The sequence below is a fragment of the Anabas testudineus genome, chromosome 21 (genome assembly GCF_900324465.2).
Source record: "Anabas testudineus chromosome 21, fAnaTes1.2, whole genome shotgun sequence".
Taxonomy (NCBI): Eukaryota; Metazoa; Chordata; class Actinopteri; order Anabantiformes; family Anabantidae; genus Anabas; species Anabas testudineus.
This window is the reverse complement of record NC_046629.1, coordinates 10,208,275-10,444,943: the sequence shown is the minus strand read 5'-3', so window position 1 is coordinate 10,444,943 and position 236,669 is coordinate 10,208,275. Positions and strand designations below refer to the sequence as shown.

Sequence of the window (236,669 nt, the reverse complement as noted above, 5' to 3'; positions counted from 1 at the left end):
GTCAAAAAAGGTTTAACCAAATAAGCAATAATATTTTATTAGTTATTATTTGTGTAGGGTTTAACAATCAAAAACTCACCCAAACTGATTCAACAGGGCTTGGTTAGTTTGGTCAGATTTAATTAATGGTTTTACTGATAACATCAACAATTATAGGAATAGCCAAACAATTATTATCTGGTTTTTGCAAAAGTTAACTAGGCAGGCACCAACTTAATTAGGAGGATTAATAAAATAAATTAATAAAAAAAAGAAAATAAATTAATTCACTGCTGTTTCGTTAGTGCAATATTTAGCTTAGATTCAATTTAATATTTACTTTCATTTCTAAATAACTTGGTCGCGAGTTTTTTTTTTTTTTAGGGTGGTTTGTGAGACGTCACAGTTCTGCGACGGAAGTGTGTGTTTACCGGACTCGTTTTGGTGACGTACCTACATGGGCTGCGGTTGTAACTTGACAGCCGAACAACAAAACCTCCTAAAATGAGCTCTTTAGCAACATAACAAACTTTTCAAAAAAAAATTTACAGCTTGATTGTGCTTTTATATCGGTATGAACTGAAACTCTCCTGATCCATCTTTACCAGTACAGTGAGTTTTCGACGGACTGAAAGCTGTTTGTGCAGACATCATTATGTCGTTTCTGGTGGACTCTGTCATCATGTTCACCTCACAGGTATCCGCCTTTGTTGGTTATAGTCGCATAAACGTGTCACGTTACTTTATTGCTTTAAACAAGAGCATGCAGGATCTTGTGGACTTGTGGATTTTGCTGAAGTTTTCTAATTTTACCTTTAGAATAGAAACAGAGGCAGATAACAATTTAAAACTTCTTTTCAAGTAAGCACACTGAAAGTCTCTGTGGAGATAATTGTCAGGAACTTCGTTGCTTTTGCAATTAAAATGTATTAGAAATTTAATATTGACCACAAAAGACAGGCTTTACCAACACTGAATATTTATTTATGTATCACTGAGCTCCATACAACGCACATTTTTCATTCCTGTCACTAGTTCTTTATGACTCTTTCTTATGGGTTGCTGAGACTTTTGAGATAAGATTTAATACAGTAGCTCTAGATATGTATTTTGCTAGTATTAGCTAGTATACCATTAAACTACAAATATTGTAGTTTAATGATACATACATATGGAAAACTGTCTTTTGAAACAAGCATTTTTCAATAGAAAAACATGACTCTTAATTGTTCTTCTTCCTTTAAATAATTCTTATTAATCCGTCACAGGTGCTGTTCTTTGGATTTGGCTGGTTATTCTTCATGCGGCAGCTATTCAAAGACTATGAGGTACAGTGTAACTGCAAGCCACTTATTTCCAAATGACCACAAGGATAGATGTGCAAATCAATGAGTCATGTACTCAATAATAAAAAAGACAAATTCACATTATTAGAGCTGCAATGGTTTCAACTCTGATGATCTTTGTTGGCAGGTGCGACAGTATGTGGTCCAGGTGGTTTTCTCAGTCACCTTTGCTTTTTCATGTACCATGTTTGAGCTTATCATCTTTGAGATTTTGGGTGTCTTAAGTAGTAGGTAAGTACAGTTTCTACTGGATACAGCTGTGTTTTTTGTTGCTTAGCTGAAAATGTAAAGAGTAAAGTGTGAAGAGTGAAACTCTTGCATCTTTGCCACAGTTCTAGGTATTTCCACTGGAAACTGAATCTCTATGTGATACTGCTGGTTCTGATCTTTGTGGTGCCTTTCTACATTGGTTATTTTGTTGTCAGTAACATACGCCTGCGTAAGTACTTTTGAAAATAAAATACGTTAACAATTGGTATCATTTATATGAATCAGTTATTAATTATTGAATACAGTACAGTAACATGCTTTCTATGTGTCTGTGTAGTTCAGAGACAGAGGCTTCTTTTTGCCTGTATGGTGTGGTTTACTTTCATGTATTTCTTCTGGAAGTTGGGCGACCCATTTCCCATCCTCAGTCCAAAGCATGGTAATGTGCATCCTTCTCTTATACGGGGCAGTGATTTGCCATGAATATTTGAAATATTGTGCATGTATGGATTTCTTGTTTCCCGTAAAGTAAGAGTTCTGTATCATTACTATAAAAGTGTTGAAAGCAAGTGAAAAAGTAGTATTGTTTTGTTCATGTCTTTTATTTAGGTATCCTGTCCATTGAGCAGCTTATCAGCCGTGTTGGTGTTATTGGCGTCACACTCATGGCTCTGCTGTCTGGGTTTGGTGCTGTTAACTGTCCCTACACGTACATGTCATATTTCCTCAGGTAAGCTCAGTCATTAATTAGAATCTGCGAATGCAATGCAATCACTTGCAGTTGTATCTCTGTTTACATGGTGGTGCTCAAACATAAGCTCATATTGCCTTTATCCTGTTTTGCTTTCAATATGTTTGCAGAAATGTAACAGACAGTGATATCTTGGCGCTGGAAAGACGACTTCTCCAAACTATGGACATGATTGTCAGCAAGAAGAAACGGTGGGCAAAGAAAAACATACAGTATATACACTACACAGTATATACACACAAATATTTAGGGCAGTGACTCAATCAAATCATTATGGTACTACAAGGTGCTTGTACTGTTTCTGTGTAGCATTGCCATGACAAGGAGGCAGATGTATCAACGTGGGGAAGATCATAACAAACAAACCGGATTTTGGGGCATGATTAAAAGTGTTACCTCGACACAAACTGGCAGTGAAAGTATCCTTTAAATTATTTCAAAATATTATGGTAAGACGTGCACATTGTTTGTTGCTAGATAACTATGTATTGCGAGTCTTCAGCTTGTGTAGTTGATTGTAGTAGCCTTGACTACTTCCCTCCAGATCTCTCTCTGATCCAGCAGGAAGTTGATGCTCTGGAGGAGTTGAGTCGACAACTCTTTCTGGAGACTGTGGACCTGCAAGCCACCAAGGTAACGTGTGTGTGCATGCACAGTACAGACACATATTCCCATACATAAGCAAAATATGATCCACTTAACTTGGAGGGGAAGTGACTGAATAGACTTTCATTCAAAAGTGGAAAATGTGGCTGCTCACATTGTTAAAAAAATGCTTTTTTCCATGTCAACATTTAGGAACGAATTGAGTACTCAAAGACATTCCAGGGGAAATACTTCAATTTCCTTGGCTACTTTTTTTCCATCTATTGTGTTTGGAAAATCTTCATGGTGAGATCATTTACAATTGTTTTATAGCTTTGTATTTATTTCTTACACTCACAATACACAAAAAGAATATAGATTAATTGAAAAAATCCTAATCTTGTCTCTTTCAGGCCACTATAAACATTGTGTTTGACCGAGTTGGAAAGACTGATCCAGTGACCAGGGGTATTGAAATTACAGTGAACTACTTGGGCATCCAGTTTGATGTAAGATAGACACACACAACCCTCACCTTCTGTGTAGACAGTTGATATTTACTGTGTCTTTGCCTACTTTCTCTGCAGTGAACCAGTTCATCTCTGTTAATTTTTACTTTACTAAACTTCTTTACACATTGAAAGTTATTTGACTGGGTCACTCACAGAGCATGGTATCACATCTGAATTTAAATAAATAAATGGTGGCACATTAAAGGTTTTTGTCCATGTTTCCTACTTTTTATAACTTCTCTTGCTTTGCATTTCATATTGTTTTGTTCTCTTTCCCTTCATCTCAGGTGAAGTTTTGGTCCCAACACATCTCTTTCATCTTGGTGGGAATAATAATTGTTACATCGATACGCGGCTTACTCATCACTCTCACTAAGGTAAAACAGTCATGTTTCATGATGAAATAGCTACAGATGTTGGGGATGATAAACCTGTGAGATTTCTAATGAAATATTCTTGATGATTTTTAGTTCTTCTATGCAATATCGAGCAGCAAGTCTTCAAATGTCATCGTGCTTGTCCTCGCTCAGATCATGGTGAGTGTGTTTGCTTTATAGCTGCATTGTAATAAAAAGCACAATCAACAGATATATCCAAGATTTCTTTCTGGGTGTCTTCTCTTACAGGGCATGTATTTTGTATCATCTGTATTACTGATGCGTATGAGCATGCCCCTGGAGTACCGTTCCATTGTGACTGAGGTTCTAGGAGAGCTGCAGTTCAACTTCTACCACCGCTGGTTTGACGTCATCTTCTTGGTCAGTGCTCTGTCCAGCATCCTTTTCCTGTATCTCGCCCACAAGCAGGCACCAGAGAAACACATGGCCCTGTGACCTCCTACATCAGTTAACACCTGGATGTGACTCCTGACCTACAGGCTGACGTTCAGTCTGAAAATGAGGGATTTTCGGAAACCTCTTTATAGGGGACATCATTATTTGGATTTCCTGTTCCTGAATCAGGAATAGTTGATTGTTGTAATGTTGGGGAACTTCTGGAGCACATGGTATCAGCTATGAAGGTGAACTGTCTTAAAGTATTTTCAAAACAACATTTCTATTAGAAACTTGATTTTACCTGCAAATATAAACACTTTGCTCAGTGCTCTTACTGTAAAATTTCCTTCTTGTGGCCAAAGTGTTCTTTTTCTTTCAGTCTGTGGCACACTGGTACATCTCTTTTTCACTCACGCTGAGGTGTTAATGGACTATGTGAAGGAAAAAAAAGTTGTCACTCTCAATCTTCCCTCTGATGAGGTTATTATTTTCAAGGAAATTATGTCATTTTATCGGGAACAAAAACAGATACCAATGATGTAAGCTTTAGTCAGATGGTATGCGTTTCTTTATTTTTATTTATATTAGACAATATACACAATATTTACTGGCAGCATTAATGGTGTTAAATTTAATCTTAGTAACATTGGTAATCTCAGGTATGGGAATTACATTACTATTGTCATTGTACGTGCTCATCAACAAGTAGATCTGCTGCTGGCATCAAAAGGAAAACGCAAACAATCAGGAAGATGTTTTGTTCTCAGCCCTGTTATACAGTTGATGCAACTATTCTGGTTTGATTCACATATACAGAGTGAATTTCAAAAGTCTGCACTGTTTTTGGTTGTTTTTTGTTTTTTTTTCATTTATCTTATTGGAGATGTGAAGCTCATGGAGCTGATTGTTTAAAAAAAAACAAAAACAAGAAACAAGCATAGATCAACATTAGATTTACAAAGGCCAAATCAGGAAATTTGTCCTTAAGGTGGCATCTCAGAATCTTATATCGATACTGTCTTCAGATGATGATGAGGATGATGATGATGATGACGACACAGATGAGGTCTAAAAGAGGAAGATAAAATTGATTATTCCAAATATTTCTCAGTGTTAACTTCTAGCTGAAAATAATTCAACCCCTCAGAAACAATTCAGCAAGTAGTTGACATACTGTAGTAAAGTTTACGTCTGGTAGAGGAAAAGTCAAGAGATGGGGAGAGGATAATTATTGCAGAACTATAAATATCTAAGAAACTGTCTACCACTTCATCTGGTAGATGATGAGATATTTTACTGGATGTGTAAAAATAAGTTTGATATGTCGCACCACGTTGGTTGAGAAATTTCTGTTCGCATGGTCGAAAAGGTTACCTTTAAAAAGCAGCACTCACCCTTGACCTCTCTGGTTCACTGGTGGTATTAGGTCTGGCCTCTTGCTCGGGTGTCACTTCCTTTCTTGCCTCTGGTCTAGCTGCAGTGTGGACATCAACATAGGATGGTTCCTCGAGCAGCAGGCGTGTGATGGACACACCTTTGGCTTTGAGCTGGTCGTAGATGCTCCTATTAGCCACCAGCATCTCCAGAAAGTTGCCACTGCTGCGAATCAGTGCAACCACCTCCTCATGATTGCTCTGCTCCACATTCACTCCATTCACCTCCACCACAATGTCGTCGTCCTCCACACCTGCCCTGTCAGCTGCTCCACCCTTCACCACCTAAAGGGCGGTATGATGCGTCTTACCTCTTTGGTTTCAGATGGTAATGATCAAATGCCTTTTCAGACCTTTAAAGCCTTACCTCCTTGATGTACTGTCCACTCACACCCTGGATACCATTAAGGTGAAAGCCATATCCAGCTGAGGTCTTGTCCATCTTACAGAGTTTAGGCTTCAGTTCCTCTTTCTTCTCTGGGACAGGTGTGCTTGGTCGGGCGGGAGCAGGTAAATTGAGGGCCTCGGTGTAACTGGGTGGTGAGTTTGAATCTTTCATCTCCTCCCAGTAAAGCATAGGAGACGCATTGCCCTAAGAGAAAGACAGTGTTGTTATCTCGATTGTCTGAACGCTTTACTGTATTAAACTTCTGGTGGCGCCTGACTCACCAATTTATACATTTCGTCTGTTTCTTTGTCCACCACCAGGAGGCAGCATTTGTTGCCACTCTGTCTGATCCTGTCTACCACTTTCTCATGACTCCAGCCGTCCACCTCTTTGCCGTCCACAGCCACTAGTCTGTCCATATCCTCCAGACCTGCTCTATGTGCTGGGCTGCCTCTGTCTATGTCCTTGATAAAGTGTCCTGCACAGTGGTAATGAGCGCACTGTTGAAACACAGAATCTCTGTCTGCAGATAATTGTTATTCAAAATAACAGCTACATGCAATTTAACATGTTCATTTTGGCCTTGCCTGTTTGTTTGGGCTCCTCTTTGAGCAGGAACCCATATCCGTCCGATCCTTTTACCATGTTGGCAATGCGTGGCTTGTGAGGAAGGTACTTCACAGTGGCTAACCATGCTCCTACCTTCGTACGGTTGTTCTTATAGTACCTGTCTGTTTCCTCATCTGCCAGCAGGAACATGATGCCTTTGCCTGCCAGCTTGATCTTGTCCACTACTTGGTCATGTGTGGCATTTTCCACATTCTCCCCATTGACTTCGAGCAGACGGTCATTGACTTTAATTCCTCCTTTATCTGCCATACCTCCTGTGACCACCTGCGTCATGAACAAACCCTGCTCACCTAAAGAGGACATTATACAAGATATGAACAAGTAAAAACAAAACAAAAAAATTACTGTTTTAGCTGACATTACAGAGAAAGTAAGGTTCAGTCATAAAAATAACAGACTTACTTCATAATAAGACACTCTTAATAAACCATTATAAGAACAAGAATAAGAAAATACTTTTGTGAAAGCAGAGCTCCACAATTTCTTATGATGATGGTCAAAACCCACAAAATGTGTTAGAAAGTTTATCTGAAGACGGTATAGGGCATCAAACTTCCAATCTAAATTAAGTGGATATTTTAAATTCTGCACACTTTGACCCCAATCACTTCCATTTCAGCCAGGTGCCTATTCACATACTTCAAGAGGTTTTTCTGGCTGGTCGTCGACTTATCAACTTATCAGTAAAACAATGTGCCAGTTCAGCAAATTAAAAGCTACAATTTTCAGTATCAGATTTTCTCTTGTACCATCCGCAGAAGTATTAAAGTACATTTTTCAAGTAATTTGTGGGGTTTATGGTTTTCAACTTTAGCAATTGTTCTAAATTAAATGATTCTCCAGCAGCCTATGTCCTCAGCTCACCTTTAACTGAGCGAATAGAAAACCCGTAGCTGGAGCTGGATTTGACCAGATAGCAGAGTTTGGGTTTTGGAGCCTGTTTGGTGGCACCATTGGCGACTGGTACGGACTGACCGTCGGACAGGTTTACCCCCTGTGCTTTTGCTTGCTTGTAGGAGTTTTCGTCCAGGATGTGGAATGTGACGGAGGCACCACTGTTTCTCACCAAATCTACCACCTGTCCCAGAGAAACAAAGGAAAGTCTGAGGAAAGTAGTTTGTCACTGAATTATGCCTCTTATCTAGGAGTGACTTTTCATTTAATTAAATGTAAACTGTAGTAATTCCCCATTCTACTCACCTCCGAATGGGACAGTTCATCAACAAATGCTCCATTGACCCGCAGGATGCGGTCTCCATCTTTCATGCCAGCCAGTTCAGCTGGACCTCCCAATTCAAGGCACCGGATAAGATGACCCTCCTCCCCATGCTCCACTCTCAGATAGAAACCAAATGTCTGGCCCTTTGTCTTGGTTAGAGAAATCACCTTTGGCTTATACCCGGCCATGTCCTAACATGAAGCAGAGAGTGAATAATATGATATGGTCAACTGTAAGTCTTAACTAACTTTGTTGTCTATCATCATAACATTTATCACCAAATGTTAAAATCAGTTTACAACAGGTCTTTAAAAATTGTGCTCTACAAAAACACAGAGAAACAGACCTGAGTGCAGCATTTTTTAGGGCCCCTACAGCAAAGGACTGGCTGCATTGGATCTACTTATAACCTTCAAAATCTGTCCTCTGTCCCCTTTGCTGTCACCACTGTCGCCCTTTAAGCATATTAATTTCCAGGGAGAGAACCCTGGACCTAAAGAAGCCATAGAGGTGCTGATAGCTTCAGATGAAAAGTTAATCTTCCGTGTCAGTGCTCCAGTGGCAGTTAATGGTTAATAGCAGACACAGCTGACTCTAGTGACGGCTCACCTTTAAAAGCGCTTCTTTAAAAAGCACTAGTGTTAGTGTGTTGATGTGTTTGGGCCTAATGATTTACTCAAAGTATTATTCTGTATGTTCTGTTAGTGTCATGCTGCTCCGTCAGTTTTGTCTCAGTAAGATCATGTGTTCTTTTTAAGCACAAAGAAAAAAACAAAAGCATAAATCATCATGTATGTAACATGAAAAAAAAAGATATTAAACAGATATACAGTTTTACACCTTAGTGTGTGTTAGCATAAGAATGTACAGGACACACAGTACAGTACATATATTAATCTTAATTTGCAAAAGTACAGTTTGTGTAATGTTATTAATGTTTCTTCTTATGTATCTCTTTAAGCCATATTAAATCTTTAAAATAACATTTCCTCTGCTATATAACAGGAGTATAACCCAAAAAAGTAAATTCTGCATCATCTTGTTTCAACACTTGATTTAACTATAACTGATTTAAAATAAGGTTACATGGGTTTAAACAGCACTTGGCTACACAGGGCAAACAAAATCCCCCAGAGGGCAGTTCAGAGATTATAAAGATAATAGACCCTGTATCAGGATTACAAGAGATAACATAAACACACCTTACATTAACAATATTGCCTTCATAAACGTTTTCTCCATTAAAAAAAAAAAAAAAGCAACAGAGCTCACCCTCAATAAATTTACTTTTCCACTGTGCTTATACGTGTTACTGTAGTAAAGGAATTTATGTTGCAGTGTATGGGTCTGTGACCTGTCCAAACAAAACGTTTCAGTTTATTTTAGTCCCAAAGAGGTAAAATGATGAAGATGAAGATAGACTGTAAAGATTACATTACTGGATCATATCCTTTTCATCTTGTCATGATCATTTGTTAAGGATTACTGTTAACCCTGTCTTTAAGTAGTTTTTTTTTTTACATTACAAAATGAAATTATAAATTTGATCATCATTTCAAAATAAAACTATAATAGGTTTAAAATATAGCATGTTCAAAATTAAACTCACCAGTATGTCTCTGCTCCGTGTCCCTGTCCAAAGGAGGAGCTCACCTGTCACTGGTAAGATATTATCTACTGTATTTTCAACCTGTCCTCCTCCTATGTCCACTCCTTCATTCTGCAGGGACTTTGACAGGCCAAAGGTGAGCCTAAAGGCTGAGTTATTTAACTGTGTGCATGTGTCAGGAACGTCTCAGGAGGCGTGGACCCTGTGTGATCTTTCCTGGGTCTATGATGCAGACATCTGTTAGGTGGTCAAAGGTGCATGATGCAGATGGGAATCAGCAATGTAAGGAATAATTACAGCACATACTGTACACCACAGTCAGCACTGCACCAGGCTATGGGAGCACGATCTACACACTAGCACAAATCTTGATACTATAAAATGTAAGCGTCCACATTTTAGACTTCATTTGCAGAATTAAATGAGTACAGTTAACCTTTATCTGGATCACGTGATCTGCTTTAAACGAGGGTAAAACTGTGTTAAACAGACAGTCCTGAAATTCAATTAAACACCATTTAACATACTGACATACTGATTTAACATGCAGTTCATCCTATCAGATTTCGTACTTTTAGAGGGAAAATAGATTATATAAAACTCTGACACCTGTAGACCTATGTATCTACATCTAATGCAAGCTAATGTAATAGCACTGCAGTAAATCCTGCCTGCATGTGTGTTGATTCAACTTATTTTAGAGGATGTGGTGCAGAATTACTTTGTTGTATGTTATGTGTCGGTTCACCTCATTAAATCTTTATTGTCTTCTGCAGGGAATTTCCAGTGTTTACAACAAGCTATTAACATAAACAATGAAAATGCAACCCAGTGGCCATAACAACAAAAACATGAAATCATTAAAATGAAATGTTGCCTTTAACCCTGTTCTGCATGCACATATGTGAGCAGACGCAGGGCCTCATAAGAGCAGATAATATATATTATATTATATTTTTCTTCACTGCACTCTCTCAGAGTCGGTAAATCTGTTTGTCAAACTCCGGGCAGGCAATGGTTTCCATATAACTGCTGTGCCGCAAAGGCCTCCTGCCTGTTTTTCTATTTCTGCAGAGGCCCCTGAAGTTCTGCTAGAGTGACCACTGGGTTCCTGGTCTCATCACTGACTCCTTGTCTACCTTGTCCACTCCTTGTCTCTCACTTTAGCCAAGTGACCAACTGCAGTAAGAGTCCACGTGATTTCAGACTTCTTGCATTTCACAATTATTGAAGCTTGATCTGTGCTCTTTAGAAATGCTTTCATAGCCCTGTTCTACAATCTGTGCATCACCAAAGAACTATATGGAGTTCCTTTGACTTCCTACCTTAGTTTTTGTTGTGACATCCAGTGAGTATGGGATGTTATATACCCAAGTCTGTGCTTTTCTGCAACATGTTCAACTTCAATAGGCCTCAGATGGAGTCCACTCAAGTTATAGACTCATCTTAAGAAATATTAAAGCAAAAAGGATTCAACTGAACCCAAATTTAACTGCTAATTTTTAGCAGTTACATTTAATGCTTTTAGTAAAAAAATGTTTAATTTTAACAAGCACACAAAAAATAAAACGGTGTGTATAGTTAAGATAAGATCACATTTGGTCCAAAGGCTGATATAAAAATCATCAAACATTACAGTAGTTTTAGTTATTAGACCTGTAATAAGTCTTAAATATTTTTCCAAAAAAGCTGCGCCTATTCCAATATTTGTACCATATTGTCATCAAAATTAAAGCTGTACCTCACTGCTGTCATACACCCCTCACAAAATACACTTTCTGCACCAATGGGATGCAAAATTAAGAATAAAGTTCACTTAAATAACCTAAATAAATGTCTTACTCGAGTGAATTAAATTGAGACGTATTTCAGAGCAACAACCAAAAGATTCACAAAGTTCAGAGTTCGATTATGTGCAGATTAGCCTTCCAGGTTTATGGTTGCCATGGTGTGTAACTATGGGAGAGGCCTTTGGTCGTAAACGGTTTAGTATGAGACTGCTGTCTCAGGATGGGGCAAAGGTGACAAAAAAATCAACCAAAGCCAAGCAAAAACAAATCTGCAAACTATAAAAGTTAATTCATTACTGGCCCGTTGTTTACAGCACAGTCCTCACAACGTTCACACACTCATAAGTGAGTGTGTAGTGTGAGAGCAGGTCTGAATGTACCTGAGATACATCTGGGATTTCACGATGTAAAAATACAAGTCAATACTCCACTAAAGGTATCACTCTTTATCTGTGTGGGTGTTAAATTATTAATGTGTCAACACGTATAGTGAGCAGTGCAGTGTGTGCACATTCCAGCGAGTTAAAACTCTCGCTATTTCAGTCATGTTGTTGTTGTCTGTTGAAATCCTCCTATCATTTTGTGGATTTGAATCTGTTTAGATTAATTAAAGACATATGTTCCTTCACCTGCTGATGTAGATGAGTGACTGGGAGGACTAGTTTCACCTTAGTTCTTTAGTTTGTACAAATAACACCGTCTTCAGGCTGTTTTCCATCATTCCTGAAATACTCACATTATACCATGTAAAGACAGTATCATAATATTCTGTTCTGTATCTAGTTACAGTTCTAGTCTTTCTCTACTCTAGTCTTAGTAGAGAAAGTCAGACAAAATCTCAAGCTTCACAATATTTAGTTTGCACTTGAATATTTTAACACTCAGGTGCAACTCTGTTCGGTGTGTATGTTGATTTTGGATATTGAACCCAGTTCTGAATGCCTTCTTATTGATGCTGACTTACTTTCATCTTTCCACAGTGGTACTGTTATTCTTACAGGTGTAAAAAATCTACTAACTCCTCCATTAGTATTTCAAACTTGTCTTTATCTTGTATGTGTAAAAAAACATGTTTCATTTAAAGTTTTTATTCTGTGCATCCTTTCCTATAAAATGTGCAAAAACTTGGCGTTGTTGGGTTGACTGGCATTAGTTGCACCATTGTTGTTCCTCGTCTTTTTGGCACGCTGATAGCTCTTACATCGCATTACTGCCAACAACAGTAATGTATATCGACTGATATACATAATGTTAGTGGAAGGATGCACAGATATCCATTAGCGTTTCTCATTAGTCTGCAGAATTGTGTATCGCATTGCCCTGCGCTCACACAGTAAACATCCCATACAGCACTCCTATAAAAAGAGTAAGCTGTTTACATTCAATACTCCTACGCTCTGCTGCAGTAATGTTTTAAGCTCTCGCCAGGGAAAAAGCCCTCAAAATCTTTAGTGGTAAATTAACTCTAAATATAATGACGTAGAAAATGTAGCAAAAATGAACTTAAAAGTACTGTTAATAATGATTTGTATATGTTATTAGACATTACAACAGTCATTTAAATAAAACCCTGTGTAGAAAGAAGAAGGAAAATGTTTATTTGATGATTTTTCTAATAACTCATAGATATCTCTCAGATAATGAATGTACTATGAATGTACTGTCCAGTTCTGGTTTACATCAGGTAAAAAAAATCTCAGGGCGTGGGACTGCCTGCCACAAACTCAAAACAACAGGAAATAAAAGAATCTGTTGAGGCTTGGTGGCGTCACTCTTACTGCCTGTGCACACAAACACGAGCACTTATGACTGCTGACGGTTTGGTGCTCTCACTTTCCCCTTTACTACACACACACACACACACACACACACACCTGCAGTCAAACACTCACTACCTGTCTGGAGCCAGGTTTGAACAATCGATCCCCGGGGTGTAGGAGCCACAACCAGAGGAAACGCAAAGTGAGTGGAAGGAGACAGAAATCTTCTTCAGCTCGGCTTAGCACCGATGCATTCACTGTCCATTACTCTAAGTCATCACCTTGTGTTTGCCAAAGAAAAATGGGTGACGTTGACCGCCTGGATTGATGAATCCTCCAGTGCTGCAGTTGTTTATTTGATCTGGAGCATAACCTCAGTGGGGTTTGACATAACTGCAGCCTGGTATGCACATACTGTAGCACCAGAAGATACAGACATGAGCTGCCAGTCTGAAAGTGATTATCTCCAACCAGTCTTCATCATCAGTGGAGCATCAGTAATCAACAAGTCATGCCAGTGTGTGATTACTGCACTCAACAGGGAGCACTAGTCTCTCTCTTCACCTTGATTGGCATCCTCACATGGCTTGTTTATCTGGGGTAAGTGGCTCTGCACATGACCTGCCTGAGCCAGCTAATTATACCAGGAGAAAGATTAGAGGTGGGCCACTTGATATAATGGCCTATTTTTTTTTTTTTTTTACTGGGAGTCATTTGAGCGTTCAGAGGCCAAGCAGACGGTCTCCACTCTCCACAGCAATAACACGCCTCAGTAGCAGAAACATTTCAACCTTCCAAATGTACAGGTGGCATCAAAGAGACACTCTCTGCCCTGTAGGGAAAACAAGCATGTAACCTGTCCAGGCCGTTGACACATATTGTGTCTACGGTTCATCTCCAGCTCAATAAAGCATAATGATGCAGCTAATAATCTGACTAGAAAATATTACCTTGATATTGTACATGAAACCAGGATGAAATTATTTTGATATAATCTTCATAACAAACCAACAGAAATATTCTGCCATTTAAGATTATTAAACATACAACATTATCAAGATCTCCTGTTTCCTCTCAATATTTATGTTTATTCATTTCCAAATCATGAAGCACACTGACATTGCTGTGTTGACACAAGAAGAAAGTGAGGTCAGGGCAATTTTATTTATCATTACTATGAAGGACAGATTTTAATGAGTCATTCGAAATGTAATTAACTGTACTGCCGGTCCCGAGCTTGTTAAATGTCTCAACGGTTAGAGCATTGGAAAGAAGGAACAGAGGTACCGGTGCAGTTAGTGGTACACTCCTACAGTATGGACAAAAACAGTTTATCAAAATTGGTCAAACAGAGTGTTCTATGCTCCACACCCTACTTTAGTTCTGCTTTAGCTCCAGTGACATGGAGAAATCTAATTTGTTTTTCTTCAGCTTCTTCTGCATCAACAGCTCCTCCAATCCCAATGTCAAAATACTGTAGGTTTAGTCACTGCCTCCTAAAATGACTTGTATGAGGTTTTCTGATTCAGGTCAGACCAAAAGTCCACCTGGTGAAACATCAAATTTCTCATGCAAATGAATATTAACCAGACTTTGGTTTTACCTGCGCCTTAATATTAGTTGAGTGACTCTCAGATAAGGCTGCGCAGCACACACAAAAATAGAAGAAACTACTTAATGACTTTTTTGGTGCAGCTTTCAGCAGATGGAGAAAGTTGAGATCAAAGAGGAGTTTCCAAATGGACACTAATTTGGCATTATTTCTGCTTGATGGGTGAGTTTTCTTATTCTGTTTCTTATTGTAAATTCATAATGACTGAAGGGCTGATATCAAATCTCATGCTACCACTAGCTTGACCATTCTTATTGTGATTGTGGTCATGGTCAAAAGAAAACCATCTTAATTATTGGCCGGAGATAGATTGTCCGTCTAAAGAGAAGCACACACATCACCCATTAATTTAGGAAGTGAAGCGATGGGTTGAATCGTTGGGTTGAAACATTTAAATATTCATCCAAGTAGCAAGGAAGAAGTCCAGTTCTTTGAAAGGCCTGGTCAGAGACCACCATGCTATCCATATATTATTCTGCAGAACCCTCTTCAACACAATGTAGAGCACTGTCAACCTGCTAAGACATGAAACAAATGTAAATGCAAGTATAAATGTAAAATGTAAATGCACTCACACTCCACATGAGGGCGGCGGCGCGCATGTAAAACCAGGGCAGGAGCTTTGAATCATCAGACATACGCGCATTCCTGCACCCAGACACAGCTGACAGGCGGTTTGGAGCTGCTTTGGGTAACAAACTTAAAAAAAACCAACAAGCATGCATGTAGACAGGTGGAATATAATGAATCATAATGCTGTGATCTCCAGTCACTGAAATCTCGAAGTCTCGTGCATCTGTAGTTTTATAGCACACCTCTGTTTATTTAAAGATCTTAAACATGTGAGGACTGCTGCGACAAGATGGCATCGAATTTGAACTAAAAGAGATAATAAAATATGACAGATAGTTGTGGTTTATTCAGTCAGAAACGAAAACCTAACCTCCAACTTATAAAACTGGATAACTTCTGATTCTTATTTTATACCACAACAAAGTAATCAGTTCTCATTTTAACTATACAACAAATAAACCACATATGATAGCTAGGTATATGTTTCATACAGGGAAAACAAGATGTATCGAGCCTGATACACTATAAAACCGCCTGGTACATCTGTATTCGCATTGGCTACTGAATGATAATCACTAATTAAATGCTGCCATTTATGCTGTCCACCCTTCACACACACACACACACACCCACACACACACACACACACACACACACACACACACACACACACACACACACACACACACCCTATATGACATTAGTCGTCCACTCTGCGCTCACTCTCCGTCCGCTTCATTTGGAGAAGGTGCAGCGGTGCGCTGCGCTTCTGGTGCGCGCCGATCCTTGATGAACGCTCGCGATATTAAGTGAGACAAATCTGAAGAAGAGGCGTAAAAAAATACATGAGCAAAATAAACTAGTGGGTTTTTAATTTATATTTATATTTATTTTTTATTTTTTTTTTGCCAAGTTGGTAAGCGACTTATCTTATCCAACAGACCAACTGAGATGGACCATGGACGCAGAATCCTGTTATTTTACCACTTTAGAGACGCAGAGGGAAACTAAAAGAAGGTTTGGTCTGAACTTTTAGTAACCGCAGAGACAACGCTGAATCAAAAACATGGATCTGCGAAATGAGTCATCTAGGTACCCTGAGTGCGTCGGAACGCAGACTGGTGCGCTACAGAACGGAGCCAGTAACGGGAGCCTGGACACATCTAACATCACCTGCGGCAACGTGTCCACATTCCTCATACCTCATCGTGTGAGGCATAAAGGTGAGCGGGCACACAGGAGGTTAATTAAAAGGAAAACTTTGTTGGGCTGTAATGTGGTATTGCATGGAAAAAGGTGCCATATGGAGACCTATGGGCTTGATGAATGCTGATGATTGAAAAGTAGTTAAATTTATCTCATTAAAATATCGCAGTTTCAGTTCTTAATGGAGATATGATCCTAGTTTCCATTTAAATAACAGTGCAACTTTTTCTACAATCTACAATTTAACAGTCTAGTATCAACAGCGTCAACTCAAACAGCACTAAATCTGCTCAGTTAATCTGGCACATTTGCAATATATGTGTTCATGGAAGACCAGAGTACACTTTGAGGCTATGATATCCAGATGTTCCAGCCCCTTTTTCTAAGTACAACAGTCCTTTGCTACAACAGAGTGAGGAACTGAGAAATCAAATCCTGAGGCCACAGAGAATTTATTGATAAAAAGTCAGATGCCTTCATATCTGGACTGTGCTGCATGTTCATGCTGCTGCACTCTGCTGTTTCTATATTTCCCCAAATGTTATCAGAAGGGATCATCTAAGGATGTGCGTGTGTGATATGCATACGTCAAACCCCGCAGGCAAATTTGTGATGTTAATAAAATCGTGATTTGATTTGAGCTTATGAACAAGAAAGAACATTCAAGTGTGTCATAACTCCACCTGCTTTTTTATCAATCAACACTTGCTATTTTCATCCCTAACACGTGTGTGTGAACGTGTTCAAGTGTTGATAAGGTGTGTGTGTGTGTGTGTGGGGGGGCTGCATGTGTATAAAACACACAGCACAGAGCTCCTTCATTATGCTGAGTGTTTACAGGTCAACATCATAAGTGAGTAATATAAGTTTCTTGACAGTTGATAAACACTTCATTCTGAGTAACGTCGCCTCTTTTCCGTCATTCCCAGTTTTTACCTGACATGCGTACACGTTTCAGTGATTTTGAGCACTGAGCACACTGAGCTAAATCAGTGCACTGCAAATTACAAACCTACTAAGGACACATCCGACAGCTACAGATTAACACTGCTGTGTCTCATGTCTGGCGAAAATTGCAGCAGCATAGTTAAGTTGGGGGTTTAATCTATTTTTAGGAGGCACTATTAAATTATTCGCCCACATGCCATGTCACTCAGTGATTATCACTTCTTTCCAGTCGGGCTTCTCATTGCCACTTTTCTTGTTGGCATTCCCACAGTAACCAAACCTTACATCTATGCTAAACCACCTGATTACCTAAATCAGGTGTGTTCAGCCAATCACAAGCTGTAAGTGCAGGGATTCACTTTGCTTATTTTCCGTATACTCTCACTGTCTGTCTCGCTGTCAGTCAGTGTTTATAAAAGAAAGTCACAGTCAGACTGCCTATTTTTCACTATACCACCTGGGTCAAAGCATATACAGTACCGTCAGCTACAGTACATACACACAGTGTGCAGGTTTTCATTCCTATCAGAGGGATTCCAGTATCTTTGTTGGGGGTGTTGTTCACATTTGCCAAAACATTGACAGTGACTATACTGTGCAATACTGCTACTATTACAAAAACCTTTATCTCTGTAAAGGTGAAAACAGCATGTTTCATATCAGATGAGGCAGGTCAAACACAATATATTTTTAAATCTCTGTGACGCAGATTCTTCATTATAACGAGTACAAACGTACACAATGTGTTATTGATATAAATGTGAAACATTTCAGAATGTAGGAACAGGTACGTCACTGCTTGGGGAGATTTTCACCATGGATACTGGTCTCAACTCTTGACACAGTCACTAAACAGGAGAATATTAAGAAGAAGAAAAAACCCAGGACTTAGCTGGGTGACCAGCAGTAGCACAAAAAATATTTCATTCAGTGCAGTCCAGGTATTTTCTCTGATTTGAAATAAAAACCAGAGGATTCTGTAAATGCTGTGTTGCAGATGGTTTGATATTCTGCTCTGAACTTGGCATTTATAATATTGGCCTTAAAGGTGCTTGTCACACCTCATTTACTGCAGACAGGTGAGTGACAATACAAGTCAATGAAAATCTTTATAAGTTATCCCGTATGATGGCAGATTGTGGTGCAATTCATCACAGATCAGCAGACGATCATCATTTCGGACTGATTATGACAGAATGAAACAGGGGTTATCAGTCACCGCCAGGAACAAACCGCCATTTCAATTTACAAAGCAGTTTATTCCTGACAAAGGGTATTTAGACAAAAAGAAATAAATGAAAATCATCATCTTCATATCCCCCATCTCTCCCTTCACCTCCCCTGTTTGTGTGTATTCACTATCTCCATCTCGCCCATGCTTTCATCTCACTCTGCCTGTTGAGAGCTGAGGTGTTTAAAACATGCCTGCACCGTGCGCCAAGTAGCCAGCATGTTGTTTGGTATTCTGACCACCGTGACCAGACACTTGGATGGACCGTGTGTTGTAGTCTGTCAGTCAAAAAAAATACATAAAAATAAATGTGTTCAGTGCGGCCACCAACTGTTCCGAGATGCAGCTGGCTTAGTCATGAAGCTTAGATTACATTTACCATGCTGGACTGGCCTCTAGCTGTGACATTTACCGATACCTCTGTCGTGCAGGAGCAGAGCTACCTTTTCTCTGATAGGTGCAGTGCCATGAGGGCCAACTGGGTAAAAAGACACATGCACTGTGTATGTGTTGGAGAGAGGAAGTGTTATAGTCAATATAATGTAAGAGATACTGGGTGAGAGAAACAGATGAAACCTTAAATATTCATGGATGGAATAGGAACCTGATTATTAATTCATCCATTATTTTACAGTGTATCTAATAATACTACTGCAGTTAACTGTTCACTAGAGATATTCTATTGTTATCACATGCACGCAAGGATGTCTAATATACCTATATGTGATGTAAGCAAATACAGGTATAGAATATAATGTGCATGTTATAAACTCTAATAATAAGACATACTGTAAATGCCATAGAAGTTGAAACAGTGCTCGCCTGTCAAGACGAGATAAGATAATGAAGACGAGACCTCTAGAGGTTTTTCCCACAACATGCTCAGCTGCTCTCAGTGCCTTTAGTCTGTAAACAGAAAACAGACTGCGTGCCAGAGTCAGTGGTCAGACATGGCTGCTGGGTACTATGCACTCATGAATGAGCACCTCTAGTGCTGCAGGCTTCCCTTCTGTCTCTAAACTGAAAGTCGCACTCCAAATAATTGGCAGAGCCGAGTGCAAACAAAGCCTTGTCAAACAGTCAGTGTTGGCTTCCATTATGATTTAATTGTCCTTTATAGTTGTGGTACTGTAGTAGCGCTACTATTTAATATGGTCCACCTGTGGAGTGTTTTACTGCAATGCAACAACCCCGTGATGCTTTTTGGACTTATGCAATGCTTTTGGGTTTCATTGCAGTGTGTAGAGATGTGGGCTGGCAGAAACATTAGTGATAATGTGGGCAAAAGAGATAGAAAAAGAAGGAGGTGTGTAATGGGCTTTTTTGGGTTGATCCTACACAAGCCGCTGAGCTACTAATATCTTTAATCACAGTACAAAGAAACAGTTGAGAAGATGTTATGTTCTTGTTGTTATACAATACATCTAACACTACATCCAATTCCTGATTGGCTTAGCATAAAGACCACAAGCAAAGGCCTATCCTAACTGTTTCCAAAACTGATAAATCAACTTTAAATCTCATTTATTTAACAATGGACAACATGTAATAACAGCCTTGGTTTTGCACTATTCATTGGCCAGCTGCAGAAACAGTTTGGAAGCTTCAAGTGAATATATTTGTTTGTCATGAAAGTGGCAGGATGTTCATCATATTAGTCGGCAGAACAGTGTCTTAAAAGCTGACTTAATGTGGGTTTCCTGTCTGAAAAGATCTGAAAAGAACGGGCAACACAGGGGCAAAATTAAAATACACATAGAACCTGCATGTTTAGTTTGTTGAAGCAAGCGGAAAACTGGAAATATCAATAAATGCTGAATAATTTAGAAAGTTCCACAGCTCAGCTTCACTCAGTAATTTAGCAAACTCTCTATAATGTCCCTATAATATCCCTGCAGGGGATTCCAGCATCTCCTTTAGTGACCTTACAGTGAGTTTTATTCAAAATAATCCTACAGTGGCTTATGTAAACACCAATTTTCATCACCTTCTCCAACTTCTTTGATCATATTATACAGTAACACACAATGAATTTTTTTCATACCTTGTCAGCGTAATATTACTAATAAATCTCTTAGTCTGACCATTTTGTTTAAAAGCTCTCAAGATAAGATATTTGTCTGCCAGTTTTGTGTCACAGGTGTTGAAACACCAGTCAGAGCTGAACACCACAGACAGAATATTCATTACATCTGGAGCGACACATGCAAACACACACTACTACTGTGGCGTTTGTCACTTTGAAGTGAAACCCCGGTATTTATATTGAACACATTACCTATAGAATAATTCATATTACTTTGATTGTTTGATATCTTTTCCAAAATGTGCCTGTAGCTGATATTCATATTTAAAAACAATATTATAATGTGAGACGGAAAGTATCATCATCATTTCAGCGAGTTTCAACTTAATATTTACTATAGCTGCACATCCTGATACGTTATAGTGTAGACACTACCTGCTACCTGCTTAACAACAGACAGATGAATAGCAGGCAAACATAATGGTGCATTTGGCAGCGAAGAAGCCAGCCAGTTGGTGCAAATCCACAACTGAGCTGAAAGACAGCAAATATTGGACTTGCTCTGCCATGTGATGGAAAAAACTCCAAAGCAATGCTACAGTTGCTGTGTCACTGCTGGATGTGCAAATGTGAAGCTATTTACTAAAAACAACTTAAAAGGTGAAGTCGATGGTGTGTTGTCAACTTGTCTCTGGTGCCCAAAAAGTCAAACAAGAACTACTAGAAAATAAACTGGGTCTGTCTCAATAACACAATAAAAACCTGTGGAGCAACTGCAGACCTGTCTGCGTGTATCATATCAACTGCACAGCTCTGTCAAGAAGAAAGCCTTCTGGCCAAGCCTGGGCTGTCATCCAACAACATTAATTCCAGGGTTTAAACAGACTTGTTCAACACTGCAGTTTCATTCATTGGCGTGAATCAGTCAAGTGAGGCTGCGAGACAGAAGCCTACAAAGTGCTCTCTTCATGTGGCAGAAATATTATTCTGTGCCACACATTGGCCAGTAAGTGCAAGCAGAGCACTGCTGAGCAGAGTGATTAATATGAATGCTTCCACTCTACATGCACGAGCAGCAGCAGCTATTGGAAAGTCTGGCCTGAAGGAACTAGTAAATGTGCAGGGAGACTTATCAGTGTTTCCCGCGCAGTCAGTAAGCACACAAGACAGCTAATTGGCTTCGATTAGACAGAAGGCAGTGTATCTTATTTCATTAGTCAGGAGAGAGAGAAACAGTAATAAAGGAGAGAGTGTTGGTTCTTCTCTCTCTCGCCAATCATCTGCACATTTCCTTTATCCACACATCGTTGTATGTGCATCACTCATACACTCACACGCACGGGATTAAACACTTTCACTTGCTGCCATTTGGAAGACTGTTCTTGTGAAGACACCCTGATGTTCTGTCAACAGTGCCCACCATATTACAGGTGACTGCTTTTTATTTGCATAGAAGGTTTTGAGACAGATGGTGAAGCCACATGTCACTCCTGCAGATGAGAAGACTGTATGTGTGTGTGTGTGTGTGTGTGTGTGTGTTGGAGAGAAAGATGAAAGGAAAAAACAGACTTACTGCCTTTTGCTGACAAAGCTGAGACTTAATCCATCACTAAGCCTGCAAGTGATACAAAAGCATTTCAAAGCTGCTGAGTGGAGGCAATCATTAAATCAATTAAGTGACATACTACCACCCTACTTTCATATATGAACCAGATGTGCCTACATCATGGTTTTGAGCAAACCACACGCTGACTTTGATGTTCCTTTTTAACTTCATGCCAGCTCTTGTGCAGCAGTGTTCAGCTTGATACAAACGCAGTGGTTTTAATCAACAGAGGATGAGTGAAGGTTATTATCATCATCAGGCAGATTTCTATCAGTCAATCTGAATAAGGTTCAGGATTACTTTAAACACATATGAAGAGGAAATATAGTGAATATGTATTTCTGTTCTTAATGCTTAAAGTTGTGATGTTGAGAGTCAATGATGTGTGAACTTAAATAACCTTGAGGGCCAACATCAAGGGTTCTGATCAGCTAGAAAATATTCATCAGTGATTCTTCACAAGTAGATCAGAGAGGTGGCCGATGGTCACATACGACTCTGTCGTACAAGCAGAAAGCCGTTTTTTAAAAAGGCATTTTGACATGATGGGAAGTGTCATCACATACGAGGTATATAGTCATGGCTGCTTTGTTGCTGTTTATTAGAGGTCTCTACTTTTACGTGATAGCAGCGGGAGAGGAAATGAACTGAAAAATAAAGCAAAGAAAACATTAGAAATATCCTAACATGGAAAAATGGATATGATCAAGATGAGATGTCTAAGAGGTGAAAATAAGCCACGAGACCCTCTTCTATTTTTTAGGTTTATGTAGTCTCATTTACCAGTGCCTTTGAGGAACTGCTGGTTTGATATTTTCAGAGGGTTTAAGGCTTGAGTGCGTTTGGTTGCACCCACCTCTACAACTCTCTCAATGAAGTTTGAGCTTATGTGTGCGGGGTGATTTGTGAACGGCAGATGTGACTCATACTGCTGCCTCTAATCCTCAGGATACAGACGGAGTAGGGTACCCATTAAAAAGTGTTGTCGAAGCATGGGGTAAGGTGAGGATAACAAAGAATAAATAACATTACAGGATATGATCCAGTGAAGCTGCTAATGGCTGGAGGCACAAACAGGCTTTGGGCTGGAGGCCACAGTATTTTGGTACTTTCGAGTATTTTGCACAGACGATGGAGGCCTATGATTGTAGGGTGGAACGTTTTAATGTTGGCACTCAAATTTGATTCAAAGCATAGGAACTGGCACAGAAGGAATGATAACAGAGCTAATTAATAGCAATTAGTGGACTGTCTTTGTATCTGCTAAAATCTATTAGCCCATTAGCTACTGATTTGAGTCATTATCACTGACAGATATGATGCTTTCCAGCGATTGCTTCTGAGATCGTGCAGACTGAAGGCAAATCAAATCACTAAATGACTAATTGTAAGAAGATGACAATTAAAGTAAGGAGAAATAAATGAAAAATAATTTAAAATTCCTCAAACTATTACCTCTCGGCATTCAATATTAAACATAAAGTGGTTATGTTTAAAAAATAACATTTTCAATTCACTTTCTGTTGCATTCAAGTGTGTGTTTTTGAGTGTGTGTTTCACTGTATGGACTTGTGTTTTAGGTATTTAGTAGACTGTCCTGTTATTTCAGTTTGTGCATAATGAATATTCTTAATGATCAAGTGGAAGCAGGGTGATGTAACTCTTATGGTTATCTATTCTTAACTTTGCTTAATTTGCAGAAAATGCCAATCATATCAACCATGTCAACCATAGACCAGACAGACGAGGAGCAACAACATGAAATTGCATTTCCCCATCTATCTACTGTATAATGTTGTTAGCAGTGCAACAACAAGCCTCACCCTGTAGAGACAAGACTAACAGAATAAAAATGTTTTTGCTTTTTTTTTTTTTTAGCACTGTTAATCAGTTTATGCAGGTTCATGTACAGATCATGCTCTAAAATACGCACATATGAGACAGTTGTACTTAAACACACCACTGTTGGCTCAGTAAAGACAGCATGACTGTACAGATCATGATGTAAAGATGAATTGGTTCAATAGGATGATTTCCACTCTCTAACATCCCTTCTGCTCTTTTTCTGTACCAGATGAGGACCACACATTGCGGATTCTTCTCTACTCGCTCATCTTCTTCTTGAGCGTGTTTGGCAACCTGCTGATTATTGTGGTGCTGACAGCCAACAAGCGCATGCGCACTGTGACCAACACCTTTCTGCTGTCGCTCGCCGTCAGTGACCTGATGATGGCTGTTTTCTGCATGCCCTTCACCTTGATCCCCAGCATCCTCAAGGATTTCATCTTTGGAGCTCCTATGTGCAAGATAGTGTCCTACCTCATGGGTGAGAGCAGGGAAGAAGCTACTGGAATGAAGATTTCTATGAATTTGCCAAAACCAAAAAGTCATTATTTTCTTCTTTTACCAAACAAAAACAAACATAAAAGAAATATAGATTTTATTAACCCCATTCATCTCCTGCCTTGATGTATTTAACTTGAAACTTGATCTGCACTAACCATGGAAACAAACAGCAATCAGGGAGTTAACAAGTTGCGCCTTATGCAACACTAAAGGTATAGATCATCCATTATCAGCTTAACACCCACACACAGGTTTATTAGTGTGGATTCTCAGGGGGGTTCTCTTAGTTCTTCTAAATCCTGTGACGATGCTATCCATACATTTATGTTCTCTTCATGTGAGTAAATAGAAAAGGTGGTTGCACTAAAGCACAGTGGCTCAGAATGAGGGACGGCCATCATTAGGATGCAGCGTGGAAAACTGGGCACACCCCAGGAAACAACTGCTGGCTGATTGTTTTTTGCGTCAGCACAGTCTTACTCTATAGCTTCCCTTATAGGTACAGACAACATAGTACACCTTTGGGTCTTAACTCTCTCTCTCTCTTACACACACACACATCTTTGTATGGCAGTCAGTGTGACACACACACACATACGCACACAGAATGTATTCTTGCTGAGGACATGACTAAGAGAGGTAAAGAGTAATTTCCCGTCTTGCTCTGTCAGGAGGGAGATGGATGATAACATCGGTGGCCTAAGCCAACATGATTTCCTCCACCACAAGACTCTGATAACTATCCCCACCTTCTCGCTTCGTGCTATATTAATTTGCAAGCAAGTCTCCACAGATCACCACATTTTGTTCTCAGTTATGATTGCAGATGTTATGTGCAGATCAACAAGCATGTGTTTGTTACTTTTTATTCAGTCCAGAGTCTATTCAGAGCACTGAGCAGTAATAACTTTTCATTCAGACCACAGGTTGTGTATGTTTTCTTACATTTTAAATCATCTGTTTTGTTTTCCTTCAGGTGTATCAGTTAGCATCTCCACGTTTAGCCTGGTTGCCATAGCGATTGAGCGATACAGCGCCATCTGTAATCCACTGAAATCTCGGGTGTGGCAAACTCGTTCCCATGCCTATCGGGTGATTGCTGCTACATGGGTGCTGGCTTTCACCATTATGATCCCCTATCCAATCATCAGTCACCTGGAGTCTTTTCAGCGGCCTGACAACACTACAGCACACCAGTGTCGCCACAAGTGGCCCCTCGCAACAGCCGAGCAGACGTGGTGAGTGTTTGAACACTGTGCATAAGCCTTGAGGTATTGAAATGGAAATGGCACACTATAGTTGTAAGTATTTGTAGTAATAACATAGTACTAAAGATACTTTAATATAAGTAAAAGTCCTGCATACAACTCTGTTACTTAAGTAAGAAATAAAGTTTCCAATTTACTTTGCTGTAATGGGAAAATGTTTCCTGCTCCAACAGCTACATAATTCAGTTCATTTAAGATATATTCACTCAGGATATACAACAGCCTTTATTTTCTCTTCTCCAAGCTCCATCATTGCATTGTAACATTTTCATGGTAACTGAGCACACAACAGCATCCTAACCTTTACCTGTTGTTGCAGTCTGGACAATGTGCTGTTTTATATCAAATTAACTCTAAATGAACTCTGTGTGTGTCTGTGCATTTTCATCAAGACATGCTGCATTGAAACAACTATGATGTTCTTTCCATATTTACACCTGGAGCATGTTTTAGCAGCTTGTTGCTTCTGTCCATTGGGCGTTTTTGTGAAAACATTAAGGCACAACAGGCAAATGTTTCAGTATGTTTTTGTTTTAGATTTAAGACAGAACATGCTTTGGGGTAATTTTAGTCAACCATGTGCATATGTATATTTGTGCACAATTCAAAATGTTTGCATTAGCATGTGCACTTTTCTAACTTTAGACACAATTATGAGTGCATTCATCTGTGTGTGGGCATTAGTACTTTAGATTTTTGATTTTTTTTTAAGCATAGCAGGAGCAGTTCTTTTCTGTCTGAAAAACATTTTTGAGCAGTTGGATCTATTCAGATTTTTCTTATAATTACAGTGATGAACTGCTTGTATAATCAAATGTTTAAATAATATCAACTGTGTCTTTTGTAGGTATGTTCTGCTTCTGCTTATGCTGTTCGCCATCCCCGGGGTGGTGATGATTGTGGCTTATGGACTGATCTCCAGGGAGCTTTATAGAGGCATCCAGTTTGAGATGGGCCACAAAAAAGATTCTACTGGTAAAGTCATGTACAGCACATGTGGAATACATAAAGAAAACAATAGAACAACTGTAATTTAAATGATAAGTCAAACTGCATCTCTAAAATAAATAATCAATAGCTACTACTGTACCAACCAGGCTCTAGGGTTAGCATTGACATTTTGTTTGTGATTTTCATGATTCAAGAGGAATTTCATTTTAATCGCTAGGATTTCATTAGTGCCACAATCACTGTAATGTGTGTAGGTTAGCTGAAACATAACCTTTTGTTGACATATGAGAGTGTGTCTGGGTTGATAGCAGCATGGAGTGTGTTCACTGGTGGTCCATTAGGGGATGGAATTGGCTGACAGCTGCTGGCTTGGACATCACCATCTGTTTTGTGGAGAGAAAGAGGTTGCCCAAAAACAACTTGAGAGACAACGTGCATGGAGTAAAAACAGGATCTGTGGGGAAGCTGATGAAAAACTTCCTCAGAGATTTTAAAATAACCTCTTTGAAACTATTTTAATCTAATAATCCAGGAGTGGTTTAGTGAATTGTGTGTAATCTCTGTCTCTCCTGTTTACATTTGGTTGCACATGCCTCCGCTTTTCCATTGCTGCTGAATGATTTGCCAAATATTAGAACATTCATTTTGTTATTATGTGTTAGATATTTAATTGCATGCATCTCAGAGCACAAACCTCTCGCAATTTGCCAAATTGCAAATGTTTATTGCATGAATTCTCTCATCTAATAAAGTGACTGCTGCTTGCATTCACACAACAGCAGCAGGAGAGCACACGAAGAAATGTGTGCTCATGTGCCCAAAAATTGACTTAGTCTAAGTTATTTATTTTTGTTAATATCACTATTAGTGTCAGTATCCACAAACTGAGAATGTGCTGTTTGTCTGTTATTGAGTACATCTGGTCCACATCTGCAAAGTGCTGTGGAAATATTAGTTACATATAAAGAATTGAGCTTCAAATGAAATACCTCTTTAATTCACAGAAATACTCCTCCTCTTTGACTTTTTCTAGATGTAAAGAACGGTTTGACCGCCACCGTCTCTAGTGGCAGCGATGATGGAGATGGTTGCTACGTTAATGTCGTCCAGAGGCCACACTCGATGGAGATGTCCACTATGGCTGCATCAGGGAAGGCTATCGAGGCGGAGAGGCCGCGCAGTAACACATCTGAAGCCAAACTGGAGGCTAAGAAGCGAGTCATTCGCATGCTGGTAGTCATTGTTGTCCTGTTCTTTCTCTGTTGGATGCCCCTGTACTGCGCCAACACCTGGCGGGCTTTTGACGACATCTCTGCCAAAAGTGCCCTCTCTGGGGCCCCCATTGCTTTTATCCATTTGTTGTGTTACACTTCCGCCTGCGTCAACCCAATTATTTACTGCTTCATGAACACACGTTTCCGCAAAGCTCTGTTTGCCACCTTTTCGTGCTGTCCTGCACCTTGCACTCATCACTGTCGTCGTGGGCTACGGGACAACGAGGAGGATGTTATGGCAACAGGAGCATCCATGTCCAAGTTCAGTTACACTACAGTCAGCACCATGGGAACCTGCTGAGGCAGATAGATGCAGGCACAATCCAGAAGAGACAGTTACTATGGCAACGTAGCACCCCACATCCTTTGTCTTTAGGCCAATTCTGTGCTAATAGTAACAGTATTGTGAAGTGGAAAAATAGGCCATATACTGTAATGTAGCAGTATAGAAGCTTCATCTCTGACTGTGAGTACAATTATGTGAGGATTATTTAATGGAACCCAGTCTTAGATTGTAATAAATACCTCCATAGCTATATAAAAAAAACACAAAAAACAATATACCATCAATTCTTCTCACATTGGTTCAAATTGTCTGCTTAGATATTTATAGTGGAGTGTGTGTGTGTGTGTGTGTGTGTGTGTGTGTGTATGTGTGTGTGTGTGTCGTGCAGAGAATGCGAGTAGTGGTGAGCTGAATGATATGTGAGGGAGGCAGTCTGTAGACAAACGATGAAAATAGGAAGCCCATTTACAATGTGGTTTTAAAATGAGTATCATATTTAGCTGTCAGTTGTTAAAGTTTATCTGCGTTAATGATGATAATGGAATTGCCTTGTGGACTAAGTGCCTGCTGTTAAATACTAGATTCATCTGCTGTTGATTTGTCTCATAAATCATGGGCACCATAATCACAAGCAAGTTGTGATATGAGAGGCTTGGAAGTCGTGTTTAAATATGTTGTAGACAAACTAAAAGTTCTCCTCAGAAGTTAGGAATTTACAGTCCAACCTGGCGCCGCAGTTCACCGGAAACACTTCAGCAGTATAAACAGTTTACAGTAGGGCAGCGCTGTTGCCTTGTGCCGTGGTGGCAAACTGTAATGCTAACCACGTTTGTGTTTTTTGGTTTTTAAGAGATGGATTTTTCAGTGTATGCTGCAATGTTTATCACGTGTCCTTGAAGGTGGACACAGTAGCAAATTTGAGAAAGGTGACTTTGAATTTAGTTTCTTTCTCATATTGTGTTTAAGGCAGTAAATTACTACAAACATAACAATGTGGAGAGATTTGTATTAACAGGAAGTTCACTACAATCCTACAGCCTGTTTTAATAGAAGAAAGTACTTATGAATACATTCACTGACTTTCTGTCCTTGTTGAACTCACCTGCTTGCTACAGAAGGGCAGGTTTCAGGGGTCTCTGTCTCTGGATCCCCCCACTCATCTTGCAGTAATTGTGTTACGCCCTCCAACCTGCCAGGCTAAGAGGATAAGCATATTTCACTGAGTGCTCCAGAGCGCAGTGCTGTCAGTCTCACAACTAATAGATGTATGACTTGCATTTGTAAGCACTTTTTAGGGAGATTCTACATCAGCCTACAGCTTTCGTGGTTTGTTGCGTACACTGTTCCCTTTGGGTTTAAAATATAAATCATATTGCTGCCTCACCGCAGGAGATTAAACCAGAGAATTGTATGATTCGAAACCTCAGTCTGTGTTATGTAAATTATAATGAGTGATAATCTTGGTAACGTAATTCGATAATAAAATCTTAATTTTATGCGTTAAATATATAGTATCTTTTACTTCTATGTACACATATATCACTAATTTACAGACAGAACAATACCTTCACACATCTGTTGTGAAGAGGAGGACAGAGCCTCATCAGCATACGGGAACGCTCCGAGCTGCTGACAGTTTCACCGGGGTTGATGGCTACAGCTTTGATCCTAAATATGCACATACATTGAAACCAAAGTGAAATCATGAGGCGTAGATCAAAATGCCCGCCTGATCTCACAATGCCTGACATTGCAGACATTTTCTAACATGAATTACAGGAAGTATTTATGCGTCTGCTAGTAGCATTTCCTAGAAAGAGGAATACTATAACACAGCAGTCTGTGTTGTTGTTTATGAGTGATACTTGGAACGTCTTTTTTTTATTTTCTTGGAAAACTGCAAGAGGCTGATTTCCCTGTGGTGTCACAGAGGCCATTATGACTTGCTCCCCGCCTCACCTCATCGAGTTGCGCCAAACACACACAGAACACAAAGTACCCCAGCCTAAATGAGTTATTACGCACTTGCTCATAACCAACTACAGATAGATGCCAATAATTAGTTATCTCCCTTCTTTACAGGAAAGCTCCTGTATAAAAATAAAGCCTGTGATGACAAATTCACAGTAGACAGCTGTTAAATCTCTTAGCACTTTTCACTCATGTAGATAAATCAGTCAGTGTGAGCAGAGACACAAAGGGTTACTGTATTTCCAATTTTCTATTTTAAAAGAAGACAAGTTAAGGATCATATTTATATCACTTTCATATACACACATGTATGTAATCAACTGGCTGCATCATGGCTTCCCAGCACTGAACAGCTCATAGACAAAGTTAGCAATGTGTTTACTGGTAAACATATCGGAGAGTCTAGTTGCTCAAGCTCCAGATATTTCCCTCAGGATTTGGTGAAGGCTAAAAGAGTCATTATAGGAGATTCACTGGGTGACAGCAAACATGCTAATATTGCCCTGTAAGTGCTGAATGTGTAAATAAGCAACACATTTGCTGCTTACATACTGTGTCAATGTTTAAGCCAGTGTCACTGGCCTCCAGAGGTAAAGATCATTTACTGCAGCTTTAAGGTTCAGGTTGCACTGACCAGCACTCCGAAGCAATTCTGAAATAACTTGTACACTGGCCTTTCATTGTCTCATAAACACTGACATTGTCACACACACACACACACACTGAGTATGTCAATCTTGAACAATGTCTTGTGAGCCAATTGAGACACTTCAGGTTCAGGTACGTTGCTGCTTGTGCAAGTGTCAATACTCCAAATGAATTTTACAGCATAGTGGGTCAATAAGAAATACATTAATACAGATGTGATGCATGATGATCACTTTCAATTTCTCAAGTAATCAATCATCAGTCCAGACAATGAGGTGGTTCTAATGACCCGACAAGCCTTCACTTATTCTTGCAAACGCCCCTGCAGCTGATTAAACTACTTTCTCTTCTCTACACAAAGATGTTGCTGGTTGTCTTGACCACTCTCACCTACACCTGCTCCAGCTTCTTATTACCAAAACACTCTTAGCTCAATATCTGCTGCGCTCTGTTGAAACTCTCACCACCTCTCCGAATTCAAAGCACCCTCGTGAATAAAATGTTTTACTCCAAATTAAACTGTAACCATTTGTTACAGTCTTTGAGACAGGTGTCACTGAGAAATGTGCTTAGGGGGAGTGCTGCTGGTCAATGATAAGGACGCTATCCACAGGTATTGCGGAGGACGTCTCTGGGGTTTGGCAGTTTGAATAGGATCATAATTGTTTGATGAGAGCAAAGCTGATATTTGAGGAGCATATTTGCCTGCCTGGCCAGCACAGCCAGGTGCATTCATGACATATCTGCTCAACACTAGTGAGATAATAACAAAACGTTTGGTTATCCGAATGGCAAATAAATCTCTGTGAAGGCCTCTGGGAATGTGAGATACAGATTCCCTACTGAACTGTGTGTTGGCATTGCTTTAGATTACTATTATTTGCAGCTCACTATAATAGGAGCATTTGATAATTATTGGACTTTTAAAATAACATATTTATTATTCTTATTATGTTATTACTTGGAGTAACCTGTTAAATTTGGTTCCCCTACTGACCCCCACCTCTCGCCTGCTGTAACTTCCAGTTACAGACACTGCAACCAAACTCTGGAATAAATATTTAAATAGTGTTTGATTGTGGTAATTGGACCTAAAACTATTTAAGTATTAGGAATATGCATCATGGGAGCCAACTCTGTCTCCTGGAAATTATGTTTATATACAGTACTAAATAGTTTTTCTAACTGTTGCCTGGATAATGTTTAGAGGCAACATTTTTTCAGTGAGTGAATCAGTGGAGTCATAAGCAGGCGGCTGGGGTTAATGGAGGTCATACAAAGCACAGGTATGTTGAAAGTTCAACATTCACATCCAGATGTCTGTGTGTGGTCAGGTTTAGATTATAAAGATATTTTGGCTATAGTGACGGAAGATTGCCGCTGTTACTGCTACTGCTGACTTTCTCTGCCGACCATCTTGTGAAAACCAATGTATCATATATAATTAACATGTTCTTGCTATATTAATAGAAGTCACAATCCAGTTAGCATTAAATTTTAATGACTTACCTGCTGTTACAAATTTGTTGTATTAAATATATACACTACAGTGGTGAAAGTGAGTTTTAGGGCCCCTGGAGTGGTTTCAGCTTTATCCTCTGTACAAATTTGCTTATTATAAAATGAGAAGCTCATTTCTAGCCCCACAAAGGTTTCATTTCATGTCTTGAGCGCAGCAGGAAAAACACAATGCATCCCATTTTTTAGGCTGTCACAAGAATTGTTGTTTCTGAGTCATCACGACAGGCAGAACTGACAGCTCTCATGCACAAGTGCAACAAGTTGTAGAGTGAATTATGCTTCAATATAGTCACCATGGTTGTAACATAATGCTAAAGCTCTATTAGAGATTTCAGCTAGAATATTGATATGATCCATGTGGAGTGTAGGGATAATATTGTGCAACATGAAGATTGAAAACTGTGTCGTCTGAGAGTTAACCATCTGGGTATTGTCTCATTAGTGTTGGTGTTTTACTGTCTCTTGGGTGGATTTTGGATTAGTGCAGCCATGTTGCTGTGAATGTCAGTGACAATATGTGGAGATACAAAAGTCTTCTGTGGCAAGATGCAAATATAAATCATATCTGTTCCATACTGGTGCATACACCTGCTCATTTGTGTCACTCTTAGTATACACATATTATTCTGAATTCTACTAAAATGAGGTGTTATGAATATATAATCTCTTGGCGTAGTGACATCCTATAAAGAATAGAGCTGATATGTTTCAGTGACATACGTGTAGCCTAGCAGTGTGCCATGTTCCTAAGCAGCTTAGTCATGCCATACGCTCATATGGGATGAACAGGGATGAAGAGTTAAAGAAGCAAACAATGGCATGTTTAGATTTACTCCAACAGTCACAGTTGCCAGGCCACCACTGCCTTAAGTGTGTTGTACGTATTCAATATCTGTATGTCTGAGTACATGTGTGTGTGTTTGTCAATCACATACATTTATCATGTGTATACATGAGTCATTTTGTCCGCTACAAAGCTGGAGATGCACTTGTTATTTCTCCATCTGTGGAAAATATATGGGCTACAGCAACACTCTACACGTGTACATTCAGGGTTGAATATCCATCAGTACGTCATAATGAAACTGAGCTTATTGCAACTACATTACTTTCTGAAGTAAAGACAACTTTTAGAAATAAATCTATGAAAAGTGTTTGATGTAATTCTCTTGGCTGCTTTCCACAGTGCTGTTTTGAAAAAGTATGTTTGTGCTGCTATGACGCTGAAAGGCCTTATGTGTTTACTTGTGGTTTGAAATGTGTCATTTTCAGCTCTGGTTTATGCTCCAGATGGGGGATGTTCAACAGGTCTACCTCCCTTATGACAACGCAGATTCACTGCTATTAGGATTCTTTTTACGGCTTCTATTCATTGTTTTCCGACCTGTCAGACAAGAAAGGTGTGATATTGCATCTCCAAGCATGAATATCTTCTTGTTTGCATTTGTATATATTTTTGGTAAGTAAAGTGTGTGAGTGTGAGTGTGTGTGTGTTGGAGAAAGAGACAACATCATAAATCATCATAATCAGAAACAGACACACACAAAAACAGTTTTAAAAGTGTATGTACAACTGAGCGACCGGTATTTGCTTTTGCATTTTGTGTAGTGTTATTTAATTCTAATAAAGTCTGTCAAATCAAACCAAATCTCATGTGTTTTTAGATTTTGACATTATGCTGTAATTACAGGTGATTTTCCTCTGCACTTCTTCTTTTTCATGAAGTTAAAAGGTTAAAATACTGGCAATTTTAGGGACAACAAACTCATGCAGTCAGGTCTCATTTGAGTCCGTCTCACTTCCTCTGAGCACTTTTAGCTTTCAGCTCGTTGTATGAGGCAGTGCTGAAACTTGAGAAGGTAAAGTGCACAGGCACTGCCAACGACCCATTCTCTTGCTTACAGTACTTGGTACTTCTGCTTAGAGTGGTCTTAATGGAGTCAAAAGGAAACTTAATGCTGGCTTATAGCTCCTCTTTGTATAGATGTTGTATAGCCTCTCAAAACACCATCAGCACATAAAATATGAACAAATCTATGTGATGTGCTTTAAAATAACAACTTAGTGCTAATAGACATTAAAATACACAAAACCTGCTACAAGAGCATTCAATCACATTTCACTCGCTCCAGACAGAATATAATTTAGATGGTAATGTTGTTTGTAGTTGTTATGATCTCCCCTGAGTGTATGAAAAAACATGTAATTAAAATCTCCTTAATATGAGTCTGTGACTAAAGGTCAGGGTTCAGTCTTTAGACTTAAATGCTGCTGAATTAAGTGTGAGCAGGCCAGTGCTGTACTTGGCACGTGAATGTTTCTAAACCAACAAAGAAACTCACATTTGGAGATTCAGTAAGATTTCACACAATGCCACAATGCTGTGAGAGAAAATTTTAATCAACTGAGCACACACATCTGGCCAAGCAGGTCCACTCAAGGGGGAATCTGATTGCAACAGTATGCAATGACATTTCATACCATACTGTGCCTCAATTTTTGTGGCAGCACTTTGGCTCCTTCCTGTGTCAACATGACAAAGCCCAGTGGACATTTAGAGCTGTGGGATACACACTGAATGCACAGGCTTACAGCACAGGATTAAAATGCAGATCCCCTCATTCATTTCAGTGAACCCGCTGTGTTAGCACAGTCCTGACGCTGCCACAGTTGTAGAGTAGTCCTATTAGCTCAATTTTGCCATACCATAGTGCAATCTATATCCAAAAATAGCACATGGCAATAGCCAGTGACATTCAGAGAGCATTGCTGACCTGATAATTTTGCAGACATGTACTAGATATGTGCTTTGAGACACACCGTGCCTCAAAGGAGGTAGAAGAAGAAGCATCATTGTGTCTCTTATAAACCTTTGACTCCTGGTTTGGATTATAATCAGTATCCCGTGGTAACGCACCCACACCAACATAGACCCTTGCAGTGACTTTGTTAGGGGGACATTGTTGGTCTGAACAGGTCTTGGGTTTGGTTATGACACACATTATTTGGTGTGAGAGGGGCTGATGAGCAATCATGTACCTTTGTCACTCTGTGTGTCATATGCACCATGTCATGGGATGAATATAATCACTCTCCCTAACCTTCCCTGTCCTTTCAGCACGTTCCATGCAACTCAGCACAGTGACAGGATGAACTAATCAACTTTGCAGTATGAAGGCTGCAGACATGCATTGCACTGGGAAATGGAAAGAAGACAGCATAAGCATGGTGACAGTCTTTTCACGTTGTTTTCATGAGTACAGCTGCTTACCCTGTATAAAGTAAGAGTTTGTGTTGTTGGAAAAATGTCAGCACTCTTGTGTGCAGACGCAAAGGCAATAATACAACTAAGCAGTGGAAAATAAAGGCTGCAGGCCTCTTAGTCATGGTGTGAAGTGACATTTTAGCTCAAGAAACACTTAAGATCCATTGACAAGGTTTTGACAAATTGTTAAGGATTTATGCCTCTGGGAACCTTTGATTAACTGCTGCTAAAATGAATCACTCATTGTGCACGATCTTTTTATGTACCGTACTTGTGACATAATGTTATTCATTAAATTAATGTTGTACATATTAGCACATTTACTTTACATTCACAGTTGCTTATGTAGCCCAGTCTTAATTACTATTTAATAAATAAATAGTAAGCATTAAATAAATAAAAGGAATAAAAAACAAACAGAAATAAAAGATTCAACTATTAAAACCAGTTCATGTGATAGAGCTACTGATTCAGTTCATTCCGAATTTAAAGTGGTAAAAAAAATAAATAAATAAAATAAGTAGCTGATAATGGAATTTGTGGAGACTGGGGTTCAAATCCTGACGGTGGCCTACCTGCAGTAGGGGTCCTTAGGAAAGCCCTTCTTATGCTTACCCAGACTTTCCCTTACTTTTTTCTTTTTTGGATAAAAGCATCTGCTAAATGACTAAATATAATGTAAAATGTAAGTGACTATACTCCATAAATGTGATACCTATACTCCCTACCTATACCTGTTATTAAGGTGTGTCTTGTTTTGATGTTGTCACTCAATGTAAAGTTACTGTAATTTAATTTGTAAATAGCTTTGTTGGAAGTTTTCGATGAATAAATGTTGGGAGAGCAATTGAAGAAAGAGGAAGCTGACGAAATAAAGTATGTGGAAAAGCGCATTCAGGGGTAATTGTTGGAAAAATGAACACAGTTCTCTGGAGAGCCATGAAAATGGAGACAGAGGAGAGTGTTAATGCAGAGTACAGCAGTTCCACAGTCCAGCTCTGAAAACATTTTACTACTCAATATCACATGTTTCCTCCCAAGAAGACCAGTTGTTCTTATTTTCAAACTCTACTTTAAAATCCATTTTGTAGTTCTTGCATTTCTTAACTAGAATATTGATGAACTCTAATGACTAAAGTAAAATTTCAAAATAAGGCTTTTTGACAAGTTCTTTTGAAAAACTTAACAAATGTAAAATGACTGTCTAATGCAGTGTCATTTGATTAAAAACGTAGCTTTCTAAAACTCTTAAATTAAAATTTTAATTATCTAGCTTTTAAAGATAAATGGATCGGTTCTTTGGTCATCACTTTTGAAGGAACATAGGGTACTCCTCCCACAAAGAACTTCAAAAGTTAATAGAAATGCAAAACAGGAGAAAATACTAGAAAGTTGATCCATGGTCAAGAAATTCTTTTTTATTAAAGGAATGTCTTTACCTGTGCAATACTGATAAGAGAAACATTTTATTTTTACTGTACCTAAAAATGGACATCAATTCACATCAGTGCACATCTTTCAGAGCCAGACTCAAACATGGGTCAGTGTTTAATGTATCTGTGGCGTTTTCTGCATAGGAGAGACTTTTGTCTCTTGACTTTGAGCTTTAAGGCAGTGCTTCCCCTCAGGCAATGTTTGAAAAACAGCACTAAGAACAAAGGTCCCTACTCTTGCTATTGCTCTATATTGGGCATAGACAGATAAAAATAAAAAGCAAACACACAAAATGTATTATTATTTATTATTAAATCATCTTGATAATGACGACACAGAAAAGTGTGAGTGAGACAATAAGACAGGCATATTTTAACATACAGTAACAGTGTTAAAGAACTCATATTTGCCATTAGAAAATAATGATGTGCCCACATTTACACAAGAAAAAGCCCATTTAACTAATCATATACTGCTCTGAAGATTTTTACCTGGAATATGATCAAACTGTAATAGATGGACTCCAGAGGCTGATATGAAGCTTTCAAAGGTACTGACAATTTAAGCTTAAATTGATTCCCTCTGAGTTAAGAAAAAGAAGCCAGTTGATATTTTTTAGATTGGATACTGTAGCTCAATGATTCTGCAATTTGTTTTGGGACACAAACAATGTGGGAAGAATCTGCTCCAGTCCTGTATTTGGATTTAATTTCCCTGTGTGACGTCTCATCAGAAAAAAATAAAGGTCCAACACAGTCCCTAGATTTCCCCTGTGAGATCCTGAAAAGACCAGGTTGTGACTAAGCAGTCAAAGTGGACATAAATAGACCATTTGCAAAGCTGAGAGAGAGTTATGTGTATGTGGAGTCCATTTCTCAGGGGATGACTACCGCAGTTGGAGAGTTGCTGTGAGAAAATGTCATGACACAGCTGTGCCATGTGTTGATCAGTGGTGGAGGAATAGTCGCTAAGCTGCAATATAGAAACAAGAAACGTGACAAGCACAATAAACAATCTGACAGAGAGTTATTGAAGGTCGTCATTATATACTGTATTGTACTACTGGGTGGGGAAACGATTGTGTGCACTAGGTCATGTCATTTGCGATATACTGTAGGATTTTGAACTGCACAAGATGTTACCAAGAAATTCCAAATTTCATATTCCTTATCATTTATAGGGCTAAGTTATTAAATGGTGTGTTTGAGTATGTGCTTAAATAAACATGCATCACACATTGAAGCCCTAATTTTAGTAAGACAATCATCTAATCAAAAAAGTTAAAGATGATTAGTGATTTTACCTGAGCCTGATTCTCTAATGATGACTGATGGATGGAGCCATCAGGAAAAGTAGAGAGAGAAATTAACAAGTACAATATTGTTGCATGTGTTCAGCATCTTCTCTCTTTGCCAGGATGCTGATAAATGGAAACGACAGAGCTGAATTCTAAGATGTTAATCAAAGAGAGAGACTGTTTCTACCGAAGGGAAATCAGTGGTTAATTTAGCACTGAGCAAAACATGCACAGATGCCATAAACACAGATAATACACAAGGAGAGGCACTGGAATGCATGCAAACATTTTCTAAATGTGTCTATCCCCTGGTAACAGAAGACTAGATCAAACTGTGCTTCACTGAACAGTAAAAACCTTCAAATCTAATTCAGTATGTCAGTACAAAAGGTTGGTTTTCATGTATAAATGAATGGCCCATGAGACTTAAACTAGCGATGGCAGTATAGCTTAACGCAGTTAGTCATGAATGTCACCAGTAGGATCACTGAGCCAAAGTGTTTTGTTTTATTGAACATTAATTTGTGCTTTCTACCTCAGGCATGAAAGATCTCATCAGCCTTCAATTAACCTTGCAGCTCTCCATCTCCTCTGCCCCTTTCCTCTTAGGTGTATAGACAACCAAAGGTTGTTTTTATAGCTGTACTGCGGGGTCTACAGCTCAGGTAATCAAATCTGTCAACACTAATTGCTGACTTCCCCTCTGTGCCAAGGTAGAATCAGTGTGGGAATAAAATAGATCACTCACGAAAAAGCAGGAAGGACACTGCCATCATCTTTCTGCCCTACTCTTTGTACCTTTGGAGTCTGCATTTTTGACTCCTTTGACCTCACTTCCTGCTTCAGTTGTGCACTCAAAACTAAAATTTAACCCCTGTAAGCTATTTTATGTACCTGGATGTTTGTGCCAAACTATACATTTAACTGCTACACATCTAATTTAAAGGTAGCAGCCACTAAAATAATAACATAATTAGATGTAACAATGATAATAAAATGTGTAAGGCTACGTAGAAGTGCTTGGTGTAATGTTCAGTGCATTTCCTGTATCTAATGCTTAAATGTTGTGATGACAAAAATGTGTACATTTTACTTCACACTAAAGATATTTGAGTTTAAAATCAAAAGATTAATATGCTGCAAAAATTAATTGGTGTCATTTGAAAGCTGGTTGATTGGTTACATGTGTTGTGTAAGCAAAAAAAAAAAAAAACATGGGGCGCAATCATTTTTGCCTACACTACACTACCTTTAATTTAAGGCAAACATGATGATTTATTTGATCAATTAGGGGCCTTAACAATGAGTAAAATCTGGAAAATGTCCATTGTTCCTTGTTCTTAACTGTATCTTACATTAACTCCTTAAATGTGTTGAAAAGGCAAAAAAGGCTTGATTTTAATGAGAATATCGCTACAACTTTCTGGAGGATTAAAAAAACTGTGGATCAACATAGAGTAACATAGAGCATGAAGCTTCTCAATGCAAATTACAATTCTTATGTGACATTGATTATACCTTATAGCAAGTCTGCATATATTATTTTTCAATATCACTAGAGTAGTAATAGAGGTAATGGTGTACGTTCAACCACACCTGTTTGATGAAGATTGAAATATCTTAATAAACATTCGGAGATTGGGATGAAATATCAAACGTCTTCCTCTTTATAATTATCTTGACAAGCTGCTATGTTTTGCCAAAATATTAGTTAAGACGTTCATGGTCACTAAAATTTCAAGGACTTACATCATGTAAGTATTAAAGCTTACAAGACTGCCAGAAAGAAGTCTACTGACACCTTCAGTTGTCATCAGACCATCACTTGTATGGTGTAGCGGCCCCTTGTGAATCCCATTTTTGACATCTATTTACATCACCTTGACACAATCACAAATACCAGGCCAGGTTTCATCATGGATGACGACACATCCCAATGCATGCTGCTCATCTGGGCCAGTGTCATACATCATACATAGACCAGGCAAAAAATGATTAGATAAAATAGAGCCCATACATTTGGTTTAATCCGGACATCAAGCAGGGACGCTTGTCCACGCAAAATGAATCAGTATTGAAGCTGCCTGCTACTGCTGTACATTAAAAAAATAAGTTTAGTTAATTTATTTCTATAGAATTTAATAAGTAATGGATCCTTTTAAATCTGAAACTTTACACACATCAAGAGAGGCAAATATTGCTGGTTTAATGGAAAATATGTGCAGCAAGTGTTATGTAGTGTTTTATTCTATCATTTGAAAACTGCTGTGTCAAAGATTATGCAAGTAAAAATGTTAGAAAATATGCGTAGTGTAATGTAGTGTATTCATGTAATGATACAGAAATCATTTGTGTTAACATTTAGGTAATTGGTAGATGTTGATCTTCTTGAGGACATGGTACCTGGAGTGTCCCAGGTGATCCAGACACCTGCCATAGAGGCTTACTAACACAGTCTCTGAGAATAGCCTAACCTTGGGACCTCTCATCAGCCTATCTGATGGAAAACACTGATGGTAACACTGGACACTTGGATAAGGATTGGATAAGTGATAAAGTTTCCACGTCGGGGTGGAAAAGTGCGTGACAGAGACAACGCTCAGCCTTGACGGGTAGGCTTCCACCCACGGCAGCTTAACCGACTGGAATCCCTGTCGACGCTCTGATCTGGCAGGGCTTAACTGATGGCTCAATACAGCAAGTAGAAGAAAGAGGAACACGTCCAGGAGGCTTTGCCCACTGTGCCCTTAGCTTTTATACTCGCAAACACATCCCACGGTGTATATACTCACAAATGGTTGTTCATGATGTTTCTCTTTCTAGTAGAACGAGAGGGGGGACTCAGACAATAAGGCCAAGACTGAAAGTACATCTATTCATAGTACACAAAAGAATGAGCAAGAGTGATGAGTTTATTATCGGAAAAAAGAAAAGATAAAAGACAATGGCGTTCTCTGAATCCAAATATAATCAAATTTATCTGTCAAGGATGACACCAGTTCAAATTGAGAGTTGCAGTTGTTTAAACGTATTTTAGCAGCTGGCAGCTTATAATGCAGGTGATATCTATTCCAAAAACAAAAACGGAAAAGTACTCCAGCATGAGATGGAGTGATGAAATCTATGTCTGGGGGTATTTGAAAAGCCCTTTTGCTTTTGCTGTGATTGACAGCATTGAGGTGAGAGTCAAACTGTGTTACCAGTTCTGATATTTTGAAGCTCTGTGGCCAGTGCACTTTGAGCACTGTAGGGGTCAAAACAAACACACGTTGCTATTTTCAGTCAGCAAGCCGCTTAGAAGTATTGTATAATATCAGTTCATATTTTTATACCACCGAGCAAACATCTGTCCTGAGCAGTTTAGGCTGAAGGGTCATTATGTCTTGTAATAGATCTGAGCAGTCTGGGTTTGTGAAACATTACAAAAACTGGATGATGGAATTCAGCTTTAATGTGTTTTCAGTGTATCTGTACATCCGCTAAAACTTGAAGTTGCTTGATGCTGCAGACTGCTAACTGGACCAACAGACCTTTTTCTGTGTGGAGACCTTTGTCCTGCTGTATCCTTAAGCGGTCTTTCATGGACAAGGACTTGGCCTGTCTTTGTTTCTAATGGATTTTAAGATGACTACTTCCTCTTTTCCAGGTTTTTATCAGCATGATCACAGTGTGGACTCTGCTGAAGAAGCAGAGACTTGTCTCTTCGTACTGGCTGTTACAGGAGTCAGTAATTGTTTTTTTGGGGGGGGGCGTTTGGAGACTCCAAGTTGGGCTGGACCACCTCTGTCTAAACTGTTCCATATTGCCAGGATTTCCACTCTTGGACAGTTGATCTCACAGGACCTGGATTAGACACTCCTGTCCATCTTGCTGCTCATCAAGGTGTAAGATCTACAAGAGTCATTAGTTGAATGATGGACTGACAACACATGAGTCTATTAAATCACTATTACAATGGCTCCCTGCTGCCAAATGTCACTGATCCATGTCCTGTAATGTTGTACGAAAGACGTTGTACAAACTGTTAGCGAAGGCCATAAATCAAAAGAAACTAAAAAAAAGTCTCTCTCTTCTTTCTCTCTCCTCTCAATCAGCATCCTGCTGAGGTTGTTCACTTTATCTGTTAAACCAATCAAATTCTGCCATGGGCTCTAAAAGCCCGTCAAGTCATTGCTGTCAAATTAATCTTTCTGTTGGTGTCAGCTGTTGTTTTAGTGTCAGATCGATGCAGCCCTCCCCCACAAATAATGATGACGTTGCTATTCAGTTCAGTTTCCAAAGACTCATTTTTCTACTGTGCGTACTATCAATAAAGGCAAGTATAAGTACTTGTATTACTCCTTATTGACATAATGTTGTGTTGAAACACTGTCAGAAGAGTCAGAGAAATCTTTTAAACATCATAGTGAAAGTTTGATACAGTAATGACAAATTTAAGGATGCAGTGATCCAATATTAACTTTGGTGGATGCAAAGATACGAGAAACTTATTACTAACTTATTTTCAATTTCAGCTTCTGTATTATACACAGTTTTTACATCAAATCCAGTCAATGTTAGGAGAATCGGGTCTAGACTTTGTGCAGAGTTGTGCTTTGTCTGAAATCAGAAATCAGTGCTAGTTTTCAGTCAGTGGTGGGGGGTCAGTGGTGGGAGCGTGTCAGAGGCATCACATGACACAGCGGAGATCACACTCCCGCATTACCCAGACTTTGTACTAGGGGACTTGTAGGAAAATATCCAGGTAATCTCAAGGCTGTCTGACTTGGACACTTGTGATCTCACATGCAGCTCATCCAGGTGATGTCTAAATGTGGTGACGGTTTCTACACAAGGTGAGGTACAGAGCATATTCATTTGACAATTATGTGGAACCAATATCAGGAATTGACCATAGTCCAGGTATTAATATCAGAACTGAAAAAGTCCAATGAGTGCATCTAAAATTTGCTACAGTACATCACTGTGCACATACAGTGCACGTATTTCCAGTGCAGTACTGTTCTGTTTTCCACACCACTATTATATTCTTTTGTATCTCCAGAGAATGTACTGTACTAGCTTTCAGTACTATGCTTTGAACTTTGCAAATCCATCTTCACACACCATGGACTATCACCTTTGTGACTTTGTTGGGGCCTGAACGTGTGCTGTCATGGTTGTCTTACAAAGCAACAGGGAGGATAACACAAATATACAAACAGCTAGCAGCCGTTGCAGTGAGTAGATCTTATTTGAAATTATGAAAAAGACAATTAGGTAGGCAAATGCAGAGCCACAACTGGTGCGTTTAAATACAGGCTTGGATTATGGGAAACGAGGAACATTTGTGTGAGTGGACATGACAAGTCAGGTGACTGGCATTGGAGGGGAATCTGGTGGCTAAATGGTAAATGGCAGGCACTAGAAAACTGAGACTGAGGAGGTGGGAGCAGGGCCAGGGCAGGAATCATTACAGTGTACAGAGCTGGTTTCATGTACAGATGTAACACCACGGCTGCATGTAATCAATGTCACTTCTGTGCCAAGCACCTCCAAGTCCAAGTTTGTATTCACTGATTTCCAATATAAAAAAGGCTACTGGCAGACTAACCTTGAAGGCACCAAACTTGGTGAAATCAGATTTTACTTTACTGATTGCCAGTGTGTTTGCCATTAGGTAATGGCACAGAGCAGAAAAATACGCAGTATTCCTTACTGCCAAGGTGATGTATGGGTAGAAAAGCAAAGAAACCTAATCAGCCTGATTGAACCAAACTTAAGTGCTTTGTTTATGCTCCTGAATTCAGGAGATCTTCCGCTTTCTGTAAATTAGATTTCCCTTGCATTAAGAAAAACGCTGTTGCATCACCGCCATTCCACTTGACTTCAGGGACACAAGTGAAGCAGAATAACTGGGTTTATGGCCGGTATCTCTCTGTGATGTCAGCTCATTTGTTTAGTGGCTGAATAATGTAATGTAAAGTCTTGTTTGAACATTTGATTGTTAGCATTGTCACATACAGCTTAGTCAGTTTATACCTGACAGATGTATTACACACGAGTTGTCTGCATAGAATTGTGTTGCTAATCTTATATTTTAGGTAACTGTTGGTTTAGTGTCAAGGTTAAAACTTTCAATCTATCCATCTGTCTTCTTATGTACATAGACTTTGTCATTGTGTAACAACACCTCCTGATTTCCTCCTTTTCTCCCATTATTAAAATGCAACCACTCAGGGGATTTTGTCAGGTAAACAGAAACACACTTTTTTTTTACCACTGAAACATCATGTCTCATAGATTCCTGCTCTTAGATCTTCTCTGCCTGCACAAGGCTCTCCAGCCTCAGTTTAGATTGGAGGATGCACCATACAGTGATGGATGAGGCGACAATAGTCACCATCTTGGCTCTGGAGAACTGGGTGTCGACTGTAGGAACGAGGTTCATCTTGTGGAGCAGGCTGATGAATTACACCACCCCACAATGTTGTGGTGGTGTAATTCATCAGCCCATTTCAAGTCATTAGTGATAGTGGTGCTCTTCTTGGTACTCAAAGTTCTTAACGGTGCTTCTCATTCACTCATTTACACAAACAGTCTCACACACGCTTACACACCAATGGCAGAGCTACGACTTGGGGTTCAGTGTCTTTCTCAAGGACACTTTGACAGTAGATATTTGTTTTCAGTAAAAACTATTCTTGGCTTGAATTGCGTAAGTTATATACTGTAATGGTAGACCAGTTCTCCACATCACTTAACTGTCCTAGCATTATGTGACGATATAACACCAATGCTAACTTCCACTGGAAATTGGTGTCGGAATATTTAGGCATCAGCCATTTCCAAAGTCCAAAATGACTTTGTCATTGTTTTTAATTTTTAATTTAGTTTGGTTAGTAAGTCAGGACATTTTTTAATGTATTGAATTCTCGTCAGAGCAACTTGAATTGTTATAGTTATAGTATAAGGTTTATAACTTAAAATAATGAGTTCTGCAATCTTCACCTAGAACCGACCAACAGAAGATACTATTTCAAGATAACCTAAACCTTTTTATAACTCTCTCAACTCTGACTGTGGCACTTCAAGGATTCAAGGATCAGCATTGTGCTCAGTAAAATAATTGACTGCGTTCAGTTTCTTTTTTGGTACCAAAGAAACATTAATAACAATACTTTCACTGTGTCTTGATTCTTCATCATAAAAGCTTGAAATTTTTGACATTACCAAAAGAAATACAGCCCTGACTTATCACATTTTATGTCTGCAATTGTGCTCATTCATCATAATCAAGTGATATCTTTGTGGGTTACATCGTACCTTAAAGTCAGTTGTCCTTATGATCAGGTTAATAACTTGTGATCAACTGTTTACAGCCATCTTAATAAAATCAGGACTGTTGTTGCAGTCTGTGTAGTTAATGATGATTTCTCTGTTAAATACTTAAGATTTTTTACTCATGCTTTGTGCAGTCAATTGATCTCATCAAAATTCCTCATTTTGACTTGCTCATAAATTATTTGTCAGTGTGGTTTGTTTTCCGCTAACATCTCACAATAGTCCTTTTGTCAATATCTCGACCTGTCATACTAGATTGTTGGTTGTCAAGGTCAAGATTTCTGTCTTCATTTTACAACAACAAATGCAGTTATTCTTTTCTGCACATCGGGAAACAATGTAAAAGGCAAATCTGACTGTGAATGCTTGTGGTCTATTTATTGTAGACACAGTCAACCCATCATCAGCCAGTGGCTGATGTCTGTGGCAGATGGCATTAGAAACAGATGCTATCAGTCAGGGTTCAACTCCATTTAGGTCTAATCACTGATGCTCTGTGTGACCTGTGTACATGTGTGCATGTGTTAGTGTGTGTGTATGTGTGTCTGTGTCCGTCTTTACAGTAAGTCAATGTGTGCATTTACAGAACAGAATTTAGAAAGCCACTTTTGTGAGGACATTTTGGCTGGTCCAACAACTTCAAATGTCTGTATGAGGGTTAAATCCTTTAGGGTTGTAGGGTTAGACGTAGGTTTAATTTAGCTTTAGGGTCATAGGCATTTAGTAATGGTTATGGTAACAGGTTAGAGGATGCATTATGACAATTAGTGTCCTCACAAGCATAAGCATCTGTAAAAGAGAGAGAGAGACAAGACACTTGAGGGTTGGAGTGGGTGAATGAATTTAATCCATCCACTCCTGTTAAGACAAGTAGAAACTGCTTGTTACGTTGACATTGTAGAGTGTGTGTGTGTGTGTGTGTGTGTGTGTGTGTGTGTGTGTGTGTGTGTGTGTGTGTGTGTGTGTGTGTCCAGGATTACTGTGTTCTAAAAGTAGCCATCCCAAAGCAGAAAGATCGACAGATGACAATATTTTACCCCGTTTCAACCTAACTCTTAAATCATCCTCCCATCTGTGTGGCCTGTGAACACAACAAACGCTCTCATCTGTGCTTGTTCAGATACAGTAGATCAGTAATCACTTAACCGCTGGACATCAATCTTAAAATATGTTCTCCAATGAGCACAACAAAATGTGATTAAGTGGTTTGGGTCTGCAAGTGAAAGAAAGTCAGAGGAGATTGTGTGTCAGTAATTGGACAGAGCTTTTTATTCAAGCTTTGAAGATTTCGGTCTCAGGAGGCACACAGCTTTATTGGTGAAAAGAATTTGGCTGCCCGTCTCCATTATTTCATAATGACATGCAAACCTTTGTAGCAATAGCATCAACAATTAGCTCTGCTTTGTTAAAATTGCAGATTAAAATGTGTTAACGCAAGTGATTTGTTATGATAGAGTACAGCAATCCTTCCTGTCTGTTTCTCCCAGATCCATTCTTATCAGTTTTGTCTCTAAATGGAACAGGGTGGGGGTGTGAAACCTGAAAGCAGTGCTCATTTACTAATGTATACAATCTCATCCCTGGTCAGAAATGCGTACGATTCCAGATTTCAGACCTGAAATTACACAAAAATGGGAATATATATTCTGTGCGTGTTCACAATGCGTCTGTGTTTGTGACCCATCATCAAGAAGAGTCCATAAGAAGCTCTTACTACACATTAGAGCTTCAGACCAGCCCTTTGAATTGCTACCATGGTGATGAGGTGATGGGAACGAGACATGACGCCCAGATAGTGCTGTGTCTGTATGTGTGCGTGACTGGCTGCATGTATGTGTGTGTCATTTCATACCGCACGTTTGAACAGTATTTGCATAGTATTTGTCATTTTCTGACTGCACTGGTTGCAAAGAGAGAAATGATTCTGGAGATAATTTTGCACAGTTTTCATTTAAATATTTGTGCTAAAATTGTGATGACAGAAGACCTCTGTAATCTGAAGGTGATCTTGTTCTTCCCAGTTGCGTCCATACCATCGACTGTCAAGGGAGGGACTTCACAAATAACATGTTGGCTTATTAATAATGCTGCTGCCTCTCATTGCATCTGTGTCATATTTTGATAATCCCAACAGATCACCAGAACTATCCAGTTATGACACAGATTTCCTGTCTATTGAACAGCTCATGTCTGTTAATAAATGGGACAAGAGAATAAAAGACTTTCACCCTCTGTGGACTCTGCTAGTTGAGTGCAGATGCTACTCTGGCTTCTCCCTAAAATCGAGTATGAGTTAAAAAGTAAACATTTATTCATGAGCTTTGTATTTTCATTTTGCATCAAAAGATAATTTGCACATTTCGAAATATTGTGTCACACTAGTTGACCCCTTATTATTTTATTATTGTTTTCATTGTAGTAACTGTAGTCAGGGGAAACGAGAACCATGAATGGAAAATTGTTCCATTCATCTAACTGCCTGTAAACACCAGCATACCTTGCATGACTACAGAGCAAGCCTTGACCTAATAAACTGTGGGGGTGGGGGGTTTGCACACATGGTGTATGATTAGAAAAGTACATTTTATTTCATTTATTTCAGTTGGTGTTGCTCGGCCAATACGTGTTGTGCTCCTCCTGGTTTACTCCCTGGTCTTGCATATTTCTGACTCTCTGGTTTTTTTTTTACTCAAAGCACATGAGCACTTAGGCTGTGTACCTCTTTGTCTCTCCCTTTGCTGATTTTGCACTCAAGCTCTCTGTGCTAAACCATCAGCCGTCTTTGGCCGTCTTCTCTCGTCCTCTCCTGTCTGCCAGAGCCTCATTCTAGATGGGTCGTACCTCTTGTGTGCTTTTGCGAACTGTCATATCTCCAGGTCTTTACGATGGAGAGGAGGTTGTGTAGCACAGGTGCTGCACCTAGAAGTTACTCACCATCTCCCCTATAAAAATGTTTCCTAAAAAGCCTATAAGCTATAAAGCTTTAATTTTGATTGTCCATAATGTAAATCTACTCCTCCATCCTGTAAGAGAGATCCCTTATCTGTTGCTCTTCCTGAGTTTTTATTTCCCATTAAGAGGCACACACTGTATAAAAACACATCAGCACCATCCATGCATGCATCCTCTTTGATGTCTAAGTACAGTAAGCTGGTAAAAAATGCAGTCTTGTCGACAGCCGCATTATGTGGTACCAGGGGAATGACTAAATAGGAAGCCTGCTCCATCCAGGTTGATGATCCTAATGAGCAGCGTATATTCATGAAGCTGGTGTAACTCACTTGAATAACATCAGCACTTGGGATAATGTCTTTTCCTACCAACCAAGCAGTTATTGCACTTCATTCATTTTATGGTGTGAACCCTACTCTGCAGTCTTACATCAACTTTAAAATCCGCGTTCTCATTGACGCCATTTATTATCATGTTTAAAGCTCAACCTCAAGGTTCACATTCATTGTTCTCTCTAATTTAATTTAGCATCAGTTTTAGCTGTTCTGTAGCACGAAGCCAAACTTTCTCTGTCACCCTAAGCGGTATGTTTTCATGTGAATGGTTGCTTGTGCTGACATTGATGTGATGTTGTATTCAGAAGATTTGTGGATCACAACAAAGCAGTAGAAAAATAATGTGTGACAGTAACAGCTAGAGTGAAGCAACAATAAAAGTTAATTCTTCTCCTTATTTCTCCAGTATGTTAAAGGATGTGAGGCATATGGGGGTGTGAGTACAGCAGGCTTTGTGAAGTGTGAGGAATCTACACAGATTACGTTCAACTAATAAAGCACCAGAGAGTGCTTCTGCCTAGCAACCATATATGCTATGTGTGTGATTCATGCCACATAACCTGCCCTGTGGTGACTCATTGAGCCCAGTACCAAACTGGGAACATTTACACAATTTCACCAATGCTATGAACTGCACGTTTGAAAGATTTTTACTCCGGGTGCATTTGAATGTACTTCGTGTCTTATACAGAAGATATTTGTGGGTTGAGGAGCTCCACTTAAGATTAGGGATCTACACTATGTTTCTGTTGCACTGTGGAGAATAAAAGCAAGGAATGTACTGCAAATGTCTCCAGCATCATACCACAGGGCTTCTTGACAGTTTGGGACCAGAGAACTGTACACTACTACTGTTTCCCGTGCCTACGCCTCCGTCATTTCACATTATCTTGTATTTTATTACAGGATCAATGGCCCGCTGAACATAATGACAAATAATCCTGTGTAGCTCCTTGCACTAACTGCTTAGATTTTTTTATATTAAGGTAAATTAATCAATTTAGCTGCCTGTGGTGGCTTCCCTGTCTTTCCTTAGTGAAATCCAGGGAGACCTGCTGATTGGATGCACCTCATGAGTAACTAGTGTAATTGGGCTGGTTGTGACTGACACTTGTCACATTGCCACTCATCCTGCTGTTAGCAACATTTACAGCCCATTGCACAACTATGCTCATCTAATCAACTGTGCTCAAGCATCTGTTTAATTATGCTTCATCCATTAAGCCCTTAACAGTGACCAAAACCGATGCTTATGGATTGGGAACAGTGCATCACAATAAATAACTTCACTTTTTTCTGTGTCAGAAATGATGTGAATGACACTAGTCTGTCTGATGTGTTTCCACTGAGGCAGATCATCTCCTTAAATCCCTGTAGTCCTAATGTTGCCTTCCTCCCCTCCCTCTTGTTATAAAACCTGAATGCACACAGTACACACACTGCTGCAAAAACAAGCAGGGGAAAAAAACAGGAGGATGTGCCAGAGACTTGGCTTAAAAACTATTACGAGGGGCAGTTACATAAGGACTTCAGAAGCTTTAACTTTGTGAAATATTAAAACAGGCTGACATTTCTCAACTCTTCTCACAAGAGAAGCTTACACAAAAAATATATATGTATATGTAGAAACACCTCCATGAGAGACACGGTAAGAAATGCATGCTGAATTAAACTAGAAGAGGCTGTGTCAAATGTTTATTTCTGCACTGTCTGTCACACCTGCAAAGCTCCCAGAAGAATTGACATGTGTCTGTTCTCTGAGGGATTAGCCAATAACCAATCCGCAGCCTCCAAACTGGTGGAAAGAGGAAAATGACTCAGCTTGCCTCAGTGGCTCAGATTGCTTCACAGCCCAGCTTTGTCATTTTGATTTAATGATACTTTGACATTTAAAGGAAAAACACACATTTAAAGATTGTATTTGTTACAAGAAGCACTTCTGTTTAACAGCTGTTGAAGGGCTATATTTCACTCAAAAAGTTGAGTTTCTTTCCTTTTAATAATTGAAGACAGACAAAATGACTTTATATTTCCTTTTATAGTACTGACCTCTGTTGGTGAGCACAGGGCAACACAGAGTGCACCCCTGCATTACTGTCATACTATACTAAAATACATTTTTTAATGTCATTAAAGTAAATACTATCAGTACTGGAGTATAATTGTTGATGATATGTCATTCCAAAATTTACATCCGTAATCTATTAGTCTTTATGTTCCTTCAGAAGTGATAGCATGAGCCCAACATTATCAAAAATCATTATTCTAAAAGCACGTGGCCTTTACAAACTCATACTCACACATTCTGTGGTCTGAATGACAGGTGGAATATTGGATGCTGGCTATTGGCGAGCTAGCTGGGGATTAGTCAGCTGAGCACTTCATCCTCCCAACAAGCTGAAATAGAAATGAGGACTTAATCCGAGGTGGAAGAGGCCACTGGCACAGAGCAGAAGCTGAAAGAGAATATGCAATTTGGTATTGCTCTTCAGTTTTATAATCCACCATTACAATAGCACTGAATTTGGAGCTTGCCATAGAGCCCGACCAGTAAGAAATAAGCTCAGACAGCACATCTCGCTGACCCACAGCGGTTTAATCCATACATGCTGACACATTAGATGGCCCACAAAGTGTATGAATGAAAACTGCCACGGCTTCACTTTTCAGAGATTCACACAGTATTATGAAAACCCTGGACAGTCATTGGCTTACTCCATAATGTCTGATTCTGTATAAACAGCTGAATAAATGTATGTGCTGTGAGATTAAATATTAAAAGGCCAGTGTGTTTTCATTTGACCTAAGTGGCCTCATCAGTTCTTGGTCAGCAGTTTCATAATGCATGAGTGAAAGATATATGCAGTCCTCTGGCTTAACGCTGTGCTCAGAGTGAAGGTGTTTTTTTAAACAGGATGGTAAATATTTAATGGCATAAATACTTCAAAAACACCCAGTTGATACCGCATCCTCCGCTGATGTGAAGATACATCAACATTAATTAAATTGATTCATTTAGTCTATCACTCATTCATGATCCAAAAGGTTGTGCACCTAAAATGATCTTTTTTTTTTTTTGAAGATCTATTTTTGTACTTGTAGTAATGTGAACACTTGTTCAATCTGACATACAAATAGTGCCATCTCATGGCTTTATATGGAACCACATGTTTTTTTTTTTGACACCATAAACATACTTTGTGTGGACAATGACAAGTGAATATTGGTAAATATTATACAGAAGCCTAAAATTCAATTCAGTAGAAAACTACAAGTAGGTGTGTTTTTTTTTTTAACTGGCTTTCCTTCAGAAAATATCTGATGAAATGTATTTTTTTCTTTTTCATTAGCAGCGAAAATCAATTTCTTTGCTACATCAAAATTAAATATGAGGTGTTGTAAAATTAGCTAGCTCCTAACTTTAACTAAAGTTAACCAAAGTCTAAATTATGTAAGTATTCATTTAATTATATGTCATATAAGCTGAAAACTTTATTTCTTGTGTTTAGAAACATGCTTTTGTTGCTTTTGTTGAATGTGAATCATGAGAGTTGAATACATTGTTATCATCTCTGCTTTTTGGGTGCTAATTGAAATAAAACCACATCATATAAAACACAACATAGGAACAGATTATATGTCTGTATTTATTTTCATCAGAACACAATTTAATCATTGTAGCAGTAGTTTTCATACTTGAAAAGATCATGACTCGTGAGACTGTTTATAAATCATTTCATCAAAGTTGTTTGTAAAAAAATTAAAGAAGTTACTTGAACTAAAGCATCTATAATATTACAATATACTGGTAGTATAATAGTAATCATAATAATCATAATCGCAATGATACTTGTATATGCCTTTGAACCTTCTTCATTTCTATAATCATAAATCTTTCGCTTTCACACACACAGAACCACAACCTTCACAATAAGGTTGCAAAGCTGAGGACAAGTCTATTGGTTAATTCTCACCACATTCTCTTTTAACATCAATGATTTCAGACGCTCGGAATACAAAAAAGAATTAGAGAAGAAGAAAATAACAGCATGACGTGAACTCAAAATACACAAGGAAACCTGGACGAAAAGACGGACATAGTTCAGCATACTAGGGAACATATTTACAACCAAAAAAAGGAATGGGTTTCTGCATAGATCCACAGGATAGAGAACGGAACTATTGTGAAAACAGAGAGAGGCTGAGAAGGAGTGAAACAGGAAAATATTTGTGTACATAATATTTGGTGATAGGTGCACGGGGGGTGGGGCATAGTCTATATGTGCAGGGGCAAAACACAATATGTTTCTGTAGGTTGGTGTGTTATAGAATGTGACAGACCATACCCTACAACTGCTACAGACCATTGTCTGGGATCTAGACTGAATCTACTGTATAGGACCCTACACAATTTCTTGTCAGTATAATGCAGTAAACAATCGACAAACCAAAACACACAAAACACAAAAATATAAAATTAACACAGCAGAGAAATTGTTGCGTGCATGCCTGCATTACCAAAAAAGTCAAATCAGAGATTTACATAAGTTAAATCTAATTCTATTATTGTTTGGAAGAAACCTTGCACACAAATGTCCAATGGTGCAAATATATGTTTGAAGGGATGAGAAGAACAACACATATGCACAGCATTCGCATCCATGCAACCACAGTAAGGATGCATTACTGCATGTAAAGCAAACATGGCCTCTACATGACTTCTGAATGCAGTTTTTTGTTTTATTTTGTATGGATACATGTCCAACAGTTGGCTTGTGATGGGTGTAGCATCACAGCATGACCGCTGACATGATACGCAGAATGAACTCACATGTGCAGTATGTCTTCAAGAGATCCCTTACTCGCTCTTGTGATGAGGGTTGCGTGGCACATTTCTATGACAGACAGACCCTGCTTTTCGTCCTGTTTCCCATTGAAAAGCAAGTGTGTCGTGTCAGGTATGAGATAGATTTATGTTACTTAATACAAAGTATGCTTTGGCACCAGTTTCACATCGTTGTCCACTTCATTGACTCTGGTCTTCTTTGCACTGCCTCTGACATATTTCACCCCATTGCAGACACCAGTTGAGGGAATAGTCTATGAGACAGGTCTGAGGAAAACATACAGTAGTTCTGCCCTGGTCTGTTGTGGGTCTGGGCGGTGACACAGTCGTTACACATTGTACAGTAAAATGGTTTCATAATACACTCAATGTAGCTTTAGTGAATAATGGGACGACTAATGTAGCTGGCCCCTGTGGGTCTAAAGACAGTGTGGGTTTGCCACACCTGTGCAGAAGGCCCCAAGGTCATAGCAACATTAATGAGCTCTGTGGAGGACACAGCAATTAGTGATAGACACAAACACGCACCTCTGCATATGCACGTACACAGACGTACACACGCATACAGCACACTTTTTACCCACACACCCGTCGCTTTTTCTACCAGAGCCCAGCTTTCCTGATTCCTACGTCTCTGACAGCCCTGTGGTAGGTCTTCAGCAGCAGTAACAATATAAAAGAATAGAAATATTTCCATCTACTGGTGGCCAATAGAATAGCAGCATGTTTCTATCACTGAATGTGGTCATCCAATGGGGATGGGTGTGCTGTGCTGAATGACAGTGAGCAGTTATGTAATTCATGCAAGCATGAGTGATAAAATAGAAAGGGTCAGGGTCTAAACAGCATAAGTGTCAAAAGAGGTTAATATACTGGTCATACAGAAATGATGCGAATAATGTAGACTTTTAAATCCTCATATAAGCTGTGTAATAAAGTTCTTGACATCATATTGATTTGGACATCTCATTTACGTAATCAACATACTCAGAAAATGCAATCAGCAACATCTGTTTATCTTCCAATAGCTCGTCTCTCACAGCTGTGTTCATCAAAGAGACAAAAAATCAAAACTAGAAACTAAAGAAGTCAGCCCTTAAAGTCACGCCATTCCTTTCTGTCCATATGCTGGTCAACGTTTGAAAGATAAACATAAGTGTCAGCTGACTTGGATGATTATTAGCTTTTGCCATTAGTGCGTTACACAAACAATGACATGCCCCTTTCTCTGAATTTGTTTTTGTTCCTGATCTCCAGTAACAGCCGTGTGGAGTTACTCTCTGCTGCAGGTGTATGAGTTAAATAAAACAGAATATGAGCCATGTTTTTACCCCTCGTCTGCTAACAATCTGGAGTGTTTGAGTGTGTTGATGGAGATGTTTGTACTGTATATCTTAATAAGCCCTTTACTTGATGAGACCTTAGATTGATGTTTTGAGGAAAACTAAAAGTACAAGACATGCTACAGGAGCTGATTTGGGATCGGATGTGGTGCTTATGCTTATTCCGTGGGGCTGAGGCTGGCATAACCTTGCAGAAAGCTTCCACTTGCAGTTCATGAGGATACATTTGATTAAAAGTAATAAACTTGCCATCAAATTATCTGTGTGTTGGTAAAATGTAGAATCTCATTCTATAGGTAATGCATTTCCAGAGAGTGGGATTAAATGGCATATACCTATTATTCTATTATTAGGTGAGGGTATTATCCTTACCGCAGGTATTAACATTTTGTGTTCACCATAACTGAATAAGAACTGTAGTGCCAATGTTAAAAAAAAGTCCTTAAAGGCAGCATCCAGTCACCATGTTTCCTGGGAATAAAAAAGCCTGAGGTCAGGATTACATCAGTAATATAGTTTTGGTTTTGGGACAAACAGTAGTTTTTGTTGTCAAGGAGCAGTGATTGGATAAACTTGTATATATTACTGTCACATTAGATCAATTACCCACAAACGGTAGAAGAAAATCAAACAGTAACAGAAGAACCTTCACTAACTATCACATTATGGTATTGACTGGATAGTACCTTTAAAATCTAAGATCTGTTAAAAATTACATCTGGAGCAACAGTGATAAATATGCTTATCATATCATAAGAACATTTCCAATGTCACTTAACTTTGCTAACCCATGTGGCTGAAAAGTGACCAGAATCTGAATGGGCTTTTGGTTGAAAGCCAGAAATCTTTGGTTAAGACAAGTTTAAGACGATCTCATGTTTTGTTTTGTGAGATAAACTGATATGATCATTTTTGAGTTGATATTCCAGGTCTAACATTTTCTTTTAAGGTTTGGTGAACAAAACATTTATCAATTCCAAGACTTTTATCTTAGTTTTATTACCTGCCTCAGTGTTAACCTGAAGCTTAAGGGATCAACTTGGGATCATGTGTATTGTTTATGATAGTATTTAAGTCAAAGAAGTGCTTTTTACAAATGCTGATTATAGAGCTACAAAAATAAATGTTTGTATTATCTCACAAATTAATGTGAGCAAAATCCATAAACCTGTATTAAACAAGTGGCTTAGCTTGAACACCAGAACCCCATTCAAAACCTGGTTAAGTTTTAATAGGATAGTGGACGACAAACCAGCATGGCAGAGCTAAGTGACATCTGGAGGGGCCTCCATAAAAACGTCATTGCTGCACCGGTCTGTTAGGTAGACTTTTAGGGTACGTGTCTGCAACACACATTCTCTCTTACACACACACACACACACACACAAACATACACGTGTAAAGACATGCATACATACAGGCACACACACGCCCGCCCATTCTCATACACACACATTTTAAAATACAAACCATCACACATAAATACACCCAAATTTGCAGCTAATAATTTTTTTTACACATTGTCTGTCTTATTTAGAGATCGCATTTTCGTCCTGTATGAGAGACCCAGAAACAAAGACAAAGGATGAACATTAGAAAGAGAATATGATTATGTTATTTCAGAGTCAGCCAGTGCAACAGAAACCAATAATTGGAACACAGTGTAAAAAAGCGTAGTGAGAGAAACTCAGCCATGAGGAAGCCGACCTTCCCACTCAACAAAGGCTGTGGCATTGTCCCCTTTTACTACCCAAGGGACTGGCTCAGTCCCTTAGTCTCTGTTTGTCTAGTTATATTTGTTTTGATTGAATTGTGTGTCTTTCATCTCAAAGCGTCCCACATTTTCCATTTGCCAGAAAGTGTTGCAGAACGTCCACAGACAAACAGCTCCAGCCGTTCGCACAACTGTGGCTGTATTTTTCCACATCGGTTGCCATGGTGAGGGAATCCCCCACCCCGACAACCTCACCTCCTCCTGGAAGCTCTATCACTCCTCGTTGGCAGGGCTCTCCTCCAGAGGCGTGATGGCGGGGAGGCCCAGTCCTGTTGCATTGTGGGATGCAGTGAGGCTGGCAACAGTGTGTAGGAGGACGAGGACCAGCAGGCAAAGTTTGAGCCGGCTGTTACACAGTCTGCAGGCTGCCGAGGAGCTGAGGGAGGTACGATGCTGGCATGGAGGGTGAGTTCTTTTCAGGGTCCCTCGGGAACGGTTGTCCGCTCTCAAGTCCCACCGCACATCACAGCACTCTGCATCGGGGTCCACACTCGACGGGTAGTCCTCCAGCAGCCCTGAGGATTGTTTGGTGGGGGGGTGATGGTGATGGAGATATAAACAGTTAGCTCACAGCTCAAACAATGTCCTAAAAATAATGCTGCGTGCCAAAAGAACCAAAACACAATTACTATTCTACAGGCTTCGGTGAGAACAAAATCCTCATTCTCACATTTAAACTATGGTTGGAAAGCAGCATGGCCAAGGAGGAAAGGAAAAGAAAGTGTCAGGATGTGCATGTCACGAAGGAAAATGCTACAAATACTGAAAACACTGCGAGTCAGAACAAATCATCCTTTGAAAATAAACATGAATCAGAGAGTGCAACTTAAAGATGAACGCAAATAGCAACATTATGTATTCAAATGTACTGCATCACCACAAGGGTTAAAATCACAATCAGCAGACTGACACACTTTCCACGGAGACTATGAGTGGGACGGGGGGAGGGAGGGTGCCTGTGTGCATGCTAATGCGTGGTGTGAACTTTGGAGAATTGTGTGCCCACTCAACACAGTCTGACTGTCAACAGTTTAACTGTGACAAGAACAACCACGTAATTATTTCATGTTTCTGATATAATGACCACATTTGCATAGTTATTGTCACAAAACTGTACATACACATGGACAGGATGTAGAAGTAACACACTCTATATGTTTGTGTTGTTAAAAACCATGACAAGAACAGACTTATAGATAATATAGAGTGTCACCCTTATATTTAAGTCTCAGTGACAGAATTCATAATAAAAATGTAACATAAATGATCAATACAAAACGCAGCTACAGGTAAGTAACCAAAACAATGTAGTTTTAAACTTCTTACTGTCCATGGTTGTAATGTGATGCTCAACATAACCACCAGAGGGCAGCATCAAGGTGCCATGGGAACAGTGTGTCTTTGTATTTAACATGTACTGGAGACTAGAATCTGCTCTCATGTTCTTATTCTGGGAGACTCACATCACTCACATCCCATGCATGTGATGATGAAAAGTAAATCCTAACAAGGTTAACCATTTATTTAGGATTGTGTGGGCTCGCCTCTGTGTGTATCCTGAGTTAGCAGTAAATAAAACACTAAAGTCACACGTGTGCCACGGTGGTAGCACTGTCTTGCTTCACAGCAAGAAGGACCCGGACCCGCGCAGACCTTACGTCTGTGTGGGTTCTCTCCAGGTATTACCACCTCCAATGACATACATGTTAGGTTAACTGGTGCCTCTAAATTGCCCACAGGTGTAAATGTGAGTGTGAATGGTTGTCTGTCTCTGTATGTCTGCCCTGCGATGGACTGGCGACCTGTCCAGGGTGTACCCTGCCTCTCGCTCAATCACAGCTGGGATAGGCTCCAACATTCCCGCGACCCTTCAGAGGACAAGCGGTTACGATATTGGATAGACGGCCCTCAGAGTGCTACAATATAATATGGTCAATGCAAGCAGAGCATCCAGACTTAGAGCACCACCACAGTGCTCCGCTGTTCAAATGATTCTTGGTGCCATGAGTAATTAGCAACAACTAGTTGTTATGTTGTATCACCCTGTTAGCCTGCTGATTAACAGAACATCCTGTAACTGTAAAGTCACCAGTGTTCACTGTGTGCCCATCAGCGATTGTGTGTCCTACTGAAGTATCGCTGATAAAGACGCTACACTCTCTACATGCTGATTAGGTTTCTGCTCATTGTACATTAAGAGCATGAGGCAGTAGATGATAGAGAAGTTACTAGTGGCTTTGAATCCCAAGATTTGGGGAACTATTATCCCTCAAATAGTTAGCTAAGCACATTGGCTCAGTTGCTCAGTGCATACTGGTTGACTACTAAAGTTGCACTTAGCACATGCATGTACTGTACTGATGTTAAATCTGCTAATCAAAGAATATAAATAACAAACAAAAGGATGCATACACTGTTGATTTTTTTGTACCTGTGCATATAAAACTGGGGCTGCCTCCATGAATGAGATCGTCATTGTCGGGCAGGATGAAGGGGCAACGCTGCTGCACCTCCAGGCAGTACTGACCACAGGGGATTCGCTTGCTGCAGTGGATCTGGGTGGTCTGGAAGTACTGAGAACACAGCCAGGGCTTATAAACCATCTACGTGGGACACAGAGAGGTGAGGACAGGGGAGAGAGAAAGACAGGAGAAAAGAGAGAGGGCAGAGAGAGGACATTGATGAGTTAACCTTATATGCATTTACTCAATTCTCACATATACCTGTTTCACGCAGCACTGAACCGATATCTGGTGTTTGCGATGTCCGCTGTGGTTCATTGACAACTGCTTAACCAGCTGATCCCACAGCTGGCCCCAGATATATGTGCGGGGTGACTCATTCATTTTCTCCACGTTGTAAGTGCACAAGTAGGAGAAACGACTCAGTGAGGGCTTTATTTTTCTTTTCTCATGTGATAAGGTGGTTGCCTTATTGTGTGGTATTATCACCTGCAGCAATTAGCTCGTATCTCCTGTGAACCACTCCAGGGACTGTGAGACAAGCTATCACCTGCTGTGAGCTAATCATCACGCCCCAAAACAGGGCAGGAAACCAAAGATCTTATCCCCTCGTCCATGTTCCGTAGATGTTGGTTATGCAGGTGTGAAGCATACAGAGATGACGAGAACATGACATATTGAATATGCTGACTTAATATACTGTATAGGAAAAGTATGAGTGCAGATCATCCAAAGTAATGTATAAAAACAGTGGAAAAGCAAAAAAAAAAGATGACATTTTAGGCACCGTTTGGGATAACGGAGACAACAATGGTGACAATGTCATGTACCAGAGGTGCTGACTCTTTATTTTAAGCTACATTTTAGCCCTCTTACTATTTTTTTAAACCCTTTTTCCTCAGTGCTGCTCTGTATTACAGTGTGGCAGCAGTATATGTCTTTGATTTACAATTACTCTGCATTTAAATAGGCAAAAGAGAATGTAATATGTGATTCAAATGAAGAAAAAATGAATACATTATAAAGCCATTCTTAGAAATCTGATTGAGGGTAAATTACCCTTAAAAAGTCAAATGTAGCTGTAGCAGTTGTCTTTATTGTGACAACTTCCTATTGTCTGGTATCCTTGTAATGACACTCAAATGTTCTTTTTGCTTGTAATGGTCCCACTGAAAGTTTGTATTCTGAAATGTAGTCTATCACTGTATCACAACATAATTATTGCTACAAAACAGTCACTGCTGGTTTATATCATCATTTATAAATATTAAGGACTGAGCGGCATGACTGAACATGCACAAATTAAGATTCTGCAAACATTCACAGATACTGTACAGTAAATTACTGTGTGCTAATAATTAGATTTCCAGCTGAAGATAAGGTTGGCTCCAGAGGACTCCACACTCACATACAAACTCACACACACACACACACACACACAAACAGCCCTTAATCGTTGATCATGTAGATGTCACACATGAAATTGAGGTCACATGACCTTATGTCACATCTTGTTCACAAATTGCTAACACACTGTTTGTACATTTATTTGTGTGTGTGAATATGAAGGTCCATGTATGTGTGACGGAGAATACGGACGGTCTTTTGCAGTTTTACTTGTGCAACACATTTTGCATTTCATGTTCTCCTCTGTTCAGGCAACCGTTCAGCCTGTAGCTGTCAGCATGCTGCGATATGTTTCTGGTGTTTATCAGACATTTACACTACTCAGCAGAATCTCAGATAACAACATTAAAGTCAAGGTCTATCTGGTCGTTTGCACCGAAGCCAAAAAGCTGAATAATCGATCGCATCACAACTACATTAGAATTTGAGTGTTTAGTAAGTGAAATGTTAAATTACCTTGGTAACACCTAGACCAGGGAGCTAGAACAAAAAAGGACAAATGTGCCGTATGAGCCCAGATGTTTTGCTGACTGCAGTGTAACAGATGCTGTGTCAGGACCACAGCTCCTTTTGGCACTTTGCCACATGGTTGTGTCCTTTTGCACTCAGCAACGGTTAGTGGAGTCTGCCGCTGCTTCTCTCTATTGCCTCAAACATCACTCTAGTGCAGACCCATGATTAGTAATTTACCATCCTGCTGACAAATTCCACAGAGGAAGAAAGAGACAGCAGAGACCGGGGAGAAGTGTCATCGTTGAGACAGTAGCAGGTCGGACTTTCCTTTCATTTGTAGGACTATTTATCTGGTGTGTTTCGTCACCCCCCTCGTAGAGAAAATAAAATACTGCTTTCTCTTTAATCACAGACTCAGTGAGTTAGATGTCAGCCAGCTGGCTCTCAAATTTCCATTCTCCTTGTGCTTTCTTCTGTTACTTCACTTTTTACACTTCTCATTCACTTCTGTTGTCTTATTGTAATTCCTGTTGTTGTATCATCTCTCCCCAATACAAGCAGCGTGGTTCATACTGTCTTTCTGTAAGCTCTCAGACCTAAGTGCACACACTTCACAAAACCCAAGTTTTTAATTTCCTAGTGGTGGAGCCTAAAATAATTGTTGTGGAAGCTATATTTCTCCTAATCTTTTACTTCATGCGATGTAAATTTGCCACATTTTCTCTCTTTTAACAGGAAATACTGATGTCACTGCCCAATTAGTTACAGCCACTTGCACTTGTAGCTCTATCTCTACCAAGTGTGCATATCATGCAAATGTTTCAGATTAAAAGTCTACATTAAAAAAAGCATGCTCTGAAATTCTGGGTTTTTATTATGAAATACTGAAGAAAGCATTGAGTGATGCTCAACACACTAATCAAAAAGAGAAAACGGATGGATTGACTATGATGATGTAGTCATGGATCAGTTGTCACTAAGTAAGATAATGAATCCCTCATTACTTTCTTTGCCTGTATGTGTTAAAAAATGTTTTGCTTTGGATGAAAGAATGAAAGCATGTAAATGTAATGTATTTATTGTTTACTCTGTTTTTGGAAAGTAAGCTATTTTAACAACAGTAGCTAACACAATTCATCACCTCTACAGTGCCTATTTTTATAATTGCCATAATATTTAGTTAAACCCCACTACTATGCTTGTCTGCCACAGGGTTGTTATCCTGTTGGTAATGTGCAAAGTTGAGACTGTCTCGTGGATTGGATTATTTCATTACAATTAGGCTGTTAAGGTTGTAATTGATGGAGAGTCTTACTCTGCCCTGAAGTATTGGTTTTAAGTGGCCCCGGATGGCCCTGCCTTGTCGGTGCCTCATCTTTAATGCTTTATCTGGACTTGTGGTTGTGGCTAAACTGCTGACAGCGGTTGAGGGAGCAGGTAGCAACACACCAGATTACTGCAACCCATTCCTCTTCAATATGCAGTACAGAACAGTAGGAAGATGCAGACACATAAATACATGCAGAGTCTCACGAGCCACCTTGCCAATTAACTAACACAGTCATTCACTGTTCCACTTCAGTGGTGAAAAAGGCTATCCTCTTTTCCTTAATCTTTTATTTTGCTGTGTTTAGTTAAAAACCATCATTTGAAACAGTGGATCAGCACAAGCCTGGTATAAGTATACTTATCAGCTGTGTCAAACTGGGCATGAAGGTAAAACTGAAGGCAATAGTGACAATTGAGTGAATTCTATGAGTTATTTTCTAAACATATTTTCAAGAAAACACACTGACTTTCCATGGGTCTCTTTGGTTAACTGTCTACTGAGGGAAAATGTTTTCCTCCACACTCTCCACATATGCACACATTATCATTCTGCATGCTCTCCACAGTATGGGGTGAAATTAGCAGTGACCCTAAGGCAGGTTGAGATGTAAGGGGTCAAATAGATGGTGTTATTTAGTAATAGTAATGCATAGTTCATTATCCCCTTAATTCCTGCTGCTGAAGCCAGCAGCGGCAATGTTTCATTGGAGTCCAGCTACATGATGGGGCTGAAGGGTCAAATAGAAAAAATTACACTAAATAAAATCTGAAAAAAAACAAAAAAACATCCACATTCACATATGCAAAGAAACGAGTGTGCATGGCTTAACATGTCAATGAATGTAATCAGGCATAAACTCAAACACAAATGAAAAACAAACCAATGGCGCATGGGTAATCAATTCAATATCTTGGCAGAACGACCACGCTAACTTAGGCAGATAACATTTCCTTGCATGTACTGTACAGTGATGCATGAGTGTATATTGACTAGCCTGGGGCCAGCATATGGTAAGCATACACTCCCTGACAGCAGTGGAGAAAATGTAATGTAACTAATGATCTAAACAACAAAGGAGGGTTTAGCCAAAATGGTTAGAGGTACCAATGGTAATGTAATAGAAAAACAAAAGAATGCGTGAGGCTGCCGGCAGACTGAAGCCAATGATTGAAACTGAAGTGAAGCAGAAAGCACTCATGCAACTCCCTGACAGGCACCTCTTCAATTACACTTGTGTTACATTTGAATGACTGTGAGGGCACGTAGGGCCTGGTTTTTCAAACTGCTGCTTGTGAAGAAAGCACAACAACAAAAAAAAAAAAAAAAAAAAAACATCTGCACATACATCAAGCACAAGCACACACACAAACATCTGATCCCTAACATCACACACCACCTCATATCTTTTAATATGGTCTGCTTATTTGGCAAACAACAACCATGCTAATGTAATAGCCACACACCGAGGACATACAGTATGATATTGAGCGAGGTTATTAAAAGGTAGATACACACAGCCAAACAAACAGAGAGCGAGTGGAACATGTGTGTAAAATAGAACGACCTCAGACCACTGAGAGAGAGAGAAAATAAATTACTCTTCCATCACAGCGCCAATTTTACAACTTCAACCTTTTGACTCTGACATGGCCTCACGGCCACAATTGGGAAGACGATGGAGTGAAGCCTAAGTGAGTACGTTTTTGTAGAGCTCATGGTGTTACAAAATATTTCATGATAACATCCTTCACCACTTCGCTCTTACATAAAGGCTTTGCATCCATGCTGATGTCAGCCAGATTCTACCTTATGTGACTTTTTGAGAAAACATGACTTTTCTGGGAGGGGTTGGCTGGGAGGAGGTCAGAAGGTTAAAGTTAAAACTGTCACTTTGATGGAAGTGTGATTTCTTTTCTCTGACCACGCATAGCAAAGGGTTCACCAGACTGCTTGTGTTGAGGTGTTTGACACCACTGAGAGGCCACGTCTCAGTGTTGTATGATATTTGGTGAAAAAGAAAAAATTACAAAAAGCATTATGCCCGCTGAATTCCAAAATGTAAGCAGTACAGAGTTACATAAAAAATGTATGAATGAAAGGTCTGGTCATGGCAGTGTGTGAATTAATAATGAAAGAATGAACTTCCTCCGTGAAGGAGGTGTTCGCTACCTCCAAAACGGTGTCAGGCGGTGCTCTGTGCTGCTCTCTGAGCATGTGACTCCTGCCGGTCTGTCTGGACTACTTCATGCTTACGATCAAACTCCCATTACATATACATTTATAAATAGAGAATGATCAGAATGAGTGCTTTCTAGTCTACTCTGCTAATGGCAAAATAAACCAGTTCACACAGTATGATATCCATTCTGTCTGTAAATCTGAAAACAAAGTCATATATTTTTAAAACCACGGACATCTCATAAAGCTTTCCTAGAGATTAGAAAAATGGTGACATCATCCCAGCGTGAGGTCTATGGGCCAGATGATCAGGTGCAGCAGGCGGTGCAATGTGGTTAGTCAAATGATTTGACTTATCTGGGACTAATGTTATTCATGTGCCATCTTTGAATCCAATGTAAATGTTTGTGTTTATTGGTTTATTCGCCATTAGTGACCATTGGCTTGTTGCTTTACCTGCTATAGGCTGTGGTTTTGTGCATACTCCACAAACTGCATTCATTACTGACCTTACTAAATAACATATAATAGCAACAATTGAATGCTGCTGGTTTTATCCATCTATTTTTAAAAACATCCATTTGATAAAGAAAAAAGGCCCAAATCAGGTCTGTAAAATGTAAATTGTGATCCAGCTAAAGAGAGCAGATGGCAAATAATTTCAGACAGTACCTGTCCTTTGAAGTGAACAGTAGAGTCTCCTGGCTTTGCAGAGTCAATGTGGAAAAACAGTGAAAAAGACAAAAAGATTACAACCACACTAGCGCTCTGTGAGCCCGTGCTTAAGTGCTTTGAACTAAATGCCAGCGTCAGTGTGCTTTCTACTATTGTTTAGCAGGTTGTTCTCCACGTTATTTCTACAGTGTTACCATGTTAACATTTGTTAGATTGCAGTAAACATAAAGTACTCCCAAGGCTGATGAAAATGTCATTAGCTCTGTGGGTATTGGGTCATAAACCAGTGAGTAATAAATCAAAGTTTTCACAAGATGGTAAATGAAAAGTTAAGCTCATGAATGAGATCACAGTTCACTGACCAAACTGAATGCTATTCTATTCAAAACGACAAAATGGAGAAAATGTCACCAAAGTCTTCGTGATGAATCATCGCTGAACCATGAACGTCTACACAACATGTTGTGTTAATCCATTTAATATATCACTAAGATGTTTCAGCATGGTTTTCTTGTCTAAATCTAACAACAGGCAGGACTTTGGAGTCAGAATCGGACCATCTCCTTGCAAAGTTCCCAATAATACACTAAATCCATTAATAGCACTTCATTCACCAGAACACAATCCACCCACTGATTATGCTCCTTGTGAAAACGTAACTGTGGGCAAAGTTTAGAATGTAATCTTTAGGCAGCAGGGTTGAGTTGTGTGAATTGAAACACATATATGCTACACTGCTGTATCTTAGTACGTTGCCATCTTCATTTCACAGCTGTAGTGCATGCTGATTCTGCCTACTGTGCTGTAGGCAGACAAGTTTGCTTTCAAACTGAGAGGATAAGAGGAAAAAAAACTCTTCTGTGAAATCACAGAGACAGAGACGGAGACTGTGGAGGAGAGACGTATGACAATGAGCAACTATAAACGTTACGATGGAGATGAATGAAGAAGGCAGAGGGCATTTTCTACAAGCGGCACATCCATATGCACAAAACATTTGCCCCAAGACTCATTGGTTGCTTAATCAAGGTTATCTGGGTATAATTCATCTGCACTGTCATGCTGACACTTACACTGATAATTAATTTGACAAAGATAATTATCAGCAAGATGAGCCTACTGTGAGTGGGAGCAATGAATCAACACCCACTGCAGTCTTACTGCTGTTAGCTCCACCAGGCCGTGCTTGGATGCATGTGTGGGTACCTGCAGCTCAGTTCTCCACTCTGTCTGTCTCTGTAGGGTCTTGTTCCTCCACCCCCAGCAAAACAACCTGTTAAATAACACAGGTAATCCCAGCAACAGATAACCATTAACCGCACAGTATCACAGCAAAATTCCTATTTCTTTATGGCACTGCTGTCTCTCTTGCTGCTACTCATGCCACCCCCCCCCACCCCACCTCACCTCCACACCATCCCCCTAGTCTCCCTCTGCAGTGTGTACTGCAGCAGTTCGATGAAAAATGGCCTGGAAGAGGGGGTGGTGCAAGGTTGCCGACAGAGACATAACAGATATGCACACTCACCTTCAGACACACGCTGTGCTTGCTCTGTCTCTCTCCAGCCTCCACGTGCTTTTTCTCTAGTGTGCTCTCGTTCTGTCTCTTTCACAGGTAAATCAAGTGCATATACACACATGGGCATGCAGAATAGAAGTGGACGGGAGAAAAGGTTAGAGACAGATGAGGACGGATGGGGGATGTCAGCAGGTCTTTACAGTATTAATGATCTATAGTTGTCGGTAGCTTGTTATCAGAGGGTTTTCCTCCCTTGGGTGCCACTGACCCAGTCAGGGCAGCCATGTCAGGCACTGTAGAGCCTCTTAAAGGGCGATTGCTAGAAATTGTATCCATGTTCTAACAGACTCCTAGTTTTTCAGTTCTAGAGGTAGAATCAAATGAGAATAGTGTGTTTTGGGAGATATGTAAAATCCATGTTTCATTTAATAGATAAGAGAGAGAAAGATTCAGATGTGTACATGTACCTGGTGAACACATACCCTTTGTTTGTTAACTCCCCTCTTATGTTTTACCAGTCAAATCTTCATTAGAAAGGAAATCATTCTGTCAATGGTTATATGGCACACGTACATGTAAGGAGGGAGAATCTTCACAGTGTCACTGTAATTGATTTCTTCATTTGGTTGGGAGAGTGTTGGGGGAGAGGAAGTGAAATGTTCTTCAAAGAAAAACAGTACAACTAATTAATTATTACTGACAAATGTAAAAGTAGATCGAGGGAAAAAAAGGATGAAGAGGAAGGGGCTGAGGAATATTGTAATCGAATGCCTGAAAGACTGGCTATTTGCAACACTAAAAAAGATATGTAGACCAAGTCTAAGTAGAGAAGTTAGAGTTAGAAGACATAAAAACTCTTTTCTAAAAATGAACATATCCTGTTCCTAGTGTTAATATATGCCCATTATAGCTTGCAGCTTCTATTGAGAAAGACACAAACATGTCGCCTGCTCTGCTAACTGTGCCTCTAAGAAATTATGTTTGCATTTGTATGTGCATTTATTATTATTTATTATGCAACAGCAAATGCATTTGAGGGAAATGCTTTTTCAGCATTTCTACATTGTTAATATGTGTATTCTGATATAAGTTTATGGGAAAATATATCTGGTTCAACACGGAAAACCTTACATTTTAAATAAGACACTTTCATTCATTCAGAAAAAAGAATAAAGTTTCTTCTGAACCCAGTTGCTGTGGCAACATAGTTGGGAAATACTAACATATGAACAGGCTTTTTAGGAGACATGGATATTGCTGCCACCTGTGAGTGCACTGTAAAAGTTTAAAAAGCATGAATTTCAAAACATCAGTGAAAGCGCATCACAAATGCTCAAAGCTACGACTGAGCAATAAAACGGGAAAAGTAAAAATGAGTAACCATCAGAATCTTAACAGAACAAGGAAGACAAGGTATTAATGGTTTCCTGTTTTCTTTGGTGTTTCCTGTTTACAGCTCCAGGTTCACCAGCTGACTAGTAACCTGTATGACAAGTAGTTGATTGACAACCCCCTGTTTTTGCTGTGAGGCAAAGTGTTGTTCAGCAGTCTCACTGGAGCAGCAGCTACTTTATGGTGCTACATATACCATATGGTTACATCGATTTTTTGTTCTCCATTCAGAAAGCTTTAACGCCTAAATTTTAACTGAGCAACGGCCTTCTCCTTACTAACTTTAAGGATATAAATACTATCAGGTAATGTTTACTGACGTTACTGATGATCACGTTAGTGATGATCTATAACGTCGGATGTCACAGGAGAGTCAAGACAAGAATCAACACATCTTTCCACCATTTGAAAGAGTTACCATCCAAACTCCATAAAAAGTCCAAGTCTGTGCTTTCACATTAGCACTAACACAACTTGTGGTAACATTAGTTCAAATCCCTGCACCGTTCATTGCTAGTGTCCATGTGCAACAGCAAATAATCATAGCAAGTTAAACAAGTTAAACTCTACTGCGGTTTTAAAACATTGCCATGTCTTCCATCTTTTGAATCATTAAATATGTATAGAGAGGGAGTTTGCAATATATTAATACACATAATAAAATCTTTACACATACATGTACATACAAACACACATGTACAATTCACAGTTGACAAACAGCACTACCCAGTGTTTAATTATCAGATGTGGCGCCAACAGAGCTAATGAGGTATTGATAATTTAAGTCTTGTCTGGGCTGGTTCAGTCACAGTTAGATGTAAACTAAGGACACTCCACCAAGGTGCATTACATATATAACACTCACACACACAAACTATGCTGAGGCCTGCTCCAACAACAAGAGATCTGACTCTGACTTTGAACCCCATCAACACTAAAGATGTACAGCAGCCATCTTGTGTTCAGGTTTTGTTGTCTGCCGTCTATCCAACTGCAATTAAGCATTAAGGCTGTGAGGGTTAGACACAGTCTTTGTTGCCTTTTTCAACTAAAGATCTCTTAATGTTTTCTGTACAGTGTATACATTTAAAGCTTCAGCTTCATGCACCCTTAGAGTTTGTTGGTCAATTAAACACCAAACTTGCAAATTACATTTTTTTTTCATTTGCTAACAAGCAAATACTGGACCTACATTTTCAAACCTCTTCTCACAGTCTACATTTTAAACATGCATTTCAGCTAAACAGTTCATCTGACATCCAAAAGCCTCTCTCGCCAAAACAACACATCATACATGAAGAAGCTCATTCCTCCACAACACCGGCAACAAGTCTCACTCAGGAACCACACACAGACACACTGAAGTAAAAAAAGCAACAAACAGAGAGCATTGCATAAAAGACATTTTATCTTCAAAGTTCGAATGGCTTTTTTCTGATAAATACATATTGTATCACAGAATAATATGTTTGCACTTTATTTGTCTACTAACATTGTTTATATTGTATTGTATATTGTAACAAGAATGAATCAGCGATGCAGCAATTTGCTTCAATCCCTTCCTCTGATCCTTCTCCGTGACACTCTACCAACCTGTCCTCTGATCAATATTTGCAAAAAAAAAAAACTAATCACGGGTTTCTTGGGTAGGTTTGCACTCAATATTTTTCATATTATTTTCTATAGATTTCAATGTGGCTGAGAAGAAATGCATGTTTCTTATTTGTGTCTTCTGTCTCCCATAGTTGTGTTTATCCCCAGCCTCTGGATGGCCTCTGAAGATGGCCGCCCACCCTGAGCCTGGTGCTTTCTTCCTCTAAAGGGAGTTTTTCCTCTCCACATCCCTGTCTCTGTTGTGGGGTTTTCTATATAATTCTGTATACAGTTATATTTTGTAAGGTCTGAAACCTTAAACACTATAAAGCGCCCTGAGACGCCTTTTGTTCTAATTTGAGGCTCTATAAATAAACTGAATTAAATTTAATTAAAAAAAACAATGTAAATAGTAAATTGAATAAAATGTCATATTCATTGTAGAATTTGATCAAATGCAATTAAATTAAATGGTGACATGGTTTAAAATGTATTAAAATGAAATTGTCAGCAAATCACATTACCATTATATTTGCATTATATTTGAACAGCCTGTCATTTATTTATCAACAAGAAATCAAACAAGTGAATTTAGTCCAATTTTACAGACTCATTAAATTTAATGCTGCACTTGATTTGATCCCATTTCATCATCTCACTTCATCAAATATCAGCTGATGTGTGTGTCAATCAAGTCGATATCTTTCCGCACATCAATAAGATGTACCCATTGACTTGATAATAGATATAAAATGAAACAATAGAAGGAGATGAGCGTGTATTAGTAGTGCACAGGGATGGCTGTGGAATCGGAACACAGAGCATGTTATCCACCATCCACAGGGTCTCTCTAGTCCACATGCTATATTGTCCATAGGTAAGACACTGAACTCCACAGTTCAGTGCGTGTCTGTGTGTTTGTTGTGAGTTGCTTAGAATAAAAGAATCTGCCAAATGAACTACTAAATTTTGGCACACACTGAGAACAAACCAGTGTAATTCACTGAATGGATGTGGTGTGTGGGTTGACGATGCATTAAAGCAATCCGCCTCAATTTTTAGTTTTTTTTTTTTTTCACTGTGTTGTCCTTTGTTTTCCAGTCAAAATGATGTATTTGCAGTCTGACTCTAAAAAAAGTTTCTCTGAGCTTAACTTCAAGATGTGCATGTATAAGCATGTGATATTGCCAATGGCTTTGAAACTAATCTTCTAGTCTAAGAAGAAATTTAAAAGTCACGTGTGCACGTTTATAACTTCTGGCACACATTCAATAAAAATGTGCATCATTGCCAAAGAGGAAGCATCTTGTCTTGAGCAGGGAGTTTACTGTAAAATTCAAAGCAGAGTAACTTTAAATGTGCTGACATTTGACAGGTGGAGACTTTCAACACATTCGTATATGATTTATCAGGTTATGGGATTTAATATTTATGATTATTATGATTTTCAATACTTTAATCTTCTACTTCTGCACTACAATGATGGCACTGTGGACTTAAATGTATGCTGGCGAATCAAGCTAAGTCAAGACAGCCCTTGCCAATCAAACAAGTTTACGTATGTGCATGAATATATTGATAGGTAAATGTAAGCTCAGCTCAATTTGTTCCAGATGAACACAGGTAGTGATAATAATAATAATAATAATACGTGAATACAGCATCAGCACCACCCCAACAGCTGCCTCCTTGCGACTGGCCTTCGGTTCATAAATGTAGTGCTTATTCATCCAAAAAAATGCATTGTACTAAATAAAATGGTAAGTCAGGTATAGTCAAGTTTGCAGTTTAGTTGTATAAGAACATCTTCTTTACAACAGGTTTGCTGGGAAGCTGGTCTTCTAATGCAGATATAGATGCTATATTCTGAAAATATGTCCAGCAAACACACATTCTGAGCATGTTATGATTTTGCTTTAGATAGGCTACACAGAAAAAAATCAAGACAGGACCATTTTTATCAAACTCCCTCTCTATCTTTCCATCTTTTCATGTTCTCTCTGATGTTGTCTCTTTATCCACATATGGACAGGAAAGTGGGCCAGGATTGGCCAATGTTTGAAATGCAGGACAAAATTAGAAAGGAACGGCAGAATCAGATGGGGTCACATCGTCTAGGCCAAACCCGAGACACAGCCGCTTCTGCTGCTCCCAATTAGACTAAAAACTACAGGCAGAAAGTCTGAGTCTGATATATTCAACCAGGCCACATTCCGCCCCTGTGCTTCTCTCTGACAGAGAATTAAAGGAAGTGGGAGCGCAAGAGAGAAATGGGGAGATGCAAACATTAGAAGAGGAGGAAGGAGAGACTGAAGATAAATTGGTCAGCCCTCCCCCCACCTCTCTCCCTCCCTCTTCCTCTCTCTCAGGACTGCTGTGCAAGACTGCAGATAGATTCTGATGTTCTCATTTATGTCTTAATGATTGGGTTAGTATGCAGCTTATGCTCTGCAATGCTGCGCTTAGACAGAAGGCAAGATCACAGAGGCGCACAAGCATACATGGGCACTCATACGCATACACTGCAAGATTAAAGGATTAACAAAAAGATCTAATGCACGCAGTGGCGAATATGTAGATGGTCCATACCGTGTGTTACAATGTTATAATACTCAGAGGGCACACTATATTTTATAAAGCACACTTATTATGCATTTAATAAAATATGTCCCAAATGAGTTGATATATTGCAGTATAGTATTCTAAAATCTTACATAACTGTAGTAAGTACAATGCATAATGTACAAACAGCCTTGGAGTGCACTTGTAAGGAAAGGGGGAGGATGAGATATAAGAGAGGGAGGCAGAGGGAAATGGTACTTGTAATGACATGTCATATCATGGGTGGTTAAAGCTTGAAATTTCAGGATGAGTGTCCTCTTAGTAAACAGCCGTATCGTTTGAAAATTTCATTGAGGCCAATTACTAGCTTATTTACTTACTAATCTGATTGCTATTGCCAGAACAAGCCCAGGCCCTGTTTCATGGAGAGAATGAGAGTTTGTGCAAGTAGAGGAGAGCAGAACAGAGCAGCCCCCACACTGCTGCTAGGCCTACTGCAGGAAAAAGCATCAAGTTTACACTGAATTATAATGATAGCTTGGAGAATATTAGCACGATTGAGTTAAGCGCTCGAGATAGAAGATACGCACCCAAATGCATACCAAGGTACTGTCTCCATGATCATCATAAGCATGTCAATCTTTGCAGAGAACAGAAATGCTCAAACAATAAACCACGCACCATAAACAGCCATGGATATATACTGTAAAGCTACTGTAGAATTACACTCATGAATTTGTTGTTAATGAAACCCTCCCCCAATACATTGATAGTATTATCATAGCTTAGCAACAACATCTTAACATACAATATATATTTTACTGGTCAGAAATGAGCTGAGTTAGTTCTGCTGCATTTTGGATGATCTGGAGAAGTTTTGTTTTTTTTGTCATTGAAATTGGCAGTTTTCACCAACCCCCAGAGTTTGTGGGGATAATTACTGAAGATCTAAGACCTAAGCTGAAGATGATGCTTCTGGAAAGTAAGGAAAGTCTGGCGGGGATAATCAGAACATTTGTCTTGGAGAGACAAAGTTGTTGTTCTTGCGTCCAAGCAGAGATGAGAGAGACAGGCAGAAATGTGTGAGAGACAGTGGAGTCATCTGGTGGAAATGACAGGATGAGTTGTGTGTCATCGGCCTAGTAATGATTGAAAGAGTTGTGGGAGTGGATGATTTAACCCAGAGTTATGGCATACAGTAAATGGAGGAGAGAAGAGAGCCAAGAACGCAAAAACAATACTGCTTCCAAATCTATATGTATCACCAATTCCTAAGAAAGAAGTTAGCCTATATGGTTTTTGCCTCATTATACAGCATTGAGTTGTATATTCATGCATCATCTAGTAAATAATGACACCATTTCATATAAGTCATCTGGAGAAAGGTGAACCAGAGACTGAGCTTTCAATATAATTTGGCAAAGCAAGGTGTGTGAAAGTTGTGCTTCTTCATGGCTTCCTTCTTCGCATGCAATATTTATCCAAACTGGATCATGGCTGTTATTTCATTGGGCTGTGGAGACAAAATGAACTATCTAATGCCATCACTGGCTATGGGGAAAGCTAGCCTCAGGGCCCAGCTCACCACTCCTTCTGTGAGGTGACATATGAGAGGATGAGAGGAGAGCAGAAGAGAGGAGAGCAGTTTGGGGGCAGCAGCCGCTTCCCATAATAGTAACACCGTAATACCTGTAAAACCCATGATCAGTATGTTATGTGTTTAGCACAGATGCACAGGTATAGCAGAGTTTTACATAAATGGAGGCGGCTGAGCATGTGTGTAGCTGTGTGTGTGTGTGTATGTGTGCATGTGTGCTTGTCCCTGGGTCAGGCTCTTCGTAATCCAGAGATTTTCCACTCTGCTGCCTCCATTGTGAAGAGGAGAGAACATAGGAACTCTTGGTGCACTCTGCTCCACTTCCAAACACGTGCTCCATGTAACAAAGGCTAATGCTACACTACATTAAACACAGTCTCATCATGTATATGTGTCCTCTTCTGCACTAATCACTGTCACACACTTATAGCAGCCCTGCTTAATGAGAATTATTCTCACCAACTGTCTGCTGTGATGAAAGTACAACACTCTTTTCTGTGCACAGCAATAATAGATAACCCATATCTCACTTCAATAATTGATTGCCTATATATTCCCGCAGTTCATGGTCTGTCCAGCTGGACATCACAGCTCAGGGCCCTTGCACATCAATCTTCCTACAGTCAGGGTTAGTGCTGACCTGAAAGTTAAGTCACATGACCATATTCACTTTTTATTATTGTTAGCAAATCCCATGAAAAGTTTTGTTTATTTTGTTTTACATACACAACAAATACAGTAAATCCTGAAATATAGGTTCGACAGCGTATATTTACTGTATACTGACACAGTATAACACATTTTAGTTATACTGGCCTACTGGTAGGTCCATCAGTGCAGTGTAAAACACAAGACAGGATCGAATCCTGTTTGTGTACAGTATGTGGCACTTTGATTAAGTGTGGTCATATTTTTGCAATGAGCCAACATCGCCTATAAAGATGAAACATGAGATTTGATCAGATAAAGACTGTAAGGGTTTGCATACTTATCAAGATCTTTAATGTTGTCTGTATTTAGCCGTAACAGCGTGCTACCTTTAAGGCATCATTCACTGCACTGCTTCAAATAATTCCACTGGGATAAATCATCCGTGGGTTACATACTGTTCATTTGGCACCATACATACAATCATATATCCATCTAATTCCATTGATCTCCCAATGTTACACCCACATTTGTTTTCTTTTCCATTACTTAGCTCCCTGAAAATCACCATCACCTCCTTCACATTCTCTCATGTTTGCTCAGTCACTCCCATAATATTTTTCTCTTTACAACCCTACAAATAAAAGTGAGCATAAGTATGAAATATTCTGTGTGGCAGAATATTAACTGGAGACACAGCTTGCTGAGCTACAACAATGTGCTTTATGAAATTGAAAATTTGGAGCATATTTCTGCAGAGTCACATTCCCCAATGAGTCTGTTCTATTCCATTATGTAAATGAATCTGCAAGAGCTACTCCTGGGAATTTATCAAAGCAGGGCAGACATTTATAAAAAGTGTACATACGCTTTGTCCTCCACTGGACTAAGTATCATGTAGTTATCATGACATTATGAATGGGAACTGAAAATCTGACAAAGCTGTACATGCTGTTCCAGAAAAAGGTCTGTTGACCTTCTACAGGTCATTCTGCGGCAGCTGTAATCCCATCAGGTCTTGCCCTTGGAGATCTTAAAGCTACAATGTGCAACTTACAAGCTAACATTAGCATGATCCTTGAAATCCCTCCACTTTGCTCTGCCCAGCCTTCCCTCGCCCTGCTCTGCTCATCCTACTCAGCCCTTCACATAGTCATTGTTAAGGTACGATAAATGTAACCAGAACTTACAAATCGAGCAGAAAATATTGTGGTAAAGTGCAAGTAAATATCTCAGCAAGGCTTCGACAACACTTTTCCACATTATGATTCAAATGTTTTAAATAAAATTTCTAGTAAGAGAAAAAAAAAAGTTCCGTACTATAGCTTTAATTCAAACAGCTAATGACAGGTTATACACTATAGTCAGACCTCTAAACACTTTGCATATATACTTACTACAGTTTCCTCCCCTTTCTTTTCCTGATGTCTCTACACTGAACTACAGAAGATGCTCATATTCACAACATTTGCATTTAAATCACAAACAGAGTAATACTTCCTTAAGTCCCAAAGTATCCACTGCTCCAGATGACCCTTCTCCTGAGCGTCCTCCCACACATTTCTACAAGAAGAGAACATCTTCTTGACAGCTCCCCTTTATCTGTATACCATACACCTGCATTCATGAGCATATGTGCACACAGACAGATTGAAGACACTTGTCCTAACACAAAGCCATGTCAGTGCCAGAATAGAATGGGTAACGATTTGTGCGTCTTTAGGGGGGAAAGACAATGACTCCTGTGGTCCTGTGAGCTCTTTGCTTTCCTAGTGATGAGTCTATTATGTTGGAAGTGGCTGTGGTCTGAGGACACCCTTTGTTTCCTGCATCCATTTAACAATGGAAATTATGCTTAGCAAGACGACCCAATTAACTGACACAAAATGTAGGGAGTCCCATTCTACCACATCGGCATAATTTTGAAAGGATTCAATCAGAGCACAGTGGTGATCTTGCCAGGCTACGACTTTGAACCACATGCCGGATCACACACGTTTATCACCCATCCTCATCTATTTGTCATACACAGCTTGCTCTGCTCTGAGTCTGATACCTGTTGATAGACTGTAAAGCACTCTGAAAGTAACATAAACAAAAGTTGTTTGCATTTATGAAACTGATCCAAAAGACTAATGGAAGCAAAACCTTCATCTAGTGACTAGATTTTAACCACTGTTCATACTTCAGTCACATCACTCACAAGGAAAGATGCAGAATAGTGCAGTGCAACAGTGCGTGAATAGATAAAACATGTACAGCATTAATGTTTGACATCTAGCCTGTGACTTTGTCTCTGGCCCCATGGAGACATCTAAGCTCAGCTGGGAGCAGGAGTGATGGTACTAACTTAACCCTCCCCCGCGTAAAGACAAAGAGACCTCAGGTGGATTCTGGAGGAACGGGTGGGTGGGTCCTTTGAAATGTGAACAGCAGCAGCAGCCAGTGCAGCAGTGTGGCAGGAGTTAGCAGAGCAATGACACCTCGACACGTGGCCAGGAGGAATCTGGAGTTGATCCACCGAATCTGGGGTTCTTCAAAAACTGCAACTGAACCACTGCCATTACACCTTTAAATCTTCCATAAGGATGACTCTGAGTCAAGAATAGTTTGTTGTTATTTGCATTTTAGTCTCAATACGTTGTAGTAGATCTGTGAACCATAATATGGTTTAATTGGTCCTGGAACAGCAATTGTGCCACTGCATTCATTGCTCACTGTGTAAAAACATTTTGGGTGTTTGAAAACACGTATATCTGCTGCCTCAGGTGCAGCGTGGCCTTAACTGTTCCACAGAACATAAGCCGTTACATAACACAGAAATGCCAGGACGCGGATCGCTTGCGTACCCGCTGGTTTTTGTCAGTGCCAGCTTTGTGGCAGCACAGTGGATTGTGTCATCTGTACATGACTGCCTCCTCCCACCGCCGCTGTCGGCTAACCTGGAGGCATGCTGAACAGCATGCTGGAGCATAAATACCGGCAGCCTTCACTTTTCTTATCATTTAATGCTGTAGTTATGCCACATCTCAGTCTCAAACCTAAACAACGTAGCCGTCAGAGGTGCCTGCAAAGCCCACAAACTCATTCAATCCATGTTTAGCTTCACCTGTCTGATGGAATATATGTCTTATTGAGTACAAACAGGGTGTGACACCTGTTTATCAACTTTGAAAAACAATACACAGCAGGAGCTGGCGTGAGTTATTTTCTTCTTCACTGGAGGTTCTTTCCGAAAGTACTTCTGTAAAACATGCATTAATGGCAAATATGTATGATAATAAAGAAAACAAGTATGTCTCATGGGGATTTACTCTACTTTTCCACATTATTCAGTTTGATATTATGCCTTTGGACTGCCAGCTTACCGCCATGTCTTAATGTCTCCATCATCTAAATAAGGTCCCCTGACTCTCTGCTCAACGAAATGTCATCAGCATGCGAATGTGGTAACTACAAACCTCCCATAAGTGGCTTCTGCCTCTAAGCCTTGAAGGAAAACGTTCCTTCCTTAATATGCTAAGTAAAGATGAAGCTTCCCAGTGCTCTCCTGGCCTGTATCGTTTATTAATAAAAGAGCTAAGAGGTCCATACTCTGGAGTTGTGATCAATGCTGAATCGCGTAACGACGTGCAGGGGCCTGTGTGTGTGTGTGTGTGAGAGTAAGTGTGTGTGCTAACATGCAAATGCAGTTCACATTTCTTAACTTCTAAAGTGTGGACAGACTTATGATTAAGGTGACAAATGCAAAGTGAGAGGCTGCATAAATATGTACACAATGTAGTGAATTGTAATGACTTTCTTTACAATGCAAATGTTTTATATGACTGTGGATTCTTTAAATGTTTAACACGTAACATGACTAAGACCTTACCTACCGCTGACAAGTGACTTTAGGCAAGTATTTTTCTAGGAATTTGTGAGTTCAGCCTGTGGGAACCTACATTCTTCATTTTTTAGAGCTACATTTTTATCAAATAAAGGCAAAAGTACCAGAAGAAATAAAGAAAAAAAATGTATATGTGAATGAAAACTGCACACAGCACCAGTAAAACAAGTATCGTCATAAGTAGCAGAAGAAGCATCCTGAGGTGAATTTAAACAACTTAAACGAATATATGTCTCCTCACCATGAGTGGAGACAACAACCTTTGACAACTGGTGCGAGGTATGACGTGGATGAGAAGAGGATTAGGATGCACCACGGTCAAAACAAATAAACCCACGGGTGTTTTATCTGACAAAGAGACAACCAGCTGCCTCAAACACTTCTTTCCAGCAAACAACCTAATTCAGGTGAAATCTGCCCATTCGTTTTCTCAGTGTGAGCTGCTGCTGGAGCTGTTTAGAAAGGTTAGCTACAGTAGCAGGTTATCTCTTCCTCAGCACACACAAACAAACCGACATCACAGGCCAGAACGATATGACAGCGCTACATTGCTTCCAGCTCCTGAAGGTGTGCAAGTGTGTGTTAAGACTGTTTATATGATAAGCCGTGTGAGGAACAAAACTAAAAATGATTAATATTATGTATATTTACATTATATATATATATATATATATATATATATATAATTTCACATCCATGAACCTCTTTTCTGAGATAAACACAAACAAGCACACACAAGGACCTTGATTTAATTACTTAATTGGTTGTTTTATATCTTAGTCCATCCTAATGTGTTACTGTGTATTTATCCAGACTGCTACACAAACTACGACCATGACTGCAGTATCTCTTAGTGTTTACCTTGACTAGTAAAACTTTCATTAGTGTACTGGGATTTAATTCTAACTTTTAAAAAAAAATTTTTTTAGGGTTTTTACTTTATATACTGTAGTGCATTTGGTGTCTGCTGTAATTTTACTGTACATCAGTGGAGTAATAGAGAGTATCCAATCTACAACCGAACGTGTTGCAATGCACGTGCTGCAACCAGAAAACAAACAGGTTAATTATGTTATGTATCCTCCATGTGTATGTTATATTTCTACCAAAAAAGAAAGAAATGCAATGTGTCTCTCACTGGTTCACACACATCCAAAACAGAACTGCAATAGCTAGGTTTGCTGTAGATGATACAATATGACATATATTCTTCACATGACCTAGTTTCAAGACATCCAAAGCAGACTTATGCAGCACTTGTTTATCCAAAATCTTGTTCTGGATAAACCAAGGTTACTGGAGTAACTAAATATCAGATATACGAGAGGTTTTCAAACATTAAGCAGTGAGAAGAACATGATAGAGTACAAAGATACATATTATCAAGACTGTTTAAACACTAAATTGTTCCGGTTTGTGTTGTATGCCCTCTCAGAGCCTTAATGCAACACACAGAAAGCATATTTTTAGCTACATTGTGAGACTTGACGCTTTATGAGGCCATCCTAGTTTCCTGTCTGTAGCAAATAAACATACTGTAGATAAATCTCATTAGTAATCATAGAAAAAAAGGCTCCTTATAACTGCATAACTTGCCTGACAAACATCACATTTTTGTCTGTATAGAAAGGAACTACTAATTGCTCATACAGCATCTGATTGATATTGATGTGAAATTGTATTTCCAGTTTTAGTTTACAGATGTTTTCATCAAATGGCATTGCACACATTAAAAAGCAACGGCACCACCATGCCAACAACATCTTTTTACCTTCTTTATCTTAGTTTTTAAAACGTGGCTGCCGAGATTCGCTTTCTTCACCAACACTTGACGTTTCCTGAGGGAGTACAACAACTCGAACAACCTTGTTGTAAGTTTGTTGCATGGATGCTGTTTTGTTTAATGTTGACCTGTCTGTCTTAAAAAGTAATGTGATTACTTTTACATTGCAATTTGTGTTTACATCTTTGGTTTATCCACCACTAGCATTATATTCTAACTGATGTGATGACAAATCACCAAACTGGTCACATAAATAGGGTTAATAAATTAATGTATCTTTTAAATATATCTGTGTCTATGTACAGTTATCTCCTTTTGTGTACTGTACATGTATGTTTGCATGTGGTTTAATATATGTGTTGACTTGCTATGCTTCAAAGCTGAGAGCGTGATGTGATAAGTTTGATGCTCTGTATACAAAAGAGAGACAGAGAGAAAGAGAGAGAGAGAGAGAGACAGGGGCTTTAGCTCTCACAGAATGCACAATGGAGCACGCAATGAGACAGGAATGTCAATATACCCTGTGAGCGTTGCCTGGAATACGTAAACATGCTGCCGAGTAGAGACACAGTAGGACAGTCTCAGCCTTGAGGTGGTGGTGTGTGCTGTAGTGTGCTGTAGTGTTTCCTCTGTGTGTGTGCGCATCACTTCCCAGTCACACAGATATTCCTCAAATCGCCAGCACGCATGCACTCGCGTGCATGACAAAATGACATCAAAGACTCCCGCAGCTTCTTATAAGGTCAACTCACAATCACTTCGTCATCAAGTAGATTAAAACTATAAGACAGTAGCAGAACAAATAACCACTAAACACTGAAAATGTCAGTTTAGACTGATAGAGACACATCAAGCAAAACGCGCATGTGCAGCTTTTGTGTAATGACTAAGTGAAGGAGACAGATGGTGACTCATACCCCACTTTAGATTGCCAGCACTACATTTCCCATGAGGCCACTCGTAACGCCTGCTGTCAGCGGCAATGTTCTTCCTGTTTTTCTGTGATTGGAGTGCGGCCTCATGGGACAGGGTCAGATGTCAGAGCAAAAGAGGGTGACTGGAAGTGATACGTCATAGAGGAAGAATACAAATCGAATTAATTAGTTGTGCTTAATGGAGAAGAAATTTATTTTTTCTTGTGACTGCCTCTTGTGCTTCTCCTGTGTACTTCTATTTCTTACATTTCCCAGACTGACCTTCAGTAACCTTTAAGGAACAGGACATAAACCTTTTAACTTTTGGTGCCTATCAGCCAACAATGTGTTAGTGATAAAATAATAATAGACCAGGTCAAGGTTGACGCCCAAAACACATTTTTCTTGTTTATGTGATCTTTGAGGCAGATGACAGCAGGAAGATTAGTTTCACTTCCTCCTTTGTGACACTTCTGTCTCTGTTAATCTGTGATGCAGAAAAAAGTAGAGAAATAAATTCTCATTATAATTTGTGCTGCCTCCAATAATTGTTTTCATTATGAATTAATCCATGTATGCATTTTGTCAAACTCTCACATTTATTGAACTTATACTTTCTGCTTAAAACAAAATACTGTAAAAAATTATGTTTTAATGGCCAAAAACCGCACCATGAAGACAAAAGAACAATAGTAGCGACTCAGCAAAAGAACTAAATTCATCATAAAGGTGACAGGAATATGGCACATGAATAAATCTGTCTAGAGCAGGCGTGACTAGTAAAGGAGGCCACCAATGCACCTATCTTCTGAGGCAGAGATAGGGGCGACTGTTGCCTGGATTCTTCACCAGCGGAAGTTTTATGGGAGAATGACAAAGAGAAAGCCACTGTTGGCCCTGCACTGCTAGATTTTGCCAGAAGGCATATGGGACACAAATCTGAAATCACTATGAGTGGCATAGACCAAACACTGCACATCACCACAAACACATTATCCCCACCATGAAAAATAGTGGTTGCAGCATCAAGCTTTGGGATGCTTCCCTGCAGCAGAACCCGGAAGGCTTGTGAAGAAAGAGGATAAAGTGAATGCAGTCTAATAAAGTGAGATCCTAAAGGAAAAGCTGATGCTCTGTGCAAAAAAAAACTGTGACTTGGGAAAAGATTTGCTTTCCAGCAAGATCACTGCCAAAGCTGCACACAAAAATGTAATGTAATGGAGAGATAAAAATAAATTAGTAAAGTAAATACAAAACAAACTCCAACCATTTTATAATAAGTATAAAATTGACATTATACTTTATTAAATAAGTAAAGTCTACTAAGCAAATTGGATCAATTTTGAATCACTGTGAACTCAAATTAGATATTTTTTACTTTCGATTTTTAGTGACATCTAGTTCCTTTTTTGCATGCACTAATTACAGTATGCGTCACTTTGCAAAAAGCATTGCCAAATGAGTCATGTAAATTACCACTAACCCACTTATATTACTCATTTGCTGTCTGTACATGCAAAGACTCAAACCATCAGAAACTATGGACAACATGCTTTAACATTAGCACAAATTTCTGTTCTTAGACTTCTGTCCTCCAACTACTGGGTGATTGGTCTTCATTACAAATATTAAGACTTAATGCATATTAAATATTAAGGCTTAATGTGTCATTTTGCTAGTACCACTGTAAAACATTGCTAAAAAGAGGATATTACCCATTATCTGCAAACCACCAGCTCATCATGTTCAATGAACACTGCTTTATAGATGGAATATCATTTGCCATCACTCAAATGTGAATGCTCCTAACGTAAAATGGTTTCATATGTACAGCTGTAGTATTAGAAGTCACATCAGAAACTTTTTATCTACTCTTTCTCTGTTCCCTAAAATGTATATGCAATTTTTTTTCACCTCACCATAATATTTTCTTACAAGATGTGCCTGTACTGAAATACACTGTTGTGCTATCAGTTAAAAATCAAACCCAAATAGTGTTACATCATCAAACAACAATAGGTCCCTGCGAATTTCAAGGTGAGAACCTGGCCTCAGGCTGTTTGCTTTACAGTGTTAAAATATTAAGGCTGAATTAGTCCTTTTACAATACGTTCTGACACAGTGTATCAGCTGATTGAGTCTTGTTGGTGTGTTGGATAGAGAGGAGCTGAACACAGGCTGAAAGGTCTTTTTACCCACCTTGTAATGCCCTCAGGCTATCGATGGAGCTCTTTTACATTTCCCTTGAAGGGAGAGCTGGATTGACTCATGGGAACAAGTGGTAAGTGTGTGTGTCTGTGTGTGTGTCAAATATGTCTGCAGGGACAGATACATCCTCACCTTCACAACTAAGAGCTGACAGCTGCTGGTCAGACGCTGTGGGCGCTGAGGAAAAACATCAGTCTTCCTCCATAAAGGAAAATGAGTCAACTGGAGCCTTGAGAAATTTCTACAGGGTCAGAGGCGGCACTGCACAACTACAGTTCAATGCAAATGTAAACAGTTGCAAGAAGAATAGCCAAACAAGCGTAGTATATTTAATTTGTTTCTGCTGTTTTACAGTTACTACATGCTGCCATAGTTCCCTCATATTTTCATATTTGGCCTGTTTCCAGGCGATTAAGCTGAAATGTCCGGGGGGAGAGCAAACAGGAAGCAGTCATACATCACCTGGCATGAATAGAGCGGTTTCCATGACAACCTCAGACCTAGTTACACCAACAGCACTTGTTAGGAAGTATGAGTTTTCCATGGTTACACTTTTCTGTAAAAGGTTTCATTTCTTATCTATGATAGTGTATAACAGCAGGCTCACGGCGCATTAAATCAAAAATGCCCATACAGTGAAGGCATTGTTGATGATTCATCCAGTCATTCATCCTCACACATTCATCCACTCAATCTAGGTTAAACCTAAAACTGGCATGGGGCAGGGTTTGACTTTTGGATGCATGATTAGGACATGAAGTTTCAAAAAGTTCCTCCGGTTTTGTTTTGATCCTTCATTCAGAAAACGCTGTTGCAACACTCATCACAGCAGTTTGTCATCTCAACGTATCACAGCTAGCATATTCAGGTTTTTCATATTTGAAAAACAGGCTTCCCCCACATATTGTAAACAGAGTGTGGGGTTTACATTTGCCAAGTTAAACACAGAACATTTGAATATCCACAAAGTAAATGAGTGTGCAAACACTCAATGGGAAAGATTAGTATGAGAAAGGTTCCATTTGGCCCAATCCTAAAAACAAACAATTATATTACAACTGAAGATTTCCTGACAGATTCACAGAATACACAACTAATTCCCAATTCTACCTCTTCATTGTGCTGTGTAAATCCGACTGTAGCCTGCCATGTGTCATGGAGAGCCCGCAGTCTGCAGGTTTTCATTCCACCTCAGCAGGTGATTTCACTGACATGTTCTTTCCCTTTACTTGAAACTGTGCTAATCCGTGGGTTGAGTTTTTAGTTGGAATGAAGAACTGCAGGCTGCTGGCTCTCAGTGGCACATTGGCCACCCCTGCTTTGAATTAATTAAAAGTTTAGAGCCCTTGATTTCTAAAAAGAAAATAAAAGGTAAATGTATAATAATATAATTAAGCTAATTTAAAAATTTAAGAAATGTTGTAATAAAATAAGAATCACTACTAATTAATATTTCTCTCTCAAAACTCTGAGAGTTTTGAACCGACTACACTAAGTGCACTTTTTTACTATCAAGACATATGTTTTGCCAAATGGCACATTAACCACTTGTGATGCAGTAGAGCAAGGTTCTGTTAAGTAGGTCCCATAAGTTTGTGCTAACAGGTGTGCCCCAGTTTTATTTGTATTCTGTGCTATACACACACACACAACACACATACAATATGTGTTTATAGGAGCAAGAGAATGGTAAAATATCCATGTTCTGTAAACTAAAGAGGTCAAGTGAAAAGGGAAAAAGAAGACAAAGAAGTAGAAGAGGACAAACAACTAGATTATTAACCAAAGCAAACTGATAAAAAAAAACTTTACTTTGATGTTTTATTAGGAATATAACAACATTCAACAGACAGCAAGATGACTCTAAATCTATACTGGTGAGAAATGCTTAAGGTGGGTACACTGTGTGTAGAAGAAAACTGCACACAGCGAAAGGACTCTTGAAATTTCCACCAGAATACAAATAAAAAGATGATAGTTGCAACACATTTAGACTTTTAAAGAGTAGGTCGCCGAAACAAAGAAACTGATGGAGTGTTTTGTTTGTAACAAAAACACACACCCAGAGTCCAGAATGCTTCTTCAGTTAGTAAGACGACTATGGCTACAGTTGAATGTGTTGAGTATTAGGGGTTTCTTACTATCTTAGAAGAAATCTTCTTACATAGACAATCATAGGGTAGGTAAAATGGGAGGCAGAACTTTTAGCTATCAAGCTCCTCTCCTGTGGAACCAGTTCCCAGTTCAGGTTTCGGAGGCAGACACCCTCTCTACATTTAGGCTAGACTTAAAACTTACTTTTATTTATAAAGCTTATGGTTAGAGTGGATCAGGTGACTCTGAACCAGCTCTTAGATATGCTGCTATACAGTAGGTTGGCCTGCTGGAGGACCTCTACTGATGCACTGAGCTCCTCTGCTCATGTCATTAACTTTTCTGTAGGTGTCCTTGGCCTTGGAGCTGTACAGTATATCTCCAGAGTCCAGTTGACCTGCCCAAATGTTTTTGCTGCTTGTTGTTGTTTTTGTTGCCTGCTGTTCTTTTCTCCCTCCTCTTTCCACTCACCCGAACCGGTCGAGGCAGATGGCCCCCCACTATGAGCGTGGTTCTGCTGGAGGTTTCTTCCTCTAAAAGGGAGTTTTTCCTCTCCACTGTTGCCTAAAGCTTGCTCAAATGGAATTGTTGGGTTTTTTACAAAATGTTTTATACAATTAAATCTTAAACCTTACACTGTAAAGTGCCTTGAGATGACTTCTGTTGTGTTTCGGCGCTATGCAAATAAAATTGAATTGAATTGGTCTCGGCTCCCTCATAAAAACCATAGGATCATCTTAATGGCACCTAGAAGCAATCATAAACCTGGGGTTTAGAAATGGTTTGGTTAGGCTGGACACAAAAACAACTTAGTTAAGTTTATTAAGAAGATTTAGCCTAAAACACTTTATCCTTGTTGTCATGGTTACAATATTAACTATGCAATTAATGCTGTGAAACTGTTTATATGGATCAAAACACCCACTATAGGTGAGCATCAGTCTCCTGTTAGAAAGTCGTGTGACACCAACATATACTGATTTATCATTAATGTTACTGTTGCTTGTAATAACCTGTTGGCAAAAAAACTTTTTTTCACTGGTCCCTCTCACCAGTGGCACCACTGATAATGTGTAATGCCAGTGAAGGAAAAGTCAATGAGGCACAATTACGATTATTTATTAGGAATTAAAAAAACATTATGGCCCCTCTGGTTTGCTTGAAAATACTCCAGGGCTCCATTTATTTTACATTACTAAACAGTTAATTGTGCTTTATTCTGTTGTGTGCATATCAGCTGAATATTTTTTTAATTGGCCCTGAAAAAGTAAAGTCACTATTTAATTGTATAATGTATTGGTGATTGTATAATGCTATGTGTTTGTTCATAATTGACAGGATAAATGATGTGTGTTTTTTTAAGTGGTATTAAAGTATGTTTTAATAGTTGCAATCACAACAGTTAACACTGTTTTGTGTTGCAGTCCTACCTGTTCCTGTAGCTCTCACTGATAAACAAGCAGACGATTGATGATCAATCAGCTTATTAAGCTTATCAGATAATATGGTTCCTCTGAAACAGACGTATGATGTTACCAGCAATCTCCTCCTGGATCAGTCTTGTTGCTTACACTGCTGTTCCTTTTAATATCAGTAAACAAACTCAACCCAAACAGATGCACTATACAGTCTTATACAGTTTGTTTCTTTTATTGCAAAAACAAAGAAATTAATTAAAAGGTTTAATAAATCTGCATACACATTAGACAGTGCAGCACTGAAAAACCTACAATTCACACCGTGGCCATATTTAATTTATGTCAAACTTGATGTGAAACACCTGCTCAGAGGCAAGTGATCAGCCACATAATTAATTTGTGAAAGTAATTTCTTATAGTGACATAGACTTTGGAGAATCACTGGACTTCATAGTTTCTTTCTTTGGTTCAATCTCACCACTATCTAAACATATAATAAATAAATAGCATCTCAACAGTCATATACAATCACTACTCACTAATATGGATAAAGTTATAAGTTGCACAGAGTTGCAGACTGAGGCAATAAATCTCTGTGGGACAGACAGAGGATACTTGATTCAATGATTATATAAAATAAAGGCTTAATTTAGCTATGGTTGAACTTTTTCTGTCTATAAGATAAAATAATTCCACTAGTGTCTGCTGGAAACGAGCAATTAAGGTGGATTACAATAATAAACTGTAGTAACTTCTTTGTTAAAACCTCAGAAAAGGTTTAGTAAGTGCAAAAATACATAAAGATTCACCCAAGTGCACATTGATGCACTAACTTGTAAGTGATTGAATTGAGCCTAGAGAGCATCCATGGCGTGTGTTTAGAGGTCCCCCGGGACTATTAAATCAGCCCAGAGTGGATCAGGAAGTCATTGCCATAGAGACAGGGGATAAGTAGGGGCCTGATTTACAGTGGCCCCACCAAATGCTTTAAACACATCCTACTATCATGATCAATTACTCATCTGGGTCTTTCTGCTTTTCATCCCCTTGGCCATTTAATTTTGGGCTTGATGGTGTGAAGCTGGCTTCTGTTCCCCTAGGCAGAGCCCTTAAAGAGCGGCCAGGAGCTTGCCACGGTTAAGTGGCTGTGGAGGGCGCAGTCTATCCAGCTCTGCGCCAGGAGCAGGCTGAGACCATCAGTTACAAAACAGCATGACAAGGTCTCAGCTCCACCCTCTGACTTCCTGGAACAACAGGAGAAAAGACAAGAACCAAGCCCGAGATAACTATGGTCTAAGCTGGTCTGGTTCATGCCTCCTGCAGGTGAGATAATTAATTTGAGAATATTTTATTATAAAAGTCATGATGGGTAAATGTGAAAGAAGACCAGTTATATATTTATTTCCATTTCATGTATTTACAGTCCATTATTATTTTTCTATACTCTGGTTTACATTGTAATTCCCTGTAGTGTTGGATTAAAATCTATACATGACAAATTCACAGGATACAAAGCATATCTTCTATGTAATCCAGCACTACAGGAACTCTCAGACACAGAGTGATACTGTTTACTCTCCTACTTATGAAAGCTTTTATTTCCTGCTTTAAAAAAAAGAAATACAGATGCTAGTTCTTATTAAAGGCATTTTACTGTTGATGTATAATACGTATTTATGTAATTACTGCTGCTGCTGATCATTCATTAAAACATGTTTACAAAAGAGAAAAGTTCCTTTCATTTTAATTTTAATAGCTGCTCAGTTTTAAATACACCACTGTTAATGCCACTATAACCTTGGGTGCCATCAAAGCAACGAGGACTGAAATCTTGAGGATTATTATTTTAATGGGGTACAGTGTGTCTAAAACCTAGCAAAACCTTCCTACCGATTAAAAGTTCAGGTTTTGCCATTATTTCCCTCACAGTCGATGTTAGTATTTCAAATTCCTTGCTAACAGGGAATATCAGGGAATATCAGTGTTCATTGGCCCTGAGGTCGGCCCACACCTGAGCGCACGTGAGTGAACCCATGCTGTGTTTACTGAGAGCGAGAGAAAAGAGAAGGACGGGGGGAGGGAGGGAGGCAGGAGGACTACAGAGCACAAAATCTGTAGGGAAGGAGGTGATGTTAAGTTAGAGGTGAGAAATAACTGGTGCAATGCAGGTGAGTGAAGAAGCGGTTTAGCGGGGGGAGTGAAAATGAGGTCTCTGCAGTGCTTTGCTTTAGAAGAACATCAATCCAGAGCCCACTTAGCTGCCATCTCTTTATACTCCAACGGGACCCTGAAGTAAGAGTCCAGGACATGAGCATAGCCGCTGGGCTATGCAACAGCATTATTCACTGGTATTATTGACCCCATGTGTGCATTGCAGTAAATACTATTACCTTGTATTCATTCCCTTAATCGCTCTTCAGTTTAATGCAAGCATTATTAAATGTGCTCTGCTGTGACAAGGGTATAAAAAAAAAGGCTCAGTTTTTTGACAGTATGTCGCCACGCGATTTTTAAATCATCCTGTTAATTGGTTTTGGTCTTGAGGACATTTTGTTTATTCTCAGTTCTTAACAGTTTCTGCTGGAATGACCCTCTAAAATCTGGCCCTCCTCCTGTCTCCCAGCTGCAGCATTTATCGCATTACAATTGACACATCTTCTTTACACTGAAACACTGAGACGTGACACAAGGATCAGTCCACTCGAGCTGCCCAGTGCAGATTTCTGAAACAGGATTCATAATCTGCCTAATTCGCAATGCTCCGATCTGTGAAATATTGGCCTAATATCCATTTATCTTTGTGTGGTTCGTGTGTATATTTCAGTTCCCTTCCCTCTGTGTTGTTTGGTTTGCCTCCCATTAGCGTGTTGACAGACAGTGGATGCTCCATGCTGTGGAGATGCAGAGAGCGTAGGAGTTGATGGCCAGGATTATGCCACACGGCGCAGTAAATGAATCTATATGAAGCAAAATGTCCTTCCATTCTCCAGTGTATTGAGTTTTTTAATTAAATTTTGAGGCTGTTAAAAAACATTAGACTATACATTTATCATATCTCTATCTGTAATATTATTAGTTTTTCTCATTAACTATTGCTATGGTGCATCCAGTGGAAAAACTAATTACAGCATGTGAACAAAGACTTCCTGTTTTTCTGATAATAATCCAGTGTTTTATATATCTAACTATTTTTTCACATTAATTCATTCCGAGAGTTTTCAGATTTCTTAACCTAACCTGCAGGATGATATAATGCAAAAATGTTTGTTCCAAAAACATCTTTGTTAATGCCTTAGTCAGTTTAGCCTCATACACCTACAGTACATCTCTTCATTTCTCTTCATCTCCCACACTGCAGATTAGCTGAAGCTGTTTTTCTTAACCTATCCGTCCTCTCTCCTTTGCCTCCCTTCTGTTTCTGTTCTCATTTCCTTCTCTCCTCTCTACAGCTATTTTGTTTTCATCCAATGTTCTTCAACAGCGATGAGTAAGCATACTGTACAGTATCAAACTTCGGATAAATCATTTTTAAAAGCTTGCAAACAGCTATCTGTCAATAACGCACACTCTCTCTACTCTGTCACAAAAGATATAAACCTTTTCAGGTGAAGTTTGTTAACATTTCTGGCTTGATGTCTCTGTTAAAGTTATCACTTTTTGACAACGTCTCTGTTAAAAGGTCCCTGTTGCATAAATGCTCTGTACTGGAACTACTCAACTGTTGCTGATAGCTGTGGAGCGCAGATAGAGCTGGAATACCCGTGCAATATTTGGCATGATGTGAGTAAAAGGTAGCAGAGGTAGAAAATAGTCAAATCAAGGAAGAAAAGTTCACAGTTTTTAATAAATTTTTGGCAGTTGCATGATTATTTATCTCCATGATCTAAAGGTACCATGCAGAGATTTTGATCATTAGTAGCCGCACTACAGAGCTCTGTCAACAAGTGGCTCCCAAGTTGCTGTTGCTGGTTTCACATCATTTAACTGATGAAGAGTTGGCAGTAATGCACCAACAGCATAATAACGTGTTGGCAAAGGCAGTGAAGAAGAAGACGTCTCCACTGTTAGCAGGGGTAGCAAACATAGGAAGCTTCTCATTGGGTTCATCCCATTACATTAAAATGTATGGTTGTTTTTCTCACCCGCGCCTTGTTCACAATATGAATACAAAATATGTGTTTGTAAGAAATGTGCAGATACTTATCAAACACTTTAATTAAGGATAGCAGAGATATTCCGCTGTTGGAGGACATCACTACACCACCCTGCTGGCAATATTAATTGGACAGTAAACGACATTATCTTTGCAAAAACCAACGATAGGAAAGGATACACAACGCTCGACACCCGCAGAGCAACAGCTGATCTAGCTGCGCCGTTGTCATCAGAAACTACATCACCTCAGATGACGTTCTGGAGAAAGGACGTCTCATTTCACTGAGCGTGTTTCCTCAGTTACTCCCTCGTCACATCTTTTCCCCGCATCTCTCTCTTGTGTCTTATGTGGGAGGTACTAAGATGTGAGGATAAGAAAGCGGGTGAGGCAAACAAGGAGGCATTTAAGAGCAACTGTTGCATTCGAAAATTGTTTTGCAAATGTATTTTATGAGAATTCAACATATTTGTTAGCCCTCGTGGATACACACGATGTGTTCTGACAAACTGTGAATGTAAACAAAAGAAGTAAACTCCAAAAGGCGCTTTTAAATAAGCTAATTGACAACTGTAAGTGATGAGTTTTCCCACTTCTATTAGGTTACGACTTTCATTTAATTCCTTTTGGTTCACACAGTGTACAGAAGATTCTCACATGACTCACAAGGCTCCTGTGACAATGAGCCACAGAACAGATATTTAAGTGATGTATTATAGTGCTCTCAAAAAGAGGAACAACAGCCTCATTTAATCTACAGTATTTCTTTAGGAACTAGTAAGATTGTCATGATAACTTTTTTGGAAAGTAAGAGTAAAGGTGCCAATTTAGTGTGTAAAAAGTTCTAAAATGACTGATCACTTTACTTCTTCTGCAGCACTTTCAGAAGATAGATGATCTAACTGACGCCATCTTCTCCTCATTGCCAAAACACAGGCAGTTTTCTTCCTCCTAACTGGATTATCAGTAATCAATAGTGATTATAGGGTGGAGCTGCGCTGGCCTCTAGCTGGGATATGTGTGCCAGGAGTCAGGAGTCAGTAATCACTACAGCAGAGGCTTTGGAGAGGGCCACAGTCTTTTCTCAGCCAAAATAACACTATTGCCAGGTCATCACTATCTAATCCAACATCAGGAATAATGCCAGTTTAGCCAATCCATACACACAGGTATAAACATTTGATGAGGAGACATACTGTATGAGACACCTACAGTATACACACACATACTGTAGATCACATGACATACCTGGAAGCAAAGAGCTAATCTAAAAAAAGTATGAACGTGAGTTATCACTCAGGGTTATTTTCTGATACCCCTGAGGGTTCCTTCATGCCATGAAGACAATTAGTAGTCCTGAGTCATAGCTGGCTAGAACCAGGAGTGTAGGAGTGAAAGCTGCTAAAAACAGCAGCAACAACACCCTGATGTGAGGGTGAAAGCTACAGTAGAATGCTAATTTTCCAACTTGAAACAATTCTGCTCACCAAAAAAAAAAAACTTGACAGCCTAAATCTGGACCAGAATTGTGTGTTAGTTCACACAACTAACTGAGAAACTGGTTTGGGGCCATTCAGACAGTATCACAGACACATATAAAAGCCATGTAAGGTTACTTAAAGTCATTCTAGCAATGGAATCTTTAGAATAAATGATCTTCTCAGTTGTGTTATTTTGTGCCTGTTTCCTATAACCACAATTTCCATATTGTATAATTATTTACTCTTTATCTATATTATATTATTCCATATTTACACTATATTCCCACTGATGTCATTGGCAATTGCAAGTAATAAGTTCAGCACTGGAAAAGTGTAATGCTGGCCATGATCGATGGGTGTCAGAACAGACAGTGAGGATTTAGAGGATTAGTGATGTGACAATCAGAGCTCAGAAAAGTTCGGGTGTTTTTAACATTCACACATCAATGTTCCGTACAGATTTGCAAAATGTGGCACAAGAATACATTAGCTACATCCTAGTATCTATACATATTCAATACTTGTTCTGTCCCTGGTTAAAATGTGTTTTTTTTATGCAGTTGTTAAAAAGTAATGGTACATTACCTGCATTAGCATGTGTCACCTTTTATTTTAAATGAATGATTTACTTCATATCATATCTTCAACCTCTAATTTTAGACATATCAGTGCTAATTACCGACTAAACACACAAACACAACACAATACACTTGGGTTTATCTTATACATTTGTAATTAACAGACAAACCTTTGGTCCCTGCTCTTTATTTTTCCTCTTGTCTCGAAGTGAGAGTTGAAGAATTAAGCTTTCTGTTCCTCTTTGGGTTTATGATAAGCTTAATAAAGCATCCATCACCTCATCTTCACCAGTCAAGGGAGAACTTTATTCATGGTGTGGCAAGCTGCTATTGCACAGGAGCCAAAGCAAGATAAAGCTTTTTGTGTAATCTATATGTGTGTGTGTGTGTGTGTGTGTGTGTGTGTGTGTGTGTGTGTGTGTGACATCTGTGTGACTCAACATTGAGACATCTGTTTCTTTTTTGGACCCAGTGTGACATTCTCACATCACAACATGCTTGTTAATAAGAGAAGACATATTCCCACTTTTGTTTTAACCTCTACTGTACGCCTGATTTTTATAACTGGGTAACGTTCATCAGTAAAGACATTTTGAGTTTTTTTTTTTTTTTTTTTTAGCTATTTCTTTCTACATCTCAACACACACACCTTCAATGTCTACTCTTGCCCAGAAGTCTGAGGTAATGTGTGGCATGTCTAGGGTTTCTCTCTGAGGAAGCCAACACCTCCCACTGCTTTCCTCAATCCTGCTCTCCTGTCCTTGGTTATTCTTACCTACTGTCCTCACTTTCTCACTCCTCGGGTCTCCAGGTCAATTTTATTTGACTTTGACAAGTTGTACATTCCTTCATCTCTTCTTTATTAAGACCTTGCTGTGAACTAAAGTGGGACAGCAGCTGCTGCAGCAGTGTATCAGTCTAGAAGTCCAGTGACACAATGCATTTCTGGTATGTATCACTATGTTTTGCATCGTGTCTAACATTAACATGCAGAAATAGCAACACATGACTCTCCAAAATCACCAAACCCTATACAGTATACATCATATTGTGCATTTTTGTTTTACTTTGTTTATAAAAGGTTGAAAGAAGTCATTTGTTATGCTGGACTCTCTCTTAAACTTTAGACTTTATGTCATGGCTGGAGAATAATGCTAAAGAAGAACTGATATAACTGGCCTTCACTAATACCAGACTATAACTAACCTCTAGCACGTCCTCTGACAATGTTTAATAATGGATTACATCATATTCCCCAGTCTGCTCAAGATTTCCTGGATCTGTCACACACCTCTGGCCACAAAAATACCATACCAACACTTTAAACTGCACAGTTTAACAACACTTTCTCTGTTTCTGGATCCACAAACTCTTGGTCTGTGTGACTGCAAAATAGCTGGTGCTCGTACTGTATTTGTTGTGAAGTGGAGGCCATCGGAAATAGGCTGGTACAGTAAGTGATGACTGTGTCGGCCACAATGACACCCAGGAGCCTAGAGCTACAGCACACTCGCTCAGAACGTAGCACAGTCTCTAATTAACTAATCAAATATTAACTACCTCTTCATTCTCCTTCTATTCTGTCTGACTCCTTCTACACTTTTCTTTCCATGTTACTTATCACCCATCCACTTTGCCCCCATTTTTCATAAGTGTTTCATGTTCCTATAGTCTGCATAGATGAAGTCACCGGGCTGAAGATAAAAGATGCACGTATGATTTCCCTGTTCCCATTTCCGTAATATTGATTGAACATCACAATGTCATTATTTTGATAGAATAGATCATGACATTTAAAAATGAAAGGCAGCAGCACACTGAAAAACACACAGGGAGGTGGAGCAAAAAGAAAGTGTAATGACATCTCTTTCATCAAAAATACCATATGACAAGCTACACTGCAATCCGATGTGAAACTCAGAGACAGTGTGAACGTGTGTTTAATGTTTAAAAGTAAAGACCAGGCCTGTAAAGAATGTTTCAGTATATATAAAAGAAAATTAGTATATGAAAAGAAAGGAACAAGTGCCACAATACAGACGCACACACTGAAGGACAGCCACTACATCCATGTGCTGCTGTGATATTGGCAACCCAGCTCGGCGCCTATCAATAAAGCACTGGAACAGGCCAGAGGCCCACGATCTCATGCTGTTCTCCCAGGTGTCTGATCTATTTTAAGGTAGGTTTCCAGACCAGCTGAGCCAGCTGGGGGTGCACAGCAAGGCGAGTCAAGGCGGCCTGAACAGTAGTTGTTTACCTCCTGCTAAGACTTTCTCAAAGGAAAGCACTTATCAGTCACACAGACACAAAAGAGCAAGCAGGTTAACACATAAAGTCCGAATGTTTCTTGTGATAGTGGAAGGCAGCAGCATCACTTTTCTACCATACATAGACTGTTAGCCAGGGTTTTTGACTGCAGTTGTTACTTAAATAGTTAACTTGAACATAATTTGTTTACATTATGAAAGTTATTTTTCCAGCTTTTTGATTACAGAACAATGAAGCAAGGCCCCCACCTAAAACAGACTTACAATAAAAACAGGTTGCTTCAAAATACAGTTTAGAGATATTTTATTAATTATTGTTTTTATTATTAGTCTCAATTCTTACTTTCTCCTACTTTTCACTAACATCTTTCAGATTAAAAGCCTTTCTATAGTTCAAAGGGGAATTATCTCTGTGTTTCTTAGTATGTTGCTTACGTAATGTGCAAAATTAAACTAATTTCACCGATATTTGTTAACAACATTAGCATCAGAGAACCATAAATCACCATAAATGCTAGATTTGTTATTAGGCACAAGGTATATTATGCTGTACTACTACTTTTGTTTTTGTGTCCACAAAACCAAACAAAAAGCAAGACAGAGCTGTTCAAAGAATGATACTAGATGTGCTATCATTCATGATTCATATCATTTGAATAATATTTTACCTATTTTAAGCCCTACTTGGAGTGGTGAATTTAAAGACACACACTCAATAAATATATGGCACAAGGCAAATTACTATAAGCGTCGTTGTAAAAGAAATATATCTATGTATAAAAAGGAGCAGATAAACTATTCTACATAAAAAACGTATATTTGTTCACACCATTTTGTTGGCACTGCACAGCGACATGGTCCTTTTGTTCCTCACTTTAAGAATAATCATTCCCACTAGAGAGGTAATATCAGTGAAATATACTGTACAACATGGGCTTTGTCACCTAATGTAAACTCAGTGTCCTGAAAGGTGGAAGAGTGTCTGAATATTGTGTTGTTCTCTCATTTTCTCTTCTTGTTTGCACACATAAACGCAGCAAAATGTAGAACAGACACACAAACATGCAGGTTTTTTAAGGATAAGAATGAAAATGAAGATGTTGGAGAGGATGAATCACTTTAGTACAAGAACAGGAAACACTGATTGCGCTGATCGAAGAGATTGATTCAGCCACAAAACCATTAACAATGCTAATTAATTTTACCTGGAAGATGCACACAGATATTTTGGAGTGTAATTAAGTAACCCTGTTGTTTTGTACAGTTGTCCTTTACGTACGATACCTGTCCCAGTGTTTACAGCTATTTCTCTACAGCTGTATCAGTGTTGCTGATATTTGATCCAGTGCATTTATATCACTAAATGGACTATAAGTCCTCTTAGAATAACAACTGAATAAACCCCTCTCAAAAAGGAACACCGCCGTATTACTGTTCTGAAACTGGGATTTAATGCAGAGCTGTTGCTGTTAGATTGCATTAGATTCAGCTCGCTGTCCTAACTGTTCTATGTTCCACATGTTATGTCCACCATAAAAACTCTAATTAGCCATCATAAAATTTTGCAATTGTGAAAGAAAAGCTATGAAGCCAATTTAAACAGCATCATTCAATCTTTAGACACAAGGTGCTTCATTATACAGTAATTCATTCGTAGTTGGCTCAAAGTCCTGAGAGAAATAATACAAAGGGCTGATAATGAATCCAAAGGGACTTAAGATTTGATTCACACCCATGACTTGACTTGAAACTTAAGACAGATTAGCATAGAACAGCTTAAAAACAATCTAATCAGAAATTCTCAGCAAGGCAGATGGAGGACTTGAAGAGACCTCTTGTATTATGGTCTCCTTTTCCTCTAGTAGGAACACCTGGAAAGGACAAAATCTACCTTTCATCACCAGAGGTCGATAACATCGAGCTTCAGAGAGGCCACGCTGACACAGGACAAAACATACAGTACACAGGTGCACAGCTGACACTGACTCACCCTGTCTCTCTCTTTCTCAACAAACATAGGCACACAGTGCAGCACACAAACATACACATACAGACACTGACATTAGGCTGCAGGTGTGATATGTACAGCTGGAATAACATCATTTCATCTATTAAAGATGGCCGTAGTATTGGTATAATTGCTCTGAAATAATCTCAGGGCCCAGTTTACTTGAGGAACTCTAATACCCAATTTGTGCTACACAAAAGACAAGTTATTGTTAAACCATTTAATTTGGACTTATCATACTGCTTGTATCTCCTAAATGACACGTTAATAATATGTTTTATATTTGTGTTTTTACACAGAAGTATCTGACAAGATGCCTCACACATAGTCGAAAGCATGAAGAAGCACTTCGCTCCAAAAAAGAAATGATCACTAACTCAAATCAAAACTAAATTGTGATTTTGAGATTTATTCTAGGGCTATTTGAGGATGGCTGATTAGTATCTTAAAAAATGTCCAGCAAAATAAGCCTGTACACCAAGTTTAGTCCAGTGCCTTTCATACCGTAAATGTTATGTTCTGTTAACATCGATGGCACAGGAATACTTAGTCAATTAATTATTACCTAACATGTGAACATGAAAGAGAGAGAGTAGTGACAATGTGAGGACTAGTGCACTTTCTGAACCTGTCATTATGTCAAACATACAGCATGTGGCCAAGGACAATACAGCAAAGACTAGATTATTGAAACCTCAGTAAGAGTAAACACAGAGACACATTCATCTGAAAGAACAAAGACGAAGCCATATGGTCCAACATCTACATACAATATGCACACGTGCTTTACTTTTTATTCTCTTTGTGTAAGGACATGTAACCTGTTATGATACAGCTCCGGCCTATTTTCGTATGTATTTGTGGAAACAGTGGTTTGTATAAAATTACTTCCTACGATATCTGACACCTAATGCATCGTTTCCCCTCAACCAATTTATTTTTGTCCAAATACTAAGGGTAAATTATATGTACTACATGTGCTGTACCCTAAGAAGCTCCCAAAGGAAATAACATTTTGCAACGCTCTGCTCCTCATTACGTTTCTTCAATTTCTTTCCTCACTAAAGTTTTTGAGGAGTTTTTCTTTTCACAATTATAAATGGAGAAAATCCTACATTGTATAAAGGTACATTTGTTAATCAATATATTTGGCTTCATAAATAAAGCTTAGGTACTGATGCTAAGTTTACTTTTTTAATTCTTATATACTCTTTTAAAGCCGACAGCCATGTTCTCGATGACATAGTTACCACGTCTGTCACGTGCTAGCTATGCACATCCTTATATTACTAAAGCAGTGGAGTGAAGGACCAAATTCTCTATTCCCTGGAAGAAGAACTTGGTGAACGCCTGAAAAATCATTTAAAAATTTCTTCATTTTCCTCATTAAATATTGACGAAACTCATATCAAACATACTGAAAGTGAATGTTAAAGCAAGCGCCCCTGTATTTCAGGATTAAGTGTTCCATCTTGAATGCATTAACCTTTATTAATTAAGCAAAACTTTTCAGTAGTCCATTTATAGCACCACTCTGACTGCATGAGCTTAAAGATGGTTAACGTTTTTTTTTTTTTAGTGGCAGAGAAAGAGCGTGCATTTTATGAACTCTGCCCACAGTTATGTAACTCATCTTCCTTCTTAACTAACTAGGGTTCAGGTATTGTTCTAATTGAATTATTCTGTGCCTACCTATATACTGATAGAGAGTCTGTCCCATTTCTCTACTATATAGCACTTCTATCTCACAACCTCCCCCCAAACCCCTCTTTTGTTTTCTTTCCTCATCCTATTACCGGAGCCGAGGGGGAGACTATGAAGCTATGAAGCCTCATTGAGACGTTAATAAAAACAGTCTTGTGTATAAACATGCATGTGTATAAGTAATTAACCGAGAATAATAAAAAGAAATGCATCATTTTGGCAAATTAGTTAGTGGTAATTAAAATATATTCAGAAGTAGCCTATTAAAAGGCATTTGCCTTACAAAAAATGGCCCTTTTCTCTCTGTTACATAATAGTATATTTATCTTCTTTGAAGTTAATGTACCCCTGACACACACACACAACACAAATAACACGGTTTAACCCAAAGGTCAAAAAAAAAAAAAAAGAGATTTCAACACAGAGTCTAGCCCAGTTACTGAGGCCAATATCTTTTAACTTTTTACTTTGCAGCAGAGCTGGCATTGCATCTAGGATGCTGCATAATGCAAATCAGAGACCCCATTTCTTCCAGAAAAAATATCAACTGTAGCAGCCAAGTCCCACCGCAGGTGCACAGTGTTCGCTCCCTGAGCTTCAGTGTTTGTCTCAGCCCCTGACCCTGGAAATGTATTCTTTCTCTCTCAGTCTCTGTCTCTCCCTCTGTGTGTGTCTCTGTTGTTCCTACTGCAGAAAAACTGCAGATCTGCGTCACCAAGGACACAAGAGACAACTCTGATGGATCTGCTCTCAGTCTCTCCACTCTTTTTCTTGCTTTGACTTTTTACTAAACCTGTCTTTTTCAAGAAAAAAAAAACATCATTCAGGAAAAACCACCTGGTCTGCTTCAAATCCAAAACCTCTCTCACATCCAACAGCAGGAAAAGCTGGCTGCATGTTAGCGTGTTAATGCTACATGCAAGCACTCCAGATCAGAGTGAAGTGTGACGCTCTTACACAACAGCAACAAACGTGCTGCATAGTCTTAAGGCTCCGCAATATCCTCTACAGGATAAACCTTCTGTGCACAACAGGGATGTTTAGCTCTGTGTTAGCATGTTAGCATTATCCTCACTCCACTCACTAGGGTGCTTGTGCAGCATGCAGCATGCTACAGCAAGCAAGGATGCTAAGTGTTAAAAGGCTGATTAGCTGGGATGTGTGAAATTAGACAGAACCTGTCTGAGTACAGCCGCCCATATCCTCCGCTGACCCATTTCACTCAGTCGCTCTGGTTCTTTTACTTAATATGCTTGCTGAAAACAACTCAGACTACCTTGGTGCAGAGTGCTCGTAGCCATGCTTATTCAAACAGCACTCAGAGGCGGGTCTAGGGATGGGGACAGAATAAGATGCCAATATGTGGGTGACATAGATGCAGCAGCACAGCTGGCATCCCAGGTTACAAAAGCAGTGGTAGACCTTGTATTGTACAGTTACTCATTGATTGTGGCTTCTGCTCAGTAAAACCGTCCACACCACATCTTTCACTCAATTCCAACTAATTTCCTGTTACCATGGCAACCGGTCTCATCCTTCTTCCCAACTATTCCTTCTTTCCACCTCTTCTCTCTCCTTCATCCTGCCTTACTTTAGCATAAGCTACATCAAATAGTGTGCATATAAAGAGAACTGTTAATGAAAAAGTGGTGCAGCGAGACATGATTCATCTCGTCGGGCGAATCACACGACGTTACTTATGACTCCTCAACTTTTTAATAGTGCACGCTATTAAATGAAGCACTTGTGTTCTGTTTTGTCTAATTTTGCCTGAAATTGACAGCACATTAAAAACACTAAGAAAAGGAAATGAGGAGAATGTGTGCAAGAAATAATTTGTACTGTTAACTTAAGAAGCTTTTAGCCTCTCTCTTGCACACACATAGACACACACAGACATGGTGGGTAGATTTAGTTGCAATGGATGTGTCGTTGGTGTCTTCACAGTGACATTGGTGCTGAGTTACAGTGCTAATGAGAACTTTAATGTCACCCACACACAGACTCCTAGCAGAGAGATTAAAGCTGTGATTACACTGAACCCCAAGAACACACAGGAACACAATGATACACACAGACGCACACTTTACACACCATGTGCATGCACAAATTACAGACAGACACGTCGACAAACAAATATAAATGGATTTGAAGTTTCACAAGCGAAAACTATCACGTGCTTCACCTGCACACTGTGCGACGTTTCCATACTGTAGCGTGTGAGAGTGTGAGACAGGAAAAAGAGAAAATGACACTGACTAAAGAAAACCAGACAACTGGTTGAAAAGCATAGAGCTGAACCAGTTCAAATGTTCGGGAGATTTTCCAGCACAGATACTGATCTTATCAAATCACCAAAATACATACAGATACACAAACGTAAATCTGCTGCCGATACTTTGCCATTTTCTGCTTGTACAGGATTTCACTATGAACTAAATGTAATGCACTTTGGAGTGATGGGCATTTTCTGACTGACTTTAGCAGTTTAGTAACATCATTAAAAATGTCTTCAATATAGATGCACAATTTTGACATTTGATTAAATGTCCTATACGATATGATAACCAAGCATGGCTCCAAAAACGAGGGTACAGCTTATGATCTATTTTATTAGCAACTGGGAAAGAAAACACTACTGGAGGAATTTTTAACGCTTAATATGTCAGAACAGAGTGGTAGTGAAGTGGTTTGATGAAAAGATGTAGGTGAATGTAATTATATTAAGGGGAAGCTTATTCTTAAAGTGTGCCACAAAACAATAAGTGCAAAGCATGTACTACGTGGCTTAGACAAGAAAATGATCTGTTGCCAAGAGGTTAATACAACTATAAGTGATGTAAAATATATATTACAATAGATTTAAATGAAATTCCCTTTTTGAAACTATCAACACTGATATTTTATTATTGCAAAAATATTAATTATCAAGAAGCAGTAGTGGTGTTAGTAAGCAGTAGTAGTAGTACAGCATATTCTATTATATTATATTATATTCTATATAATTACAGCATCATTCCTTTTAAACATAGAGGTTTATAGATATTATGTCTGTTGCTGAAGTGGTGTTAATTATTAGGATATCCTGAATTTGGGTTCAAGAATTATTAGTAGCGGAGAAAAAACCTCTAGAAGCAGAGACTGTGCTGATGGTACAGTGCTTTCGGGGAGGTAAGTGGAAGACGAGGGGAGAGATGAAAGAGAGAAATGGAGAGGAGAAGTGATTCTGTGAGTAACAGCCTGGCTGTCCTCTGTACAGGATATGACCCTCATCATCCCCTATCAATCAATCGCAATCATTTCCTATGCCACAGTTGTGCTACCAGCATCTGTGTGCTGTGGCTCAAAGCATCAATCTCGGATACATGCCCCTGCTCGTCCGCACTCCTTCTACAGTAGATGTGTGTCCAGCTCACTACGTTTCAAATCATCTGTATCATTCTGTTGTCAGTCTCTGACCCATCCTTTCTCTTTCTGTCTTGTCTTTCCACCACATTTCTTCGTCTTTCTTGATGACTCCACCTCCCAAGCTCTTTCGTCCGAAACCTCACTCCTGCTTTCAAATGTGAAATCAATAAGTCAGTTTGTGAACTCATTTCTTTGGTTCCCTTTTCGCTTACTCATTCACACAATCGCACACACAGTCACATACACAGTGAGATGTTGTCTTCCCTACATAGTCCATCAATACCGCTGCTAACACCAATACAATCAAATACTCAACGTTAGAAAGGGAGAAAATTGGAATCTGAATTCACATTTCATTTTCATTCTGCCCCTACTCAAAGAGTATAAAATAACACACACGTATCATACAGTGGGAATAATGTGCAAGCGCTGTAATATACACAACAACTGAGTGACACCGAGTACGAGGGGAACCTGAGAAAAAATGTGAGCTCAGAGTAAGGCTGCCTCTAAATATTTTTAAATCTAATAATATATCAAATTATTTTTTTATTAGGTGATTAATCCAACCACAATCTATTCCAATTGTGTCATTTATTAATTAATTTATTAGTCCTTCACAATAACTTTAGTAAGAAAAGCATTCCCACATAAAAGTTCAGGGAAGTGGCAGCAACAGAGGTGGGACAATCGGGACCAAACAAACCAGGACAACAGAAAGGAAACAGCCCACGCTTACAAATTCTGTCAAAACTAAACTGTACTTTAAACAAAGGTCAGATTTTGACATAAATGTTAAACAGAGTTGAACGTTGTTTCTAATCATCTGTGGCGATTCTTAGTCATCCTGGTTGTGTTCATTGTAGACATGCAATTTGGTGGGGAACTGGACTGGATTCCTACCAAATATCACCTCTGGGATCATTTACAATCATAATGTCTCTATTTTTGGAGTAAGAAGCGGCAGGTTTTTATGTATTAAAGTGCAACTGAGGTTTCCGTTATATTTAACCCTTTGAAATTGGAGTTTGTTTCTGGTTTATAGACCTTCGGAGATTTCCTTCTGTTGTGCTACTGAATTTTATGCTCTCCAAAGTGCACGGCCCTGCAACATTTGAAGCTACAGTGAGAGTGCTGAAAGGGGGATATGAAGGGGTACTGCTGTAAATCCTGCCATAAAGAGAAGTGATGGGAGACAGCTTTATCCAGCTAAGAGCCTGCACAGGAGGATTAGGGCTACAGGGAGCAAGATAGTGAGAGGAGGAGGACGTGATGAACTAGGGCAGCGATTGTCTGACGGGTTACTGCCTTGATAAAATGAACAGGGCAATGGAAGAGATGCAAGAAAACAGAGAGGCAACACTGTAGAAAACGTGTCAGTATATGGTTCATATACAGTGCAGCGCCTGTCTGGAAACCATAAAAAGCTCAGTTTAAAGTACATACTCTATGCAGCTGATATCGCAACTGCGTTTTGTTGGATGCAGCAAGAATATGATGCAGAAACACAGATGGATTTGGTGTATGGAATATTCAATTCCAATCCATGAATAGACCTATTTGATCAAATGGGCTCTCAGGAAGTAAACAAGGAGCTAAAATTAGCCTGTATGTTGTAGTACGTGCATGTGTACATGTCTAGATCCGTCTTGTGAATAAAGAAGCATGAGTACTTTTTATTTACTGTAGTGTGCAAGAAACAGGATGTAACCTATAATAAATAATATTAATTACATAATATTCATAGTCAGAGAGTCATAGTTGTTGTTCAAATAAATTCCTGCCGACAGCTCAGTTTCATTTAATGGATGCTGCATACAAACTGTAGCAGTTAGTGAGGATCAGTGTTGTAGATTTAACTTTTCAAGCTGTTTCTTTTGTTTGTTTTTTGTTTTTTTTGCTTGCTTCTGAAAATTCCTGCTTCAAAAGTCCTGCAGTCAAACACGGCTGAAAGCAGATCTGTAGACATAACACCTCTCGCCTCTGTGTACATCATTGCTTTACCTGTGTGTATTTGCGCTTACACAAAAGTGAGGTACAGCAGAGTGGCACAAGGGCGTGGGAGCAAGTGACGGGAGTGTTCCAGTTCCTCCTCTGTGCTTTTGAAAACCCAATGTCAGATGAATAATTTACAGAGAATCAGTCAGAGGCTGTCAATGCCACTGTAGAGCAAAATGGCAACAAAGGGGACAAAGCAGGACAGGACTAAAGCGCCATTCATGCTGTACAGGTAATTTCTATGTAGGGAAAAGATAGGTAGAGAAAAAAGAGAATTAAAAGAAGAATGAGGCATCATAGTAGGAAAGATGGTGTAAAAGTGAAGGTAGGTGAGACAGCTGCAGTGACAAATGGCAGCTAGGAATGGGGATTAGTGGACAAAGGGTTTAAGAAAGAGAGAGAAACTTTAACAGGTGAAAAACTCTGTAACCCACCATCCATCCGCTTCACATGCACGTACACTCACAGCAGCCAAAGAAACAATACAAAGAGGTGCTCGTCATCTGGTCAAGCTGCCCTCCACTCCTCCTCCGTCTTACTCTATGTTTTTCTCCTTGTTCTACCTGTACTCATAAATAACTTATCTCGCGCTGCCGCTCCTGGCTCCATCCACAATGAGAATACCACTTTCTTTGCATAAGCCCACTCACCAAATCCTCAACCAGACCACCAGACATAGTTCTGACATACTTACAAACAGGCCTGTACCACGCACCAAAAAGGCTCCTCGGTGGTGAGGTGGTTGCTAGGTGCCACTGGAGTAATGATGTGAATAATCAGCCTCTTTGGCTTCATAATGAGGGCTGTGAGGAGGACAACGAAAACTCATTAGCATGAGTTTGAATGGAGGTGTTTAGTGTGATATGGTCTAAATGCCATTTTAAGGGTCTTCACCACACCTGGGGCGACAGGCGATCGAGCACAAACCTCCAGGAAATCACACGCAAACCTCCTTTTTAAAGTAACTAAAAATACTTTTTTTTAAATTAGTATCACACATGAGTTCCTGTTTCCCTGAGGGCAACCTCCCATCATTCATTCCTGGAGACAGACATCCATAAAAAAATGCAATGTAGTTGTCCTTTTTTCTAGAGAATGATAAATAATGTTCATCATGGCTGAAAACATTTAGATAAAGACATTTTGTTTAGGCCTGTGTTTTTATGTCTGAATGTTACACCTGGTGAAATGAATACCTGGGTGCTACAGTGATTTAAAGAATCACTAAATTAGGTTATTAGTCATCAATATATCACTCGATATATTGCTGCTTTCAGTAAAATGTGTTAAACATTGCCTGGTTCCAGCTCAAAGTGTAATAGTTTATAGTAATAATTCACTTTTTTCTGTTAGTTGTTCATTGGTGAAAACAGCTCAATAACTAACACATTAATAAGTAATAAAAACAATGCATTGTAGCAATGCATGTAAAAACCTGCATTCGGTCTTTATACTACAGTTAACTGTTGGTCACCTGACTGTGACTTTGGACTTGAAAGACAGGTGTGAGCGTGACACTGATCTTCTAAAACAACAAGACAGGCGTATTTAAAAAAAAATGCTGATCTCCTCCTTTAACGCCTCTTTTCACTCTTCGTATTACATTAACGACACTTTGAACGCAGCATCCCCAACTGCGCCACCATGCCAACATGCACTCATGCGTGCACACATGCGCTCTCACTCGACAAACGCGAAGACACTCATCCATTGACAGAAATACTAGCCGGATTAAAATGGAAGGGATTAGGTAGGACCAGGTTCCCAAATGAATGTTTGTACAAAACACCAGAGAAAAATGCAGGATGTCAGGTGATCTGACACGAGCCCATGATGCTGCACCCATCACTGGGTATTTCCTCTAATCTAACCATTCTTTTGTCATTCTCCCTCTGTTTACTCCTGTCACCTAATCGCTGTCAACCTCTGTTCCGTGTGCGTTTTGTTAAATGTGCTATAGTTTGTCTCTGCTCCTGTCCTGTACAGTACAGTCCATGTCTGCTTAGGGACATGAGACTGCATGTACGGGTGTCTGTCTTCTCTCGCTGTTCTGCGCTGCTCTCTCTGAATCAGGACATGCTGTGAGCGGCTGATGATGCTGATGACTCAGTAATGTGAGAATGTCACCAGAGTCTGGGAACTGTGACTGGTTTCTGTCTCTCTGCCAGTGATGCTCAGACTGTAGCTTTCTCAGCACACTTCACTATTTCTGCTGCCACTTTCTTTTTGTTCTTTTCTCATCTCTTCTATTGTCTTAGACACATTTCAATGCAGACAAAAAACCCAGATTCAACTAAATACACCTTAAATTGTTAAAGTGTTAAAACAGCTAAATTTTTGGTTTCAGGATTAGTACATTTAGGTTGAAGGTGGTTCATATTCTGTTACACTTTGACAACTCCAGAACTGGTGAGCAGTTTGAGAGAAAGTGCTGCCTTAGAAATCAAGCTCGGGGGAGCAGAGTGCCCTGTGTCTAAATATAGAAGCCAACATGCATGTATGCAGGAAGTGGTTGGAGATTGAATAAAACAGGCTTGTTTAAGATCAGTCCTTTCTCGCGTACAGCCCTCATTCATTCAGTTATTTAACAGAGAAGACCCCCACCACCTTAAATCCATTCACAACTGGGATGTTTTTACCTGCAGGAGAGATTATAAATGAAAAGTGACGTGCTGCTTCGTTCCATTTCTCATCCAATATGTACGACATTAAACAGCTTACTGACATTGCACTAAAAATAGTGTCTAAATAGCACACACTTGCACTCTCTGCTTTATAAATGGCTTCCACAGTGATGCTTCAATGATGCTCTGATTAAATTGATTCCACCGACTCATTCTACTGGAAGCTGGTTTCTTTTCCTTTTAAATAAACACATTTCAGTCTGCAGATCAATGTCATGCTTACACGCAAGAGCTGAATTAACATGTGCATTTAAAACACAAAGGGAAGCATCAAAACTTGAAATGTGAAGTAGCACCGGGCCGTCGCAGTGCCACTGGTGTGGCTCAGGTGGTTTGTGTTTTAAAATCGGTCTCCTAATATCACTAATTGTGTTAATCCAATTGTCATCTTCCTCTGTTTGCCATGAACTAATGTTGCATGGGCTGTTAAACACTTGAAATTATCATTAGCTTGAACAAATAAATGTCTGATGTTTACTGATTTTATGTCTCCAGTGTTTTAATGCATTTTGGTTGGAGACAGTTATCAACAGCAGCCATTTCCGCTCGCTCCGGCCCTTTCTCTCACTTTACTTTGTCTCAGAAAATCAAACATAACACATCACCCACTCATCAAATCATTCAACTAAGAACACCAGCGCGAACGAGGAGAGAAGAGACAGATAGCAACGTGTGCAATTTTTTACATCAGTATGTGTTTATGTCATAGATCTCATTGAACTGGATGCATTTAAGGGGCTGGTTAGATTTATTTCATTGTCAGTGTTACGGTATACAGTGAACTGCAGGATGCATGCAGTTGGTAAGTTTACACAGGCACAGTCGCATGCATGTGCACGGAGGAGAGCATACTGTAGTCTTTGACTTCTTTAGCAGACCCAACGAGTACCCACGCACCAGAGAACCAGGACATCACTCCTCCATATACTGACTATGTGAGGATAAGGACTTTTTCAGAGTGGTAGCCTACAGAAGAGAAGAGCAGGGGGAAATACACGGAGAGGAAAAAAATGGGTGTGGATGTTTGGAGCTGAGGCCCAAGGCAGTGAAGGAGGGAGCTGTACGGTCTCATTGTGCTGCGTAGACAGGGAACAGAGGACGACGAGGAGGCGTTTCCATGGGAGTGCTGCTGTGTTCTTCACGAACAGACGCATTCCCTTATCTCCTGCCTGGGGAGAAACAAACACTGGCAGCTCATATGAAGGGGAGTTTCCCTGGATCTATTTGAGCTACACAGAGAGGCAACAGAGCCTTAATTGAATTTAAGGGAAAGAGTGGGAAAAAATGCAGGACTCGCAGCGCGACTTCTGTGTTGATAGCAGAAAGATAGATACTCTGTGTGCTGTGAGATTTAATGATTAAATTTATATAAGACAAGTTTAAACAAATGTGTAGTTTAGCACAACATGCATTGACATTGAGACGAACAGAACAGAAAAGGATTTTTACAATGTTATTGCTTGTTTATTTGTACCAACTAGTGTGTGATTCACATATATTTTATATAAATCTCTTTTGTCATTTGGAGCTGAAGGCAGATATTACATTTTGGCAAAGACGGCTTAGAGACTTCCATGCCAATAGCTCTGATCTTGATTTGCTGAATTTATTTTTAGCCATGTGGCGGGGCTCAGTTGGTTGATCGAATTCACATACTCCTTCCTCTCTTTGCATCTAATGTCACCATCAGGTTGGCACGTTTGGCTCACAGTGGAATAGATGGATGGACGGACACAAACAATCTCACCACCGTATTCATTAGTAGCTGTTTTCTTTTTGGCGTTTCTGTCACGCCAACTTCCTCAAATAATGAGAAGTAAACCTTTATCCACATACATAAATGTCCACTTCTATCCACATCACAACAGGACAAATATCCCTTACTGTGGAAGACTATGTAACACCTACTAATGGACACTGCGGTGTCATTTGCAGATTCCAAGGTCAAGGAAACTTATAATCTCAACTATTGGACGGGTAACCATGAAACTAAATACAAGTATTGATGACATTATCAACATTCAATGTCATTTTGCTTATTCTCTGTGTTCAGCGCTACTGCAACATTAACACATAAACTTAAAAGCATCTACATTTGCTCAGATAAATCATGTAAATAGCCCAGAAGTAATCGAGTAAAACCACAGGAAGGAGAAAATGTGATTGAATACGCAAAGGGACAGTGATGCTGGGTGAAGGAGCACACTGTGGGATCTGTGTGGACAGGCCTGTAATTGAAGGGAAGGAAAAGACCTTAGCCTAGATCAGTATCTATTACTCCAGCAGGAAAACAGAGCTTAATACCCATATACAGTATTTCTAGAAAGGGAGAAATCAAGCCCCCTGATGGGATGTAAGTCAAAAAGAGAGGAGAGAGAGAGGTGGAGGTGATGTAGCAGCAGATATTGGGCACGTGCTTATGTGTGATGTTGGTTCCTCTGAACTCTGGCACACACGGGAGGAAGATTAGGAGGGAGAGGATGTGAAAGTTAGCAAGAAACAGTGACAGACCGAGGGAGAAAGGACATCAGCATGTTGAGACAGGGCCCTGGAGACACAGCCGCCAGAGAAGCAGAGAATTATGGGAGTGCAATTAAATTACACCGGAAGGGACAGTCAGGTCTGGACTTGCAGGAAACACTGCACATGGGGCTCTGTGTGTGTGTGTGTGTGTGTGTGTGTGTGTGTGTGTGTGTGTGTGTGTGTGAGAGAGAGAGACAGAGAGAGTACTGTATGTGTATGACTATATGTTGTAAGAAACCTGTTTGAGTCTTTAAACCTAAAAGTGATCACATTTTCAAAAAGTAAGAGCACATTTTCCAGTTCTCACTTCTCACAATCCTCAAGAACTAAGACTTGGTTTTAAGAGAGTAGGGCTGCTTGATATGACCAAAATTTCATATCTCGATCTAAGTGATTTTATCCCTAGATAACAATGCATATTAAGTGGTAGTACCATCTAGTATAATTCCCATTTCCTGGCCGTGAACATTGTGTCAGTGTCTGCAGATGTAAGCTCCAATGGCAACTGTACTTTCGTCCATCTTGATGATTCTTTGCCCTCTGTGCTGTGGGTGAAATCCTCTTCCAACATACGAGTCTGTTGTTTGCTTTGAGCACTTGACTGGCGGCTCTCATCTGTTGCACAGTTGATGAGTTTAGTGGCAAAATGTTTAAGTTAACTGTGCATAATGTTATATGTAGGGATGTCACAATATCACTGAAATACGGCGCAAAATTAAACAATACTAATAAACTATTTTATGGTGGAAATATAGAGAAGAAACAATGCAAAAATTAATAGCTGTTGCATAAACCTGTCAGGAGACCTCATTTATCAGGTAATGTTCTAGCTCAAACAAAACTACTCTGCACACAAAGCATGCAGAAACACACGTGCACAGCTGAATGGTAAAAGTATGATATTGTGATGTTAGGAGCAATTTATATTATTAGCTGTCACATCATTTGCCTAAACAAGCTAACATCAGCAGACTGTAAACACTGTGTGTCGAGCATCGACCTAACAAATGCAGCTGCACTGCGGTTCACAAACACTAGTGGTAACATTTAAACATATGAACATAGTAACATAGACGTGTTGTCGGTATAGAATTAACAGCGGAAACAGCGGAATTTTTCAAGTCATGGTGACCTGTTGCTGCACCGCTTAAAACACTGTGACAGCTACTCAGATGTTTTCAAACATTGTTCAGATGTTTGGTATCGACTTGGTACCAAAGTATCGATTCTTGTTGCATCGCTAGTGATGTTTGTTTCATTGTCTGCAATATCTGCTTAGCAAACGCGTGTGTGTGTGTGTGTGTGTGTGTGTGTTTGGCATGTTTTGTTTGAGATTTGGTTAAAAATTATTTTAGCATAGATAAGTGGCAAACTCGAGTAACACATCATTGTGTAAAAGTAAACAAGACAATCCCAGTGCTACACACCATTGTGATGAAAGTGTACAGTTCATATCTGTCGATGAGGATTAGTAAACTAGTGCAAATCATAGAGACTTTTCTTTTTCAAATAGCCTTTTTATGCACATAAACATACACAAGAAACAGGTATCTGCAACATATACAGTATCTGGAAGTTGAGTCAGTTGCTAAAAAAGTGGATGAAGAATTTGAAATAGTCGAGAAACCCGAGGCGACAATGAGGAGAAATACACAGATATAAGAATAAATAGTTAGTATAGAAATATTGTTTCAACTGTCTCGTGTCTTTTCATTGTCCAGCAGAGTGAGTCTTCAAGAAGTGATAGTTTGTGAGGCAAGCCTGGGGGGTGCTGTGCTCTCACAAAGGTCACACGAACACAGAAGTAGATTAGCAATGCAGATTGGGCTAAGGGGGCTAAAAAGGCTGCTGTAGCCCTCCCTGCCCGTCTTATTGCATTAGCAAAGAGTAGGAGTGCAAATACACACTACAGATTAGATGGCAAAAGATGGAAGAAGCTGTAAGACGTTATAGGAAACAGATTCATGAACACACAGCTCACAGTACATGGATGTACACACCCTCTGACAAACAAGAATAACAATAAGGTATGACTCATAATAAATACAGATATTAACAACCCATGATTCCACAATGAAGCTTTATCGTCAGTAGATCCTCCCACTAATTATACTTCCTCAACACACACAGACATTATCAGCGCTCACACCACAGCACTCTGGCCATCTGCCCTTGTACAACATCCGTTTTGCAGAAATGACTTTGGGCTGCAGGATCATTGTGACGACAATTTGGAGCGAAAGATTTCCTGCTTTCCGAGGTTCATTCGCTGACGTGTGTTATACTGCTGCGATTGTGGTGATGAGGCCACTTTCTTGGCATTAGGCTGATAGCAAATGTCAACAGCAGCACAAAAAAAGCTTAAGCTATGACACAATGCAAAAACATGTTACAGCAATGGTGAAAAGTTGATCTGCGGAGCACATTTGCAGTTACATTTACAGTACACTCCCCCATGTCCATGTCTGATACAGTACAAGCCAGTCTCAAAATAAATCTCTACTGTCACAGTGTTGTTGACAAAAATTCATGCTTACAGTAACATCAAGTATCAGTCCTGTTCATGGATGAACTGCACATTGCATTAAAGGAGCTCACTAACCAACCAGACATGGCTAATCAGGAGCTGGAAGAGCAGGAACTGATGGTGAACATGCAATGCAGCGGTTCCCTTAGTGCAAGAAATGAGTTTGGCCGTGGTCTTTGTGCACAGTGACCACACTACACTCCCATACTGATCATTACTATTCATGTAATTGTAGTAACCGCACAGCTAAATACACAACTGACAGGAGGACATTCTGACAGTCCTCTTGACATTGAACACAGGAGGCTGCACAGCTGAAGGAGAAACAGAGCCTCTGCAACAGTCCAGCTCACATAACATGAAACAGATTCAAGTGAAATTTAACCAGCGTGTCCTCCAACATGTTTTTATTTACACGCTGGTTTCCATTGGTTTCCATCCTCCACACAGTTGTGTGGGTCTCGTTGCCCAAAGTAACACAAGACTCTGTGTGTGTGTGTGTGTGTGTGTGTGTGTGTGGTGATGTAGACTGAGGTATGCTAAGCTGTGAGAATGATGAAGGGCTGCAGAGTTCTCTGCTGAACTGTCCTTTGCTCCCTCCACGCCTTTCTTCAACATGACTGGCCAGTTGGCCTTTTTGTGATGCAACTCAAAAAATAAATGCCAGTGTACTGACATAGATGCCCAGTGGTTGCCATGAGTACAGTGGTCCCACTCCCTTAAATGTGCTGTTGTGTGCCTGTGTGTGTTTGTGTGTGAGAGACAGAGAGTAATCACAGTCCTACCTTGCATTCCTCCATGCACGTCCTAACCGAGTATGCATCCGTTTCGTATTTCTGAACCAGCAGTTCAAACTCCCGGTAGTTGTCCTCCGCCTGCTGGTCAAGAAGCTGATAAGCCCGGACACACTCGCTGCATCCGAGCAGGTCCACCCCCATGGCCATATCCAGGGTGCAATTCAAATCGCCCGGACTCGTAAACCCGTAAAACAAATCCAAAAGTGAGTAGGAATTACAAAAAGAAAGGTACAAATCGCTTAGATTCACGTACGCCAGCTGTGTCCCCTTCTCCCCTCCACCGGAGAGGCCCAGGCACACGGTCTCCGCGTCCGTGAAAGTAAAGCAGTCTTTGGACAGGCTGTCGGGGAGACAGGTGTCCATTCGCCACAGAGGTTTGGTAGAATTCCCTAGAAAAATAACATCTCTGGCGAGACGGTGGGGGTCAGGTGGTGTTGGGATGTGGTGTCGTTGGAGGGAGTTTGGGTGCTCGCCCATGTCCGTGATTTCAAGCCCCTCGTTGGACCGCTTGTCTCGGGTTCGCGTCAGTTTCGCCTCGGCGCAGAACCACAAGTGATCAGAGAGCAGGACGGTGATGAACAGCAGAGAGGCCAGCGACAGTCGCCATCTCTGGGCCCGCTCCGACTCGGTAAATGGCTTCTCGTTCTCTCGGGGTGCAAACCAATATTTTAAGCCTTCATCATGCTGCCGACGCATCCAAGCACCCCTGGTCATATTTTAGGAAAGTGCTGCCCTGGCCGACTCCACCGCGGGGGCTGCTCTGCCACAATACTCATTGACTTGGGGGAGATGGACTCTGGCTGGTTCTCCACTGTAACGGTGGGGTGCCGTGCCTCCGTCGGTCCAGGGCGCTCCTCTAACGCGCCCGCAGCAATCGGTGCTACTCCGATCCAATTAGCGCGCTCGCAAGGATTAAGCTTCGCGCTGCCGCATCCCGGTTCTCCATGGCTCTCCAGGGGGAAACGCCGTCCTCTTTGACCGCATGCCCCCCTCTCCCTATCGTCCCTCCCCGGGTTTTTTCTCTCGTCGGGTGTGCAGGGAGACCAGCTGTTGCAAGCCTCTAGGTACTGATGCTGCGCGTTTGCCGCCGTTCGGTTTGCAGATTCACTTAAAGGAGAGCGACGAGCCCGTCGGATGCACGCAGGCTGGTTTCTCTGTCCCGCACCTGGGCGGAAAGCCTAGAATCATTTCTCCCGTTGGCCATTGTCATCTCGGATCGCGGTTAAGTTGCCGCCATGTTCGTCTTGAAACACTTTTTTGGAGAGCTGGCTCTGTTTGCGTCATCTCCATCGTTGCGATAGCTCCATCGTTGCGCAGTGGCGGAGCAGCTCATTACCGATATGCACGCACACTCAAACACACACATAGAGAAACACACGGAGGGAGGAGGAGAGAGCACATAAAGGTGCTTAGGGATGTTTGGGCCATTCTCTGTGCTCTTCACAAGTAATAGTCGCCAAATATTTTCTTCACAGGGCACGCACACTTTTGGCGACATCTTGTTTTTGGTGCAGGATGGAAGCGAGTTCATTCACAAGAACGAAAATGCAAAAAACTGTTTCCGTTTTATGCAACGATGCTCTTTTTATGCCAGTGCAGGCTGTAGTATAGACACCGTAAATTGTCTTCCCCAGGGGAGAAAGGATGGATTAACATGTAGGAAATGAGTCGTCTGACAACCATAGGTTAATCTAGTCAAGCTTGATCCCGTGAACAAGTGGAAAGCAGCTGAACAAGCACAAGGTTTGTGCTTGAAGGTTTAACAAAATCATGTAACCGAAGTGGATCCCATCTTATCAGCTGTGTTTGGTCAGTGGGTTTAAAACAAACATGACTTACTGTATGGGCCCATATGTAATGTTCCTGTGCGTGACGGAGAGAGTGTATGTGAAAGAGGGGGGGGGGGGGGGGGGGGGGGGGGGGTAGTTGGTGAAAGTAAATTACAGTATTTATCCTGGTCCTTAAAGCTACTCATCGCTGTCAGCATGCATGACTTGGAGCTCTAGACTAGATATGAGAGAGTGTTGCTTCATGTTAATGGACTTTATAGGGAAAAGACAAGAGATGATCACCTGATTAGTTTGTGCTTAAGGCAGGTTATTTTATGTTTATCTATGAGGAACAAAAGTGTTTATCCCAACTCCAATCCGCTTAGTTTTAGTTCAGCCAGTGCCTCGCTTACTGAAAGTAAATATACAAAAACATATTTAGTATCACAGAGAAACAGAATCTAAATGTCAGGCTGATCACTGCTATAAAACCTTCCCCACTGAATTTCAGCACCATGGACAGCGGATGGGAAAACTACACCAAGAAAAATCCTCATCTATGGGAATTAGTCAAAAATGAAAAAATAAAAAATGCAATCAAAGACATATCGATATGACAATGATATGAAATTAAATACGACATTAAACACCAATCTGCTACAACATTAAAACATGAGTGGAGAGAATAAGTTGTGTTGCAAACAGAATTTAGCTGATTTATCACCAAAACGTCACCAGGCACTCACATCATTTGTCTGATGTTGCTGAATGCATGTGCTGTGATTTGCCTCTGGTTTTAGTGGTAACTGGAAGTTTACAGTGCAGGTCCTGAATTTTTTTGGTAGGAACATTAACTGGAAATGAAACAGCCGATGGTGTAAAGGCAAACATCTGTGCTGTCATTGCGAAGGGTGCTTGAATATTTATCATTCATCACTCATTGCTCTCACATATTATGTCACTGCAGGATGCTGTGATCATGCCTCAGGGGGATAGATGTCCTACTTCGGCTGTGATTGTCTAGTCTGCCTTTAACTGTAGTTGCTCGATTTCAAAACTGTCTTTGATCCAAACTGTGCTGTATGTGACTTCCTCCCCCTGCTCTGCTAGGGGACATATGGAAATTGGGACCTGGCCAGGAGTTTCACAATGCCATTTCCGGATCTGTAATTTGATTGGTTCAAGCTGAGCACCTGACTTGGTTCAGCACCTGAGAGGTGGCCAATCAACAACATACGGAGTGTGTGTTTGGCACAGCAGAGAGTTGTCAGTTTGACACCACCCCCACCAGTTTCCTCTATGTGTGTGTGAAGGAGACAGAAGTAGTGTAAGGGCAACAGTGAGACGGAGCAGAGAGGCAGAGGCAGGGGGAGCGAGTATGTCTGTGAGATGAATGCAGATTACTGGCCCTTAAATCTGAAGCCATCACAGTAACAGTAAGGGCGGGCAGACATGACTCATCCACTATCTGTGCTTGGGAACGTGTGTGTTCTCACTGTACTTAATGGTAGTTCTTGCCAAATCAAAGGTAATTTGGACAATTGAGGGCATTGCCTCTTTTTTCAATTCAAATCTTTTCTTGAGTTTCTTGGAAAACAGTTACAAATAATAAGTGTCAGTAATACACTGAAAGGTGTATTTGTGTCATTCAGACTAAGTCTATTTAAAAATGATTTCTAAACAAAGTGGAAATAATCAAGTGTTTGAATGTGATACAAACTAATACTGTAAGTAATTTAAAAACCCAACAAACATTTTGAGTTTTTCTCACAACCTTTATGCATCCTGATGTTCACGTGCTCTTCACTGCAGTGCTTCCCCGACCATTAGCTTTGTTGATGGAGGTAACAGGGAAGAGGAGAAAGGTTATTACTATATTAGACCTACCTACCGAACAACAGCGGAGGAAAAGGAGGTGACACTGTCCAACTGTGTAGATATCCATTTGCCAACATGTGTCATGAGCACAACCTTCACACCTACTACTTACTGTGTCACCGTGGAACTGGACCTCTTTAAGTGATTCTGTCACCATAGGTCTTTCCCACCATTGTTCGCTCTTTACAGCTGACTCTTCATTCTCTCCTCTTCTACGTTCACTTTATTACGTCCTTTCTCTAATCTGTCAACAAGCTCTCACTCCGTCTTCCTCTTTCTATTAGTCTCATTCTCCTTCTTCGCTTTCATCTGCCCGAGAGGAAAAAGAGACTCCACCTCTGTGAGTGGTCAGAAAGGTCACCACCCCCAACTCAGACTCACCGTCCTGAGTCGATGTTGGGAATTGACGAGAGAAGTGTGATTTATGGTTTGTGCATTATCCCGCTCAAGAGCAAGAGTAGTGTTTTCACCTATTGTGTATGTGTGTGTTCACATAGTGTCAAGTAGTTCACATTTCACAAACCTATTTTAACCTAATGGCAGCTAAATAGTTTTCAGTCCAGTTATTCAGTTGGTTACTTGAATCAACAGGGAGGTTAGAGCAATGATAGAGATGCCATATGCAGTCCAACCTCCCACCCCACCCACACACCTAAGGGTTTTACTCCCCTTATCGATCGTCTCACCCCATTTCCACTCCGGGAATCCCTCAGCAGCTTATCAGCACGGCTCATTTTCCCAAGGACACTGCCCATTTCCATACAACGATCCTTGATTCCAGGCCCATATTCCCCCAAAGCAATCAGGAGCTCAGCCTCCCCTGTCAAAGGAATTGTGCCTGTCAGAGAAGGCAGCTTTTACCACGGCAAAGAAACATACAGAATACAAATACAGGAGACTGGTTTGTGTCAGAATATACTAATGTTTTTTAATGCCTTTCTCTAATGGCTCTTTTCCTCTTTTGATCTTAACTCTGCTAACTGCATGGTTTAAAACATGCTTGGGGAGAATCTCTTACAGGAACATCATGATCACAGCATATACACTAAGTGCATTGTTGAGCATGTGTATAGCATTATCAAATATTCTTGTGTCTGTTGGGATGGGTGTTACTCTGATGTTACATCACTGATGGCACGGTGCTCCCAGCTCTCTCCAGGGAAGGACGAGAGGGTTGTAGAAATTATATAGTCATATAGAGAGTGTAACTCTGTTTAGTTTAGTTCTAACAATACTGGCATCTTGAATTTTAATTAAACCTTTAGTTAATATGATGGTTATAAAGAACTGATAAGGACGTTATGAAAATGCTCTCGGGTGGATCACTGTCTGTATTTCAGCATGAAATATCTCAGAAGCTATTTGATATATTGTGAAGTATTTTTTCACACATATTCCATCTTTGGGTGATGGATCATAGTCACTTTGGTGGTCACATGACTTTTGATTTAGGTCAAAACTCCAATTTGTCCAGTACTTTTATAACCAAGTACATCCGTCACGGCTGTGCTTAGCCTGTATTATCTATTGCCTGTACTAATAGCAATAGATGGTAAATATAATAAAATAAAAATTGGACCTACGAAACATGACAGTGTTAGCATTTTTTATTTTGAGCACATCGGCATACTAACATTTGCACAACAGCAGGCCTTTATAGCGTCACAAGCACAGATGTAGACTTTTAGTCTTGGAGGAGGGAAATAAATGTCAAAGATCAAGTATTAAGACATAGGATTTAGCAGACCCCTGTAGTAATAAATACTTATCAAACAACATATTTGTGCACATTTCTAAGGAGAGCTTAAATTCAAGGAGCATCTTGCTCAGTACCGAACCCATGGGTCTGCTTCCTCCAGATGGAACAAGCAGGCCCCTGTTACATCGGCTTCAGCCCTCGTGTAAACAGCAGAAGGCAGGATTTACAGGAACTCCAGGGCAGAGACTGAGGCTTCACACTCCAGCAGAGAGAAATGAGGCCCAGCCCAAAGGGTTTTTGTCACCAAGCATCCCTGCTGTCAACACCAATCTAAGCTGGACCTACAGTAACTTTCGCTGTTCATCCCCACCTCCTAGTCATACCTTGTCACATTAAATTAAGCCAACTTAAAAATAGAGATCAACCCAATTTGATGTAGTTGTTCTCCTGCAGTTACACGTAGCTGTGAACTTCGTAACGAGTTCAAGTAAACATTTCATGAGCAACAGATAAGAGAAAGCCCTGATTGAACCATGTATGGTAAAAGCTCATTGTGTGAGCCTGGCATTACTAAATACATTTGCCTCTTGTTAATCTGTGCTGTCAAAGAGAAGAACTTCATGATAACAGGGATGTGTCTGCCCCTGGATGAAATAGTATAGTGAAAAAACTGTAGTGCAGCCTGTGAAGCACTGGTAAAGTCAAATCCTAGATAAAGTGGAGTCTGACCTGCATCCAGCCACCTCTCAACCCGTGGGTGGTGCCTTCATAAGTATCTACGGTACATGCAGCCATACAACTCAGGCTGCACCCAGAACAGAGCCGCAGGACAGCCAGGGTACAGTAGCTTTGGTCCCATCCCTCAGGCTGGTCTCACCTTACCTCTTGTTCTCTCTTCTGCCTAGAGTACCAGTAGTAGTGGTAGCTTTAGAACATCACCAAGAAGTCAGGGAGTTTGAATGGCAACACAGCTAAAATAGAGATCAACTCAATTTGACATGGCTGCTACAGGGTTATTCACTCTGGTCCATATCAATTCAATCATCAGTCATCAGTCTTCAGTTTCTCTCTCATGTAATCGCTGTGTCACTGTGTAATCGCAAAAAATATCTACTGTGGAGACTGCTTAGATAAGGAACAATGCATCAGCAAAAAAGAATTATTTCTCAAAAATGTGCTATTGCTGCAGTTTTAGCAGCCTTATTAATTCTCCTTTAATATTTATATTTCTAGTGGCAATTGTCTGTATGCTGTCAGTTGGTCGGTAGGTCCACCACTTCGGTCCAGACTGAAATATATCAACAGCTGCTCAATCGATTGCTTCAAAGTTCACAACAGGTACATTAATGATCCCCATTAGATGAATTGCAAATATTTTGGTGGTAAATTCCACATCACAGTAGATTCCTGTAGGATTGAAACTTAGTGCTCCCCTTCACACTCTATGGCTTTCTTGTTTGCATATAAAAACCAACCATTAATCGAAATCTAATCTAGCATTCAACGTGGTGTTCTGTGTGTGAACTCAGCCCCGTGTGGTGCTGTGCTGAACGCTGCCTAAGCCTTTACTCCGCATCATCTCTCTCATCACATAGACTGGCTGACCTCAGATGACTTTGCAGACACACTCTGCAGTCTACCAAGCACGTGCAAATCTCTCCCTCTCTCCCAGTGGTGACTTGCTCTACTTGTGATCACAGCCCACACCTGTACTTCTCCTGGTAATTTGAAATCTATGCCTGAGCAAGACAATGACAGGAGGAACCATCCATGAGCATTTGCATTTTTTAGAGGCATCATCGCACATTCAGTTAATCTGGGGTCACATTAAATGTAGAGACTGCGCCGCTGTTAATTGTCCTATTCACACATTTACAGCTGTGCTAACCGCTACCTAAAAGCCGATTTGAAATGAGAAAAAGCTGCAACACGCAACATACTGCACCACAACACACACACTCCAACTCAGACCTTCCTTCCTAAACAGCTATCTCTGTCCTGGACATTTATTCCTTTTTTTCAATCAGTCATCTCTTCTCTGCAAATATCTTCCACTGATAGAGTAAAGTTCAGGAAAAGGTCAAAGGCGATGAATTCAGCCCTGGCTCTGTCTACTGTGTCTCAATGCAAAACCAGGTTTTGAGAAAGTACCTATTGTTCCCTTCTTAGTGTGTCATGACTTCGTCAGCAGAGATGGTAAGACATCAGAAACACGACCTGTCTCCATTTTTTTTACTTTTATTCATGAATTCAGCACACTTCTATCAAGCGTGTAAACTACGGCTGTAACCATTAAACAGACCCCCTCAGCAATGAACCATGGAAGAACATCAATCCTTCTCACTGAGGTCCTGTAGGCTCGCTGGAGCTGTGATGCATTGCACCACTGAGATGCTCGATTTGCAGGGAGGAGACTTAAATCAATCAGCCCAAGAAGATCTGCATCATCTAATTTTGCAAGCTCCCATCATGTAGTGGGGCAAATTTATTGGGTCACAGTAGGGTCATGGCTGCATCTGCAGGGATACACTGTAATCAAGCCAGGGTCTGGGGAGCAGAGACCTGGAAGACATAAATCAGCCCCATGAACTGCCACTATGTACTGCTGGGTGATATACTAACACACACACACACACACACACACACACACACAATAAATAAGATGTAAGAAACCTATGAAGCCTATAGTCATCATCAGTATGCACATATTCACACGCAGAACTGCTGTCTGCTAATTCCTCTCATTAACAGTCACATTTAAAGATATCTCCCCAGTGCACAGCTGCCGGTGTAAAGTACCTTTTCATTAAGCTTTTATTGTGTAGGCCTCAGGGGTGAGGAGGGGAGTTGTCTGGGAGTGTGTATTTACCTCAGTGTGTTTGTGTGTATGCGGGAAAGAGCAACAGAACAGACAAAAGAGAGAGAGATATAGTCTAGAACAGACAACAACATAGAGTGGAGTGAAGGAGAATGTAGTGTGTGTGGTGCTTAAAGTCCAGGAGATCCAGAGAGCTGGGAGTGGAAATAAGGTGAGGAATAGTAAACGGGTGTAAGTGAGAGGTGACCTGAGGTTCACTAGACCTCTTTATCATGTGCTAGTAAGAGACCCACGCAGATTTACTGAAATTCAGGGAAGCAGGTTCAATACAGTTCCCCAAACAAATGTCTTTGGTTAGTGGGAGTTTTGAGGGCAGACATGTTTTATAGAGAAGCTGTTTAGTCGGTTTGGTTTTGTTCTGCCCTTGTTTCCATATTGTGCTGTGCTTTCTTATTTTTTTCCATCTACCTTTTCCAACAGCACCAGTAGATAGTTACGTTTAATTAAAATGTAATAATTAATGAAACTGCATATAACAGCACTTGAATTGGATATTGTGGCTGTGTAGGAGCCTAATCCTTTTGTTTGGGGTTTAGGCAAGGAAGGGAAGAGGAGGGGGGTGGCAGTGACATATCGCCGAGACTCACAGGTTGAAACTATTGTCTTTAAATCACAAGGCCCCTTGAGCAGGGGCTATTACATTGACTTACTACAGGGTCATATGACTGAGAAGGGAGTAATACAGGATGTCAGATAAGTATATCACCGAATGGAATTTTATGTTGGTCCTTCCTCTCAGTCATTCTTCTATAATCTCTCTCCTTAGAACCATGTGTGTCATGTATGTCATTTTTAAGATGTCACATTTGGAAAATTGCATATTTACTCTGATTTTATGGAAGCACATGTAGTTTATACTATACTGTATGGATTTATTTATTAGCGTTATAACATTGGCCAGTCATTCCAGCACGTTCACTAAAATGAAATTGTTTCCATAGTAATAGATAATTGTAGTTCCTAAAAAGCAATGATTAGTGTTAGTAGACTTATTTGCCTCCAACAGCGCCATTAGTCTTTATTTGTAACACACTGCTGCAAGATCCGTTAATAGCATGACCTGCTGACACACTGATGAATAAGTACCTTCCTCTCCCACTTGCATTACACTAATTTTAAAACAATGATGCCACACATTAGTAAACGATCTGTGTCTGTAGCAAGTATTGCTGAAAAACCTTTTCATTTTATTAAAGGTCAAAAACCAAAATTTAAAAAAAAAAATTTTTTTTTCTTATTCACACATACATATCCATGCAAACCCACTCTTGTGTGCACACACACACAGTCATTAAATGAGAAATGAAAGATGGCCTTTCCCTACAGGATAAAACAGTAACCTTTAATCTGGACCACAACCCTGTCTGTTTCTATTGGCGACCAGAGTCCACATGTCCTCTGGTCCTCTGGCAGTTCAGTAAGAAGTGATCACCTAAAACAAATCAATCACTTGTTACTGACTTGACTGACCTTCACAAAGTGACCCAGCTTTGTCTAAATTGAGTGAATATGCTCTCTAAATATATGGCACTAACTTACATGATCCTTTATGTACTCAAATATAAACCTCTTCACTTCACACAGACACTATGGCTTCATTTTTCAAGGACAGTGGATTCTACTCCTCTGCAGAGAAGTCTCCACAGGCCAAATTGAACATATAGTAATTACAGCATATCCTTGATATTGCACTTTTTCAAATAGGGCTTGTTCCTGATGCTGTTTCATGGTGTGAGCAACAAGCCCTGTACCTCTGTCAAAAAGAAAATATTATTACCAGTGATTAATACTTTTTTTGTTTTTTCCCTGATGGGATGAGCTCTGGAGACAAAGTAACTGTTAAAATATTATAAATAAATAATTAGGGTAATAATGATGATTATTATGATTGCTCTGATGGTCACAGCAGGGATGGTTATTGCCTCAGAGGAATAGTTTGACCTTTCAAGATATATTATTATTCACCTTTTTGCAGATAAATGAGAGGAACCCTTGTCTGCATCATGTACCAGCAGTTGATTAGCTTAGTGTAATGGTGTTTCGTGGTTGTGGTTTTACTGTGTAGCAATTCTTGATGATTTGTTCAGCCAAAATGATACCAGATACTCCAGGAAGCTCACAGCCTGTGAATTAGTGAGCATTGGAGTTGTTAGTTGCCATATTTTAACATCAGGAAGAACCAGATGAGCTGCTTCTTCTTGTTTTCCATCTGATTGCCTCCTGGCTCTAGCTTTTTACGTAAAGCAGGCATGGGAGTATTGATCCTATCATTTTTTTTACTGGCAAATCAATTGCGAATATTTTTATAAAAGTTAAACATAAAGCCAAAATGTGCAACTCAGTGTAGCTGCTACTCTTCTTCTCCCTCCTCTGCTGCGCTCTGCTACGCTCTGCTATTCTCTATCCAGCACTTTAGCCAGTCTTTGTTATGAAATTGAAATAAATGAGAATGTTCCAAAACTTACATTCAAGCAGAAATAATTGAAATTCTCTGATTGGTTGATCATTGCTCACGGGTGTGATGGTGAATGTTGTCTGTCTCTATATGATAGCTCTGTATCAGACTGACGACCTGTCCAGGGTGTATGCTGCCTCTTGCCCAGTGAAAGCTGCCACTGGCTCCAGTAACCCCTGCGACCCATTACAGGAAAAGTGGTTATGTTAATAGACGGGTGATTAGTTACTGTATAAAGCGAAGCATTGCTCAAGACTTTTAGAGGTGACTATCTCTGCACTGCTGTCACAGCTGTTCAATGAGTCAGGATCCAGTTATGCAATGGCAAGAATGATAAAAATATATGAACGTTGCTGTTGCTGTTGCTGTTGCTGTTGCTGTTGCTGTTGCTGTTGCTGTTTCTGTTTCTGTTGCTCTTGCATGGTGTTAATTTGGCAAAGTACTTCTCCTAACCTTGGTTTCCAAATCAACGCTCCTACACTTTAGACCACTGGTGCACACTCAAGGACACAGTACACATATAACCTATGCATGCAGGTTAATTTGAGTGATTGATGTTATAATAGTTGTGACACCTATGTCATCACAGGTATTTCCTAGAGAGATGAGGGAAATCTAGTCTGCGTTAAATGGCTGCCTTTTCACCACAGGAGTCTTCCTAATTGCTGCCTGAGACACATAGCAATTTACACCCTGCATGCCCACAATGCCAAATAGGCCTGTCTGTTTCATGTAGCTGATTAGGCCATCATTGTACAATGTACAACCGCATTAAACCTTGTTGACTGACACTTGAACAGCCATAGGAGCTGCAGCAGCTCCAACTAAATCAGCATGAAGGAGAAAAAAGGCAATTTAGTGTGATATTACACTAACAGGTAATGCCTGGCTGTATTTTCCCTCTGCCCTGTGATGTGTTTAAAATGAAGAGTTACTACTGTGTAGCTGTCCTCTCTGACTCAATGCTGTGTCTCCAAGGTGACAACACATTTACATTGTAGCTATGGACACCACATCTATCACCTTGTGCACGGCATTCAGTGACTTGCAAATCAAAGAGGAATCAGTCATGATGATGTCAGGCGAGCTCAACTTTGTCTTTAACCTAAACCAGCAAAAACATTTGGCAACAGGATACATGCTACATGTACCAAGTCTCCATGGTCTGTTCTAAAAGATGTAGACTGACAGAGAAGCATGTGTATGGATAGCTTAGGTTTTACATAAAAGCCAAGTTGAATTTCTCATTTTATCAGTGGAAACCATGGGTGCATTGTAGAATTATACTCTGCTGCTCTGGTGACCTTACAAGGTCATTGGGTGGATGGCATGAGGTGAATGATAAGCATGTCCCTTGGCCTGATGATATGATATTCCTAGACAGGTCCTCACAGGCACTCTTCGTCCTATAGCGGCTCTGACTTTGTATTACTGAGCTCAGGCCCTCCAGCTGTTTAGAGTGCTATATTTCAAGTAATTGAGTCGTGGGATACGAGAGTGGAACCACGGCGTGTGTGTGTGTGGTTGTGTGTATGTGTGTGTGTGTGTGTGTGCATATATGTGTCAATGTGCGTGCGTAATAGATGTCTTAACTGACATTTCAAAGGTAATTGAGTCGTAGGTAAGAGAGAATTAACTCGCAAGCTGTCAGTCTTAGATGCTGAATCCATCAGAATGCAGCACTTCCTAAAGAGACAAATCTGTGTGTGCGTCTGTGCGTGCACACCCCCAAGGGCACACATGCCCACCGTGAATTCTGCTCCATAAATACTGTAACTCCTACCAGGTGCATGGCCACCGCCATTGCAAAGGCCACTGTTGCTTGTTACTGGCTTTATGTGTTTGTACAACAGGGTCTGGATAATGGAGTTTGAACATGAATGTAATCTTAGAATAAAAGTTTGTCCTCCCATCTACACTCCAGTATACGGGCAGTTATATGACAGTAATGTTATTGTATACCTTCCGTATTGTGTAGCTTTTTGTCACATCATAATCGGCTCCTCCAAAGTAATGCACAGAAAATCTTGTTTGAACTGCATCTATGCTGCAGTTTGATGCTGATTTAAGAATCGAATCAGCAAACCTCAAGGACAAAGCTGAAAGGCCAACAGCTGTGTTAGTCTGTACAAAATCTCCTCCAAGGTCACACATGTGTGGGACCAAGATGTTAAAAACAGAAAAACTTCATGTTAAAGAAATTTCAACATATATTTCATATCAAGTCTTACACTTAACATTTCCTATGTATGTAGTCACTGCTAATTCTAGTACATAGACAACAATTACCGTGATTCATCTCAGATTCATGGTAGTTCCGCATTTGTTTGTTTTGTTGACCTGATCCTGTGGAATCAATTCTCAGAGCCTGGGTTGAGTCATTTTCCCAGATAAACCGGTTGACACACTTTCTGCCATAGTGTTACTCCAAGTCAGGGACATTTCATTCAAGACATTTCTCCTATGTATCAGCAGCCCCATGTGCCAGAGTGCCTTAACTGCCACATTTACTACTTGACCCAGATTTGTAGGCTGTGAGACATGTCAATCCTGATTTCCTAAAGAAATATGTTTTTATTATAGTCTCCTGTTGTGATTGCTGCAATAGGTTAGCAAAGGCTGTCAAAACTACTTTATATTAACATCAGTGATTATTTTTGATTCTTCAAGTCAAGCGCTGATTCAACATTAACATCAAAAACACAAGACAAAATAACTTCCTGTATTGGTTATGTGTCATTTATAAACCATGGTTCCCTCCCTATGTGTGGCCTGTGATACAGCATTGTTACATAAACTAGATACTTTGATTTTGTAGAATTAAGTTAACGATCACTAAGTAATTTTCCGGATAACCTTCTTTCTTAGAGCAGCCCCTGGTGGACAGAGTAATACATGCAACAGCGATTGCACAACTTTAGATCAGATCATTGTGGTAAACGTTCCGCATGTTGTGTTCTGCATTATATGCTATGAATATTTTCTCTTTTATTATTATTTTATTATATAAGAGTCATTAGGAGTGGTTGCTCATTTGTCTGTTATATTTTAGCACCCTGCTTCAACACTATCTGCTATGCGGACCATAGGTTTACGGCGGAACCTTTTTCAGCTCTGAGCTCAACACGGAACTCATGTGGATGCACCAGTAATGCTAACCAGTTGTGTAGCTATCCTTGCCGGTTGTAAGTTGTCAGTCACTCCCGTCTCGTCCTGACCAGTTCACTGCAGTTTCCTTAACGGCTACAGATCTACTCGACAGCGACTGTGTAGCTTATGTGTCACCATTTTGTAGGAATTTACTGAAGCTGAGGAGATAAAAATGAGAGAAGGGTGAGTGTGTGGCTCCTTTGCTAAACATAGAGAAATGGCTAACCTTGGTTGCTAGTGGTAGCAGGCTAATGCGAGCAAAAGCTGCACCTAGTAATGCTATATGTTTCAGTAGGCGAACCCCCTGCTAGCTAACACCCGGTTTGAGCAGGGTGGCTCAGGTTTTATGGTTAGTAACTTTAAACCTTGGTGTAACGCCGTCGCTGACTTGACCGCCCATTTCTCCAGTCCAGAAATTCATTTGAGTGATTAGCTAACGTCACTTAACGTTAGCTAGCTAACGCTACCTGTCAACGGTATATTCACGTTTGTCGTGTGGGCATTTTAGGCTGACTGCAGTTGTCACAATTTCTTCTTTGTGAGTCTGGACAAACATTTTTCAGTTTTGTAATGTGTATTAATGAATCCTCCGTTTGTTGCCACTAATACTAGCGTTAATTTATCACATTCCCTTGTGTAGTGCACCGCCCAGCTCCTGAAGAGTAACGGCGTCGTTTTAGCTTATTATTTATACTGTTTAGCCACATCTAGTTTTACTCTGGCCACACCTATGTTCATTGGTTAGAACTGAGGTCCTTCAAGCTGATATTTACAGGCTGAAAACACCTGATCCAATCATATCTAGGAGCAGCAGGGTAGAGTATATGTAGTAGTGTCCAGGACCAGCTGTTTTCTGTGCTTTGCGACTCGCTGACAGTCAAGTGATGGTTGAGACTAATTGCAGTTGTGCCAGTCATGTAATCAAACTGTCTGGAAGTTGAGACATGGCACCTGGATTTCTTTATTGTTAGGTCCAAACGTTTCACTAATTAGCTTCTTTAGTCTGAGGAGGTAGGAGACCTTAATTTTGTCCTCCAGAGTGGTTTCAATTATCACTTGGCCTGAATAGGGTATCTAGATGCATACTTGGAGTAGGGGTGACAGGAGATGTAGTAGTCACACCTCTTTCAGCCCTATCCCCATCAAACTGTTAACTTGAGTAGCAAAATCACAAGAAAGAAGTCCAGTTGCCACTATCCTGCTTGTCTTGCCAACTATACCTGGTTTACCCACTGCTGATTGCCTGGATCAGGTGTATTCAGCCAATAAGAAGCTGTAAGTGACAGTTTGAAAACAAGTGGGGCAGTGGCCCTTAAGGACCAGGACTGGCTATCCCTGGTGTAGGGTATTACCCTTAACAAAACATGGTAATGAATAGTGCTGTTCCTAGTAGCTTAGTGGATTGTGTGACAAATAACTGATTGAAAGGTCTTTTTGATTTGGGGGTGTGCACTGCATGACTGTAATAGCCTAACCAGTTAGTCTGTTATTTGTCATTACGCAGTGGTTCTACTTTGGTGGGATATTTGGGATAACCTGATTGCTTACACCTAATAGGTGAAAATTGCATACAAACATCCTAACCATTCAATTGTTTAATTAAAACAATTCCATGTTTTTATGTTTATAAATGTGATTATTAGTTTTCATTTTTTTCTGATATCACTGTTGTGATTTACAGTAAATTGGTATTTTTAAATATTGGATCTGTCCATTAATGTCTCTGTACTTTTCTTTATATTCTCTAATGGTTCCTTCTGTATTTGTAGAGTGTGTGCTGTGTGACTCAGCCTGTGTTGCATCATGGAGAAGCCCTGGAGGCTGTGGGGGGCAATGGAGCGTTGTACCCTGACTCTGGTTTCGTGGTCCTGGGGTGCCTGTCGAGTCTCCCTTTTGGCCCTCATTCTCACCTTCCATCTGTATGGAGGATTTTTTCTCCTCGCTCTAATCCTAGCCTCTGTGGCAGGAATACTCTACAAATTTCAGGATGTGCTCCTCTACTTCCCTGACCAACCCTCCTCGTCTCGCATTTATGTTCCCATGCCAACAGGAATCCCACATGAGAATGTGTACATCCGTACAAAGGATGGTGTGAAGCTCAACCTCATCTTGCTTCGCTACACAGGAGGAGATACTCCTCCTGGAGTTGTCCCTGGTAATCAAAGCAGCCCCACATCCTCTGCTCCACCTACCATCCTATATTTCCACGGTAATGCAGGTAATATTGGCCACAGAGTGCCAAATGCTCTGTTAATGCTTGTCAATCTTAAAGCAAACATAGTGCTGGTGGATTATCGTGGTTATGGAAAGAGTGAGGGTGAGCCCAGTGAGGAGGGGCTGTACCTGGATGCTGAGGCCACACTGGATTATGTAATGACCCGACCTGATCTGGACAAGACAAAAGTAGTACTCTTTGGACGTTCGCTCGGAGGTGCTGTGGCTGTGCGCTTGGCATCGGTCAACCCTCACCGTGTAGCAGCCATCATTGTTGAAAACACCTTCCTCAGCATCCCACACATGGCAGCAACACTCTTCTCCTTCTTGCCCATGCGCTTGCTGCCCTTTTGGTGCTATAGGAATCAGTTCCTGTCGTATCGGCAGGTGGCACTGTGCCGCATGCCCTCCCTGTTTGTATCTGGTCTTTCAGACCAGCTTATCCCACCAGTTATGATGAAACAACTGTATGAGCTGTCTCCTGCACGGACTAAACGCCTAGCTATCTTTCCAGAGGGAACACACAATGATACGTGGCAGTGTCAGGGCTACTTTGCTGCTCTGGAGCAGTTCATGAAGGACCTGCTGAAGAGTCAGGCCCATGAGGAGAGTGCTCAGCCTTCAGCCAGTGTTACAATTATCTGACAAAATAAAATTAAAGTACAGGACCAACTGTTCACTGGAGGTTGGTAGAGTGTAGGCGGCCAAGGAAACCGAATGGAGGGACTTAATTGATTTTTGGAAAGAATGTAAATTTTTTTAATGCATTTGTGTGGGTTTTTACTTTCTTCCACTCTTTGTGTAAACTGAACACATTTCTTAAAATGATTTGATTGTTTCAGGGTTATAAAAGAGGGTAACAATGCCCTCACGGGGTCTTTTTTGTTGCAGCTATGAATGCATGTATTATTGAATGAAGCCAGAGCATACATGCCCACACTGCAAGACATGTCACAACCACAGAAGAATGTCCTCTAATGGTTCTGCTGAGATAAAGTAAAATAGTTGCTCATTTTCTAAAGACCATACACCGACCATGTCTTGTTGGAAATACGTTACTACTGGAATTAAAATAAAATTTCTTCTGATATACAAAATGAGACACTGAAGAACCTCTGTATATATTTGTTAATACATTGCACTTTTTAGTACAGTTTCATTCAAGTTTTAAGTTATTTAAGCTAACATCTTCTGAGCAATACTTTCAGGAGCATAACAATGTTTTTTTCCCCTCCCTTTTTGGCAAAGGAGCATTATTATTGAGGACCTAAAGCTTGGCATATCATGATGTATATACCCTCGAAATTATGTCTGGCTCATGTCTTGAATAAATATGTTTAGTCACTAAGTGATAGCTGAGTCACAAAGATAAGGTGACATGTTTGATACTCGTGCCTATCGAAAAAAAAGTCATTGGGCTCTTATTTCCTGTTGTACTACTTCTGTTTCTGTGTGATTAAGACAAACTACAATATTCCCCCTGTTAAAGAAAAACAGTTACCACAAAGAGTAGGTTTTACTGCTAAATTGACTTCAGTTGCTTTTGACCAACTTTGGCTCCTGTAGTTTGGTAAGAAAATTTGCTTTGTGTGAGATGTGTTTTAAGAGGATGGGTTCTGATTTCTTCAAGTCTACTGTATCTTAGTACAGCAATATAATACCCGTCTGTGTGTACACTGAAAAGGCTGTAGTCTCCCATTTACACTAGTCACACAGGCCAGGATTTCTAAACATCCAGAGACAGAAAGAGTGATTAGTGACAAGTTGCTACTTAACATGTATACAAATAAGTTAGTTAAGAGTATTGTATTACGATACAAGAGAAAGTTTGAACTCCTCTTCGGAACTAAAACTAAAGCGTGCGCTGTTTTTAGTTCAGTGTAATTATTTGTTAGCTATTATCATCAGCGTCATACTTGTTAATTGGTAATTATTGGTTTTCATGTCACCCCATGCTTATGTGGAAAATGGCTTTACTCACATGGAGGGCTTCTAATGAGTTAATTAACCTTTCCTGCATGTCTTCCAGGGGGTGGAGCAGAGCATGACAAGTAAAACACTGTTATCTGCTCCGGCTTTCCAAATGCAGCATGCTGTACTGCAGTGGTATCTAAGCCATTTGAATACACTCAACAGATATCCTTAGCCATATTTGATACTGTTTGTAAACAGTATGCTCAACAAAAGGCACCAAAATACCAAATTTGTTTGTGTCAATGTGATTACAACTTGAAACATGGCTACTAAGAATGTAAAATTTGTGATTTTCTTTTCCCACTAGTGGTATTGAACAGTTTTAGACATTTTTGTATTATATCACATTCATACAATTTTCTATCCCTCTTGGTTTCTCACTTCTTTTTTTTTTTTTTCTCTTTTCTTTTTCACTGTTGAAATTTGCGAGCTGCAAGCTGGTGTGTGATCATGCTGAGTTTGTCAAATTTCTACATTAAGTCAGCACAGTGTTTTATATCATTTGTGTACATCTACTATGACAAACAATGACTACTCATTGAAGAAATGGGATATGTGAACATCTTTAGCAGTCAGTCGAGGAATTTTCCATTTTAGATTAGTGTTTCTTTTCTATTTCACAACAATGTCAACAACTTCTTTTGTAAGCACACATTTTCACTTTCTATTTTCTGTACTGTAACATGCAATAAATTGATACATTAAAATTGTCTTTCCTGTTGTTTTGACAACTTGGCATCACTTCACTTTTTATATTCTGGAAATTACAGCTTGTTAGGTGTTATGTTGCTTTTCTAAGTCAAAGTAATTTGGGCACTTCCCTCTTTTGGTGCATGTCGGGTCCTCTAGCTGTCAACTTCAAATGTTAATGGTGTCATTGTCTTTTGCCTTCTTAGTCTGAAATCACTCCCACTCCTCGGACTGTGACTCCTCTAGCTGCCAACACTGAGCTAGTTGTTCTCTCTTTGTGATGATCACACATTTTATTCGTTAAAATGTGGAAAAACTGAGACATGTTGAAGGAATGATTTCAAGAAAAAGGAGAGATTAGTCAAGGCCGCTGGACAAGCAGGAAGCTGAGTGCGGTTAGCTGAGCGGAACAGTAGAGGGGAAGCAGTTTTTGTACAGTATTCGTTCTGCGTAGTCTCTCCAGTCTCTCCTACTAACTGGAGCCGGTGATTGGAGGACAAAAGCAAGAAAGGAAATCATTGGACAAGACTTAAGAATTAAGAAAAATTTGGATGCTCAGCTGAAAACAGAAGCAAGCACCCACTATTTCTAGTCTGCATCTGTCAAAAGAGAGGTAGTGTAGTCAAGTGTAGTGAAGTATCGAGACTGGTCATGCAGCCAGTGTGAGCGCCGGAGATTGTATGGGCCCTTCAATGGCAGTTTATGCAAGTGTGGAGACTGGGACTGGACAAAAGGCAGGCGAAGGCAGGCTGTCCTGTCCAGTTTTCCTGCTGATGCTAGCCGTTTTCACCTCCTCCTCGCTTACAGCTTTTTCCCTGTACCAGCTGATGGCTCTCAGAGCCGAGGTAGAGGGACTCAAATCAGAAGTCTGTCGCAGGAGAGAAGAGGGACAGGAGGCCAAGCACGGGGCCCAGGTGAGTGATAACAAATACGGGTCCTCCTGGACATAATAGCAGGCACCATGTGCACAGAGAGGTGAAGACATGCAAAACATTTTCCTTTCACTTGCGCTTATTGTGTGTTTAAGAGCCTTGTTGTGTCGGTACAGACTGATAATATCAGTAGCCGGAGAAGCCAAGAGCCCCTCAACCAAACTCCATCTGAGCATGATCTCACTCTGATAAGGACAATCAGAATGGTGGCTGGAGAAGAGAAAGGTGAGACACAATAGGATGCACCTAAACTAAGAGTTTACAGTCATTAATGGTAAGATTTGTGATACAACTCTCTAGGTTCAGTTGTAAAAAGACAAAGTAATATCACATACAGTATTAAACTCATAAAGGGGTTGAATAAGATCTTGTTTTTGTGTTTCCTATTTCCTACCGTTAAACCACTAAAGAGTTCCACCCAAACACTTGCCTCGCTCAAACAGATTAATGGAGCGCGAATGACTCATCAGCTTTGTTCAGAACTGTGTTAAAATCAAGATGTCTGAGACTGCTGGTTGAGCAATTTAACAATATCTGGGGTGAACAGTACAGTGCATTTATATTTAAACTGCTGCCCAATTCAAACACTGTCAGTGGACTTTTACCCAGAAAAGGAAAAAAGACAGATTGTTAGAAAGGTTTTGGCCAGTTCCAGCATCTCAACATATCTCCTCTGTTTGTCACAGTTTCTCAACCATGTCTGCAGTTGTTGGCAAACAGCAGCAGGAAAGCCTTCACCAAAGGTCTGTGATAGTTTCTGTTTACATTTACCCATTTCAAATTTCAACATTTTTCTGTTTGTTTGTTTATACTTTGCAAATGACTATTAAGTATATTCTTTGCTATCCTAAAATATAGTAATATATTGGTACGAATGCAAAGTACTAATACACCAATGCCAAACCAACTAATTCACAAGTTGTTTAGCTTTAGCTGCTTTGAAATGTTTTCTAATAAATCTTTATTTCTTGGATCAGACATTGCCTTTGAGCCGTACACAGGTATCCCTTGGCAAGTTGGGTTGAAGAGGGGGTCTTCCCTAGAGGCAGGCAGAGACAGTATTGAAGTCAAAGAAGAAGGCTTCTTCTTTGTGTACAGTCAGGTAGGTGCACTAGTTGTCATTTCATGGTTTCTCCACAGGGTGCTGCTGCTGCTCTGTGTGCTCATCACCAGATTTTACACAGGCCCTAACATGTCTCCATACAGTGGATTAAAAAGGGTGTGCTCAGTATAAATGAAGTAGCAAATGCTATAGCACCCACCTCTGTGCATGTTCAAATGTATGCCAGCACCATACCTCGTAGATTAGAGTTAAAGCAGTACTCATGGTGTACACAGGTCTACTACATGGATAGGACCTTTGCAATGGGTCACGTTGTGATCCGGAGGAAGAGGAATGTGGTGGGAGATGAGCCTCAGTATGTGACCCTGTTCCGTTGCATCCAGAACATGAACCCCGTCTACCCTTACAACACCTGCTACACAGGAGGTGAGCTTGTGGTATTGTTTATGTCCAGCTATGGTCCCTATTTATACAGCAGCTGTTGGGGAAGGTCAATCAGCATGTTTTCCTCTTTAGACACCTGTCCTGTGTGTGTGTGTATGTGTGTGTGTGTGTGTTCTGGTATGTGTGTGTTTCTGTGAATTGGTATCATATATCTGTCAATTGTGGTGTTAGTGGAAAGAAAGGAAATGAAACTGCGAGTTGAAAGTCTGAACTGAACGTTTCCTCAGGTATTGTGAAGCTGGAGGTCGGGGATCTTCTAGAGCTTCTGATCCCCCGTTCCACAGCCATTGTGTCCTTGGATGGAGACGCCACTTTCCTGGGTGCTGTCAAACTGGCTTAAAGTGTGTCACCTCACTTTGGACCCAAGGGATGCTGTTGTCATGGGAAACAGGTGCCATACTGGGAGGATAAGGAGCAACATGGCACAGTTCTAGTTATGACACCGGTCTTTGGGTGTTTGTGGGATGAGAACGGGAAGCAGCCATTTCTCTGCTGAATGGGAATCAACAGCGCATTGATGGCCTTGCACTTCACATGCACCTTATATCTACAGCTTTATTGTGTTCATTTCAACCACACATTAATAAACAATATTGTAAAACCTGTAATAATACTTTATCTTTTAATAATCACAAATAAATGCTAAAGACAGACATGTAACTGGTAGGTTACTTGCGTGAAAGTTTGCTTATAATATTCATTTTACTGTTTAATAATCTTTTCCACTGTAGCAGCAACATTACTCTGTCACCGAAATAGTTTTCACATGCTTCATTTTTTAAAGAGTGTGGTTATCATCTAAATGTCACTATCTGATTCAAATGTACCAGTATATACGGTATATATATACTGTATGAATGACAAAAATTAATATGCAATAAAGTGACACATCTTGCAAAATTGATGACATCATCTGAAGTGTGAGTGGGTGTTGTTGTTCCAGGGTTGGCCACCAGAAGGAAACAGACATCTTGGCAGCACAGAAACAAATCAAACAAAGGCTGACAAGAAACAGTGAAAATCAAGTAAAAGAGCCTATTTTTAGCTTGAGGCAAAACTGTAGGCAGATGATGTCTGTGAACTGAAAGAAGCTACTCAGTGCATTTGTAATGCCTGAGGACCCTGAAGGGAACTGTAAAATATCCTCAATGGATAATTTTTCTCTTCATATTAGATTAAACTAGAGGAGGTGGGAGAGCTACTTCTGGGTTGGGGACAAGGTGTAATTAAGAACTAGACTACAAAATGATTCATTCCAGGTTTGTTTTGTGAGTGAAACAGAATTCACAGCAGAGAAAAACCTGTTTGGCTGTTTTAGACAATTTTTAATACATTTAGCAAAATACTGTATACAACAATTCAACATCAGGTTAATTAGAAATAGACTGTAAACATTGAATATGCTGGACGTATGTCTGTTTAATGGAATATCTGCTGAGGTGTACTGAGGCCAATTATCAATATCAAAGGCTAATTGATCATCAAAAAGTGTCTATATTGTGGAAACTATGAATATCATGATATTGATATCAACTGTTTACTGTATATTTTATATAATGGCAGAGAACATAATTTGTTAAAATCAGTTGCTAAGGAAACAAATACACTAAAGCCTCATTTCCCTCATCGTTGTCTAAGGATCTGTGTGTTTGGACAAAAGCTTGTGATCCGTATGAAAAATCATCAGTTTTGAACAAAACATAAAATAGTGTTAATAATATTGTTAATAGTTTAACAATGTGAACATCTACATCATCAACATACACAAACAAAAGTACTGTACATGAAATCAACTCATTATTACAGATAGCATATTTAGAACAAAATGAAACTACTTCATAGTCAAATAAAAATGCATCAGCATCACAGATCTCTTTTTTATTAGTAATGTATGTAATAGTCACATAACTCAAAATACATGAACTTCTGTTTGAGAAGTCTGTTCAGGTTAACTCAGCCTTTAAGACAAAATGATTTTACTCAGTTCTCTATTTTCCCTTGTTTATTTTAAGGGATTTAAATTTAGCATTAGAGTTCTCTACTACCTGCTACACTCTGTCTTGTCTGTTTCTCACACACACAAACAGGCCTTCTGTCTGCTGGGGCAAAGAGTTAGACAAAGCCCAGTGGGTGGTCACTTCTTCACTAGGCATTTTGCCCTCAGAGTCATGGCTCCATTTGACAAGAAGGGGGACCAAAAGGGGGGGCGGGATGAAAAAAGTCTGTAATAGAAGTCTCAAAAAGAAAGATTTCAAATGGACCTAATGGAGAGCATTAGTGGAAGAGCGAGCAGAAGAGGGGAGAGTGTCTATGAAGCTGGAGCACATAGGGAGAGCAGGCGAGATCAGGGCAACTACCGTCATGGAAGTCAGAGCCGCTCTTTGATGATCTGGTAAACAGATCAGGCGGCTGTACAAACAGCAATCGAAAAAAAAGAAGGAGGAGGAGGATGAGGATATAAGAAGAGGGGAGCAGAGCACAGACCTCTCCTATAAATGTGTCAAGCATGACGCTTCCCCTCCCTCTAGACTACAAATGTCTTTGTGTGGTGCCATAGTGACGGCTGGCGTTTTGGCGGAAGCTGATGTCATTGTGGGCTCGGCTCTCAGAGGAGAAGCCAGCGTCTGACGGAAGAATCAGGAAATGAGACCTGCTGTGTACACATGCTGGCACTGTGTACGGTTCTCACACTCACACACATGTTGCAAATACACAGAGCTGTATTATAAAGCACCCAAAAGGCAGAGAGGGATGTGCTGTGTATACTACATACACAATCATGAGAGGAGCAAGTATTAAAAGTTGGATGGCTCCTGCCTGTCTGTAAAAGTTTTTAAATAAGTTTCAGAATGAAGAAAAATAAAATAAAATGGACTAAACAAACAAACACTGCACATGTCTGTTTTTATATTAACATATCTTTAACTGTTTGCAGGTTTTTATTGCAATGTAAAGATGTAAAATCATTGGGATAACCGCTCCTCTACAGCAGCGGTCTCTAGCAGTCCTTTGCATGTCAGATGCAACCCCACGGAACCGTGTATTCATTTCTATTAGTTACAGTAAATTAAATTTACATCTCTCTGCTCTTTAGTTACACACTCTCAGCTGCAGCGTGTGCTTGTGGGCTACAGCTATATTTTTAATGAAATCATAATTTCAAATTACTCAACCATCCTTGCACATACCTTCTGGCAACTGCAGAGTTTTTTCCCCTGGAGTACAAACTTGGGAATAACAGGATTATGAAACTTAATGTGCTGTGATTCTGCAGCAAACTACCACAAACCAGCATGCACATACACACTGATGCACATACTGTACGCTTGCACACATGCACCTTCACCGCTCTCCCCCCAACCACTAACAAAATGCATGGTACCCACATCGCCGCGCTGTGCTTCAGCGTACTACATGGTTATTTTGTGTACATACTTCTCCAGTATTTGGGGATTACTTTTATCTGCTGCAGTCAGCCTAAAGTAATCAGGCTGATCCAGAGCACTCAAGCTGAACTGGCAGCACTACTGCCTGGATTTCTCATTTAAATGAGGATTTGGTTTATCAACAAACTGGATTGTGCCACTCGTTACTCTAAATTCTACACACCACGTTTTGTGCTTGGCATGTTGTAGAATTTTAATCGATTGAGCTTGAGGAGACACTAATTGTTTTGTGATGTGAAAAACGTGACAAACCCAGCAGAATGAGAGGTTTGTTAACATCAGCAGCACGTTTGAAGGGGTTTAATTTTGCTCCCCTGACTACATAGGATCTGCTGGAATGTACACTGATCTATAATTCATGCAGCAGGATTCTGCCTCTGCGTGGAACCAAATGGTGATGAAACGCGAGGCATGCAATCTGCATATGAACACTTTTAAAGTTGTCTTTTAGAGCTTATCTTGATTTTCTGGCTTTTTTCCCCTCTCAAGAACAGGAGTCTACAGAGAGGAGAGGAAAAACATCAAAAAGATGGGAGGACAGAGGATTTTGGTTTGCCACAACTCTGCCCCCCCCTTCTCAGTGTAGCTCGTGACTCCCACTCTCTACTCTGCTTTATGGCTCCACCGTGGAGCTGTGGCAGTCAAAATAATAGAATTAGCAATATAATAATAACAATAGCAATAAAAATCTGGTCACAGAAATGAAGACCAATGTGAACTATAGCATCAGCCCACTCCCTCTTTCTGTGTTCATGTCTCTTTCCGCCTCCCAGTCACTTTTTGATGCTGATGAGGATCAGAAGACTTGGAGAAGAGTAAAAAATGGAGTGAAGGTAGGAAGTAAGGGAATGAGAGAAGGAGGGGGAGAAAGCATGTAGTAGGCAGGAGGTGTCCTCGTGCTTCATACATCTGCTTCGGGCGGCTTTTTTGTCCTCCTGTTTTAACTCTTTGGTTTTCCTTCCAGTCCATTGTTTGAGTGTGTACTCCTCCCCCTAACACAAGCACACAGCACACACACACATAAATACTACAGGCACAACAGAGTGAGTGCATGAAATCCTGTGTCAATCATTCCCACCAGCTGCTTACGGGCTCGTGATAAGCAGCTGTAATTAGAGATTTAAACTCCCATCTCACTCTCTTTCTATCTCTCTCACACACAAACACACACCCTCACTCACTGACAAACTCCTAAACCTTTCTCTCTCTCTCTCTCTCTCTATTCCCTCTCACTGACTCATGCTCTCTCTCCCTTTCAAGTACACCCCCTTCATTCAGCCAAACTGGTCCACTCCTGATGGGATATAATGAATGATTTTAGCCTATGGGTGTAGATGTAGCGTGAGCTGGGAGTTGATTTCTCACTCGTGCTCTCGTGAAGTATTTCTGATCTTTGCAGCTGAGACCAGACCGTATCAGGATTTTATTTTCTAGCAGGGAAGACATGTTACAGTGAGGTATGGTGCCACTTGTGTCCTATGTGTCTGTGTGTTTTTCTGCTGTTTACTGTAGTGAGTTCATTTCATTGTGTATTGGTCACGTTAGGCCTGATAGTACACTTTTGGCACTGGCAGTGTTGTCGCTCTGATTTTTATTGTTTTATCGTTTGACTTTGTTTTCACAACTGAACAAATATCTCACAAGGAGACAAATGTCTGCTTTTGTCTGCATTCATTCAGGTTGATATATTTCTCAAATAAAAGTCTTTCTTTTTCCTAAATGGTATCGTCTTTGTTTACTGTCTGTAGATTGGTCTTTGTTTCTTTTGAGGTTTTTCTCCCGTCTTGCACGCTGTCGTTTGCCCTGGGATGTTATGTGTGTGCGTTGCTGGCAATGCAGAAAGAGGGAAACAGGTTTGCTGGCTTGTTCACTGCCCACACAAACACGCACCCCTCCAAAAAGCCTTTGGGGTACAGGACATCAGTTGGGAATCGTTCCCCTTTCAGATGACCTTGGGCAACTTTCAAGTGAATGTGTTTTAGTAAGATAGAGGAGAGATAAAAAGGCAAGAAATGCAATGGATGGACTGAGACAAAAACAAAAACATGGTCATGAGCAGACTGAAAAGAGACAGAGGAGACGAAGCTTTTTCTACTTAGTGTGACAACATGTAGCTGAATAACAGGGAAGTACATCACTCTGGCTGTGTCACACCACAAAACTCCTTTGTTTTTGCTTCTGTTCCCCATGAGCTCACAGATGGCCCCACACCTTAGTGTGTGTTTGTTGCTCTTGTTCAACCCCAGCTCTTGTGATGCAGAGTTGTGATGGTTAAACACTGAACAGAATCAATCATGGTAAACTGATGTAGATCAGATGACCAGGCATTTCAGTCACAACCCCCCCTAACAACAAGGTGTGTGTGTGTGTGTGTGTGTGTGTGTGTGTGTGTGTGTGTGTGTGTGTGTGTGTGTGTGCTACCCATCTGTCCCCTTGCTCAGCCAGATTGTGGGTCTCTGTGTCTGGCAGTGTTGCGGGGAGGTATAATGCTCATTTTAAATTCAAAAGATTACCTCCACCACACTTCCACAATACAATTTTGGTTCTCTTTTTGGATTATGGCCGTGCATGCTAACTTGGTCTTTGGGTGCAGCAGCCAAGAAACTAATATCTAAAATGTGTAGTGTGTTGGTCTTTGTTAGGACACAGCCCAGTTCCCTGTTATGTGGTCAGCTGTTCAGCCACATGGTCTCAAGACTTAGTCATCACCCTCCCTGATAATTATGAGTTGATTTATGAGCTTAGATGGCGAGGAGTGGGATGAGACAGAGTCTGGGACGGCTGTGCAAAGACTGTTTCCTGCAACAAAGCCTTTTGATGGATCTGCTGCTGTCAGGGCTCCAGAGGTGTTCGAGGAATATACAGCCCACCCACAGCTTTACTCATGTAAAGCAGCCCACCGGATGTGCTGCCATGCTAAAACCCTGTGGCTTTGGCAAGATTCATGTGACACGTTTTATGCATGATTAAAGAGTGGAGTACTTGTTTGCAGAGGTGAGAAAGTGCTCTGTGGTCATGAAAGACACAGCTGTATAAGATTTTGGTAAATCTTGAAAATACAGCCAACACCTGTTACCTTGGATATTTCCATCTGCTGCCTGATCAGTCAAGTCCCACTGCAGCGCAACTCCTGTTTGTTAATAACTTTAACGGTGGACATCCTGTCAGTAAAAAGCCTTTGGCTGCATTTTTTATGTCACACTCTTAATCTGTCCACCAGCTGATCTATTCTTAGATGGAACCGGCTTGTTACCAGGCTTCCACGATTGTTGGTCTTCTGACAGACAACCACTGATTAACCCTGTCAGAAAAAAAAGACATTGACACATACAAACAGACACTGAGTAGATAGATGCATTTCATGTGCCTGTCGTCAGAGTACAGACAGCTGACTAGGCAGACAGACAAGGGAGTGGGATGGGATTATGGGGGTTACTGTTGATCTGGGGAAGCCATAGTTTTATCTCACCCTTTAATCATATTACTGCAAATTATAGCACATGCACACAATGGACCAATGTAGGTGATACTTATAATAGAGGACTATGAAGTTATTTGTACCTGAAATTGTGCAAGAAGATGTGTGCACATGAGTAGAATTAATAGCATTTTGTTAAAGTCTGCAACATATATGTTATATATTGATTGATATTATATAATATTTATTATCAGCATTTTTCTTCTTCCTAAATACATATTTCAGATGTCTGCAAGAAGTGAAAAATTATCTTCAGATCATTAAATGTCCAACTATTCTTATGAGTGAGGCCCCCAGGACTGAGCAGTTGGCTGACTCAAACAGCAGCTAAAGATAATGACAGGTGGTGGGAAGCACTGCTGGCAGCAGCAGAAACGACATGTTGTTTGGGTGTGGAACACTTCCAGCAGGCTAAGATTAAATCCAAACCTTTGGTCAGAGATTTAGCCCCATCTGATGAAACAATATCACCAAAGCAGTGCTGTCTGCAAGGAGTACTAAACAAGTGCACACAAAGGTTGACCAAGCCCTATACAATCTGTGTTGGGGGGTTCTCCTAATAACCTCATCTTTCTATAGAAGACTTCCTCATACTAATGCAGGCTTTTTGCTGCTGACATGTGTCTGACAGCCTTGCAGACTTTGTTTCCCTTCCAGGGCTGTCATTGGACACCGTGTCAGTAAGGGACGTTGATGTCTGGGTCAGTGTCTGGAGCTTGCCGAGACTTGTTTCTGTTACATTGGTGTGTTTGTGTATTTGATCATGTTTTGCCTATCACCAGTTTGTATACCGAACTGGAAACTGAGAACTTGATTTTATGTGAACATGGAGTAATAAAAGAAATTGAGGTAGAGAGAATTTACACCTGTGGGGAAAGAAAGAAAAGCTTTGTATAATTAGCAGTACTTGAAAGTTGTGAAGAGGATTTATGAGTGTATGGGTGGGAGTTAAAATGACTAGATTGTGTGACATGGCAAGAATGGTGACAGGGCAAGGAAGAGTTGCGAGGCAAGAAAAGACATGACACGGGAAGATAGAGTAGCTCAAAAAGCAGCTGGTTATCTCCTCTTTGTGTAATCTATATGGGGACAGGTGCATGAAACACACACACACACACACACACACACACACACACACACACACACACACACACACACACACAAACAAGGACCCTCCCTCTTACACACAAACACTTATCCACCTAGCAGGTTCCTCTGCCTGCAGCTAGACATCATATACTGTGGTGAGTATCAACACAGCTAGTCATCGAGTCATCACAAGTGAATGAGTTAAACAGGACTGGTTAAGTATTCCCTTTAAAAACAGTGCTTTGATCCATCCAAGGAGCCATGGGGTAGTTCACGCCATGATAAAAGATAGCGTCTGGCTGTGATGTTTGTGTGCCTGATTTCAAACATGTCATCTTTCACATCTCTAATCAAATTAGGTCAATACTTAATGGGGCATGATGCCCCCCTCAGATACACCCCCACTTACTAATCTCCTACAGATCTTTTTCAAACTGTTGTCTATAGAGAGAATAAAGAAAAGATGGAGGGGAAGATGTATGGATGAAAGAGTGAGACAAGAAGATGAGTGTGTGAGTCACTTGTTAGTGGAAAAATGAAAAGAAAGAGAGAAGGATCAAGGTGAAGGGCGCTGTGTGTGGTGAAGAGGACAGTCTGTAAGACTAGTCGTATTCTCAGATCATTTCTGTAAGTGCAGGTAAGAGTTCTGCAGAGAGGAATAATGTCTAATTAAGACAACATCTCAGGGCACACCGTGGGGGGAATGGCTGTGACTTTGAATTGCATGCTCTCTCCTCCAGTGTGTGTATTCTGTATGTGTCTGTGCAACTTGAACCTCTAGTCTGGTAATTTCATGCCCCCATTTGACCTCAATTCCAAGCTTTAATTCAAACTTACCTCTGAATCTCTCTCATCGTCCCCCTCTGTTCCCACTTTGTCTCCATCTCCCACCTCAATTCACCCTTCTTACATTTGACAACTGACTTACACCAGCAGAAGAGGGGAGGATAAGCTCGGCTCTATCACACCCAGACCTCACTGTAACAGGAGTGAATAAGTAAATGAATGTCATAAATTACACAAGTCTTAGTTGAGGTTAGTCTCTTTCCTGCAAAGCAAGGTTGCATACCATACAGTCTGCACATTAGCATAATATTAGCAATGCTAACAAACAATAAGGTAACATTAAGGGACCAATACAACATGATCACCTGTGCTGTGACATCCTTGCAGTAAAACTTAAAACATCATGTAGGGAGCAAAGCACCGAAAATACAGCACCAAGAAATCCCACCAGAGTACAGAAGATCACTTATTTAAAACTGTGACTGAGGTAAGACATGTACCTTTATGTTACTGTTACTAACACGATGCTAACACTGAGTGCTCCGTTCAGGTGCTAAATGCTAAATGCTAAGCTAGTTAGCTGCATGTTAAACTCTATGAAAAGTGTAGTTAGCTTAAAGGTAACTTAACACAGGGCAGACAAATTATAACGGTGAAGGTATTTAATCAAATAAATCAGCGTTAGTTAGTTTGACTGACATAGCGCTGATACATTACCTAGACAAGATTATTAAATTAACCAGTTAAATCTAAAGTATCTACAAAATCTACTTATGAGACAACTTCTCTCAGTAGTTTGTGGTGTGGCAATACATCAATTCACAATTTAGGCTAATTGTGACTACACACGTAAATAAGGCTCCAAAGTGAAATTGTATACTTTATTATTTGTTGGGTAAGACATCCATTAATTATGTGAGATACAAATGAGAGATTAGAAATGTTGTGCAAGTGATTGATGCAGACAGATGGGGGCATTTTCCAGGAGGACAACACAGGAAGCTAATTAAAAACCAAATGAGGTGAAGCCATGAAACAGAAAGGAGATCCTTCTTTTTTCAGAAATACCCTCCTCTCTCTGTCATTTAATGCGTATTTATTGCATTTATTTTACTTTGTAGTTTCTTAAATATTTGTTATTTTTTGTCCTCTGTGACCTATGGTTCACTCCAGACCATAGTGTCCACAGTGACAGATAAGTACGTTTCCTGATGTGATGTGTATTTCTATCCATGTTGGATGTTCTCAGTCCTGCAGGCGAAGATGATAGTAGGAAGGACAGGAAATGCAGTGAGGATAACATGAAAACAGCAGGGTGTATTGCAGTAGGTGTGCTAAGGGAAATTGTCGAGTTAAAGCCGTGATAAACATCTTAACCTTGGAAGTTGCCAAGAGGAGGCTTGCTTGGAGAAGAAATGTGGAGCAAGACGGTGACTTGTATGTAAATAAAAACAGAGTAAGATAGGGTGATTGTGAGTGTCTTCGTTTGACTTGTCTTTCTCCCCCAGTTGCAAGGTCAATGTGGTGATTATTAGCAGAGGGGTGCCGTAGTAATGGCGGCAGTATTCATTAACTATTCATCACCTCACACTACACTGCAGGGCTAAATGTTTTGGCATATATGTGTGTGTGTGAGTATTATTGGGAAGTTATAAGCCAAACACATCTGTACATAAGCATGTATTATGCTCTATTATATATTGTTTTTGTGTCTGTATGTAAATAAAACAGCTAGCTCACATATAAACATGAGATCTCCAGGCACTCCTATCCTCCCTTTTCTGGTAGTTGTCTTTGTCTGCCATTTCTGTCTTTATGGGTTGTCTTGAAAAAAGTATGTCTTTTTGACCACAAACTCTTCAGGGCGTGGACGCGACATGAGGTGAATCCAGGCGCCTCCTCTTTTTGTGTTTTGTACCCTCCCACTTGTTTTTTTTTTCACCCACTCCACAATGTGATAGAGGAAAAGAGGGGGCTGGATGCTTGTGAGGCTTGGGGTGTAACTGTACCCCTCAGATGGAGTAAGTGGGCTGGCTTGATCGGGGTCTGAAGAGGGGGAGGGCCATGGAAAGAGAGAGAAAGGCAGATGTAGAAAAATGAACAGCTCCAAGCGGCAGAGTTGCCATGACTACAGAGAAACAGATGAATGAGTGACATCACAGTGGCGGGGAGGTGAGGGAGTGTGAAATTGATTTGGTGGCGGAGCACGGGGAGGCGACTCTCGTTGGGTTTTCGTCAGGCAGACACATTTCTCTCTCCTCTATACGCGGGTGTCTCTTGTGGACGGCTCTCACTGGTAAGGCTTTGCTTATTCACTATTCCTCCTCTCTTTAAAGTGAACCCTGGTGGTGAGTGTAGGTTGCAGTTTTCTCTGGACAACATGCGAGATGAACATAGTGGGGGACATGTGCATGTGGACATGTAATGTGTACGATATCATGTGGTGCTCCTGGCGTGCCACAGGGAATGAACTGAAAGGCAGATGTGCTGTGCAGTTGTCATGACCTAAATATACCATGAGATGCTTAGTGTGGAAGAGTGTGTGTTTCTGGCTGGGAATGAACAGCTGATTGTGCAAGAAAGATTCCACTATGCTTTGAGATACGATTGCCTTGCTATAACAAGAATTATTATTAATGCATGTATTGTCGGACTTTAAAGTTCTAATTTAACATGGCAATTGGGATTGTGTATGTTTGTGTGTGTTGTATGTTTGTGCGTGTTATAGACAGAGACACTTTCTTGTTGCAGTGTTGTGCTGATTACCATGTGGTAATGTCCTTCAGGGAAATTGTTGATCACTTGTATTTTTCCATAGGCAGATTAAGGCTTAAGAGTCATTACTGAACAGAAACCATTGAAGATGGTAGAAACGACTGCTTTTCCAACTTAGAACCTGGCCCCTCTAGGGTTAGGGTGGTCTTCTTCCGTTGCAGTGCAACAGCCTGCTGTGAGTTCATTGGCACAGCCCGTGCCATTCATCTGGCTATGTGATTAATTACCAAGTTGATCTTTATTGACCCCTGATGGACACATAGGCAGAGTTGAATAGTAGAGGTTAGATGTCACAGCAAAACCAGTCAGAGTCCTTGGCTCAGTGTCTCTGGAGAAACCGATTACATTAGGGATCAAAGGATTAACTTTTAGTCTAGATTTGGAACATAATCCATTACTACAGTAGGACTATTAATTTGTCATCATAACTGATCAAATGCAGCTTGCCTCATATTGTTGAGGTGAATTTTGGATGGTGGTTAGTTAGGAACATCTTTTCAGTGGCTACCATCAAGGCCAAGTTATTGTTGAGGAAAACATTTAAGCTACAGGGATACCATACTGAATGTAGTCTAGTGTTTTGATCTCCCATCATTGAATATGCAAAGAAATACAGTTACATTGGAATTTGTATGGAGTTACTTAGATTCTAACCAGAGTCTCTTGCTTTACTTAGAAATCATGGTAACAGGAACACAGAAGGTAAAAGTATGGCATTGTACCCTGAGAACACATGATACACATTTATATGTGATGTTCACTAATGGAACAAAGAAGAAATGCGTTGTTGTAAACACAGCAGGAGAAATATTATTGCTGGTATGTGTTAGAGGGAGTCTATCTGTCCAGCCTCAGCACTGCTGGTATGCCCAGGGTATCAATTATGAGGAGGGAGGGGATGAGTGCTCACAAGGCTATTTCAGACTTTAATTTGAAACTTAAGAAATATGTCCCTTGCATATAACATAGACATTGGTATAGTAAACTATACTCACTTTATTAGGTACACCTGAACAATCCAGTCCAATCCAGTACAGCAGTTTTGACATGAATTCTACTTTTACAAGGTTATAGCTTATATATTTTTTGTTAATACTGTCAAAACGGGCATATGTTTATTATTGAGGTCATAGTGGGTGGTTAAGTCATACTGAAGTGCATTATAATAAGATGTGTTTCTAAAGTTTCCCCCTTTATTTATATACATAGTGTGTGCACATTGATTGTATAAAGTAGACACAGGTTTTATAGGATATACTGTACCTGCTGGATCATTGTGTTTACTGTACTGAGGAAAATGCAGCATAGATGATAAAAAGCACTAGTACAGGTAATATGAAGCATTGCTGCTGGCATGTATTTTAAGTCTGTTTAAAAGCACAGAGAAGAGAGAATGACTCTTTTTGCGTGATATGGTTGGGGGCACAAGTGGGTCAGTAGTGAAAAAAATCTCTCTCAACTCTGAGAACAGGACTGCCCTGTAGCAAAACACAACTAAACATATTGATTTTTTCAGTGTTGTTATAGTCTTAAGTAAGCTGTAAGCCATTCCACCCTGGGTTTACTTTTTGTTTTACTTTTTATATTTCGGTTCCCTTTCGGTCCTTCTCCTGTTCACTGAACATGAGTGCTGGAGAGGAGGAGGCATTTCAAGGAGGTTGCTTAGTAACATGAGTTGTGTTTACACCATGCTGAAGTCAGCTCGTGTGAGAGTGTCCATATGTGTGCAGTCAGTCCTTCCTCCTTGTGGTGTCAGCTGGTTGGGTTGTGGTCCGAAATGGTGACTGGACCTGTACACAGACATTCATGCATACAAACACATGCCCACATACACAACCTGTGTGGAGGGTTTTGTCATGTAGGTCTGGCCTGTGAGACTTGATGATATGGTTAACTGTTTACATCAGTAACTACTACATTAGTTTACTGCATGTACTTGTTTACATCATATCTGCTACACAAAATCATGTTGCTAGGGTAGGGCAACATGATTTTTTTTCTCTTCCTCTTTCTGTCGCTGTCTGTGTCTTTGATTTGAACTCGTGTTTTTTTCCGTTCTAAGACGTTTTACATGAGCTGGATTCTCCTGGTTAATCAGTGATAAGGGAGCTTTACTGGAAATCATCCTTTTTTTAGTCTGAGTTGGACAATACGCATCTACCTGTGTTTCAATGCATCAGAAAAAACATGTGCAGTAGGTGTGCTCTGTGAGCCTTCGTGTCTTTGTCTTTTCCACCTTCTCAGCATCTTTCTAAAATCAGTTGAGTCATCATGCCGTTGTGCAGGGTTAAATTATGAAAAAAGATACATTCTTTCTGCTGTTGTGGAAATTTTATTGTACCGTGTTTGCCTTAAGATCTGCAGGTTTAATGATCTTTAAAGCCAGCTGAGAAAACTGTGAGAATTAGAATAAAATATAAGTTATATAATAAGTTCTTTGTTTACACATTGAATAGTCTCACAACATCAGCAAGTCTAGTTAATAACATGAACATGTTGCTAGAGTATGTATTTCAAAATAGCATTTGCATATGATGCAGACAGTGCTACAAAGTTGTTGTTTTTCATGTCAAACTAAATATTATTAATATTACACTGATAATTAAGTAGTTGTGTCCTTCTCTCTCCTCTCTTCTATCTCAACCTATCATTTTATGTCACCCTGTATATTGCCTTTGGCAAATTGCTTTCCCAAGTGAGGTGAGGCACAGCTGTTTCGGTATAATTGTACTGTGTGTACACTCACATACAAACCAGATATGTTAGGGAACGTTGAATGTGAGTAGCTGTGTGTATATCATGATAACAAAATCAGATTAGTAATGTGGTTTAGTAATTACAGTAGATCCAAAGGTGATGAGAGTTTCCTCTTTTGGATTATATATGGATATAGTGTTCGTAAGACGTCTAGTCATGTGTGAGTTGGATGCTGCAGGATTGTGCTGTTCTTTTGTTTGTCTGGTTATTGATTGTCTTCTGCTGAGTCTTGCATTCTTTTTGTTCCCATGTTGTCCTTTGTGCCAGCAACTTGGAACTTGGATTTAAGGTTGAAGTTAGTAAAGGACATAAAAGGCAGAGAGAGAGGACTCACTTTCAGTTTAAGGGATTCTGGCATAGATAAGAGGAAGGGAGGTGATTTTGAGAGAGAAACTGACATTACACTTGGAGAGGAATTGACTCATGACTTATTAATCATTATACCCTCTTACTGTCTTTTTCATATAGTAATTTACTTTATTTCTCTGTCAAATTATTCAGAAACTGACAGCCTTATTCTCCCACTTTCATTATTTTATCTTGTCCTTTTCTTTCTCCTCCTCACCATCTGTAATAATGAGGTGTATCAGTGTATCAGATGATGATGCCACAGATGTTACCACTCTGTCCGTCCCTCACTTTCTTTTTCCCTGCAGTTATTGATACAGTTTCCTGGCTTACCTGGCTGCTGCCGATACCAGCTAGACCATGCCAGAGTTAAAGAATAATTACCAAAGCATACTAATAACTACTGTACACATCAGATCACTGTCAGTTAATATCATATGTTTTATCCAATATCTAGAAAGATCAATCATGATCAGCTGATGTTCACTTTTTTTTTCCTAGTAGGGACTTTTCATCTCTTTTGTCTTGATTGATTTGTTTAACAATCTTCTAAGATGAGATGATTGTGGTTGAAAGTTAGGGAACTGTTGTGTAGTGTGTAAATCTGACTAACAGTACCCTACAGTATGTGCTTGTTCGTGCTCAGAGTGAACACATGTATGACACAGCTGTACCTAAATGACTAATGCCCCCGGCACATATGCTGTGGAGGCAGCTCCAAAGCAGATTGCATGTATTGTCACATCGAGTTGATGACTGTCCCTCTAAAATAACATATTTTATATTATGAATTATTTGAGTAAGAAGGAATATTATAAAAATTTTTGTCTTTTCAAACAAGCAGCTAAGATGGTTCGGGTATTTTCTTCCAACACAGTGTCTGAGTTTTAGTAATAATAACAAATCTGCAGATGTTTCTACATCTTGCTGCAATTTATAAACATCTTTTTGTTTTTTATTAAATTTTTATAATTTAACAAAAAAAGTGTTGGTTAGTTGCTGTTAGGTGATAGTAACTAAAAAGTCATTTTGCACCATATATGTATTATTTGTATGTGTACCAAAATTCCACAAGGTTGGCATATTGTATGCCCGTGAGCAGGAACTGAACTGCTGAGCTGATTAAGTGGAGTTTCTCAATGCTTTGCAGCACCATGCAGAGAAGCATTTAAACCCTCTGCTTGGAGGAACAATCCACCTTGGAATTGACCAGTGTTGCTGTTAGGCTATTAACTAGTATTATGAACATTAGATTGTAATGCCTGTTGTTAAATTTAAACCTGGACTGAGCTGCTGAATTGGAGGAAAAATGGTTGGATTACGATATAATCCAGCCCACAGGGTGATACTCAGACTGAAACAGATTTTACACATGCAAACAGAGATCTGCGGACAGAAGACTGTGTCTGTAGTTGTTTCTTTACATAATTCTTCAAGTAATTAATTCAAAAACTTGCTGGCAAAGATCCAAAGGAATTTAAACTTTGCAATTTCCTCCATGCCCTTTACACAAGGTAAGCATATGAGATCAGAGATAGAAAGGTATTATTTACCACAGAAGGCTCTTAACTTTTGCTTCAGTCATACTGTGTATTACCTTACAAGTGTTCATCCTCGAAGCTTGCACACAGGCATATTTGTGCATGTTGCCTCTTGGCATCTTAAAACCATTTCTAGTTAATGAAGTTGCTAAACTTGTGCTTCATTAGATAGATTTCAAAGAAAGTACTGGATGGAAGAAGCTGCTGTGCATTTTAATTATTTATGAATGCTGTCATGAATGTTTTTTTTTTTTTTTTTTTTTTTTACTGTGCTTTCCTGTGAAACCACGCATCTCTGAATCTTGCTTACAGACAGAAAATGTAAATGTTCATTACTACATTCTTCCAAGTGTAAAAAGAACACTATAAAGAAGTAAACAAAGCAGTTAAAACACACACATACAGTATACAGTGCTTATAAACACTACACTAGGTCTTGTAGCAGCACAAATCCTTCTGTGACAACAGCTGATGTAGAACTACATCATTCTGTGTTTGCATTACTAAAGGATATTTGTTCAGTCTGTTGTCTTTGCATTTCAGCTTCATTTGGTCATGAATATTTCATTCTTATATTTAGTTTTTCAGTTCTCTTTCTCTCTGGGTAACTAACAAATATCCACCATCGTGTAGACTGCCTGTCAGCAGCCTTGTTAAGACATGGCTGCTCAGTGTAAAACCTAGTTATTACATACTGCAACATATAATCCCCCAAAACAACAATCATGTGCCAGATGCAGCAAAACAAATGCCTGCAATACTTTTGTGTGTATAATAGCATGCTTACAGAGGTTATAATAATACAGTGGATTGTTTTATCAGTAGCATAATTAACTACAGTCAAACAACAGCAGTGCTTGGCAATAACACAGCTAAACTAAATGTAGTGATAGAAATGTAATTATAAAATTCAATGTGTATTTAATGAAGAACCATGTGTTAAATATACAATATTATTCTGCCCTTTAAATTAACATAATGAAAGTAAATGCTACAGGACAATCAAATACTATACTATTTTGACAATGCATGTATATACTGTATATGTATATACCCACATTTTGCTGGGACTAACAGCTGAAGGCCTGTTTGAGGGTTAACACTGTGGTTTTCAGGGTCAAAGTTACAATTAGGCTTGAGAAAGGGTTAGGATTAGTCAGGGCTAGTGAATGCATGTGTATGGAGAGTCCTAACAAGTATAGAAGTACTATCTTGTGTGTCTGTGTTTGTGTGTATGTGTGAGATAGAAAGAGAGACAGAGACTTCTACATTAAGAATAGATTGTAATCACACAGTCAAGTGGTCCGTGGGGGCTGGAGGGAATCTGCTAAGTGCACTGCACTTTGTTGCTCAAAAAGCCTTTCTGTGTGTGGATGCAGGTAAATGTGCACCAGCCAGTACAAGGTCTTTATTTGCAGGTTGTGCAATGAAGCAGTTTGTAATTCATGCAAATAATATTCAAAAGTAAAAATTTGACTGGTATAATAAATAAATATATATTAGTGTAAATTACGTATAATGAATAATTAATTCATAGAGATTTCTTTTCATATATAATTCATCACCTCCAAATTTACCGATTGCCTTTGGCTTTGCTGTAACTGGGAACATCTCGCATTATTATTATCAGTTAAACACACACTCTGAGGTGATATCCACTGAAATCATGGTGGTAACACTGTCACAGTATTGATTGACACTCAAAGGTGATGATGGCAAATTGTCAGCTGTGTCTAAGTGAATGAAATGTGTCACCTCCTGTGGGACAAAAGCTGCTATAAAGCTGCTGTACAGAGAGGCGCAATCTCCACACAGCGATCAGTGTCTGGGTAGTGTCTAGTTGTTAACTGCCTCCTTACCTTTTAACAGGACATATATATTTCTGTCACATATAAAAAACGTCTTTTTTATTCAATTTTTTCTTCACTGTGCTCTCTGTGTACCTCACTGCTTAGGTGCTTGACCTAATTGTAGTTGTAGAGAGGTAGAAATTATTAGAATGTAACTCCAACCCATTATCCTGTCATTGTTACACCAGAGATGAGCTGACTTGCCTTCCAGCAAGATGTCTTACATTGAGACCTTGCATTACCTTCCAGCACATCACAGCTCCCTAATACAGCACATACGTGTCTATTGCTGCAGGCACAGCCGGTAATCCTTCACATTTGGATGGAAAAGCAGGACGTTTTCTTGTCACATCTCCTGCTGTGATATGTCTCTGTCACAAATCAAGTGTTAATGGGATATCCATTCTGCTACCTTGACCAAAAATACTACAGTACCCAGCTACCAAGGGCAGCAAAGGTGTGTGTGTTGTCCGTGCTGTGAGTGGTGTAACAATGGGGCTTACTTTGTATTCAATGTAGGGCAATCCTTGCAAGCTCTTGAACACGGTCATACAAACGTACATATGCACACACACACACACACACACACACAAACTAGATTTTTTACTCAGATAAATGTTAGAGTAGTTGCTCTGGCGGTGTATTGCAGAAGATGCAGCAAGTTGCTTCTCTGACCTGATTTCCTGTGATAGGAATTACTCGAGCATCCAGTTTCACACACATCCCTCTCCCCGTCTCTGTCTCTCTCTCATTCTCTTTCAAGCTCGCTCTGCTGCTTCTCTCTGTTCCCTCCTGTCACAAAATGAACCTCACCTGCTTCTCACCTTCTTGTATCACACCTCCACATGCCTGTGTATGACAGCAATAGAAGATAATAGCTTAGGATCTCTCACAGACAATGCAGCATGCTATACAGCCTGCACATGTGTGAATACAGTGGCATAGGTTTTCAAAATGTGTGTCACAATCCCGCTTTAGTCACATGCTGCACACCCTGTTAAGTGTTTTTTAATGCAAACCTATATTGTGTGTATGTGTGTAAGTCTGCAGTGTTTGTTTTTATCTCACTATCTTTCCCCTGCTTCCCATCTCTTTTATTTTTCTCACTGTCTCCTCATTCATCCTCATATTCTTTCTCCTCCTCGTGCAAATCCTTATTGATGCAAAGCTTCTGTATTTTCATATGTAAGACAACCTTGAACACAAAGACACAGACACACTGACAATGCAAGCACATGCACAAGTGCACGTTGTGATTCTGTTTGTTTGATCATGATAAAATGCACGATATGCAGACTATATGTTAATGTACTGGTCTCATGACCATTTTTGCAAGCATTCATACATATTTGTTTTTGGCTGGTTTAAGACTACTGATGAGCACTGAACCTGTCACAGCACCAAAAGCCGCACTGCAGTAGCATTCAATGTAATGCTCCCGTGCTCTCTCGCTGTCTGTTGCTTTCTTTCTCTTGCTCCCCCTGCTGTATCCGCATTTCCTCAATTTTTCATTCCTATCTCTAACCCTTTTTCCAGTGACCTCTCTTGTTCATTTTATCTCCGCCTCTCTTTATTTGTTTTATATATCTATACTAGAGGAAAACACAGTGAATCTCACCCCCTCCTTTGTTATTCTCCTGTTCATGAAGGTAGAGGATAACCAAAAGAAGTGTGCATCTGTATGACTCACTGTATGTGTGTGTATGTGTGGCAGCAGCAAGACTGGAAGGGGGGTGTGTAAGGAGGTAAAGAGCATTGCGTCATTGGGGGTGTGTTGAGCAGGAGGTGGGCTAAGTCGGCTGTCAGTCAGTGACGCGAGGGGAGCACGTGCATCGGTCATGGCTGGGAAGACGTTGTGCGGCGGTTATCTGGCTGTAGGCAAGGAGAGGTAGACACAGCCGCAGCTCCCTTTGCCAACGGGTGGACGAGGATAGTGTGTGTGTGGGTGTGTGAGCCTGAGCGCATGTAGATGCTGCATGGGCTGCAACCGGAGCTGCTGCTGCTGTTGGTGAATTATGTAGACGGGGGCACGGAGTTTGGATAGCATGCAGGGATTAATAATGCATTCTACGGAGTTACAGGCTCTGTATTACTTTTGTTGGAACCTGTAGCTGCCTACTGTTTGCCTGCCTGACTTACTGACTCCTTGCCTATCTTTCTTCCTGCCTGTCAGCCTTTCTATCTGACTGGCGCACTGTCTGACTTGCTCAGAAAATGTCTCACTACCATTTCATCAAATGCTGTAAGTAGCCATTCAGCCTCTCTTTATCTGTGCATGCAAGGGTACTTGTATGCCTTGTCAGCCATGGGTGTGTGCTGTGGGATTGGCATTTACTATATGTGAAGGGTGTTATAAGCTCTGTGGTTTACACGCTTAAGAATTCTGGTCACCTGCTGCTGACACAGCAGCACAATCTAAACTTCTAATGGGTATTGTGTTCCTATGTGTGTGTATGTGTCAGTGTGTGTGTGTGTGTGTGTGTGTGTGCATGCAATAAGTGGGTGTGTGAGCTTGCTGCAGAGAGCTGCTGTAGATGTGTTAAGTTGACCTGTGAATGCGGCAGGTAGCAGCAGAGGGAAAGAAAGATGTAATGGAACCACAAAGATGCAAATCCAAATGCATCTGGCATATCCATAACACCCCAGCAGCCTGATCGAGAGAGGAAGTCATTTCAGAGAGAGGACAGATGGAGAGAAACTGAGGGTGATTTAGAGGAGCGTTGGAGAGAGGGAGGGAATGGCAGCGTTGGGAAATGGGAAGGAGGTGAGGATGGGATGAGTGACATATGAAAAATACACCCAAGTGGTGCAAAGAGTGATGAGCAGTCTCGGCAGAAATGAGGGAGAGTTATACTGACATTTGAGAGGTAATGGCAGGGAAAGAAACAAATTGGGAAAATAAAGGAGGACAAATAAGTGAATTCGATGATAGAGGTGATACAAGCCATCTCTCTTTGATTCTGGGAACCATACCTGTCTCACTCCCAAATATCTGTCTATATCAAACACATTCATGGGATCTGCAGTTCTTAGCCTGTCTGTGTGTTTGTGGATGTGTGTGCTATTTTCTAATTTACAAGCTCCTGCAGTGCTGGCAGTGCTATTAACTGGAGCCTGCATGGGATATTCCACATTCAATCAATAATGACAGGAAAGAAAACTTCTGCAGTCTGTCTTTGTCGCCTTCTTTCTGTCCAATTGCCTAATTTTTCCTCAGATTAATCCAACCCTAACTCCTGTAGATCAGTATTATTTGTAAAGTTGCAAGTATGTGAACCTTTCGAAATTTCATGGTTTTCTTTTCCTGTAGCTGTGGATCAGACCTGGAAATCGTTCAGGAGGAATTTTAGCCCATTTTTCCAGCCAGAACTGCTTTAGCTCTGTCATATTCTTTGGAAGTCTCATGCATGTGGCTCCCTTCAAGTCTTTCCATAGCATCTCTTTTGTATTGAGGTCTGAGCTCAGACTTGGCCACTCCAAAAGGCGGACTTTGTTTTTCTGAAGCCATTCTGTTGTGTGTTTTGGGTCATTGTCCTGTAGTAATAAAATACTCTTGACTTAGACGAAGATCAGATCACATTTTATAACAAATTAATGCAGAAAACCATGAAATTCTGAAAGGTTCACATACTTTTTCTTGCCACTGTATGATATTGTACATTTTTTTTCAATTGATTCTAAAGTAAATTTTGTGCAGACATTTTAAAATAAATTACTAATTTTATTATGCGTGCATACATTAGTGATGTTTTTGTGAATTTGCATACAGTTTTTTTTTTGTGAAAATAGAAATGAAAGAATGTTTTGATTAGGAACAAATTCTTAGATGGTTTCATCTGAAAACAGCGAGGGAGTAGATTATGACAAGTCACAAGGGACGGATTTTTTGTCCTAACATTTTACAGCATCTAAAGCCACATGTGAATTGCTGTGCAGTTAAAGTGAGCCTTTGTAGTGAAGTCATTATTTAGACATGTATTTTACTTCATTTAAATATAATTCTGCTTAAATTGTTAATTTACTTCAGAGGGTCGATCTTATGTGAATCCTTCTACTACAGTACCAACTGGATATACAGTACAATAATGTCTTGTGTATGATACATGACTGCATCATGTTATGTGATGTCTGGCGTGGGTGGGGGGGTTTATAAGTTGACTATAGCCTTGAATGCAGGATTAACAGATGATGTATGAGGGTGACAGAGAGTGTGAAGGGTATAAGTGGCCAAACCAAAGAAGAGATAACATTCACAAAGTCAAGGCAGAGAACAAGATAGCTTTATCTCTGCTAAATACCTTTTAAAAATCTGTGATCTCTTCCTTTTTTCTACACTTTTTGTCACACTGATGTCTCATCCTCATGCATGCATCTCAGCTTATTTTACTAGTTTTGTTCGGTGGGGGATTTGTTTAGAGCACAACATACATTTACATTTTATACTTGATAAATACATAACTTGATTATACATTAATGTTTAAAGACGTAGTACGAAGTATTAAAATGTAAGCAGTGTTCAGTTCGAGCTGCTACGGTGTGCATTACTTTTTACCTGATAATAGTTTGAATATGTTGTATTTTTTACTCACTTCCACACAGCGACATTTGTAGCGAATTTTGTACTGAATATTAACCTCTGGCTGTTAGACTGACATATTGGCTTAGGCTAGTCATCTTGAGTGTGCGTGAGTGTATGCACAGTTTGTTCAGTTTAGGCATATGCACCAGTGGTGACGAGTTCTTTTCTCTGCCTGCTTTTATTTTTGTCACTTGCAGTAAACTGTGTACACTATGTACAAAAAATGTGGTACTTTAAAACTGTGGAGCCTCTCTATTAGGGTGTCTATTATGGACACAGACTGACCATACACCACAACTACTAAGGCAATTTAAATCAGCTGGAGGAAGAAATATGCAAAGAAGAAAAAAAGAAGTGTGGAGAGGTGCAATGGTGGGAAGAATAAAATAAGTTTTGTTGGGTGTGTCTGCTTACCCTCCAGCCAAGGTCCTATAATAAAATACAGTTTCAGCAGACACCTGGCTTGGACAGTAAAATAATGACCCCTCCTTGTATGGAGACTGAACACAAAAGACCCTTTTATATATGTATAACTAGCGCAGATGGCACTTGTGTATTGTGCACGAGGTGTGTTTGTATGTGTGAGAAATTAGGGTGGAGGGGGCAGGTGTTTGAATGAATATTTAGAGCTCATAGAGTCACACTACCTCCATTTGTTTGCCTGGATGCTTTTGTTTATACCTGATAAAGATCTTGTTCAAACACATCAGCCCCTGCATAACAGGATAGTGTGATAAAGTATAAAGTTGACACAGTAGTTACAGTCAACTTATGTCCGTTAAACTGAAGACTGTTGAAACACATTTTTTATTGTTGCTTTTGACTTCTGGATGTTATCGCTTTTCAAAGATGTTTACATGTCCCTTTGTAGATATTGAAAGAGATGGTAGATATGATCAAGTAGTTGGAAAGACAGAGGAGAGTGGGAAACACGGGGGGACTGTATGGTACTTCAAAGATGCCCTACTAACAGTACTTTCCACCTGGCGGACACACTGATGTGTGCTCAACCCCCCCGTAGCAGAGAGGAAAAGAGATGAAACACAGAATTAAAGAAAACCACATTAATGTAGATCGTTGGAGAGACAAACATGCTCCATAAATGGGTAGAATTAAAACAAAGTTGGCACAAAGGAACAAGAGCAAAAAAAGGAATAGCAGTATTTGACAAAAGAATGAATGACATATAGACAGCATGGACAAAGATGGATAAGTTGATGAGTCAAAAAGATATACACATCACAAACTATTTCTGCAAACACATCCTCCTCTTCATATTCTTCACATCCTTTGAGCAGGCTTTGATCAGAATTTTGTCAAATTGTCAATGTTATCAATACCCAATTGCACACTAGACACACACTAATACTTCTGTCGAAGCACTCTTCTGTGCATACTTCTATTTAAAACCTAAGTGTATGTCCCTAAGCACTCTAAGTCAATCGAATTCTGAGCCCACCTACTGTACAAATACTGCACACCCTCATCGGCCAAGTAGACCTCAGTGGATTTAGCAGCTGCCTTGTGATGAGATCTATTTGGCTCCACTAACAGAGAGATTAGGCAGAATCAGAAGAATCCCTGCACTCTGCTGGGACAGAAGAAAGAACACACAAAATGCTGCAATGCTCCTCTCAAATCACCCCAAGGCAAGACAAAAACGAGTACAATTTACAGTAAATATGCTAAATGTTTTCCCACCCACCAATGGTGTGCAGATGTAGACATAACATCGGAATAACATAAATGTTCAAGCACAGTTCTACCAGGAGGTGAAGCTGACAACATAAGTGTTTCTTATTGTCTTTTCTTGCTGTCTCTATCTTTCTAGGTTGTTTCCAGCTATGTAATGTCTTTCGTCAGAACATGGAGATAGACCAGTGTCTGCTGGAGTCTCTCCCTATAGGCCAGCGGCAGCGGCTGGTCAGAAGGATGCGCTGTGACCAAATAAGAGCATACTATGAAAGGGAAAAGACCCTCCAACGCCAGCAAGGTGGAATCAAAGTTCGAGTCCCGTCCAACCACCGCAAGAAGCACCATGTCTGCTTCAGCCGCACTGATGTCATACAGGATGCCATCATTCGCCATGATGACAAAGAAGGTGTGTTTGCAGGTGCACGTATAAGGGTGTGTGTGATTGGGGTTGAAAGAAAAGGTGTGTGAACTAATGTGTTTGGATGTGTGCACAGTAAACATTTGAGGGAGACCACTGGCTATTAGATTTGCAGTGCTTGCTTGTCAAATACACACACTCTCACTCTCGCATACTGTACACACACACAGAGCAGTGGGCCAAAAACATGCTGCTGATTGCAGGTCACACAGTTTGTTCTGCTGGAAGCTGTCCACTCAGGTGAGGAGAACAGAGTGGAGCTTTTAACTTGGTACAAACAGCTCAAGGACAAAATAGTTCAACAGAGAAATGTTTGTTGGACTTTGTTGGTAAAACGAGTCCAATTTGGTTTTGTTGCTGCTGCCTGGTTGGTTGCTAGACCTTTCCCATTCAGCCATGACTAGTAAATGGCTAGATCAATAATGTTTCTGGTTCTGTGTGTTTTTCCACACATGAACTTTGTTATTTTTCTGCCTCAAAAAAGTACATGTAAAAAAAATTTTTCTTTTTGTTATGGTATCACATTGGGCAAGAGGATCAGCTTTTCCTAGACAAAGAGTAAATTATATCTGCCCTCGGGCTGTAGTTTTAAGCAGCCGGGCTCCCAGTAAAAACACAATCAAATTCTCAGGCTGTTTTTATAAGATCAGCTACTCAATTAGCTTATAAGTTCAAAGGCCGCTGATATTCGTCCAACCTTACTGTGTTGCTTTTTGAGTTTATGCCAGTCATTTCCTAGTCATTTACCCAGCTGTCTGGGTGTACCTGTGTCAGTCCTACCAGCGGTCTTTGCAGGTCACTGTGTTAATCTCTGCTCCCTGGCTGCCAATAAGGTTCAGCTGGGGTCTGTAGGAGCAGCTGGTGTTTCATTGCCAGCCAGACTGAAACCAGTGTTCCTTGGCTTGGCATGAATCAGACCAGATACCCCTCTTCCCTTTACCACACATGTCTTACTAAGGCAGTGAACAAGGGTACTATTTGCTTTGCTATGTCAAGGCCTTATGACCCTTTGGTACTGTTAAAGGCAAGACTTGGATCTAAATTAAACAAAATTGTAGACTCGCATGCAATAGATCCCTTGAGTCAATAGACTGCTTGAAAGCTTTATAATCTATTCATGTCACATTGCCCTGCCTTGTCCTTTTCCCTGCACCTGGCTTTTTGTTGGGGCTGGAGGGTCTGTCCAGACCACTTTGAGGTAACACTAGGGTGGTGGGTCAGGACTCGTACCTTGATGATGGTTCTTGAGCATTACTAAGTGGCGCTCTGAGTAATAACAGTTTTTTCACCATTGCTGCACAAGTTAGCTTCTTTTTTTGTACAGAATGATAGGATACCTCAGACTAGGACCCTCCCCAGAGTAATGTAGGAACATTTCTCGATCTTTTCCTCGCATAACAGAAGCAATATAAGAGAAGAATGAATGTATACTAGCACTTGTTGCATTAAGAGCCTAGGGGTGGATGTAAGTAAAGGAGAAGGGGATCTGCAGTAACCCACTGACAATGTCAGGATAACCTTGTATTTTACCTGGAAATCATGCAAGTGGTTCCTTCATGTCTAAAATATACAATGAATCCTTGTATATTTCATAGTCGCTATTATCTTAAAACCATCATCTTGTGGATCTTGTGGAGCCTTTCAGGTGTCAAATTAGACCAATAGACTGTAGTAAAACTTTTAAAACTTGTTAAAGTTGTATACAGCAACAATAGCTTTTATACCTTTTAGAGGATACACAGTTTTTCAGCACTACATCACCCAGATGATGATGACGATGGTTTTTTAATTACTGTTTTTAAGAATTTGTGTGTGTGTGCAGGAGAAAGAGAGGGTGATGAGATGAGACTCAGAGAGGAAATAGCAGAAGAAACAAAGAAGTTGAAGAGGAGTGAGAGAGATGGTGAGATTAGGCAGAGCCATGTTATGTCCTAATTAAAGCCAGTTTTTAGTGAGCTGGCTTCAGGATTAGAGTCATAGATAGTGAAGAAACTCAGTCTGCTGAGACTGCATCCAGGTAATCAGAGACACACATCACAAAGGATTTATTTTCTTATCGGCCTTCTTGTACAGGAAATACGATGAAGGAGAATGAGATAAAGAGATGCAGGGTGGAGAAAAGACAAAAGGTTGAACACAGTGGGATAATCAAAAATTGGAAAGCACAAGAAACTGAATTTCAGCAGGAAAGAAGCGTTATGATGTTGTAGCTCTAATGTAAAAAAATTCCAATGTCGTTTCAAGCCCTAAAGTCGCATAGGATCCAACCATATCTCATCTTGCTTCTCTGTTCCAACAGTATTTATCATTCAGTTCATCCATCTGGCTTTTTGAGCCACTACTGACACTGGTGAAATGGGCAAGCTGCTGCCCCTGTAGCTACTGAGCCCAGTCATTTTTTATTATGTCTCCACTTTCAGTGATTATATTTACTATGACATTTTTGAGTTATGTTGATGTTTTGTAGTAAAACACAATGCTAGAAATGTTGTGACTTTATCTAAATGATTAAGTCTTAAACAAGGTGAGGAGCAATTCAATTCTTATTTTGTTAGCCATATATGGGGCACTCTGCTCTATATATGTGTTTTCTAACACCATCCATAGTAGAAATATCTTGACAACCATGGTTTGGCTAACTATGAAAGACATTCACAGTCTCCAGAGAATAAATACTTATGTCTTGGTTATTCTCCTTTTATCTAGCACATTCCTTTTGTCCTCTGTCCTCTCCTCTGTGCTCTGTGCTAAACAGCCACATAGCAATAACCACTTTCAATTTTCTTCAATGGGGATGCTAAGACAAGCCAGAAGCATTGCTGGATTGAGGAATGTATTCAGTGCTTTTTCCCTGCGCTTGTGTGAGGTTGTGATATTCACTTTTTGGAAGCGTATGTCTACTGTATATGGACTCACAGATCAGTATTATTGATCGGTGTGTATAGATCCTTCAAAGTGAGTGTGTGGTGTTTAGAAGCACTGGTTTAGACGTAATTCATAAAATGTAATCATACAATAGTTAGAAGTTGATGCAGCCCCTGCCTCTAGATCAGTACAGAAAAGCTTCCCTACAGACACAGCATACAGTTTTCTCAGAGTTAAAACAGACCTTTGTCCTATTGGCCATAAACCCTAAATATATTTTAAATCACATTCAATATAACTGCAGCTCATAGTCCCCAATATTGAACATAGATGAACACGTAAACCTGTTTGAAGATGTGGTCATGCAGATCTTCACAGCAGCTCAAGTAGCTTTTTTTCTGAATGTAGTTATATGTTGTGTGTTTTTTAAAAGAAAATGATATTCTCTAGTCACCTGTTCTAATGTTCATGCTTGTGCAAGACAGCACTGCACCTGCAGTTGAAAATCTAAGTATGTGCCACTCAGAGTAGTTGAGGCGTCCTGTACTGTAGTAGAAACCTCTAGACATTTAGCTGTACTTTCTTATATATCTTATTTATCAATGAGCATGCTGGGTTTTGTATCATTATATTGATCCAACAATTGTCCTATTCATTGGGAATAACAGCTACTGCCAGCCACTTTAAATTATATAACATTTCCTCAAATACATACAAGACACAATCAGACAGGAAAGTGGAGAGAATGGTGATTATGGATGTTGTGAATGTATTGAGGTTTCTCTGCAATGCAGCATGCTGGGATTAAAGACATGTCTAACACCTGCCGTGTTTTTGACAGAACTGGGCCTTGGCCCACAGAGGCAGTAGATAAATGTGTCATGATAGCTTTATCATGGAATCCAGTTTAATATCTTACATCTTTGACTCTGATACAGCAGGGATTCAATTAATGCTAACTATAATACATCATCTGGCAATGGTGTTTGAGCTTTTGGTACTAAATGTTTGGGCCACTTGATGACTCATTCATGCTTTATTAGGGGTCTGATAGTGCAGGTCAGTAATTTAGGAGAGGCAACAGAAGCATGTAAGAGAGTATGAATAAAAGCACTTTGCCAGCTAATTTTATCTAAGAGGTTTACAGTGTTCATTAATTTGGGGTTTCTTTGGAAAATTTGTATAAAGGTAATAGAGCATCCAGGTGTCGGATGCAAATCATTCTGTCAACTTGTACCTTAGGTAAAGGTTGCCTTTTCTCCCTCTCTCTTTTTTGCACTCTGCTACCAGGTCTTATCTGGTTGCCATGGAAACACCACATATGTCTAACAGCTGTTTGGTTATTTTGAACAAAATGACAACCAACACCATGTCACTCCCACTCTTCATTTCCCTATCAGTGGCCTCTGATAAACACAGACACACACTCCCACACGTCCAAGTCCAAAGCGTGACATCAGAATATAATCAAATACTAACATATAAAGATTTAACACTCAACATGTTCTTGTATTGATCTGCTTGGCAGCACAGGTGGATATATATACAGTATATATCTACGTATATATATATATATATAATATATAGGATTTTATATATATATATATATTAACATAATATTGCTATACACTAACTGTGATTGGTATTGACAAAGTGATGCAATAGTCAATAGTATTGATTTTTTATGTGCATGTTGCTAGTCAAATACATAGCTCCTTTTCTTTTACTGTGTCAAGGTTGATATGTAGCACTTGACCTTCAACCTGTTGTTAGACACATTTAGTAATGTGCCATAAGCACACCTTAAGATCATTATCTTTTCATGGTACTTTAGCATTAGACAAATGTTAACTGGTGGTTTTCAGTCCTGAACTGCCATATTATATTGAAGATCATGACGTGATTGTTCTGGCTGACTCCAAGGTTTACCAGCAACCTTTTAAAAACCAAGAAGCACTTAAGGGCATTAGTTGACTGGAACATGTATGCAATATGTAATGCTCCTATGCTCCTCTTTCCTATGTTTGCATGTCTAGTTAGTCAAGTAAGACAAATTTGATGATGACAATATTGCTTTTTATGTCATGGATGTCGGCATCTAGGCTTTGCTGCCTTTTTTTTTTTACTACAGAAAAAGCCATAAACTGCTAACCGTTGCTTTAAGTATTAGTATATTCGTACATTCAACGAAAACAAAACATTTTAATTGGTTGAATTAGACTTGAATTGTATTGACACGTGTGTCCATAAGAAACAGTTCTGTGTTCATGCCTATGTGCCTATGCAGCAATAATTAAACATTCATGAGATCAGGCAGAGGCAGAGAGTTTTGTATTGGATCTGCAAGACAAATTCAGTACAATAGTTGTAGCTTATTAACAGAATTTAATGTGTCATTAATACAGACGTACATGTTTATTGTTTCATGACACATATACTAGTTTTCAAGCTTATTTTGTGGTATTATTTTATCACATACTCTGTATATACTTTCATAACATACTCCTGTTTTAAAACATGACTCCTGTGTCTGTATGGAATAGATGAGGTTATTTAAGAATGTCTGCCTAGATAATGACCCTTTAAATGAAATGACCTCATGGGGGTCATAAACAGAATTCATTAGTTGGAATTATTACCAAGGTAAATTACTACTGTACTATCTTCAGAGCCATTGACTTTGGTTAAAGACTTGTGAGTGTGTGTGTCTCTGAAGCAGTATTGCGTGACAGCTGTGGATGTTTTGCTGGTACAGTGTCTTCCAGGGTTTAGTCAGTATCCATCCAGTGCTGTCAGTGTTGGTGAAATCACATATGTCTGATCCACAGCACTTCACTTCCCTCTGTCGTGTTTGTCCATCCTACTCTGTTTATCTGTCACACACACTCCAGGATGCTCCCTTTCTTTCTTGCCCACTATGTCCAACTGTATTTTCTTTTGAATAAAAAATAAACCAGTGGTAAAGTGACCTTGTTTTGCCTTCTACTCCCCATTCATTTGTTTACAGCTGACTGCATGTACTTGTTTGTAATGGTTTGTGTTTTCTTCAGTAGATCTGTGTCAGTGTGTAAGTGGGTTGTGCTGCTCACTGACAGCGCAACGCACCCTTGCTTAATGCAACATGGATGTGTGTGTGTGTGTTACAAGGAACTACCAAACACACGCTACCAAACCAATGATCTATGCTGTCAGGTCAAGGACAGTCAGAGGGCACTTACATACATACATGGGTTTTTTTAGTGAGTGGCATAGACGAGTATGTGTGTTGTGCATGTGTGTGCTCTCACTAAGTGTGTGTATCTTTGTATTTAATGCTAATCTTTGGATGTTTGTCGTCTTGCAGTATTGCGTCTTCTGAAGGAGGGAGTAGACCCCAACACTCCCATTTCTTCTGGGGGATCCTTGCTACACCTGGTAAAATCAATTATTACTAAAGTAAATTAAATGTTGCAGCAAACCTCAGAGCTCTTTGATAAGATGATGATCACTAAATTTGGGAAAGTATCCCCGGTGTGTGATACAAACATGCCCATCATTTTACATAAAGGGGGTGCTCATACTATGTATATTTCACACACTCTCATTTTTACATTTGGTCTACATTACAGTTCGCACATCTACTGTATTAATTGTTATGCCACACACACTGAACAACTCATGTGTACCATTTAGTGTTATCAGTGCATCACAAATTTCAATTTGTGAAAACTAATAGTAAGGAAATCTTCTGTCCTTGCATTCTACAGTGTGCTCGCCATGACAATGTGTTCGCGGCAGAGCTTCTGATTGAACGAGGCCTGAATGTCAACCTGCAGGACGAGGACCTGTGGACAGCTTTGCATGTGGCATGTGTGTGTGACCATGCGGACGTGGTGCTGCTGCTGCTGCTTGTGAGAGACACACACACAGAAATACGAACATGTAGTCTATTAGTAGAAAACAATATTATATATTAAAATATTAATATATATTATAATACAGTACCACAAATACACACACGGAGACACAGGCATGCGAGGATACATTTCCTGAATGTACTTTTTTTTGTTGATCCATCCAATTCCAAGCATGTCACCTACAAATTAGATTAGTGTTTTGGAATGGTTTGCATACAAGATAAAGGTAAGCTTCAAATTAGCATTGAACCAATGACTGTATTCACATTAGTCACCCAGAATTTTTTTGTCCAAGTGGATCATCGTCTATTGATGAGGTTCTTTGGATTACTGAAGGTTTGATACATGACTTTCCACCCTCACAAACACAGTTGAATCACTGAAAATGGGAATATTTAGAAATCAAAGCGAGAGCCTGATCTGTGGAGGATGTCTCAACTGGAGCCGTAGTAATACTGATTAGACCCATAATGAGACCAAAGCCAGCTGCAGAGGAGGGCATGCACATCCAGCCCAGTCACTCAGTGGACTGGGTCTGCTGTGCTGGTGTTGATTAGACCTAGGGAGAGTTGACTTCATTCTGGATCTTGGCAGAATCATTTACAGCCTGGTTCAGCTGATTGGGTCCTGAGTGATTGCTGCCTGCATGTCTGTGGGACAGGAAAGCAATGTGCTTTAGAGAAATGGATATGTCTGAATAGCTGCCATGCAAAGGGTGTAGAGAGTGAATCTGGTGAATCTGTCAGCCTGTACTCACTGTATGATTGTTGGATTCATGTGCATGTTTTGTATTTGCACTCATTTTATTTTTGTTCGAGCGAACATTCATGCAGGCTGTCTAGTTAGTAGTCCAGGGTGTGATACAGACATGCCACAGCCAATTTATGCTGTGAGTTATGCTTCCATGATAGCCAATACCATGAGAGAGAGAGAGAGATTTAATACTGCTTTCAGGGAGGCATTAACTAAATGTCTCCCATTCTCCACCAAGACAGAACTAGTCCTTCTAAATGAAGTCTTACCTACTCAGTTTTTACCTATTGCAAAAACATTTTTCAGCCTGTCTTTTAATAGTAAGATACAGATACTTCTGTTTGCAACTGAGTGTGCATCATAGTGAGGAGGCTAACCAAGTTAGAAACTTATTTTCCAAAACTGTGCAAATCTTCATTAGGGCAGTGATAAACACTTTAGTGTACCTTTACTACTATAATCATTGGGGAAGATGGTTTCTGAAAAGACAGTCCAGTCTTCCTGTCTGCCATAGTAGAAAATAGTCAAGCCATATTTTTAATGCACATCCAATATCCTTTTTCTTTTGTTCATTCATTTTGACATTCTGTCTCCTCCACCACACTGACCCCGCTAGTGCCCAGTCGTTCTCAAACTGCTGTCTTATCAGAGTCGTGGGAGATCTATAATGGGTTTATATTTTAATAACAAGTGAAACGGTAATCTTGCTAGAGGAGCTTGACTGGCAGTCTTTGATTGACACAGGAAGGAATAGTCCTACTAATATGTACTAATCTTTTGTGTCCCACTCCTTCATCTCTTTCTCTCTTTTGCCTCTCCTCGTCCTCTCCTTCTGGTCCCTGAATTCCTGTCTCCAGTATACACAGAGGAGCAGACTGATTTTTGCTGACAGAGATGTTACCAAGCTCATCTGGTGGGGAAATTGTGGGGGGGAGGGGGTTAATGAGACGTCTGGGTTGATAGTTGCTCTGTGTCCAGATTGGCAGTAATGTTAATAATTCTCTTATCTCATGTCTCCAAACAGCAGGAGGGGAAGAAGCCATTTTAAACGCTCCCATTCCCAGCCCATTTTCAGACCCCTTCCTAAACATAATCCTAGTTCCAGCTATGGCTAATGTTCAGCATTGAGACTCTGTAAGAATTAGCTGATAGTGCAGAGCGAGAGTGGATTGTCACTTAGTAAATGAAAACATGACTAAGTGTGTAGTTTTTGTGAATGATGACACACAATATTGCATTTTGATGTGATGTTTGGTTATGAAAACAGTCTCATTATCAAAAAAAAAACCCAGACTCAATTCCACATCGAGTTGCATGTTTAGTACTTAATTAGACTTAATTAAACTTGGCTTAACAGATGTTCTTGATCTACATCTGTTACATCTTAGCTGACCTTCTTCTGCCCCTGCCCACAAGATACTTATCAAATCATATTTCTTCTTCTAGTGGTTCAATTATGTCTTCTTAATTTCATTTCTTATAAAACTGAAACCCAGGAAAAAGATGTGGTAAATAATTAGGACTAATTGCAGATTTGTCCTCATTCCGCTTCCTGTGCCTTTATGAATAATTATAAGTGAGAGTTTTTACCTTTTGACACAGTGTAGAATACAAGGAATAGACTTGGAGGGAACATAAAAAGGAATTTTTCTGTCTTAATTTGTTTACCACCACTGCTGCTTTTTTACGAACTAAAGTTCTCTGTGAGATACCAGCTAGTCCCTAAACTTTTACATAGGAAGATGTAGCTGAGTGATTGTGTATTCCACAGGAATCAGATTCTGTCCCAAAATGTTATTACTCATCTTACAGTTCAAAGGCCAGCAGGGTTACAGTTGCAGAGTTGACCCACTTTCTGTGCTTGTAAATGAGAAGTTTAGAACTCGTGAAGTCCAAGTCCTTTGAAGTCCAAGGATTAACAGCAAGCCCCTGGCACTAAACTTCACTGCACATGAGTTGCACACTGCTTTAATTTAAGTCTGAAGCATTGAAAATCTAAGAATGAAAGAACATGTTGTTGTAATATTGTCACGAAATTGCAGGAGTTTGTGAACAAACCTATGATTAAGTATAACTAGATCACATCAGAATGTGTATGTACACAACGTGGACAAATAACCTTTCATTTCAAAATAATGTGGTTATTACATAGTTTCTTTTGTTTCCAACACATCACTAAACTACTATATACACTTCCCGTCTAAAACAAATTCATCACCTGGATTTAAAAGCAAAAAGAAGCAAATAGGTAAGAGCCTTGGATACTTACTGCATAGGTGTTTATGTTTTAGCTGGCAACAAGTGATTTACCACTAACTGATGCAGTGAATAGCTTTTTCCTAAACAGCCATGTCAGAAGACATATCCTGTGGTCTTGGAAAAGACATTAATCTGTTTCCAAAGGGTCAAATTATTGGCATGAATCAAGCAAAGACGGCAGTGCTATGATTTGAGGGTTGCTGCAGTTGGTCAGTTCTAGGTTCAGCAACGTTATGTGCCCAAAGACTGAGGTCAGCTGACTACATGAATATACTAGATGACCAGGTTATTCCATTAATGGATTTTCTTCTTCCCTGATGACATGGGCATATTTCAAGATGGCAATGCCAGGATTCATCTGGCTCAAATTGTGAAAGAGTGGTTCAAGGAGCATGACACATCATTTTCATACATGGATTGTCCACCACAGAGTCCAGACCTCAACCCCATTGAGAATATTTGGGATGTTCTGGAGAAGACTTTGTTCAGCGGACCGACTCTCCAGTCATAAATACAAGATCTTGACGAAAAATTAATGCAACTCTGGACGGGAATAAATGTTGTGACACTGCAAAATCCTTTTGAAATGATGCCACAGAGAATGCATTTTGTAATCAAAGCCAAAGGCGGTCCATATTAGAGTGTGTGCCTTTTTTTTGGACGGGAGTGTATTATATTGAACCTTCATAGATGTGTGATTGTAGACAGAGAAGTGGAATAATCTCTCTCTAAACACAAGAGTATAGATTTTTGAAACAAAGCAAAAGTGTATGGGATCTGTTTGTTCAATTTCTACTGGGCTGTCATGGTGTCCAACTCAGTAGTGACTGCCCCAGGGACCACTTTCAGCACATAGCTACTCGTTGTTATTGATTGTGTAGCAGTCACAGTGTGTAACGACTACCATTATGAACCACAGGCATCACAGTGTTAACAGATTTCCATCTCTGGGAAGTGTGAGGTAGATCCAGCATAATGTGAGAGGAAGCGTGTTAGGTCCAGAAGTCAAATTGTTAACCCCTTATAGCCTGTGTGGTTATGAGTTGGCATCAAACTGGTTTATATCTGTCAGTACTTTTCAAGTGAAGTCAGATACACTGCTCAATCTCCTAAACATCATCCTTACATTAGGATGCTTCAAGGCATAAAGGCAAGTAGAGCAGGCATTGACATGAATTTACTTTCACACTGGATAAAGATGTTTATTATTGTGTTGTTTACTGTCTTGTGATTGATGACAAAATTATAGAATAATAACATTTGTCTTATTATACATTATTAATTACAGAATTATTCATGTATTTTATTTGTACTTTTATTTTTACTTTTACAAAACAAAACTGTCTCTCTCTCTCTCACCACTGATCACAGATCATTGATCAGTGGTGAGAGTGGCCTCTTGACAGAGAGAGGAAGATATATCTGTCTGTCAGCTGATAACTTCATCAATCCAGACTCCTATTGACTTTTACTGGACCTTGAAGTGAATTGCCTGGGTTAGCACACCCCTTTACTGCCCCACTGTGCAGTACATGCACACACAAAAACTCTCACACACACACACACACACACACATAAACAAAGGCACCCGGAGAGGAGCTGTCAGGTTCACAAGGAAGTTGATTACCATTTGGGGGCAAAGCTTAAATCTAAGAAATATAAAAGGAGCAGCCCAAATTTTAAATTAGAAGGTGAGGGAGGGATAAAGTGTGGAGTGTGTGCTTGAATGTGTGGTGGTGGGGGTGGGCAGAAGCAGCATAATATGCTCTAGCTGACTCACTCATCATCTCTCACTCCTCAAGCTTAGCTCCATGTTGCGATAAGGTTTCTTGTTTTCTCATGAATAATCACGAAGCAGCAGCTGATTGTTGATGTTAATTAATTCCCATTGTTAACCCCTAACAATCCCTCATCAGTGACTGAAAACAGATACGACCGGCCGGCACAGATGTGTGCACAGTGAAACCCCAAACCTCACCAGAACACATTGTCTGACAGCATTGCACTGCTTTTAGCATACTATAACAGATTGGTATTTCTTAGATTTAAAACATTTAATTTTCATTATTAAATTATATTGTGAATCAATTTAACACAAGTTGTTTTGAGGTTTGTAATCTTAAGTCATTAGATGGTGGTAATTTTGCTGATTGCTCTCCCCCCTTGCATTTTCAGCCCTCTTGCTCTCATTTTTTGTTTTCCCTTTCTGTCTGCCTAAGGACAAGGCCATAAATCTCTTTGCCGCACTGCAACTGTGTCGTTAGAATTCTATTAGCTGTAAATATACAATAAGGATCCTCGCTTAGAGCCCTCTGTTCTTATTATCAGTTGTGGTCCTGCTACAGTCGTTACACTGGCTTGTCCTTTATGGTTTAGTCAAACAACTGGAAGCAATTTATGGCTGCATGCTGACAATTGCCCATTCTAAAGATGTATGTTACTTTTAGTACCTAATCCCAAAGAGGGGGTGATAATGAAAAGGACAACAGGAAAGTCCATAGAATCTTTGAAACTACATTTTGCATGGCTTGTACACATTTCTGGTCTACGAGTAAAGTAGTGCAGTATTTTCACAAATAATGAGAACAGGAGAGTTCCCCCTAAGAGAAGCAATCAATCATAACCATATTGTGACCAATGACTTTGCTTTCGTCTGAGTAACAATCATTAAAGGAGTCTGGGGGATGGTCTACCATGTTATCTTACATTTTAACAGCAGGCTGCTCCAAAGCTCGCTGTCTTTGTTCAGTAAACATACATTAATCTTGTCACACATACATATGCTCACCAGTATGATCCCAGGTAACTGCAACCGATACCCTCACTCTTCTCTGCCTCAGTTATTTAATTAATTCTTTGATTCACTGCATTGTCTGCATGCCTTCATGTTTCTGTAGAGCTACACACCTCTGGGAGGTCAAGATAATTGGTCTCACTTTATCACTGATTCAAGTCTGATGCATGGGCCTGGTTAAAACTCAATTTGTTTGTGTCTCCTCTGGCTTTTTTTTTTTTTTTTTTGCCCTGTGTCTGGAAGGCTGGAGTGAACATTATGCTACAGGACGTCAATGGAAACATTCCTCTGGACTATGCCTCAGAAGGAACTGAGACCAGCTATATCCTCCGAAAACACCTGGAGGAAAATGGTAAATCTCAGTACACCTCATGTTTGCTTTGTGTTGTATAAGGAATCCTCTTGTCTTGCTGCTAGCATCTTGAAACTCTATTACAAGCATTGCATATAACTAAAACATTGGTGGTCTAGTGGCACTGTGAATAATGGATAGATAGACTGCATAGAGGCCTTCAGTTAGAATGGACATGTGGGTGTGTGTGTGTGAAGATAAAGTACATCTACAGGGCTTTATGATGGACTGTGCATTGGGCATTTCTCTACCATAGAAAAGGAGATGGTCATTATAGGAGCTGCACATGATAGAGATAAAGTCACAGAAGAGTTAGGTGCACAGAGAGATGGAAATGGTTAATGCAAAATCATAGAATGGTAGACGAAGAGCAGGGACACGTGCCAGAGAAACAGGGGGAGGCACATAGAGAAATGGGAATCATGCTGAGACAGCTAGACAGAAGCAGAACTAGACAATGATGGAGGGTCCTCCTTCATCCTTCTGTCTCTAGCCATACATGAGCTTGTGGGAGCACAAGACGAGTGCAAGCTTCTAACTGCAGATAGCTAACTCATCAAATCCTACACCACCCTACAGACACACATCACACACACATCACACACACATCACACACACAGGCCCACACAGGTCTAACTGCCCAGCCATAGAATTTTTTAAACCTGTCTCTGCTTCCGTCTGCCAGCCACTGTGGTGATCTGTTGCCTCCTGCCTACCTTCAGCTCCCCTGATACCTCCCCCCCATCGTGCTGGGCTTTGCCACCATGAAACACACTCTTACTCACACAGGCTCACTCAGCCTCTGTTGCTATAGCAACTTGGCTGCATGCTCTCTATCCCCATCAAGTTTGTGTGGTTGTGGGAAAAAGACAGACTGTCCATGTGTCTCAACATCAGGGATAGAGGAGAACAAGGAGACTTTTGTGCTGTACTAATTTTTTTCATCCTTTCATAGTCTCTAGCCCTAATATTCCAATGGAATACTGGATTTATACAAGAATCAATCTCTAATATCTTTGTGGCAAAGTTATTTTGTGTTTCAAGCATCCACAAACCCTGTGGCCCTCATTTGTTTGCAAAGACAAACTTATTGATTAACTGATACAACCAGTCCCATTAGTTAGTGGCCTAGAGCTAATCCAAGTATAGATTTGGATTGATTGATAATCAATAGACTCTATTACAGCAACCAAAGTCAGGTACACTGTATGAATGTGATTATGGAGCAATGCATTTATCTTCATAGTTTGTGATGCCTTAGTAGACCTCTGTAGGTCTGTAATGGTGCAGGAGACATGCTAAAGTGGCCTTGAATCATTCGGGTCAGGGACTGGGGCTCTGTATGAGTACTAGATGACTTTCTGATTCTTACTGTGTCATCAACATCAGAATTGCTTTTGGCCATCCATTTCGACTGTGCTTCCTTGGATTTAGAATTGAGTTGGGTAGTTGTGTGTTTACGCTGTGCAACCTTTCCTAAAATTGCATTGCATTTACACTGTGTAAACAGCAATTTGCAAATGCAAAGCTCTGTCAGGACTCTGGATTAGTGAAGTTGAATCAGGGTATTACGTCAAGGAATAGATGCACATTTTGGGGAATATGTTTTCTTACTAATTCCTCCATTTCCAGTCTTTATGCTAAGCCAGGCTAGCTTTAGTGTTTAGTGTTTGTCTTTCCCAAAATGTCAAACTAAACTTTTGAACATGACAACTAAAATCACATTGTACTATAAATGTGTTGAATGTGTTTGGGCTTTAGGTGTGGATGTGTCATCGCTGCATGCTGTGAAGACACAGAGACCCAGCACCATGTTATCTGATATTAGACAGCTTGTAGCCTCAGGAGAAAACCTTAATCAGGCCAATGATGACAAGGTCACTCTGGTAAGTAAGGTCATGTGTATGTAAATTTATTTATAATTTATTCTTCAATTCAGTCTTTTTCAGATACAGTGATCTCTTTCTTTTTTGCTGTCATAATTCTCTCTCTGAAGCTCCACATAGCATCTGCCAGTGGTTACAAGGATGTGGTGTGTGTGCTTCTCGAGAATGGGGGAGATCCTAATCCTGCTGACAACAACTTCTGGACCCCTCTTCATCTGGCTGCTAAATATGGACAGGTAACTCTCAGCCGCACAAAACAAAATGCCACAGTCTTTTTGCACATTAATCAAGTAGTAATCATTTCAGGTTATCTATCTGCATTGATCCAGTGTGACTGCTGACATTAATGAAATGAATAAAATTATGAGAAATCTACTGATGGATTGTTGCCTCCAGTTACCCTGTGCACACTGATAAATGGCTCTTTTGGGACAATTGATCAGCAACAGTCTGCTGCCAGCAGTAGCACTGCAAATGCATTTGTTACAGCATTTTAGATGAGCACCATTTTAAAGCTCTCTCTCTAAGAGAAACAGAGATTAATTTCCAGATACGGGAGAGTGGGGGTTGTGGTGGCTTGACAGGATGTGGCGGTGTGGCAGTGGCCCAACCATGGAGGAAAGGAAGTGATCACATTCAGATCTTGCTGACCCAACTGGATATTTAATTTTGTTTCTGGGCTGCGTGCTTGGCTGCTGACAAAGAATTTATTCTTTTGGTATTCAGCATGACTATTTCTTTGGTTTATCTTTCCCGAAGCTGTGTTTTAAAAATTCTTTCTTACCCTACTTTAATCCACATCCTTTTTCTGTTTTAGTGTTGCAAATCTAGTGCCTTTATTTTCTAACCTTTCCTAGTTGTTAGTTGATCAGTAAAACTAGATATACAAGTCCTTCAAACAGCAGCCTTCTAAATAGGTAAATATTCTCCTTGTGGCTCCTTGTTGTTCAGACTTTCCACATGTACAGTTACACACTGTGTAAGTGTGTGTGTATAATATCTAAGTGGATGTGACTTGAGTGGCAGTCTAGCAGATTGAAGAATTGATTAGGTTTCCCTTGCAGTACAAAATCATCACAGCCATTGGCTCTTTACTGGTGCCAGTGCTTTGCTTCCTGCATATAAACTAGTCTCTCAACCTTCTTAACTCTCACTTCCTGTCATCATTTCATTATATTGTAGCTGGATTGACAGTGTCTCTTCAGTAACACTGGATATTATGGGTTCAAGATGTGTGTGTGTCCAGCCAACTGAATAACTGGTTCCACAAATAAAATATTTTGTTCATATGAGTCAGAAGCAAATTGTTGTCTGGAAAGACTGGCTAGCAACTGCACACATTAGTTGGTACTTTAAAGACTCCTTCAACATTGTGGAATAGACTGACCCTTTAAGAAGATGTATGACCCCATTAATGCTGCTAATTAAACATTCCTGTCCTACGATAAGTTAAATACCAACTTCTGGCTTCCCTTGTTTGAGTCAAAGCTTTGTAAGTTCTCTTGAGGAAAGAGTTGTTAAGTCTTGGGATGGATTTTCAAACAAAATGACACAGTGTCAAAATGCATATATATATATATATATATATATATATATATATATATATATTTCTGACAAATATCATTAAAGGTTCCTTACCAATAACTCAAGCTGAATCTAAATCTGCTATGAGGTAACTTTGCCCCCGTTGATCTCCGCATACTGTGACCTTTTACTGGTCCTGTGAAACTTTGACCCTCTGAAGAGTTTAGATCTTGTGGTGCTATTGACGTGTTGCAGTATTTATAGGGTGTGAGTACAGCTGACAGAGTTTGTGGGCAGTAGAGATGCTGTAGACTCATAAGTGAACAGCTGTTGGCATGGGTCATAGACAGTCTGCTGGTTATGTTAAGCCACTGTTCTGTACTGCAGTTAATGTCTAATTAGTGTACTATAGTATAAAAATGTGACTTACAGAAAAGTGTGTTGGTATGTTTAGTATTGCATTTCTATGGAACTGGGGCTGTAGTTACTGCACTGTATTTGCAGAAGTTGCAGAAAGGTCAAAATAATCTTACATAAGCCACATTTCAAGAATTTGAAGTCTCAAAGCCCACAACCCAAATCAGGCTTTGAAAAGCTGATCCAGAGCCCTGTCTTCTCAGGGTGAGTAGTAGTACCCTGTAGTATTCCAGAGTAAAATAATCTAGATGTGTAACATTGGTGGAGTGCAGTGCCCCTTTGATGTTGTTTTATTTTATTGAGTTGTCTGGGTTGCTTTTTGATGCCGTGAACAGTGGAAGCTTATTAAGGGACATTGTTTTATTTTCAGTTTAATTTGTAGTTAGTTTTACCAGTTGGTAATTTAGCTCAAGCCTAATCATATAGTTGCTTGATGTTAAGAGTTTTTTTTTTTTTTTTGCTATTGAATAAACACTGAAAATACTGCAAATGCTTAGACAAAAGCATCAACACCTTTAACTTTTGTAAGCATTCCTTAAACATAGCCTCCAAAGGTACACACCTTGTTTGCAATTCTGCAACACACCAAAACTACACACACTCGCACATCTTTTTCTTAAATAATGTAAACTGAAGTTTAGTTTTACATCGAAATGATGACGAAGATCTTGTGCATTATCTCTAAATTGAGTTACACTGGAGACTCTCATATGTTACATATGCTGATCACAAATCAGTATGATTTCACAGCATGTAGAGCTTATTCTTACTTCACAGAGGCAAAGAAAGGTGGTGAAGGAGAGAGTGCAGGTGTAATGAGATGGAAGGGAGAAGTCAGAACTGAACCTATGTGATCATAACATAAAAAGGAAGACCTAGACAGAACAATAAAGCACAGAGGTGACAGCTATCACGTCACTCTATGAGCAATTTGAAGGTAGACAGCTGTAAGGCTGACTTGTGATGATCTCATATTTAAATGATCTCCCCAGTCTGGGTAATACATACGATAAACCTATCATGTGTAACAGAGATTGCATATATCTTCTGCTTAGGGTTTAAATTGTAAGTATGTGTCACATTACATCTCAGACTTACATATCTACATCTGCACTGTAGCAATAAATATGGGGACAACTACCATGTCTCCTTTGACATTAACAGGATGATCTTCAAAGAACGTTAAGACTCTGCTAGGAAATTCCATTTGTTTGTGTATTGATGGTTTGAGAGAGGATGCAGATAATAGTGCCCTAAAAGTGTTTTCAACTGTTTAGGACCTAATAAAAGTGGATGTGGGTGTTTTTCCCATCTCTTACAGACAAGCATCGTTAGCCAGCTCCTGAGGCACAAGGCAAACCCGACTCTTTTGAACTGCAACCAAGACAAGCCCTCAGGTAACACATTTACATTTACTGTAGGCATTCTAAACATGTGCATGTGCGCATACAAATATTGAAGCTAGAATAGAAAAGAGGCAATAAAGCCAAGAATCAAAGAAATGCATTTGACCAAATCAGACAAGTCTCCATTTAATTCATTAAAAAAAATCACTGTGATTATATTAAACACAGTCTCACACAATGTACACAGTGAATGAGGGTCGCTCATAATCAGTCTCTGGTGTGTGTGTTTCAGTGCACATCTGTTTTTTTTGTTTGTTTTTTTTGTATTTGCAAGAGAACTAGTTTCTTAATAAAATAAAAACACATGCTCATGCCTCTACACACATACAGTAGGTGCATTGATTAAATGTGTGTGTGAGCAGTAATCATAAGGGGCTGGTGCAAGTCGTACTAATGCGACACGTTTTTTTTGCTTCTCCAATTCTCTTTGCTTCTCTGCAAAATGTTAGCAATGACAGCTAAAGTACCATTTACAGCCGTTCAGTAGGGTAACAGAGATATCAGGGGCCTCGTAGGAGAGGTGCTCCATTACACTCCCCTGCGATGCGTTTCATTTGCTGTGTGGAAATCTGATCATGACTAAGGATGATCAAAAGGACAGAAAAACATACACAGCACATGCAAATAAAATCTGTCACTTGACACAGGCTGATGTAGGAGTTTAGCATTTAGTGTAGACTAAAAAGACACATATATAAGGGTTATTGCTTTGTTTTTTTGCTCTTCCAGTTATCAGAATCTGGACATGATCACACCCCAAAAAATCGATATCTCAACTAGGGTGCCAATGTGAACATAAGCGCAGGTTTTCACATTTAAAAAATGGCTTTGCAAATGTTTCATGAGGAATGAAATACATTTGGACCAATCTTCTAATCTCTTTATTATGGCTAGATTATCATAGTTCCCTTTTACTTGTGCTCCTATGTTTTCATCACATCTCTGACTGTCTTCCTTTGGTCTTAATCAATTGCCTCTTCTAGCATGTAAGCCTATAACACGTGAGGTAAACCCTCAGAGACAATGCACCCTTTTTTACTAGGGGCCCCATACCCGTCCTTCTGAAGCCACTTGACAACAGGGAGACAGAGCAAGAGATGGGAACCTAGGGGGTTGTCAGTCACACAGAAATAAAAAGACAGGATGAAGATATTCTCTACCTTGTGTCTTGTTAGACCCCATCACAGACAGGTATACTGATTAGCTTGTCTTGTGTGTCCTGTCACCAGACATTGCTGCATCAGAGCCCATAGCAGAAATGCTGTTAAAAGCAGAGGAGAACTGGCTGCAGAGATTGAAGGACCCCTCTGTTCCTCTGCCCTCCACTGACCAACGCTATGATGGAGGCTCACATGACCTCAACACTCCTGTGAAGAACTTGTAGGTCACCATTTTCATAAGCACAATTGTTTGTGTCGCATTGACTCTGCAGATTTAAATCATGTTTGCTTTCCGCCTTTTTCGAAACTCTACGTCTGTCCATACAGAAACCCCCTTGGTTTCCCTATTGCTAAACGGGACAGTCTGCTTGAGAAGTGTGTTATGTTCAGAGAGGCAGGTGGAGCACTGTGCCGACAGCCATCACAGGACAATGGCTTAGATGACCCGTTCAGCTCTGGAGCCAGTAAACTTGAGCAGGTACCTTGTCTTTTTACAGCTCCTGCACTACAAAAAGACAATATGAATATACAGAATCTCAATTTCTAGATGGCTTCCATTTTAAAGAGAAAGTCCAAGAGTTAAGAACAGCGTCATGAACTGTAATGATCTCCGAAGCTGCAGATGTTGGAGACTGAATGTTCCTTTTAACTCTTGACTGTATTTTTTTTAGGTCAAACTTATGCCTCCAGCACCCAATGATGACCTGGCATCCCTCAGCGAGCTCACTGACAGCAGCCTGCTTTATGAGATGCAGAAGAGATTTGGCAATGACCAAATCTACGTAAGAACCCACATTTCCTGTACCATCAAATAAGAAATCCTGCTCAGCACTCAACATGCATTAGAGTACAAAAATGCAAACACGCACTCTCTTGTGGGCATAACTGGCCACTCTTGTTGTTTATTTGTAATAGAGTGATGGTTTGTTTGTGCAAATAATATTCAAATTTGGAACTAATCTCATAGACAATGACTGGCGGTGAAGGTAGTCTAGTATTTAGTCTGTACACTAGGTAGTGTTCATTTCCTGCCTTCTCTGTTGCTGCCTGTTGACTTCAACAGTACAGCATAAGAATTCTATCTACTTCTAAAGTGCATGTTCAGACACTCACACACACACACACGAACAAAAGCACTCGCCTACACTAGAGACAAGTGCAAAATCAATACCATTTAAATTGATTGGGAAGACAAATAACTAAGGTATTTTTCAGAGTAAAATACCTTCATCTCTAACAGTGGGTCCATTTTATATGGCTGTCATTTTCTCCTTCATTTTAAAACTATAGTCTGGCCAATATGTCTCCATTGGGACTGAGCTGAATAAAGACTGGATCCAGATCAATGTGGAGCCTCTCTGTGAAGAGAAGTAATAGTCTGTTATTATGGAAACCCAGATGGGCAACAGACAGTAAGGTTTGCCACAGCAGGGGACACAGTTAAGGAGATGACAATGAAAGGAAATAGAGTGGTGAATGAACAAAAAAGCGAAACGATTAGAATTCAGAGCTATGGGGGCTAGATAGGTACAGTCAATTTGAGAGAGGAAAAAGTGTTGAAAAGGCACAAGAGTCAGTTGAAGAAGTGCAGCTATCTTGGGCATGACTGGTGAAAAACAAATTGTAAATACAAACTCTTTTATTTCCATTTCTATAAATGACGTACTTGACTTTGAGCACATACTATGATACAGGGCATTTCAAAAATAAAGTAGAGAAAGCAGAGATGTGGTGAAGGACAGAAATAGAGTAAGGACAAAGACAGTGAACACTCCATATGTTCCCAGCAGGGTGGTCAGAGATGGGGCTTTGATGAGTGATCTGCTGCCTTCTGCCAGGATAGAAGGACCAGTGCACCACTAAACCCCTGAGGAGAGCAGCAAGAAGCTAGGGAAAGAAAATGCTGGATTATTGACAAGCATGTCATGAGATTAATCAGAGGAGTTTGTGGGTGAAAGTGTCTTACCACTTTCAGGTTTTTCAGGTTTTATGCAAGTTAAAATCTCAACATAGTAGAATAGTGTGTTAAATTATGCTCTGTTTATTCAAGTCATTAACCTTGAGCCATGGGCTGAGGACAGAACAGCATGTTACTAAATGTCTTCTCCCAGAAGATGGTGTGTTTCAGGCAGCCTTCAGTACTCTTTGTGAGAAACAGGGTCAGCAGTTTAATGGAAAGGGTAAGAAATAAAGTCAGTTCAGAAATGTTTGCTATAGGGAACACAGATTTTTAGTTACTATTGGAAAAAGGTCTTTACTAAGGTTCTTACTGAATCCCATTCTGATCTTTCTCTGCTATGAGATTACCATATCATAGTAGTGTTTGTCACACCGTGCATGTTGATAAATGAGTAGCACAGCACTTATGTTTTCAGGTTATTGTTTGTTTGTCAGAATGGTCAATTGAAGCAATACTGTGCCATCTCACTCCCAAAAGATGAATGTTTTATAAAATTGCATTAATTTCATGTTTACAGCAGCCACTGGGACGAAGATGACTCAAGTGTTTTCTGCTCTTTTGTAGACTTACATTGGACACATTGTTCTACTGGTCAATCCAAACAAAGAGCTTCCCATCTATTCCACTTTGGTAAGCATGCATTTAAAGTAGCTATAGTTCGCACAGGCTTACAATACATGCTGTACTTGAGCTTGTAGTTGCACGTATACCACAATCCATTAACTTCTTGTTTACAGTAGCCGGTGGGATAGGCTTTAGGCAAATCATGCTACAAAGGATGTTAGCTTTATAATAAGCAGGGAATGAACAAATGAAATTGACCTTTGTCGATAAATAATGCAGTCTTCCTGTCAGTGATACACAGCACAATACTTACTCTGCATCAGCTAAGGAAGAGAGGGATCCAGTTTCGCTCAACATGCACTCTCTCTCTTACACATACATAAGAAGTCAAACCCACACAGGAATTTTTATGCCAAGCCACACTGGCTTATCAATTTTGGAGAAAACATACTATATTTAATCCATATTTTATCCACTGTATAGAGGTGCCTGTGAAGTATTGACTTTGTGTTAATGTTGACATACCCACATCAGCAACAGCTGCGTGAATCTTTAGTTCAAATAGTGGAAAACTCATTTGGAATTAAACTCTCCATAAACAACATGTTATAGCTGGATTAATGTCAGATTAATACTTGCCCATGTGGACCCAGGAGGGGTTCAGTGGAGGGGGAGACCTCTTCTGCTGCCATGACAGAACGAAGCCAAGTACCCTCAGGCTGCCCCATTCCTGGCTACGTTTGGATTCACTCCAGGCATCTTTACCCAACTCAGAGGGTGTGTGGAGGAGCAGGGAGGATCCAGAGTGAGAACGACATATGCCTTCACATGTGTGATCTACTAGTCGTCTGTCACCTCATCTAGTCTGGTGGTCCACAGCCCTTCCTCCTTGCTGCCACAAATACAGTACTGGCATACATGTGCTAGTCTGGTGACAGATAGGGTTGTTACAGTCGAATGTGACAACTGAGCGTCTGCTAAACATACAAATTTATAACTTAATATTAGCTTAGCCTTTAATTAGTTATGGTGCATTGCCTTAAAATACTCCAGCATGGATGGTGTACTAAATGTGTCGGGGTTTCTAGTGGTTAAATTGATGACAGTTTTCCCTTGTTGTTGTGAACTAGACACACCGATATAGTGTGGCCAACCTGGTTTGATTGTTTTGCTGAAACTTTATCCTCTCTTTCTCCACCTAGGTGTGTATCCATGTTACAACAAGTTTGTTTTCCATTGTTCACATACTGCCTACACCATTCTATCTCTCACTCTCTCTCTTTCAGGTGAGTCAGTTGTACCTGAGCTCCACAGGTCGTCTGTGCTCCTCTCTGCCCCCTCACATCTTCTCCTCAGCAGAGAGAGCGTACCACATGATGCTACAAGAGAGACGACCACAGTGTTTCATCTTAAGGTACCACCATCTTCTTTTAACATGCAAACATGGACTCAAAAATGTCAACGGTGTGAAATAATTGTGTGAACAATGGTGAAGTTCAACTGGCCACCTGGTTTGTGCACACCCTTTTGCCACACACCAGTTAAACACTCCCCGGGAGATTAATAGCGCTCAGCCAGTGCTGAGGTGCAGACCCATTCACTGTTGTGCCAGAGATTAATGTTTGCTGGGAGCGTTACAGCATCTTGCTCTTTGTCCTCAACTGGATGGATGCAGCCCTGTGATTGCAATTAAATCCTGTTCTGGCTCTCCAATGGCATTCCTGCTGAGTTGTAACCAATCTGGCAGAGAGTTAATGCACCCTGGCCACAGGCTATCCATCTCACATACACATACACACGTTGTACTGTGCATTTGCACAAACACACACTATGCTGTTTTCTTGATCCTTCCCCTAGTGCATGCTTTTGTTCAAGCTTTCTGTTTTACTCTTCGTCTCCCCACATAAGTACATACGCACTCCCACACGTTTATGGCAATCAGCAGCCATATATCCCCTGAGGCTAGTGCTCTAACAGAATGCCCTTGAAATCTAATAAAAACTGCTAAATGAAAAGACAGTGGAAAGGCCTTTGGACTTCACACTCAGCAGGGTCATTAGTAGGAAATATAGCTGCACACATAGACACGGGCAAACATCACACCATAGTACACTGCGATCATTAGTAAGGGTTTCTGACCTTCTGAAGCCATCTGCTTGGTGTTACTATGCCGGTCTCAACTCTCTGCATGTTGGTGAGTGTCAGAGCATGTACTGTAGAGGTGCCTTATGTCAGATTTAATATCCACTCAACACCAAATTAAAAACAGTCCTCCAGTGCCAAATAAGTTGTGGCATTAACAGCATGTGGAAAGTGGTTGTTAACAGATTTGCAAAAAAGTTATAAATTGTGAACATATAAAATGTGGTCGCTGAAGAGGTGATGTCAGATGGGTGGAGACATGTGACTAGAGATGACATATATAGAAAACGTCCTGATGACAAACATCTCTCACCTATTGTTATGAGACATAGAGAATAGCACACAAACAAATAAAATGCTTGATTTCTGTATAGTTACATTGCTTTTTTTAAACTTGAGGTCGAGCTATGTTTAACAACAAATGTTAAATTGTTTTACTCTATACATATACAGTAGGTAATATTAGGTTATTGTGTCCTCTAATATTATATGTTGTATACTAGCACTACAACTTCTTCAACAATGGAACACAATACATCTTTACTGTTCATCATTGTGGAAAATGTATGAATACATCAAAAACATCAAAACATGAAACAAAAGGGACAGTGACAATGTGTAAAAACAAACACAGCATAATCCAAGATATGATTGACATCTAATCTTTGTCTTTCTGCCTCTTTGTGTCTCAAGTGGTGAAACTGGCTCTGGGAAAACAGAAGCATGCAAGCACATAGTGAGACACCTGACAGCTCGCTCCAACCTCAAAGGCTTTGCACTGGAGCCCAGAATGAAAAATGTAAGTCTAGACCTGCCTGTCTTTTAAATGGGTGTCCTAAAGAGTCTCATATGGCCAAGGAGTATGTGATGTACTGTAAAGGGACTGTCTCGAATCCTTTGTTGTTATCTTGCCCCTGTTTCTGTATTTTAAGTTTATAGTTGTGTGTTGTTCAAAGCAAAACTGACTGGATGACATGCTGATATGCTTTGTCCTGATGTGCATGCCTGCTTGTTGTTTCCTCCCTCAAGTGCTCAAATACATATAAAAGAGCCAACACAGTGTTTATATGTGTGGAAATGTATCAATGTTTTTCTGTTGGTTGGGCATAGAATAGATGTACAGTATGGATTAGTTCACCCCAGTATGGGAGAACAGCTTGAAGTGTTTTTTTATAACTATTTATTTGTCAAAGACATCACTACAACATTCAGACCCTATGATAACATCAACATTAAGGCGATTCTGACTCTCTATGATGTTAATTCTTTAGGACTGAACCATTTTCAGCAGAGAAAATTGTCTGGGCGTCCCTCTCCTCCATTACAAAATTAATATTGTTAAAGCCTAATACATTATTAAAGCTCCATATCCCCTTCACGGCATAGTCTTCAGTGAACTGGGAGGGACTATAATACTAACATATTCTTTAGTAGAAATCTGTAGAGAAATAAACTGACACATTTTATTTAAGGAAAACCAGTTAAAAACATAAAAGAAAAGAAAATGTAGTTTAGGAAAGCATTTAGTTTATTATTGTACGTTTCCCAGTTTTTGTGGCAAAGATAATGATAAGTTCCACTTGCTAAACATATTATTCACCAAATCTGCATCAGTTAGGTAACAAAACAGTGCGTAGCCTTGGAGTATAAGTCATCGTTATGTAGTCCATAACTGGGTTAGATCACTCTCTAACTCTCTAGGGACATAAAATACTCTTTAGTATAGTTAATGGATGTATATTGACATCTAGTGGTAGAAAGTGAGATTTAAAGATGTGTTATGCAAAAGTACATTTCATTATTTTGGAAATTAACAATGACAAGCATTAATTATATTATATTTTAATTACATTAATTAGATTATAATTAGATTATAAAGCACCTGTAATCTTTCTATTGCTGTGATGGAATATGCAGGTGAACTGTATTCTTGAAGCCTTTGGACATGCAAAGACACCAAGGAACAGTAACTCAAGCCGCTTCATCAAGCTGTTGACCATCCAATACTGTGAGAAAAGGAGGACACCGCTCAGAGGTAGCATACAATTTTGTCACTTTAGAGAGTTTGCAATTTTATTTTGACTTTGAAATACATTGTTTTTTATTCTATACGAGGGCAGTGAGATAAAGAGAATATTATCATTACATTGCACTTCATTCTTTTACTTTTAATTTGCCATTACTAAAATATTTTCAGAGGACAATTTTTATCTTCATTTATCCTATAAATTTTTGATTATTTAATTAAATAAGTTACCTATTCACCAAGATAATTGAGAAATTGTCTTTGCTTTCTCAGTCTACATTGCCCTACAGTGACCTTACAGGTATTCAGTTTCAAAATGTAAAAGATCAGGTGCACAATTGTGAAATCACCAGCAGGGGGCAGTAACAATCTATGGGTTTACTCTCATGGTGTCACCTTATTTGACCCCAGTTCATTAGATCAGAGAGTAGTGGCCAATAAACAGTAGTCATAAATTCAGAAAATCAGTATATTTAGAAGTACTTTAATTTATAATGAGCACTACTAAAATGATATTTACACTGTCCTGTTATTAAGTATGCATCATTTGTTTGTTAAGCCCATGTATACACATACCTGCTGGAGAAGTCTCGTCTGGTCCACCTGCCTCCTCATCAACACAGCTTCACCATCTTCTATTTGATGGCTGAAGGGCTGTCAGCTGAGGAGAAGAGTGCAGTTTATCTCAACAATGTCCTGGCTCATAGGTAAGTGGCTGTTGGCTGCCAACTTTCAACATCCCACCTCCTTAGTATGTGCACATTTAGGACATACATTTACTTTTGAATTTGTGTTATACATTCCTACTCATCAGTCTGAGTAGCACGCTAGCTCTTGTGTCTGTGTGCCTTTGCTTGGTGTATATGATTCAGTGATGCAATTTTGTGACTGGTGTTTTATAATATTATGCTTAAAGCTATTTCATGACCCTTTTTCGGTCTAGGTCTCACATTCACAGTAACAAAAGTGAAAATATAGTATTTGAAATCTATCAACCTGTCATTTAATTGTTTTTGTGGTTGTAGTATTTGCCTAAATACATATTTCTGTATTTACTCCAGGTATCTCAGTGGAAACCAGGGGGACAATCCTCCAGTAGCTACAGCTTCTGCTCAAAGCAGGGAACGCCTTGCAGCAGTCAAACAAGCCCTGCGATCCCTCGGCTTCAACAAGCAGGTATTGATTGGTGCTGCATATGGCCTCAGTTTATTCTAAGGTTATTGAGGGCAAGGATAATCAAAAGTGATGACAAATCTGAAATAGCTACTTTGCAGTCATTGATGAGATTCTTGCTGGTGCAAATAAGTCTATGTGTCTGAGACCTGTGATTGGAGCCTCCACAAAAGGGGTCCTTCAAGTGGCTGAATCTTTAAATTGTCCACATTCTAGACACACAGAAAGCAAAACTAATGGTTTTGGATTTTATGGGCTTTTTTTGGTCAATTCATAAAGTGAAATGTTTAAAAATTATTTTACCAGGTTTTACTGAGACAAGATTAATGTTGTGCCAGTAATACCTCCTAAATAATGAGTGGGTCACAAATAATTTCCCAACTTGATGAGGCTTGCACTTGCTCCATTAAACAATTGACCACAGCATAATCAATGGCGGGATACTGAGGGCTGCAAAGGACATTTGTTTCCTCCCAAATCAGGCACAAGAACGATTTTAAATGAGACAGGCATCATCCATTGTTACTTAATTGGCACAGACACAATGTCTGAGTTTTTTCAGGTCCCAAATTTCAAGCACAGCACATGATAATACCATATCAAATGTGTGACTAAAGACTGAAGACAGGATGTTGGTCCTAAAGCAGATACACAGTGGGCCATAGTACAGTCCATTCTGCACTCGACCGTTTGTGTTTCCAGCACATTATCGGGTTCTATTCTTAGATTTCCAGTCAGCATCTGTCAGCAGTGAGTGACCAACATTTCACCTTTTAATCCAGCAGCAGTCAATACACATAGGCAAGGTATATGAGACAGAGCCATAGATAGTGATATTATCAGAGGGCATAGTGTCCACTAGATAGGAGAGACTAAGGGAGTGGGGGAGCAGGAGTGGAAGTGATAGACCACCCATTGGTCTTTGTCTAAGCTCTCATCAGGGGACGACACCTAGTCCAGACCCAAAAGTCAATCATCATTACCGTTCCCTATTACTCCTTCTCTCTCCCTTGCTCCCTTTCTTCTCCTCCCTAAGCAGGGGGTCTCTCTGTGTATAGTGTCAGACAGAGACTAATGCTTGTGGTTATCTGTCACATATCAGCTCCAGTATCCTGCCTTGAGAGTAAGCACAAACATACATATTCCTACACACACACAAACACACACTGTCAACCTCAAATTTCCACTCAGGGCAGTGGTTAATGGGATGTTTTTGCATGTTGCAGTTTATTGAAGGATGTACAGTAGCTGGTTATTCTATGTGTTGGTTTTTTCAGAGCTGCCTGACATCCTTTCTGTCTCTCATTTTCCCTCTTTACCACTGTCTCTCTATCAGGAAATTGACTCAGTGTTTATGTTGCTATCTGCTGTTCTCCACATTGGGGACCTACGTTTTACTGCGTTGACAGATGCCGATACAGCCTTCCCTTCTGACCTGCAGCTGCTGGAGAGAGGTCAGTGCCCCTCTCACAACCATGGTCACTCTTCCACCCTGTGTGGAGGTGGGATGGGGTGGCGAGGATGGGTTCATCCAACACTTATCTTGTTTACCTCATTGTCAGAACTCTTTCCTATCTATTTCTGTCTTTGAGTTCTGCTTGACAGTGTGTCAGTCACCATCCAGATAGTCAACTTTTTCTGCATTTTCTGCAAAAATGTAACCATGACACAGAGAAAACACACACACACAGTTTACACTATTGGAGTCAGTGTTTTCGCTCTGTATGTCTCACTCTCTCATTTATGCAGCCATTGTGACCCCTGACCTTTTGTGAGATGGTAAATAACTGACATCAATGCCCGATTGGGAAAGAGTCTGTCATCGCCATGACTCGTGAAGTCAGCAAAGGGATATGGGGTGCTATCACCTGTTTCTTCTGTTTGTTTATAGGCTCTGCTCAGAAATTGAGTGATGACTCATTATTTCCAGCTCCACCAGTTGATTGTGTTATTTTGTTTTGATCCTGTCATCATGTCAGTGTAATTTATCCTGCCCTTATTTCTCTCTCCCTGTTCTCCTCTCCACAGTTGCTGGAATGCTGCAGGTGTCCTCGAGTGACTTAAGCACCGCCCTCACCTCTGACATTCAGTATTTTAAAGGTATTAACACACAAGCTTTCATCATCACTTGGCTAGTGCCTTTACTGCAAAGACATGTAGAGGAACTACTCATACTGTCGACGTTACAAATGTAGCTTTTAATTAGGTGCAGCACCTTTTTTAAAAGCAGCAGGGTGTCTCTGGCCAGTAGTGACTAGTCTGAAGGGAATTAGATATTTTAAATTGTCAAAACATTTTTCTGTAAGATGAAACAAGCAAGAATCAGTAATTACAGTCTGAAGTTTAAACTAGAAGTTGATGTTTTTAGTCTTATAAAATTGAAAAAATATATAATTATGTTTAGAGTTTCCATTATTGTGGCTAATTAATTTATAGAGTGAGAACTTTTAGTAAAAAAGGCACCTGTCAGAGCACCCTGGTGAACAAATGATGAAGTTGAAACATTGCAATGTTTATTTCTGAATTACTATAATAATAAATTATATTAGTCTTGCAATAACAATGACTAGTTAGAGTTTAAGCAGAAGTTGAGCATTGTGCATAAAATACAACAATCACTATTCTCTTTCATTACCAATAACCTTTGAATGTTTGGGGGGAGCAAAACCCTCTGAAAACATTTCCTTTTGTTGAAATACATGTCACATGATGTCATAGTAAACCTGTAATACTATGCTATCATTGTGCTATCATGTGAGTTGTCAAGTGCCATTGTGTTTTTGCATCCCCTTCGTCAGGTGACATGATCACTCGGCGCCACACAGTGGAATTGTCAGAGCAGTACAGAGACCAGCTAGCGAAGACCATCTATGGACGCCTCTTCAGTTATTTGGTTAACAGTATCAACGACTACCTGCAGGGACAGGACGACAGCGTTAGGTATAGCATTCTGTGTGGGCGTGTGTGTATTTAAGAACACCAAGGGGTGTTTTCACTGTAAACCACTAACAACATTTCTTTGGAAGCCCAGGCCGACGATAACTGTTATCACAAACACCACTGGTGTAGTATATCTGTCATCACATAACAGCAGTCACTCATTCAGGGCCTCTGGAGTGATTGTAGCATACATAGATTAGAGTGGAGGTTTGTAATAGTTTACATTGTATGACATACACATATTGGCATGTACATAAAATGGAAAAAAGTGAAGAAGGTACACGTGGAGGACACAACCAGTGTTTATCAAGAACACCCAAAAATACACACACACTAATACACACGCCATAGGATCTTTGGAATTGTTGTGAAGTCTTATCACACTCTGTCAGATAACCCGGGCTACATCTTCTGGAATGTGTTTGTCCTCTGCCTTGTTTACACGCTAACCACAGAATGTAATAAATGTATCAACCACACTTCTCATGGCACTCCCCATTCAGATGTGTTATTGCACACACATTCAGACACAAACATAACAATTATAATTTAACAAGTTCTCACTTTGATGCTAATGTAATAAATATTAATCTACCTCACTTTCTTTCAGTGATCCTGCCTTGGAAATTGGGATCTTGGACATATTTGGGTTTGAGGAATTTCAGAGGAATGGATTTGAACAGGTGGGACTATGTAAACTTTATTTAATTATTCTTTTCACACACACACAGACACACACACACTGCTGACAGATTATTTTTTATAATCAAGCCAAATATATTCATGGCATTCTGTGATTAACATCCTTGGCTGACTTTAGAAGGCTGTCCCGAGCTTCAGAAATATTTCTGACTAATATGAGGTTTTTTAGTTTCAAAAGATTTTAAACAAATTGCTAAAATATGTGGTATTTCATCCATTTTAGCCCAGACATTTGAGTCTGTAGTTGTAATGAAAGAGGTGAGGTCTGTGGCTGACTATGGTGTGATTTCCAGCTGTCCTCAAATGAACTTGACTGCCTGTGTGTGACATGTTGTAATAATAGACAACTTCAAACCAGAGCGTGCTTCTTTGTTTGTGTGCATGTATGACTAGTGTGATTTGGTTTTGGTGTGAGTCTTGGTTGTTTAGGTCACAGAGTAAGTTATTACTGACAATTGATCCAAAATATTGTTTTTGATGTGATGGGCACGGGGCCAGTTAGCACCATTTAGAATTAGGTTAATGTTAAGGTGAAGGTAAGGGCTGAAATTACCAATTTGGTTGTGTTGGTTAAGGTAAAGAGGCAGGGAATGCATGACGTCGATGAATGTCCATACAGAGAGTGTCTCAGGGTATAATTCATAGTACTTAAGAGGCTAAGTGCTAATTCCTGCTACTCAGAGTTTATGCTCGCTTCCTTTAGAGTTACCAGCTGTCACCCAGCATTTTATTAAGGCTAGTGTGTGTTTGCCTTTGTTTTGTGTGTGTGTGTATGTGTGTGTGACACTAAGATGTCACTGGTCTTACTATTTACTTTGATGTTGTTGACTCCAAGTGGGAGTGAGGTTGCATTACCTTTGCAGTTCATGTAATTGAGAAAGCAAGTGCAAGGAGAGAAGGGAGAGGAGGAGGCTAACCAAATATGTAAAAAAGAGAAACTCAAACATCAATCTGCTCAATACACCTACATAATCTACTGCCCAAAGAGCAGAGAAGAGGAGGGACACGATTTTTTTACAATAGATGAGGGACATATGTGACAAACAAACCTTCATACTCAGACATGTTTGTACACACACAGAGACACATGCACACTCATGAACAGCATGATCAGGGTCATTAGTGCTTGTTAATTAGAGCAGTGTTTGTCAGGGGCGCGATGTATGTGCTCAGCACTTTGCTAATGAGCTAACTCAATCAACCACCTGCTGGGACTAAGCCTTTAATGGGGTAGGCTAGCTTGAAGACGAGGCAGACACACAGATGAAAGAAAAGCAGGACTATAGCTGTCTGCACCACAGACCAGCACACCTCTACACCAGCACATTTCAAGCAAGCAGGCTATGAAACTAAATGCTAGCCACCTCACAATCAAATAAGTGCCTCTAGAGACAAACTCAACCGGGTTTATTTATGATTTACACACTTCCAGTAAATCAGCTTTTCAATTACTGCATATATCTTATGTCAAAGCTAAATGCCACAGGACTTTGATCATAAAGATGCAGTACAAACGATAGATGCATCAGATCCTGGGTGACAAGTTCACTCTAAGATTATAGCACTGTATGTTCTGAGGCTTTAGGTTCAGGAAAAGTTTAAACAGGTCTGCTAATGCAGGTTGCTGTCCTGTGTGGTTTCACTTCATCTTCTATGTTCCTTCTCATTTTGTCAGTGTGACAAGTTACAGTCTCTGCTTCAGAATTAGAAACACTCACTAGACGAACAATCCCTTTTACTCATGCTGTGATTAGGTGACTATTAGGTTAGGAAGAGTTCATGTCTGTAATATGTCTTCATAATACAGTGAGATACCAGAAAGACAAATATCTTTTGCTTTCTTTTCCATGCCTGAGCTTTTCACAGGCAGGTGTGTTACAGTAGTTGTCACTTTGTTGTTGTCCACAACACATTATGTTTGAGATTATATTCATGTATGTTTTCTTTTAAACCATTTAGCGGCATGTATCTTACATAGTTCATAATGTGCACTGAAGTGTGTGTTTATAGGTTCACGTGTGTGTCTAAGTGAGTGCTGTGTGCATTCCAGCTATGTGTGAACATGACCAATGAGCGGCTAAGGCAGTACGTCTCTGAGGTGCTATTCCAGCAGGAGCAGGCTGAGTGTCTACAGGAGGGCATTCCCATGGACAACCCACGCTCCCCTGGAAACCAGCCAGCCGTTGTGGACTTCTTTCTTCAGGTACTGTTTTTTTCTGACCAGTCCAGTCCAGTGTGGTCTGTCATAATGCAATTCAACATTGTCAGCCCACCTAAAGTTTTCAATATTTAAAATCTCTCAGCTAAATTAAGTCCACTGACATTTTCATTAAAATGTTTTTCACAATTTGGAATGTTTTTACTCATTTTTTTATAATTGTAGTTTTACTTGAAGCTGAGATATCCAGCAAAAAATGTAACGTGAGAAACAGAAAATGTGAATCAAGTTGCAATAATTTGACGCCCAGGGTGCTACTGTAAGTGCTAAAGATACATCCATACGACTGGGATTATGGCTGTAGACCTTAGCTGAACGTTTTCCCCTTTAAATCCTTTCAATTATTTTGTACCATTTGTCTATATTATCTCTATCAATAATAAACAAGGAAGTGGGACTGGAGTGTCACAAGAATGGTTTCTGACTGTGATTCATATAAATATCAGATGAGCATTTCTTTGTTCCCCCTCCAGAAGCCTCAGGGACTGCTGTGTCTGTTAGACGAAGAGAGCCAGAGTCTGCGGCCAGTTGAGCAGAACCTGTACAAGAGGCTTTCGGCCCAGCTGGACTCTAATCCAACTCATGGTCTCTCTCTCACCACCAAGGATGGCAATGGAAACCCCCCACCTAAAGACCAGGGCCCAGCCTTTATTGTCAGCCACTATGCTGGAAAGGTCTGTCTGTGTTACTCATGTAATTGACTCTGAATTACATTGCTAATTAAGACTTAAATTTATTGTGTTCCCTGTAGACACTATACAGCAACAAAACCTTTAATAGACAAAACAGAAAAACACATAGAAATGTACTGAGTAAGCATGTAATTGAATGTGCATGTATGATTTGTTTTTCCACCAGGTTTCATATGACCTCATGGCATCCCTCACAAGAAACAAAGACTCCTTTCCACAGAATCTCTTGTTTACAATGAAGTGTAAGTGCCCAATCAATAACACACATATGAGCGCATTGTGGTGCCAGAGAGCATTTGATCACAAAGATACACTCTTGTCTAGAATGCCATCACACAAAACCACTCTTTGTGTAAGTGTGGATTTGTTTTTATGTGCATTTCAATTTATCTGTAGCAGACAGCACCGTCTGTGCGTAAATTGTCTATAGAAGGTGCCAGATGTAGGGTGTTGTGGTTTGTGCGACACAGGCAGTCATTGTGTGAATGCCAGGCTAGCCTTGCGTCCAGCAGCCTAATTGCTATAATTTCCATGATGAGGCTAATCTTCTAAAAGCTAGCCCTTCACGCACACTTGGCTGGTATCCCTTCGTCTGACTGAGCTGATGCTTTGCTGCCATTCATACACACACACTGACATGCGGCGTGTGCCAGTGTGTGTGGTGTCATCCCCTTACCTTAAAACTAATAGGAAGGCAGAGGGTGTAAATCATCATTCAGGTGGTGGCATTGCTTTAAATGACAAGGCAATTACCTTGAAGCTTAATATTAGTCCAGCTTATGTTTGTTTTTCTTTAGCACACCTACCTGTCATCATCCCCTTCTGCCGCTCTCTCTTTCTGTCAGCCTTATAGATAGGAGCCACACACCCACATCCACACACATGTTGTTTGGCTTTCTGAATGAGCTCATTGTTGTTGTGGACCGCTCCACGTGTTGTCGAGTGGCATGGTCCACCCCCTTCTTATTGCCTAACTGATTGTTTACATCAGACCTAGCTTCATGTGTTCTCTCAACTCTCACTCTTCTTTCTTTCTTTCTTTCTTTCTTTCCTTCCTTTCTTTCTCTCTGGTCATCCCACCTCCTCTTATTCTCCTCCACCCACTTACTTCCACCAATGCTGTTGCCTCTTTTCACTGTTGTTTTCTTTTCCTCCCTCTCAATGTGTATGTGTTTTGTGCCCGGCAGCCAGTGAGAGTGTGTTACTGCAGCAACTCTTCCAGTCCAAGCTGACTCAGACTGGTTCTCTGGTGCCAGCTGCCCAGGGCCGCATAGGACTAAGGGGGCCTAAAGCTGCCTTGTTGCTCCACAGGATGCCATCAGCCTCCCTTGTCACTGCCAGCTCTTTGCCCCAAAAACCCCGGAGGTACCATGACCTTACCAAGGTACAGCACACTTTTCACAGTGTGGTGAGTCTAGTCCTACAGTGTCCACTGTATATGTAACTACTGTACATATAACTACTCATTTGGCCAGTAGAATAGTGTCAGACATTCAGTCACTATCAGTCAGTAGCTCTTGTTCAAACTGGAACCTGCCTTGTGTGCAGCTGGATGGAAAAAATTATTTCTAGAGAAAATATTTAATCTACTTGCTATGTGTAAACCTTTGGGAATTGGATTTCTCATGATGTACATTTAGGAAAGTATAAATCACACAACTGATAAAAATATTCTTTTTAGATCTTATCCAGTCTCCCTTACATTTATTTAAAATTGTCTTCAATGTTTTGTGGAGCACATGCCAAACACAAAAAAAGACTTGCTGGTTTCATAACCTCCTGGGGGTCTTGCTTGCCGTCTCCATTGCTCATTAAGCATTTAGTGCTAAGGCTTATGTAAGACCCCTTTAAACTTTCTAAACTGATCCAGCAGCTGTATACCAAATGTTAGGCAAATTTGCAATACTGCACTGGCATATCCCAGATAACTAATTTGCTTAATGCAAAAGCTTTATACCCTGTAAAGCAGCACTTCCTCTTCACAGATGAGATAAGGTTCACACTGAGCATGTGTGACAGGAATGAAAGAGTCTCGAGAAACCATAGTGCACATTGGGTTGTTGAAGGTCTGGGGAGATATATCCTTGGAGGGCCACACATACCTAGCCAACAGTACCTGCAAGGTACCGGGTTGAAATGACATTATGTATTGGTGCATCCACTGCTACCAAGTACCACCACTGACTACCCAAGAGCTCAGCCATGCCCATGATTTAGTGTGTCCTGAGCAGTCTATACATTTTACAGTGAAGTGGGCTCGGGCTCAGAAGTATCATGTTTTGTTCTCTGGCTCTTTTCATTGCAAGATGTTAAAGAAGAAAGGGTCGAGCTCGTTCCTCCAGCGACTAGAACGGTGTGGGCCCATCACAGTGGCTGTCCAGCTGAGGGTAAGAACCATTCCCGTTGCACATGAATGTCCCTGTCATAATTTGTATGTGCTCTAGATGTCATCTTCGTGGACCTTTCTACCACACTAATTTCCTTGCAGAGTCGAGAGGCGTGCAGGTTAGGTCCTGAGTTCCCAGTACATGTGAATTTAAATGTTTGTCCGTCTGTGTGTTAGCCTGTTAATACACTAGCAACTGACAACAGGCTTCAGCTACTTGTCATATGAGATGGTACAAGGATACAACTGAACAGCTTATCTAGAAAACTAGAAAGCAAATCTGCTTTTACTGCTAGGGGAAAGCCTATGTATAAACGAATTTAATGTTTTGATGGTAATCACACAAAACATCTTTCTTTTTTTTCACTGTAGTAAATGCATCCTCCCATACCCACTCACAGTCCTCCACTGAACATTATTTTTACTCATAGACAAAACAGTCTTTATAACAATGCTGTGCCATGGCATATTCAGAATAGCATACTGTGATTTCATAACTATATAAAGTAACCATAATATTCAGTTGGAGGAGAGCAGTTTAATGTCTGCTTGTGACGCAAAAAGACTAAAATCTGCTCAGAGAAGCAGTACCTTTGGTTTGAATGAAGCCAGTGTGTTGCACAATCATAGTTGTGGGCTTGTGGTCAACGGGACCCTTGGGGAATGGCAGGGAGGGAGAGAGTAGGCTGAAAAATGATGCTGTACCAAGCCAAACATGAACCCCTCCACATGAATGAATGAACAATGAACAACAGCCACTGTGTGTCATGCACATGCATTTGTGTGTGTGTGTGTGTTCATGTGCATACTGAATGCTGGTAATGACGTTCAAAGATGAGGGGCGAGGTGTTCAGTGTTGTAACTAAGGGTATGGAGAACATAGACTGACGTCAGTCAGAGGAGTGGCAAAAACACAGATGTAAGTGTTTACGTGTATGTTGATGTGTGTGTGTGTCTGTGTGCGCTTGGATGCAGAATTAGTGAGTTCAGGGTTTGAAGAAAAGCTTGTTCACACTTTAGCAACCCTAGCAAAGAGCTCTTTGTGTTTTTCTTCCTCCAGAGGAGAAACGCACAGCCAAAGATCAGACCACTTTGTCACAAACACAACGTGATCTCACTCCAATTACAACATCAAAGGAGCCAGAGAGCAATTCCTTTTCCTTTTGTACTATTTACTGTACAAGATCTCTTCTAACTCAGACACTAATAAATGTTAATTAGAGCACAACATTGAGTTTTTAATATTCTGTCAGGATTGAAAAATGGCTGCTTTTCACTGTATCTTTTCTTTTTCCTTTCTCAGAACTCCCTGTCAGAAGTGATCAGTAAACTGCAGGCTTGCACTCCCCACTTTGTTGAGTGTGTTCGCCCCAATGTCAGCGGTCAGCCAGACAGTTTTGATAGCTTCCATGTGTCTACCCAGCTGCAGTACATCGGGGTACTTGAGATGGTGCGCGTAATCCGGTATGGATACCCTGTCCGCCTATCATTCCCAGGCTTCCTCAGCAGGTCAGTGCAAGAGCATGTACTGCAACTATTATCTTCTGAAGTTGTATCTCTACATGTTGATTCCCCTTCTCTCATAGCCAATTATTCTCTCTCAGCTTTTTCTTTAAGGAGAAAATGATTGTCCTGCTTCATCACTTTATCTCAGTGATCTGAATTGGTCAAACACATTACCCTCCCAGCAGGTCACTGTGATCTCTTGTAGTTGTTATATGAAAGAGCAGGCAGGTCAAAGGGAGATGAAAGTTTGACAGCATATGCTTTATCTATTAGCAGATAAATGCAAAGATAGACCAGACAGGTTCACATACTCACATGCAGGGTGGCCCATTTGCAAGTCACAGCAACCTTCATTGATAGAAGTGCACGCTAACCTTGAAAGGCTTTGAGAGTATGATGGGAGTCTGATGAATGTCACTATCACATTTCCTAAGTCATCCCGACAGACATTTAACAGTTGGTTCTGTGTACGGTCGCTGTGTCCCACATTTAAATGTTAGTCATAATAATCTCCATCACCTCTGTTCTTTCCTCTGCCTCTATATTTCTGGTGGTCCCTGTACCCAAGAACATATTATGATGTGTATCTGCCACACCACCTCCACTATATTTCTGTCTCACTTTCTGTGCCTAACAATTTGTGTTCCTGTTCCCCTGAGTCCCCTGTTATTTATCACTGTCTTCCTATCTCTTTTCCATCCCCAGTTTATCTCTTGTTCTCTTGCTCTCTAAAAGTTAAAGAGAATTAACACAAATAATAAAAAAGGACAAAGCTGGACATGATTGTAACACCCTCCCACCTCCAACCCCACATCCGACCCACACACATTCCTGTAGTTGTGACACTTGAAGATAAAAAAAATTAACACGACAAAATCACCCAAACTCCTGGGTCTTTAAAAATATCTCTTGGCTTAAATTTTATTTTCGTTTTAAGACCACTAATAACCCAGCAACTTGTTTTATTTGTAAAACTTTAATTAGAGGCAATTTTGAAGATACAGACTCCTCCAAAGGTTTCTGGACACATTTGTGACCCTGAAATTATGTTTCAGTTGACGCAAGTTGGCTAGTAACTAGCTAAGGAATTAATGATAAAAAAAAAAAAAAAAAAAACGTAGCTACCAAACCACAATTTATTCAGTAGATGGTTCAAGTGTGCAGCATCTATCCTGAAATCAAGGATCAAGAATATTAATTAATTAATTTTAATAGCAATATCAATGTCTACAAATGAAAGAGACACTCATAACAAAAAAACCTGAACCAGGAACTAACTCTGGAGACATAGGCCCGTGTAAATGGTGAGATGATGCAGCCACGTGCTGTGTGATAAGTGTCAACAGTGTGTGTGACCAGTAGATAACTGAGCATCACAAGGGCCAACATGTTGCCAAAAGGGGAAAATTAACTATTAACTATTGCTGTGCATAAACCAGTGTCTGTGATGTCAATAGTATGCATGCATATGTGTGTTTTCAGTGCACTAGTCAGGCATCCGGTATGCTAAAGTAATTTGTAATATGACTGGTGCCTGTATTGCAGGGTTTTGCTGTGCAGCTGCATAGTTATGTCAGTGTTGTTTGGCTAAAATTTGTGACATGTTTTCTGACATGCAACAAAGGCACCTTAACCATTCAGCTATCAGGATGCCCCCAGAAGATAAAGATTCTTTATAACATTTTATAAAGTAAATTATAGCCACTCCAGCCAACAATCCAATGATATTGTACAGAAAACAGCAATGAGTGTATAGGCAGGGGGAACCATACATTTTACAGGAAGAGGAAACCTTCTGCAGCTGGTAAACTGAGTGGATACATAAACCTTTCTATGAGCGCTTCTTTATTGTATTTCTCCATAGCAGGTGTCTCTGTAATGCAGAGGGAGTGGAGATGATCAGAGGTGGTCAAGTACTATACCACAGGGGCTCTATTGCCAAGCTGACAGGGGTATGATAGAAATAGAACAACCCAAATCCCCTTCTTTAATTGCAGAGGCAAGATTGATGAGCTGGTGCTTGATTGGTTGGGGCTCAGCAGAAACTCATCCACATATCATATTGGTTGAATGTACAATAGAGAAAAAGACATAAAGACATTCAATCAAATCACTACTATGTTTTAATCACTAATGCATTTCTGCCTAGCAGTGGTTTGTGCGCATTGTGTATAGATGCTCATGTTTTGTGTTCATACAAATGGACCTTTTGTGTGCCTTTGTCATTGTCCTGCTGTTTATACATTAGGGCCATGTTTAATTTAAGTGGCTGCCACTCACAAAGACACTAGTCAGCCCTGCCCAACTGTCATTCACATCTCTCTCCACCAGTGGGTTCAACACAGACAGAGCCAATGAATGAACACAGCCTTGGCCAAAGAGGGAGCTGCCGCAGAGCGGGGGTGGACTACACTGCTGTCTCCACAGAGCTCTTTCTCGTTCCTTTTCTCATTCTTTTCTCACATTCTCTCATCTATACACCATTTTATTCTTGCTGTCTATTTCCTCATTTATGTCTTTTCATCTCTACCTTTTTCTCTAATGGGCACAATTTTCACATTCCTTTTACTCTTTTCGTTTGTCACTCTTTCAGTCCTGGACCTTGACTAAGCACAAAGAGAGACCCATAAATCTGTCATTAATCTTCAGGTTGCTATGTTCTAGTGAACACAAACACGCCAGTGTGTACACAAAAACACACATATATTGGAACCATCCAGGCCACTTCATTAGGTCATAGTGGTCACCTGAGGTGAATAACATTAGTGACCTGGTAACAAGAGGGATTTGTGAGGAAATCACTTTTATTGTTGTTTTTATTTTTCTTTTATTATACAATGTGCGTTTTGTTGTTTTGCTTAGTTTATTTTTTGCCAGTGTTTCAGGTCAAATACTACCACTTGAACCCTGTTTCTCTAAATCTCAGTTCTCCATATACACTGCCTGTCAAAAAAAAGTCACCACCTGGATTTTACCAAGCAAATACAGTGACAAGAAAATGTATGTACCTTTGGAATTTCAGCATTAATTTCTCATAAAATGTGATGTGATTTTCATCTAAGTCAAAATGGTTGACAAATATAATTTGCCTAAGACAATAACACAATAAAATTTGTGATCTTTCATGTCTTTATTGAGACAACCATAAAAACCTCATAGTGATGAGTGGAAAAAGTATGTTCACCCTTAGAATTAATAACTGGTTAACCCCCACTTGGCAACAGTAATTTCAATCAGGCGCTTCCTGTAGCTGGGAATCAGACCTCATCATTCAGGAGGAATTTTAGTCCATTCTTCCAGGCTGAACTGCTTTAGCTCTGTCATATTCTTTGGACATCTCATGTTTGTGGGTCTCTTCAAGTTGTTCCATAGCATCTCTATTGGGTTGTGTTCTGGGCTCTGACTTGGCCACTCCAAAAAGCAAATGTTGTTTTTCTGAAGCCCCTCTGTTGTGGGCTTCGGTGTTTTCGTTTTTTTGTCCTGTTGCATCACCCTTCTACAGAGTTTCAGCAGAAGTACAGACATTCATTCACAAGACTTTTTTGATACACTTACATACAGTACCCAATCACTGCAAGATGGCTAGGCCTTGATGCAGCAAAGCATGCCCAAATCGTGATGTTTCTTCCACCTTACTTTACGATTAGGATGATGTTTTCATGATAATATGCAGTGCCCTTTTTTACGCCAAATGGAGTGCTGTGTGTGAGTAGTTAAATCTCAGATTCGTCAGTCCAAAAAACATTTGCCAATACCGCTGTGGAGTGTTAATTTGCTCTTTGGCAAACTTCAGGCAAGCAGCAATGTTTTTTTTTAGTTTGTGGTGTCCTGCCATAGACACCCTACTTGTTCAATGTTTTACCTACTGTAGACTCATGAACATGGATGTAGCCAGTTCTAATGATGCCTTCAAATCTTTGTCCGTTACTCTGGGTTGTTTCTTTACCTCATTCATGAGTGTTTATTGTGCTCTTGGGGTCATTTTGACTGGCCGCCCACTCCTTGGTAGAGTAGCTACAGTACCAAAGTGTCTCAGTTTGTACATTTTTTGCCAAACTGTAGTCTGGTGAATTTCTAACGTATTTGAAATCACTTTGTAATCCTTTTCAGCTTTATGTAAATAAACAATTCTTGATTGTAGATCCTCTGAAAGCTCCTTTTGGTGAAGTATGGCTCACATAAGCATATTCTCCTTGTACGGAGCAAACTCAAAAAGTTTGAGTGTTTTTTGTCAGTCAAAGTAGCTCTAGTCCACGTTCACATACCTTTTCTACTCACACTGCAAGATTTTTATTGTTGTTCTCAATAAAGACATGAAAGAAAATGATAAAATTCCAAAAGGTTCACATACTTTTACTTGACATTGTAGAAAGGAGCCTCCCACTGGATAATTACTGCATGAATGATTATGTTTTAGCTGGCAACAAGAGTGATGGGTGCATCAGGGTAAGAAGAGAGGCAGATTAAGTGATGCACCTATCATGCCTAGTACCTACTGTTCAAGCCTGTAGGGGCAGTGCTATGATCTGGGGTTGCTACAGTTGGTCTGGTCTAGGTTTAGCATAGAATCTTTGGGATATGCTGGAAAAGACAGCTCACATTGCTTTGTGGCTAGCTCCAAGTGGAGTCGGTCTTTGTTTTCCACCTTTCCAACCATGCCTAAACTTTTCATAGGCTATAACATAAAACAAACATAAAATGATATCTAACTACTGCAGTGAGTATCTAGAACACTACACAGCCAGTAGGCTTTGACAATGTGAAAGAAAGTAAAAAGTTTGATGGATAAGAGCAGTTGCCTTCAACCACACCTTAACCACCTTAGTTACACTACTCTCACTTGTCTGGAAGTTGAGTCATGGCAACTGGACTTCCTACTTGTTAGGTTGAGTCCAGTTGCCATGACTCAACTTCTAGACAACTTCACCTGGACGACTGAGAATCTTCACCAACTAATACTCACTTGCCACTTATGGTTCTTAGGTCACAGAGAACTACATTAGGACCCTGTAGCTCTCCATTTAATGTCTTATCAAAGGGGTGGTTTCCCTTTTTCTTCTCCACGTTAAGCTCTCTTGGGTCTTGTAAAAACAGAGACCATCAATGGTTTTCATATCCTCATAGCGGAGGTCATGGGTTTACGGAGTTCATTGTGTTTTATAGGCCCAGGGGGACAGTGTGTGCTGTCTGCAGGACTGGCATTACCATACACAGAGAGGGTTAGGGAAAGTTCATACAGACCCCACTCCTGCAAATCAAACACATCCTACATTCACATGCACTCACTTACTCACTGTTGACAACACAAGTGGTTTATGCTTTCAGCCATCTGCTTGTTATTTTTGCCTCATCAGATATGTGACATCATCGGCTGGTTCTACCCGTCATTGATGATAGAAGAGATAGAGCCCCGACTGCTAAAATGCTCTGAGCAACTGATATGGAGTTTGTCGTATTTGTGTATTGATTGGCGGACATTCCTGTATCATTCAGAGTTGCTGACTTACTTTACCTTGTGATTAACTTTATCAAGCTTAAATCAGTAATTTTAAATTCTAACATACATTCTTTTATTATGTGTCTGTATAGACAAAGGTGAAAAGGTTTGTTTACCAGCTATCTAGTCAGAACTCAACAGCATATATACAATATTTATAACATATTCACATTAGGATTACCACACCCACTGTAATGGTTTGCACTAGTTGATGAACACACACTACTGTGTCATTTGCAGCTGATTGCATAATGTGTTGCTCCATTTTCCCATCATAAAATTAGAGGCTAAGCCTTTGTAACACTGATTCTTTTGTAATTGTTCTACAAAAGACAACTTTACTTTCAAAGCACATCTTCTGTCAGTTTAACACTGCTCATCCATTTATATCTAAACATAATTTCCAACCTATATAAAAACATCCCGAGTTAGGTACATATAAATAGCTGTATATTTTCTCTCTGTGAATTCTATATCAATATAGCTCCCTTTCCCTTTATCCACTCTAACCTCAGGCACAAACAAAACCACTGTCTCCATCCAGCTGACAGTTCATAGCAACTGTTGCCCAGGGCCAATAGGAACAGATGCTCTTTGGCTGGTCTGCTGTATGACCTCCCTGACCTGTGCACCCATTGTTTCTGAAAAGAGGCGGTGTCACATTGTCTCGTTGAAATTTTAAATTTGGCCCTTTTAGGTCTTTTGTCTTGACAGGTCTGATATTTTCTGTTTTTCTTTGCGTGTCTCAGATATAAAGACCTTGTCGTCCCAACATTGGGAGACAAGAAGAAATTGTCACCAGAGGAGAGATGTCGCTCAGTCCTGCAGCAGTCCAAACTCCAGGGATGGCAGGTGTGTGTGTCTCTCTTTCTCCTTCCACCAATAACAAAAGATTTGTCAAACGCCTTAATCCCTGACCCTCGAACTGAAAGATCCCATGGAATCTTTGAAAGCTAGTTCCAGCTGTCCCATCTCATCATAATTCTGCTCACACAGCAGCGTGGACTCCTCTGCCCCCCCCTTTCTGCCCTGACTCCCAGACTGCTGTTGTGTCTGAGTTTCTGACCCTACAGGTCACATGAGCGCTTGCCTCACACATACACACTCCTTAACAATGCTGTCCAGACACCTATTCTTACAGCCCTGTTTACACACTCACGTAACTCCTACAATTAGCATGTGCTGGAATGAATAGTGTCTATCGGCATATGTTACCCCCACAATTCTGAGTACTTGGTATAGAATGACCTCCGTCACCCACCAAATGCACCCTAAGATCAGGAAGTGAATGTAGTGTTAACATACACGCCCACACCCTGCCCATACGCCACACCCGCCTATTATTACACATCACTACTCTTCCATCTTTCAAATAACAAGTCACACACTTGTGAGATTTCCAACTGAAAACAGACTCACAAGGTCTGCTAGCTCCTTCCAAAAAGCTGAAGATGAGGCCAGTGTTGTGTGTGACTAAACTTTTGCATACGCTTTTCATGAAAATATATGTTATGTTTTGTGTGTAGATGGGCAGCAGTAAAGTGTTTCTGAGATACTGGCAGGCTGACCAGCTCAACGACCGCTGTTACCAGCTTCATAAAAAGATCATCACTTGTCAGAAAGGTAATACCCAAAATATTGAACCAGCAACAAAGATGTATTTTAGAATTTGTTTGTCTCTAACATTTACATCTCCCTCCCATGTCTCAGTGGTGCGTGGCTGGCTGGCCAGACAGAGAGTTCAACGCAGACTGTCCTTACAGCAGAAAGAGGAATGCAGTGTCCAGCGTTTCCTGCAGGGGGCAGAGGATATGGGGATGCGAACATATGACCAGCTGGTCATCCAAAATGCATCCGATATTGCACGAGAGAGCGACCGTCTGCGCTGCCATGGCAACAGCCTTCTCAGCACCATTGGCAACAGCCCACCACTTGGAGAGCGGCCTGAGCCAGTGGGCAAGGAGGAGGATCAGCCTGTCAGGCGGTAAATTAGCAAACACCTTCACACACAGGGGAATTAGGTATTGGATTAGCAGTTGTGAACTTTTTCTAGATTTGCTGTATGTATTTGTACATTTTTTGTTTTGTCCACATTGTCAGCAAATATTTATTTGACCAATTATTTGGTTGATACACTTCCGCCATGCTACTGATTACTTCATGCTAATGTATCCAAGACTGCAGTCTTGCTAAAGTTGGGCTTTTGTTACTTACTAAAATATAATTTAAGTCTAATTATGTCTGTTAATGCCATTTGCAGAATGTATGAGGGTGTGTGTGTGTGTGTGTGTGTGTGTGTGTGTGTGTGTGTGTTTCTGCATGTGTGTGTATGATGGCGTGGCGTGTGTTTTATGATTAATTATGTCATTGAATCCTTTTGAGCTGAGGGCTTCTATTTGTTTCATGATGGATGGTCAGATAATGAGTTGCATTATCAGATTGTATTTGTATTGTGTTGCACTTATGGAACGTTATCCTTATCTCTGCCTCACCTCGTTCTAATATAACATGTCAAACCTGGGGGAACTGGTATTTCTCTGGAAGTTATTTTGAAGGGGTGCCAAAACACATGGTCACAAACACTCATAGATTTGTATGGTTTGAAAACTTAAACTTAAATCAAGAAATTAAAGCTTTAAAGATACAATATGCAACTTAATCATTAAGTAAAAGTTAAATAAAACTCAATAAAGTGAATAGATTGGTAATTATTAGTAAATAATTAATTCATTTTAATGAGCAATAACCACAAAAGAAAACATGTAAATGCACATTATGCACATATCTGCAACAGCAACTTTTAACACGTTTGGATATATTTTAAAAATTCATTTTGAATGTTGACATTATTTAAAGTAATACATCCTAAAAGACAAATAGGAACATACACACAGATGATTTCTCTGTCCCCTGAGTGTCCTTGTGCCTGTAACATCTGCTGCTGGGACAGGAAACCAGAGCACATGGTGGCTTCTAACAGGAGTGGCGTGGGGGTGGGGGGTGTCAGTAGACAGACTAGAGGAGTCATGGCTTCAGTAATGCAGAGGGGATTAACGGGCACATCTACACTCTTACTCACAAACACATTCACCCAGACTTGCCTAATTTTTCCCCAGATTTTTAAAATGCCTCCTTTCATTATCTACACACATGTTTGGCCACCTCCCCCCCACCCCCCCAAAAAAATTTTGCATGTGGCTAAAGTTTTTAAACATCTATTAAGGACAGCATGAACAGGAATTGGCCACAAATGAGGGAGCTAATTCAGATAGTATTATTGGTAGATAATAGTGATGAAAACACAACAAAATCCAAGTGTATATTTTCTTTCTTAATTTAAACATGAATTCTGTTCCTGATCATTCATCATTCATTTATAGGCTGGTGGAGAAAAGTGGGAAAGTCCACGAGGGCCCTGTGAATGGTGGCAGTCGGGTCATTCGCCACTTTCGATCCAGCTCAGTACCCATCCCCCTTGCCATGGAGAACATGGTCCATACGTCTGCCAGTCCACCCATCAAACCAGTCTTGACGCAGGTAGCTTATGCCAATGAGGACGGCGCAGGATGGGGAGTTCTTTCCTCTCCTCGGAAGCAACCTCCTCCCAAACCAAAGAGGGACCCCAACACTCGCCTGAGTGCATCTTATGAAGCAGTTAGTGCCGGGTTGGTGATGGCAGCCAAAGAGAGCTCCACTCCAGAGGGCTATGGTTCGCCAGCTGGAAGCCCCCCTAAATCACAGCTATCCCCCACAGACCCTTCAGGTGCATCACCTCCACTGGTCTTTGGAAAAAATAACAGATGGTGTTTTATTGCAGTTTCAATGCTTCGACTTTATCTGCATTTAATTGTTGTTTTTTTATTTATATCCTCAGCTCTGTCTAAGCCCCGCCCCCATAGTGATGACTACACAACCATGAGGAAGGTGCCGCCTCCAAAACCTAAGCGCAGTCCCAACACCAAGCTCACAGGGTCATATGAGGAGATCAATGCTGTAGCGCCCCACCTCCACCAACTACGTCCTGCTGATGTGAAGCTAGCCTTGCTGTCCCGCGCTGGGGGATTTGGAGCATTTGGTGGTTCGATGCAGAGAGCAGCCTCCATTGACGCTCCACAAGGGGTAGCACTGAGCTTGTACCAAGGCCATGATGAAGAGGATGTATACATAGAGATGCTGGGCTCTCAACCACGGGCTCGGAGCCTCCAGGAGCCGCCTGATAGCCCGGAGCAAGCTGATTCAGAAGCCGTCTATGAGGAGATGAAGTATTTTCCACCGGAAGATGGAGCCCCGGCTGCTGCTGTTGTTACCAAAACAGCCAAACTGGAGGGTCTAGGCCTGGGTCTGGTGGGATTAGGCTCATCTCCTCCTCAGAGTGGGGAGACCAAACGAATGACTGCTACTATGGACATCGCTCACTCACAGAGCACATCCAACAGTGGAGCTCTCAAAAATCAGCCTGGAAAAGACGGAAGCTGTGACATCCCTGCTCCCTTCCCCAATTTACTCCCCCACCGTCCCCCTCTCCTGGTGTTTCCACCCTCCCCTGTCACCTGCTCTCCTGCTTCAGATGAGTCACCTCTCACCCCTCTAGAGGTAAAGAAGCTGCCAGTGTTTGAGACAAACCTAAACTATGCTACTGGCCCTGACAGCCCCCTCTCCCCACAGTATGCTCGACAAAGGGCTGACTCCTCTCCTAGCCTCACTGTCCTCATGCCAGAGAAGAAGTCTACACCTCCACTCACCCCTCCACCCCCACCTCCTCCCCCCAGTGCCCCCCCACCTCCCTACAGACCCCCTTCACATTTCACCTTCCCACCAGAAGCCAGCTTCCTGGCTTTGACGCGAGCAGCATCTGTCACAGGGGGTTCAGATTCTCCTAAAACGTCCTCACAAAGGGCAGGTGGGGAACCACTGGGGAAACCACCTCCCTACTCCCCAGTGAAGATGTCTCGTCCTGAGCCTCGGAGAGCACACTCATGCTCCTCCTCTCCCCTGCTGTTCAACCCAGCCAATGGCAGACCTCTGACCAGCCCCCTGGATGAACTCAACACCTTGTTCAGCTCCGGACGAAGCCTGCTTAGGAAGTCTGGCCGCAAGACAAGAGATGGAGGTCTGTCAATAATACTTACACACACACACTCACATCCTAAACTCTAGAAGAGAGAAGATCACCACATTAAAATTGCTGTTTTACCTCCAATCAGGATTATTTCCATTTACATTCACAAGTAAATGGTCCACATACAGTTGGAATAGCTCACACAATACATATATGAATCTATTTCATACAGTCCACCTATGTGTTCCCTGTGCAGGAGTGCTTATATCCATTATGTTTAGTCTCTGTTGTGATTAGTTCATGTCTAAGTTTGGGCTGTGCCAGATCATTTGTTTAAATGTGGGTATTTACCTCCTGTAAAACAGGAGCAGTGTAGAGCTGCTGGTAAGTAATTACCCCCTGTTTCTTTATGGGAGTGTAGACCTGCAAGCTCTGTGTTTTAGTGACATAGAGTTGAGGTGCACCAGCACCCAGAAGGCTTTCTCATCAATCAGTCCTCATTCTCTACATTTATTAGCATCAGTTTAGGTGTTGTAGCCAACCAAACTCTTTGGCCCACTTAAGGCAACCCATTTGTTACAGTCTCCAGTGCAGTGCCCCTTGGCTACTGCAGCTGCCTTCTAACATGTTAGTTAGCACCATAAGCATGATCTTGCTGTATCGGTGTGCATTACGTGCAGAATGCATACTTTGACACTGATGCAAAAGTTGACCTTTGCAGAAACAGGACAAACATATTTGTCACACATAGTCAATGAAATGGGTCACAGTGGGTCAGAGGGTTTTTAGCTCACACAGAGATTAGTCTGTGGTGCTTTTATGAAAGTGAATTTTGCATTGATACAGCTTGAGAAATTAAACGTTTATACATGGTAGAATCCTGTATTGTTCTGCCATGTTTTCATCTGCATCAATACGCATACAAGGTGTATTAGTTGTGGCTGGGTTAATAATGCATGAGCAGTAGAATGATGAGGATGGATATCAAATATTTAGCAGCTCACTCATGTTCTACCTAAGGTAGCCTAAGGAGTGACTGCCCAGTAGCCACAGACAGAACATCCTGGACTGTTGGAATGTTGGAAACAAGTGAGACAAATTGCGATCAAGTGAAATTATTAGCTTGTTTTGCTAGAGGTTTATTTTCCTGCAGAGCTGCTTGATTTGTATTAGACTTCTATAACTGTAAAGTTCAAGGGGCATGAAGCTGCACTCCTTATAAGAGACGGTATGAAAGCAATGCACATGCTGACACACATGCGCCATGTGACGTCTTGCACTTAACTCTTCATCGGCACCTGCACTTGTGCAGGAAAAGCGCTGGCGTCATGGAAACAGTGTGTGTGACAGGGGCTGGCACTGGAGTTCACAACTTTGTTGTTATTTTGAGCAGGGAAAGCAAGGCGGTCTGCTTAGATCAGAGTGCAGAGGGATGCCGATGGGCTTAACAGGATGGTCTACTTCCGTTCCCTCCTGGCTTTTAAATGACTGAGTTTGATACCTGATGCTTTGGGAGTGACCGGGGGTTACAGTTGCTATCCCAGATATCTCTGTGAAGAGCAGCTGCCTTTCCCTTCTCCTCCACCCTGTCCTCATCCTGACGGAATGAGACAACCACAGGATTGAAAGGGGAAGAGGGCAGGTGGTCTTGACAAACTTCAGGGAATGACTGTCATAAGACACCTTATGCCTCAGCAGCAACATACAGATTTCCCAAAACTGGATAAAAGTCCAATTACATTGCATTATTGTCAAAATATAATCAAAATACTCACTGTGACTTATCCCTTTACATGCAACCATCAAATGGACTGTTCCTCTACCTGGCCTTTTGACTCTCTCAAAAACACACCTACACCATGGGACCATACATTTATATTTAGGCATCTTGTGACCAATGGGGGGACCACATTCTCAGTGTGGGACAGCAGCTGATGAATTCCCATTCACACTTTCCAACACAAATGTAACCACCGTCTCATGTGAGCCCTGAGGAACAGCATCATGGGGCAGAAGCAGGTCATGTGGAGTCACCTTCCAACTGGACAGGGCTGAATGAATACCGTTTTTTTAAATAGTGAGACAGATGAGGCATAAAGTATATGGGCAAGATACAGAAAATGAATATATTGTTAGATGCTTTTTAAAAATATTAGCAAAATGTAGTTTTCTGGCAAATTAAAGCATAAAGCAGATACATAGTTTTGTATTCACCTTACTCCTTAAGTACAGAGATGATGATAAGATGATGCATGATGTAAAAGTGAATCTATGCAGTATCTGGTGTGACACGCACTGACATGAGTGACTGACTTTCCTGGTACTATGTTCTTCTCAGGATTCAATTCTAATATCAATCTGCCAGGGAGGGAAGAATGTGGTTCTGCCCCAACCTCACCATCTCTGCAGCTCCAGGACAGGAATGCCAACAACCAGTCTCCTCACTCCCCAAGCCCTGCCCCGGTAGAAAACGGCAACCAGATATCCAACGGTAACAGCTTGTTATTGTAATTTTACAGTCAAAATAAAAAAAAAAAAAATTAAATTAAATAAATAAAATTATATTTATAGATGTTGCATAATATATATATATAGAAAGAGGGTCCAGAGAGAAATGTTAGTTACAGATGACATATGTAGTATTTACAGAATTCATTTTACATTTGATCTTTTTAGCAGGATGTGAATGTAATCAGTGTAAAATACTGACAAGCTGCTAACCCTAAAAATGTATTTTCCTAACCAGTTTCTAGTAAATAAGTGATGGGGTGTGCACACAATATTTGTAATAAGCTTTTGATATTGTATGTCCAGGATCGTTAGAGGATGAGAGTCACAGCAAGTCAAACACCTCCAGCGCCACCTCTCTGCAGAGACACATGGACAGCCATCATACTCAGGTAAACGCACAGGTAACAAACAAAAACAACAATGCATAAACAGGCACAATCTGTGAGTGGCATATAAAGACATACTGTATGATTACACACATACACCCACACACAATAACAATACAACCATGTCAAGCCTGCATTTTGTTTTTAGTTTGTTGACATTTTGAGTGGAATGGAAAGTGTCCTCTTTTGGACATCATGTATCATCGAGCTTTCTCTTTGTAGACAGGCATATGGTTACATGGTTGAATTTAATGTCCTGCATACCTATACATGCGCACAAGTTAACACACAAACACATACTGCCAAACAGAGCCACATTATATGGGATTGATAAATGTGTAAATTTACACTACAAAATTTTAGACACGTGTTACAAAAGTTTTGTCACAGCATAGGGAGAGCCAAACTCTCATGACGATCATCATTTGCTGTACCTTCACCTCAGGCAAAAACAGACACTTAGTAAGATTTGTCTTTGATCCTCTAACACCGGAGTCCAACTCTCTTTTGATCTGTCTTTTAACTTAATTATCAGCCATTAAACTGAGAGAGCTCTACCCTTGTCCTGTGCTTGATAGACAATACTATAACTCTCACTTTGTCTAGCTAAAAAGTATGTTAACTAACAATAATTACAACTCAGAATAATGTCATCTCAATGTTACAACCTGATAAATATTTAGTGGGACAGAAGAGAGAAGATCTGATTTCAAATAATAATCTCAACCTCCTTCATAGCCAGTGTACACATCATCCAGCTTTGTCACGTTCTGGCTCTGTCACGGCTGCCAGAGACAGTCTGCTGCCATTCCAGCCGGTGTGTGTGTGTCCACTGGTCCTATGACTAGAACATGTCGCACGTGGTTGTTTTCCTCACTCTGCTATCTTCACACACTGGAAGTATTTTTACCAGAACAACTCATGTCTTATTAGAAACGTACATATTTCTTGGTAATTTAATTTTACCTGAACTTAATAGTATTTTTTATTTGTCTCTGATTTGTTTTTACACATACACAGCAAAACTAGTTTTTCACGTTTGGCAGTGAAAGAGAGAGAAAAACAGAAGAGAGCTAAGTGAGGGAGGGAATCAGCCCATTAACCTCCGCTCCGGACATTCAGGAGCAGGTTTTTCAGTTTCTGTTGTCAGACAACAGAATGGAACAGTTTGACATTTAATCACAGCTCATAAATACTATGTTGACCAGCATTCATTACCACTCTACTCAGCTCAGTCGTTATTTCCAAATCCTGGCGTGGTCAGACAAAATAAACTTTAACACAGGTTTGGCTGCAAAGGATCAGTTACACAAAAATGAGGTTTAATATACAGTTCTGTTTGTCAAACATGAAATGTGGGAGAAATAACTCTGAATTATACCAGAAACGTGACTTCTGAAGAACAACATGACTCAGCCTGACCTGGAAAAACATATCGGAAACACAAATTCATAACATTTATTAATTTTGAACATCAGCAGACCTAACAGTAAGTAATCTACAGATGTTGTTATTGTAGGCTTTACTACACCGATACTGTTCCAATATTGTACAGTAGTTCAATTTTGAAGTCATTTTACAATAATGTAAGGTTACCTAGGAGGAATCGGCTAAAGGGTCTTAAAGAAATGCCCTTCTTAATAGGAAGTCGCACTAAAAAGAAAGTTATAGCAGATGGAAAGTGATTGAGATTCAGCACAGACTGCATCAGTCAGTGGTGCATGAAGCTCAAGAACAAGCGAAGTACGTAATGTGCCATTTTCAGAGCAGCTCAGGACAAATCATTCATAAGACACTGCCTAGAGATGTGAAGGCACGTTGTGTACCCTCCTCACAATGCTCAGGTTGACTGTTTGTACCCCTTCTAACTGCTAATGAGATAGTCCAGCATTACAAAGATTTTCTGAGACTTTATGAACTATTTCGCTGTTCTCATGTACCCAAATTACTTCTCCTTTCGCTTTCTCTCTCCCTTTGATTCTGATGAGCTTGGTTGTTACTCTTATGCCCTCTTTTATCTTCCAGAGGGGACATCTCAACTTTTCTCCATTCGGTGCGGGGGCCGCCATCTAAAAGAGTGAGGGGGGCAGGGGGGCTCACTGGAAGCTCTGTTCACATGTAGGGATGTGGTGAGTGTATGTCATGCCTCGCTGCTCTCTACCCAGTGTTTTTCATCTATCCAACATGGGATCATATCAGCAATGATCCTCATTTCAGAAGTTCAAAGTAAAAAAAATCCACCCAGAGTCCATTTTTAGTTTGCTCCTTCATGGAGAACAAAGCCTGTAGTGTTGGTCTTCATCCTAAATTCACTGCTGTTTCAATTCCAGTTTGTATTCAGTGTAAGGATATTCTGATCAAAATATACAGGACAAGATTTGTGTCTTCTGAAAATGTGGGTCCTTGGTAGAAAAAGCTTGAATCTACTACTTTTGCAGGACATCACCTCAGCTTTACCTGTTCCCCTTGTTTACTGTTCTCATTGTCCTGACACTGGTCTGGAATCAGATGAGTAATCTGCCCTCTGTCTTTGTTAGGTCAGAGTTGGAGGCGAAAAGTCACAAAAATAAATACAACATTTTTGTGTTTATTTTTTTTGGAAGGAAACTGCAGCTCTGGGCTTCAAGCTAGACTCTACGTCAGTGTACCAGCACACACTGTCCAGACTGAAGATATTAGCATTGTTTGTTCTTTAGTAAGATGCTGTGTTTAGAAAGTCCACAGGGCTAGTTTAGCACTAAGCTGATCTGTGGGTTATTGAGAGAAAAGAATCCGGTATATTGACAGTATATATAAATATGTATATATATATATATATTGTATATTTCTAAATTCAAAGCAGTTCAATTCAGTTTATTTATAAAGCACAGAAATATCTCAAGGCACTTTACAGAGTGAAGTCAAGATCTTACATAATCATATAGAAACTCAACCTTGAGCAAGCATTAGTGAAAAAAGGTGTCAGTTACTGAGGTTAAGACCAAAATTTAAGACAGAAATTATGATGGAAAATTATTTATTGGATATTGGTCCATAAATATTGTATACTCGTGGTAGCTTTAACACTGTGCTTCGATTAACATAACCCTAACTTGTGTTTATAAACACAAATGACCATAAAAGCAGATACTGATAACCTGGATTTAACTGCAGACAAACATTTAAATTCCAAACAAGTCTTTTCAGCAAAGAAGAGCTGCAGTTTTTATTGTTACTTATTCATTTGCTGAGATTTTATGTTGCTAGATCCATCACACAACCATTTAAATGTTTCTCACACTCTTTTTTTTCAGCATCATTGTGAGACATCTAACCGAGAGTTGTTCTTTTGTAGTCATTCCAAGTCTTTATCCTGATGTATCTGATAAAACCTAAAAAAAATAGTGGCAAAGAACACCCAGTGTTCCTGTCTGGAACAGGTTCATTATCATGAGTACATTCAAGAGATGGGAACAACTTAGTGACCCAAAATACCTTTCAATTAGCTGCATTCCAGACTGTGTTTGTGCAGGATTAGCAGATCTAACGGGATAAATAAAAAGGAAAGGATGAAGGAAGCAGAGGGGGGTGGATAACTCAGTTAAGAATGAATGGACTGGTTTGTTTTGGTTCCTGTTGTTAATACTCAGCAGCAGTTTAATCATAAAAAGAAAAGACAGGCTGCTAAATAATTGGATGGTAAAGAAATGAATAACCTTTGTTTATTCTTTCAGACAAAGTAAGGACATTTAAAATAGGCAAAGGACTGTTTGCTACTGAAAATAACAACACTTAAATAGTGTGCTGGAGTAACAGAAAATCTTCTGTTTCTCTTTGTGAATCCATTGTGTTTACCAGGGTTAAAGTATATGTGGGAGTAAAGGTACCATGCCAGATTCTTTGAAATCTCCACAACACATAACTTATCCACTAAATTTTCCAGGAAAGAGCTTAGTAGGTCATCAGCGACCACCAACATCTCTCCGCCTCTTTGTTGATCTTTTTTTCCAACTTAAAAGTGAGGTAGAAAGCAAGCAAATGAGGAAAGCCAAGGACATGAACTTTAAAGTAAAGTGCTCTAAAAAGAGCTGTTTCATTTCATGGGGTATAAGTGCAATATTCTTATTTTTATTAAGTTTAGAGAAAGATTTGGAAGAGTTCTGTTTTCAGCAAGTTTTTGAAAGTTGAGAGTGAGGCAGCAGAGGTGGGTAGGTCATTCCACCATTGTGGAAACACAGAGCTGAAAAGGTTCGCCTGGCATCTTTTGAGGTGAGGTGATGGGACCACAAGTGGTGGTCCAGTGCTGCTGAGTTTACCACATTGAAGGCAGTGCTTTTAACTTGATGCTGGCAGCTACCGGACGCCTGTGCAGAGATCTGAAAAGTGGTGTAACGTGTCCTCTTATGGTAACCCCGTCAGTAAGACATCACGTTGTAGTTGTTGACAGTAGTCAAGCTGAGATACAGTATGACCAGAGCCCGCACAATGATTTGTGTTGTATTTTGATGCTGATGTTGTGTTTTTTTGAAGTTCTGGCTGGTGACAGTTAGAAACCTGTCCCTGCGAAGATAACTTGAAGGTATGTCCAGACAAGTAGGACTTAAGCCAGGCCAGAGCTGTCCCAGTGATGCCCAAAACAGAAAGTGTAGAAAGGTGGATCTGGTGGTTGATGATAACCAACCACCAGATCCACATTTTGCAGCCCGCAGAAATCCACGACCTTTAGGAGTGCAGTTTCTGTGAAGTGACTGCTCCTGAAGCCGGACTGGTTAACATCTAGGAGGTCATTTCTAGAAAGGAAGTCAGTCAGTGGATTGAAGACCCTTTGTAGCGCTGTAAGAAACGCCAGCAGGCTCTTATTTTGAATTTTTAAAGCAGATGGAGCCTTGGACTTGCGCCACTTCCTCTCAGCACTCTTAAGTGTGGTGCGTTGTTCACGGATCTGGTCAGTGAGCCATTAATTAGAAGCTAATATATGGACAGATTGATGAGGGAGGGCTTATCCTAACTTCCCAAATAAGGATCTGGGTTTTTAAATGATCTCTCCACTTTAAATACCACCCCCTCATTGAAACACGACTAATTTGGGTGCCTTTGTTGCCAAAGGTGTAAATAGTAAGCTGAAACTAGCAAAAACTAACGAAGACTAAGTATCCAAGTCATTAGAAGAGCAAAACTTTCTGGCTGCCCTTCTTAACACTAACAACAGAATAGATCAGCAGACTCGGTACTAGAGAAAAATCAGCTACCCCTGAAACAAGCAAACAAATTTAAACAGCACATCCTAGTTAGATGCTTGTCCTGGATCTAGAAATACAAGCATTTTAATTACTCTGTCTAGTCATATTAAAAAAACATGGAACAGTTATTGATCGTCTTTTTAGAAAGGCTATCAGAGGTATAAATAATGGTTTTTATGTGATGTACACACAAGATCATACAGAAAACAGTGATGTAGCGGCCTAACATTTGTCATTTTGTGTACATGCTAGGGTGTAGGCCCAGTGGCATGTATAGTTGTTTGTTATATGTGTGGGAGAAGCTCAGTGGTTATTGTCATTGGTGAAACTATATTATTATATTATGACCATAAGATTTCCAATTTGTAAACATGGTGCAGCAGTTTCATATTATTTAAAAATCACTTGTGTCAGATCTTATTAGGGACTACAAGTAAGTAGGTGTTCAGACAGAAAACAGCTCTGACCTAAAAAAATGCCAGGGGCAGCAGTGGTGGGGGAGTGTTGTTTCAAGTACCAGTGAGACAAAAAAAATAAATTCCAGGAAGTCCAGTTTGAGTAACAGATTCACGAGTCAGAAGCTTATCAGGCACCAAAACACTGCAAATAACCTACCAGGAATGTGCCCTTGCATGTCTTTGATTGGTCAGCGCAGTACCTTGCTGGATGACGCTGCATTACGAAAACAATTGAGCCAGGTTCAGATGACCCTGCAATGTTTTTGCCCTCTACATTTGCAGCACCACAGTGTCAATGGAGTGTTCCCATTTAAATGAACAATGAAGCTTTATATTGCCCACTGAATGCAGTTTAATTTAACCAACCAATCCAAAGTTTGATGGCTTTGTGCATTTTCTGACTGAGAAATATAACAATTATAAAGTTTAAGTAATAAAAAAAAATATGTGGCCATCTCTGTCTTGTGTGCATGTGCTTTCAAGTGTCCATTGCAGAAGGACACAGTGTTCCTACTTGTCTACCGTTCCAGTAGCCGGTGTTCCTGGCTGGCGCCAGTGCAGTGAATAGCCTGACAGGGAGGTGTAAATTATGGATTAGGTCACTAAGTTTTATGCCTGGGCAGGCAGTCAATCTATACGAGTGTTTTTGTGTGTATGTACACACTCACAGGTGTTTTAGTTCTCCACACATAATACGTGTGTCTACATTAAAGTATGTAATAGGTGCACTTATAGGTAAATCCTAAGAAAAGACTAAAACACACAGTGAGAATATGTCACTAATAAATACTGTATGTTTATCTAAAGCCAGATAAACAGTAGCTATATATGACTAAGGCTTTTACTGTGCATCAGATCTCTATTAGTCTCCAGAAATTATTAAAATAGACATGAATCACACTGAAATGGCCACTGTAGTTTTAATCTCACATAAAATGTCCTGATACTATAAACTCGGAATAAAAACTGTGTGTATTAAGATGAAACAGATGAAACTAGATAGAAACCTGTGTTAACTTCCTGTTAGCAATGTGCTTTTCAAACCTAACAAGCCATTGTTAGCCAAACTAATTAAACCATTAAACCTTGTCTCTGAGCACTGACAAGAAGCAGTCCGGTTTTTAATCAGGTCTGGGTCATCAGCGTGCAGTGCTGTTGCTGTGGCAGATTGAAATTCTACCTGATATTCTACCTGATTGATTTACCTGAGTATTGACTGGCAAATGACTTATGATTTGCTCTATATAGACTGACGTGAGGTGTGTGCACTTGGGTTTTTTTTTAACTGAGTTTCCGTGAGAAAAAAGACCTTGTTTGAGGTAATGTATGTGACATCCAGAGGTGGAACGTGGAAATAGGTTGCTGTTAAATGTTTCAGTTAGTGAAGGGATTCCCCCAGCTGGTTGTTGCTGTATCAGCTGTGTCATGAGATGGCTCTGTGCCGTTCACGGGTACATCTCAGAGTTGTTTAGTACAGAGTCATGAGATCAATTTCACACTTCAAGAAAAGATAATTAGCCCACTGCTTATTGCCTTTTTTTGAGATAAAGACAGACAAATCTGTATCTGTATGGTAATCGCTAATAAAAACAAGGTAGAAGATGATATTTTTAATTTCTTCCATCTGTTTTTAGGATTGACACTGACAAAGTGTTTTCTTTTCATAAAACCACTGCCGCTCATTCATACTCTCCTCTCCCTGCTATATTCTGTCATAGTCCGGTCATGTCACCTTTAATTATCTGCTCATTCAGGGAAACTCATTATTCAGTCTATGTGTTGAATGTAAATATTCTCTTTCCTCTCTTTACCCATCTCTGCTCCAGGTGTTCCAGCGGCTACGTCTGTCCAATGGGGATGAGAGCACCGCCCTAAGGGAGCTTCTACGGTGGCGGCGAGCGCAGTGTGAAGGGCGGGGTGACTGGAAGCACCGTCCACCTCAGTCGCCACCCCTGCCCCCCACGCTGCTCTGGACCAACAGAAAGGCCTCTCCATGACAGAGGCTGTGTGATACACTCACATGTACAGTATTGGCTGTAAAGTTCATTCTCTGTCTTGAGCCACACTCGCACATGCTCTGTGTGTTTTTTATATGTGGACCAAGCAATGTTAGTGCCCAGGGACTAGACTTAAGTTCTAAGCCCCAAAGCCTGAGCCTAGTCCCTGGGCTGCCTTTCCCACTTTTTCCTCGACTGTGGATGAGACCCCAACCTATAGGGTACAAGCACTGCACTATGACACTAGTAAGTGTTAGCCATGAAACAATAGAGCAAAGCAGACACAGTAGAGGTTCATGTGGAGCTAGGGGTTATTCTGTGATCAAATATTTTATTAACAAAAATACACAAACTGTCAGAAAATGATGAAGCTGAACATATTATTTATCTCAGTTGTATGATGTCAGTTAAACAAAGTAGCAGCATTTATACTAGTAAGATATTCTATGGATGTACTGCTGCGCACGTAAGAGCTCCATCCCTAAACATGGTGCTGATCATACTTGACGAGCTGTTCTGTGACATTCACATCTGTGATAATCCCACGAGTTCTTGTATGTGTGCACCCCTGACTCTCAGACTGCTCAAAAGTTTACAAGTCAACCGACGCCTTCGGACACCACCATTTTTTAACATCAGTATACTGGCTTAGACATGGGACCTTTTTCAGGTACACAGTCATCACTTAGCCTCTCATTTTTGGGCTCTAAGTGCTACTGTAGCCCTGGCAACGAGTGACCAGGGGTCAGGGTAACCTCAGTAATATCCCAAGGTGCACTTCTCTTCCCCATTGTTACCACCAGCCTTTGAGGAAAGAAACCCTCTGGCCAAAATGCAAACTACTGCACTTACCTTTACTACAAGAAGGGGATCAAACAAAGAAACCTATTTTGGTTTAAGGGATGAAGGAAAAACTAAAATAAAAAAAGTTTTACCTGACAGGTATATAGTTTATGTTGTGAACATGAAACTCTGTGCCAAAGTGACACTACTTGTGAAATAAATGTCTAAACTAACAAGTATAGTTACAAAAAACAGCTGCATACTATAGTCCCCATATACTCATGCAGTGGCAAGAAAACGTATGTGAACCTTTTTGGAATTTCATTGTTTTCTGCTTTAATTTGTCATAAAATGTGATCTGATCATCTAAGTCAAGAGTATTAACAAATATGATGTGCCTAAATAATAACAAAAAAATCTGATCTTTCATGTCTTTACCAACCATAAAAACCTCATAGTGTTAGTAGAAAAAGTATGCAAACCCATGGAATTGATAAATGGTTGACCCCGACCCCTTTGCTCTGTTTTGCACCACCCAGCTTCTACAAAGTTTCAGCTGACGTACAGACATTCTCACATTAGTCTGACGATTTTTTTGAAACACTTGGGAATAAATTTGCCCCCCTGTCACTGCAAGCTGGCCAACCCCTGATTCATCAAAGCAGACCCAAATCATAATGTTTTTGTGGCCGCCCACTTCATGGTAGAGTAGCCACAGTCCCAAAGTGTCTCCATTTATAGATTGTTCATTGTAGACTTAACTGTAGATTGGTGAATTTCTTTGGCATCACTTTGTTACCCTTTCTCCAAGGTTTTTATGGTTGTTATCAATAATATTGATATTATTTTAGGTACATTATATTTGTTATTACTCTACATTTGATGACAAATTAATGCAGAAAAGCATGAAATTCCAAAAGGTTCACATACATTTTCTTGCCACTGTATATGTACAGGCCGACAGATGACCAAATCATAGCTCTTACAGCGGTTCAGTGATGACGCCATTGACTGTTTCTAAATAGATTTTAAAAATATGTTAAAAAGAGGGACAAAAAAACAAAACAGTCACTCTTAAAAAAAAGTAGCGACGTAACTCTCATTGTGTCTCGTTGGCACCTGGACAGTTTGAAATGTTCGGTGTTGTTCAGGAGACTGTGCAGAGCTCAGGAACTCCCGCACAGATGAACTTGATTATTGTACAGATTCCTCCATCGTGGGTGTGTCCACTACCTTCGTCTTTACATATTTGACCCCAACAAACTGACTCCACCTCCCACCCCACCCCCCCCCCCCAACTTCACCTCCAGGTTGGACGAAAATGGCTCTACGGGTGACATGACATGTAAATAGTGACCAGTGTCATATGTTCTAGATTTTACTATAGCAGAAAAGCACAGAGGTTGAATTGCAAGATGAGGAGGAAAAATAGTGTCGTTGATGTGGAAGCTGAGATTTAAGAATGTCTTGGGTTAGATGCAATGACTGACTTAAAGAGTTTTATTTTAAAATGTGAATATCTTTTTTTTTTTTTTTCAAGATGATTGTCTATGGCTATGGGATTCCTTAAACTCTATTTAATATTTGGCTTCTCCCCTCTTGACCCTGTTGTTCTGTTCCTATGATGCAAGGCAGGTGTTTGCATTGTACATGGATGTTTTATTGCACAAAGTTTCTGTGGTGTCGCGTCGACTCCTGTAATGGACTGGGTGTGTCTCGACAAGCTGTTTGATCTGAGAAGATGGGCCCGAATTGGAAGAGCCACAAAGTATCAATAGCTGTAATTGATTTCTCATTCCCGCTGATCACCCACAATGTGTCTGATTGATTCAGGCTTATGAATTAGCAGCACCTTCACAGGATCGATCTCAGCTGCCGTCGATGCACGGAGGTGCACAAATATTCAAGAAGAGTTATTTAGAGGACAGAACAAACACAGCGTATCAGCTGAGCTGCATTTTTGACTGACTGGCCGAATGTACAAATGCACATTTTTATTTCACTGCCTGTGCACATCAGTGGAACCCATTGTATGTTATTACCGGAACGTACGCCTGCATCTATCTGACTGCTTAATGTGATTATTGTCACATTAGTGATATATGCAGTTCAATTTTTTCCAAGCAGGTGAATAACATAAAGGTATTGATTTGCTCCATGATTCACACCTCGTGCTGTGATTGGGGTTGCATGAGTAGTACTGCGCTGCAGAACTGTGTCAGACATTCTCATCATGGTGTGAATCAACTCATTCACAAGTATTTAGACCCATCTGTGATCAAACACAGCAGACAGGAACCAAGATCGAGCTAATCAACTTTGCCAATGTCAGTGAAAGAGAATTTATAGGCTGTGTATGTGGTATATTGTGTATAACCATGTTTACTGAAACAAGGAGATTATTTGTTTTTTATTGTCTTTGAAGGCATATTTGTGCTTTTTACCTTGCATGATCACATGTTGGGCCTGCCCACCTATAACATGCTCATGCTAAAAGAAAAAAAAAGGGGCCTCTAATGTGAAGAACTGCTTTCCACTGCACTGTGAATCACTACACTGTCTCATCTAATGCACATCCACCCTTTAACTGGAACAGCCCCCCACACATCACCACCATCATACACAGTCCCCGATGAGGTAGCTCAGTCTGTCGTAAGCGTACCAAACTCTGGCAGCTAAATTACTGCCAGTCATCCTTGTTAGTCAGGAATCTATAAATGCTCTGCTCTGAGATCAGCTCTCTGGTGCTACAGCCAGTGTCCCCAGTCCATGTATAGTTGTCCAGAGAGACACAGTATTTTAGCACCTAAACAGGGGTATCTCACTGCCTTTCATTGTGTTGTTTTTTTATTGTTATCTTTGTTTTGTACATGACATATGGGATATTTTAACCTGCATACATTAGTGTTTGTGGAAAGAAAAAAAGGTTGTATGTACTCTTTCATAATTATTATGTTCCCAATGTTTTATAAGTACTGTACCTGTACAGCAATAAAGCACAATTGCGTGAATGCTGCTCTTGCTTTCTCTATGGGTATGTGTATATGTGTGATTGACACAGTGGAGAACAGGTGCTACGTGCAAAGTCTTACTGAAGTTATGCCTGGTGGTAAACAACCATCATAGTTTTGGTTTCATTTAAATTTCTTTTCCAGTGAATTTTGGAAGAAACGAATCTCATAAACATGACTCTAAAGTATGTGCATCGCTACGCAACATCAGCGATGGATGAACACATATATTTTTATACAATTTTGGTAAACAAACCCTTTAAGAAGTTTAATATCTGCAAGACCCAATATACTGCCAGTGTGAAGTGACATTTCCCAGGATAAGAGTCTGTTTCTCCAGGTATTTATTAACCTGTGGTGGTTTCTGTTCAGAATCAGGTCAAGACAAGTCATGTCAGACGGAACAATTGAACAGTGTCTTCCCACATTAATAATCCGCTATAGTAACTTAAAGGAATGTTTCCCCCAAGCAGTAGTCACTTAGAAGCTTCAGCTTGGAGTGTGGGAGTGTGCGTTTAAAGTTTATGTGTCAGTGTGTATAACTGTAAACAGCCTCTACCAGAAGGCGCTGACTCATACACAGCCAGGTGTGTACAGCACAGCGTGTGCTCGAAAACATTGGAGGTATACGTACAGCTGGAAAGAACATTGGGTTTTTTCATAGGTTACTGTAACGGGACTGGTCGAAAGAAGTACAGAGCAGGAGGAGTTACTCAACTGTTGTCCACCACACAACCATTTAACTAATAACATTTTGGCATGGTGGCTGGTGTGACTGACTGTCTAAGCCTTAACATCACTGAGTAACTTTAGGATTTTAGTATTGCTAAACATAATATTACAAACTGTTGTCATTTCTGTTCTGTTGTAGAATTTACCATTTTCCAGTGTAACCTATAACTGAAATTGAATGTGACACATGCTCGTATACAGTTGTATAAGAGTACTGTCACTTCTACATAAACTCCTATTTTAACCTCAACGTCACTTTTTTTGGGTAGGCCAAAACAAAAATTGGACACCTAATATCTGCTCAAATTATAAGTGTGATGGTAACATACAAGCTCCAGATAAACACAAATCAATAACTCTTAATTCTTTGCAATTTAACAGCCTCCTGTACCAGATCATATCATATTATGATATGATGATATCAGGTTGTTGCTGTTACTGGATTTCAGATGGCCAACTGTAAGATGGAAAGTTATTTAAAATGAGTTCTGGATATATTCCTACACACCTCACAAAAACACACATTGTGTCCACAATAACAGAAAGTTGCAAAAGTTGCCCCAGTGCCAAGAACAACACGCAGATGTTTTCAGGGTCTCAGCCGAGTGAGAAACTACGCACGGTGTTTATTTTAATAAGAGGCATCCTGCTATGAGGAAGCTTGGATGTGGAATACCACAAGGAAGTTGCCTAGGGCCAATATTATATTCAATATTTATTAATGATCAACTTTATGTATTAATGAAGAGTAGTGTGACATTATTTGTGGATGACTCAACATCGTATTTGATATAAAACACTTTTACCCTCTGGTTTGCGAGATGGGTCAAACGTGACCGAGTCAAATGCTTTTCTTTAATACTCAACTCATGTTGGCAGTGTATCTAAACTAGGCAAAGCAATATGAGCAGTAAAAGTAAAAATCTGTCGTTTTATATTGTTTTTGGAGACTGGATATTCATGCATGTTTTGAGCCCTAAAAATATGCCCATGCATCTCTTTAAACCTCAAAAAGCCCTCATGATTTGTCATGACATCAGCTGTTTAAAGTAGCCTGAAGGAAACGGAAGGAGCTGTTGGTATTGTTTGGACTTCACCATTTTAAATGGTAAATGTACTTCTGTAGAGCTTCTAACAAACAAAGCACTAAGAGCCGGTGATTCGGTGTCTTCAACATGTGAATAGGAGGAGCTGGGCTTGAACTGATTTTTAGTTATGTCCCTCACGGTGACAAACCATGTCCATCACAATTGCTCATGTATTTGATTTACTACATATTTGTTTTCCTGTGTTCAGTGTGTCTGTGTCTATTGTTACCCTCTCCACAGAAGCATGTGTTACCCACATGAGAGAATGAGACACTTAACAAGCTCCTCTGTGATTGGTCCAGCCTGAGAGTAAGTTGACCTTCAATCAGGCAGATCACATTCACCTGAGAGATGGATGTGTGTGAGTCTTTATATTCCCTCCTTGTTTGTGGTACTCTGTTTTGATTTCCTGATAAAGATCTGTGTTACACCCAAATGTTGCTCAGTGAGAAGATGTTTGCCTCAAGTTTAGAATTACAAAAAAGTATTTTCTGAGCAGTCTGACTCAAATAAACAACAGGATTTAGTGTGAAATAGTTTTGGGATCTTATTGTCACTAAATCTAATACGTAACATGTTGTCCACAGTATTTCTCTTTATCCCCTTTTTATTGTTGGTCAGACTTAACATTGTATAAACTGACACAACTGTTGGAACAAACTATGACATGAGCACACATCAGCTCTGGGACATGCACAGAATCAGATGATCTTTTGAATCTAACAGCTCCTGAAGCTGATTTCAAATGCCCCACGTTCTCCGTCTCTGTCAGCGTTGTCTCAGCCTCCGTCTGCAGACGGAGTTGGGAGAGTCGTTAGTCTGATGTGCTGACACCTGCTCGGCCTCCTCAGTGCAGCATGTGCTCACTCCTCGGGCTTTTTCTACATCAACCACTGCTGTACGTGGACTGTTGATCCAACTGTCTGTCACAGCCTGTGTTCAGAAGTTTTAGTTCAAATGCAGTTTTTGGCATTATGTGTTTTATTGCCTCATTTAAATTGTGCACACATTTCTAAACGTGGTCAAGGCATGTAATTATTAATATGTTTTATTTACCACAGAGTTCAGACATTTAACACAAATATAGTGCATTTGCTAGAAAAATCATGAGCTGCTGATTCATTTATTTTTTAACCAGAATGAAACAGCATGAGGATGATGAGTGGTTAACATGCAGGGTTCAAGGGTCGTACTGAAATAGCTCACATTTCACCATATCATCATCATCATCATCAGTCGCACACAGAATGTGTAAACATATGAATTCACCTAAAAGAGGGTGAAGTTAACTGGGCAAAACGTAATTTGAACCAAGTTTCCCCGAATGCTAAAAAATAAAGTTTAATCAAACACAAAGGCACATTCCACTCAGTCTTCACGTTAGAGCACTGAGCGTGGCCTCACATCATCTGATTCCCACGACTGTCTTTGTCTCCACTGTTCCTCTTAGGATTACTTTAGGGAGCAGTTTGTACACAGGTGTGATCGTGTCTATAAATAGTAGCTGGATGTGTTTTAAGGGCGGATGGCCAAGAAGAACGCTATAAAAGGCAGTGACGGAAATGATGGAGGTGACAGCGAAGCTAACCTCCTGATACCTTTTACTGTAATAACAGCAGAGAATAACGAGGACCTTTCCTTGAACTGACCATTTGCTAAACCCTGACTGATGATGTCATAGTTTTTTCACTCTCCTCATATCGTTTACAAAAACATCATAAGTTTAGTCTAGATTTAAAGTCTCTTTCCCATCAAACCATTACTCTTAAAATTCTTCCGTAATCCTTCTGTACTAACCCCAAAATCACAAAGATTTGTGCCAGAAATGTAAAAGATGTTCAGTCACTTTATATACTTCCAATTGTCTCCTCTGTCCTTAAACTTCTCTTAAATTTGCATCTGTGTCCCTCCCACATAAGATGTGAGGGAAAAGATGCAGTGAAATGAGGAGACACGTCCTTAATGATGGAAGATGAGAAACAATTTCCGAATAAAGAGAGAGAAAGGAGCTAAAAAGTAAGGTAATGGGACGAGCCCACTGTCTCTGACTAGAGCTGATGCAATCTGCGAGTTATTGCTGGTTAGAAATAAAAAAACCTGAAATTGACTATGAAGTTCAAGCAGCAGACCTGACACCATGATTTGTAAACTGTGTGTGTACCGTGCAAAACACAGAAAGCAGAAACCATTCATTTACCAGGCATCATGGCTGGGTTTGGCATCCATTTGCAAATGAAGGCGACCGCAGCAAGTCCTGCTACACTTCATGCTGAGGCCCAAGTAAAGAAATCACAGTATATTATTTGCTGTAGCAGCTCATGAAAATCAGTGTCTCCGTAATAAGAGGCGCTTTTGGCTAAAACCACTGGTCCGCGTTGTGCCCAACTAAACACAAAGTTCCCATTTACAATATATTGGTCCTCTGACATTCAGACAAATAAAACAACTGATATTTCCGATCAATATTTGCATGAAACGTTTGCATCATCTCATGCTGAAGAAAAGCAGATTGTTATTGTTCCCAGTGAGCACTGAATGGTTGCTCAACAAGGAGGCAGTGGGTGTTGGGAAAGAGGGAACTACTCTGCAGCGTGCACAATGATTAGGGAGAGGAGCGGTATTGATCACATGTGCTTGTTTTGGTCTCCGCACCACCTTTACGTATTCGCCTGAGACATAATGACATACTGTACTGTTTGTCTTTGTGTCCATATATTAGTGTGTGTGCTTGCGAAGGGGGGAACAAAAGGGGGAAGCAAATGAAGGATGCCCCTCCATCTGTGACATTTCAAAGGCCATGAAACACAGAGGTAAACATGATTCCCACCTTTATTGATTGTGGTTGGAGGGTTTGTAGGTTTATGTTGACTTGTAAACAGCCTGGGGACCGGCTTGCTTCAGTCTGATCAATGGTGTGAACAAAAGGTGCAGAATGGCTGTTGCCTTTAGCTGTGCACTTGTAACATATGTGAAGCTCTTTTCCAAGGGTTTAAATGCTTCGAAATCCTTTAACGTGCATCCTTCAACCTCATTTTATTGCTTACCCCACCCTCGTGATCCCTTACTCTTCTTCTTACGCCCTCTCCGCTCCTTCTCCTGCCCCCGTCCCTTTTAATGCGTCCTCTTTTGAACTCACTGTTGTTCCCTCTTCATTCATTTCATGCAACGGCACCGACTTCCGTGTACTGCTCCCTGAGAGTGTGAAAATCAATAACATCATCTCGACACTGTCTCAATTTTCAATTAACGACTTCGAGGCCCGTCTCTCCAGACACAGCAATCACAGAGACATCCGATGGACAAACTCACGCAGGAAGCGACTCCTGCACTCAAACACAGAGAGGAAAAAAAAACATTCAATCATGATTTTAAAGCTGCACTTATTAATATTTTATATAAACATTGAACCAAGGCTGAATGTAATTTGAAAAGGAGTGTTCACAGATCTGCAGAAAATGATGTCCAACTGTGCACTTCCTCTCAACTGAGTGAGCGTTTTAGCATCTTTCAGCTCAATGTTTATCTCAGCTCCATAACTCTGTTCTCACCACCTTTGTTTCTAACAGTACCAGAACAATATTTCCTGTAAAAAAGTAAATAATTATCATCGGCTGCTGAACGTAGTGGTACTTTATTGAATAGTTCCCTTCTAAATTTGTGGAGACCAAAACACAGTGAAACTGTGTGTGTGTCTACTGGATTCTAGTACATAGGAGGAAAAGACCTTTGGATTGAGTGTTGAAGGTAAAACTGCTCATTCTGAAGACACAAGTACTGTACAATGCTGGGTAGTCTACACTTACATAATTCATGAGCCCCTATATGTAGAATATTTATGTGGTTATATCATATTTTAACCCAGTCTAATATCATAAATTATTATTAAGAAGCAATAGAGGTGTAAAAACGTACTTTCCCACCTCTAAATCAAGTATATTATTATAATATATTATAGATTAAATTACAGTTTTAAGGTAGAAGATCTCAGGTACAACCTTGTAACCCTGAAACTGCTCCCATGTAGATAAAAGTGTGTCAATAGCTCAACAAACTGATGATCCCCCGACAGACCCGCCATGGAATTTCTTTCCCCATCTGTACTTGATAAACATTCAGTAAACCCTCTTCCTTCTGCATCATGATGTACAACCACAATGATCCCATGCTCATATGCTTTCAGAAAAAGAAAACAAAGTGATAAATCATTGACAGCAGATCAGTAACAGAAGGTGAATCCTGCCTGCTCCACCCTCCCTGCATCCAGTCGGCACTGAACTCATCTTCCATTCCCCTTTTATCAGCAGCTCAGCAGACACGTCGATGTCGTCTTTAATGATAAAGCCAATTAACATGGTAGTTAACACGTGGAGGCACACTTTTTAGCACATATTTACACGGGCCGATAGGGAATAGTAGCTAGTTTTGATTGTGTCTGTAATGTGCATGTAGACTGTTAAAGTGCAGATTTCACAAAATATGAGAAGAAACTGAGAGGGGAATAAGGAATAAAGACAAAACAGTAAGCCGCCAGCCTAATTTCTACATACTGAATGCATAATGTACTGTATGCATGTAAGAATACAGCACCAGGTACATTTGGTGCCAGTTTCTCTACCGTACAAACATCAAGGACTTTGGCCGAATTATGCGAAGGCTCCTGTGAACTCTCTGAAATGATGTCAATAACCTCTGAATCATTTCCATGGCAACGGGGACCCCTGTCAGCGCAGTGTAACCGTTGTGCTGTAATGCTGCCTTTCCCCCTCAAGCCGTCCCTCAAGGACCTCTCTTTGCTGTATGGCATATTAACACTAACACCACTCCCACAAGTAAACATATGGCACACTATACTGTGGTGTATGTGCCTGTGGAGGGGTGGCGTAGAAGGAAATTCCACACGCCATCATAGCTCCCATGTGTTCACAGTGGGGGTTTGTGGAAAAAAACTGATTGACTGCGTGGATGTGAACCTTTGTGAGATCTTTCATGTCTTCATTCAGAGGAGAGACATTTATATGGTGAAATCCCGGGAATATGCAAAATGCTCGGCAAGCAATCGAGCCTGGTCCAGAGAGAAAATCTCAGATGTTTCCCGACTTTGTCCCTTGGGCCTCGCCTTTGTGTGGTGGCCAGGCTTTCTTCCTCCATTTGTCTCTGCTTTCAGCAGTAAAATGAAAGATTAGAGAAAACTCCAGACCATTTATACACTTAACATCTGAGGCAGATACAGTGACAAATGCTGAGAAGACAACGCCCTACTATTTTGTTCTGATTCTACATGTATACACAGACATGTTTATTTAAAGCAATTTAAGTTCCCATCATGCCTACCCTCCCCCAGCGCTGAGTGACAGTCAGCAATATGCAGCTCTGGAGCACTTTTTTAAAGCAAGCATCAGTTAACTATCTAATCAACCATTTGCCAACTAATTAAATCTCATAATTGCCCTACTTAAGTTATAAGTAATTTAATTAGCATGGCTGGATCCCTATTAAGGGTGAAAGAGGAGTTCCTGAATGGAGCTTCAGTGAGCTGCCTGCTCCTTTTAATGTGTCTTTGAGTCATCGTCTGTGTTGTCAGTCAAGAAAATGAAGGGTAAGAAACTGACAAGCACACAAAGACACAGGTGGACGCTCTCACACACATATGTACAAATCAGTTTTGCGGTTATGTGTGAAAATAGGAGACGCTGTATATGTGTGCATGTACTAATAGTAAGCTGATAGTTAAATTAATAAAACTATAATCTGTCCATCTATTTTAGTGCATGAATCTGTATTCTTTTAGTGAACAACTGTGAACAAGCACAGGTGAATTTGAATGGAAGGTGTTACAGTTACGTTGGACGGAAAATTTCACAAAAACATGAGTGAAATATGTCAAATGAATGTATAATTCAATATGTTCACAAGCTTGAGACCACATTAGAGAACGTGGCCATCCGCATTCGCACGCTGCTGTACATTTCCTTTGTAATTCCCCAGTCTTGTTGGCACAATATTTGCATGTAGTACAGCATAGCAAGCGTGCAACTGAGCATGTGTTACTCTTGTCTAGTCAGTCATCCTGTCTTCCATCCATTCACTCTCTTTGCATGTGCGGCATGTGTGAGTGCTGGCACTTTTCCAGTCCTCCCATTTAATAGGTCTCATCTCCTCATCCTATCAGGGTGCTCTGATCCTAATCAGCCCATCCCGACTAGATCTCTATTACTATACAGTGGGAGTAGCATAAGGCTCCTCTGTGACAAACAGGCAGGTGACACATGCAAAGACACATGAACACACAAGCTGTCTACATTCCTCTGTCATCTGATTTCTGCCACATTGTGATGCCTGCTATTCAGGGTACGGATGTGGAAAAGGGCATAAGGATTAAACACTTTGATTGGGTTTGAACATTATGCCCATGTAACAATAATTGACCATTAGGACAGTTGAAAATTAGCTTCTTGGCTAACACTGGCACGTTTACAGCAATGTTGATTAATGTGCAATGTCCCTGATATAAATAAAAAATAAAATGCCACCCAAAGATGGAGAGGTTTGCAGGCTGAGCATCTGACTATGCTTAAATTAAACTGTTGTATTTTACAGCTCTGCCTCTCTATGTGGAGTTGCAACCCATCTGTTAGAGATACAAGATGGGGGGTTGGGAAAGGAACAAAAACGTGAATTTACAATAAATGTGCCATCCTTTTACAATCTTTAAGAGGTTTGCTTCCCATTTCTTTGAAATATTTAATGTTTAGAGACCAGAGGCTTCCTCTTTAGAGCACAATAGCTCAGAGAGAGACAATAAAATCATTGTTAAACATCACAGTTGGCAGTTGAGAGTGCTTACTTGCAGTGGAAACAAAGAGTGTGTCTTTGTTTCTAGGCATTGTAAGGGAAACAACTTCTGCTCAACAGTAGATAAAACAAACTTTAAAACAAGATTCCAAGGGCTAAATCAAGGTCTATTAGGACTAAACTGTATTTATATTTTGTCCTTTTTGTCAGTCGAGTCATGTGATATGGTTAAGGAATTCACTCGTAATGATGCTGGTGCAATGTTTACAAGAAACACAAAAAGGAAGTCGAGAAATCATGGCAGTTAGGGAACCTAAACTAAAGGAACAGTCACGCTTAAATGTAGCGTTCATAAAGAGAGGCCCAACCAGTCTTACAAACCAGAGGGCAAAACATGTTTTGTCATTGCCTTCTGAAATTAGCGTTGTGTCATTTATGTTTATCTGTACGATCAGGTCATCATTATGCGTTAGGAAAAAGTTGGCTATTTAAAATATATTATAATTAGATTTTCATGTCTGATAACACATTGCACAGCTGGGAAACTAACACTTTGGGGCGTGCTTTACAGACATGTTTGACTGTCAAGGTCCTGTAATTTTAGCATTAAATTCAACATTTACACAAAAGACACATTTGAAAGTACAAAAGCCATTGCACATGAGTGGTCCTAGAGGAAGAAAGTAGTGCTCTCAACTCTTTTTGTTGCACAAATGGCTGACATGACACTGGTGGGTCACCTTGCTCTGCTTGGATAAGTTATTGAATAGCTCTCAAACTTATATTTGCCGCTGTGCCAGGGGGCTCAGCGTTCCCAGGTTGGGAACAGAACGTTATGCAGCTGAAGGCGGGTTTAATTTAGACTGTTCAGCACCCGGCATTCTCTAGAGCTGTCAAAGCACCATGGACAACAGCCCTTTCTTTCAGTCAGCTGATGTACATGGAAGCATTTGCTATGCACACGTACACACACACAGTAGATTAAACATGGAGCAAGACAGAGTGTTCCTCCTTTGCTGCAGCCCGTTCTTGACGGGAACTTTTCGATAAGTGAAAAGATGTTGAACACTCTGACTTTCTAGAGGTGAATATGAACTCACTGAAACACAGAAATGGATGTGATTCTCATAAATCAATGTAAGGTTTTTGCCCTCACCAGAATCCTGTGCATTGGTGCAGCTGTGGTGCAAACACACGTATGAGTATCTGTAATCACACACACATTTTGCAAATACAAACATAAATCGTGCTAGAATTCGTGGTCTTGTGCTTTCCATAAACGAGGAGAGTGATATCGCACAGCCTTATCTGTAACCATGACAACCCACTGGTTCCACTGTGGGCCCTCGGACGCCTTTTCTGAATCAGCCAAGTGCCGCGAATGGTGTTTAGATAGGCACAGGAGTCTGCTGCTGTGGGAACATCGTGAGATAGCAGGAACTTTGATAATTCAGGAGATTACATGTGAAAATCCAGTGGGATTTTAGCGCTCTGATAACCCCGCATAGCAAATTGCAGTCCCATAACCTTGCATTGCATTGTTCATTCTGGCCTAAACACTTTCTACTTATTTGAAAGCCAAAAATAATGGTTGCCCTGGACAACTGATGTGGAGACGAAGGGCTGCAAGAAAATCATAGCAATGTGCTGCACATTTGTGATACACTCTTGTCTGTACCAAGGAGGAATTGTCTTTATCCAGCAGTCAGTGTTTGGACCCATAACTAGGTGTCCTTTATTTGTGTGAAGCCATAACAACAGGCCAGCACCCAACCCCTATGGTCTGCTGTTCTCTATAGATAAAAAGGTCAGTTGGAAAGCACCATAAAGAGAAGGAGAGTGTGGTCATTGAGTTCCTCTAAAGTTTAATTAGATTCAAAAGAGGCCCACCTCTCTGCCTCTGTCTTTCTGTTGATATGTGTGAGATAGACACCGAAAACACAAAAGGATTTTCATAAGCGAAAGTGCAGGGACTGACCCTGAGGCCAAAACAACAGCAAGCAAGTTACATTTTTGATTTAAATTAACAGAAAATATGAGATCAGGGATGATGGGGTAGAGAAACAGAGTCAAACACAGAGAGGAGACACAGAGAGGGGAGAGGGAGTAAAAGGAAGACGGGGGTGGGATCTGCTCTTTTCACTTGTATTTTTCACAGCCGACCTGATGGATGTGTCTGCAGACATGCTTTGGTGCTTGTCCAGGCGTGGATTACAACATCGGAGACACTACAAGCAAAACAAAAAGCAGGTTGGGACAGACAGGGGGCAGGTGAGAGCGTCAGTAGTAGTAGGACACGGAGAGTATTCATTATTGTTAGTGTTAAATGTTCTTCCCATTTATACCCACTTTACATGTTCTTACCACAGTGACATAGAAATATTTGTTACTAAGGAAAGTCCCATTACCAGTGAGAATGAAGAGAAGAAGCTGCCCAGCGACATTTAGCCCACTTTAACCTCATGTGCATGTGTTTGTACTGTAGGTGATGAAGGATGAAGCAGAGGATAATTAAAGGCTGGTAGTGGCATAAAGAAAGAGGAAGGGGAGGTAGCTGACTTTTTTCCTCTTCTTTTATGAGACATGCCCAGGTCAAGAGGCAGGATAAGCAGTCATTAATGACACAAGTTATTGGTCCCTCAAGTCCTAACCGAGCGTGATATTGGGTCATATAAAACAGGTTTTGAGATCTGCTGGTTTATTGGTCAGTTGTTAAGCTTTGCCCTTTTAATGTTTCCTCTTTCAGACGTCAATTAAATGGCTTAAAATTGGAAGGAGACAGTTGCTTAGTTAGTGTTGATTATTGTTCCTGTTGCAGACATTTTTTTGTGTAAAAGTACATACTCAACTAAAACAACTATAAAATACAATTATCACCAGATTTCTCAAACAAACTGGAATCCAAAACAAAAAACAGCAGTGGCAACAGAAGTACATAATGTATACTTCAGATTTAGTGTTTTTTTTAAGAGGCAAGTTTTCCATTACCTTTCTTTCTTTTACTAATCTATTTTCTATCTTTGCAGTCTCTTCAGCAGTTTGTCCTTGTGTGTATTTTTGGTGACTATTTTCAGCTGCAGTTAATTTGCTTTTTTTGTGCTAGTTGCAGGATAACATGTAAGAGATTGATTAAAAATGAAACACAGTGTCCACGGTCATCAAAATGAATAAAAGAACGCCTTGTGATGCTTCACTGTTTTCCAGGTAGTATTTGGGATCAGTACATTTTGAATTGATTAAAGTTTTTTTTAAGATTGACGTTAGCCGTCAATCTAAAGGCACTAAAACAGTTTGACACTCGTTTGAATCCCTGTGAAGTAATGTTGTGCTTGATTTGTCAGACAGATGTTTTCTGTTCTCACCTCATTTCACCTCACTCCACTTCACCTTAGCTTACCTCACCTCACTTCCCTCACTGATATATTACCATTCTTCACCCAGAGCCCTAATCTGACATGTGTGTCCATTGTCTACGTGTCTGGTCAGGGTAGATTTTTCACCACAACAGCCGGTCCAGACTGAAAACTGGCTCAAAACAGATAAGTTTAGGGAGTTGTTAATTCTGAATAATGTTCAAATCATGCTATTTTCCTGCCAAGGATGAATAAGAATCAGAATTTACTCTTGTCCCCTCTTGTCTTGACTACAGCTACACTTTACTAACAGGGCTACCCGCATGTGCAATCAAACTTCTTCTGTAGCTCAACCTACAGAGTGGACCACTCAACAACTACCTAAAAACTCTCATTCAGGTCTATAATCTCTTAGCTACCCCAAAGAGCAGCATCTGGTGATCCCTACACTACACAACAAAGCATCCCAAGCAAAGCTTTTCAGCTCAGTCCCACAATGATGGAATAAACTACCTAAACCTGCTGAAGATGAAACTCTTCTGCAACTTCTTGTTCACTTTAAAAAAATCTTCTTCTTCTTATGGCACTTTGCCTTGAACGTCTTGTTCCTGACCTCACCGCCTTGGATAGAAGCTACTAACTACACTGAACTACAACAATGCACAGTGGGGTGTATTTTAACACACAGAGTGACGCTGTTTTGCAAACACACTTTTGTCATGCAGCCATCCAGTGACTTTCAGTTACATTCTTATATTATTATGACAATACCACAATATTTTACCTCACATCACTAAATGTCAGTGTCTGTAAAAGTGAACTGAGTGGAATCTTCCAGCCTCGCGGGCAGCAGCTTTATTTGGGTGTAAAGCTCTGGTCTGGTGTTGCGATTTGACCCTGCAGCTATATTAGCTCTCTACTCCCTCTGTCTACACTGATAGCGATCAGCATGAGTCTTTATGACTTCCGTTATGGCTGAATAATCATTGTACTTGGGCTTGTGCATACAAGTAGACTCATGCACACACACATAAACATCCCCCCCTTCACACATGGACTTTGCTGGCTACCATGTCCTCTGTCAGACACAGGAAGGAGATTATTAGCTTCCTGAGAAGCTGATGGGACCGGTGCTGGGGGTTGGGGGGGGGAGCAGACATAGAAGAGGGCAGGGTGAGGTCAGCACAGCTATAGATTGGTGAGTCGGAAGCCCTCAGTATCAGTTATCATATGCCCTCGAGATATTAAGAAATTGAGAGTATGGGGGGTTGCAGAAAAAGTCGTGGGCTGCATGAATTAAAAGAAAAAATTGAAGAATGATGGGAAATGGCAACACAAAAGCTTTTGCACTACAATCTATGCTTGGACAGTAAGGTCTTGCTTAGAGAATGGCGAGTGAAAGTGATATTGTTCTAGGCAGGCTGTAGAGGTTAAGAGGCTCTCTGAACAAGGATACACAATGACCAAAACCGGCCCGACCTTCAACCTGCCACCACTATTTGAGTGACCATTGTTTGCATGGACAATTATCAAGGTTTTATACACACACATGCACGTGAACACACACACACACACACACACACACACACAAAAGTCCGTCTCCACAACAAACACAACAAAGTGCCGACTTGGACAGTGTCACAATGTGCTGTACTCCTTTTATCAGCTATCTAATGATAATTATTGTGTGTAGTAAAATATGTGTGCATGTCTATTCGTCTTTGTGTGCTGTTGTCCTGCGTTTATGTTTATATAGTAGCTACCTGTGAGGGCAGGTAGTCTGAACAAGGTCACATAGTACCTGGGGATTTTCCTGGAGTGTGCAAGAGAAACATAAGGAATTGGACAAAATGCCAAAGCCAAAAAGAGGAACGGTGAATATGTGATGTGCTGACAGGCTGTGCTGTTGGGGATGTGGCTGATCAGAGTTAGTTTTTTTTTTTTTTGTATCCACACATTTGTATTTCAAGTCGTGTGGCTGGGCGGAGGCTGTGTGGTATAGTGTTGGTGGCAGAGGGTTAAGATTATTCTGCTCTCATGACCGCAGGAAAAAACTGAAAACACACATGCGCCGGGTGTAAACACAAACACATCCCCATGTCACTGTCTCTTTCTCACACAAACACATTTAACCAGTCCTGTCCTCTTCGCGGCTTTGTTCCAACGAGCAAGTGGGTTTAAAAACAAATGACGTACTTGGCCTTTTATTATGTTCCGGACACTGTTTTTCCTGAGGCTGGAATGCGGGCAGGAATGTGTTGTTGCTCTGCTTGTGCTCAGAGGGTGAAAAACTGATCATGCTATCATGCTTGAAGAAAAAGAGGAGAGAAAAAGAGAAGTAAACAAAAAGAAAGAGAGAGAGAGAAAAGGAAAGGGACAGCAACGAAAAGAGCATCAGGAGAAAAAGAAGATTAAAAAAAGACTCAGGCCAAAATTACTTGCACAAAAACAGCCCATTACTGAAGAGGGGGGTTGTGAATTCTCCTCAGTGTGGCTGTAGCTGTGATGGGAGGTTAGCTGCTTTTCACCGGCCTACTCTTTCTCTTTCTCTTTGCGTCTCTGTCTCTGGTTTTCATTACAGCTGTTACGATGCTCTGTGCTCAGGCCAGGTCTTGCATAACAGCCTGCCTGTTATTGCGCTGTTAGTCCTAATCTTGCGTGTGCCAGAGTTGCTTTATTTTGATGTGGAAATATATGGTTCTAAAAAACCAGGCGTGTGTGTGTGTGATAGTGAGCTGAAACAGCCATAGTCACAGATGGGGCAAAAAGCCCACTGTCATAGGGAAGAGGGGCATGAGTTCATCACTAATGGAAGTGAATGCGACAGGAAAACTTACCATGTGTGGGATCTAATAGGATGGAAGACGTCTCACTACATTTCTGACAAATCACTTACTATTCGAGCTGATTTATGGAAAACAAGACCTGTGTTTGATGTAAATCCAAGTGAGAGTTGGAGCATGAAAGCACAAGAAC

At 40.1% G+C, this 236,669-nt stretch overlaps 7 protein-coding genes across 9 annotated transcripts; 5 read left to right on the top strand and 2 right to left on the bottom strand.

The window, feature by feature from the left end:
• The first annotated feature begins 415 nt into the window (after nucleotides 1–415).
• Nucleotides 416–4,251, top strand: si:ch73-390b10.2 (Golgi pH regulator). The gene is made up of 14 exons (XM_026376622.1): nucleotides 416–676; nucleotides 1,248–1,307; nucleotides 1,453–1,556; nucleotides 1,658–1,764; nucleotides 1,873–1,974; nucleotides 2,145–2,265; nucleotides 2,397–2,477; nucleotides 2,596–2,705; nucleotides 2,831–2,919; nucleotides 3,085–3,177; nucleotides 3,285–3,380; nucleotides 3,671–3,760; nucleotides 3,854–3,919; nucleotides 4,010–4,251. Exons 1-14 carry the CDS (start codon nucleotides 635–637, stop codon nucleotides 4,214–4,216), a joined length of 1,368 nt encoding a protein of 455 aa, XP_026232407.1. The 5' UTR covers nucleotides 416–634; the 3' UTR covers nucleotides 4,217–4,251.
• An 851-nt stretch (nucleotides 4,252–5,102) lies between these two features.
• pdzk1 (PDZ domain containing 1) lies at nucleotides 5,103–9,535 on the bottom strand. Its single transcript, XM_026376621.1, has 8 exons — nucleotides 9,439–9,535; nucleotides 7,811–8,020; nucleotides 7,475–7,688; nucleotides 6,568–6,900; nucleotides 6,262–6,458; nucleotides 5,960–6,184; nucleotides 5,554–5,877; nucleotides 5,103–5,227 (listed from the first exon to the last, which is right to left on the bottom strand). Exons 2-8 carry the CDS (start codon nucleotides 8,015–8,017, stop codon nucleotides 5,156–5,158), a joined length of 1,572 nt encoding a protein of 523 aa, XP_026232406.1. The 5' UTR covers nucleotides 8,018–8,020; nucleotides 9,439–9,535; the 3' UTR covers nucleotides 5,103–5,155.
• Nucleotides 9,536–16,239: 6,704 nt separating this feature from the next.
• On the top strand, nucleotides 16,240–28,330 carry LOC113173520 (cholecystokinin receptor). Its single transcript, XM_026376947.1, has 5 exons — nucleotides 16,240–16,396; nucleotides 24,265–24,516; nucleotides 25,513–25,774; nucleotides 26,652–26,779; nucleotides 27,789–28,330. Exons 1-5 carry the CDS (start codon nucleotides 16,240–16,242, stop codon nucleotides 28,328–28,330), a joined length of 1,341 nt encoding a protein of 446 aa, XP_026232732.1.
• A 24,419-nt stretch (nucleotides 28,331–52,749) lies between these two features.
• Nucleotides 52,750–114,516, bottom strand: LOC113172762 (transmembrane protein FAM155A). The gene is made up of 3 exons (XM_026375785.1): nucleotides 113,267–114,516; nucleotides 59,457–59,628; nucleotides 52,750–57,540 (listed from the first exon to the last, which is right to left on the bottom strand). Exons 1-3 carry the CDS (start codon nucleotides 113,990–113,992, stop codon nucleotides 57,239–57,241), a joined length of 1,200 nt encoding a protein of 399 aa, XP_026231570.1. The 5' UTR covers nucleotides 113,993–114,516; the 3' UTR covers nucleotides 52,750–57,238.
• A 12,591-nt stretch (nucleotides 114,517–127,107) lies between these two features.
• On the top strand, nucleotides 127,108–132,002 carry abhd13 (abhydrolase domain containing 13). Its single transcript, XM_026377272.1, has 2 exons — nucleotides 127,108–127,290; nucleotides 128,877–132,002. The coding sequence occupies exon 2, from the start codon at nucleotides 128,911–128,913 to the stop codon at nucleotides 129,964–129,966; it is 1,056 nt and encodes a 351-aa protein (XP_026233057.1). The 5' UTR covers nucleotides 127,108–127,290; nucleotides 128,877–128,910; the 3' UTR covers nucleotides 129,967–132,002.
• A 248-nt stretch (nucleotides 132,003–132,250) lies between these two features.
• Nucleotides 132,251–135,328, top strand: tnfsf13b (TNF superfamily member 13b). 2 transcript variants are annotated; one of them, XM_026375565.1, is made up of 6 exons: nucleotides 132,251–132,899; nucleotides 133,013–133,142; nucleotides 133,604–133,660; nucleotides 133,895–134,019; nucleotides 134,256–134,406; nucleotides 134,652–135,328. In XM_026375565.1, the coding sequence occupies exons 1-6, from the start codon at nucleotides 132,666–132,668 to the stop codon at nucleotides 134,762–134,764; spliced, it is 810 nt and encodes a 269-aa protein (XP_026231350.1). In that variant the 5' UTR covers nucleotides 132,251–132,665; the 3' UTR covers nucleotides 134,765–135,328. The 2 variants fall into 2 exon arrangements, with proteins under 2 accessions (XP_026231350.1, XP_026231351.1); XM_026375566.1 differs by having other exon boundaries at nucleotides 132,253–132,899; nucleotides 133,034–133,142.
• A 19,048-nt stretch (nucleotides 135,329–154,376) lies between these two features.
• On the top strand, nucleotides 154,377–219,067 carry myo16 (myosin XVI). Of its 2 annotated transcripts, XR_003299834.1 has the most exons (36): nucleotides 154,377–154,736; nucleotides 158,905–159,174; nucleotides 165,395–165,465; nucleotides 165,798–165,941; nucleotides 171,997–172,105; nucleotides 173,867–173,991; nucleotides 174,102–174,227; nucleotides 177,254–177,329; nucleotides 178,568–178,718; nucleotides 178,826–178,976; nucleotides 179,170–179,280; nucleotides 181,023–181,088; nucleotides 182,309–182,436; nucleotides 183,858–183,963; nucleotides 185,082–185,199; nucleotides 185,750–185,897; nucleotides 186,252–186,366; nucleotides 187,700–187,817; nucleotides 188,392–188,463; nucleotides 189,162–189,303; nucleotides 189,914–189,986; nucleotides 192,056–192,208; nucleotides 192,697–192,897; nucleotides 193,082–193,157; nucleotides 194,103–194,299; nucleotides 195,222–195,302; nucleotides 196,605–196,810; nucleotides 203,054–203,156; nucleotides 203,831–203,927; nucleotides 204,015–204,288; nucleotides 205,685–206,067; nucleotides 206,179–207,414; nucleotides 209,702–209,854; nucleotides 210,178–210,263; nucleotides 212,286–212,389; nucleotides 217,764–217,883. XR_003299834.1 is itself a non-coding variant. In XM_026377303.1 (35 exons), exons 1-35 carry the CDS (start codon nucleotides 154,709–154,711, stop codon nucleotides 217,932–217,934), a joined length of 5,865 nt encoding a protein of 1,954 aa, XP_026233088.1. In that variant the 5' UTR covers nucleotides 154,377–154,708; the 3' UTR covers nucleotides 217,935–219,067. The 2 variants fall into 2 exon arrangements, 1 of the variants encoding a protein (XP_026233088.1); XM_026377303.1 differs by lacking the exon at nucleotides 212,286–212,389 and having other exon boundaries at nucleotides 217,764–219,067.
• Nucleotides 219,068–236,669: the final 17,602 nt, after the last annotated feature.

What these genes read in the sequence shown, in the direction of transcription:
- LOC113172762 (XM_026375785.1), bottom strand. Translation starts at nt 113,992, where the DNA reads ATGACCAGGGGTGCTTGGATGCGTCGGCAGCATGATGAAGGCTTAAAA. An exon ending in CGTGCATGGAGGAATGCAAG is followed by an intron (nt 59,629 to 113,266) that starts GTAGGACTGTGA and finishes TGTCCCACGTAG; the next exon opens with ATGGTTTATAAGCCCTGGCT. An exon ending in CCCCAGTTTTATATGCACAG is followed by an intron (nt 57,541 to 59,456) that starts GTACAAAAAAAT and finishes AACAATCCTCAG; the next exon opens with GGCTGCTGGAGGACTACCCG.
- tnfsf13b (XM_026375565.1), top strand. Translation starts at nt 132,666, where the DNA reads ATGGGCCCTTCAATGGCAGTTTATGCAAGTGTGGAGACTGGGACTGGA. An exon ending in CAGGAAAGCCTTCACCAAAG is followed by an intron (nt 133,661 to 133,894) that starts GTCTGTGATAGT and finishes TTCTTGGATCAG; the next exon opens with ACATTGCCTTTGAGCCGTAC. An exon ending in CAACACCTGCTACACAGGAG is followed by an intron (nt 134,407 to 134,651) that starts GTGAGCTTGTGG and finishes ACGTTTCCTCAG; the next exon opens with GTATTGTGAAGCTGGAGGTC.
- si:ch73-390b10.2 (XM_026376622.1), top strand. Translation starts at nt 635, where the DNA reads ATGTCGTTTCTGGTGGACTCTGTCATCATGTTCACCTCACAG. An exon ending in TGTCAGTAACATACGCCTGC is followed by an intron (nt 1,765 to 1,872) that starts GTAAGTACTTTT and finishes GTGTCTGTGTAG; the next exon opens with TTCAGAGACAGAGGCTTCTT. An exon ending in CATCCTCAGTCCAAAGCATG is followed by an intron (nt 1,975 to 2,144) that starts GTAATGTGCATC and finishes TCTTTTATTTAG; the next exon opens with GTATCCTGTCCATTGAGCAG.
- LOC113173520 (XM_026376947.1), top strand. Translation starts at nt 16,240, where the DNA reads ATGGATCTGCGAAATGAGTCATCTAGGTACCCTGAGTGCGTCGGAACG. An exon ending in TCATCGTGTGAGGCATAAAG is followed by an intron (nt 16,397 to 24,264) that starts GTGAGCGGGCAC and finishes TTTCTGTACCAG; the next exon opens with ATGAGGACCACACATTGCGG. An exon ending in GATAGTGTCCTACCTCATGG is followed by an intron (nt 24,517 to 25,512) that starts GTGAGAGCAGGG and finishes GTTTTCCTTCAG; the next exon opens with GTGTATCAGTTAGCATCTCC.
- abhd13 (XM_026377272.1), top strand. Translation starts at nt 128,911, where the DNA reads ATGGAGAAGCCCTGGAGGCTGTGGGGGGCAATGGAGCGTTGTACCCTG.
- pdzk1 (XM_026376621.1), bottom strand. Translation starts at nt 8,017, where the DNA reads ATGGCCGGGTATAAGCCAAAGGTGATTTCTCTAACCAAGACAAAGGGC. An exon ending in TTCTATTCGCTCAGTTAAAG is followed by an intron (nt 6,901 to 7,474) that starts GTGAGCTGAGGA and finishes TGTCCTCTTTAG; the next exon opens with GTGAGCAGGGTTTGTTCATG. An exon ending in AGAGGAGCCCAAACAAACAG is followed by an intron (nt 6,459 to 6,567) that starts GCAAGGCCAAAA and finishes ACCACTGTGCAG; the next exon opens with GACACTTTATCAAGGACATA.
- myo16 (XM_026377303.1), top strand. Translation starts at nt 154,709, where the DNA reads ATGTCTCACTACCATTTCATCAAATGCT. An exon ending in TTGGCAATGACCAAATCTAC is followed by an intron (nt 179,281 to 181,022) that starts GTAAGAACCCAC and finishes GCTCTTTTGTAG; the next exon opens with ACTTACATTGGACACATTGT. An exon ending in TGGAGCCCAGAATGAAAAAT is followed by an intron (nt 183,964 to 185,081) that starts GTAAGTCTAGAC and finishes TGGAATATGCAG; the next exon opens with GTGAACTGTATTCTTGAAGC.